The 288,358-nt window shown below is 38.0% G+C and overlaps 8 protein-coding genes and 1 long non-coding RNA gene across 17 annotated transcripts; 6 read left to right on the top strand and 3 right to left on the bottom strand.

Annotated features, from left to right (window-relative positions):
* The first annotated feature begins 2,213 nt into the window (after positions 1 to 2,213).
* Positions 2,214 to 3,354, top strand: LOC113118475 (uncharacterized). The gene is made up of 3 exons (XR_003294325.1): positions 2,214 to 2,397; positions 2,486 to 2,560; positions 2,708 to 3,354. It is a non-coding gene; the product is annotated as an uncharacterized LOC113118475 (long non-coding RNA).
* Positions 3,355 to 80,348: 76,994 nt separating this feature from the next.
* Positions 80,349 to 94,193, top strand: LOC113118474 (centrosomal protein of 126 kDa-like). Of its 3 annotated transcripts, none has more exons than XM_026287686.1 (12): positions 80,349 to 81,057; positions 82,121 to 82,240; positions 83,745 to 83,890; positions 84,035 to 84,146; positions 84,838 to 85,027; positions 86,143 to 88,132; positions 89,644 to 89,799; positions 90,027 to 90,148; positions 90,523 to 90,580; positions 93,411 to 93,587; positions 93,749 to 93,813; positions 93,909 to 94,193. In XM_026287686.1, the coding sequence occupies exons 1-12, from the start codon at positions 81,026 to 81,028 to the stop codon at positions 93,993 to 93,995; spliced, it is 3,255 nt and encodes a 1,084-aa protein (XP_026143471.1). In that variant the 5' UTR covers positions 80,349 to 81,025; the 3' UTR covers positions 93,996 to 94,193. The 3 variants fall into 3 exon arrangements, with proteins under 3 accessions (XP_026143471.1, XP_026143472.1, XP_026143470.1); XM_026287685.1 differs by having other exon boundaries at positions 80,351 to 81,057; positions 84,032 to 84,146; XM_026287687.1 differs by lacking the exon at positions 93,909 to 94,193 and having other exon boundaries at positions 84,032 to 84,146; positions 93,715 to 93,795.
* A 7,124-nt stretch (positions 94,194 to 101,317) lies between these two features.
* On the top strand, positions 101,318 to 131,205 carry LOC113118470 (transcriptional coactivator YAP1-like). Of its 2 annotated transcripts, XM_026287681.1 has the most exons (8): positions 101,318 to 101,939; positions 104,383 to 104,618; positions 118,955 to 119,073; positions 119,767 to 119,880; positions 125,285 to 125,457; positions 127,159 to 127,292; positions 128,286 to 128,398; positions 128,477 to 131,205. In XM_026287681.1, the coding sequence occupies exons 1-8, from the start codon at positions 101,739 to 101,741 to the stop codon at positions 128,713 to 128,715; spliced, it is 1,329 nt and encodes a 442-aa protein (XP_026143466.1). In that variant the 5' UTR covers positions 101,318 to 101,738; the 3' UTR covers positions 128,716 to 131,205. The 2 variants fall into 2 exon arrangements, with proteins under 2 accessions (XP_026143466.1, XP_026143467.1); XM_026287682.1 differs by lacking the exon at positions 119,767 to 119,880.
* tmem123 (transmembrane protein 123) lies at positions 130,971 to 137,125 on the bottom strand. Its single transcript, XM_026287684.1, has 4 exons — positions 136,850 to 137,125; positions 136,011 to 136,184; positions 135,735 to 135,882; positions 130,971 to 131,781 (listed from the first exon to the last, which is right to left on the bottom strand). The coding sequence occupies exons 1-4, from the start codon at positions 136,902 to 136,904 to the stop codon at positions 131,757 to 131,759; spliced, it is 402 nt and encodes a 133-aa protein (XP_026143469.1). The 5' UTR covers positions 136,905 to 137,125; the 3' UTR covers positions 130,971 to 131,756.
* Positions 137,126 to 137,245: 120 nt separating this feature from the next.
* LOC113118471 (tubulin-folding cofactor B-like) lies at positions 137,246 to 145,287 on the bottom strand. Its single transcript, XM_026287683.1, has 7 exons — positions 145,173 to 145,287; positions 144,749 to 144,911; positions 143,645 to 143,788; positions 139,897 to 139,993; positions 139,175 to 139,366; positions 138,777 to 138,849; positions 137,246 to 138,649 (listed from the first exon to the last, which is right to left on the bottom strand). The coding sequence occupies exons 2-7, from the start codon at positions 144,866 to 144,868 to the stop codon at positions 138,535 to 138,537; spliced, it is 741 nt and encodes a 246-aa protein (XP_026143468.1). The 5' UTR covers positions 144,869 to 144,911; positions 145,173 to 145,287; the 3' UTR covers positions 137,246 to 138,534.
* Positions 145,288 to 146,773: 1,486 nt separating this feature from the next.
* Positions 146,774 to 153,896, top strand: LOC113118468 (homeobox protein SIX5-like). The gene is made up of 3 exons (XM_026287678.1): positions 146,774 to 147,845; positions 149,348 to 150,825; positions 150,911 to 153,896. The coding sequence occupies exons 1-3, from the start codon at positions 147,013 to 147,015 to the stop codon at positions 151,594 to 151,596; spliced, it is 2,997 nt and encodes a 998-aa protein (XP_026143463.1). The 5' UTR covers positions 146,774 to 147,012; the 3' UTR covers positions 151,597 to 153,896.
* Positions 153,897 to 154,376: 480 nt separating this feature from the next.
* Positions 154,377 to 156,728, top strand: LOC113118469 (homeobox protein six1-like). Of its 2 annotated transcripts, none has more exons than XM_026287680.1 (3): positions 154,377 to 155,076; positions 155,196 to 155,359; positions 155,965 to 156,728. In XM_026287680.1, exons 1-3 carry the CDS (start codon positions 154,669 to 154,671, stop codon positions 156,101 to 156,103), a joined length of 711 nt encoding a protein of 236 aa, XP_026143465.1. In that variant the 5' UTR covers positions 154,377 to 154,668; the 3' UTR covers positions 156,104 to 156,728. The 2 variants fall into 2 exon arrangements, with proteins under 2 accessions (XP_026143465.1, XP_026143464.1); XM_026287679.1 differs by having other exon boundaries at positions 154,554 to 155,076; positions 155,968 to 156,728.
* A 4,843-nt stretch (positions 156,729 to 161,571) lies between these two features.
* On the bottom strand, positions 161,572 to 244,531 carry LOC113118467 (signal-induced proliferation-associated 1-like protein 3). 5 transcript variants are annotated; one of them, XM_026287672.1, is made up of 23 exons: positions 244,319 to 244,531; positions 208,938 to 209,024; positions 204,892 to 204,982; positions 191,805 to 193,391; positions 189,157 to 189,287; positions 187,181 to 187,369; positions 186,862 to 187,036; positions 185,834 to 185,937; positions 181,195 to 181,352; positions 180,456 to 181,041; positions 180,097 to 180,371; positions 171,746 to 171,982; positions 171,489 to 171,665; positions 168,890 to 169,011; positions 168,080 to 168,192; positions 167,562 to 167,992; positions 166,992 to 167,198; positions 166,717 to 166,879; positions 166,441 to 166,633; positions 166,207 to 166,356; positions 164,932 to 165,058; positions 164,603 to 164,684; positions 164,167 to 164,313 (listed from the first exon to the last, which is right to left on the bottom strand). In XM_026287672.1, exons 4-23 carry the CDS (start codon positions 193,168 to 193,170, stop codon positions 164,167 to 164,169), a joined length of 5,133 nt encoding a protein of 1,710 aa, XP_026143457.1. In that variant the 5' UTR covers positions 193,171 to 193,391; positions 204,892 to 204,982; positions 208,938 to 209,024; positions 244,319 to 244,531. The 5 variants fall into 5 exon arrangements, with proteins under 5 accessions (XP_026143458.1, XP_026143460.1, XP_026143462.1 ...); XM_026287673.1 differs by lacking the exon at positions 208,938 to 209,024 and having other exon boundaries at positions 161,572 to 164,313; XM_026287675.1 differs by lacking the exon at positions 208,938 to 209,024 and having other exon boundaries at positions 161,572 to 164,313; positions 171,489 to 171,611.
* Positions 244,532 to 247,127: 2,596 nt separating this feature from the next.
* Positions 247,128 to 283,096, top strand: LOC113118465 (mitogen-activated protein kinase kinase kinase 10-like). Its single transcript, XM_026287671.1, has 12 exons — positions 247,128 to 247,514; positions 248,564 to 249,908; positions 270,132 to 270,312; positions 270,394 to 270,542; positions 270,640 to 270,815; positions 272,130 to 272,376; positions 272,783 to 272,905; positions 273,183 to 273,318; positions 274,687 to 274,796; positions 274,956 to 275,179; positions 277,298 to 277,832; positions 282,370 to 283,096. Exons 2-12 carry the CDS (start codon positions 249,026 to 249,028, stop codon positions 282,783 to 282,785), a joined length of 3,180 nt encoding a protein of 1,059 aa, XP_026143456.1. The 5' UTR covers positions 247,128 to 247,514; positions 248,564 to 249,025; the 3' UTR covers positions 282,786 to 283,096.
* The last annotated feature ends 5,262 nt before the right edge of the window (positions 283,097 to 288,358 follow it).

The raw sequence follows: 288,358 nt of genomic DNA, 5'->3' as shown, positions 1-288,358 counted from the left end.
AAGAAATATGTTAAACTATAGTTCCATGAAGCTGGAGCTTTTGGCCCTTAAGTGGGCCATCTCCGAGAAGTTTCGGGAATATCTGCTGGGTGTCAAGTTCGTGGTGTTCACAGATAACAACCCCTTGAGTTACCTTCAGACCGCCAAGTTGGCTGCTGTAGAGCAGCGGTGGGCGTCACAGCTGGCGTTGTTTGATTTTGAGCTGAAATATCGTCCTGGGACAGCCAATCGCAATGCGGATGCACTCTCCCGTCTTCCTGTGGATCTAGCTCCTAAAAGGGTTAGGGAAATTGCTTCTGGTATCACTTTGCCTCATGAACTTTCCTTGGTTCAGTGTTTGAGCTCTGCTTCGACCTGTACTCAAGCTTCAGAAATAGCAGCTCTGCCCTGTCGTGAAAAGGCAGATATGCAAGTTCTTCAGGCGGCAGATGTGCATATTGCTGCATTCCTGAAATATTGGCAAAGAGGAGTGGCCCCTACTCGTTATGAAAGGGCAAGGGAGTCTAGGGAAGTAATGGAATTTGTTCGCCAATGGAAACGTATTCGACAAGTAGATGGTGTTTTGTATAGAGAAGTTTTCTTGGCTCCAGGGAAGGTTAGAGTGCTTCAGGTTTTATTGCCTGAGGTTCTAAGGGAGGAAGTGTTGGAGAGCCTTCATGACCATCATGGGCATCAAGGTATAGAGAGGACAACCACCTTGGTGAGGGAGAGATGTTTTTGGCCTAATTTGCGCCAGGATGTTGAGCAATGGTGTATCAAATGCGAGCGTTGTGTGGTCTCTAAAGCCTTACGCCCCAAAGTTCGTACAACCATGGGGCATTTGATGGCTTCAAAGCCCTTGGAAATTCTCGCAATTGATTTTACACTTTTGGAGCGGGCCAGTAATGGATGTGAGAACGTGCTAGTAGTGACTGATGTGTTTTCTAAATTTACCCAAGCGTACCCAACCCGAGACCAAAAGGCAAGTACTGTGGCTCGCATTTTGACGGAGCGGTGGTTCTATGTTTATGGTGTGCCAAAACGCATCCATTCGGACCAAGGGCGGAATTTCGAGGGAGAATTGCTTAAACAACTGTGCCACCTTTATGGGATTCAGAAGAGTAGGACTACAGCATATCATCCTGAGGGAAATGGGCAGTGCGAAAGATTTAATCGCACTTTGCATGATTTATTGCGTACTTTGCCCATCGAAAAGAAAAGGGTATGGCCGCAGTCTTTACCTCAGTTACTTTTTGCCTATAATACATGTGCCCATCAGTCCACTGGTTACTCCCCTTATGAACTTATGTTTGGCCAGAAGCCAAAACTTCCTGTGGATGGTCTTCTAGGGATGGAGGAAGGAGGCACTCCAGTGACTGCCCAGGATTGGGTGGCGAGCCATCGGCACCATCTGGCCTCTGTATATGTTAAGGCTAGGGAACAGCTGGGAGTGGCAGCAGCCCAGCGAGCACATCATCATCCAGAGTCTGTGCCTATTTTGCCAGTTGGTACGCTGGTTCTGTGTAAGAATCATTTCCCAAGCCGGCATAAGATCCAAGATGTGTGGGGCTCCAAGGTGTATGAGGTGGTAGAGTGTTTAGATATGGTAGGCACTGTGTATAAGGTAAGACAACAAGACACAATGAAGCACGTGAAGAATGTCCATCGCTCGGATCTGCGAGAGCTCCCTGATGGGTACGTAACCTTGGATAAAAGTGAGGGTGTAGTAAATATTCCCCCCCCTGTAGGATTGCTGTCAGAGTACGACCATCCGAGACCATTAGCTGAGGAAGAGGAAATGTCAGAGGAAGAGACTGTGGTTTTTCATGTAGCCCAGGAGGGAGGTTCGGTGGCAGCTGTTAGGGAGGATTTGGGTGAGTCGGAGCCAGACCAATGTTTAACTGGGGTCCTTCATCCCCCAGAGTCCCAGTGTCCAGTGGAGCAGGTACTTGATTTATCGGGCCCTGGCTCTCACCTCGATTTTTTAGAACGAGAATCCGAGCCAGAACGGGCGGAACCTTTGTTACGCCGGTCGCTTAGGACGAGGGCTGGCCAGCATTCAAATGTATTCAATCTACCAAGACCAGTGCGATCCTTGGAAAATCAAAGGCCACCAAATTCAGCCTCCGTTAGTTCCCTCTATGTCCCTTTTAGACCTTGGGATTAGAATTGGTTATGATGGAGTTAAATGTTGTCACCGGGACGGTGATCTTTGAAGGAGGGGGTGGATGTAACCGGTATGAGTATGTTGTGCGGTTAGGTAGGTAGATGACGTAATGGGTAGGTGGCGTATAAAGTCTCGCGGGCGTCAAGGAAACAGCGTTTGCTCTCGTTCTACGCTTGGTGAGCGAGTTTGTGTTTCTTCCTCTGCTGGCGCGTTGAAGGAACGGCTTGACCTATTGTGTCCGAAAACTCGGAGTGAGTAAACCTGTTGTTTTAATCATGTTTATCGTAAAGGAGATGCTTGGTAGTAAGATTCGCATTTACCATAGTAAATGTGTTGTAGGATTGTTCCGGTTTTAATGATCGAGGTGAGAGCAGAGTGCACTTGTCATTTTGCGCTTTGTTACGACCACTGGACGTAAGTAATGATTAAGCTAGTTTTTAAAGACTTATACACTTTAAGTATCCTTTAAAGGAGCATTAATACATTAGCAACGTGAGTATTTTCTTGATTGTTAAATGTAGAATGTGGTGTGTAATAAAATTTAAATGGTTTTAATTACAGGACATCAAAACCTTCTTTGGCAAGTGGCCATCGTTTTTTTTCCCCACCAAACTTGGGATTTGGTTGTTTTGTTTTTTTTTATTTGTGGCATTCATTTTGCAGGATCTGCCTGTCTTATTTGAATGGTATAGTGCTGTATTGGGAGGCCTTGTTTGATTTGTGTGTTTTACGTATAATGGTTTGATTGGGTTTGATTTTTATTTTCTTTATATTTTTTTGATTGGGTTTGACTTTTGGGTTTTTTTTTCTTCCTCCCATGTGGTATATTTCCCATTTTAGTATTCTAGGTTGATTTGGGTGTTATTTTGAGTGCCATTCTTATGTTTTCTTTTGGGTTAAAGTATGATTTCTCTGTTTAATTAATGTGAATATCAGTCTAATGATTGGTTTCTCTTATTGAATGTTGTTAGATTTTGATTTGGTTTGAGTGTTATTTCTTTTGGAAATTAATTTGGTTTACTTTAAATCCATTCAGAGTGGTGTTTAATTGTTGTAATTAGTTTATTTTTTTTATTGGTTTCTTTGGTGTCATGGATGGTTTTACCAAGTCCTTCTACTCTTAAGAGAAGATAAAATTTTGCTCATTCTGGAAAATAAAGCAACCCTTTTTGTACTCTGGCTTCTAGTTCATTTATTTGAACCACCTGTGTGATTCAAAGAAAAACCAAAAAAAGAGATTAGATCATTGTTAGGGTCCCACGTCCTAGAATTTGTGGGTGGCGTAGTCAATTTCGTCGACTATTTTATAACGACCAGCAAGCCTAGGTCACATATATATATATTATTGCTGGTCTTTTACTCAATTTGCACTAAGAAACATGAATTACATTTTGGTTTTTGGTTTTTTCTAAATGCCATATAATGCAACTTCTCTGGGTTAGATTTCAAATTACTGTACAAAATAATAGGCTTCTTCCTTTTCCCTTATCTTGCCATGTAACACAAATCAGATTTAATTTGATGGGTTTATGATGCTAGTTGGGAGATTTTGGGAAAGCACTTACAGAATCAGAATTAATGTGAGAAAAACAGTGACTGCAAGAAGTCTTAATATTAATTCAGTATTTGTACTTGTCGCCGGTACTCATTTGTGTCTCATTAGGACTTACACCTGTCTGTGTCAACATAAATTTATCTGAGGAAGTAGAATGAACTGTAATCCAGGTAATGCATTCCCTAGAAAACTCATGTTTTGTTCTTTTAGAAATAAAGGATAAATAAAGTAAAGTAAAATAAATAAATTCTGTCTGGACAGATTTGAACTCTTATCATATTTCTTTAGCCACAATGATGAAACAATTTTAAGAACTAATTTTAAAAAAGAGGCCCTCTTTTAAGTACAGTTGGTGGAAATATAATTTTGGTGTTGTTGTTTTTTCACGTTTAATTAAATAGATAGCATTGGGCCCAGGCCACTAAAAAGTATAAGGTGTGTCACTTTCAAATTAAAAACTTTATTCTTTACATCCACTAATATTTGAACTTTCTGACCATGTTTATGTAACTACATACATTATTTATATTAGTTATATTATTACATTACTTCTGATTACACTTCCATATCACAGTATTTCCTTGTACTGCAGTGTAAAGTGTCAGTCATGGTTTCATCTTAATGTTTGACTCATCTCAGCTTCTATTTGAGTCTATGTTACACTGCCGTCAGACTATGTGAGAAGTTGCATTATTTTGCCTGGAGTGAGGAGCATGTTTTTTGAAAGTCAGAGAAAGTCAGTTTGTTTTCTCTCACTCCAGTACAGCTAATACAGCTCCATTATGAGCAAACATGTTTAAATATAGCCTATTTGCTTTTTGGGTTAAAAGAACTACTTAATATGAAATTCAAATGATGTGACAATTAGAGATCAGACTGTACAGAAATTGAAATCTACATGCTAATACACACTGTACTCATAGTCATGCAATGCTGATGTTGGTAACATGAATAATTTGAGAATAAAGATTAATAATAATAATAATGATTTGCATGGTTTTTTGTGATATGAGCTAATTGATCGTTACATTAAATCACCATTGGTAGCACGATTTATTGTAATGCTTTATTTCTTAGTTGGTCAGAACAAAGCGCAGAAGACTTGATACTATACCTGCTCAGATGACATTATATGGTGAAAATTCTTATTTGGGTCATATTTTCCAAGATGTAGGCTAAAATCTGTGAAAACTAAGTACAATGAACAGCTACACATTCACCTTAAAACAGATTCATCCATTTACATTACATTACATTTAGTCATTTAGGAGACACTTTTATCCAAAGTGAATTAGAAATGAGGACAATGGAAGCAATCAAAATCAACAAAAGAGCACTGATATACTAGTGCTATAAAAAGTCTCAGTTAGCTTAAACACAGTACACATAGCAAGGGATTTTAAACAATATAATAAATAAAAAGAAAACAGATAGAATAGAAAAAGAATAGAGCTAGCTAGTTTTAGATCCGTGTCCATCCGTGCTGGATCACAACCCAAGCATGGACTATAATTCCACAAGGAACTGCAAAACTGGCATATATTGATGCTTGATCATGACTCCTTGGCGTCGCTTTTTGACGTTCAAGGTACCCCTTTAGCAACATTTTTAGTAGCACTGTGTCCTCCATAGTTTTCGGTTGTTTTCTTAATTCAATGGTTTTCATCTATTTGTATTAAATATAAATAATTGTATATAAATTTATACCCCCATGTAACCCCACACCTACCCTAAACCTACCCACTTTTGAACAATATAAAACATGAAATAACAGTACAGTAAAAGATTACAGTCAAATGTATTTATTGCAAAAACCAACCATAAACAAGCAGAATAAAAGCATTACAAACATGATGTGTTGCATTCCAAGTCTTCTGAAGCCATATGTCATAATCATAAGATTTTAATCACTTAAAATGATCTCACTCTGTTAACGTGCTCACATCACATCTTACTCAAAAAGATACTTGTAAGAATTACAGAAACCTCAGACACTTTGATCTTCTGGGACATATAACATGGGACACATGTGCAATAACATACAGACATCTGTTCTTACATCTCACTGAGAGATAATGCAGGAAACGCCTCTCTCACAAATGCAACAGGTCCTTCTCCTCCCATTCCTTCACTTCAGATAGCTCACTCAGAATGGTCAATAGTAGAATATAATGGTCTACATTAATGCAAGAGATATTTACAGACATGTTTGGTGTCGTTTGAATTGTCTCAGGGTAACTGGTATAATGGTCTCAATTTTACAAAAGTTTATTTAAATATAATATAGATCTTAGGAGTCAAGATATTTTGATTACTGTGATGGGAGTGCCATTTTCCAAGGTCCTCCATGTAAATTACCTTCTGTTTGGTTTGAGTTGTAAAACTCAACTTTGGGACCCGAGTTAATGCAAATTCCAATTGTTAGTTCCTCTCTCCATCTTGAGGGATGTTTTTCTTGGTCTGAGGTATTTAAAGGTTTGCAGCAAAATGATCAGGGCCTTCTGTAGCCAGATTGAGCCCATAGCATGAAGTGTGTTCACATACTTCATACTGTGTATTTTTCTAAAAGTCAGGTATGCATCTTTCACTCTTAGATTCATCTTTGAGAAATTGATGTCTTGTATTGATTTGATATCTATGAGTTGGCATAATCCTTATCTGACTGATAATAAATTGTTACATTTGATTTACTCTGAAATTATTTTCTCAAGTAGATTAAGTGAAGGCTATGTTTCCGCAAATCTGCGTCCAGGGTTAAGTACATACTAAAACTCAGGCTAGATGGAGCGTAGGGCACATCAGGTGATATTTTAGATTTCTGACTAACCGCTTGACTTTAGTTAAATTGTACTTAGTTGCATTAACTATGGGCGCCTAGTCAAAGTACTGGTTATAACGGGGGCTAGACAGGTAGTGCTAGCATAACCAATGATTATTGTTTGAGCTTTATTTAAGTTGTACGTAGTTATATGACAGTCAGGGGGGCTAGACAGATAGGGCTACGTAGCATAACCGCTGATTATTGTTTTGAGCTTTAACTAAGTTGTACATGGGTAACTGAAAGGGACTACTATAACCTCTGGCTACTGTTTAGACTGGTGAGTTTGTGATCGTGAGGCACACGTAAAAGAACGGCTGTCGTGGGGCACCCTGAACGACATAGATTCCTAATGAATGAGTAAAATAAAGTAAAGAGTTAAATCAGAATAATGAAATATCAGAAGAATAACAATAACAATCAGAGACCGACAAAAAAACTATTTGCTTTTCAACCTAAATTCAAGGTAATAATTAAAATGGAGTCAGATTAGATAATAAAATGGAGTCAGATTTGAGTTTAACTTAAATTGAATAACTCCACGCGCTGAAAGACTGAACACGTAGGAAACCTTCATCCAGCACAGGATACCTTCCTTGGGCTGAATGGCACCCTGAGCGACATAGATTCCTAATGAATGAGTAAAATAAAGTAAAGAGTTAAATTTGAATAATCGAATGTCAGAAGAATAACAATAATAATAAGAGACCAACAAACAACCAATTTTCCTTTCAACCTAAATTCGATGTCATACTAAAATGGAGTCAGATTAGATAATAAAATGGAGTCAGATCAAATATTGAAATGGACAGAGACAGCAAACAGAATTTACACAATGGACTGAGATTGCGATCACGTCTATTCCTCTCACAGATCAGTTTTTTTTTACCTTAAAAGACTTGGAATATGAATATTTATTTCATATTTATTATATTTGTTATATATTGTATCTTATTGACAAATGGTAGGTTTAGGGGCAGGGGTAGGGTTAATATAAATAAAACTGTTGTGACTGTTTACATTGAAAAATCACACCCCAAAATATATACAATAATGGCAATATTATTGCCCAATATATAATTTAATCATGACGATAAGCCTTTTGCGTCGGCATATTGAAACTAAGGGTTTCTTATTTAAAGCAATGGATGATTCTGCATGTTGAAAAATAAAGGGGTACCCTGTGCGTCAAAGAACGATGCCAAAATATCCTGAACAAGTGTAAATATGACGAGTTGGACTGAGACCGTATTGCTTTAAAGAGCCAGTAAGATGAAAATTCTAAGCTTCCTATTAGTGTTTATAAGTCCTGTAGAATAGCTTTAAATCAATCCAAGATTAAAAAACATTGTCATTTTGTCAAAATATAATTTTAAAATTACCTCAATTCTCAGAGATCCCCAAATGGTTCGTGCAAAGCTGTTCAAAAGATTCGGTTTCCTTAAACCCCACCTTTCGGTAGCATACTGTGTTCTGATTGGTCAACTGACATAGTCAGGTTTGATTGGTTGTTCCGCACACAAATTCATGGTAAACAATGCGTTAGCATCTTTTTGGGGTGAATTATGTCTTATTCCTCTCACCGCGAAGCAAACTTGAACTTTTGATAAAAAACTTGAACAGTCTCGCTGCTTTTTCTTCTGTGTGTGCATATTCAAGCCGCGCGCTTCAGTTTGAATCTGAATAACGCGTTCAGCGCAGGGGCGTGGTCACATTATACATAACGAAGGGAGACGTGAAAAATGGACATTGCGTTGTTTTCATATGGATTACTTTATCACAGAATATCTGTTAGCAGCACTTATTTAGTTTTAAAGAAGACATGTCAAGCTTTCTATAGATATCTCTCTCATGTCTCTTTGTTGAGTATTCACGGAGTTACACTTCAGTTTAATGATGTGTTTGTAAATGAAGATCAGCGCAGACAGGCTGCAGACAGCACACATACTGATAAGACGCTCAGGAGAAAACAAACACATAACTTCATAATCATACTTCGCGTTGTGATTAGGAGATGCTCGTTGGTCTAAATAAAGTTGGTAATGAACCCTATTTTATGGCCAATCGCTTTGAAAATCCCGCTTTGTACTCACCAAGATTAGAAAAGCAGTCATCAGTGAAATGTTGTGAACACAACAAAAGGGATTTGTTGAACTGCTCTGGTATTGTGGTAAAAATGAATTTTAGCCATTGGTTCTTCTGATCTTCATTCTTTGGCAGTGAAAATAAAACAAACTTGCCTTTAAATATAAAAACACACTGTCTCCTCGACATGATGCTATCACACCAACCAGAGCGTCTGTGTGGGGGGTGGGGCAGGTCAGAGTTCCGTTTCTCCCAACATGGTAGGAGGAGATTATTATGTAAAGTGTTCCTAGTGACGTACATAGAGATGGGCAAAAGATTTGAAATCTATAACGACTCGTTTCAGCGATTCAGAGTCGACTCCTTACTTTAGAAGCCAATAACTTTATAAATCGTGTACTTTTTGGTTTAATTACTTTGCACATTGTTTACACTAATGGACAGCTACATCATACACTGTAATACAGGTAATTTTTGATTTCCCATCTGTGAGGCTCTTTAAGCTAACACTTATGCCTATATGCTAATGACATGAAATAATTATGTATAATAATTCAAAAATGATCCGTTTGCATCTAATCCTTAATACTTTGCAAAACCCATGAATGATGACAGCATTTCTGAGAAAATCATAACAGTAATAAATCTGGTAAATTCAAAGGAGCAAAATCCATCATACCCGAACGCTGTAAATAAAGCGCCTCTTTACTGATTATCTTTCTACTGTATAAGAATTTAGCTATGAGTCAGAAAACTGCTTTGTTTCATCTGCTGATGCTATTTCAATCCTTTATTATCCTATGAAAATGTATTTCGGTTTCACAGAAGTGAAGTCACACCAACCTAGATCGTCATCTTCCCTGCTGTAGTGACTGTGGCTGGTGCTGAGTTATTAATTTTCCTCCAGCAAAATGAACAACAGGAAGAAATGTGAGGAAAATAAGCAGGAGGAAATGAATAGTGTGATTCATTGTCATGCTACACGTGTCTCCCAAAGATTCCCTTCACAACAGCATTGAGTGTTGTCAGGAGAAAGTGAAGAGAAGAGGATCAAACATGCAGATGCCTCCTCTTCAAACTCGCTCTGAAGTTCAAAGAAAACAAAGTAAAATTGGAAAACATGGTTTGGCACCAAAGTAACTTTAATTAGTTTTCTTATTTTTGATTCCTCTTAATAATTTGGCAGGTATATTGATGTATCATAAATGTGGAGGCTGAACTTTGCCACCAGATATTCTCACGGGTACTGAGATATCTACTTGAAAGAGAAGAAGACACTTAAGATGCTGCGATTTCTGATTCATCACAACATTGGATTCTTTTTGGATTCCAAGCAGTTTGCATGAATCAGAGATCTCATGAGGTAACCTAAATTAGAAAACGGAAGTCAACCATTACAAGAAGAGGAGGCATAAAATATCCAAAGCTGTGTCCTTTACATGCATCTGACAACAAAATTAGCATAGAAGATAGTTTTGAGTCAAGAGTTTCCTTTTCCTCATATTCAAGTATAACTGTTTTTGTAAGTTCTCAAGAACAGGTCTTGACCCTCTAGTTTAAAATTCAACGCTTGCTATGTTTACTTTGTTAGTCTCTTGAGTCTGCTGTAACGGTTTTTTTTTTGTTTGTTTGTTTGTTTGTTTTTTTGTTTTGCTATTGTTCAGCACCATCCGGTATCTTGCTTTAAGTTGCTAAGCCCACAGCACTACTCTGTTTCCAGCCTTCCTCTAGAAGAACAAGCAAATAGAGGAAAGCCCAACTGCAGGCTACTGTACAGAGCAAAGCAAACAAGAGGGAATTTAAAATCATCTACAATCTGCATGGGGCAAGATCTCTCACTTTCCCTCTGTCTCCTTTTGACCAGTGCAAATCCATCTCTTCTTCATGTTTGCATTGTAACACTTGACTTTAGCTGAAAGGAGCCTCTTTTCAAATGCTATTAATGGTTTCCACATAGGCTTTGCCTCTCTTTATACACTATATAGTCTGCTGAGCCAAACTTCAGTGGAATTTGAAATGCTGTAATCAGTGGTTCCACTTCCCTGATTTCAGGATGATTTAGGGTTAGTTGCTGCTGCTGCAGCCATGGCTGGAGGATCAGAAATGCAGAGTGGCAAAGAAAAATCTAATTTATTCTAAAACATATTAAGCATACATTTACATGAAATGAATGATTATTATAAAATAATTATTTTTGTTGATGTTGTTGTGCTTTTATGATGTGTAATTCCTCCAGTAGGTATTCTAAGGCCACCTCACAATACAATACCTCCTGGACTAAGTGCGGTTCACATACAGCACCCACATTATTGCTAACTTTTACAAGCTTTACAAAACATCCCATAAAAATAAGACTTCAGAATGATTTTCAGTAACGTGCTTGGATGATTTCTGAGATTGCAGAGCATTTTTATCTTTAAAAATATTTTTAAATTACAAGTATACTTATGTACAAAAGTTTGGGGTAAGTAAGATTTTGTGTGTGTGTGTGCGTGCTGTGTATTGTTAGCTGTGTATCACATCAGCCTCAGTAATGGAGATGCACATCCCTAATATATATATATTAGGTCCCTCAAGTACGGGGCCTGGTATGTCAAATATAAAAAAATCATAGAATCTTTAAAATGCGTCCGACAGTTTTACACAACAGTCTGTTACTGTGCTGACATTTCCAATCCCCGAAACATGACACTGAACAAAACGAAATGTGATTGGTTCAAAACCCGTAATAATTTCTTTCTTCTGTTGAACATAAAAGAAGATACTTTGAAGAATGTGGGTAGCCAAACAGTTTTTTGTTCCCGATGATTATAGTATTTTTTTTTTCTCTATTATAGAAATTACTGAGGACCAGAAACTGTTTAGTAACTCACATTCTTCAAAGTATTTTCTTTTGTGTTCAACAACAACAAAAAAATAAATAACTTTATGCAGGTTTAGAAAAACATACCTATGCTTCTAAAGGCATAGGTATATTATTTTTTATTGAAATTTGGATAGCCTGTTAATATAATGTCCCATATATTATCAGAGCTTGGTAGAAATACTTTATTATTATTATTATTATTATTATTATTATAGGACTATTTAATGCTAGACCCTATTTATTAATGTATGATTTATTTATTTATGGAAAAGTTAATTTATTTCAGTAATTGTGTTTCAAATTGTGAAACTCGTGTATGTACACAGACTGAAGTAGTTTAAGTCTTTGGTTATTTTGTGATGATTACTTCATTAATGCATTGTTGGCCTTCTGGAAAGTATGTTCATTTATTGTACATGTACTCAATATTTGGTAGGGGCTCCTTTTGCTTTAATTACAAGCCTCAATTCGGCGTGGCATGGAGGTGATCAGTTTGTGGCACTGCTGAGGTGGTATGGAAGCCCAGGTTTATTTTTTCTCTTGTTTCTCATTTTCCTCTTGACAATACCTCATAGATTCTCTACATAGGTTCAGGTCTGGTGAGTTTGCTGGCCAGTCAAGCACACCAACACCATGATCATTTAACCAAATTTTGGTGCTTTTTAGCAGTGTGGGGCAGGTGCCAAATCCTGCTGGAAAATGAAATCAGCATCTTCAAAAAAGCTGGTCAGCAGAAGAAAACATGAAGTTCTCCAAAATGTCTTGGTAAACGGGTGCAGTGACACAATGGACCAACATCAGCAGATAACATTGCACCCCAAATCATCACAGACTGTTGAAACTTAACACTGGACTTCAAGCAGCTTGGGTTATGAGCTTCTCTACCCTTCCTCCAGACTCTAGGACCTTGGTTTCTAAATGAAATACAAAACTTGCTCTCATCTGAAAAGAGGACTTTGGACCACTGGGCAATAGTCCATTTCTTCTTCACCTTAGCCCAGGTAAGATGCCCCTGATGCTATCTGTGGTTCAGGAGTGGATTTACAAAAGGAATACGACAACTGTAGCCAAATTCCTTGAGACATCTGTATGCCTTGACCCCAGCCTCAGTACATTCTTTGTGAAGTTCACTCAAATTCTTGAATCAATTTTGCTTGACAATCCCCATAAGGCTGCAGTTCTCTCAGTTAGTTGTGCATATTTTTCTTCCACACTTTTTCATTCCACTCAACTTTCTGTTAACATGCTTGGATACAGCACTCTGTGAACAGCCAGCTTCTTTGACAATGAATGTTTGTGTCTTACCGTCCTTGTGAAGGGTGTCAATGATTGTCTTCTGGACAAATGAACTGGAGCATTTTTGTGAGCCAAAATAATCACAATTGAAAGAACCAAAGACTTAAACTACTTCAGTCTGTGTGCACTGAATTTTTTTAATACATGAGTTTCACAATTTAAATTTAATTTCTGAAATAAATTAACTTTTCCATGAGTCATTTGACATAAAAAATAATAATAATAAAAATAATAATAATAAATTAATAATTACAAATAATCTCATTTAAAATAACAATATCAGTGTTTTATGCTTCAAGTTTACATAGCCTACTTGAGCATGCTTTCAAATGATTTATTGAGAAAACTGATTGAGTGTATTGATTATTTGTGTCCTTGCTTTTTTGGGGTGGGTTAATGAATGGGTGTCCTTTATTTTGCCTCGCTGAAGGTGGCAAGGCTGCATTTGTTGAATCAAAAAAGTACAAACAGTTATATTGTAAAATATTTAGTGTTGGTCAACAATTAAATTTTTTATCACAATTAATTGCATTATTGTCTGAGATTAATTGCAATTAATTGCATTGTTATGCACAAAACTAATAATGCATTCAAAAGTACTGTATTGTGCACTTTTTTTATTTCAAGTAGGCTTACGGCTATATGAACAAACACTTTAAATAAATGAGGTTCTTTTTAGAGCAGTGTTCCTTTTACATAGTAGCAGTTAAAATATTTATTGTAGCTTAAATCTTAACTTATAACATTAATGTAATAAAATTAAATATAACACAAGCCATTTGTCACTGCCAGGACATGATGGTTTTATAAAAATATTTTATAGTTTGTTATAGAAAAACAAGTTATGCTCAAAGTCCAGAGCCTTGATCATAACATTATAACAGCCACCTTCCTATTAGAGACCTGTAGGTTAACGGGACCCATCGCAGCAGAGTGCAGAGTCATAATATTACATTTTTTTAAATAATTAAAATAATTGTCAGCATTTATCAATTAATAAGTTAATGCGATAATAATGCATTAACTTGCCCAGCAATAAAAAGATTGTTACAATTTGATTACAGCATGAATTTTTCAAGATTTATTTAAGATTTTGAATATGAAACACAAACAGCTTTAGTTTGCTCTGAGTTACTACTATAAGTGAGCTGACAACATATTTTTAACATATAATTTCTATAAAACAGTTTTCAAACGCATAGATTCTCCATAGCCTGAGAAAAGAGCAAACACATGGTGTAATTGAATCATCTTCAGTCAAACTGGATTAGCTATTACTCATCATTGCTTTCTATGTAGTCAGTGTAACGGTTTTTCCATGTCTTTCACAACATGTAGTTTCATAACAAGGTTCGGGAGAAGCACGTCAGATACTTAGCCTAATTAGCCATCTCCTCCACTAGAGTTCATTTTACACTTTTATATATGGGGGGGACTCTAAGTTCGGGCTATTCCCGAGCCCCTACCCTGGACAGCATGCCAAATATCCATTATAATACTTCAGCTAATTATATGTAAGTGTGAACTCGTGAAACCTGCAAACGTCTTGCTACTGTAGTTTTTTGCAAGCGTCTTTGTTCTTTACTCTAAATTTTAGTTTAATTGTATATTGGTTGGTTTACTGGGTTACTCTGATACAGTACATCTGAAAGACTGTGAGATGATGACTGGCTCTGGCTGGAGGAGACTGCGGCCTACAGGCATTATAAGAGGTGGAGCACTCACCTCTGCTTTTTCTTTGTTGGATAGCCCTTCTAAGTGAACCTGAGATTGCAGAGTGTACCAACATGAATCAGACTGAAGTGCAGCAACTCACCCTGGTCTCATATTACCATCATGGGGAAAAAAGATACTAAGTAGCCTTCAAGAAGGAATGAGAATAGCCAACTCTTAATGTGGTTTCAGTGCTGATCCCAGGTTTTTTCTTCGTTACTGTCTCAGAAGTGCGCTGTAATGTGGGCACTGCTTTAAAATGGTACATCGGTCATGAGTCCAGTAGAGGCTCCTGGTGTCAAGCGCATTACAAAATGTTCTTTAGAGCGATTCTAAGACGATTCTTATGGGGGCTGTTTTCAGTAAACATGGAGATAAATCTCTGTATGTGAAAACTAACTGAAGACAGTGACTGTGTATCTCCCACTGTGGTGTTCAATAGGGCAATCGATAAATCAACAGAACCATGAACCATGAACTATAAAGCAGTGGAATGATGTGGTGACACAGGGGTTTTATGACTTCCATAGTTACTGATATCATGAAACACAATAAGCAAGAGCAACAAAAGCACAGGATAATCTGTGTGCTATGAAGTCCACAATTCTGTCTTTAAGAGGATGTTGGTACCTCGGTTAAGCTTTTGTCTGTGATGTTGGAAGTAAAAAAACTGAGGTTTTCAGTTCAGAAGAGGATTAGGGCTCAGAGATTCTGCCAGGGATGGTCTGTATTTTACTCGTAATTGTCAGGAGAAATAAAAAGCACTACCAGACTGCCATCTGGGGAAAAAGAAAGTCTTTCTTTGTTCATCTCACTGCAATTCCATCAACCACTTTTTCCCTTCGGGAGTTTAGTTGCTATGGAAATTTAAAGTTACATCTGTTTTGAAGTATAGGAGTATTTGTCTTTGTGTCAAGCATAATTCTGGATATGTGAATTCATATTATATTATATTATATTATATTATATTATATTATATTATATTATATTATATTATATTATATTATATTATATTATTTTATATTATATTATAAAGATTTCATACAAATTATCAAATAGTCTTTGTTGGCCCAGAGCCATACACTCATTAAATCCTCATCCTAATCTGATTGCTCCAAACAAATGGCATGTGCACAAAGCAAGCAAGTCAGAATAAACAAAACATTTTTAATGAAAATAGCATTATTTCAGTGCATAAACCCTATTTCATTGTTTCACAAAATGTTCCTATAAGTAATAAACCTGAAGCCTTTAGGCTGCCTCTACAGTTGCATCCAAAGAATCATATGCTTTCATATGTCATGATCATTTATGACAAATTTGTTTTTTGCAGATAATACAGTTGGGTCACTAGAAATGTTCTAATTGGGTATGTTGGGTGATAAAGTTTCAAATACATTCTCCAGTGGGTGGTTAAAATGTGGAGAAAAATGTATAAATATTAAGCACAAATGTTATTTGTCAATTTTGAATCAAACATCCAATTTTTTTATTACTTTAATGTGTTTTTTGTCTCTTCTTAATTGAATATATGTCATGACAACTGCACAGTTTGTATCATCTTAGAACTGTACATTGTTTATTTCATTTATTTTATTTCCCTCATAAAATTCTGTTATATGTCATGGCGTTTTTAAAACGACAAAATGTATATAAAGGTAACTTTCAAATAAACCGACAGACTGCAATTTATGGCATTCCCCTGATTTATATTAGAAATAATTATATAATTTAGAGGATGCAAATAAAATATGCAAATAAACAGCTTTTACAAGCAGCAGGCAGCCAGGAGTCAGCCAGGACATAAATACATTCCTCTAACAGAGCAGAACTAACAGATGTAGTAAAATCTTTACACCATCAGAAATTATTGGACACTATTACATGATGCAAGTCAATATACCATTTGACATCTGTCCGCAGATTCTAGCAATGCTGTTACCATAAAAGTACTGGATGGTTTTATAGGTTAAATGGTTCCCTTTGTATGCTGTACAAGAGTAAAGTTACACCCAGCCATCTAGCAAAGTTTGTAATGAGGGTGACAGTGATATCTCATTTCTTGCAATTGTATGCAAATTGGTATATGTCAGGAACTACTCCCATGTTGCAAAATGACAGCAAAAGATCTTCTAGCCCATTACCGCTTACGGTGGACAGACTACAAAACCATAATGGAAACAAGTTCCTTGAAAACATTCAAAAAACAAGCTATATTTCCGATCTCATTCGTCCGAATGAAACTCCCCCCTTCCCTCAGCCAATTACTGGAAAATGATAAGCCTGGCATTTCTTCAGAGGTCACCGGGCAGAGAAAAGAGCTCATCAGACAAGCAGGATGTGCTGGTGTTATATATGAACCAGCACTGTGTATTAGGAGACCAGCAACTCAATCACATCGGGTGCCCTCAAGGCAGACATTTGGCCCTAAATTTCATCCGAAGGAACATGAAAGTTGGATTGAAGTGCCTGACAGACAGAGATAATGACAGTTTGTGCTCACAATGTAAAATCCACAAAATTAAGAAACCAAACTTGGTTTCAAGAGGCCAGGCTTTTGGTGAGCTTTGCATGTTATTTTGGGCAAAACATGCCGTAATCGAAAAGGCGTAAATTGAAGTTTTTGAACAAGGGCGGTCTTGATTGCCTTTCGGATTAATTCTGTTTTGCAGCTCATTTGCGCATTTGACGCTAGATGACCTTACTTGGCTTCGCAAAATAATCCTTCGGCAACAGTCTTAAGGAGATTTTTGTTTCATCAGCCATTGACTGTGTGACTTCTCACCAACCATTTGAACTGATGACAGGTCTAATCTTCGAAAAGATTAAAGGAATTGTCTCGAATTTGCCTGGATCACCTTGTCAGAGCAGAACTAATTAGAGCTACTTGCTAAAGCTTAGATTTCAGAGTCTGCTACACCTTTATAATTCCATGAACTTCAGCGTTTTTATCAAACCTTTTTAAAGGAAAGTGGAAGAAGTTCAAGTTACAAAAATAAATACAAATTTGGAGGCAGTCACATAAAATATTCAGTCAAGACCTTTTCAGACGGATTTTCTCTACTGAAAGAAAGTATTAGATTTTTGGTCACTGATTAAAAGAAAGGAGATGCACTGCTTTGGTATGATACAAAAGGAACTGAAAGAAAAAAGCATGATATAAAAAGAAGCTAGATTCATTAAACATGATACAAAATTCAAGAAATAAAAGAGAAAAACAGCATCTGTGCTAGTCTTGTACTTAGTTATTTTTAGAGTGAAATTAGAACTTTTATTTGCAATGATGTCTTAGTGGAAAACTGAAGTCCTGTCAATTAGAGTTTCCTAGCAGAAATTCTTGTACTTTCATTTCACTACCTCATTATTTCTTTCTGCTCAAGACATACATGACGGATAGCTAATCAGCAGACTGTCAGAAAGTTATCAAGCAGCTTATTGTTTTAATTATCTCTTTTTTCATGGCTATGGTTCCCCGGAATCCAAAGCAAAAGCTTCATGAGCTGGAGACTGATTCTTTATGTGGCTCATTTTCCCCCTGATTTACTCTTTGTCATGCATATTATGTTGTAATTTTCTTTCAAGGTGGAAATTTGATTTAAAACAATTCTCCCAGCTGAGGCTCTGTTTCTATCTTGGTGATTCATTCATATTATTTAATAACATACTCGGAAAAATGTCTAGATTTGCCTGCATTAAATTTCACTGTCTGTCTTTGGATGTCATATGGAGGATATTGAATGTTTGGCTGTATTTCAAACGCTATCATGTTTTCCTCAGCTGGTTTTTTATATCTTTGCATACACATAAATCTTTTATATAGATATGTTTACCCTGAATCCTATTTTATAACTGCATATTTCCTGTGTGTGTGCATACACTCGTCAGCCACTTTATTAGATACACCTGTTCGGCTGCTCAATAATGCAAATATCTAATCAGCCAATAACAACAACACAATTAATTCCGGCATCATCAACACAATCTGCTGAAGTTCAAACCAGGCATCAGAAGAGATTTAAGTGACACTGAATGTGGTAATGTATCTTATGATGGCTACGTCCAGCAGGATAACAAAGCTAAGATTATCTCAAACTGGCTTCTTGAACATGATGATGAATCGTCTGTTCTTAGATGGCCTCCACAGTCACCAGATCTCAGTCCAATAGAGCGCATTTGGGATGTTATTGTGTCAATATGGACCAAAGTCTCATGAAAAATTAGGGCAGTTCTGAAAGCAAAATAACCCAGGGTTAGCAAAGTGTACCTAAAAAGTTGCCTGTGAATGCATATAATACATTAATACACCTGTTCTATAGAATTCCATCACTTCTTTTTATCTGGTAGGATTTTGCTTTTCCATGCAGTATTCTTCTCTTTGATATTGACCGTATTCATCCAAATCTATTTTCATGGAATCTGAAATGAAGACCTTTCTGAAGACATAACATTTTGAACATTCTGCCAACTGAGGAGACAAATAATGCTTTTGTTAATGATATTCTTTTTACTAACTTTGATAACACAGCAAGCTCACATTTTGAACCAGTTTTGAACTGCTATGAACCATTTACATGCTTAAAATTAGATTTTTGGTTTCCCTCCTATTCCTAATGAGAGTAGTCCCATTTTCCAATATATTCTTTGAGTCTTTCAACTCTACTCGACTCATACGAGAGATCTTAAAATGTCACCATTTTCAAAGGTCAGGCATCCACTTACCCAGCAAAGACTGGAGTTTTGCCTGGTTAATTGGTTTACATCTCAGGGACTCGCTGCTACATTAGCACTACAGCGCTGCAATGATATTTATGAAACTCTTTGTATCTCAAACATTTTTTTAATGGCAGAACAATCTAAAATAAAAGGTTAGCACAAAAGTGATCAAAAGACATCTTCTATTAATAAAAGAATGTATTTGTTTACTCCAAAAATACAGTGAGACGCACCCAAATATATTGATGATGACTGATCCTTTAAATATTATGCCATTTATTACCAACCTAAATATTATATCATTTTGTCTAACACAACTTTCACTCTTGCAGGTAACTTCAAATAAGCAAAATATAAGTGTACATAATACGTTTTTCAATCTGCTTGACCCAGCAAAGAAATAATACCACTTGATTTTACTTTTTTTTTCATTAGTGATTCCAACAGACTTTTTGTGACCTTTTTTTTTTTTTTTTACTTTTCTATATTACCTAATGATATTTACTGCTATTCTTAATAAGAGCTTATTCTTGATTTACTTTACATATTATCTTTTCATATTTTATCTGGAACTCTCAGTTCCTCTTTAAATTGCGTAATAAGCTCTAGTTGATATTTAATGATTATTTCTAATGAAGAATCTGCTCAGCTCTTTGTGCATAACTGGACAAGGCCAAAATGAAATGCATACTAATATCTCTTAATGCAGCATTCACTATTATACTCTTTCTCTTTTAGATGACACAGGTCTTGGATACAGACAGCTCACTCCACAAAAGCTTTTCACTCAAAGACCTAATTAATGGCTCTCTATCAGTAGTCCTCTAAAGACCCCTTCAGAAGTACCCATTTAAAGCTTGTTACTTGAATGATTGTGGGTTGTTTTAAAGTATTCCCATTCTGGGTGTTCAATTAACTCTCCTGCAAAAATAAATTAAAGAATAATGAGGTAATTAAAACAAATATATTAATATTTACAATATTATGAGATGAAAATAAAAACATGGTTTTGTCACAACAATTTGCAACAATTTGTATTTTGAAGGGAGCTATACAATTAAACTAGAAATGGACTGAATTACTATTTAGATATTTACCCTCTTGAAGAGCTAAAACAAGAGCTCGAATATTTAACATAAACAATCATGAAGTATGCCCACAAAAAATATATATATATACATATATATTTAATGCATTTTCTGTGCAATCACACATAATTACCTGCATGATTTACATTTATTCCACAAGAAAGTTTCTTTGATGACAGCATGATTGCATTTTTATGAGGCCAAACATACAGTTTAATATTCATTAAACACTCTATTGAGAGTCTTCAATGCACTCGCAAGAGGTTGATGCAAGACACCGGTACCTCCTAATGAGCTCAACATATCAATTTTACATCACAGTATCAATATACATGGGGCCATAAAGTAAGGTGCATAAAACAGTCCGTTAAAGGCCAGCACATTCATGGTCATCAGTAGGACTTCAGAGGAAATTAGGCCGTGTCTCTCTTGCTGATGAGAGGAAGAAATGAGATCGAGCATGTCAGCAATCTTTCTGCCATGATAGCAGGTCATTAAGAAGGAGTCAGCACATGACTGACAAATATATTAAAAGAAAATGTCAGCGCTAATATCCTAACCACGTATTTATGGTCGTTCAATTGCATGTTTGTCAGAATTCATTCTCTCGAAATTGCCCCACTTCAGTTTAGACATCTAAAGAGGATACCGTATTGAATAAAGGAGCAGAGGGGATTCTCCCATCTCTTTCACAGCACATTTCACTGCATCAGGACTGCCTCCGGGCATGATATTGAAAATGGCAGATGAGAAAAGCTCTTATGGAGCTAAGAGAGCAAACCTGAGTCGAGGTGGCGCGTGAATGGCATGCCGAACAGTAATGACTTTCTCTTGACTCGCTGAAAGTATCCGGGCTGCCAGGCGAGTCCTTCGAGTGCTGTGCATGCATTGACTGACTGTCCCATGCTTCTCTCATGAATATTCTGCCTTTCTCTGCTCTGTTTTACCAGATGCTGGGAGACAACAAAGAGCGCGGGACTGGAGAAAATGCTGCAGTCATTTGCATGGACTGCAAGAGGCATACCTCAAATAGTTTTTCACTTTCAGCCAGTGTCAAAACAGACACAGTCTTATTTGAGATGTACGAACGCATTATAGATTGATTGCATGAATGTCTCGGACCTTCATTTGTGGAACTAATGGACAGAGGTTCAAGCCACAATAGTCGATAACACCGCTGCTCACATTCACTCCAAAATCAATGTGCATCTCTACTTGGGTCTTAACCTACATCAAGCCCAGAGGATCCGCTAGAATAGTTCTGCTGATCTGCTGTGAATCATGTATTAACTAAATATTGTCTGATCGGACCAGGCTTCATCTACATGGCTGACGGTGTATAAAACAGCATTTCAATTCAGATTCACTCTGAAAACGAGTGAACAATACCGTTGCAATTGACGTTAACAAGCGACAGGCAGCTCGCGATGTTCTAATAACCCCGGGTCACCCGCTCATCCTTGTAAATTGCTCATGTATAATGAAACCCATTGTTTATTCCTTGCAGCAAAACAACATAATTACGCAATTCGTTTTCTGTGGGGTTCAAAAATGCTTTCTTAGCTTGGCAATTTGAAATAATGCAAAATCAATGAGGGAGAGTTCAGCTGGAAAATGAGAATATCTAGATGCTGTAAAGGTGAGCTCACTGTGCATCATCTCTCCCTTCATCATCACTTTAAGTAGGTCCCAATGCACATCCTGTCTCTAATTAGCACCACTGGGGCCGTGAATCATTTGTAGCACACTGCGGAGCAGGCTTTTGATTCAGATTGACTGGAAACTCATTTACTGTCCATAAAGCGATGGGAAAAGTGTCATGCATGAATTGATGGAAGTTGTTGCATGATGTTGTTTGATTTTTTTTTCTTCCGTTTCAGCAATTTCAAAACTCTTAAGTAGCGAAGTTAGGACTTTGCTGAAAGTCGGTTTATTTCTAATAATGAGTCATACCTCAGCCAGTGAGAAGATGTGCACATTAATTTTCCATCTGAATTCACCCTAATTGATTTTTTTTTATGCATAAAAGGGGCTCATCATGAGGAAGTTCATTTGAATTCATCATGAAACCTTCTATTTAATCTCTAGATTTTCTCTTTCTTGTCTTCACAGAGTTGATAGGGCTAGTGCAAATAATGTCTCAGAGTGTTGTTTTCATCCTCAATTTGAGTACAAAGCTGGACTTTTATAAGCCTATATGTTCTGCAGTATATCAATGCTGTGATAGCAAACAACCCTGAAAGATAAGAGAACATAGAAGGTAGGCTACAAATAAAAAAATATATAATAATACATTTTTCACATGACAGACAGGTTAACAGCCTAGTTTGGCCATTTTTTGATGTATTGTGCTGGTGGAAGGGAAATCAGGAGTGTAACTCGGGAGGGAAACTCCCACCTGCACTGGATCTATGTGGGACTCTCAAGGCACAGTCAGGCCTGAGAGACCTCAGAGCAAAGACAAACATTTGTCACATTCTTGAACCAATGCTAATCGAACATGTGCTGTCACAAAACTACCTACACAGCAGAATACAGAGTGGAAGAGGATATAATGGTCTATCTGTTTTTCTACACAAGACATGACATCATACCACATGCGTCCATGGGGTCATGAACTTCTGAACACGTGTAATATTTGCTGCTCTCTCCTTCAGAATATTATCATCAACGGAGTCATTAGATTTTTGTGGTGGAAATTACAGCACAACAATGAGACAATTTATATATTACACACTATGAGGCATACAGTAAATAATATGTATTACTGTTCAAATGTATCGGGGTGATTTAGATTTGTTTTATTTTATTCTGCATGGTTCAATTAAATTCATGACAAGTGACAGTAAAGGTATTGATAATGTTATGAAATATTTCTATTTTGAAAAATATAAAGCTGTTTTGACCACTGATAAGAAGAAATGTTTCTTGAACACAAAATTAGCATGTTAGTTATATTTAATTCTTCTTCAGATTATTACCGACAAGATACAATACTGATTTTCGCGGAAACTATTTTTTTTTTTTTTTAAATATCATTAATCGCGTTTTGGAACCAAACTCTTCATATATAATATGTTTGTGTGTGTGTGTGTGTGTGTGTGTGTGTGTGTGTGTGTGTATATATATATATATATATATATATATATATATATATATATATATATACATATATATATATATATATATATATATATATATATATATATATATATATATATATATATATATATATATATAGTTCAAGATTTAAAATCTGGATCTGTGTCAAGAAAGTTTGACAAAACAGCAATAATAAAAGAAAGCATGTTAAATAAATCTGATAAATGAGATTTTTTTTTTTTAAATCAACATCTGGGAACAGTGTTGCCAGATTGTGCAGTTTTGAATTTGATTGTGCAGGTAAAATTGTGTTTGGGTGAGTGGACAAAATTTGGTCTGATTTGGGGTTATTTTGTCAGTTTTTTGCTGGAATGGGAGGGTTTTGGGCTCGTCCAAATCGTCCATCCAATCTGGCAACACTGCCTGAGAAATTAAGGTATCCAGATTTGAAGGAATACCCATATTACACAAAGATGCTGAAGCATGTAAATATCATCCCCACAGTTACAACTAAAAATCAACAATGTGGCACACAGATCTCCATCCATTGCTTTTATTTCATTCAGTGTAAAGGCCCAATACAGGTAGTACACAGATTCCCCCTCACATTCTGCAGCAGCAAATATTCAGTGAATGAATTATAGCCCAAGACTTTCATTTCACATATCTCAATTGAATTAATGAGCTTCTACCTGGAGGATCATTAGCATCATCCTGGAGGCCTTCCTCGGTACAGTGGACTAACCCTCATTTACACTTTCATTGTGACTAAAAATGCTGGTAAAATTGTAACATTTATCCGCCTCTGTTCCTTGTGACCCTGAGCAAGTTCATTTTAGTAAAACTAATTCCAGGGTCCTTGGGCTACAATGAGACATTTACCTCAGAAATCATTTCTTGTGATGGATTTTGTTGTTTCGCAGGTTGAGAAGTTCAGCCAAGCAATGACCTGGTAAGAATTGCATAATGAATTCTGTCAGACTACTTTTTTGGTTAGACTACTTATGACTTGTGACAAGATTTCTGCATGCTCTACTTTTAGCTGCAAGCAGTGTAATTTTGGATGGGAATTTGATAACTGCCCTTTCTTTAGGCAGTGCAGGGATTAGTGTAGGGATTATTGCTTTAAAATCCCAAATTCATGATACATAATACATTGGTTTGATGTATCAGACTTTCTATTTTAAAAGTGTATGGTTTTTGTGCCTTTAAAGGGATCAGATACTGTAGTGTAGCAGTGACAGAAAAGGGGACAATAGGATTTATATTTACATTTAGTAATTTACCAGCAACACTGTAGCAATTTTCAGCAAGTTTCCCATGTGCATTAAAAACTGAGAACCCAACCCAACTATTTATTATTATTTAAAAATCATATTAACAGTTTCATGGGTTTATCTTGTTTTAGATTGAAAGTCCCTGGAAAATGAAAAGCATGCTCACTTTCTCTACCCACATTTTCCACTCATTCAATGAAAAGCTCTTAAAGAAGTGTTAATTTAGAGCTCAGTTACTGAGCATCAGTATAACTGTCATGAGCGGGGCTCTCATCCAGCCCAGAATCATCGCTCTCCAGTCTGAAGCATCTCTCAGTATGACAGCGGGGAATCTTTAACCTCCACCCTCAACTCCCTCGTGAAGTCTGTCAGCCGCTTCAGGTGTTGAAGTGTGATCTCCAAAAGGTGCTCAGATAAACAAACATTCAGTTTACATTTGACTCACAACTAGATCACACAGAGTAGTCTAATTCCCACACTCTGAGAAAAGACTGTAAAAATACAGCCCAATGTACTGTGTTTATATGAAGGAATGAACGGTTGTCCGTTTTTTTAAATTACGCATTTTGTTGTGTTTTGGGTTTGAAAGAAATATCTTAAACCATAAAACGTGTTTAAAAAAAAAGAATATGCATTTCCATTTGACTAAATTATAAGGTATTTTTCTGGGATGTCTAATTTTTTATTGACTAAAGGCATCAGACATCTGGTATGTTATATAATATATTTACACTTTCTTCGCCACTTTTATAGCATCTTCTCACATATGGGAAAATGTTTCCCCAAGAGCTATAATTACAGAATTCTTGCAGTGTCCACTCTGCGTTTGAATCAGCTCCACTACATCCCCAGTCAAGGCACATAGCTGAATCAATAATAACAGTGATGCAGTAGGATTTATTCATTTTTTCTGAAATATTTTTTTTATTATTATTAGCCTGACCTTTGCATGGCCTGGTTAGTTTTATGCCACATTTGCAACATAAAAGAATCTTATGCAAACAAATCCAAATTTAAGCATTCAGCTGACATAAACTCAAGTGAAACCCAACAAGGTATAGAATGCCTGAAAATAGGGGCTGCAAAATATACAGCTAATTTTGAATGGCCATCAAAAAAAAGAAAAAGAGCTAACCGGGTCATGCTAATCATCCAAACCTTGACCCCTTGGTAAAACTGAATATTTGAAAATTCAATCCATCTTTAACCATTATAGATCCATCCAACTTTTTAAATTGAATTTTTAAATCATACGACCTTCGCATTGCTGAAATCAAGACCACCTGCATTCTTGTGTCAATATTGAGAGAATAGTTTTGTTTTATTTAGCTGCCTTTAGCTGAATCCATTTTAACTGAGGTGAAAGTGTCTCATCTTCAATTAAATCATGTGTGTGCATATCTGTGTTGCTGTTAAGCTATAAGATATGCAACCCCACGGCTTTCGATGCTGAGATGAAAGCTGCTTGAGTGGCATGTAGTCGTGTGATTGGAGACTTGGGGTTTGATCTTGAAAGGAGGTACCAGTAATGCATTCAGTAGATGTGAAGCCTCCAGAGAGACCGCTCAAAGCAGGAGGGATTATACAGTATATCCACCAAAAAAGCCCTATTGTAAAATGACAGAGTACACTCAGTATGGGACGGCTTAGTGTAATGGTGCATATCTAGAAAAGGTCACATTGTTAGAACCATGAATTATACACAGCTGTTCTCTCTTATTGTGTGCATACATATTCCACCCTGTCTACCCTGTCGGAGTCAGTCAGATTTTCCTGTCTCTCTGGTGTACGTGAGGCGCGATGAGCTTGCTATCAGTGACAAGTGTCACCATCCGTCACCGTAATGGTTTCATAAGCAAACCTTTCACCTAGAGCGGTCCAGTCACACTCCAGGTTAAAGTGTGGGCAGAAAACTTTGTAACCTTATGTTCAACAAAAGCCTCTAATGAGTAAAGGCTGCTTTTACACAGATTTTTTGAAGTGTGTATGTGTGAGGAAAATTGTGGTTCCTGTGTGTGAGTGGTGTGAGTGTGTTGTTGCGGTCTTTTTCTGAGGCTTGGTTTTCCACACTCCATTACCCTTTTTCATCTGCATTCTAAGCTCTAATGACCAACATGTCAAGATTTGGCTGGCTAGATTGGTTTAATTTTGGTGGATGCCATAACAACACCATTATGGGAGGAAGAAGCATATCTGTCCATGGACAACAATTTAAAGCTAGCCTCTGTTTTCTGCAAACATTTGATTATTTGTTAAAATATTACGCAAGAGTTATTTCTAATCTTCATATTTCAGTGGTTCGGAAAAGAAGTCCGTTTTTGTTGGGGTGGGCGATATGGCTAAAATATATCACAATTTGTTTAGAAATATCACAATTCATTATTTTATCACAATTCTTTATCATGTTGGTTTTACTATTTTGCAAGTCGTCTGAGCATTACAGCCAAACTAATTTCCCTTTTATAAAGATAAAGCCTTTCAAGGTAACAAAAATATAAAAAAAGAATGGCATTTATTTAGGTCGAAGCATCAAAACGTTATTTTTTGGTTTAAAAATTATTTAATTATTAGAACCCAATGTGTTCAGGCTGAGGGCAAAAATTCAGGACTATTGGAGATTGTTAAAGGAGTTCCTCAAGGATCCGTGTTAGGGCCTCTTTTATTTACTATTTACATAAACATTATTGACCATGGAAATCAATACGTTAATTTACATTTTTACGCAGATGACACTGTTATGTATTGTGGTGCACCTTCAAAACAGCAAGCCTTGATTAAACTTCAAGCGGCATTTGATGTTTTTCAGTCATGGCTTCATACACTAAAACTTGTTCTGAATGCTGATAAAACTAAAATCATGTTATTCTCAAGCTCGAAAAAGGCGATAGACAATCTTATTCCTCTTCAGACTTTGCAAGGTAATGTGATTGAGCTAGTGAAAGAATATAAATATCTTGGTATCACTATCGATGATAAATTATCTTTTGGGTCTCATATAACTAATTTAACGAAACAACAAAAATAAAGCTTGGGTTTTATATTAGAAATAAGTTCTGTTTTTCATTTAATGTAAGAAAGAGATTAGTTTCTGCTACTTTTTTGCCTGTACTCGATTATGGTGATGTAATTTATCAATTTGCTTCTTCTCAACTTCTTTCTTCTTTGGATGCTGTTTATCACAGCGCTTTAAGATTTATATCAGATAGTAAACCTTTAACTCATCATTGTATATTGTATAATAGAGTATCCTGGCCATCTTTGTCTATTAGAAGGAAAAATTCATTTTTACTTAATCATTTATTAAACTATTCTGGGGTTGTTGCCTATATATTTAGGTTGTCTAATTCAAAGAAAAGTGTTGGGAAATATTCCCTCCGGTCTGATAATTGTTTTACTCTCTCTGTCCCATTTGTGAGAACTGAACTGGGAAAAAGGGCTTTTATGTACGCAGCTCCATTTGAATCGAATTTATTCCAAACAAAATTGAAATTACAAACTTTGCTGCCTATGGAACATTTTAAATCTATTATTCGGTCACTCGAAGAAGACTCATTGATTTGTAATTGTTTTTAAGTGTTTTAAATTGTATATTTGTTGTTTCAATTTGTAAGTGTGACTGTAACTGCTATCCATTCTTTGTCAGGACTCTCCTGACTAACATATTATATATTACAATACCACGTCATAATAGCACATGAATGAAATGGGTTAGACTTTAAAGCAGATGCAAATAATGTACCTTTGTGACTATGAATAAGTGCAGTGTCCCATGAGAGAACTGAACTGCAGCTGATAGAATGTGCGCTGTAGCACAATACTACAATATTTTTCAAAAGCATGATCCACAAGCAAAAATCATCCTACAGTATCACACACCCCTAGTCTGTGTGTATTGGGAATTTTTGACTGACTGATTTAACATGCTTTCTCCAGTAGGTCGCGACTACATGAGTGAGTCATTGAATCACTTATTCAACCCTTTTGTACAAAGATAGTGATTCATTCAATAACAAAGCCAGTCTTTTGAGTGAGTCACTGAATCATCAGCTAATTCTATCCAAAAACGTATTTATTCAGGAATTATAAAAATACTGGGTGCTTCTTAGTCTGAAGGCAGCATCTTAGCTATTTCATAAAGGTTTTTGCCCATGGAAATTACAATGTTAAAATATTATTTAAATATTTTTGTATATTTTATTTTCATTTTTCTAAAATAAAACATTTTGGGGATTCATGGGGACATTTTTTTATCTTGCATTTCATAATGAAATTTACGAAGTTCAATGCTGCCTTATTCTTCTGTCCATTATGTTTTCATTAAATTGAATGTGTGCAAAGGATTTACGCTGAATGAAGGGTGTGAAAAAAAGATAACTTTCAAGGATCCTTCAAATTGAGACAGCTTTCAATGGGGCTTGATGATGTGGCAGCTGAGATACGACTTATTAAGACAGAGCCTTCTAAATGTGTAACACCAAAATGGAACAAAAGTGGCAGGTATGTCATTATTAGATTGTTTATGGTTGCAACAACATGACAATTGCAATCATGCTTTTGACTTCATCAAATAGATAAATAGCAAACTGTACATCAGCAGCAGTCTTCAGTATCTTATTGGAAGCAGTAGCTTATCCTGGTATATTTTGTCTTATTGTTTTGTAAATATTAGGACGTACAACTCATTGGACATTTAGATTCAGTATAAAAGTATGCTTATTCAGAAGTGAAGATGAGTTCTCAATAGCAAAGCTATGACAACACGAGGAAATACTAACAAAATGATTTATCCAGTTATCACAGAGACATCCTTGCCAATGGCCATTAACTACAGGACGAATACATTTCCATCAGTCAAACCCTGTTAGTATCAGCTCGCCCAAAACTCTAACTGCTTTTCAGGATAGGAGATATCCCTGAGGAAGTAATAGTGCTCACGCATTAAACTTTTATGAAATTTTAAACATAACCCAACAGCTTTACGACAATCAAACTGTAGATTGATTTCCCGTTCAGATCTAAACCACAAAGGGTGACAACCTTGTTGGGTATATGAAATGTTCATGTACAGGCCAGTCTGAGTATCTCATTTATTATCTATGTGCTCTTTACTGCAGATCACGTTGTTTCTGGAAGCACAGAAGGGCTCCAGAGGCCAGAGGCAAACCACAGAGATTGCTTCACACTGTAACACCTACTTGAGATTCCAGTCGATGACTTCATGCTCATACACATAAGCAGGTTAAACTGATATATGCATGTAGATATCTTTTATATCTGTGCCAAGGTAGTAAAATTACTATAATTGTACTAGTACAATTTATAAAATGTTTTTTTAAAGATGCAAAAAGTGATAATGGATATTTGAAAGCATGAAGTGCCATTTTAAATATTCAGAATCTAGCAAAGTGTAAAACCATGTCTCAAATGATCTTAGGGCAAAAAGGTCCCCAAGTATTAAATATAGTATAGGTTTAAAATGGCTTCAACCTGAATGAACTCGTATTTAATCTTAAAATATTCAAAAAGATCCTCCTTGCTGCTTGGTAATTAGATGCACGTTTCTCATAGAAGCCAGGGCTGGAAGCAGGGAAGCATGGTGTAAGTTGAAGTGGCTTGACATTTCAGACAGTGTGGGGTGAAGTCAATACAAGATCCTCTGGTCTAAAACAAGCCTCCACTTGTGTTGCACTTATCCTATGGACTGTAAACAGAATTGAGACTGTTGATGAAAATTCAAGGTTAAATTACAGAATTACCGCCACACAATAACAGTTTTAAAAATGGCTTATTTATAACATACATCTTTCAGCTGCAGCATTGAGTTCAGAGAGAGGCATGCAGGATGCATTTAACCTTGTATATAGTTATTTAGCATTGATAAACTGATAACATATGATCATTATCTGGCCACATTTTTAGAATGCCCTCTCAAATACAGTGAAACCTTTTAAAACCTGTCTTTTGAGATTATTTGATGTGATTGCCAGTGTTTAAGATCTGCAGTGGTGTGTTGATTCTCTTGGTAATGTAAACTGTGCATTGTGAGGAAAAGTCAAATCTATACTTGAAGGAGCAATTGCAAGTAGGAACTTAAATTAAAGTTGATGTGTGAGTTTAAATAACAATATTTGACTGATTGCATGTTTGTATCCTGCAGTCTGTGAGGTGTCATTATGTCATTAAGTGTCGGAAGGAAATAGTACCTACACAATAACACAAAACCTTCTTCATTAAACCAGGCAAGACGTCTTATTGGGTCTAATTAACCTTGACAATATATGTTTGTTTTTCAATCTAAAGACCTACAATTTTCATCGGTTCTGTCTGTGTCTCAATTTAAATGTCAATTTTGGGTGCTTGTTATTGCCACTACAAAAGCCCTTAATTTGTATTGTGTACAATGAGACTGTGCAAAGTAAACAGTAACACGTATGACTTGGGGAAAAAAAAATTGTTAACCAATGCAGTTTGTGTCATCATTTACTCACCTGTATGACTGAATGACTATCTTTGTTTTGTGGAACACAAAAGGAGACTATTCAATTAATATCCACTTGGGTGAATTAAAAATAGCAGAAACACCAGATAAAGCTTTTTGTTTAACAGTTGGTTTAATACCAGGTTATTACTCATCAAAACATATCAGAGCACATCAGAAAATGATCAGCAATCCACCGGGACATTTAACTGACACTCTTGGGTGCTGTAAGCATTAAAGTTAGTCACAATGTACTGAATTCACCCAACCGGATATTGATCCTTTTGTGTTCCGACGAAAAAGGAATGTCATAAAGGTTTTGGAACAACATGGGGGTGAAGAATTATTTATAAAAGGAAATCAAGAAAGATTAAGATTAAAACTAAATGTGCCCAGTAACTGTGATAATGAACAACACAAGGCAGCAAGGCAGGGACAAAGTGTACAGTAACATGGTAGTCCTTGAGTTCTCTGAATGCAAAGAACAGTTCACTGTTGTGTGTACTGTGTACATCCTGTCCAAAAACACAGCTCTGTCTTGATTTCATGGACAGAGACTTACTTCTTGTGGGAGCCATGTGTTACTGTGTATTTCACAGTTTATCCACATATCTTTTCAGAGCCAGATTGGTACTGCACAATGGGTAATGTATTTCTGTTTTGACTGTTGTAAAATTGTTTAACCTAATTACTCTAATTAAAGTAATAGTTGAAAAAAGTGCTGAAAATGTACTTACCCTCAGGCCATCCAGAATATAGAGGATTCTTCATTTGTAACAGAATTAGAGAAAGTTAGTATTACATCACTTGCTCGTCGAGTGCCATCAGAATAAGGCCCCATCCACATGGAGACTCATTTCACTGTATATGCATACATTTTGTATCGTATAGGCGTTTCGTACACATGGATTCAGTGTTTTGGGAGAGTGAAAATCTATATTTTTTAAAACCGGGTCCCAGAATGGATAAATCTGAAAATGCCACCCTTGCGTTTTCATGAAGACAGCGACTCCATATATTTTCTGAAACGATGACGTCATCAGCCCACGTCTCGCTCCTAGTCTGACACCGCTATGTCACGTTAACAGCCACAAAAATATGAACAAACGCTGAAGGATTGTCTTGTTATTAACTAACATTAACACAGATTAATAAATGTATTGTTCTACATTCATTTGTATACAGCGCATAGTCCAAGTCTTCTTCTCCGTTTTTAGTATATCTCTGTGACAGAATTACAGCGCCACATACTGGTCTGGGATGTATACCACATTGGTTTGTGTTGGTTTTGTGGTTTCCTGTGGTTTTTTGAGATGAGGAAAAATAAAGATTGGATAAAGAAAGATCTGGTTTTGTGTGGATGCAGCCTAAGAGTCCAAACAGCTGATGAAAACATCACAATAATCCACCAGAAAATGCAGTCAATCAGTTAACATCTTGTGAAGTGAAAGCTGCATGTTTGTAAGAAACTAATCCATCAAGACAATTTAACTATAAACTGCCACTTCTGCCCAAAATGTTGGTCCATAATCTAATAATAACGCTTGCCCCAGTGAAAACGTCCACCCACATATTTGTTTAGAACGGTTTTGGACTGTTTTTGCTTAAACTGCTCATATTTTTAATGACTTTTTAACTGGATCAATATTATAAAGCAACAGGTTTAAGTTACTGTGAAACATCAAATACAGCTTTTTACTTCACAAAACGTTAATTGATGAACTTTTGTGGCATATATGGCTGGATTTTTGTGATATTTTTTTGAGCTGTTTATACTCTCATTCTTATGGCACCCATTCACTGCAAAGGATACATTGGTGAAGAAGTGATATAATGCTAAATTTCTCCAAATCTGTTATGATGAAAAATCTATATCTTGAATGGCCCAAGCTTGAGTTAATGTTCAGCAAAGTTTCATTTTTAGCTAATTCTTTCGGTCGTTTCACTCTATTATATATGAACTCGTCTCTTAATGTGCAGCCGTGGCCAGAGTGCTCGGCCCTACAGGTTTGAATGAATCACGATGTCATTGCACCATGTAGTGATGTGGTTACATGTCACTTTTAATGATAGCTGCCATTACTTTGAGCTGGCCTGTGAAATGGTGGGTGCACACATCTGTGAATTTACAACCAACTGCACCACGTTGATTCATACTGCATAATATTCTCCTACACTGGCAAAACTGGGTGTGCATGCAAGCATACAGTATGAGCGTGTTTTGCCATCACCCTGACCTGCCGACAAAACAGAAGCACATGCTTATCAAGAGGGGTGGAGTAATCATATGCAGCTAATTCCCATTGGCTGCCATCACATGAGAAGGACAAAAGAAGCACTCAGCCCATGCTTATCATAGTTGTTTTAGAGCAAGAATAGAAAGGACTGCTAAAATTCCCTTAACACCTGGATAACCTTTCAGAAACACGACTTCTCATCACAATATGGGTGTGCACTCCCCAAATTTAGGTCTCATTGACATAACCATACAAAATCTGCTTGTTGTAAAAAGTATTTGAATGGCCTGTTGTTAGATTTCCAATGGCAATTTGCATTTTGATCTTTGCGGCCCACCAGAAGAGACTGAAGAAATAAAAATATTAGCACAATTTACACCTACTGTACATTTAATCTAAAACTTTATAGCCATAATGCTACTCTCTCGTTTACATGTGCACAACAGTTAGGGGTAGCCAAATATTATGGTTTATAAAGTTTTAAATATGGATATTATTCTTACTCAAACACATCATTTTGCTTTAGAAGGTCTTTATTAACCCCCCGGAGCTGTGTGGGGCACTTTTTTGATGGATTGATGCATTTTATTGGTCTTTTAAAAATCAACACCCATTCACTGCCATTATGAAGTTTGGAAGAGCCAGGACATTTTTCTATACTGCTTGAAGGTAAGTAAATCATGGTGTAGTTTTGGGGGTGGACAATCCTTTTGGTGCAAAAATTAGCAGTGTTGCTTTCTGTATCCCTAAGAAAAGGAGACATGCACACTGGATATGTCAGGTTCAATAACTGAAATTGATCTGACACATTCATCTTACATTTATCCTATTGCACATTGCTGTAACATTAACATCTTAATTGCACATTGCATTTCATACAACCCTGTTGCTGAGTTCATCCTCCAATTGGTCTGCATGATGACATTCAAGGCAGTTTGCTATATACTGTACAAATATTGCTTAGTAGTTTTAAATATTGCTTATGGTATCAAAGAAGTTTAGTTCGGTTTACAATGATCTTTGACTTTCTGTTCCCTCAGATGGAGCCTTACAGAAGTGTATTTGCTTGTACATCCATGCTTCTATTTGTGTACGCGTAATTGAGATTTTTTTCCCGACAAAGAGGTGTACAAAGGTTTAGTACATTATCATGCTGCACACACTCAATTCTCTGAGCATCTGCTCTGGTTAGAGTGCATTGTGTTTCTTGTATGCAGCAGTGTAGTCTAGGTGAAGAGCTGTTTGGAAATGAATGCCTGTATAATCAATGAAAAACAAACAGTACAAGACTCTGTGTGTGTGAGATCATGTGTCCTTGTATACGTGTGAGCGTGTGAATAACCCAGACCTTATGAAAGCGGATGAAGGTATGTGTGTTAGTATAATTGTGTTAGTCATTGAATAGGACCTGCAGCTCACTGAATGTAAGATTTTTGTATCCTCGCTCAGTCAAGATGTCTTCATCGAGTTGGAGCCGTGCCTGGCGAGCACTCACTAAGGAGTTCTTTTCGCCACAGCTCAAAAACCTTAGCAATGTGATCAAAACCAATTTACCCATTTGAATAAGCTTGAATGTGTTTCCTTATCTCAGCTTTGCAGTCCAGGAAATCCAGGCTCATATGATAGGTTTGTGGAATGGTGATGAAACAGAATTAATTTTGAGGGTAAGCACCGAGCAAAAGCATGCTTTATGATTGTACCCTTGTAGGTATAAACAGGAGCTTCAGCCCACCTTGAAAAGGTGATTTCACCTGAGCTCTTGATTTAATTGAGTCTTAGAGCCCTGGGCCTGTTGCCTTGATTTAAGACCTGTTTACAGTGAATTCGAATTTTCGCAAGAAAAAGACTTGCATTAAACAGTATATTCCTATTTAACTGTTTGACCTATAACAAAGCATTTTATTCGTATAGGAAGAGTTCAAACTAAAATCTTTAAAAACATCTGTAGTTAGTTAGCTATTCATTTTTTAGTTGGTTGTCATAGCTGTCCCTGCCCTAAAAATAATAAAAACATTAATAACTGCGCATATACCTATAAACACACACACACATATATATATATATATATATATATATATATATATACATATATATATATATATATATATATATATATATATATATATATATATATATATATATATATATATATACATATATATATATATATATATATATATATATATATATATATATATATATATATATATATGTGTGTGTAATATAAATGTATATAAATATATATGTGTGTAAAATACCTTATTCAGTGATAGCTGTCATGTAGGGATAATTTATGCTTAGTGTACAAGAAAGTTGCATATTTTTCTGCACATGCTTATTTAGGCTTCAGAGAAAGACTATGAAAATATGTAAATTATTAGCATTATTGACTGTCTAAACTGTAGTGATTAACATTCCTGCAGCTGACTCATAAAGGTTTCACAGTGACATTGCCCACGGTGTTGTCAGTGTCAGAACAGATATTCTATATTAGAAACACACACATTCATTATTCATCAGTGACTGCTTTGTTGTGATTGCTGCTAGTTTATGACATTTAAAAAAAAAAAATGTAACCTTATGCAAGCTGATGTTTTGTTTTTGTTTTTTTGAATTCTTGTTATATTCATGCTCCGTAATATTCAATATTCATGTTCAGTTTTCAGGTTTTTCAAGTATTTTCCATCCTCTCTTTTCCCCTGCTAACTGTTTGGTAATTAAGACAAATGAACTCACGGAAATGAAATTTTATCTTAGTAATTGATGTGGTCCGGCTTAACTGGACTTGGTTCTTCTGTCAACGATAAGAAAGACAGATTACTGAGAGATTAAAGAGCTCTGAATCGAAGATCCGCAATACCTAATTACTCACTTAACAAATTAAATTACACATACAACTGGCAAACAAGATCACTAACAGAATTAAACACATGCTGATCGTATCATGGTCGAATCTGGGAATTCACAGTTTGCGAGGCACATTGCAGCACAGATCGTTTTGTGTGGCTGTCTCAATGTAATGCAGGATACTGCAGCTCTGTTCACTGGCCATTTGAATTGTGTGTTCATGCTATTTTTAGTCATGTCTGTGATGCCTAAGTACTTTCTGTTTCAGCACACATTTCCACCAATTTCTTTTAAAGCCATTGCTGTATGATGACAGTATGCAATTATCTGAATAAATATCTTCCATTGTGATCTACTATTGTGGTTTTATTAGAAAAACCTACCCTTTGATGACACCAAAAAATGGACAGGTTTGTTTTTACAACGTCTAAATGGTTATTAGTGTTGAGTGTGCATCTGGAAAGTTAGCTTGTAGAATTGGGATAAACATAAATATTTTGCTTTCTCAGAGGAAATTCTTCAGGCCTGATACTACCAGAAGTAGAGCAACCACTGAACTAGAACTGCATGTTTTATCTCAGTGATCCGAGCAGGAACAGGAAGAACCGAAACACCTTGCAGAATTTTGAGCAGGTAATCTCAGGTAACAGCACAGCAGGCCAAACTTCTCATGTTTTTGTATAGCCCTAAAAACACAAGCGGAGAAGGAATCTTTGTTTCTGACAGAAATATCAAACTCATGATGACTGCAATAGCTGTAAAATTGAAGTCCTATGCAAGGATTTATTATCATTTCATCTCAAAATGAGATGAAGCTACCAAAGTACCAGAGAAACTGATGTTAGTAGATTTTGTAACCTACACCATATGGCCACAATTGTAATAATTTTATTTATCAATATTTAATTATCATTCTCAGTATTCTAACACTGCATTTGAATTATTTTAATTTACATTTTAATTAAAACTTAATCTTTAAAATTATATATACATAATTCTTACATAAATAATTATAATAATTTCATTACGTATATGTATTCACACACACACATTCAATACTGTGTAAGAAAAGTAACTGATGCTTTTATTCAGCAAGGTTGTTTTAAATTGATAAAAAAAACTGGCAGTACATATATTTGTAAACTTTTGGATTTTTTTTATTTATAAAATAATCTTGACAAAATGTTATTTTTAATACTTTGTTTATAAATAAATGCAGCCTTTGTGGGAATAACAGACTTTCGTTGTCACGGTTTACGCTGCCTGAAGGAATACGGAGTCGAGGATAAACGGAATAAGGCTTTTAATATATACCATTCATGGAGCACAGCGATAGACACACGTAAGTCAGTGATTTAGTCACAAGTGAGGAGACCCGACAAAACAGAACTGAAAGGACAAGGCTTATGTAAAGAGGATAATGGGGAAACACAGGTGGATGGAATCACTAAATTAACACACATGAGGAAGAGAATAGACACACCTGGGAACTAATCAAACCAAAACACGGAAAGACAGAAACTGGGTCACGGGCAAAAACACACTAAATGAGTCCAGGTGTGACAGTACTCCCCCCTCCCGGTAGGTGCGTCCTTGCACCGTAGAAACAACCGAGGGAGGCGTGGGTGGGAACTTGGGAGGAGGTTCCGGTGGAGGACGGACTCCCAGGAGGGGGCCAGCAGACAGGGACCACGGAGGAAGGAGCCAGGGAGGAGACGACGGAGGGAGGAGCCAGGGAGGAGACAGGAGCAGGAGGAGCCAGATGGTCCACCAGAGACCAGCCAGGACGGAGTTTCAAGGTGGAGTCGACGGCGGGAGGAGCCATGGTGAAGGAGGGGTCAACGACACCAGGGGGCCGACAGGCGGAGACTGCACCGGTGGGTGAGGAGCCGAAGATGGAGCAGCACAGCCGCAGAGCCAGGGTGACCTCGAGGATCCGGAGGGCCTAGGTGGAGCAGAAGGCTCAGGTGACCAAGGCGGAGGCGGGGTCCTGGCAGACCGCTGTGGAGCCGGAGCGACCGAGGATGGAGGTGGAACCGGAGGGTAGGAGGAGCTTGACAAAGCCGGAGGGATGGAGTGACGAGGTGGAGCCAGAGGAGAGGAGTCCCGAGGCGGCGGATGGTCGACGACTGACCAAGGTGGAGCCGGAGGGACGAGGGAGCCCGGTGGAGCAGGTGGGATGACAGGCCACGGTGGAGATGAGGGAGCTAAGAGCCAAGGCGGAGCCGCTGGGTCGAAGGACCGAGGAGGAGTCCAGGGCTCGGAGGCTGGAGGCGGAGACAGGGCCTTAACGCGCCAAGGCGGAGCTGGAGACTGGCAGTCCAGCGGCGAACCACCGCGCCCCGATGGCGCGGACTGAGGGTGAGCTGCAGGACTGACTGGCACCAGCAGGGATGACGAGGAACTGGCTGGTCTAGGAGGAGGAGAGAGGAGAAGGATGGGAGGAAGGACAGAAGGATCAGGACTGGACGGAACCAGCGAAAGTGGAGCAGAGGGACCAGCAGGTCCTGGAGGAGGTGGGAGAGGGAGGCCGGGAGCGAACACAGGAGATACAGAAGATTCAGAGCTGGGCGGAACCAGCGGACACACAGAAGATTCAGGGCTGGGCGGAACCAGCGGAGAAACAGAAGATTCAGGGCTGGGCGGAACCAGCGGAGACACAGAAGATTCAGAGCTGGGCGGAACCAGCGGAGACACAGAAGATTCAGAGCTGGGCGGAACCAGCGGAGACACAGAAGATTCAGAGCTGGGCGGAACCAGCGGAGAAACAGGAAACTCAGTGCTGGGCGGAACCAGCAGAGACACAGAAAACTCAGGGCTGGGCGGAACCAGCAGAGAAACAGGAAACTCAGGGCTGGGCGGAACCAGCGGAGACACAGGAAACTCAGGGCTGGGCGGAACCAGCGGAGAAACAGAAAATTCAGGGCTGGGCGGAACCAGCGGAGAAACAGAAAACTCAGGGCTGGGCGGAACCAGCGGAGAAACAGAAAATTCATGGCTGGATGGAACCAGCGGAAATGGAGCAGAGGAAATGACTGGAGGAGGTAGGAGTGGGAGACTGAGAGGGTATACAGGGGAATCAGGGCTGGACGGAACCAGCGGGGAAACAGGAAAATTAGTGATTACCTCCATAGACCAGTCCATCAGATCCAGCACTTACTCCATATGACCTTCAGAGACTGTATACAGCTCACCCTCAGTCGCAGGAGTGTGGGCAGGGCTTTCCTCCACGCCCTCGATCTCCACGAGGACTCCCATGATGCACGGTGTTGCCGGCTCACACACCTGGTCAGTCGCGCTCTCGAGATCCTGTTCCCTGTCAGTGGATGGCTCGGGCTCTGCGGCTGCGGTGGGCTCTGGCTCCGTGCGGCGTGATTGTGGCTGGCTGGTCTCTGGGTCGGGAGTGGGACTGGCGAGATCCACTATCGGGCAGACGGTGAAAGGTGAGCCATTTCTCGCCAGAGTCCACTCCACGAATGCGGCGAAATCCTCCCGAGGACCATCTTCGGACGACAACGCTCTGCATTTGGAGTTCAGGCTGGTGTTGTAGAAGGTGCAGAGCGCGTCGTCTGGGTAGCTGGTGGCATTAGCTAATAGAAGAAACTGTCTGGTATGGTCCTCGAGAGAACGTCCTTCCTGCTTCAGCAGGAGGATGAGGAATTCGGGACGATAGAGGGGATCCATAGAAACTAAGAAAAGAAAAGACTGTGAAAAAACGAAAGCAAAACGGAGGGAAAAACACGCAGTTTTAAACTTTCTTTTTTAGGTCGGGTCTTCTGTCACGGTTTACGCTGCCTGAAGGAATACGGAGTCGAGGATAAACGGAATAAGGCTTTTAATATATACCATTCATGGAGCACAGCGATAGACACACGTAAGTCAGTGATTTAGTCACAAGTGAGGAGACCCGACAAAACAGAACTGAAAGGACAAGGCTTATGTACAGAGGATAATGGGGAAACACAGGTGGATGGAATCACTAAATTAACACACATGAGGAAGAGAATAGACACACCTGGGAACTAATCAAACCAAAACACGGAAAGACAGAAACTGGGTCACGGGCAAAAACACACTAAATGAGTCCAGGTGTGACATTAGTGAAGAAAAAATGTGAAGGAGAGAGTAAAAAATAATTTTAATAATTTTGTATTATTCAAAATTTGATAAAAAGTTTTACAATAATAATAATAATAATAATAATAATAATAATAAACATGTTAATAATATATAAATATATTTCACAATATTAACTATTTTTGATCAAATAAATGTAGCCTTGGTTATACAAAAATAATAATAATAATAATAATGTTTTTACAGTGAAAATTGTTATTGAACATAATTATTATATTAGTGCCTAAACTATACATCACAACATCCTATGTTCTAAAACATGCCTCTGATTGTCTTGTTTCTCTCCTTACGTCTGTGTAATGACTCTGCTGGAGTCTGTTTACACCAGTGAAATGATTTATAGAACATCTCTTTCAGGATTCGTGGAATTCAAAAGGCGTGAGGAAAAACAATCTCTGTGTCTTGTACCTCTTTCTGTTTGTCAGGGTGGATTACTGAACGGGAAGCAGTGAGCTGTGGTACCGAGAAAAGGAAAGTGTATGAGCTCCTAAAGTGAATATGACAGATCTATAAGAGAAAAATCTCATTTTTCACATCGGGGGAATATTGGCCCATTTAGGCCTTCAGTAGTCTGATGAACAGAACAGCAATGGGCCTTTTCTTATCTTTTCTGTTATAGCTGTTCCCACTACTAAAGGCTCAATCTGTTGCTACCTGTGAGCCATTGTGATTAAAACATATTTTAGCTAATACTAAGGGTCAAATGACAGCAGGCAATATCGAGTGTTGCTTTCCCATGAGACTGCAGTAATTATTCACTCATCTTCATGGGGATACAGTTGCAAAACACAAAAACGTCATAATAAAAATATCAGGCAACCTTTTGTACTTCCAATTCAATCAGAGTCATGTCTAAATGGAAATATGTGGAACAAGTAATTCTTTTAATGGAAGTAGGGTATCACCATAATTTCAGCTGAATGGACTGAATGTTTTTATTGAGATGAAACATGCTCGTGAATATTTATTTGGAAAAATCAGCACAGCTTGAAAAGTTGCCTGTCTTTCGATTCTGTATTTCTGCAGCCCATAACTTCAACTCATGAAAGGCCTGTTTTTAACAAGCTGAAGAATTGAGATTCATACGCCGTCACCACAGCACAGGGCAATGAAAGAGATTTCTCATTCTCTGTGCAAATGAAGTCACAATAAATGATCTGTGCTTCCCGACAGCAACCATCTTTAAACTTCGGGGAGATTCTCTGACACGCTCTCGAAACACACTTCATTCCTCTCAGCCCACTCGCTCCTTGAAATGCAAACCTTTCTCAAACTGAATCGTATGAATTTTTTACCTCAGATGACAGAACTGTGAGCTTCAAGCTTGGCTAATGGCGGTTTGGCTCGGTCCATTTCTAAACTGTGTTATTTTCATTATAGCTCTTACACTTCTTTCTTCCTTTAACAAAACTGTCTCATATTTAACAGTTAAAAAGAACAATTACTGAATACATTCTTGGTTTTGCCAGATATATATGAAATACATATTCTTTTGGTGTCATCTCTGAGTGGGATTAAAGGTGATGCAGTATAGCAGAAGTTCAAGCGTGAGTCAAAAACAGCTCAAAGAGAAAGGCTTTCAGGAGTTGGATCTGAAGATGCAGCTCAATTGCAAAGAGTACAAGAAGTCAGAGTACTCCATACCACAGCTTTTCAACTTTAAGCCAAGCCACATTTGACTTTTGACATTGTATAACATTGTAGTATATTATTAATCTTTTCCCAGTCATGGTTTGCATTCTTTCTAATGCATTCTAATGCATTCATTGATATAATTGGTATAAAGTCTGTATCCCCTGCCTATATACAGTACTTATATGTATGTATGTACTACAGTATATATATAAAAAGAGTCCAAATAAATTGGGACAGTGTACAAATTATGAGTAAAACAGGAATGGAATAATTTACAAATCTTATAAACTTATATTGTATTCACAATAGAATGTAGATAACATATCAAATGCTGAAAGTGAGCCATTTTGAAATGTAATGCCAAATATTGTGTCATTTTGGATTTCAGGAGAGCTACACATTCCAAAAAGGTTGGGACAGGTAGCAATAAGATAATTTAATCTATATATAAGGAACAGCTGGAGGACCAGTTTGCAATTTATTAGGTCAAATGGCAACATGACTGTCTATAAAAAGAGCCTCTTAGACTGACAGTGTCTCTCAGAAGTCAAGATGGGTAGAAGATCACAAATTCCCCCAATGCTGCGGCGAAAAATAGTGGAGCAATATCAGAAATGAGTTTCTCAGAGAAAAATTGCAAAGAGTTTGAAGTTATCATCATTAACAGTGCATGATCTCATCCAAAGTTTCAGAGAATCTGGAACAATCTATGTGCGTAAGGGTCAAGGCCGGAAAACCATACTGGATGCCCGTGATCTTCGGGCCCTTAGACAGCACTACATCACATACAGGAATGCTACTGTAATGGAAATCACAACATGGGTTCAGGAATACTTCCAGAAAACATTGTCAGTGAACACAATCCACCGTGCCATTCGACGTTGCCCGATAAAACTCTATAGGTAAAAAAAAAAGCCATATCTAAACATGATCCAGAAGCGCAGGCGTTTTCTCTGGGCCAAGGCTCATTTAAAATGGACCGCGGCAAAGTGGAAAACTGTTCTGTGGTCAGACAAATCAAAATTTGAATTTCTTTTTGAAAAACTGGGATGCCATGTCATCCGGACTAAAGAGGACAAGGACAACCCAAGTTGTTATCAGCGCTCAGTTCAGAAGCCTGCATCTCTGATGTTATGAGGTTGCATGAGTGTGTGTGGCATGGGCAGCTTACACATCTGGAAAGGCACCATCTATGCTGAAAGTTATATCCAAGTTCTAGAACAACATATCCTCCCATCCAGACGTGGTCTCTTTCAGGGAAGACCTTGCATTTTCCAACATGACAATGCCAGACCACATACTGCATCAATTACCACATCATGGCTGGGTAGAAGAAGGATCTGGGTACTGAAATGGCCACCCAGCAGTCCAGATCTTTCTCCCATCTCCTCATCATAAAGAGGAAGATGCGACAAAGAAGACCTAAGACAGTTGAGCAACTAGAAGCCGGTATTAGACAAGAATGGGACAACATTCCTATTCCTAAACTTGAGCAACTTGTCTCCTCAGTCCCCAGACGTTTGTAGACTGTTATAAAGTGAAGAGGGCATGCCACACAGTGGTAAACATAGCCTTGTCCCAACTTTTTTGAGATGTGTTGATGCCATGAAATTTTAAATCTACTTATTTTTCCCTTAAAACTATACATTTTCTCAGTTTAAACATTTGATATGTCATATATGTTGTATTCTGAATAAAACATTGACATTTGAAACTTCCAAATCATTGCATTCTGTTTTTATTCACAATTTGTATAGTGTCCCAACTTTTTTGGAATCGGGTTTGTATATATATATATATATATTAGGGGTGTAACGATACGCGTATTCGTATTGAACCGTTCGGTACGACGCTTTCGGTTCGGTACGCGGTACGCATTATGTATACCGAACGGTTCGTTGGAGTAATTAATTATATTTAAAAAAAAAAAAAAAGAGAGAGAAAGAAATATAATGATATGCGTTCAACAAGGTAGCCCAATAACCCAAACAACGTAACAGGCAACGCCCCTGACACTCCCGAAGAAGAAAAAAACACCATCTTATATGTTTATGTTAGGCTACTCAGCAGGCGCTCGCTCACTCAGTACACGCTGAAGGCTCGTTGCAAAATAGCCAATGCGTTTAACAGACTAGAAATGAGAAGATCCTCCAATAACCAACAGGTCTGGTGTTTGGGTGCACTTTGGATTCCCTTTAAGCTATAATGGTGATGGCAAGAGAGTGGTGGATAAATAAACAACGGTATGTCGCATCTGCAACATGACAGGGTACACCAGCGGGATTACAAAAAAAAAAAAAAAAAACCAGCGGGAATATCTGGGATATATGCGTCAGTACTATCTGGGAAAAGACGAAAAAAAGGAGAAACATGCACGCAGCAAACTATCCCTGCAGCATTTAGACACTATAGCTTACAGGGAATCCAACCCAAACACCAGACCTGTTGGTTATTTTAGGATCTTATATTTCTGGTCTGTTAAATGCATTAGACATTTTGCAACGAGCCTTCAGCGCGTGCTGAGTGAGCGAGCGCCTTAGGGGCCGTTCACATATCGTGCCTAAAAACGCATGGAAAACGCTAAGCGCGTCTTTCTCCTGAGGCGTCTGTCTTTGCTAAGCAACAATGACGTGCTCTCTCCATGAGACGCGGAAATTTCAGCGAAGGATAAATGGATTTGCAGCTCTAAAAATCGCTTGCAGTAGCTCTGCTACTGAATTTATTTCAAAATTGCAATCCATATACAACTATGATCAGCTGTTCCTTCATCTTGGCTGAGCTCTCAACGTTGTTACGGGAAAGGATGAAGCTGATTGGTTGGTTCTTGTCACATGACCCGCGGTGCGCTTGCGGCATTCTGAAAAGTTGAGATGTTTTTACATTTTGCTGTATCTAAAACGTATCGAACCGAACCGAACCGTGACATCAGTGTATCGTATCGAACCGTGAATTTTGTGAACCGTTACACCCCTAATATATATATATATATATATATATATATATATATATATATATATATATATATATATATATATATATATATATATATATATATATATATACCACACACACACAAGGTGCCGTGAAAAGGTTTTTGTCTCTCTTTTTTAATGTTTTTTTGCATATTTGTCACACTTAAAATATTCAGATCATCAAACAGATTAATATTCCACAAAGATAACCTGAGTAAATAAAAAATAAAGTAAGGGGGAAAAAAAGCTATCCAAACCCAATTGCCCCCTAAATCTATGAACTGGTTGTGCCCCCCTTTGCAGCAACAACTGCAATCAAGCATTTGCGATAACTGGCAATGTGTCTTTCACATCACTGTGGAGAAATTTTGGCCAACTTTTCTTTGCAGAATCATTTTAATTCAGCCACACTGGAGGGTTTTTGAGCATGAATGGACTGTTTAAGGTCACCCCACTGCATCTCAATTGGATTTAAGTCTGGACTTTGATTTGGCTACTCTTTGAAAAACAATTTTGTTTTCTTGAACCATTTAGAGGTGGACTTGCTGGTGTGTTTGGGATCATTGTCCTGCTGCATAACTCAAGTGCGCTTGAGCTTGAGGTCACAAACTGACGGCCGGAGATTCTCCTTCAGTATTTTTTGATAGAGTGGAGAATTCATGGTTCCATCAACTATGACAAGTCATCCAGGTCCTGAAGCTGTAAAGCAGCCCCAGACAATCACTCTACCACCACCATAATTGACTGTTGGTATGATGTTCATTTTTATGGAATGTCGTGTTGGTTATACACCACATGTACTGGTAGACACACTTTCCACACAGTTCAACTTATGGGAACCCTGCCATGGATGCCGTTTTTACCCAGTCTCTTTCTTATTCTTGAATCATGAACACTGACCTTAATCGAGGCCTGTTGTTCTGGGTTCTTTTTAGAGCTGCCCTAGACTAAGGATTTGTCTTTTTGACTAGTAGTCGTTCATTTTAAGCATCAGTTGACTTATCATCCGTTTATTAATAAACCATTTAAATCATTATAATGAGCCTTTAATTGCCTACATAGCCTAATAAGCACTCAAACACATGCATAAAGCTTGCCACAATGCACAGGAAGAAGTAATGATTATGAATGTGTCAAGGAAAAACAGTAACGAGGCTGCATAAACATTTTAATAATTCACTGATAAACTAGTGCTTTTTTTGTTTTCAGTTTAAGTGATGAAGTTGGTGACACTGACACCTCATATCATCATAGTGGTCTGGGCTGAAATACTTTTCCATGGGGCTCATTCTAATCATATGGCGGGCCATTTAGGACAGGCAGCAACACTGAATCACCTCATGACCCATTTCTTTTGGCCGGGCATTCACGACAACGTGCGCAGGTGATGCGCATCTTGTCCGGAATGTCAGTTGGTGAATCCACTGGCCGCCCCAAAAGCGCCCTTCCCTTAATGCAGGTCCCCTTCGAGAGAATTGGTATGGACATCATCGGGCCATTAGAGTGATCTGAACGGCGGCATCGCTTTGCATTAGGCATAGTTGACTATGCAACACAATATCCTGAAGCAGTGGTCCGCAACATTTCCACTAAAAGTGTTGCGGACGCCCTGTTCCGTCTAATCTCCCGGGTGGGGGTTCGGAAAGAGATCCTCACCGATCAGGGCACTGCGTTAATGTCACGTACGCTATGTAAACTGTATGGATTATTGGGCATTAAATCAATTCGAACTAGCGTCTATCACCCACAGACCGACGGCCTGGTCAAACTATTTAGTCACACGCTTAAATCCATGATCCGGAAATTCGTTCAAGAAGACGGCAAGAATTGGGATAAGTGGCTAGAGCCCTTGTTATTCGCTGTGCGAGAGGTCCCACAAACCTCCACAGGGTTTTCCCCCTTTGAGCTTCTCTACGGATGCCAGCCTCGAGGGGTGCCCAAGTACTGAGAGAAACTTGGGAGGAGTGGCCATCTCAGGGAAAAAAACGAAATTCAGTATGTGCTGGACTTGAGAACAAATCTCCACACTTTGGGGCGGCTATGAATGGAGAATTTGTTACAAGCCCAGGACTGCCAAAGCCAGCTGTATAGCAGGGGAACTAGATTGTGCAAATTTGCACCGGGAGAGAAAGTAGTTTAAGCTCCGAAAACAGACGGTTCAGTCCGATTCTGTGTGGATTACCGCAAGGTGAATGCTGTGTCTAAATCTGATGCGTATCCAATGCTGCGAGTTGACGAGTTGCTTGATTGGCTAGGCTCGGCTCGTTTTTATTCGACAATGGAATTAACGAAGGGCTATTGGCAGATCCCCTTGTCTCCATTATCCAAAGAAAAGACCGCTTTCACGACACCGTTTGGATTACACCAGTTTGTTACCCTTCCATTTGGGTTGTTCGGGGCACCGGCTACCCTTCAGCGCCTCATGGATAAGATTCTGCGGCCCCATGCTGCATATGCGGCTGCCTACCTAGATGATATCATTATATTTAGTAATGATTGGCAGCGGCATATGCAGCATCTGAGGGCTGTCCTGAGATCGCTGAGGGGGGCTGGACTCAGCCCAAAGAAGTGTGCAATTGGGCGTGTGGAAGTAAGGTATCTGGGCTTCCACTTCGGGCATGGACAGGTGCATCCCCAAATTTACAAGACAGCCGCTATTGCGACCTGTCTACGTCGCAAGACTAAAAAGGAGGTAAGGCAGTTCTTGGGCCTGGCGGGATATTATAGATTGTTTATTCCTAATTATTCAGATGAGATAGAGGGGGAGGAACGGCCGGTGCTGTACATTAGATGGAAGAATGCCCGCTGAGAAAGAGTGCCTTGCCATCAGATGGGCCATCCTCACCCGCCGCTATTATCTCCTGAGACGGGAATTCACCCTCTGTTCGGACCACGCTCAGCTGCAGTGGCTCCACCGCATGAAGGATACCAATGCACGGATCACGCGTTGGTATCTGGCTCTACAGCCTTTTAAGTTCAAGGTGATCTACAGGCCGGGGGTTCAGATAGCTGTGGCCGACTTCCTCTCCAGAAATGGGGAGGGGGGGTGGCTGCAGGCCGGATGGCTCCCCAGCCTGAGTCGGGCGGTGGGGGTATGTGGCAGGGGGGGCGTGGTTTAGAGAAGTCTGCAGCAGGAGAGAGAATCAGGAGATGAATGGTAAGTGAGTGGTTTGGGCGGAAATTATCAACACCTGTTTCTTGTTTCAGTAATTGGCGTGGAGAGAGTATAAAACACCAGGAGAGACAGAAGCAGTCGAGAGAGAGACAGACTACTGACTGGAACCGGAAGGAGTTACCCGGAAGCGTTTGGTGTTAGAGCGTGCGCTAGTGTCAGAATAAAAGTCACCATTGGTGTTTGTAAAGATTACTTTTTGTTTTATTATTAAAAACTTGTCAGCAGTCCATCCGACCCCTTGTCCTCTTCCTTTCCTCCTACGAACTTACTACACACTGGATTCCCAAAAACCTTAAAAATGGTGACTGATATAAGTCAACTATTTAGTTTCTCATCTGTTCTTAAATTTCTTTAGATCGAAGCATTCTGCTTTTGAAGCATGCTCCCCTTTGTCAGAAAGGTTCTATTTAAGTGATTTCTTGATTCAACAGGTCTGGCAGAAATCAAGCTTGGGTGTGACGAGTGAAATTTAATTCTGCTTTCTAAAATAATGTGGTTAATTGCAGTTCTTTCATGATTTATCAGGAGGGGGCAATTAATTTTTTCACATAGGGGCAGACAGGTTTGGACAGCTTCTTCTCATTAATAAATAAAATCAACATTAAAAAGTGTATTTTGTATTTTTGTCTAAAATTATACATTTTTGATGATCTGAAAACTTTTAAGTGTGACAAATATGCAAAAAAATAAAACAGGAAGGCGGCAAAAACCTTTTCAGGGCACTGTGTGTATATATATATATATATATATATATATATATACACACACACACACGCGCACACACATATGCAAGTGTGTACTGTCTTTAAGCATTCATGTTGTATGTTCATTTTCCATGAAATATAGGCTTTATTTAAAGAGTCATAACATGCTTGTCAATACAGATAGATTATTTTTATTTTATTTTTTTTTAAGTTTATATAATGTAATGCACTTTTTCAAATATGTTAAAAGGCTCTTTTGTTAAGAGATCTTTTTTGTAATATAAATAAAATATAAAACACTACTATGGGGATTTTATCTTATTATCTGTATGCGAACAATAAATAAATTATACTTTTTCATCTCTAACTTTTATATAGGGTAGCCTAATGGTCAGGATCACTTCAAAGGATTTCAGACAGGTCATTACTGTAATAATGATGACTTAGTACACAACAATATTTTATTCTCTACTCTCCATTGTGCATAAAAGTTGTATATGATGTATTTGATGGTGCATGAAATTCATGCAAGAGAGTCAAAAGGAATCAATGTCCTCCTCTCAACTTTCCCATGTGAGTCATAGAGGAATTTTATGAATTTTTAATTGTTGGCAGGGTTGGTGTCTCCCTGTCCCCATCTTCTTTGAGTTCTCCATGTGAGTAAATCTGCATTGATGACAGGTGAGAAATATTGACCAATAAAAAAGATACATTTTGAAATTTCCATTTGTTTTGTGACAACTTTGTGATTTTTTTCAAGAAGGAAATGTGTGCATTTAATGAAATGGCATGTGTCATGTACAGCTTTTGGTGTTTTTGTATTCACACTCTGTCAGATTTTTCCAGCACTCAATTTTTGGATCTGTCAATGGAGACTTGAGATATATCATGTGGTTTTGTTGAATCTTAGCAGGAATTTGACATAGGGCTGTTTTTTTTCCTCAGCAGATTCTAATTGCCATATGACTAGAAGCAACAGGGTTTTTTTTTTTTGTTCTTGTTTTTTGCCTTTTTCAATTTATATACTACAAATGAACACTGTTCTCAGAAGACCCTTGAAGGCATTTTCAAAGGGAAATTTCTATACATAGTCTAATTCTTTAAGTCTGCATTCTCACCATAGGGGTCAAACTTCAACATTCTTTTAAATGAACAGGAAAATTACTAGTTATGTTCCCTATCAAAAGGTAACTCCTGTTGCATCATCACTGACAACTGCTTAGGGAAACTCCAGTTTTCTCTGTTACTGAAGCCTGATTTGTTAATGTTTGTGTACCCAATGATGCTCGAGCCCGGCACAGGGGACAGAGCTGACTGCTATATAAGTTGACCCAGAGCGTCATTTCATCAGAATATTCTCTTTCAGCATCAAGACCATCCCATACACTTCAATCTCCCCGCAGCGCCTCATGCCGCCGCTGTGCATTGCACACGAGGATCAGCACTCCTCATTGGATACAAGTGGCTTGGTCTCGACTCTATGTCCATGACGGCATCTGATGCTGACAAGTGTCCATGTTATGGCAAAGAGCCTGAAGCTCGTCCTCCATCTCAGTCTACGTGGCCCAACATGGGCCAACTGGTTCCCAAAGGGCCAACATCATCCTTACTCTCATCAGTGTCTAGCTCCCTCCATGCCTGCGGTGCACAACGAGCTCGCCATTTCATGGAAGAAGGTGAGCAGCCACCACCTTTTCCTGAGGGAGAGTTTGCAATTTCCCTTGTCCTCAGCGCTGTCAACGTTGGTGAGAGCTGCAGCAGTCGAGGGGTAAACACGCGTTGATTAGGCAAAGCCATGGTTAGCCTGGTGGTGCTGGAGCTACACCTATGGTTAAGCTTAATGTACATCAGTGACACCGAAAAGATGGCCTTCCTCAATTCCCCGGTTTCTCCCAAGGGACTTTTCAGCCCTGCCATGGTTGGCTTCCCTGAGAGCTTTACTGAGGCCCAAAAGATGTCGTAAGTGCTCTGTCATTTCCTTCCTAAGCACCCCAGCATGGCGACTGTTTTAAGCCACCCCAAGCCAACTTCCACACAGCGCCTGACATCCAACAGTGCCCCTGGATGGCAAAGAGGTATCCCTTCCCAAAGCGCCAAGGTCCCTGCCCTTGTGTAGTGCTGGACCCTAAGACTAAGTCATCCTAATTTGTGTGCAAAGAAGAAGAGGAGAGGGCAAGTTTTCACAAATGACGGGGTCCCCTCAAAGAAAGCATGCGATCATTCCCTACCCCTTCGAGCACCTCTGAGTGATGGAGGTTTTTTAGTGTGGCACGTCCTGCCAGTTCAGCATGTGCCACGAAACACTACCAATGTGATAGTGGACACAAATACCTTAAAGGCCAAATTTCCTCTTTCTACACTGACACGTCAGTTCACCCTCTTCAGGCGGTAAGCATCAATAATAATAGAGCCTCTGGGCGTTCAGCTGCTGGCTGAGAAAAGTGTCCGATTAGGTTCTAAAGATTATAGAATGAGGTTACTCACTTCAGTTCACTTGCAGGCTGCCTGTATTCTGATGTGTTGTGCAGACTTGCCAATACCTACTTGTTCCCAAGTACCGATTCTTCTTACACGAAGAGTGTAGACTTGTCTCTTTCCCCTTTAAGACAGATGGGAATCCACATATTGAACTACCTCACTTTTATGTCAAGGTAACCCATCACTGCATCAAAACCTCATGGTTGACCCAAGAATAAAGCCTACCTATTAACTGTCTGAGCAGCTTTTTCTGTGCTTTGGAGGCCACCCTAAAGTGCTGTCTGTCACAAAACAAAGGCTATCTCATTAGATAATAGATAGCTATAGCTCTGGTGTATGCCTCAGCTGGCTTTCAATTCCTTTTGGGTGTTAGGGCCCATTCCACCAGAGGAATGTTAGCTTCTTGGGCCTGGTCCAGTGAGATCTCTATTGGGGAGATTCATGCAGCCGCCGGCTGGTCATCGCTGTCTACCTTTATTAGATTCAATAATTTGGACGTCCCTGGCCAACAGGCATGGGTCTGCATCTGCTTATAGCATGGCACTACTTGATATGTTCCCCAAGGAGTCATAAATTATGATGCAATGGTAGTTACCTTTCGATAGGGAACAATCTGGTTATTCATGTAACCTTGGTTTCCTGAGATAAGGGAACGAGCGTTGCGTAATTGGCCATGCTATAGTTACACGTGAATCAATGGCTGTCACTTTAGTCATTGATTTTGATTAAATGTCGACTTATATATCAGTCTGCTCTGCCCCCTCTGGCCAACTTGAGCGCCATTGGTTTGTGCAACTATGCAGATGTTAACAAATCAATCTTCAGTAACAGAGAAAACAAGAGTTTCCCAAAGCAGTCAAAAGTGACGACGCAATTCTCATTCCCTTATCTCAGGGAACCAAGGTTTGATGAGTAATAGGAGTACTATTTGTTTGTTTGTTTGTTTGTTTTTGACTCTAATATCGTTGTGAACACCAGCATTTAAGCATTAAAGTCATTATATAAAATGTCATTTCTGCTGAAATCGCAATCCTTCAGAAATACTGATATGAAATAAATATTCTCTCCATTATGGTGATCATATGTACCCAGAAAGATAAACTTTTACCTTGTGGGGAGACATTTCTTCTTTTCTTGGTACCCATGAGGAAAAAAGCTTATAAATAATAGAAAATAGAAGTTTCTTCAAAATCTAAAAATGCAGAACGTTTTCTGTGAGGAGAGCTATTTATTATACTACTTATTGCAAATAGTAGCAAATATATGCACCTCAGTACTGTATATTATTAAACAATATGCAATAATAGTATCTGTGTATTCCCCTGTCAGTACTCTATTTAACCAGCAACCGTGTCAATCAGCCACAATCGATCAGAAACTGCTGCGCTCCAGGCCTGAATAACCTTGATCATACTGCAGATGTCCTCAGAACTTCAGTTACACACCTGAGCTGATCTTAAGAATCAGTCAATCCTGCTGGCTCTGATACAAAAAATAAGCACTGAGACCAGCTTTTAAAGTGATTCTGAAAGTAATTGTGTTTTTCACCACTATGAACTTTCAGACAACAATGGTGCTGAATTGAAGGTGACGGACAGAGAGGAGAAAACAAACAGAAGAAGACATCAAGCTTTTGAAACACATTTCAGTATTCAAGGTCAACACATCAGCCCTTATCTATAGCAACGGCTTGTACACGGTATGATCAGCAATTCAAAAAACAGCTTCATCGAGTTTCCCAGAAAGCTGTCAGTGTGAATTATTCAGCTCTATTAAGGGTGAAAAGAGATGTGAAGCAAAGACAGGCGCTTAAGAATCTGAAAAGACAAGGTTAAAGGGGTCATATGACATTTCTAAAAAGAACATTATTTTGTGTATTTGGTTTAAAGCAATGTATTTATGTGGTTTAAGGTAAAAAAAAAAAAAAAACTCATTTTTCCACATAATGTACATTATTGTTGTTCCTCTATGCCCCGCCTTTCTGAAACGTGTCAATTTTTACAAAGCTCATTGTTCTGAAAAGCGAGGAGTGCGCTGATTGGCCAGCTATCCATTGCATTGTGATTGGGCAAATTCCTCAAGCGTGTGAGGGAAGAGTTACACCCCTCACCATACTGTGATGCCATATGTCCTGCCACGACAAGACACTAACAATAAAACCCATTATAAGAAGCATTTGTTGCATCAAGTGGGGACAAAATTACTGGTTATGACTTATACTGTCTTTTTATGCATTGTATTATCCATTGCACTGCGTAAACATAAGCCATGTCTGAATTTGTAATCGGAGAAACGACAAAGAACAAGCCCTACTCTACACTGCTCAAAACTCACGTTTGAATCATCAGTGGCAATTCCTTTACATGTAAAGTTACTTACATGCTATCTGTCAGAAGCGCCAGACTGTCCATGCAAGTTGAAATGGCCCAACTTTATGGAAACAGGCTCTCAAACATTCAAACAGTCACGCTGAAATGAGTGTGCTTTCTACACATCAGCATGTTTCTTGAACCGGCCTCGGGCATCGTTTCTCTGAATTCTTTTAAGCAAGTGGTAAGAAAAATATTTATATTCTGCCATCTCACAGAATCAAGCACAGGAGGACTATAATTAAAGAGATGAAGCTGTTTCACTCTGACTTTGCACCATTGTCTATGGGTCAGACAGGATGTGACATGTGTGTGCTTATGTTTTGAGAGGTTAAGGCTTTGCAGTGCCACTGGAGCCACAGGTGCAGTAAAACATTATTATCAAGTGGATTTAGAGAAGAACATGCTGTGGGTCAAAACATTGTGTCGGCCCCCAGGGATGTGAAACTTTACCTCAGGCAAAGCTAAAAGAAGTTCTCTATATCAGTCTCTGTTGGACCGTACTGTTCCCATACCCTGGGGGGATGGAAAGTGTGCGGTTTCTTATCACAAAGTGCAGAAATGTAATAACTAATGAGCAGGATTTGAAGCAGATTTAATTAATTATACAAAACACATGAACATATTAACATACAAATTAGAGCTAGAAGGCAGAATTCTTAATTCTAACGTGGAGGCCCAATCATTTTAATAAGAAAAATCACTCTTATGTTTAAAGAAGCACAAGTGGCGAGCACATGCAATGGAACAGCACTTCAGAATATAGATTTTGTTATTTAGAGTTCAAGTGTACAACAGTTTTTAGTTTGTGCCATAAAGTTCATAGTCCTTGTTATGTTATTTCAGAAATGTGAATATGTGAACGCTGTAACAGAATGAACTGAATCGCTGATTCACTAAAAATATCTGGTTCATAAGAATCTTTTGTTCGTGAATCAGACTTCACTAGTTGCATTTCTGTGCAGCTTTCAAGAAAAACTCAACAGAAAGATGTTTAATTGATTGACCTCCTTAATTTATTCTAAATGAGACATTATGGTAGTAGCAATACACAATGCAGTGCAAAGGTAAAAGAAAAAAGTCACTTTGTGAACAACATTTACTTGCCATTTAACTATAGATTTACTGATAACCAAGTTTAAAGATAACACTGGCTCACCAATCAATAGCCCAGCTCCAGTCGGATCAGTGGAATCACTGGTGGGAGCAGTGATGATAACATAATGTCTGAAAGGCCATTGCACAGGTTCTGGTTTCCATGGTGATCATGAATGTACTTTAAGAGGTGCAAGGGTTGAGATTATTCAGTCTCTTCTGATTAGAACATTTGTTTGAAAACTCGACAGGGGAAATTGTATGTTTTGACATAGTTGTTATGCCTTACGGTGTTTTTCCTGGCAATGCTCTTTGGCACTCACTTTCAGAGCATTCTGGGCCTGATTGATTGCACTCTGTAAACTATCTGCGAGAAGGAACAATCCATTTAATCAGTGGATCTTAGAGATTGACAATAGAATTTTAATATGAACACAAGCTGTTTCTCTCATTCTTTTAAATGGGTATCCAGTTGCTACTTTGTAAGCCTTAAAGGTATAGTTCAATCCCAAAAAATAAAAAATAGCATTTTTATTTACTCACTAGCATGTGGTTTCAAAACTGTGTAACTTTCTTCTGTCATTGAAAAAAATAATAGAGAAAACATGGAAAAATGTGATTTTGAACTTTGGATTTTGAATTCTGTACACGCAATTTAAAATTTCAAAAAGACCCTTGGTCTACCTGTTACTTTTTTATTAGAGAATTTGTCATTATTTTTATTCGTTTTTTTTAATTAATAATTTGTTCACAGCTTTAAATATATACGGATCTGGTGTCCATTTTTATAACACCAAAAAGAGGACACATTGCAGGATCCAGTGAAGCCAAAAACTGAAGCCAAAATCTATTAATTTAAGAGGTGACATTTGCTGCCTTAAACTGAGTTTAATGTTTAAATATAAAATATACTGAATAAGGAAATATGAAATGTAAAAAAAAAAAAAAGTAGGTGGTGGCAAATCCTTGTTTCATCCAACCAATTCATTCAGAAAATTAATTCAGAAAACTCTGAAACATGAAACACAAATGGAGTGAAGCGATAGCTCTGGCAGGCCATGTTAGTCAGCCTGGCATCAGCTGATCCATGTCTACCTACAGGATCACGACACCAATCATAATTACCTACATAAGGTCCCTTCAGTCATTATTCAGCAGCTATCGCTCACTCCGAACTAATCACCCACCTCCATCCCCAGATCCTCCTCTCGTCCAGTCAGGACTTGGCACTGAATATATCATTGAGTCAGACCACTGAATCATGTTGTTAAAATAACCACGTAGAACTTTAATATTATCTGCTACATTTATCATTGATGTTGGTTCTGTTCTGTAACCCTGTGGCGTGGGGGGGGGGGTCTGCTCTCCTTGCTCCTATCCATACTAGGCTGCGTTGATGAGTGTTTGCCCAGAACAGAACCATACCCCCAACATAAAATGAATGTGTAAGTTATATTGACAATAGTTGTCCTGACAGAACTGTTTTAGGAGATGCAACGATTCTACGGTGACTCTCTTTAAAACTTTTAAAGAAAAAAACAGTCAATACTGACAATATTTTTTTCTAAAAGCCAATGTCAACAGTCTTCAGATTATAGTATGTTACTTCTCAGATATTACAAGACCCAACAAACACAGATTCAACATGTTCAACCTGTGAAAATAAGGGCCAATCAATGCCAACAGATGTTGACTGTGTTAATGCACTTGAAGACTTGAAGAATCTAAAACACTTTGATCTACTGAGATACAGACAATATACACACAGTGTTAAGATACCTTTATCTGTTTTAATATCTCACTCATCACGACATCTCAGAGAAGATGCAAGAAAAATCCTTTTTCACTTATCCTTTTTATCCACTTCCTTCATCTCACCCATCTCCCTTCACTCAGCTCATCAGAATGGTTGACAATGTTCTATATAAATGAAAATGATATTCAAAGCCATGTTTGGTATCATTTGTATTGTCTCCGTTTGACTGGTAAAATGGTTTCAATATTACAAGATGTAGACTAAAAGGTAATAAAGATCCTATGAGTTTAGAGACATTTTGCTCACTGTAGTGTGCCATTTCCCAGTGTCTTTCAAGCAAAAGACTATCTGTCCCCAAAAGGTGTTAAACTTTTTTTTTGGAGTGAGTATTTAAAGAAATCTTGCAAGAAGATCAGGGTGCTTCTGTAGCCAGATGAACCCATAGCATGGAGTGTGCCCATAAAATGAATGAATGAATGTTTTTTTAATTATTATTGTGTCTTGTGTACAATTCATACTATGCATTTTACTGAAGTCAGGTGTGCATCCTTTTATTCTTAGATATATTTTTGAGGATTTGATGTCTTGTATTGATTATCTCTGAATTGAATATTAAATTGGCATCATGTACATATTTGCCTGACTTATAATAAATTGTCACATTTAAATTGCATCCATAGATTAACACAAGTACAGTAGATTACATTGTATCCTCGGTACTGCATTTCTGCATCAGGTTAGTAACAGACTAAAATTCAGTTGAGATGGAGCATAGGGCACATCAACTGGATCTTGAGAGATCTGGCTAACAATTGTTATTAGTTCAAGCGTACATAGCCTGTAAGAGCTAAAAGGGAATTTCCGTTCCGAAAGTCAACTGGATGTTATTCAACCAACTTACCTCTGTTTACTGTAATGTTACTCTAGCTAAGTGTGCATGGGAAACCATGCCATGACCAAACCAAAGCTACTATCAGAGAAAGAAATGTTGGTCTGCTTATATAGTAGTGGTGGTGACCTCTGATTAGAGATAATGTTGCTTTATTCAAGTCTGTATGGATTTATAGGTAATAAGTTAAATTACTTTTAGAACAAACAAGCATAGCAAGAGCCATCTAAATTATTAGTCAATTAACTCTGTCAAATAACCAAGAAGCATATGAACATGAGGTACGCTAATGGCCAATGAGATATGAATAGAGTAACGAGAGTAATCAAGATAGGAATCAAATAGGATAAACAAATCCTATTATTCAAATGATCAATGATCAGTTGATATTTCAACCTAAATTCAAGGTTATAATAAAATGACATTAGATTAGAGTTTAACTTAACTTAAATTAAATGCACTGAAAAGATAGAACATGAATGAAACCTTCAGCCACCATTGGATACCATCGTTGGGCCAGTTGCATGAACTGATGAGACAAAACCCATTAAACGTGTCTGTTGCTGATTAACTGCATCTGTCGATGCAGTGTGAACTGACATTAAAATGTTTGCCACTAAATACAAACTAAAATATAGAGCATTTCTAAATTCATACATTTTTATCAGATACCATTGAATAAAGTGTAAAACAGAGATGATTTTAGCAGGATAAATGAAAGTGGAGCAGATAGGTCAACATGGTATTTCAAAACCAAACTGTCTGACCTAAAAGTGGACAGATTATCAGCCTATATAAACCACTTTTACTGAACCTTTACGGTGTTTTTGAGTTTTAAAGACCCATTTCCTATGGTTGCAAGGGAAAGAACAATAATTCTTTGAAAAATTTTCCTCTGGGTTCTCATGGGAGAGTCCCGGGTGCTTGGAAAGACATGATGAAAGTAAATAATTTTTTTATTATTTTAGGGTTAACAATTCCTTTAAATTGTCCTTTAAATTCTTCACTTCCCAAACTCTAAAATAAGATAATACACCATTCACACTCAGGGCCCTATCTTGCACCCAGCGCAATTGACTTTGTACACCGACGCATGTGTCATTCCTATTTTGCACCCGCGCAAAGCGCGCTTTTCCCTCCACAGAAGCACGTCGCTAAACTAGTGAATGAACTTGCGCTCCCTGGGCGGTTCAGCACAAAAAAGGAGGCGTGTTCCGGCGCAAACAATCCCTGGTGCTATTTTGCTGTTCCATTAAACAAATGCGCCACTGACCAGAAAAAACCTAGTCTAAAGTCAGTGGCGCGTTGCGCGTTGTTCATTATGGTATTTTAAGGGCGCAAGCTTGACCATAATGTATAGCGTGTACAACGCGCATACACTTTGCTCATGTAATCTACACAGATGCAACAGTTATTTTTGCAAATCATAAATTGTTACACTAAAAAAATATTAACACATGAGATGACGGAAATCATTGTGAAATCTTGCTTACAAATTATTCAGGCTAATTGTAGTAATTAAGGATCAGACCTGTTTGCCCGATAGTGGCAAGACATATATGTATATAAGGACATCTGACAAATTTGTTTGTCCATCAAGAACCAGGAAAAAAAAAAAATCGATGAAACAATTGTGGCTATTTCCTCCCACGCCTGTTTAACCGACGCTATTTTGGGTGGGTTTCTCCCATCCCCATACAACACAACTTCTCTGTCTTTCACTGCTCTAACAAGAACATCAGTCTCCTCGGCTGTGAACCGCTCCTGGCGTGCGCCTGGTAAATACGCCATAATAATAGCAATCCATAATGGAACTTGCGCACCTGCTTTTAAAGGGAATGTTGGATGACGCTCTGATTGGTTTATTTCACGTTACGCCCAAACCACACCTATGAATAATGAAGCTACTTCAGACCAACCCATTTTAGATTTGCGCCGGGCGCAAGAGCCATTTATCCCGCCGGGAAAATAGCAACAGCGCCGAGACCCGCCCACAAAGTTACTTGCGCTTCGCGCTTTGACACTTGCGTTTCAGATCGTTAAAATAGGGCCCTCAGCCTGTTATTGGAATAACAATTCTCCAACAAACAACATGAGCCAAGCACGCTTTACTGATGCCCATCCACCCCCTTCCACATAGACAGAACTTTCACAACACTGTCAAGGGGATTGCATGGGATGGGAAGCTTGCCGCAATTCTTTGATGCCGCAGCAGCATTCCATTAAAGATGTGCGGTATGAGACAATGACAGGCTTTCAGAACTGCACTTCACATTGTGGTAGTGCTGGCGAGAGACAAAGAGACGAGAAAGTGAGGACAGCTATTAAAAAAGGGCATGTTTAATGAAGTCCCAAAACAAAAAGAGGTATACACACTCTCACACTCCGAAGGAGCATGTGTGATAAGTGCAGGCCTTTGTTTTTATAAGTTTCCAGGGAAATGTTCGGCACAATCTGCATGTGCTCATGTTAATGATAATACTTCTTTACTTTTATATATAGCTTTTTTCTTCAAACTCAAAACATTTTGAAAAGAGATCTTCTGAATCTTCTGAACTTCTGAGTGTTTAGAATTTACCTGGGTGATGCAACTCCAGACAAAGAGTACAAGAATGTGCTCCACACACCAGCTAACAGTGAGAAGAGATGGAAACCATTGTAGGCAAACAGTGAATGTGATGGTTAGGTGGTCATGGAATTTTTAGTATTCACAGAGAATCACAACCTAAATTTGACTGATCCAAAAGACAGTGCTTTTTATGCGTCTCCATCACTATGCTGGGGCATCTGGACCCCGAACATCAGAAAAGAATACAACAACAAAAAAATACATTAAATACAGCAGTTATAGTTAGTTAAGCACATTAATACTTGAGCATGTGAAAATATCTTTAATGTACTAAATATTAAGACTTAATGTTGTTGTATTTACTTTTCATCTATTTGATTCCTAAGTAGAACAAAAAAAAAATAACTGTTGTATTATTTATACACAGAATCATTTAAAAAGGTATAAAATTAAGTTATATTGAATGGATTAAGGTGCTGGAGGCCCCAGTCTGCATAAGGGCATAAATAATTAATACGGTCACATTTTGTTTTATTTACACTGTTATTTTGAAAGTAAGTTGTTTTGCATCACCTGGAGTTCATTTTCTGTGAACTGTTTGGGTTTAGAAATTATATACTGATTGTAACCATTATTGTGTTATACTAGGTGTTGACATGTGCATGTGAATCTATTGTTTGTCAAAGTATAATACTGTATTATTTGAAAAAAAAAAAATAGACAACATTCAGCTCTCAGCATTACTGGGCTGTTTTAAAGGAAATTGTATAACAGTTCATTGTTTGTATATACTGTTGGTTTAAATGTCTTTAAGTGCCACCACTACAGATTAATGAGTAAATGTTAATCCAATTAACATTTACTATTATTTTGCAAAGTTTACTATTATTATTATTGTCTCAAGCAACATATTGCATACTGAAGATTTAGATGTACTGAGGAATGATATGATACTCTGATGAAAATTGCCACTGAATGGTGAAAGTTACTATGGAATCCCTTGGAGTGCATTAAAAATGTATCAAAGACTGTCAAAGTAGCCTGAGAATGTTGAAGTATCAAGTCAAGCAAAAAAACCTGGAGTATTAGCATGGACTACCTTGAAAACACATCTTTCCCAAGGATGGATTTCTGATACATGTCAGCGTCTGTTACTATTTGTGGGAGACAAGACATGCTTGCTCTGTCATTCAGTGTCAGCCAGAAGCATACAGAGATGAAAGTCTGTTGAGGCATACAGTGGTTTAATCAGAGATTTGGGGTTTGATGTTGAAAGCAGAGGCCACTAATGGATTCAATAGATGTAGAGTCTCCAGAGAGGGGACTTTTGAGCAGCAAGGATTACGTGAAAAACCACCATCTTAGTTTAGTATAGCCATATAAACCCACTCGTGATTGGGGCAAGGCATGCATGGCAAGAAGTCAAAATCCCTTTGAGACATTTTGACACCATCAAAGAAAAGAAATGACTTCATCTTGATTGATTTTTTATTTTTATTTTTTTGGGGACTGAGTCTTCAAATCGCACAAATATATAGTTCTGATCGATAACAAGCAGCTTCCTTTGACTATAAATATGAATAAATTTGTGCAAAAAAAAAAAAAAAAACAGTATGCAGTGTGACTTGACCTGCAGCTTGGTTATAGAAAAATGATTAAAATAAGAAAACACAAGGTACTTTAATGTTTCTGGGAGCTGAAATAATTTTTTGAACACTAAAAAACAAGGCATACTAGACAAAAAAAGAAATAAAAAGAAATAATACTACCATTTATTGCCAAAGGAGAAAAAATAAACAGGAAAACAGAAAGAGATGCAGGCCATTTGTTCAAAATAACCATATACTTACACACTTTTTAAGGTACATTTGCCTCTAGCCTTTTTTTAATCTTTTTTTAATTCTCTCCCCACTATCACAATAACGATGAATAACTAAGAGGTAGCAAACATTATACAATTCAGCTGCATTAATGTTGATATTTACTTGTCACATGGACTTGTTTTGATATTGAATGTTTATTAATATAAGGCAGATTTATGTGAAATCCAGTCAGTTTATTTATTAATGTCATGTAGACTATATTCTTTTATTCAGGAGCATTTTTCATATTTAATAATGCACACTTTGAACAAAATATTGCAGTCAGTTTTTGCTCCAGCAACAAAAATAGTTCCAAACAATGCCACAGAAGAACAAAACATTTCTGAGCTTCGCATATTTCTGTTTACTAATCTCTGAAAAGTTTCTAAATGTCACTAGATGTGATGTGTTATGCATATATTTGCATATAAGTGTCTGAAGCTAAGATTGTGTAGTTGCGAGAATTGTCAAATTAATTTTTTTTTATAGCTACTAAAAAGATCTGAGAAGTCATTCAATATCACAAAAACATTAAGTTGGCTACACACTCTAAAAACAGTAATTGTGTTTTGTTCCAGTGAACCAGTGTTTTTGAGTGAATCGCTTCAATTAATTGATTCAGTGACTCAGAGACAATCAAAGTTTTGTCCTTGAGTAAATCAGAGTTCAAATGAATCAGCTGAATGATTTAATGATTCACTCATAAAGACAGTTATCTCCATTAACTGATGTAAGATTGTAACTGAAAAATGCACAGATTTGGCAGTACGTTTGGAACATATCGTAGTTGATCTTCCTTTTAAACAAATATGTTTGCCTTTTCAAATACGATAAATTAGAAGATTCAACAGAAATCAGTTATGATTCTGTTCATAACTGATTTATGTGGAGTCTGACATGATATGTCAGATTTGCTTTAAATGTACTGCAAACTCCAAAAAACATTCTTAGGGCCAGATTTAATAACAGCTTGTGCCAGTATAAACCCTCTTCAGACATAAAAAAAAAATTCAGGCAGGATTTACTAAAGACTTGAGGTGGAAAAGGTTTTGTGGCTAACCTTATTGCATACAAAGGTCCTTTAAGGCAAGTAATTTCACTCAGCAGCCATCTTTGAAATGCCTCTTGGGCAGCTATTTCATTCATGCAAGTACAGCTCCTAACTCTTTGAATGGGGAAACATCAAATTCCCCAAACTGTTCACTAAGCTTATGGTTAAATTCCATATTTTAAATAATCAATGAAATCTGCCAACGTTACCATGTCATTTTTTTTTCTTATGCTCAAATAACATTAAGACCAACCAATACATGTGCGGTCCTAAGTGTGTGTCTCCGAACGCTGATTGTTTCTATAACAAAATTCTATATAATTCTATTAGAGCTTATAACAACAGCTTCAGTGATGCAACGAGCAATTAGCAATTGACTTTTATTTAGAAGGCGGGAATATTCTGCCATATTGTGTGTTGCACATTCTCCCATTCATAAGTAATATTAATGCACTGTCTTGGTATACCTAAAGTCTTTGATTGCATATGCATTTGTAGGAGTTTCCTATACAGGCACAAATTTTATGGGAGGAGAGTACAACAAGGTTTACTGCAGTTTAGTGCTATTTGTGCCATTACTTAATGCCCAGAAACATCTTAACTCATTTTTCTTCCGTGTTGGCAGATTATCATGCGCTGTGTCTGAAATCAAATACTTCCCTACTGTATAGTACATAAAAACATTATAGTATGTATTAATTCATAACTAAAAATGCAGGTGAAAACTAGTTCTGGTGATATTCACTGATGGACACTTTAATATCCTGTGAGGCCATGAAAGAGGAATTATAAGTGACAGTGAAGTGACACAAATGCCAAGTTCTTAAAACTCTAGATGGCGCAGGCTGATTAACGCAAATGATGATATTCACAGTTTTAAACTACTTTGCACAAGCTGATTAGTTCATATTGCATATACAGCCAATGAACTTACTGCTTTACATTTAAATGGCTGGTTCCTCTGAAACCCTCTACCTTCCCCAGCTCCACCTGTATGGATCTGCAATGGGTTATTATATATGATATTTGTGCAGCAGCAGTATGTTTTAAATACTAACAGCATCTATTCCACCAAGACCAAATTAATTAACATTGTTATATCCGTTGCTGTCATATCCATGATGAATTACCATGCACAGAAGCAAAAAATTTGGTTGAACAATCCTTTATATATATATATATATATATATGCCATACAATGGATTTTGAATCTTATTTAGTATTGTGTTTTAATAAGTGCATGTGGTAAAGAAAGGATCAAATCTTTTTTCTTTCTCTGCACCCAGGGTGATCGGTTTAATGGTGAGTGCCAATACAGGGAGTGATGACATCAAGATGACATCTGCTCTGATATATTCATGATTGTAGAGGGCATTTTCTCTTTCATGTCATAGAGTATTGCAGGGAGATCTCCCTCCTATGCAGGGTACGTACAGAATGATGACACCAAATTTGAAAAGCTCTTTGAATAAGGAATATTATGAAAAAGAATAAGAGATGAAGACTCAGCGAGGGTCCTGTTGAATCCTCCTAGTAATTAGATCAAGGTAGATACGACTGCATCCCAGCTCCACTGGGGCAACGTGACCCCCACCATCAATTTCCAAATTTGATATGGTGTGTGCTGCTCAATGTTTGGAAAACAGGAGCATGGGAAATGCAGCTCAGATATAGGAAACAGAGGTTAAAGAATAATGGATTTTGCAGATACCAACAACTAAGGTGGGGGGTGTCTGATTTTATATTAGCCTCTATGTTTTAAAGTCAAGATACGGAATATAGCAGTTTTTCATTTATTTACGTCTGGCCTAGAGTTAATAAAACCGTAAATACTAATACTGATTTTAAGTATCACAAACCTCATTTCACAATGTGGTCCCCAGATACTTAAGTGCACATAACAAGGTACCAATTCTTAATTTCTTGTTGAACGTTACAGCTGAAAGTCATCTTGATTTGGTGAATGATTCATTAGAATGATTTAAATCAGTAATTCACAGTTTATAAGACTTTTGACAAATTAATTAAAAGAATAGTCATTAGTCATTAAAGTTATTTGTTTGAAAATATGATTGTAGTGGTAAGTTCAGAGTGTGATTTCTTTTTTCTTTTTCTTTTTTTTTTTCTTTTTTGACAAACATTTAAATGTTTGTGGTCGGTATGTTTTTTTATATATACATTTTTAAGTCACTTATGCTTACCAGGGCTGCATAATTTGGTCTTAAATAACTGTAAACTGCAAACCGCATAATATAGTAAAAACAAAACATATTTTATAATCATGCTCATATATTTTAACATGCATTTTCTGTGAAGCTACATTGAAACAATATACACTGCAAAAAAAAAAAAAACATTAATTAAAAGAGCTAATAGGATATAACATGATGTAATAAAGCAATAGGCTTATAAAAAATTAACTGGCTATATTTGCATCTTTGGATGTCTCATGAAAAAATCTGTGTATTCTAACTTGAGACTGTAGTGTTGTCATCTACTGAAAGACTGTTTTAATATTTGAGTCAACAGCCCTAATGGTGGATTCATTTGTGTTTATTTGCTCTTATTAGAACGGCATAAATATCACTTCTGTCCTTATTAAAATTTCATTGTGCCATGCGGCTGATTAACAATAGTTGTTTCACCATTTGGTCTCTCTTTTACAATAGCTAAGTATTAATTTACCACTACAGTAGAGAATATTCTATTCATTCAAGAGAGAATCTGAATTGAACATAATGTGACAGACAAAGATCCTTGAGAAAAAGATTGTGATAATTAGAAATAAAATAGCTGAAGTTACATACCCAGCATTTCATACAACAGAATGTGTTGTCCTTGCAAGGTTCACTGCACAGCAGTTGCACACACAATAGTGAACTTGTCAGCTCCTGTTGCCATGGAAACAAAACAAACACTATGACGACTACATTTGCCTTGAGGGGTTAAGTCAGGATATAGGAAGCGGAAATAAGAGGAGCAGGTAAATCTTACACAACAGATGAGATTTTACAGTACACATTTATTTACCGTGCTTCCCCCACTATTAGTCACTGTCCACACGGCTCCTTTATAAATGGTCAGGGATTGCTATAATCAGTTGAGTGGTGTAGTCATTCCCAGAGTTATAATTTGTTTTCAGTCATACATTGTTAAACTCATGCGCACGCTCGTTCTCGCCCAGATATGGGCCATTAGTCACTGCCACACATGTCTCCCTTCATTGAGCGCAATAAGGTCACTTTGCCCTCTCTGATTTGGTCTCCTATGTCAATGTGTAACAGTCAGAAGACGCTGAGAAGAGAAGGAGGGCTGAACATGAGCGCAGATGAGAATTAGCACGGCAGCTTCACACCACTTAGCCTCAAACACACCTCAGACACAGCATGCTGATTACACCAGATGAGCAATAGCACAAAGATCCCCCGATCTTCCACTTTCACAAAACACACGGGAACGGCTAACGCTAGCAAAGGGATGGAAGCCTTAGAAGCAAGTGTCCCTGCTGGTACATTAAATGTAAATTTTAAATTGTATGCCTTTAGCAGACGCTTTTATCCAAAGCAACTTACAGTACATTCAGGCTATCAATTTTTACCTATCATGTGTTCCCAGGGAATCAAACCCCCAACCTTCCGCTAGCTTGCTTGCTAACGCAATGCTCTACCAGTTGAGCTACAGAAACATACATGATACATGAAAGGGTAAACATGAGGAAAAAGTATGATATGATTATGAATACTGTACACATGATCGTTCAGAAATTTTTTGAAGGAAGATTCTTAGGTTAATTAATCAAGTCTTGGGGAGTGCGGGGCACAAACTAATGCGGGTTCAGTTGTAACGCACACAGTGTGCTGATTTGGTGCTCAAGAAACAGTGTTGCCAACTAATTTTCATAGAAAGTTGCTTAAGGAAGGTTGATTTGTTGCTAAAAGTTGCTAAATGACGCTGTGATGTCATGCGTGATGAGGGTCCTATGTAATCACTACGCAAAATTGTGTCACTGCATCAAATCTAAGCACAAATACTTTATATGTTAATTTATATTTTAATTTAAATAATAATGATGCATGATATAATATTAAAATATAAACAACTGTATTTTTTTAATTGTTTTGAACAATTTCAGATTAATTTTTTTAGCTTGTAAACTAGTAAAACTACTACACATTCTGAGCAATATTTTTAAGTATTGTATTAGTATGCTACACTCCAAAAATAGGGCAAAATCTATTATGTTAATATGAAGGAATTTTTCGTATAGATTTTTCACAGGTGTTTTACCTGCATTTTTAATTATGCATTGTATTTAGTGTTTTCAGTTTACAATGGATAATGTATAATGTCCTGGAAAAATACTAGTACCTTTTCCATTTTTCTAGATATTGTTCTTGCAATGTGATAAGTGGTGAGCAATCACAGTTACAAGCTAACACGGTGTATCATTAATGAACAATTATTAAATTTGTATTATTATTAATAAATCAAACAATTGCAAAGAGCAAGTAACTTGATTTACATGATGTGTACTCATCTTTGGTTTCCTCTTTTTGTGTATATTAGATGAAAATGTGAGCCTTTTTTATCACTCAATTCACTTATTAAACATTGCTAAAAGTTGCCAAATAAATGTAAAAAATTGCTAAAGTTGTTGCTAGATGCTTTTTGGAAAAAAAGTTGCCAGTGTAGTCTGAAAGGTTGCTAAATCTAGCAACAAAATTGCTAAGTTGGGAACACTGTAAAGAAACATTATTATTATTATCAGTTGTGCTGCCCCTAGTGAACAATAAATGTACTAAAATGTATTTGAAATACATTTGTTAAGTGAAAGTGACGTGACATTCAGTCAAGTGTGGTGACCCATACTCAGAATTTGTGCTCTGCATTTAACCCATCCGAAGTGCACACACACAGAGCAGTGGGCAGCACCCGGGGAGCAGTTGGGGGTTCGATGCCTTGCTCCAGGGCACCTAAGTCGTGGTATTGAAGGTGGAGAGAGCATGGTACATGCACTCCCCCCACCCACAATTCCTGCCGGCCCAGGACTTGAACTCACAACCTTTCGATTGGGAGTCCGACTCTCTAACCATTAGGCCACGACTTCCCACTAATTTTTTCATGCTTGGTATGTTGCTAATACCTTTACATATTGATGTACTCCAATATAAAGAAACTTTAGTGAAATGGAAAGGTTCCATGTGTGTTAAAGTTTCTTAATGGTGCACAGATATATATAATTAATTAGAATTTCATGTATAATCCAACCCTTGATTATACAAATGATATGAGTGATTCAAATCAAAGATTAAACCCACAAATGAAAGTGTTGCTAAATTTACCTGATGCTGATATTTTTCTCTAGATATCCATGTGGCAAATAAATGTGGAATATTGCTCACTGTAAACAACCAAACCATAAATCTGAAAAAAACTGATCTGTGCTGCAATGGGTTGTGCAAGTTAATGGATGGAGTGGCCTGTGGGTCATGCTGTGTGGTTCGGTTGGGTAGTGCGGCAGCACTCAGGGCAGCGCTAAAGCACTTCGGTCTCTTTTTTTGTTGCTTTTTGTTATCCAAACATCACTGTGTAAATGATGGGATAGCACTTCATGTCAAAAGGTTACCTGAACCTACACTAGTACAAAAAGAGCGTCTTTTATTTGGAATTAGCTATGATATGAACAATTACGGAGTCACAGTTTGTGTTGGAGTTTATGAGTGTAAATAATTCAATTGCACAACATCTCTGAGCTCAATGCTGCAGTGGCAACAACAGCAACAGTAAATGCTGAAACTGAAAGGCCGAATGACCTGGATAAGCATGGTTGCAAATTGCTGTTGTTCAGAATTGCCTCTGTAAACCAGTGTCATTCACTGTATAGTAAAAATTAAGAGTCTTTGTTTTGGATCATATTTTAGTACTGTGTCATGTTTCCATGGCAGTGATGTTTCCATGAGATCTATTTGTGTCAGATCGAAACAGCCTAGTGAAAAATGAAAATGTTCAAATAACAAATATTGTATTTTTAACTCTCTCAGGATTGAAGAGTCTGAATAACCTGTATAGCAAATTCCAGTTTACAGTTATTGCAATTAGTCTGCAGGGAGAATGTATGCCTACTGAACAGTAAAAGCTCCATGAAATATTTCTTCAAAGAAAGCCAGTTGTTGTTGTCAGGGAGTCAGGGACAAGTAAACAAATTACCCTATAGTTGTTTACATTTAAGCACAAAAAAAAATCTGCAGTAAACCTTATATCAGAGTTGTGAAGAGCCTTAAAACAGACAGGGGAAGGTTTTCGATGACTGAACTGGTGATCTGGAAAAGACACAGCTATTAACCCAAGGCTATTGCTTTCATCTCATGATGTTCTCTATTTCCAACATTGTTGTGGACAGTGATCACAGCAGTATCATCAGCTGCACAGCAAGACTTATCAAGGTATGAACGTTATATTTTACAACCAAACAAATCTGCTGGTCCTATGCTACTCTATATTTATCGGTTGATAGAACAATTTTTTTTAAACCTTTAACTGGTGTTACATAAAAAATAAAAAGTAAGTATTAAAATAATCCGATGTATAAACAACAAGCAACAATAATGGCCTAAGAATGCAAAACGCACAATACGGCCAGATGATGTTTTTTTTTGCACAGTCTACTGTATTTGGCCACAGAAATGATTATGGCGATAATAGGCTGAGAGCAGGAGCTATTTGAAGAAAGGACACAGGCATGAAATGAAGAGTCTGTTGTGGCATACTGTGAAACACTCAGTTGCCACAGGGGAGATCAACATCCAGCAGACAAAGACACCCGACTGACTGATTGACTAAAATTGAGCATTTAAGAGAAACAGAGAGGCAGCATTCGTCTTTCATATTACTAAAGTTCTCAAGTGTTTTTCAAACCAGAACAGAAGAGGAAGAAAATTATAAGAGCAAAAGAGTGCAGGAGTACATTTTGTTCAATACTACTGTGTGAAATGTGTTTTCATAAACCTGTTTTGTTTAGTAAGTATATGGGGGAGACCAGGCTAGCTGTCAATTAATTCATTTGCTAATTTTTTGTTGCCTTTTGTGTTTCATTATTGTTATATTGTTCAAATTTTGCTGAAAATCTTTGATTGATTACACTGTGACAACTTAACCCATATAGGGCCAGTTTTACTAAACAGGACAAATTAGCGCAAGAGCGTAATTCCAAAACTGTGCAAATTAGAAGTAGTCGCAAATAAAGTATAAAGAAATAAAAAGGCCACAGTATGTTTGAAAAGAACCAAAGGAAGTTTTGATAGTTCTGGTACTTCCATTTCAATCGCAAAATACTTTAAGACATGACTTTTTGGGTGTTAAATATTGGCGCAAATACTAGTAATTTGACGATCGCAAATCGCGTTGCATGATTCATTAGAATACACTCCTCCCATTCATATTCGCTGCTAGTTCATCACTGCACGACTTTGGTAAAACCTGACAGTACTATTTTAACACCAAAAGATGGTTTGCGCTGGCCAGTAAAACTGGTCCATAGTTAAAAAATATGCCAGACTATTGGGGCATGTGGTCACAAAAGGGTCAACCTGTGTTCAGCTGTTTCTTTCTTTCCTGTGCAATGCAGGTAGAAATGTTCAGTACAACTTTTATTTAGTAGATAAAACCTTCAGGCAGGTAGGTGGTATTGGTTTTCAATCACACTTTTAACAGAATAACACTACACTGTTACCGACAAATTCCAATCGTTGTGGGGTTTTGTTGGGGTCGGTGTGTTAAGCCTGTTGTTGTTGTTTTTTTGGGGGGGGGGCATAGTGAATCAGCCCATACACGGTGTCATAAAAGAATGATACAATCAATAGTACGTTTTACCTTGCCTGTAAAAAAGTGACTCTGCTAGCTTTACAAAAAGAACTGAGGTAAGTGATTCAGACTGACTAGTCATACGGATCATCACAAACCTTATAACCTTGTGCATTTACCACATACCTCAAGATCACAAAATAAACTAGAATCCGAACAAATCTGGGAAGCAGCAGCAAGCAGACAGGTATATGTGGCCTTCAGGTTCTTCAGTAATTATTCTGCCTCTCTAGGCTTCTTGGGTTGGTGACTTTGTAATGCTAATAAATGAAAGCTTTCAAAGATAAGACCATTACTCTCTGCACAAAATGCAGAAAGTTTTCCTCATGGCAATGTGAAGTTTTGAAGCTTTGACCAATATCGTCGAGGGAAATTTCACTAGGAGACTCATTATTTCACTTCATCAGATTATCAAATGCAGAAGCCCAGAAGGCAACTTTACTTTCAGCTGTGAAACAGTGTGTACCAGCCACGCAGTTATTCACCTTAAAGCATTTCTGTAATTGGCTAATTAAAAGATGAGGTTTTGTAATGGTATTATCTTTAAGAACCCACATTCAGATTAGACTTTGATTAGACTTTAAATAACAAACCTAAACAGGAAATGTTCATTTTGAAGTAGGAGATATCATTTGTATGTGGTTTTGCTTGAAATGGCATAATGATTATTCCTCAGAGTACTATTGACTTCACCCAAAAATTTTAGTTCTTCATTTAATCATGTCATTCAAAACCTGTATGCATTTCTTCCTTCTGTGAAGCACACACAAAAATATATACATTTTGGGAAAAAAGAAAAAAAGAAAATGATTTTCATTATGTGGACAAAACAGTATTTCAAATTATCTTGTCTGTTTGCGTTCACCAGAAGAAAGGAGGTCACAGGTTTAGAATGGCATGACAGTGAATAAAGCATCACAGAAGTTTCATTTTTGGGATAATTACCCCTTTAAATGGGTTACTACTTTACATTTTGTGCTTGTGTGTCTATTTTGTTCAATAATCATATTGAGGAGACAAAATCTGCTATTAATTTGCTATTCATTTTGCATGTTGCCTTTTGTGTTTCATTACTACAGTGCAGAACAGTCTATAACAGGCTGCTTAATAGCAGGATCCATCGTGATACAACATGTTTTCAGCTGTTTTTATTTATAGATGGAAACATTCAATAGTTTCTTTTGTAGCCAAGACTTCAAGGTAGGTGTCTGTATAGAAATTGATGTTGAGAAATAAAGGCAGAAGTGTGACAGCTAGTCCCAGTCTCCATTATTTACTTCCTGATTATTCCTTCTCAGAACATGGGGACAAATTCATCCTTCATAATAAAGGATAAACACAGTCCAATCGAAATCCCGTTACCTCGTTTTTTACTGAACAAAGAGAGGACCAATCAATCCCAGACGATGCAGTTTGTGAGACACTTTTTGTGACACGTCAGCCGCCAGTCTGGGAGAAATGATCACTCATGTTACCCTGAGGGCCACAATAAAAGGCAGGAAAGCTGCCTTTCACTGTCAGACTCTCTGCACTATTGAAGCACTTTCCTCCTCAAATGACAGTTCGACACAATTGTACAAGCAAAATGTATCTGACCCCCATCTCTCCAGACATTCTGTTTTTTTCCCACACATTTACCCACCCACGATTTGAAGCCACATAAAAGGGCCAACAGCGCCCTCTAGAGCAAAGACGGAGAAGTAGATATCAGTTAAGAGCCATTAATGGTGCATTAACGTTTCCTGCTGGAGGAAATTATCTACTGTGCCTGCAGAGACACAACACCCACTGCTGTTTTTCGATGAACCTTCGGTCCCTTAAGATGAAAGGGGACCAGTATCTCAAGGGGTTTCGCCAATTTTATAATGTGTTAATGTGTGTTAATATCAGGATTGTATAAACAGCTTTAATCCCTATGCGGTGTGGAAGAGCACTTCTGTGGCAGCACACCCTTAGTGTTTCATTGTGACTGTAAATCCGGATCAGAGAGGATGTCTCACAGTAACTGGATTACAGAGATCTGGATTACATTTGTCCTCCGCATGCTTAGCCTGGGTTTATTATTTGCTTAGTACAAACGGGGGTTCAAGAGGGAAATAGAAGCAACAAGAACCTGAGAGCCAGTGTAAGTCATATTAATTCATTTCAGATCCCTTGTAAACACCGGCTTAACTGTGGCAACGAGCCAATATGGCTGCTAAAAGATTGCTTGTGTAAGGTCAGATTTTACCAATATCAATCAAAACTAATCCAGCTACTACTTTATTAGTAGATGTAAAGTGGTACTTTGTGAATTGTACAGTAAATAAGAGAAATCCTAATGAATGAATGGTTGAATGATTAATAGATACAAGAGCAGACAGTAAATACATGAAATGTTTAAATAAAAACTGAAATTAATAATTTAGTGTAGAAGCCATTTACAGACCTAATAATTACTAAATGAGTAAAGAAGTGCTAATATATTAAAGAAAATGCTACAATTTGTGCATGACTTATTTATTCATTTTGTATTTTTAATGTGTACTTTTACTTTAATTAAAATTGATTCCTATAAAATTTATATTCAAATCAATTCATTTTCTCGCATATAAATTATTACTCTTATTTTGTTTTTATTAGGCCTATTATTATTTTGCTCCACTGCTCTGTTATTGCATGTGTGTATAGTTTGCATTTACACTCACTTTTTCTTTTCTCCACCTGTGCTCTAGCTCAACACAGGAGAAGGATTCTCCAGTATACCGATGCATCTGAAGAGTCACCAGGGTCACTCACAGGCAGACAGTAGAGTACAAATCCTGGACAGCAAGTGATCTGGTTCAAAAGAGGCTATGTCATGCTGGAAGAACCATACCTGAAAGGGTCAACATGGCTGGTCAGCTACTTACATTCACAGTCTAACATCTCTAACCCAGCAGTTATGCTTCAATTCACATTCTACAGCAGCTGTGACAGACAGGATCTATCTTGGGTGGGAGGATCTGCCTTTCACAACTCCACTTAAGTGACTTAAATAAATAAATAAATTTAGCAGATGCGACTTACTGTGCATTCAGGCTAACATTATTTATCTAACATGTGCTCCATGGAAATCGAACCCACAACATTGCGCTGCTAACACAATGCTCTACCACTTGAGCCACAAGAATACTTAACACTTAAAGCAGTTAATGTATGAAAACCCTAAAAATAAAGAAAATTAACTCGATGTAGAACCTAAGCAAGCCAGACTGTTGGAACTAGTGACGTCCCATTGGTGAATGAATCATTCTGTTCAATGAATCAGTTACACCTGTTCACTTGTTCATGAAACGAATTGAATCTGCAAGAGCAATTCTCCTACTAACAACTGATTTACTTACTCTTTCATATGGGATTCCTTGTGAGCATTTGGAATAATTAAGCGAAAACTAAGTTAATTGAATAGCAGAAATGTAACGAATAAAACGTACTGTAAATTTATGATTTGATTGTGTGATGTTATATAGGCCTATGTGAAAATTTTCAGCCAATTGGCAGGTTACATGAATATTAGTATTATTTATGTTAATTCAATTTAAAAGCTACTTTCTAAATAAAATGTTTTATCCGTACAAAAATGAAATAAAATACAACCAAAAAAAAACATGGTTACCTATCATTAACAAAATTAAGCATGTCTTTTCTACACTAACCATAGTTTAACCATGGTATCTGTAGTATAACATCTCGGTTTTAACCAGGTGTATGTAACCACAGTTCCCTGAATAGGGAACGAGATGCTGCGGTGACGTCACCATATGGGAACACCTTTCGGTGTGACGAATGTCTGAAGCCCTATACCATCCCACCAATTTATTGGCCAAATAGCGCTTGGCACTGCCCTACGCATGTGTACGCGTAGTATACCTAAATGCAGCATGTTATTTCGCTAAGTTTTCATGAACTGAAGAAAACTGCTATCAAGGTACAAAATGGCCAGGACCGCAGCATCTAGTTCCCTATTTAGGGAACCGTGGTTACATACGTAACCAAGATGTTCCCTTTCATAGGTCACTTCGATGCTGCAGCGACGTCACCGTATGGGAAACCTACACCATTACGCCTGACGTCCAAAAACAGACAAACAGCTGGTCGGACCCACGCCATGGAGCTGTTTGATCAACATAAGCCTTAGTGCTTAGGGCAAAGACTCAGATCTCCTAGCCCTGCCTCTGCAGGGGGTAAAGCTTCCATAACCACTTGTCGAAAGTGAAAAGGGTTCGAGGCGACATTAGGGACATAATTAGGCCTCAGTCGCAGCAATACTTTCACAAAACCTGGTGCAAAGTCCATGCATGAGGGCGAAACAGAAAGAGCCTGTAAATCTCCACCTTACATGAGGGAGGATAAAGCCACAAGAAGAACTGTTTTTTTTATGGCGGAAAGGCCTTAGCCATCGCGAACCCTGTATAAAGCAAGAGACCAGCGGATGCCGGCCACTGAGGTACCATCTCTATATACACATGGTTAGCTGAAATGGCTGCCACGTAAACTTTAAGAGTGGCTAATGTTACTCAATCAAAAAAACGGTCTTGAAGAAACTCCAGTACTGAATCCACGGGACAGTGAACTGTCTCCATATTATGAATTCCACACCAGGCAATAAACAGTTTAATTTTAAAGCATATAAGCGTCTCGTAGAAACTGCTCTAGAATTCATTACAGTCTCTGTGGTTTCAACTGAAAGACTGGGACATATTAACTCACTCCGTTTAGAGGCCATGCCCACAGCTTCCATAGATCTGGGCTTGGGTACCAAATCATCCCTCGTGCTTGCGATAGTAAGTCTTGTCTGAGGGGAATCTCCCATGAAAAGCCCACTAGCAAATTGACCAGATCCGCAAACCACCACGGAGCCACCAACAGCAGCTGCTCCACTCTGTCCAGCCGTATTCTGGATAGCACTGCTGGAATTAGTCGAATTGGAGGAAAATCATATAAGCTGGTCCTGGGCCAATCGTGAGCTAATGCATCCAAGCCTAGGGGCAATGGAGGGCACAGGGAGAACCACAGCGGGCAATGTGTAATCGTGTTTTGCCACTTTTACTTCTCCAAATACTTGCCATATAAGGCTCACTGTTTGGGGGTGCCACCTCCATTCCCCTTGCTCCAGGCTCTGTCTGGAGATCAAATCCACTCCGAAGTTCAAGTGCCCAGGGACATGAACCACTCGGATTGACAGAAATCTGTTCTGAGATCAAAAAAGAATATTCCTCGCTAGCCTACACATGTGACAAGAGTGTAATCCTCCTTGATGAATCAAATATGACACAACCGCTATGTTGTCTGACCTGACGAGTACATGATGGCCGATCAGCAGATTAGAGAAATATTGGAGAGCTAGAAAAACTGCCAGCAATTCCAACCTGTTTATATACCAGCCACGTTGTGTCACCGTCCATACTCCGTGGGCTGGGCATCCTTGACAAACAGCTCTGTTGTGACAGTCTCACGGGAAGCACAAATCCCCAGCTGAACTCCAGGAATTTGGCTGACATCCACTGTTTTATTGACATAACACACCTCCGTGTCACCAAAATCGTCCAGTGCAGAAAACAACGGGGTGAAATGTTTTGGCTTTTCATCCACCACAGAAATAGGCACATGTGAAGTAACCCCAGACATACTAGAGGGGATGCCGCTGCCATTAGACCCAAAAAAAGTCTGAGGCTCAAACTCACCGTCACTGTGCGACCTGCTTTGAAATGGCGCAGGCATGACGTGAGAGATTGAACACGAGGGAGAGATAGTCTTGCTGTCATCGCATGAGAGTCCAAGTCTATTCCCAGAAAGGTAATAAATTGAGAGAGAAAACACTTTTCTGGAAATTTGTGCGTAAGCCCAGGCTGTTTAGATGATTCAGCACAAGATCCCGATAAGAGTGTGCTTGAGTCTGCGATTGTGCTAACACTAGCCAATCGTCCAGGTAATTCAATACGTGAACGCCCTGGAGCTGCATGGGGCCAGAACTGCATCCATGTATTTTGAAAATGTTCGAGGAGCCAAGGCTAAGCCGAAGGGAAGAACACAGTATTGATACGCTTTGCCCTCTAAAGCATATCTGAGGAACTTCCTATGTCTCTTGATGATCTGAATATGAAAATATTAATCCTTCAGATCGATCGTGACAAACCAGTTGTTTGGTTGAATCTGCCACAGAATAGACTTTACCATTAACGTCTTGATTTTGCTCGTCCTGAGTGCAAGATTCAAACAGTGTATCTCCAATATCGGTTGTAAACCGTCACTCTTTATTTTTTGTTTATTTTTTTTTACAACAAAATAGCAATTGTAAAAACCTGACTCCATCTGAGAGGGGTATTCTTCTATAGTCCCTTTTCCCATCAGAGATGACATCTCCTGCCACAACACAACGATTTCCCTTGGTTTAACAACCGTGGGAAGATTTCCACAGCAAAGAGACGGGTCCTTTCGAAACTGAATGGTGTATCCGTGACAAATGTGCGTAACACCCGTAGTGCAAATGCCGGGCAAATGCTCCTCTGCAGCCCGGAAAACATTAGTGATTTCAAAGCCTCCACCTGCGGCTGCAGTGTTCCCACATGCATTAGAATGTCTGAGCAAGGAAAGCTCACGGCATCCGTAAGCAAGGGAAGCGCATGTGTCACTGTCGCTGTTGCTGCGTTTCATTGTGCCTAATCCTGAAGCGTATCCATGCCAGGATTTAATCCAGCAATATGAATATCGGGCCACGCCGCTAGTGAGATTACGGCAGTTGTGTGGGCCATCATAAATGGGCCATCTTTCTCAGCCTCTTGTACCGTCCCTCAAACTATGAAGGCTGGATTGTGCAGAGTGTCTGAGGGGGCGCTCAAAGTGATAACTCAATCCAATGATGCTCGAGGCGCCTTTGGCTGCAAGACAGTCAATGTTAGAGCATGGGGACTGCAGTGACAGGGTTGGATGTGTAATAGCGGTCCAACAGCTGACGAGCAGCAGAAGTAAAAGGAACTGGTGTTAGGGGATTAAGGACAAGAGGCTTTTGCCGTCTAACTCAGGTTTTATATTTATTTTTTTTATGTCAGCGAGATTAGCCAAGTTGCTTGCTGATTTAAGACACTCGAGTGGGGGAGAGTGAGCGGAGTGGAAAAAACTCCAGTGCATCACTGTCCTCATAATCCAAGCCACACACATCGCCCCAAACCACCGACTCGTGCGCCGCCCCGGCAACCGCAGAAGCATACGGTGGGGGTTAGACGCGAGAGCAACCTAGAGAAAATTTATACTCCCGAGCGCAGAACTTTAGCTGCAGGCTATCACAGAAAGAACATGCAGAGAGGTTGCTAAACATACCTCTGTAATTCTGTAATTCATCAACTGGCCAGTAGAGGCTGGCTGCAAAAGAGAGTCAATCCCATAGACTTCCCCCTGTTAAAATACCCAACTTTACAGCAGAAAAAAAAACTAAAAAAAACATTATATTAAGCCTTAAAGTTCTGCATAATTAAGGGCGTGGACACTTGAGTGACAGGTGGATTGCAGCTGCTGACAAGTATAGGTCTCGGCAGGAAAGTAATGGGAGTTACCAGGTCAGGATGTTTTTAGACCATGGTAAATGATTGGCTGAAGTCATAGTGACTGTACGGTAGGTTTAGGGGTGGAGTTAGGTAAGGGGGGTCATTTTTATTGCATAATTTAGAAACACCCAGCAGTTTGAAAACACCCACAAAGTCATAAATGCCCACTTTTGCTCTGCAGAGACCTTAACGCCCGTTTCACACATACTCCGTCTGTGGTGCGTATGCGTTGCATAATTTTTTACGCACCCATGTTAAAGGATTCCAGCGTTCACACTGCACCCGGTTGCGGTCCGTCAATGCGTTCCAGGAGCAGTGCAGTGATCGTTTACGTACAGAGTTTATTTTTGCTGCGCTGCATGTGCTGAATTAAAGTGACAGCGCACTGTTCGCGGTAAAAATTAACATGGATTGACATGAAATACAGTCATTTCACAATAAATGTATACTAATTACATTACCTACTGTGTTTCACACACAACAAATGGCTTTTGGCTAGATTTAAAACAACAAAAAGAGCATCTTTAGAGAAACAAGGCAATATTATATATGCACTTTTATAGAGGCAGAAAAACATAATAAAGATTTAAATGCAAAAGGCACGAGAGTCGACTGTTTCTGTCAGTGGTGAGTTTTAATTTTAAATGTTTGTGATATCCTAACAAGAAAAGTAGGCTAATGTTGTGTTTAAATGTGTTGCAGCTTGTTTCAGCAACTTGTTGTAAAAACCTAGTAGTCAAATGCATGAGTAATACGTTGTTTATATTTGAATTTAAATATATCTATGAAAGATTGTTACTGTACTGTGATGAAAGAATATCACTATGCTGAAAAAGCTTTTTTTTCTTTCTTTTTTTTTTACATGATTTGATATAAAAAAAATATACGTAATAAACGTAAGCAAAACATATGTAACGCACTCGATTTGCAGACGCACTGCAGACGGATTATATGTGAAACAGGTGTAAGTCTCGCTGCTGACACTGCCGTCGAGCTAGGTGGGCGTGGCTTCAGCAACCAGCTGCCGCCTTTTTGCCCATTTTGGATTATCCGGGAGTGACGCACGGTGACGTGAAGCCAAGATGGCCACTTTGAGCTTCAAAAACACTCTTCAGAAATCTACGAGGGCCATTCCCAGTTTCACCAACAGATCTTGTTACACTGGAAGATTTTATATATGCATAATTTCACACCACACAATACACCACTATGGAATAATAGATACATTACAGTTAGAAACAAATATTTTAATCTGTTATTAAAGCTATCCCTACCTTTTTATTTGTCTAATCAAAGAAACTATCTTTTATACGAACCCATGACCTTGTGTTTACCTCGAAGGCTGTGAATTTAAAGAAGGTTAACTTTCAAACAAAATTATAAGAATCTGTTTAACAACATTTCTTATCCCATCATAGAAATACAATTTCTTATAACTTCCAAAAAGATACCATTCATGTTCTTAGAACTAAATAGGTCTACATAAAATGTCCTTTATCTCCCAAAATTAAAGAAATTCATTTTAAATGTTTCAAGTGGATATAGCCATCCAATGAGTACTTAAAACTTAGATTTGGATTTGATTCTAATAAATGACATTGTGATGACATTGAAACTACTGATGGTCTGATACTCATGGCTGGCCTTACCCAAAGGTACATTACCTTGACAGCTTCACCTTAAAATACATTATCTATGGACTTGTAATGAACAATAACAAAGATGATTTTCTTGTCAGTAGCATCCTTATGCTGAGAAAGTTTTATATTCACAAATCTAGGTTCTTGAATGTAAAACCAGGCTTTTATGCATTTCATAATTAGTTTGTTTTGTATTCAAATGCCCTTAAAATGATGCAAAAGAAAAACGTAATATTTCTGTTTTCTATTATTATGGATTTTGATATGACTATAATAAAAAAAAAAAAAAAATGACAAAGTACGATAAACTTTCAAATGAAGCCTACCCGTTTGGTTTTAGCATGCCACGCAAGAACAAGAACCCCGCGATTACGTAATTGCGTCAAGACGCAAATAATCACATTATTTAAATGGTTCTTTGAAACTTGCTCACAGTGAACTTGCTGTATAAAATAAGTTGTTTCTCGGAAATGAGTGGGATTTCCACTCATGTAGCCTTTGCATGCAACAATTGTGGCAAACCGTGTTGCGTATTTAATCCAGCAGGTGGCAGCAATATAGTACGTCCCTTGAGATTGATGAACGTCAAACGCTTCTGACAGACGTGACCACGCCTCCACCGCGAGTTTGTGTCTGTTGTCAAGGAAGCGCGTCGATGGTTACCGACATGGCGCAACAGTTTCAGCTGTAGCAAGCGACGATAAAGACTTAATTTTGCCTGCTTTAATTAAATTACATTTCAAGATAGCATTCAGTCGGTTTTGATCCAGGTGAATTTCGTATCAAACTACTGGAAGTTATAAAGTCATAGGTAGTACGTTTTCTGCGCTGTCTGTTTGTATTTATTTACTAACTGGCTGGCCAGTCTTCATTTTGCTGTCATTCTTAAGTGCACCAATATTTTACCAGAGCAGATTAATTCTGGTCGTGCCAGCTAACGTTATGTTATTGCGCGGCCGTTCCAACATCAATAAGATGCAGCTTTTCTTGTTCGGATGAGAAGTGTGGTGTGTGGAGACCTGTCATCAGCTTGTCATCCTGATCTTCGGGATGCCAGTCCTGGAGGACACACTTTACTACTCGTATCCTTTTCCTTGCCGGAATTACCAGCGTCAAAGTTTTACTAGTGACATAAACTACTGTAGCTACTTTAGAAAAATATTTAGGCTGTATTTGTTTGTATAATGGACATAGCTAACTAATCACCAAGTATAGGGGTGGTACTATTCTGTGAAACATTATTAAAATTTAAATTAAAAAATTTAAAAAAGAAAGAAAGAACGAAATAAATAAGAAATCCACTTTATTGCAAAATGTGATGGCAAAGCTGAATTTTTAGTAGAAATCTTTCTAATAATTTGAAGCTCAATTATTGGTGCTCAATTAGTAATAATGGTTCTTATTATTACATAGAGTTTCTCATTAATATCTTATATATAATGTTGAAAAATGTGTGGAAACCTTTCATATATATATATATATATATATATATATATATATATATATATATATATATATATATATATATATAATAAAAAAGAAATTCAGGATTCATTGATTAATAAACAGTTAATTTAAAGGCATTTATATTAAATTGTTTTTAAAAACATTATGACTTCTGGTTGATTTAATGCATATTTGCTGAATAAAAGTATTAATTTATTTTCTTCTTCTTTTTTTCTTTTTTTTTTTTGTATACATTGTACTTAACCCAAACTTTTCAATGGTAGTATATCCCAGTTTTACATTTAAATATTCAGAACATTGATAAAAATAAGAAATATTTTGCTGAGCACCAAATCAACATATTAGAATGATTTCAGAAAGCTTATGTGACTTTTTACTGTAAATGATAAAATAAATGCAGCATTGGCGAGCATGAGAGACTTCTTTTTAAAAAAAAAAACTTCATAATTAAAATACAAACTTCATACAAACTTTTGGCCACCATCTGTATATATTTATACAGGTTCTGTAAATTTGCCTATATATATATATATATATATATATATATATATATATATATATATATATGTGTGTGTGTGTGTGTGTGTGTGTGTGTGTGTGTGTGTGTGCTGTGCATATCATGAGATAAATGTTTTATCCTATGATAATAATACTTTCCTTGACATTCTATCACATTAGCAACATTAGATCAGATGTACATGAAGGTAATGAAGATGAAAGAGAAGTGTTGGTACAAGAACAGAGGTACTGTCGAACTCGGGCTCGCAAGCTTTCCCTGGAAACAAGACGCAGACGAAAGTAAGTGTATCAAAAACAAATCTGATTTTATATTTATTTCATTAATTTGTAGAAAAACTTTAAAAGCATTTATTCGTTTTTGCTTTTTTGTTGTTGTTGTTTATTTACTAACTTATTCATGTAGGTTGTAACCACTTTTAATCAACTTTTTGGTTTCACTATCCAAATTAATTTTTTTATATACAAATATGTAATCTCTCCCTACTCTTAATTTAAAATTATGGAAACATTTGTGAGCCAATAGTCAATAATAAATCTTTTCCTACATTTCAGGCGAAAATGTAATTAAATTCTTCACTGAGCAACAATGAAAACACAAACTGAATAGATCATTTAATGTTTATGGTTGGACAAATCGTTGTTCTTTGCTGTCCATCCAAATGATACATTTATAAGCATGTCAACATTTATTTCCTTAAACATTTAATACATTGCAGCGTGGATATTAAACTCCACAGTTCTAGGCATTCAGTCTCTGGGGACTTGTTATTAGATGAGCTGGCAATAACAAGAAAAAAACTAGCGTCAGCATATTCACCAAGGAGGCAACTACGCTAAAAGACTGTCGGGTGAGTGTCCCAGAGATCAGAAGCAGTGCACAGCTGCTGAGTCTAGTGTTGACAGTGAGTGTCAGATATACTAAGAACTGTCTCCATGTAGTTAATGACTCAGTCTGGGTTTTTGACCTGGTCAGTCTCTGTGCACACTGAAAGTGAAGCTACCCTACAGGGCACAGATACTGTTATACAATCCTTTATTTGTCAGCCAGGATTTACTAGCTCGAAATAGAAGCTCTAATCAGCAAGAGCAAAGGCAAAGACATGACTTTATAAAAGGCAGTGATGGTGAAGAAGAGGAGTGCGTCCCCCGCTGAGTTCAGAGAAAGCTGGGACACAGATCCGGAGCTATTTTTGTGCTGATTTAAGAATTCCAGAAACATATCGAGTATATTACAGAATTTCATGACTATGTGCAAGAGCGTCAATGACAGGACGTTCCTTTTTGTCTTTATTCAGAAATAAATAAACAATGCAAATTTCATGCATGCAGTGTGAAAACACTTCCATAATGTGCATGCTTTTCCTTTATGTATTAATGCAAGGTTAGTTCAAGTTGCTACTATGGTAAATGATTTTGCATCAGTTTAGTTGCAGTTCTAACTGACAGCTCAGGCATGCACCGGTTTCTGTGCCATTAACAAATGAATTTAGCTGAAATGCATCTGTTACAGAAGTCTCGGGTTTCTGTTGACCCTGGAAAGTAAACGTCTGAGATAACGCCAGCTTGTGCAATGAGCTGATATTGCAAATTAGATTAAAGTCTCATTTCCATTTTAAGTCAAGTGGTGCATTTGATATGCTGCACACACAGTTGCCAAACATCTCATCCATCCATCTTAAAAAGAATGAATTATATCTTTAGGAGGACACAGGGTGTGCAAAGCATTGTCTATCTGTCAAAGGTCACAAGTTTTTTTTTTTGTACTGTCTGATTGTCTCTCTAGGGCTCTAGAGGAGAGAAGGAAACAGTGGGATGTTCAGGAGCAGAGACTGAGGGAGAACATTCTACAGCAGCGCCATCAGAGGGTCCAGGATGCAACAGAGAACTTCCAAAGAGCTCATCTCCCTCCTTCCCAGAGAAAAAGACCAGGTAAGTTCAGCAAAACAGCCTAATCCATGTGTCTACATGCTCTCTTTATCTCTTGAACTGTATGTTAGGGGCTATTATTAGGTCAGTATGTGATGTAAACACCTCATCCTCCATTTAAATAAAGCAATTTGTGTCCTTCAGCAGCCTTTAAGAGAAGAACACTCAACCTTGATGAAGCACTTCATCATATTCAGAGCAGTCCGCACTTATACACTCAACAATCTCCATTTCTGGCAAGTGGCTTCACCATTAGCAGGTATGACATCATTGCCATGGCAAAATATTGTTGGTTGAAGATACATAACATTGGAACTTGAACTAATGAAGTGCATCTAAAAAAATATTTAATATCAAATATTAAAACATAATTTCAGGTATTTTTACAATTAGTAGAAAATTTAATATCATACTTACGTATAAATAAATGGTTTGTGTCGTTTTGAAATGTTCAAATCATGTTATGTAATATGTTCTATATAATGTTTTTTCATCTTATTAATTAAAGTCACTTCTTTAATGGAAATGTAGATACTTTTTTATTGTCTTTTTTACTTTTAATAACATTTTTAAAAACATTACTTTTGGAGTTCTATACAATATTCAGACACAGTATTAGGGAAGCCAGATTAATCATTTAAAAAGAAAACTAAAAACTTAAATTTGCTTATATCAGCTTTTAATTACAATGACGTTTCCGAAGCATTCCATGCATTGTCTTTTCTTTTTATATTTTAATTTAAAGAAATTGTATGCATTTTCTTGATAGTAATTTTCATCTTTAGTTGTATGTTACATTAATTCAGGTAATTATGGCTTTATGCTGTTGCAATGTTTTTAGCATTGAACACACTTTGGGCTGCATCTCTTGTATAAAAGCTGCTGTATAAATGTATATTCATTAGTACAGTACTATGTACTATGGTTGCATTGAATCCTGTTTATTTCAGGAGCTGCACTCCCTCCCCAAAGCCTTCAGGGGGCGCCCGTCACCTACATGCCTTATCTGCAGCTGAGGCCTATGCCAAACTTCTGCAGGAGAAGAGTCTGAGTAACTTCAAGAACAACCAGCTGCTCTTCCTCAGTGAGCAACAGGAGACCCAGGCCGCTCTGAAAGAAAAAGAGCAGGCCGATCTACAGGTTAATGTGCTTACTCATAAAACGAAATGCCTAGTTAAACTATACCTGATGGTATTCAATTAAAAACGTTTTCTATAATAAAATGTTACTGATGAGTTTAGTCCGTCATCTGGAAGTTTATGTAATGCCGAGTTGAAGGTTTTGTTTGTTTACAGTTACAAGATTGTAACTGTGATCAACTTCCTTGTACAAGTGACAGTTCACCGTGATTCACTAACGCCGTTATTGTGTGTGTTGAAAGGCCTGTTGTCAGATTTGCTTAAGGAGTGTGTGAAGGTTTTAAGATCCAATTTCAACTATTGGGGAAACAGAATGACATTGTAATTTTAGCCCAGGGCTCTTCCTGCCACAACGTGCCGCAGCATCTTCTGAACAAACAGAGGGGTTTTAAAGAGATGAGCTCAGTCTGTAGCTTTAATCACACAAACGCATATTAAAACCACAGATACACATCCCCTTTCTCTATACCTCAACCAAACATTCTTTCACTCTTGCACACTTAGTTATGTCCTCTTACACACACCAGCTGGAATGTTACCTGCACTGGCTTGTAGCCAACACATCATTTCATACAGTGAACTGTGAACAGAGCAGGATACAGAAGGTAATAACCCTATTTATAGGATAGGTTTTACGCTTAGGTATTCTTGGAAAAGTGTTCCATTCAGTGCACAAATGTAGTCAGAGTTATGGAATGCCCTTCATAGGAATGTCTGTCACCATCATGCTCTATCTGCCATTAGTTTTCCTTCTGGATATTTAGCATGCTATTATATATTATGATTTCACTTGTCTTATTTTGGTTTTTTTTTTTTTTTTTTTTTTTTTTGATTAAATAAATGCAGCCTTGGTTAGCATCTTCTTCTCCATCTAGACTTCTTTCAAATACATTAAACTATATCAATATCTTAATAATGTATATGTATATTGATCTGTTCTTTGATTCATTATAAAAAATGTACCTGAAACATTATAGAGTTAAAGATTAACTTCCTATGTTTTATTTTCCATCCCTCTGCAGCATGCATGCAACATGATCTCCAAAAACCACCCAATCTGCCAGTATTAGTGCATAAGTGCTCTAATGGGTTTTTTTTTTTAATATTGATTTTCAGGAGTATCTTGATACCCCAAATAGCGAGACAGAGAGTCTGTCTAGTCTGGACAGCTTAGAGAACGGAGACACTCAGAAGACCCATGACACTACACCGGTTTGTTGCTCCCACCAGAGCACCACCTGTACCCAGTCTTTCTACCTCCCTGTGGATCCCCCTAAACTCCAAGACCCCAAAAATCCTCCAACACCATTCAGACAGTCCAACAACCCATGTTCACCATCTCATCACTACACTTCCGTAGCAAAGAGTTTCCTGGAGGAGTTCTTAAATCAAACAAGCAAACTCAATCTCAACTCACCCTCACCAAAGAATCGTGAGTCAACAGAAGAAAACAGGAGTCTCTGGAATTGCACGCAAGAAAGATTTGTTAACTCAAAAGACCAATTGCAGACCTTCAACACCCATAATTGCCAAAAAGAACTGACTCAGCAGGACTTAGCTACTAATTCAGAACATATGACTCATGATAATGACAGAAACGCTCAAAGGAACATTTTGAAAGACAAAGGATCTGTGGTTGCCCACTGCAAAACACAAGCCGTGCCAGATACCACACCCTTGGAATCCTCAAGTCTGACTAAAGACTTTAAGTCAGAATCCAAGCAGCAGACAAGAACCCTGGAGGAAAAAAATGCTAAACATTTATCAGAAACACAGACAGCTCTTCCAGCCGGCAAATGCAAACACAGCAACAGTTCGTTCGAAGCCTTTTCGTGCTCCTCTGCCCATCTTAGCATAACGTATCGGACTGACACAAGATCCCCCAACATACAACCAATAGAAGAACTGAGTTCTTCACATTCACATCAATGCAAACCAGATGTATATGCTGCCACAGGGCTCAAGATAGAATCCAAACCGCAGAGCATGGAGGAGAGTATAACCATAGATCCTAAAAATGAAACGGATGTCACCAAACTGGAAAAAGCTGGAATGCTGAATTCTTCTAAAAGCACGGAGGAACCAAACAGAACATCTGCAGACCCCTTGACCCATTCTCCCCCTAACAACAATGTCAGATTCTTGAAAGGGATCCTTAAAAACCATTTAAAATCCAAATCAGGCAATGTCAAATTCACTTATACTCCTGGCCATTTGCTTTTCACTAAAGAAGTGGCTATATTAATCCGGGACAGTGTAGAGCTGGCCAGGACAAAACTCAATGAGCCAGAGCAGAATAAGGCAGTTAAGAAGAAACTACGCTGGTTTGATGAGGTAGATGGAGTTGAGGGGGTGGACAGAGTGTTTAGAGACCCCGGCAGGCATGCTAACCTGCCTCAACCTACACATAAACAGCTCTCTGTAGGTCACTCGGACCATGTGAATTTCACAGGGGTATCAAAGAACATCTCCAATAAGACCTCTGCTGTCACCGCTGGGCCCCAATCCACTAGACGGGCCTGGGCAGATGTAGGGCCCCAAGAAAGCCGTACACAGGAGCCTACCTCTCAAAGAAGAGCCTTCTGTACTGAGGGCCCACGGACTCCCCGGAGAGCGCGCTCAGCCAGAGTCGGCTCGTGTCCCGTTACCTCCCGGGCCAGGAAGGGCACTATCATCAGACCGCAATCTGCCAGGGAAGCGCAACATGTGGCCAAGAATCAGGGGAAGATTTTGGTGCCTCGTCCCCCTCCAAAACCTGAAGCTGTGGAGTGTAACCTAGCTGAGGGTCCCGTGTACATCTCAAAGGCATCGTGCATTGACGATGGTGTACAGAGCAGACCGGATCTGCAGGATCTGGCCTTTTGCAAAGACACTCCAGATAGCCAGGCAATAGTTAATCGACCTACCCTCAGAATAGATGCTATCTGTTCTCCAGTGCCACCCTACTGTACCTTCTCCCATGAGACCCTCTCCCCTCCAGATGCCCCTGCAGACAATGCCAGGCGCAGGTGTGGAGAGAGCGGGATATGTTTGGACCGGACTCCAACAGATGAGGAGATTTCACTGCTCTGGCATGGAGTCCGAAGTGCTCTCGCCAGTAAAGACGGTAAAGAAAATCCCAAACTCTGTATTTCTGTCCAAACACATTTGTAAAATGATTCACCTGAGTGAGTTTAAAATCCCACTACACATTGGTGTATAAAATGTTAAGCCTGACATGGGAAATATTCTGAGGGTACATTCTTATTTTTTTATTTTTTTGTGGTCAATAAATTATAGTAAAAGCCTGATTTATATCAGGGTTTTATTATAATTTGTTGATCAAAAAATATGTTTTATTAAATTACTGATTTCAATATTTTTTAATAAAGGAACTTTTTGTGGTAGACAAAAATAATAAACTAAACAGAATTCCAAAAATCATTCCAATGTAAATATGTCCACAGATATTTTTTATAATATATATAATATAAGTCGCACTGGACTATAAGTCACATTTATTTAGAACCAAGAACCAAGAGAAAACATTACCGTCTACAGCCACGAGAGGGCGCTCTCTGTTTTCAGTGTAGGCTACAGGAGCAATGAGCAGCATAGAGCGCCCTCTCTTGGCTATAGACGGTAATGTTTTCTCTTGGTTCATTTCTCTTAGTTCATTTATCTTGGTTCATGTCAAATTAATTTTGATAAATTTGGAAACTGCATACAAACACACTGCATACAAGCATAAAGACAGTTTTTCTATAAATAATGTATGAAATATTAAATATGCATTGATAGATTGTATACAAAAAAAAAAAATTGTGTTGATCATTTGGTAACACTTTAGTACAGGGACCAGTTCTCACTATTCTCATCTAGTTGCTTATAAGCATTAACATATTGATTTATTATTAATTATAAAGCACATATTCTGCATGACCATTTCTAAATCCTTAAATCTACCCAATACCTGAACTACCTTACTAAATATTAATAAGCAGAAATTTAGGAATTTATTGAGGCAAAAGTCAGTGGTTTGTTAATAGCAAGAGTTGGACTTTAAAATAAAGTGTGTCTGATGTTCATGGATTAGAGACTTGTGTTGTTATTGATAATTATGTTGTAATTGTGTCACATTGTGCAGCATTTTCTATTACAGTGTGTATATTCGTCGAATGAACTTGAAAGTCCTTGAAAGTACTTCAAAAATACTTGTTGCACCATTTTTAAACAAGTCTATACTACATTTACATTTACTTTTATTCATTTAGCAGACACTTTTATCCAAAGCGACTTACAGATGAGTTACAAAAGTTATTTACTTGCCTATTTCTGTATTTTTCCAATCTGCCTTACGTCTGTCAAATGTTGGGAATGATTGTTAATTTTCTTTGGCCCTCTGCACAGCACTGCACCACTTGGGATTACTACTCTGTTGAAATGGATCCATTTAATGATGGACTGTTGTTACTCAGGGGTCAAGTATTTTTTTATTACATCAGGAAACCTCTACATTTTGAGGACAGAGACCTCGAGAACAGGATAACTGACTTTCATGCACTGGGAAATTTTAATATAACTGTCTTACGTCGTCTTCTTTTGTCTTTTTGTTTTTTTCTTTTTGACTTACTGTAGGTGACCCTCAAAGTTTTCTTGCTCACAATGGCCCGTTGTCTTCTTCGCCTCAAGCCTGTGCCAGTCTGTCCCATGTCACTATCAATGGTGATAGTCTGGTCAGTGGTGTCAAAGGAGCCTCAAAAATGGGTGGATTTTTCTTGTCTTCCTCTAACAGTAAGAGTCTATAGTTTTATGTAATTAATGATGTCAAACAGGCTCTTATAATACATTTAAGACTTTAATGCTAGAGCTTAGATGTGAGCCCATACAGCAAGACATCATTTTTCTGATATTCATGGTAATTGGGTCAGTTACCAAAGGCGAAGTGATTTCTAATCACTGAAATGTGTTGCTTTGATATAACTGTACTTTTTTTAATCAGAGTTTCTTCTGTAAACCAGTGAGAAGTCCAATAAGGAGACAGGCTATGGAGAGTAATATGGTGAAGAGCCGAGTTTCAATGGAAAACAGCAGGAACCAAACTGCAAGAACAACACAGAGAAAGCCTAGTTTTCCTTATCAGGTAAACATGCACAATTCTAAAGATACTGTCCTAGAAAGCAAAGAAAACTACTAGAGTTGACTTACAACTGGTTTATTTTGCAAGGATGTATTCATAGCATCTAGTTCAGAGTGCTGTGCACAAAAAATGCCCATAGGTGTCTTTGAGCTGACAAAGATATCTATATTGTTTTGATACATTTAAATAAATAAATACAAATAAACATAATTAAATCAGCCCCTTGGAAGTTTGCTTACCAATTATCTGATGTGTAGTAAAAATAAAAACAGTAACGTTAAGGATATACTTGCAAAGTGTATGTTAATGTTATGTTGCTTTGGCTTTTTAACATTTTGGAATAAGTGTTCATTAACTGTTGACTTTGGGTTTAACAGGTCACTGTGCCAAGTCCTCTATATCCAAATAAAAATGGTCATGCAGCTGACAGTGAAGGTAATGTATCATGTAAATCAATATCTGTTATCCTATTATGTAGATATATGAGGCTGCAGATTTTCAACAGGGCAAGAGCAAAGCATTTTTAAAATGTAAATCTTTTATTCTCATGTACAAACATACATTAATCATGTAAGGTTCAGCATGTTTTTTTTTTTAATTGCACAACCAAAATAATTTTTATACAAGAAACTATAATTTTTCCAAATATTGTCATTATTTACATTTCAGTCCCAGGTACTGTTATTCTTTTTCTTTCTCCATACAATATCATAAAATTAGTCTGACAGGGAGGGAAGGATTATCAGTGAATTGTATTCTGTTTTGCCCAAAGTTATAATATAGTTTAAGAAAACTTGGAATATGCACAAGATGGACTTAGATTGGACTAAGATACTTTGTGTGTGTGTGTGTGTGTGTTTATGTTTGGCAATCCCATAAATATGAACATGAGAAAAAAATCTTGATTTCATTTACTTTTTTTTTTTTTTTACAAAGTTACACTACCAGTACACCAGAGTCATTAAGAGTTTTAACTCTCTTCCATAATACTGGAGAAATATAATATTGTGAAGTACTTTAAGTCGTTATTTATTGCTGAGAGGGCAAAGTTAATGTATTACGGTGGAAACTCTGATCATTTTTTTTTTTAAGAATTCTTTAATTAATAGAAAGTTCAAAAGAACAGTATTTATTTGAAATATAAATCTTTTATAAAATATATGTTTTAATGTCACTTTTGATAAATTATTTGTTTAAAGGGGTCATATGAGACTTTTTTAAAGATCATAATTTTGTTTATTTGGTGTAACAGAATATGCTGACATGCTTTAATGTTCAAAAAACATTATTTTTCAAATACTTTACATTATTGTAGGTCCTCTGTGCCCCGCCTCTCTCAAACTCTTCGTTTTCTACAAAGCATACTTGCCAACCTTGAGACCTCAGATTTAGGGAGATATTCAAAGGGGGGGCTCATATATAATCACACACACAAACAAACGTAAAGAAGAATATAATTAATTTATTTGTACATAATTTATACATACATATTATGTACAATAACAATTAAATCCGTTCGGCCACCGTGTTCAATGGAGAAGTCTGATCTAGAAAATTTGCAGGCAGCATATCCCTTCCCCTTCGAGCTGTCCTGGATGAATGTGAATTCTTTTTTCCATTCAGTTAGGAATTTGTAGTCATATTTTCTCTTTTTATTCGCCATGTCTCTTCTTTCTTCCTTTTCCCCTTCTTCTTCTGCTTCTTTTTCCGTTCTGAATTTGCCGCGCTTGACTTCGAGGTGAGTCTCGAATAACTTCTTTAGGGGCCGTTCACATATCGTGTCCAAAAATGCGTGGATGCGCGTGGAAAAAACGGCGCCCATACCGCACACCTACATAGGAAATAATGAACTTGAGCGCGCAAAAGACGCGATATGTGAACGGCCCCTTATTATTGTTCGGTCTGAAACTGCGCCCAGTGACGGATGGTGTAGCAATATTGTTGTTCCTGTGGAAATCGGGAGAAATTCGGGAGAAAGGTCGGCCCAGGAGATTTTCGGGAGGGGCTTTGAAATTCGGGAGTCTCCCGGAAAAATCGGGAGGGTTGGCATGTATGCTACAAAGTCCTTCCTGACAAGCGCAGTCTGCTCTGATTGGCCAGCTGACCCAGTAAATTTTGATTGGCTGCAATTCAGATGATTTTACCGACTCTGACCTGTGAGTCTCGTTCTGGGCAATGAACAAATCTTTTTTTCGAGTCGCATTCATTTCGTTAATTGTATCAAATATAATTAAAATCTTTATGTTACATCAGTAACATGTCTACACTAACTGCAGTAACTGAAATCAAACCTTTGTTCTTTGCTTAAACACTTGGCGGCATTACGCAATATTTCCACATAGTGACATAGAGGGGCGTGGGGGCGTGTTTGAATGAGTCATTTTAGCGGGGCGTGGCAGAGCCTTAACTTCGATAAAGAATATCTCTTTGGATTTTAGACTTTGAGCTGACAAGGACAAAGACACTTTAGTCTTTGCATCTTTACAGATCTTATTTATGCACCAAGAGCTTGTTACACTCGAAAGAGAAAGGAAAAATTGAAATTGCATCATATGACAAGGGGAAATTTTTGCGTAATGCCATGCAAATGGTCACGCACAGAAAGAAGGCGTGGTTTCAGTAACTGCAGTTAGTGTTGAAGCAGTCATGTCAGGGAGATGCTGTGTGTTTCTAGGTGAAAGCAAAAGCACTTTATTTGGCTTTCTGAAAGTAGATGCATTTAGGAATCTTTAAGATTACTTAAAGCTGTCTTAACCATCCATGGCTTGTGTACTGCAAACACAAACAAGCTTCATCACTGTTTGTCACGCGACTCTGTTCCCCTTTCAGGTTTGAACTGATGATAAATCTAAGTACATTAGTAACTGTCTTTACATTTATTTTGAAAGATGAAGCTCACGATTATGGAAAGGGGTGTTACATTTCCAACGAGTGCTTGCGGTGTTCGTCCAATCACAATGCACTGGGTCAGCTGGCCAATCAGAGCAGACTGCGCTTGTCGGAAGGAGGGACTTTGTAGAAAACGACGCATTTCAGAGAGGCGGCGCATAGAGGACCTACAATAATGTACAGAATTTGAAAAAAAAATGTGTTTTTTGAACATTAAAGCATGTCAACAAATATACACAATCATGTGACCCCTTAAAAAACTTAATTTTGACATGGTAGTGTGTGTGTTTTAAAAAACACTGCTATAAGAAGCCAAATTTTTTAACACCCGTGACTTAATGCATCACAACATTGCTTTATCCCCCCACTGTTACAGGCCCAGAGGTGTCAGATGGTGCTCAAGAAGTAGAGGACTGTGCTCAGACCCATAAGATCTCCAACTGTCCGATTGGAACATTGAGCCAGAGAATACAGTCGCTCAGTGTCAGTGCTGTGTCAAAAGAGGAGCAGAAGATCCTGCAGTCACTCGAGAGACTCAATCAACGGCTGCAATGTCAGTTTCATTGTAAAATCACACAATCAAAACTTATATGTTTATCACAGATTATGAGGAAAGCAGTACCTTTTCATTTTGCCCTATGTGTGTTTTTCTTGTTTTAATCTTTGCAAAATATCAACAGCTGTGTTCCTGATCACTTCCACTTGATTTAACAGATGTGCAAGATACAGCTGGTGGCAACCCAGCAGTGAGGGGCATCTTTACTTTGGGTCCTGCATTAGTGAGTATTGTGTTCAGAGGAAGTGATCTGTTCCCTTGAACTAATGTGACCTGCTCACAGCTCTGTCCCCTCTTTCTGTCTTCTCATCCTTGAAGAACCAGACCGGTGAGACTGTAGGAGTCACCGTGCGTAGGCGAGGAGCCTCTGCTGATAATCGCACCCGAACTCAACAGCGTTACTGACTACACCTCCCATGATCCACCACTCCCTCAAGCACCCTCTCTCAAATGCACTTAGCAAATCTTCAAACCTTATGATTATATGCTGTATTTTGCTTAGATATACTCTAATACTTTATCCGAGTGGTATTTAATTGTTTTTTTAAAGGCATAGTTCACCCAAAAATGAACATTTGCTGAAAATATACTCACTCCCTGGCTATCCAAAATGTAAATTTATATATATATATATATATTTCATTTGGACAGATTTGGAGAAACTTAGCATTGCATAACTTGCAGCTCACAAATAAATCCTCTACAGTAAATGGGTGCCGTCAGAATGAGAGTTCAAACAGCTGAAGAAATCATCTCCAGTCCATCATTTAACATCTTGTGAAGTGGAGAGCAGTGTATTTGTAATTAACAAATCTATCATTAAGACATTTTAACTTCAAATATCCATTAATCCATACTATTTTTTTTTTCCAGTGAAAAGTTGTCTCTTCTGAATCAGGAGATAAATATGCACAGATCCAGCAGAGTTTATGAGCTAAAACAGTCCTAAACAGTTCTACAAAAATTTTTTTTAAGTTTTTACTGGAGGAAGCACTACTATAGATTTTGGAGGCAACAGTTTATGGATTTGTTTCTTACAAACAGCCAGCTTTTCACATAGGATGAAAATAGATTGACTAGAGTGTTGTGGAATAATGTGAAAAAAGCCATTCATTCTAACAGCACCCATTCACTGCAGAAGGAAAATACGCAATACTTAATGTTCGTGTAATAAAACATTAAAAAAAGAAACATTTGAAAGAAAATGTATTTTATGTTCATGTGTTGTTTGCCTTCTAATTAGTTGGTATTTATTTTTCTAAATATATTTTCATAAGAATTGTATGTATGCATACTGGTATTTTTATTCTAAACAATCTTGACTCTTGGAGAAAAATAAATTAATTTGAGAAAGAAAAAAAAAGTTTTGTTTTGCTTTGCTTTCTTAGTGCCAAGACAGGATAAAGGGCTTTTTGTGTAACTTGACCTCAGTCAAGTGTCAGTTAAGCATAAAATAGATACGGATTGACATTGTATGTGTGGCATAATCATGACAGGTTTTTCTGGGTGTGTATTTTACGTTTGTATGTGTGTGCCTGTGACCTGTGTAAGTGATGTTTTGTGTTTGCGTGTGTGTAATCAGTGTATAGATGCATGGGAAAGCTTATCTAGGTGTGTGACAGTGACGTTTGAGTGACTATTAATTACTGCAGTGCATTAGAGACTCGCCACACAGGCTTTGCAGGATAACGAAGTCAGAATCCTGATGCTCTTGTGTCATTACCACCCTATAACTGTCATCATGTCATGTAACCCCTCTGTACAAAGCTGTCATTCTTTTTACAAAGCGTACTATTCTGAGCAATCAATTGCTACATCAAGGAAGGATACATTTTCAGTTTGCTACAAGTTTGCTTTTTGATTATTATTGCAGAATCTTGCATATATATTTGTATTTCCTTTATAAGACTTTTTTAAAAATGTATTTGTTATAAGTCTCCTATTCTAACAGTAAAAATATCGAAAAGTACAGTAAAAGTAGCATTTCAGATTTTTCGATTTTTACTACAATTTTTACCTGTTTTTCATGCTCTCTATTTTCAAAAATCTTCTATTTTATGTCTTTTTCATTTTATGTTTATATTTGACATAGTTGTTATTTTCACTTCCATTTTCTTTCTTTCTATTTCTATAAATTCTATTTTCTATCTTTTCAAAAATTTAAATTTTTATTTATTCCTGTGATGGAAAAGCTGATTTTTTTTTTCAGTCTTCAGTGCTGCATGATCCTTGAGAAATCATTCTTATATGATGATTTGCTGCTCAAAACATATTTATTTTTTGTGCATTTTTTAATGAATCTGTGATGAATAGAAAAGAAAAAGAACAGCATTTATTTGAAATAATAATAAATAAATAAACTTTATTAACATCATAAATGTCTTTACTTGCACTTTTTATCATATTTGCATGCATGTCAAACAGAATTAATCAGTAAGATTAATTTTTTTCTAAAATAAAAAGACAAAAACTTTTAGTATAGATTGGAAGGGTTTTTTTTTTGTTGTTGTTGTTGTTGTTTTTTGTAACAGCCACTACTGTGGTTAAATGAAACATAAAAATTCATTCTCTCTAAACCAATGCAATTATTTATTGTATTTTGTAAATATCCTTAGAGAAAAAGTATAGCAATTTGCTAAATCACTAAGCACACAGTTTGGAATTTTTCATGATAAAATTATTAAATTAGGAAATGATTGTCCAGAGGAGAGCTCTCTTGAATTAATCTGGTTTCACCCGCCCCAACGTCTCATTTTTGCCATCTGAATTAAGTTGAGTTCCTTTGGCTTTATGGTTTAAACTATCTTTCTGACCAATATATCAGTTCATAATCCATAATAACACTTCTTCCATTAAAAAATCCTCACATCAAAATCCACCAACATATTTGTTTAGATCTGTTTTACACTCCTTATAAACGGTGTTTGAACTGTGCATATTACTCTCTTGATTCAGACAACAACCTTTTTTATTTATTACGAACATGTTGCTTTTCACTTCACAAGATGTGTGAATGACCTGTGCAGCCCTTCACTGCAGAGGATCCACTGATGAGCAAGTGATGAAATGCTACATTTCTCCACATCTGTTCCAATGAAGAAACTCATTTTATGAGATACATCGCTCATATTATTATTATTATTATTACTGTTTTCTAAAGGTAGAGTGCTGATGTGGACATCTGTACAGTTTGCTATTCTTCGGCATGGCTATACTGCAGTTATCTCATAATCCCCAGCCTACTATGTCTGTGATTGTTTAATTGCAATGTATTGTTGCATAACATGAAAATCTGTCAAGAGCTGACTGACAAGGAAATTGCCATGCCCTTTCTTTTGTATGTATTCACTTCATACAAACGTGAAAAACTGATCTCAGAATGATAATGGAGCTCAAATGTGGTCGAGCAGCACCTCCAGATTACATTTAGGGTCAAGATACTGTAAATGTTTGCCCCGAAAACCAAGTATCAACCCAAAGTCAGTCATGTCCTAAGTCATTTTAGGATTTTTAGTAATGAAACACACCCAAAATAATCAATTGTTTTGTTTTTAATTTACTCATTTCTGGTAGTCTCTTTTTTTATGATGTAGTTAATGATGACCCATTATTCATTTTATGGAACAAAAACAACAGTGAAAAAGAGCACAACATATAGTCATGTGAAGATAATGAAATAAACGCTTCCATGTCTCTGCCCTTATTAAAAACATGTTATATGAGTGGGAACATTTTTTTGTATATAAAGTGGAAACATAAAATCCGTCAGCAAAGGAAAGCCTCCCCCTGTCAAGTGGAAAGAGAAATTTAGGTGAGAAACTGCCCTTTAGACACTACAGTACAGACACACAATGAGACGAAAACCTGTTCAGCAAGTGTGTTCTTGCAATACATTTCAATTTGTCACATTTCAAAGATGGAAGGCACTCTCTGCCAAATTCTTCAAAGGTGCAGGGACCTCCTCCACCCGCTGCAACAAGCCAAGGCAAGCTGACCAAAGAAGAGACTGCACCCTTCCCAGAAAGACCTGACAGAACGAACGTGGGCGAATCTTAAACCACACAGAGCTAAATTAATCAGGGTGTTTTTCTTTCTCTTTTGCATGAGCATTGTTATCATGTAAGCCTGCTATCTAAGTTAATAACTGAATTGGAAATTTGACTGTGATTAGCGTAGCATACTTACCAGTGTTCTGTCGAAGAAAACCGAAAGCTGGGGTTCCTCCAAAAAAGTCACATTTGTTACCGATGCTCGAGTAGAATTGCTTTCTTATTTTATAAATGATAAAGGCACACTTATTACCTCTTTAAATGTGCATGATGGATGGATTTTAAATACAAGGTCGATTGCAAACTTTTCAAAAATAAATAGCTAAATTTGCAAAAATGTTCAAATGTAAAAATACTTGAAATTATAAGTTCACACTTCTGTTTAGATTATACATTCCTTAATGTTCTAGTTTTAATATTTTGTAGAGTCACCTTTTCCATCGATAGCAGGTTCAGTCTTTTACAATAACTTCGCAGGCAGGTTCAGATTAGTAGTGTTTGTTCATCAGAATATTCAGATCAACATGACTAAGCAAAGACATGAGCCTCTTTTAGGTCATTTACTAGCAAGCTTCAGTTTTTGCTGACAGAAAGAGATTGTCTTGCAGTATTTCCTCATATTTTGCACCATCCATTTCTACCTGTTTACAGCTAGAGGCTCAGACCCTGCCAAGCACCACAGCAGAGACCTGCTGGTTTGAGTGAGTGCCACAGAACGGCGAGCTCCACCATTGCTCATTCTGAACACAAAATCACATTTTTATTCATATTTTTTTTAGCTTTTCAGGTGTGCTTCCATGGTCATTTTTGCTTAATGGCTTCTACTGTGCAGCCTTACAAGCCAGTTTTGTGTAGAACATTTTAGTGTACACTCCTTTATTTTCATCAAAATGATCATCATTCATTATTTGACGGCCAACCGTTGTAATGTTGCTTTTTTTTTTTTTTTGGGTGGCTCCATTTAGCTTCCATTTCCTGAAGCTACGCTCAAACCCTATTTGTAACCTTTTCAAGTTAAGTCACCTTTAAACAATACAGACTGTCTCCATGCAGCTTCACAACAGGAAGTTAACAGAAATCAGTGATGAAAACTATAAAGCAAATACAAGACACATTCATATTCTGCTGTGAAGCAGTTCTAACCAGTGTTGATGTGGCAAAAGTCATCAAATTTAACATAACAATGATGATTAAGCAATAAAGCAGTTCTATAGATGACAGTGTCATCATTCAGATCAATTAGGTTAAAGTTTTGTTTTCCCCTGATAGTGTCAGTGCCGTAAAACGAACAATATTACAGAATTTAAAAAAAGCAATTTAAGTTCAAATGCTTTAATGATGGAATTATTTCTTATAAACATGCAGTTTCTTACTTAAATAAGACATGATTAACTTAGATTACTCATTGATTACTGTGATGTTTTATCAGCTGTTCGGACTCTCATTCTGACGGCACCCATTCACTGCAGAGTATTCACTGGTGAGCAAGTGACGTAATGCTAAATTGCTCCATATCTGTTCCGATGAAACATATTCTTTTAAATCTCGGATGTCCTGAGGGTGAGTACATTTTCATTCAATTTTTTGGGGGTGAACTATTTCTTTAAGGCTGGTAAAAGAGTGTCAGAGAGAAAATATTAAGTCATTTTATTTTTAAGACAACAGCTTTTTAATCAATCACAAAAACGATTAATCAATTAAGTTTCTAATGATTAGATCGTCTCATCTGTCATTGACCTATAGAGGGCGCACAAACGCTCCCATTTCCATTCGGATGAGGAATATGGAAGCTTTTCCACTAGCTTCATTATCCACATTATCACGGGGATTATTAACAATACAAATAAGATGTCTCATTTTAAAAGATGTAGGGTGTTACCCCATTTATGACAGGCGATCTAAAAGATGGGAGGATAATTTAAAAAACATTAACACTATATAGGCTATATATACATTTGTTTATTTATTTATTTATTTTTTGATGTAGGGCCTACTGTTTCACAATCCTAAACCACTGACAAATAATTCAATAACAATTGTCGCAGACTCAAAGACAATTGTCCTGTGCTCACCGATGTTGGGACATGTTGACTAAATGATGGCGTTACCCTCGGGACAGCTAAGTGGGTGGTCTGCCCCAGGGCTGGGCAGGGTAACCCCCAGAACAAACCTCAAATACTGCCTCGGTCATTTCAGGATAATTTAATACTCTTTAATGATCTTACACACACACACACACACACACACACACACACACAGGATAATCAAATTAAGGAATATTTTCATAGACAGCAATTTATTTTGAGTATCATATCAAGTCATATTACTGTTGCAAATACTGTGGTAAGATAAAAGAGACTTTAAGAATTTTGCACTGAAAACTTGATCAGAATTTCACATTGTGGAGGAAACCAGAGAGGATTTCGTATGAACAACGGTAACTCAGTGGATTTTTGCTCAATACCATATGTCAAAAAATTTGATAGAATATTTCCAAATATGTCGGCTACAAAATAAAGCTGATTAAAATCTACTGTTTATCACTGCACTGTGTAAATTAATGTCAGATGCACAAATAACCTATCCCTATACACTACTTTAACTTGTTATAGTAAACATTGATATTTTAAAATGAGCTATGGTAATCAAATTTAATTGTACTAAAATAATTCCAGTTGTAGGCCTACCGTCATCTAACACTGCTCTCATTTTACTTTCAAAATGGCAAAAAAAAGAAAGAGTTTTCAAAAGGTCACATTAGGAGGGTGATGGTCCAGTAATGATTTCTCACCATTCACAAACAATGGCGTTAAAACTAACAGCTCACTGGTCTCCCTTTCACTTCATGATCACTAGAGTTTAATACAGAGATAATTCAGAGCAGAATAAATGACAAAAAACACACACATAATGTGGTTCATTATATATGGCTTGGAGAGACAGTTCGGGCCTAATATTGGTTGGCTAAAAGGGGAAAGTACAAAAGTAACTTTTTTAATCCATTCATGCCCTTACAGTTCCCGCAGGGGATTAAAAGGGTTCATAATCAGTCACTCAATGTTAAATGTATGGGAAAGTCTTGACAAAATGATTTCTCAATGGCCCGGGAAGGCTCATTTACATAACAATCATGGGAACCGCATGAAACTACTTTTCTGCAGCTTTCTACACAATGAAAGACAATTTATTTATTTCTTCATGAAGAAGCCGAGCGCTTGAACTTCACTGGTGTGTTTTTGTATAATGAGATTCATTCCGTGGTGAGTGACACTTCATGAAAATATGAATGAAAAATTGTGGCCCCTCTAAAAAAACACACAGATCAGCTATGAATGACCACAATTTAAAAAAAAAAAATGATTAAAAAAAATTAAACGTAAATGTCTCATGATGATTGTTTTGTTATCATAAACTTATTTCGTTATACAGTTAAAAGTAAATAACAAATATGTATACAAATGTATTAGCGTGAAATAAATTATAATATAAATATATACGTCCCTAACTGATATTTGAACACATTATTAATCATCCATAAAACACTAATGCCTGAAATATAAATATTTATGGGCTCTATACATGGGACCCATCACAGAAGAAAATCATGTAGCTTTTAGGCTCTTGCTTAAGCCCCGCCCCTCTGAGTCAGCGGTCACATGACTCATAAAGTTTGATGTCCTGCCCAAACTTTCAGAAGTTGAAAGAAGAAAAAAAGTAAGTTAGGTTAGTGAGAGGGCTGTGATTTTCAACGCGCTTTAGGCTACAGTCATTTCCAATGTCTGCGTTAGAGGAGCCCTAAACTTTTGGGAAAGTCACACGGACAGCGCTTTTAAAGAGTTCAGATACTTCAGAAGAAGTTTAAACGACAACGTTTAGTAGATATGCGCGTTTCCACATTTCTTGGGGTGTTCTCAAGAAGCAGAAAAACAGCGCTGCCTACTTTTTTCGCAAGGCTTGGATAATTAATAAAGCGGACGGACAGAAAACAGTTTGAGCTGTTTGGATTTAATCTTTTGGCATTGTATGGTTGCAGCCAATTTTAGTGTTCCCACCAATTCATCCGTCGGATAGAAAGAAGAGCTACGTTTCATCTGGAGTCATGGATCCGAGCCAGCACAACCCTCCTGCCGGCCATCAGATCGTCCATGTTCGGGGAGACTCCGAGACCGATCTGGAGGCTCTTTTTAACGCTGTGATGAACCCGAAGAGCACCATCGCTCCACCCTCCGTGCCGATGAGGATGAGAAAGCTGCCAGACTCATTCTTCAAGCCGCCAGAGCCAAAGTCCCACTCCAGACAAGTAAGAGACCACCCCCACAGAAACCTCAAACTGTTTCCACAAACTGTTCCTGCGCCTGACACTGCGACTGGCGCGAGGGGCCACGACTCTTATTATAACGTTTAGGGTGTAACTCTGCCAATGTAGATTTATTACATGCATGAGCAAAGAACAGTAAGCACTGAATGTATGAGATAAATACAGTGAATAAAGGCTAAATAAATAATAAAGTGCATAAGCGGACGTATGTCCTATGACAGCAGATTATAAAGTAAAATAAGAGACTAATAATAATAACGTGCCAAGCATAATTTATAACAGAAATTATAATAAAAATGAAAAGAATTGTCATAACACAAAAGTTACAATTCCTTAGAAATGTATTCCTCTTAAACTCCTATGCAAGCTACCATTCCACAGGAAAAATAGCTGATCTGAAAGTTACCTCTTGGAAAGTATAGCAAGTTATACTGAAACAAATCTGATCTAATACAGAAGAAGAAAATATTTGTATCTCACTTATATTCACCCCTAGAACTAGTTGAAGTTTAAAAACGGATACCACTGTGGCTGTAGGTGCTAAGGTAAAGTGATGGTTATACCAATCTGCACTCTTTGTATTTTGATACTTAGCGTGTCCAAATATCTTGACCGACAGTACAAAGTCAATCACTCTCACAAGATAAGATTTATTTCCAGGTTTGATTTCAGCTGATGATAGCTGAATATTACACTTCATCCAGTGCTTTTTTGTTGTTGTTCTGTGTTATATGAAACATTCTGTTACTGTTTTACGGAGTGAAATCTCTCTAAACGATTCAGTTCATGGGTGAGCTACTGGAAATGATTCAGACTATTTGCGAAATGAATCGCGTAATGATTCAGACTATTTGCAAAGCCACAGTTCGTTCAAAAGAACCGACTCAAAAGAGTGATTATTTTGCGATGCGGGGCCGCGCTGGTTGTGTTATTCTAAACAGCCGAAAGAAAACCCAGACCTATACGAGTTCATTCCTGAAATAATCTTTTCAGTGTTTTGTTCATTGCAACTGCTTTTCACTTTTAATGCTTTATCTTTCGTGTTATATAAAAATGGCAATAAGCGGTTTATAAACAATATGAGGTTAGTGTGTAGTTTCCAGCCCTTGTTCAACGAGCTCAGATACTTAAAATAGTTCATCTCTTAAAGCTTAATTAAAAACAAAATAAAAAAGTTTTCAACTAAAGTAATCGAGTTTTCTCGGGTTTGGGATCACATCACGCGCATGCGCACATGTTCAGTTCTGCTGAAAAGTTGCCCCAGGACAGCCTGTTCCTTAGCTCACCCTGAAGTCTGCAGCCTAGGCCACATCCGTTTCTTAACTTTTTGTTTTTGTAAAAGGAGCTGATAAAACTAATGAAAGTAACACTAGGTTATGATTCAAAAGGACAACAGTCCCCTTGTGTAAATTTAATCATTTATTTGTTTCCATGCATGTAGCCTAGGGTGTTTTATTCATGTTGAAAATACGTTATTATTATCCTTTGACTTTCCCTGTATTAACTGGAAAAGAAATGACTCATTTCCCATACTCCGATAACCCTCCAGAGTTCACAAAGTTTTATTTATTATTTTAGAGCATTTTATTTAAATAGTTTAACAATTAAAATGCTAAATCCCTTAATAATATTTGTTACTCTAGGCAAAATGAAACTATGGCATAAAGAAAACAGATTTGTTACATATGAGATGAAAGAAAACAAAAAGAATAAGAAACATAAATGCTTTAACAATTACATTGTAAGATTAATCATGATTGATGAACATATCCATGTATTTTAACCCTAGTTTCTGTCATCATTTCAGCAGAACTACAAGAGGAAAACTTAATACAAATATTTATGCTGCGTTCAAGGCAACCCGTAAGCGGTGTTTTTCCAACCTTATTCCTGTGAAGGTGCACTGGAACGGCAGTCAAACACGTGACTTCCCACCCGTGAGCTTGTACTAGATCGATGTACTCTGAGTTCCGAGTTCTGACGTCACACAGCACGTGATGGCAGCCCCTACGAATAATATTGCCTACGGATGCAGTGTTTATGCAAGTGGTACACGTTGAAAAAACGATTTTAAGACAATTTAACGTTGCAATAAAATGTATAATCTAGCTACAATTCCTTGCGCTCAGGAAGACTTGCCTGGAACGCTACAAAGTCGTTAGTCGTGGTTTGAAATCGTGATTTACGAGCTCAAAACCCTGCCTGGAACGCAGCATAAGTATATGACCTTCACGATGGGGCATCTTTGAGTTACATAGGCTGAGAATCATATGTGTCCGTGCTTGTTCTTCCATCCTCCATGTTTCGAATTATTAAGGTTTAAACATAAGTCTCTTTGCTATTTAAGAGACTTATTGTTTGCTTTAAATCTAATCCTAATCTAAATGTCTTCTTTATGCTAAAATAATCCTCTGTCCCTGTACAGGCCAGCACGGATGCAGGTACTGCTGGTACCCTCACGCCCCAGCACATCAGGGCACACTCCTCACCCGCCTCCCTGCAGCTGGGTGCAGTTACTCCTGGCTCGCTGAGCAGCATGGTTCCATCAAACGCCCCACCTCAGCACCTCCGCCAGTCTTCTTACGAAATACCTGATGATGTGCCGCTGCCCCCAGGCTGGGAGATGGCCAAGACCCCTTCAGGCCAGAGATACTTCCTAAAGTGAGTCGTTAACATTGTCATGCTTGATATGATATATGTCAACATGATTTTGTGCTGTTTGGTGTCTTTTAAATTGATAAGGCATTGTTGACCTTCAGATTGGGGTCAAGTTTGCAGTCATTGTAAAGATGGAAGACTTTCTACGTGTAGAGATTTACAGCAAAGGTGAATTTTAGTGGGGAAACATTGTCTTGCAATGCTGCTTTGAGGTCTTGATGTATCACATACTGCTTGCGAATCCATGTTTCAATTGAGAATACTATTTTTAACAGCCCTTTTATGAGCACAATTTATTAATATCTCATACTTAAGCTAAGCTTTGAAGAAACTCACATTGTGCACTACAGTCTTCAGGCTCGTGCCATTCATAAAAACTGAATCATTGTCACAAACTGAAATGCCTTTAAAGATAAATTTCAGAATTGTGATTTTTCAACAGTATTAGAAACTGTGAGTGCACCATTTGTTGTTTGCGTTTGGGAACTCGTAGAGCTTTTGGACCCAAAAACGGTGGTGGGTGACGTCAAGCTTGCAAGCTGAGAGTTACATAAACAAAATGACTTTGGTTTTTATTTTTAATCAAAACTCCCAATAAATAGTCTTTTTTTCCAGCTGGTTTATATATCTTAGTCTTTGCTAGTGTGTTAGCCTGTGTGCCAAGGTTTCCTTCTCTCTCTGTGTGTGTGTGTGTGTGTGGGGGTACTTAGTGCTTCTGCGGATTGGGTTTCAGAGGGGAACAAAGGCCCAGTGTAGCAGCGTAGAACGAGTGGAGGACGGGCCGGCCTGGTAAACTCATCTGCCTGTCCACAGGACACAGGCTGCACACAGGACGAGTTAAAAAGGCAGAATTAAGGACTACATTGTGTCTTTTTGATAAGTCCTATTCAAGTTGTCGCTGTTTATTCAAAAGCTGCTAGATTAGGACTGAATTTTTTAATGCAAAGTTTCTGGGATGTCTGAAGCAGTGACCCTCTGATCAATCGCTTCTAGACAAACATGATTAGCCTCCAATTTACTATGATAAAACAGAGAGCTTTTAAAAACAGATGTTTAGAAGAGGAACATCTGGCGAACATCTGCTTCATTTGGACCAGATCTCCAGGAACTGTGCAAAAGGGGTTTGAGGGACTGGAAGGGGGAAACGCCATTTGTGTAGGCGACTCACAAGACCAAGGCTAATGTTTTGGAAATGTCGCAACCGCTAATGCATCCAACAATGAGGACGCCTAATCCTTGAGACAAGGCTCCAAATTTAGTCTGGTAGTTCCCCCTCTTCTTCAACGGATAAATGAGGGAAGATTTAAGCAAACATTGAGACTGCTACCTTTTGGTCTGTGTGTTGGCACGGTTTGATCTTCCCCTCGTCTCTGTCACTGCTGAAATGCACAAATGAAAGTCTTGTCTCCTCTTGTCTGTACAACCCCCTCCTTTTTTAACTTCTCTTTGTTTGGGGTTCTAGAGAAATGCAGACTCATTTTATTCAGCGTCTTGTTGTTGTTGTTGACCCTCGCTTTGTTTGTGGATCTCTTTCCCACAGGAAGTTGACATGGTTCGTCAACAATTCCTCATTTTTGTAGTGTGCATATCACTGTTTACCCCCTATCAAATTCAAGGAGCTGAAAGAAGAGTCATCTTGTGGGTTGTTTCTAAGTTCTTAAAAATATTGTCTCAAGACCCATGTGTTTCACTGTATTGCTTTATACATCTTATGTACTCTCCAAAGGATGTGCCTGATTCATGGCCAGTGAATCTCAAACATATTTTTGAGTGTTATGAGTATTGTCTCTTCTAAGACTAACTTAAAATGTGTCTCGCATTTGGTTCCATTGGTTTGTACATTTTATGTAAACTCCAAAAATTCTGATTCATGTCTTTCCGAGAAAATTTTTCCATAGTCCAACTTAAAATGTGACATTTTGTTCCATTGCTTTTTAAGTCTTATGAAAACTCTTAAGAGCCAGTCTGATTATACAGTGCTTCTTTTAGACCAACTAGCTGAGTTTTGCGGTTCCCTATGTTACATTGTCAAGTGCTGACAACTTGATATCCGTTGTTATTCTCGTCGAGTATAGATTAAAGGGATAGTTCACCCAAAAATTCAACTTCTGTCATCATTTGCTCACCCTCCACTTGTTCCAAACCTGTGAGTATATTTATTCTGTTGAACAAATAAGAAGATATTTTGAAGAATATACTATGGAAGTCAGTTGGTAAATACAGAATAATTTTCTGTTGAATAATTCCAATTTCTTGCGACTCCCATTGGATATTAAAAAGTGTCGTTTGAATCTAGAAACACTGAAGGCTTCAGGAAGTTTGTCCTGGAAAACAAACACACTCCTATTTATAATCAGGCCTTTTTCAGATGAGGGGCAGTGAGAGGGCTGTGAGCTGATCTGTTTGAGACTATACCCAACTCGCATTGCTTTCTGCATGTACACGACTCTCACATAAGTTGTTTTCTCCTAAGACCGGAGATTTCATTAGAGAGCATATCTGTTACCATTCATTTTGGTTGCAGATAAGCAGACGGAGGTTTGCGAAGTATCCCGATGGCTCTCGCTTTGGCCACATGCGAGTCACACGGTTAAGGGAAGTCTGACAAGCAGCCTGGTTTCCGTTTCGGCATGAATGAAAGCGCAGTTTGTGAATCCACTCAGTAGAGATACAGAAGAGAGAGAGAGCATGAGCGGGTTGCGTTATATATCCAGTGAAACTCATGTGACCTGGTCAGATACAGACAAACAAACAAGGCTCTGAACACACAGTAAAAGATCTATTAAAACTAGTTAGATTTAGGCTTTGAATGGTTACACTGTAACATTTTTGTCCTATATTTAGTTCAGCCTTTGCTCAGGCCTCAGTGGTGTCCCGTGACACTTTGATAGCGGGAAGAAAATGACAGGAAACGCAAAGCTATCAGAAGTCGTAATTAATCTGCAACACCCAGTCATTTGAAGACCGTTTCAACGCTGCCTCAAAAGGCCAGGATTATAGGGAACTAGTTCTGTGTATTTTGACGCTTCCAGATGCTAGTTCTGGATCTTCCTGAGAATGCAGGAAAATAAGTGGACTGTAATTTGACACAAGTTGGGTCAAAATTGCACTAGCTGGAGAGAAGAAAAAAAAAACAAATGGATAATTTGCATTGGTGTATAAGTCCTATTTTATTATTACATTAAGAAGTAATGTAAAGTACTCCACAGCACAACAAATCCTTTAAATTTTGCAGGGCTTAGAACAGAACAAATCTATCAGCTTAAAGGTTTACTCAACCCCAAAATGTAAATTTTTTTAATTAATCACTTACTCCCATGTCATTCCAAACCTGTAAAAGCTTTGTTCGTCTTCGGAACACATTTTAAGATATTATGGATAAGAAAAGTATGAAAAGCATCATCAGAATAGTCCATCTGCCATCAGTAGTTCAACCGTAACGTTATGAAGCGGCGAGAATAGTGTTTGTATGGGAAGAAAACAAAGATTATGACTTTTTTCAACAATTATGCGCGGCTGACAAAGAAGAGCATACACTGCCTGCGTTCCAAACTTTTCTGGACATTGACCGTGTAATTTACTTGGCAGTCAATGGGACAGTCACAAGTTTTCATCCCAAATATCTCAAATTGTGTTCCGAAGACGAACAAAGCTTTTACAGTTTTGTAACTACATGGTGGTAAGCGATTAATGACAAGTTTTCATTTTGATGTGGAGTATCCTTTTAAAAAACAAAATAATAAATAGTAAAGTCGCACAACTTTTAAAAAGTTCACTTTTAAACAAAAACAATGTAGCATATTCAGGAAAATATGCTGCATTGGCAAGGGTGTTGTTATTCTGGTCAGTGGTATTATTTATACTGACTTCTAGCAAATTATAACATTATAACATCATTATTTACATGTTATGAATCTGATTAATACTGATTTATTTTTCATAAATTGTTGAATAAATCTGATTCTTTACAACTCCCTTTGCACATTGTGTGTGTCTGAGTGTTTATATTGAATCTAGAATGACTGGAGGTTAAAAGAAGTTGTGGCCTAGTCTTTTTTTTACTTCCTAGGTCTGTCGCTGTCTCCTGTTTTTCCTCCTTGTCTTCCTGCTTTCATTATTAACCCTGTGGAAGACAGAAGTGGGAAAGGTCAACATGATGTGTTGACCTCCCCTCTTTCCCTTTTTCTCCAACAGTTTACTGTGAGCTTTGATTTATAATAGACTCGGTCCGAGGGAAAGGGGGGCTCAGGGCGGTTGAGGGTCATCTTGTTTAGTTCTCGCCTGCCTGTTTTTTGGGACCTCAGGAGGTGGTGGTTGGGGGGGGGTAAGTTCACAGGGCACTAACACTGAGACCAGGGTCATAAACTAATGAAGGATTCTAATTTGGAGAATGTGACCAAATAGAGGGGGTAATCAGTGTTTCCGTTGTCTTATTAAAGCCAGGCCTCAGTGGGGGGTGGGGTGGATGGGGGGGTGAACCCATGGGAGGCCAGACCTAGCCGAAAAGGACCCTCAGGGATGTGGACCCCAACTATCACAGGAATTAGACCCTATGATGGGAACCACCGTTACCCCTTCACCCACTTTAAAACATGCTGCTTTTAATTACTGTACAAAAGGTGTGTCATAAGCCCCTTTCAGACTGCCATACCGGCAAATACACGGGTAAAGTGTTCCGGTAGTTGTTCCCGGGTCACTAGATTTTGCACTTTCACACTGCCAGTGATTACCTGGGATATGTGTGTGCTTTCACACACAACCAGTAAAGATCCCGTAACGACACGTGACATCAGTGCGTGACGTGTAATGTATAAGTTGAAAACATTAGGCACGTTATACTTTCACTGAAGCAAGCGAACGATCTCGGCATCAGTGCGGAAAGTAAGGAACAAACTGATCTCTGCTTCATTAGAGTTTGCACATATTTTTTCGTCGCGAACGTTGATCTTCCTTCAAACAGCCGGTAAAAGAGTCGCGCGATAACGCGCATCATCACTTCGACATGGCATTAGATCTGGCTTTTGTTCACACAGCGCTTGTCCCAGCAATGTTACTAGGTCCCCGACCCGGGTTCAATGCCGGAATCAATCCCGGCACGTGGTTGCTTTCACACAGAAGGTGACCCGGCAATGTTCCGGCAATATGCCGGGTCGGACATGCAGTGTGAAAGGGGCTTTAGAGTCTTTCCTGAAGGCAAAACTTAGTTGCACATACATGCATTTAGACTTATGTTTGTCACAAATGTTTTTCTTGTTTCAAAATGTTGTTGAACATGCCTGATAAAGTAATATTAAAATATTTTGAAAAGGAACGTTAAAGGACATGACCCGTCGTAAGAGTGTGAGGGGACCAGGTGGTAATGGTAAAAGCATGGTGTTAAGTGATTTAATGAGCACTGTTTGGTTTCGGTGTGGCCTCAAGGTCCGTAGACTAAAAATGGCCCCCTTGTTTCCTTCCTGATGTCTGCTCCCACCATGGGATTTCTTGGTTTGGGCAGGAGGTGAGCATGATTGGATAAACTGGAAAATCACAAGGAAACATGATGCCAGGTCTTCCCTTGAATATATATCATTAAGACTCTTTCTTTAAGTTGATTATTTTATCAAGATAGAGATGCATGATATATTGCTATCATATTGGTTACAACATATTATAGGGTTACAAAATATTAAATGAAACCCCAAAACACATTTTCTGAAATGTAATATATACACGTTTCACACTGATGTAATGATATTAATACTTACGGAGTTATTAAGGGGAAACTGTTTATTTTTAATAATGGTGCTCCATTGGAAACAAACAATTTTTTGAGCCTTTTGTGCTTAACTTAAGTCTTATATGTCATAAGTTGTTGGGTATTTGTAGCAATAGCCAACAATAGATTGTGTGGGTCAAAATTATAATTTTTCTTTTATGCCAAAAATCATTAGGATATTAAATAAAAAAACATTTTCCATGGAAGATATTTTGTAAATGTCCTACTATAGATATATCAAACAAATGAGATGAAGTATAATACATAATTTAAGATAAAAAATGTATACGTTTAATCTATACAGATCGCTCATTGCTGAAAACAGTATGTGTACTCAATTAAGGGAAAATTTGTAAAAGTTACTTTGCCAGTTTAATATTTTAGTAGGACTGGTTTAACATTGGTACTTCAGTAGAAACAAACAGGAAAATGTGGTGTTGTTTTTTTTTTCTCTCTCTGAAGAAAGCATGTGTATTAGGTGCAAGTGACAGACGTGCAAGCTTTTGTCCTATTGTAGTGCAATGGTGCTGCTGCTGGAAGCGTTACATGTCCAGACACACACTGCTAGCTTAGACAGTCTTTGTTATTGAGTGCTGTAGTCTTCTGGGGTGGCCTGTTTTCTTTCCATTTTCCTCACACACTCAGACTCCGTTTTTTTTTGTGGCCAGTTGGGAAAATATTAGCTTTTCTGCCATTTTCCCCCTTTCTGAAAGGAAGCATAGGCTTAATACACATCCATCTCAATTTCGAAACGGTTTATCTGGGTTTTACGGGCAAAGTATAGATGTGACAGGATTGTGAGGAGTTGTGTGTTCATGTGATATTTAACTTCATTTTCCTCCACTCCTGTCTGTGTTTGAATAAGCTCATCGGGAGGCTCCGTGTGAATCACGCACCCTCGTATGTGTGCGTTCGGAGCAGGCGTGTTGTGTACTGCTTTTGGCCATCTCTTTGACGGTGGATGAACGCTTTAGCCATCTGGGTCAGGCCTCTCTTCCCAGCTCCATTTGAAGCACATTTGTGTGGAGGACGGGTGAAAGGGAGTTAAAGTTTGTGATTGCAAATGTGATCAACATCACAGGGAGAGCCTGTCATCCTCCCAAACCCGGACCAAAATCCTGCTTTTGTTTCATGCATGATTAAGGCTTACTGTCAGGTGGTGTAATACTGGTCAATACTGTGTGATGAAATGTGTGAATCAGAGGAGGTTTTGGTATACCATTAATAAAACTGTAGATATCAGTGGACAGGACTGATTAATGTTATTTTCGAGTGTGAGCAACAAAGGAAACTAAAACTAAATGTTAACTACCAATGTAAATGTATAGCTTTAGTATCTTTATTGTAAAATATTTTTATTTTTTTACATTTATTAAACAAGTACTTGTGTATTTAAAAAAGATTAAAAAAAATATTTAGAAAGGATGCTTTTTTGACTTCTGAACTCGTTGTACTTTACGACGTGAGCAGAAGACCCATTTAGACTCATTTCCTGGTTTAAGTCATTTGTTAGATTACAGTGGCCTCGTTTTTTGTAATGTTTAGTTTCCCAGGTCAGGCTGGATTCACTTCTCAGCTCATCTAGTGTGAAGCATTTACTTTGAGCAAATGTGTGTTTGTCAAGCCTGGGCTTTATTGACCACGCACAAACAAGCCCCTTTCCTGTCGAAGTGTCATCTGTGAGAGTGTGTGTGTGTGTGTACATATAGATCGCAGAGTTATCCAGACCAGTGTTTACCCAGTCCTGATGTAACACCTTTGCCCCAGACATCAATGCTCTTACTGTCACTATGGAACAAACTGCCTTAAGAAGAACCCGTGCCTATGCATTCAGACCAACGTCTCGTTCAAAACACTCTTTACATTTACCAAATAGCACAGGAAGTGTGTTGAATGTGTTGCATTCAGCTTCATGCGGCGTTTCTTTCACATTAGCAGCAGTTTAATGGTACATTTTCATTAAAATGTAAAAGATAAATTATTTAAATGTCAAAATATAGCTTGCCTACCCCTTCTGAGCACTTCATAGCCTTTAGCCAAGTTTCTCTGTAGTATCTTTCTCTCTTGTTCCCTCTGTTAATTCGCTGATTTGTCCACTGACTCCTGTGATATGAGCCCTCCTTCAAAGAGGAACTTAAATCCGGCCAGAGGTCAGCAGGTCGCTCCATAATCTCTGCTGATGATGTCCTGCTGACGGAAGCTCAGTCACTCATGTGTTAACAAATAGCAATATATTCACTGAGCACTTACTTAAAATAATATTATGTAATTATACATTTACGGACTGAGTAATATTAATGAACTACATGTGCTTACTGTATAGTTGGGGTTAGGGTTTGGCTTAAGGTTACTTGTGTGTAATTATGCATCATTTATTTTTATTAAAATAGTAAGTACATGTAACATGTAACAAGGACACCTTAAAATAGTGTTAGTGAATATTCATATAAAATACAACAAAATCCTTACCTGAGTTTATCCCTTAAATTAAAATGAAAAATTATCTGACATAATGCTTTCAGCCACTAAATGTTCAGGTGAAAGTTAAGTATAATGCAAATTTTGGACAAAGACGGAAAATAGGGAATGCTGTCTTGGCACTTTCTGCTATTTTGAACACTGCTCATCCAGTATGCACCATATTTCAAGGTCAAATATTTGTTGTTTCTTAGGCAAAGTGGAAAACACGCAGTGCTGGGGAAGTCGAGTGCAACTGTGAGAAGCATTCATCACTGCACCTCGAGCTCTGCTGTGTTATAAATAACTGCAGCACAATAAACAGGGCCCTGATAATTGGGCCATCAATCATGTCGAGCGCTTGGGTGGGTCCAGTCCCAGTGCCGTGAGCTCGCTAACCTCCCCTCTCTACCTACCACCACTCTCCACCTCCTCCTCCTCCTTGAGCGCTCTCTGGTTTCATGAGCAGTGAGAACAGCTGGAGAAGAAATCAGGAAGTGGGCTTCTATAGAGCACTGTCTCCTTTAGTGTCATGGAGGGATTCCTGTGTGGTCATGGCTCAATGTGATTTGAGTGCCAGAATCCCCACCTCCGCTCTCCCTGTCTATTGGCTATAAAGCAAAAGCCTGCGACCAGGGTTGTAGACCTTTCTTTGTCTGTTTGTCATTCTCCCAGTCTGCTTAGTCTGAAAGAAGGTCGCATTCGTCTGGCTGATGATGTTTGAAACTCTAGAGGGTGTTTGTGGGGGTCTCTTGAGCGGACGTCTATCCTGTCTATGCTTTTGTGTCCATCTCTGGCCCCATAATCTTCATTAACGCCTCTCAGCTGGTGGCCCCCAGTGATCTGTAATGGCCCTGAGTGGTGGTGATGTTTTTCCGGTGGGAGTGTGGGATACCGTTGCCAAAGCCATAGGTGTTCGTTTGTTGGTGTGAATGTGCATTCAGCCTAGGTTACTTGCCATTTCTTATTATTATTTGTGACTCTGGACCATAAAAGCAGTCATAAGGGTCTCTTTGATTTTTAAATTGAGATTAATACATCATCTGAAAGCTGAATAATGAATGATTATGACTATCTCTAACACTTCAATTCATCAAATGCAGGTTGGCATCATGAATAAATGACAGGCAAAATATATGGATTTCATTATTATTGTTACTCTTGGCAGCTTCTTGACTGTCCTCCCATTTTCCCGGTACTTTCCCGCTGAGTAAAGGGAAGCCAGTCTGCCTCATTTGTGAAGTGTGTTTGTTTGTGTGTGCTGGAAGTGCAGAGAGAACATTGTATGAGCAGACACTCAAGAGTGACGCAATGGTAGGGCTCTGACCCAGGCTGGATGGTGTGCCTTTGACTACAGAACACATTTGTCCTCTTCCAAAAGCTAGAGAGCAGCATCACAGGCATAAAATCTGTTCAAGAAGGTGAGAGACATAATTATGCTGCCTTCTAAGGGGCCATTTACACTACAATGTTTTCAGATAAAAAAATGGGAACATTTTTATGCATTTTGCCTGTTCGTTGGGGACTGAAAAAACATATTTTTGAAAACGGGTTTGAAAGTGCAAGTTTTTGAAAATCCCCCGTTATCATTTCTGTGTAAACTCCCAAAACAGAAATCTTTGAAAGCGGTGACATCATGCACATGCGTGATGGGTATGTAGATTTGCGCAGTACGAGTCGATTTTAAATGCAAGTGCGAAAAAAAAAACATACATAAGTTTGCTAACGCTTCTTCAGCAAAGTGTTGATTTACTTCATCAATATTACATCCAACAGTGGAGATGCATAATATACATTATCGAAACAGGTGTTTACCAACAAGCTGGCAGCACTAACTACTGGCCTGGCATACGTAATACAGCATTTTTGACCGTTTTCACAGATATGTGTAAATGCGAATCATTTTAAAAATGTTGTTGTGTATATGTGAAACTAGTTAAAAATGCATGGGAAAAACTTTTCCGTGTTTGACTACATCGTTGTTGTGTAGCCTAAACATGGCTTAAGAGATCCTACACAAAGATATCAATCCCATAATGCACTGCCAGGAGGTCAGTGAAGAAATAAGGTGAGAGGAATGGCAATTTTTTTCATTCTATAAAACTTCTGCACAGAGTCCTATGTGTGTTTTTAGAGCTGCTTATTATATATTGCACTCCAAATCATTCTTTTATGAGGTTCTATGATGTTTATGATGCCCTCCAAGAAGGCAGTCGCCCATGCCATCTCACTCTATTTTGGAACAAAGCTCATGTTTTAGCTTGAGTTGGGCGATTTTTGAATTCAAACCACTGCCAGAAAACAGCATGTTGTAAGTAAGCTGTCGCTCATGTTGGTTACGGTCCGTAGTTCTCGTTCTAGATCATCGTGACACTGAATTAAACATAAGCGTCAGTGTTTTGCATGGAAGAGGCACTGTGTGGGCAGAGCGTTGGGCTAATAAAGCCCACCTGTGTGAGTGCGCCTGCGTCTGCCCTCGCTGAAACCCAAGAGGAGATCTTCATACTCAACATCCTGTTCTCCAATTAAAATTAACTCGCACCGCCTCTCCCTCCCTCGCTCCCCCGTGTCTCTGTCATAGTTTCCAGCAGCAATAGGAGGGGGAGGATCGGGGTGACATAAAGTGTAACAGGACCACAAGCATCCACTCAGCCAATGGAGTTCTGAGGGATTGCTTCCACGCTCGTTTTTTCCTCCTCTGTGGCCTTTTCTTTTTGTTTGACGGTCATTTGGCCCTCCCCCGTGACCCTCCCGAAGAGGCCCCCTGTTCCTCGTCTGTTTTCCTGGAGTGTGTGTGTGGGTTGGGGGTAGGGTGGCTTACTGGTAGGTGGGTGGGAGAGGGGCAGTTTTTGGCAGATCCTTTGATCAGTAAAGCATAAACAAGAGGGAGCTTAGAGAAGAGGGGGTGTTGAAGTGCTGAGTCAGGCGCTCTCTTTCTCTCTCTCCTCTTTTTGTTATTCTTTCTCCCTCCCACTCTCATAAGGCACTGATGGCAGAATAGCGACTAATTGGTGGCAAAAAAAAAGTGACGGCAGAAAAAAAAAAAAGTGACGGCAGAAAAAAAAAAAAAAGTCAGCAGGCTGTGTTTATGATGAGAGAGGGTCTTGTCAATTCGGTCCTGCAAAGCAAACCTGCCAAATTTACAGTATTCATTTATTCACACGGTCAAACTTTTTTTGGTCCAGTGGTTTCTCTTCCAGTAGACTAGTGGTCAGCCGTCTATCTATCAAGACTAGGGTCCAAACAGCATGGGATTTTCAATCGCTGAAGCCAATATGAATAGTTCTTGGTGACTCATGGTCTGTATAATGCTAGTATATTCATATACATTGTTTCCCATGTAGTAAAAATATGCACCACTTTTCAAAGGTTTGGTTTAGTAAGATTTTTTATTTCTTTTATTCAGTAAAGAATGCATTAAATTGATAAAAGTGACAGTAAGGCATTTAAATGTTACAATTTCTATTTCAAATAATACTGTTCTTTTAAACTTTGATTAAAGAATCTTGAAAAAAAAACTGATTTCTGAAGGGTCACTAACACTGCAAATTATATTGTATATTTACGATGTAATTATATTTCACAATATTACTAGTTTTACTGCATTATAATTTATTTCTAACATATTTAAAAATGTTTTTAAAAAAAAAGAAAAAAAAAAGTGAATTGTTCTGAGTGATTTCTAAAACAATTAAACTTTTTTACAAATAATTTATTTGTAAATCAAACTGGAACGCCGACAAGTGAAATATTAGCTATATTACAGTAAAATCATGCTTTATAGGAATGTTAAGGCACTAAAGTGTCAACTATGAAAAAAAATAGGAGATTGCAATTTAATGTACTTTTGACAAGTAATTATACATAAATTATTTAATGTAAATAAAGTTTATATAAATTGGCTTAAATTAAGGAACTACTGAAAATACAGAATATTTTTCATAATGTTTTTTATTAAAAATGACTTTTTTTTTTCCCCTCTATTGACAGGGCTGTCAAATATTATGCAAATATTACGTTTTCAGTGACAAAAACTGTCTTAAATAGGCAAACAGAGCAGAGTTGGGGGAAAAGAGGAGCAAGTGAATAGCATTTAGGGTTTTGGGTCGTAGCTTGCTCTGAGCTTTTGTGCAGCAGGTGAAAGCTTTGTAAAACTGGCGCCAGATTGTTAAAGAGCCTGACACTTCAGTGTGTTGGAACAGGCAGCGAGAGAAAGAAACCTCCTGGGAGGAGACCCATGACTGACCCTGCCTGAATGTACAGGCCCTCGCCTGAGAGACAGAGGGGCCTTTTCCTGTGTTAACTCTACATCTTAATCGAGCAACAAGCTCAGACAAAGCCGTCATTAGAAATGCCTCTACACCGAGTGCTGCAGCCAGGTCTCACTGTAGAATAGACGCAAGTTGTGTTTCACAACCGCCCAGCTTGTCCTGAAATTACATAAATCTACTTCCTTCAGGAGTGTTTACTTGCAGCAGTATTTTGACTTAAAAACCAATCCGCACTGGCTGTAGTTTGATAGACCTGACAGAACATGCAACGCCTCTATCGCAGGTCTTTTGAACCGCCCACTCCGTCCCTAACACTGCTCGTAAATTGCGTGCTTGTGCCTTCAGGACACCAAAACTGTTTTCTTGGAAGACTTTATTTGTTTCAAAGAAAATGGGAAGATTAGCAGCTAGTGTTTTGGAAGGACATGGATTGTCTGGTTTGATTTGAAGGAAGCTGGGAGATTAGATCATGAAATGTGCCGTGATAGTACGTCAGAAAACTGACGAATGTTAGTTTTTAGAGATAAATAGTTCAGGGTGAACTTGTTTCTTTTTGGTTGTTCAAATGAAAGTACGTCTGTTGGGTATTCATGCTGAGATTGGGCCTTCTTTTTCAGCATAAACTGCTTAACCTTTAAGTGATAAACTGCAGTGAAAAGAGGACAACATTTGCGTCAAGCAGCACTGCTCTCCCTGCCACCCTGCTGTCTGAGATCTGAATAAACAGAAGGGTGGAAGCCTGGCTTCAGTCTGTCCTTTTAGACTCGTTGATTCGTTTTCCAGTAACCTTGTTATTCAACACTGACCTTACACAGTAATCTGTGGCTTCATGTGCAGATGACATCGGTTCAGGCAAATCCCATGTAAACGGGGTCGAAGTTCACTCAACGGCCTACGGTTATCCACGCTCCTTCCTCCACAGCAATGCATCAGCAGATCTAACACAAGAGTGGGTGGCAATTGTAAAGTTTATGAAACTGACTTTTTTATAAGAGCCTAGTTTTAGCATCCAGGGCAAACGAAATGAATGGGAGTTTCACTGCTAACAGGACAGACCATCATTTATACTTGCTTGCAGGAGGCTTCGGAGATGTTTGGTTCCTGCTTGCTTTTGCTTATGCAGATTAAAGGACTGAGATGCTATCCAAATGGATCTGTGTTCAGGTGTTGTTTACAAAGATCTTGTAAAAGGTCCACTTGCTGGGAGTTTTATCTGAGCAGCACTCTGTTTGAATCAAATAAACCAATGTGGGATATATAACACTGGTTTATATGGTAGTGCATTGCCCTTGAAATTTTATAGATTTATTCCGGCTAGAACAAGAACAAATGTAATCACTTATAAAAGGATGTAATATTGATATATACAGTCAAACCAAAAAATTATTCAGACACCAGATCTAATTTTTGATATCCTTTTACTAGTTTAGGTGAGCGAGTATAGCAAAATAAAGTAAACTGTGACATGTTATATTCGGACACTTTGACCTGAACATGTTTTGCTTATTTGTTTTTCTTTAAAATTAATTAAGCATTGCTTGATAGTGGGTCGACCAAAGTTTTATCTGACATAATCCAGATGAATTTGTTCTGACACAGTTTAACTCTGAGTTCCTGTCATATTGTATTACCATTTCTAAACTATAGTAAATAAACTGATAATGTGAGAAAATTTGTAGGTGTCTGAATTAATTTTGGTTTGACTGTACGTATGCATACATACATGTGTATAAACCGGGCAGTTTGTTTTGGTCCTATCTGTCAAACCAAAGAGGCAGCTCATTCGGATTTGGGTCAAGCCACAATATTTCTGTCTAATCGTCCTGCTTATGTATGTCTCTGTCTCCTCATAGCCATAATGACCAGACGACCACCTGGCAGGATCCACGTAAGGCCCTCCTTCAGATGAACCAGGCCGCCCCGGCCAGCCCAGCACCTGTGCAGCAGCAGAACATCATGAACCCTGCCTCAGGTCAGCAACTCCAGACACTCGATTCATATTAAACACTACACTCTCAGTCCCAGCATTCTTATGGTAATTCTACGGGTGTAGCAGTGTCTGTTTACATCCCACCCAAACCCGCCTCTACCTCAGCAAGTGCAAAGACCTTATCAGGGCAGACGAATGCAAATGCATGCATGCATGTGAATGGCAGCTGATGATTAGGTAGACATGTTTGGTTGGAGTGACAATAGTGACCTGGGTGTCCATATTATGAAAGGTTCAACAGGAACTGATGGAATCAACAAGACTGGTCCCGTTCAGGGTTGTAAGGTGTTCCCACAGACGTTAATGTCATTCTTTGCAAAGTCGTTTGGTCCTGGAAAGTATAGAGTGCAGCAGTTTCTGCCCACTTTTTTTGAGCAGCCTGATTCCGGAGGAATGTTTCCTATTCATTTTTTCTATAGGAAGTTTTTTGTTAAATGGTTACAAGCCAGCTACGAGGTGAATCAAATGACAAACTTCGAAATGAAAGCAAAAAACACTTTTTGCTTTTCGCCATTTTCCTGTGATTGGTGGAGATTTCTCTCCAAAATTTCATAAGCTTGTGAAAATGTTGGATAAAAAAAAAGAAAAAATGTGTGGATTATGGCCAAAGATTTCAAAAACGATAATTTCACTTAGTAATGGACAATTTTCTGTACACTGGCTGTTCTCTCTCAGGTCCTCTTCCTGATGGTTGGGAGCAAGCTATTACCTCAGAAGGAGAGATCTACTACATCAATCACAAGAACAAAACCACCTCTTGGCTGGACCCACGACTTGACCCGCGTTACGGTGAGCTTAAAGTCCTAAAAGTTCATAATACTAAAAATAGTTATCATTATAAATCATACTTTTCATTAAACATTGGTCTCTTAGCATGATAGCGTCGTCACCATTTTATTAAAGAAATAAGCCACGTGAGTAGTGATGCACTAAAATTCCAGCAACTAAAAAAAATATTCATCGAAATTGCAAAAAAAAAAAAATTTGACGGAAACAGTTAACGCTTCTTCGATGACGTGTTTTGAACATCTGTTCAGTGTGGATAAGCTAACAACATTTAAACACGTCTGCATGGTCCACTATGACCAAAATTGTTACTAGATGTAAAAAGAAATTTGGTTGAGGTATCGAGAGGCGGCCGAACTTTACTACATCAGGTTTATCACCTGTGGACAACCTCAGCTGCGTACCGAGTTCAGTTAGCCCAATTTAATTACAGAAATTTTATTTTTTGGTTTCTACTCCTGGTTGACTCCATGAGTACTTTCAATTTGGTGTATGACTGAACCTGAGTTCCACTGTGGTAAAATAACTGCAGCTATCTCTTATTGCTGTATCATTATACTGATTACAAACCGGGTATAGATGGCTACTCTCTGCGCTGTTTGCGAATGAAAGTGAGTGAGAGTGTGTTTTTGTGTCACACTATTCGGAGAGTATTCCTGCGTCCTGTGACTCATACTGAGGTTAGCCAAAACTGCTCCACACTCAGGACTCGGCGATGTGATCCCTTGACTCACACACAAACACAAACTAGCTCAAACTGCATCTGATTATGCCTTTTCCTAAACCCCTTGTTCAGATATGCATCCATAATCCATACGCAGAGACAATGAAAGCTATCTAGGCAGCGGAACTGTCACGTTAATCTAATCATCGTTTTTTTTTTTTTGCTGTGGCGATAAATGGTTCACCGAAAGGTTGTCAGACTGAGATGTTTGTCCTTTTTCTACCCCTTTCAGTCCCTCTCTTTAATCTCTTTCTATGAGCACGTAAGGCTCACAAAGAGATGAAGGCTTCTACTTATGTCACTTTGAGTTACTCACGCTTGAAGTGTTTTCCCTTCATCCCAAAACAGTTTTCCCCAGGGACACTATCTCACTATCTCCTTCATGTATGAACAAGCATGTTCTGCACCATTTTTGACCAAAATCCTCGACTACAAAACAAGTTTCCGTACACCTAACACACAAGTGGTCGTGGGGAAAGTGGTAAACAGTCTGTGAAGGGCTGGGTCAGGCAGGAGAGAGAGAGAGAGAAAGAACGAAAGACAAAAAGGGAGGGGGGGTCGGCGCTGGTGGGTGAAGCCCTTTGAAGATTTATAAGTGTTCAGCGGACAAGGCTGGTGGGCCCCTGAATTACAGACGTAATGTGAGGTGGGGGGACTGCAATGGGGTAGACGTGGTTAACTCGTTCCTTGCCGCAAGTTGAGAATGTTTGGGCGTTCCCATGCGGTTTTTATGTAACTGCCTGTGTCTGCATTTCATTATGACCTTGGTGTTTGTGTTTTCATCCCTCAGCTCCTCTCGTTGAGGTCCCACTAACTTCAAAAAACGCGTTAGCTCCTCCTTGCACCAGTTGAACCCCAAAAAACAATGAAATGTGTTGCTAACCTGACATGTTGTCCCGTCTGGCTCTCCACTGACCCATTGGAGACACTTGGGTAATTTGAGCAGGGAGTAGAATGGGATTGTACTCCTTTAACAGAGAGCTGAAGTCTGGCCATTCTCTCTTTCTGTCTCACCCCCCTTCCCACCCCGCGTGAGGCCCAGCGCAGGCAGAACTGTTCTCAGCTGCACATCTAGACGGACTTGAGTCGGTGCCAGGCCTCTCGATGCTGCAGCTCTGCTCCTAATCTGTTCCAGACCTTTTCAGTCAAAGAGACCCAATGTTAGAGAGAGAGAGAGAAAGGGAGAGAAAGAGGAAAGGGGCAGGCGGAGTTAGGGCCAGAGAGGGGGAAGGGAAGAGGGAAAATAAAGGGAGGAATAGGAGAAAAAGAGAAGAAAGTCCATAGGATAAATGTTTGCCTCCTTTCTCAGAGGTCTGGTCTGAAAGTCCACCATGGGACTTTATGATGCATTTCACACTTCATCCGACCATTAGACTCAAAAACAATGATGCAAACTTTTTTTGTATGTGGTGTGCAGTTTTTGAGCCCAAAGGCTGACTGGAAACTTTGGTTATCAGCCATGTGCTGGGATTTTCTTAGTACTTCAGTGCAGGAGTTGGCACCTTGTTGGCAAATGCAGAGTGATGTCATGCTCTTGTGAAGCACTCATCTTTTCCAGAGCTTTAAGCTGACACACAAACTCATGAACGGTTGCATAAACACTTCATGACTCCCAAGACGCTCGCCTTATTGGGAAACAGGATGACGAATGTGACATCAGTGGTTCTCATTCAAAGGTGACAGAGTTTATCAGTACATTCATTAAGTTTGTATTCTGAAGCAAATGTTAGCAGTGCTTCCTCTTGCAGTTTCAATGGTGGTTGCTGGGATGTTCTGTTTTAGGGCGTTGCTATTTGGGTGCTAGCATGTTTTGGGTGTTTGCTTACTAGCCCAAGTCAAAATAAGCCACTCCCATGTGCCTGTTGTCCACTTTAAACCATTCATTGGGATAGTATCTGGAATCTTTTTTTCTTTTTTTTTACCAGATGAAATGTACACCTTTTGCTTCAAGGTATTATCAATAGCTAGTTATAGGAATCATTTATCAGAACTGCTGAAGCCACTGACATTTTGGGTTTCTTCATGACATTGCAGCAGTCAGGTGGTACATTACTTCTACAGTTTTTTTTTTTTTTTTTTTTTTTTTTACAAATCCGTAAAAATATTTGTAATTTTGATATGGTAATTCAGAAATGGCATGAACACCTTTCGTTCCAATGTGTCTCCAGTGTGATCAAAGTTTCAAGTACTTTTTTGGTGAAAGATAAGAGAGTGAAAAAGGATGTAAAGTAAGAGTGATCTAGTGAAATAATTGGATCGATGATCAGGTATTTGTGATTTAAATAAGGTAAGCATATTGAAAGAACACCGGGTGTGTGAAAATACAAAGCCAAGGACCTACTAGAAAGCACTTCTAGTATTCAGTCAGGCTCAATTATTTGTAACGTAACTGCTATACATATTACTTGAGTAGCTTAGTGTGAATAACGGAAACCTATTTGCATTTCACACTGCAGTAATCACTACTAATAACTGTAAATGTCTCCCAAGTCTTGATGTATAAATATACCACCTGCTGTTTCTACTTGTAAGTGATACGGCTTCCATTCTTGCTACACTCTAGTCACAGCTGAGTTTCCTCACGCTGGCTTCCGGCAGCTCACAGCTTGCTTTTGTGTGGCCCGCTGAGGTTTATGTATGATAGGATATAGAGAGGCTTGTCTTCTGGACACAGATTGACTCTGTTTCCCTGTCTCCTCTGCTTTATGTGCTTATCTCTTAACTGGAAACGGTGTTTGAGCGCTGCTTTTATACAATACACCTGTTAAATCGACAGCCAGCAAATATTTACAGAGGCTTCAAAGGTCCTGGCGCTGCGTTTCCTGACGTTTCCCAACACCCCTTCGGTCTCACCTGCAAACGAGAGGGGAGCTTCGATTGGCTGGCTCAATGAAGACTTATTACTGGATGAATGTGCTCCAGAGCTAGTGTACGTCAATCAGAGCTTTCATCTTTCTCACTCTCTTTTTAATTATGTTCCTCTGGCACGTTTCCTCTTGCTGGTTCCTAGAAGACGACGTCCGTGGCACGAACTTATGCAACACGGAGTCATTCTGCCACATGGATAAGACTTGTTTGTGTGTTCTTGTCATCTTCATGCTGTGGTATGGAGTTTCCCAAGTGAGAAACCCACAGCAGTCAAGTACAGACTTGTCAGGGAAATCCAGACCTGAGAATCAAGAGATTTTTGTTGTGTTCCCAACTGTTTTAGCTGGCCACTCCTACCCTGAGATCAGCCATTAATGCTCCACCATTCAGCTTCAATAGACCCCCTATCTATGCGAGATAAGGGTCTTTAAAGAGAAACAAACACACACATGCACACCCCACTAGCACTCGTATACATTCCCACACACTCTTTCATGCCTCAGGCAGTGTGGGGGATGGTGTGTGTGTGTGTGTGTTTGTGAGGCGTGGTGAGTCTCTGATCTGATTCCCATGGTGAGAGGAGAGCGGAGACTCATTCAGGCCTGAGGTAGTGTAAACACACTCTGATTGAATGGTGATGAGGATAAGCGGGAAAGACGGGGCTCCCTCGCTCGCGCATGACAACGCCAGCTCCATCACAGATTTGTTTTCACTGGTGGCCTCAGTGCATAAGTAAACAGCCATTTTCACTGGTCCATTACTGTAACACCCCACCTCCTGTTGTCCAAAACATTTGTTTCTGTGTTAGCGTCGGTGGCGATACGCATTGCTCCATTCACTTGCATTGATAGGCTTTTTATACCCTATATGGTTCACATGGCTAATGCTACTGCCTCCTTTAGTGACAGATTTCAGAAATATAAATTAAACATGAATTTACAATTAGAACATCCATTTTTGTAAATAGATTACAATTATTATAAAATGTGTGAAATAAAATATATAAAGTATAGACTGAGAAAACCTGAGTATATTTGTAAAAGTTCTGAATATTTATTTATAAATCAGAAAATATAATGTTATAATTTTGACAACATAAATGTGTATCCGAATATAGTTATACATAAGTATACATTCATAAATGCAAATCTGTGTGTCACACTAAATCTATAGATGCAAAAAATACGTACAAATCTCTCTCAGCCTCTTTCTTTATGCGTTAACATACACACACACACACACACATATATATATTAGTGCTGTCAAACAATTAATTGTGTATTTATAAACATATTCATGTATATATTTAAGAAAAAAAAATAAATTTATACATTAAATTATGAACAAATATATACATGTAAATATTTTCAAAATATATGCTGTTTGTGTATGTTTATATAGATACGCACGCACGCACACACACACACACACACACACACATTTATAGGTCTAAATATGGGAAACGTAGATGTAATTCTGAATATGTAGTATTTTCTGAAAGTAATCAATGACTCCCTAAATAAATTCAGAAAGTAAGTGCTTATTTGAATTTATAAATGTATATTTAGATTTCATACATAAACGTACATTATGATTAACATCCTGGGTTCTGATTAATATTACGTTTCAGTAGTATTTATATATATTTATATAATATATATATAATATAGTAATAACACTATAAAGCCAAAAATGTACATATTTGATACTGTATTTTCTAGTGTTACTATATTTGCTTTTAAATATAAACTATATAATGAATGTTAATCAATAATAGAATGAAGCATCATAACGTAATTGATTTTGTGTCCTCAGCTATGAACCAGCAGCGGATTTCCCAGAGTGCTCCAGTGAAGCAAGGCTCCCAGCTGCCCTCCAGTCCACAGAGTGGAGTTCTGGGTGGAAACAACCAGATCAGGCTGCAGCAGATGCAGATGGAGAATGAGAGAATGAGGATCAAACAAGAGCTCCTTCGCCAGAGACCCCAGGTCAGACACACACACCTGTCAGAACATTCTGTCCTCACAAGGTCTTCTGGTGCATAAACGAGCCTGATCTGTGCCGCGTGTACTCGCTGGTCATGTTGCGTATTTTTGTTTGTAATGTATCGTATCGTATCGTATAATTGTGCAGGTTGTTTCGACAGATTATTGGCATAAGGTCTGGTCCACCTTGCACCTCAAAGCGACCTGTTGCACTTTGTTTCTCAGTACATATGGTGTAGGGTGGGTAAATCTGAAGCAGCGATACTTGCTGTGTATGTTTCCGTGCGCTAAATGAAAGGGCGGAAGATGAGGGGGCAGATGGAGGAGGTTTGGTTCAGCTGCCCCTGCTTTGGAATGTAAACACAGTGTTGACTCAGTGCTGCAGACCCCCCTGCTGGAAAACTAAATAAACAGATCATCAGGGATGATCTTACCGGCTCTAGCTAGAAGCAGCTCTCTTTAAAGAGCAATAAAGACAGGCCTTCAAATGCATTTAAAGGCATGGATGTAGTGGCTGAAAATCCTATAATGAATCGCTCAGTCATCATAAAAATTGCATTCACAGCCTGTTGTAATATTATTGCATATTTCCTACTAAAAACATATTATTTATAACATTTTCTTAAACGTATGTGAAACATATAATTTGGTTAAAAACTTAAGACATTTGGATCATTCTAAAACTAATTAAAATAAGAATAAAATGGGCACTTTTTTAGTTTTAGTTATTTCCAAGTAGCAACCTTCCGCTGCATTGATATTTAATACCCTTATTTTAATGACATCACTAAACACACGAACTCTTGCAGCTCAAATATGAAGAAAAAAAACTCTATATGCATTTAAAACTCAGCTAAAATAAACAGATTAAATGACCTGTAAAAACAAATGAAAATAAAATACATTTAATAAAAATCTACATATAAAGACGTCAGTCAAAACAGAGGGACATGTCATTTACCAACTGTCCTATCCAAAAAAAAGAAAGAATAAAAGCCCACAAAACATAACTTTAAAAAAATAATGAATAATTTGCAACAAGCTGAGTAAAGCGCATAAAGTCAGTCAGTAGGGTCAGTGTTAATGTTGATGTGTTGGAGTCTTTTCTGTGGTGATGGCATGTCGAGTTGTCTTTTAATCTGCGAAAGTTGTGACCGTTTTTAAGGTTCAATTAATCATAGGAAGTCAGTAATAAAAAGATCGGACCCTTCTGCCGTACCCTAAATGATGTGCAATAAACCCACACCTTCGCGTGAGTCTCCACAAACCAGCAGTTTGAGCTGAGGCCGTAAAATAATCAAGGATGTTGACAGACAATCTTGCACAATCCATTGACAAATGATAACCAGATCTGCAACTCATGACTTGTTGGATGGGAAAGGCTTTTACTTCACTCAAATGGGTGATAAAGTAAACGAAGTAAAACTTGTATGTTAAGTTTTTTTTTTTTTTTTTTCCTTCTTTCCCGTACCTCACTCACTGTTTCGCGTACGTGTGCATAGTTTGAAAGCAAAAACCTGTATAGTTTGTTCTGTCCTTTTTCCTTTAATAGAAAAAAATGTATCCTCTCTCATCTCGGTGCTTGGAGTAATTCCAAAGAAAATCATTAATTTAGTCTTGCGTTAAGCTTCCGTTCCTGCAAACCCAGTCTGCTCACTTTAATGAATTTCGTACTTTGACACATATTCTTTTGTCTCCTTACAGGAGCTCGCCCTGAGAAACCAGCTGCCGACCAGCATGGAGCATGATGGCGGCACTCAAAACCCTGTGTCTTCACCCAGCATGGGACAAGACGCACGTAACATGACCACCAACAGTTCTGACCCGTTCTTGAACAGGTAAGATGCATCAAACTGCAGGACTGCAGTCATACAAGAAAAAAATCACTTTTGCATTTGCACATGGAATTATTTACCAGTTGAAAGGCACATAAGGGCAATGAACTTTTCCACAAAGGATGTTTGGCTGCATTGTGTGTTCGTGTTTTTTAGTTTTTTTTAACTTGAGTGACACTCACTAGTGACCCCTGCTGGAGAAGCTGTTGAAAGTAAATCCGAATTAAGCTGCTTTTGCAGAGAATTGCGTCCTCCAGTGGCAGTCGAGCACATACAAATCTCCTCCTACATGTGAGCAGATAAGGGATTGATGTGAATAACAAGGCGGCCCGAGAGAACATGTGGTTTCGGTCTTAGACAAGGCCAGCCTCCCTCTTCCACCTCCGCTGCACACACAAAGAGCTCATTCATCCAGCAGCTCTCATGCACCAAAGCCGCATTTCATTCTCTTAATTAGAAGAAACTTGCTGTATTTTCTCTCACTGTAGCATGTCCTCTGCTCTCTTTATTCTGAACTGCCTGAACTGTGCTATTTATAGAGAGACCACCAGCAAAACAACAACTTTCACAATCAAAGGCAGTTCAAAGCAGGCCACTGCGAGTAGTACAAGCAATTACTAGCAAAATTTAAGCAGAATAATTTTAAGCAGAAGCTTAAAGAACTCTTTTCTGTTTTAGTAGTATTATGATTTGATGCTCAGGGAATATTTGGATTATTATCAGCGTGAAAACAATTGTGCTGTTTACGGTAATATCTTTGTGTAAACCATGATCATTTCCCCCCAGGTTTCTTTAATCAATATAAAGTTCAGCATTCATTTTAAAATACAAATCTTTTGTAACATATATTAGATGTCTTTTAATGCCTCTTTTCATTTTTTATTCCAAATGATCTTGCCTCAAACGTTCGACCGAGTAGTGTAAGTGTACAGTTTACATATGTACGCAGATGAGAGTTGTCTAAGCAGTTGTGTCCGGGTGTTTTTTCCTGTGCAGTGGGACATATCACTCCAGAGACGAGAGCACAGACAGTGGCCTGAGCATGAGCAGCTACAGCGTCCCCCGTACCCCGGACGACTTTCTCAACAGTGTGGACGAGATGGAGACAGGTACGCCACAACAAGAATACTCAATGTAACCACACACATGATGTCAGCACATTTTAAGACCAACCATCTCGCTCTCAGGCGACAGCCTCGGCCCCAGCTCGATGGCGACACAGCCCAGCCGTTTCCCAGACTACCTAGATGCGATCCCGGGCACAGACGTGGACCTGGGCACCCTGGAGGGGGAGAGCATGGCGGTGGAGGGTGAGGAGCTGATGCCAAGCCTGCAGGAAGCGCTGAGCTCCGACATCCTCAACGACATGGAGTCAGTGCTGGCAGCCACCAAGATCGACAAGGAAAACTTTCTAACCTGGCTATAGAGCACCTGGATCCAGCGCTACGCCTTCTCTTCCAACATGCCGAACTGCTGCCTAATCCAATCTGTGAAGGATGTGTAGATGCTTTGAGTTGAGAAAAGAAAGACATTTCACCCTACTGGACAGTTTTTACATTATCTTCTATTCACTACATTTGGCCGAATTGGTTTTAAAAGCAGAGGGATTTTAACCTTTGGTCCTTTTTGGGCTTCTTTTTGTTTTCTTAAGTCTTTTTTTTTTCATGTCTGCATCCTCAAGGCTGGCCCATGAACAGACAAGTGTCCACAAGTACCCATATCTCTTTCACGGCTGAACTGCGTGCAAGTATGCGAATGTGAAGTTGTGTGCGCGACGTGTCGTTTCTCCCCTCGCTGGGCGAACAGGGCCGAGAGGGCTCAGAGAGAAATAAAGACAGACGAACCCCGGAACCAACATACCGCAACCTCCTGTGACTGCAGCTCCCGTCTCCGAACATCCCTGATCTCGGCTCATTTTTTCCTCGTACAGTAATGAGCCTGAGAAACCAAAAAGCGATGAGGAGGTCGTCTGTATGTGAAGGGATTGTGATTGTAAGGTCTAAGTCGTGTGGCTTTAGTTAAACAAATACTGCTGCTTGGCTGTGCCAGCATATCACACTAGAAACTGAGTAATCAAGTGCCTTCAGACAAAAAAAACATGTTCCTGTCTGCTACAGATCATAGATCAAATCTGACATTTGCTTTTACTTACTAACTTCATTAATCAAAGTATATTTCTTTGCAGAGGTTTTATAAAAAAAATATTATGTTGGGAATTAGGGTTTGATTTTTTTCCTTTTTTTTTTCTTTTTTTTTAAAGGACCCTAGCTTCTTCGTGTGTTAGTTTTATTTAAGCCTGATTCTGTTTTCTCAAGGGTTATGGCATTAATGTGTGATCAAAGAACAAATCTGATCTTTCTGCTCTCATTTGAAGAGTTTTATACAGAACAACTATTCTAAGAGCTGCCTTGTAGTACATGAACTGATTCACAAAGAACACTATCTAGATGGACGCTATCATCTTAATCAACCTGATTGTTCCCTTTCATTACCGATATTTTTATTTTATTATACGATTATAGAATCTCAGTCGGTATGTTGTTGCTTACTTGCTTATTTTAGTGAAAATCTCAGATTTTTTTTTTTTAATCCAAAAGCAATGAACAAAATCTCAAGGGCACTTTGATGAACAGACAGACATCTCTGATATGAGCTCCAGTAGAGTCTGTGCCAGTCATGTTGATGATGTTTGGTGCCGAGGTGGATATCGGGCAGGAAGAGGAAGGTTCTGATAGGTTTAGATGGATAGATGAGCATGTCTTAAAGGTTAGTGCTGTAGATTAGCTGTTAGCTTGGATTCGAGTTTGATAACAGTGGGCATGAATGATACAGTAGACTTTATGGAAACAATCAGTTATGTTCGTTTCTGTCAGGATTTCCAGGAGGCTTCCAAAGACTTTTTTTTTTTTTTTTTAGTAATGAACAACAAATAAAAAATAATTTATCATACTTTTATATACACGTAAGACATAAGCTAATGAGAAAGTTCGAATTGATTTGTGAGGAGATTTCTAATGAAGCCAGATCCGTCTGGTCCTCTGATGTCAGTACTAAAGACACATTAGGCAGGTTACCTAGGTTTGCATTATTTCACTAGAGCAGAACACTACAGGGACTTTGCCCATTACAAATTTGCTGCAGATGCTTTGAATTCATTTCCTCTTGTTTACAATATATGGATCCCTTTACACTACATGATTATGGCTCAATAACTGGCCCGTACACTAAATGTGTGTTGTACTGATTTTTTGTTTTTTTAACAAAGGTGAAGTTTTATCAGTATAATGTCTGTGGTCTGTGGGGGTGAATATACCGCTAAGGTTTATAACGCAATTGCCTCGGTAAGCGCAATTTAATGGTCAGATTTTATGATCAAAAACAGCAAGCTAGGCCATAGTAATGAAAGTTAGAAGTTATAGAGAAAATAAAAGTGGTGAGAGAAAAAAAAAAGCAAATACAAGCTAAGAGAACTATATTTTTGCAAACAAAGTATTGATGGCAGACTCGAGTGGGGTAAAACAGTGTTGGAGAGAGCAATGCAACAAAATGTTTTATGAATTGTGGGTACACTGATGGTATTGCACGTTTCTAAAACATTGACTAAAATGTGTATGTCACTTAAACTTTAAATTTTATGCTTGCTTAGTGTGCAACTGTTCAGAATATATAGTAACTGTTTACTTTTTTTTTTTTTGTAGTGGTAGTACTAATCACACAAGTTAATGGATTGGTATTTAGATTTATTTTAAATGCACCCAGAATGAATTTATATATCCTTTTATTATGATCTCTCTCTCTCTCTCTTTTTTTTTAAATCAATGTATGTGCATGTACTTTAGAACCTTAAGTTCTGTTACATTATATTTCTTTACATATTACTTTCAAATTGGCCTGGAATAAAGTATATACTTTGGTAGTTACTGTGTTTAATCCGTTATTTTATCAGTTTTCTATTGTACATCATGCAGTCATGCAGTTAGACTAAATCACTTTATTGGATCACTTCTTCTTCCATACATGATGAAACCCAAAATCAACACTTTTCAAACAAATGTATCGTGAACGTTTATTTAAAAATATTAGAAACTTTAAAAGAAAAAGCTCCTGAACTGTAACCAAATCATTTTTGCCTCTGGTAGGTCTTTAAGAAGATTTTACGGGAGCACATTTTAAACGCTATATGTTTAGTCCAAGCTCATTAAAATGTCCTGTAGTACACATTGGACTGCACCGGACTAGACCGTAGACACAGACACAAACACACATTTTTGTTTTTCAAGTATTGTTCAAGTATTCACAGCTGAAAATGTAAAAGGGAATAGGGAATAACCTATTTAAGATTACAATTTAATATGTATCAAACCAGATACCGTCTCATATACATATTTACCACATGAAGGTGAAAACGTTCTCTTCAGATGAGGACTAGCTTGTGTTTTAGCCTGTATTTCCTCAACGGCTCCATTTTTAAATTATGGCATCGTGTTCCTCACTGCGGGACATTAAATAAAAATTAGCTGTTTAACATTATTCCATATGAACATGTATAAATTATGGGATAATACATAAGAGTGCTTTGGCTTAGGTTGCATGTAATTATGCATAATTAAGTGTTATAATATTAAGTACATGTAACGTGTAACAAGGACACCTTAAACTAAAGTGTTACCATGATAAATGATGCATAATTACATAAAAATAACCCAACCCTAACCATATAGAATGTAGTTAATAAATATTACTCAGTATTTAAAAGTGTATGTACACCGTAACAAGGACACCTTAAAATAAAGTGAAACCCAGACCTACTGTGTGCTACGAGTTTTTGTGAAAATTTTGGTGAAAAACTACATTACCCACGATGCTGTACAGACACTCCACCAGAGTAAATGCAAATCCTGTAAATCATCTCTCTGCATATCTATATTTACTGTACATATATATGTATATACACACACACACACACACATATATACAGTAGTATATGTGTGCATATATATATATATACAGTGGGTACGGAAAGTATTCAGACCCCCTTAAATTTTTCACTGTTATATTGCAGCCATTTGCTAAAATCATTTATCAAGTTATTTTTGTTTTCCCTCATTATTGTACACACAGCACTCCATATTGACAGAAAAACACAGAATTGTTGACATTTTTGCAGATTTATTAAAAAACTGAAATATCAAATGGTCCTTAGTATTCAGACCCTTGCTGTGACACTCTGTCCATTTCTTCTGATCATCCTTGAGCTGGTTCTACATCTTCATTTCAGTCCAGCTGTCTTCGATTATACTGATAAGACCTGATTAGGAAAGCCAAACACCTGTCAAAGGAACTGTCTGAAGAGCTCAGAGACAGAATTGTGGCAAGGCACAGATCTGGCTAAGGTTACAAAAAAAATTCTGCTGCACTTAAGGTTCCTAAGTGGCCTCCATAATCCTTAAATGGAAGACGTTTGGGATGACCAGAACCCTTCCTAGAGCTGCCATCTGGCCAAACTGAGCTACCGCGGGAACTTTACCCAGGAACTACCTTACCCAGGGTAAATCTAACAGGTAATCTTTGGTCTGTATTCAATTTATTTACAGTATTGTTCAAAATAATAGCAGTACAATGTGACTAACCAGAATAATCAAGGTTTTTAGTATATTTTTTATTGCTACGTGGCAAACAAGTTACCAGTAGGTTCAGTAGATTGTCAGAAAACAAACAAGACCCAGCATTCATGATATGCACGCTCTTAAGGCTGTGCAATTGGGCAATTAGTTGAAAGGGGTGTGTTCAAAAAAATAGCAGTGTCTACCTTTGACTGTACAAACTCAAAACTATTTTGTACAAACATTTTTTTTTTCTGGGATTTAGCAATCCTGTGAATCACTAAACTAATATTTAGTTGTATGACCACAGTTTTTTAAAACTGCTTGACATCTGTGTGGCATGGAGTCAACCAACTTGTGGCACCTCTCAGCTGTTATTCCACTCCATGATTCTTTAACAACATTCCACAATTCATTCACATTTCTTGGTTTTGCTTCAGAAACAGCATTTTTGATATCACCCCACAAGTTCTCAATTGGATTAAGGTCTGGAGATTGGGCTGGCCACTCCATAACATTAATTTTGTTGGTTTGGAACCAAGACTTTGCCCGTTTACTAGTGTGTTTTGGGTCATTGTCTTGTTGAAAGAACCATTTCAAGGGCATGTCCTCTTCAGCATAGGGCAACATGACCTCTTCAAGTATTTTAACATATGCAAACTGATCCATGATCCCTGGTATGCGATAAATAGGCCCAACACCATAGTAGGAGAAACATGCCCATATCATGATGCTTGCACCTCCATGCTTCACTGTCTTCACTGTGTACTGTGGCTTGAATTCAGAGTTTGGGGGTCGTCTCACAAACTGCCTGTGGCCCTTGGACCCAAAAAGAACAATTTTACTCTCATCAGTCCACAAAATGTTCCTCCATTTCTCTTTAGGCCAGTTGATGTGTTCTTTGGCAAATTGTAACCTCTTCTGCACATGCCTTTTTTTTAACAGAGGGACTTTGCGGGGGATTCTTGAAAATAGATTAGCTTCACACAGACGTCTTCTGTCACAGTACTTACAGGTAACTCCAGACTGTCTTTAATCATCCTGGAGGTGATCATTGGCTGAGCCTTTGCCATTCTGGTTATTCTTCTATCCATGTTTGATGTTTTGATGTTGATGTTCTATCCGTTTTCTTCCACGTCTCTCTGGTTTTGCTCTCCATTTTAAGGCATTGGAGATCATTTTAGCTGAACAGCCTATCATTTTTTGCACCTCTTTATAGGTTTTCCCCTCTCTAATCAACTTTTTAATCAAAGTACGCTGTTCTTCTGAACAATGTCTTGAACGACCCATTTTCCTCAGCTTTCAAATGCATGTTCAACAAGTGTTGGCTTCATCCTTAAATAGGGGCCACCTGATTCACACCTGTTTCTTCACAAAATTGATGACCTCAGTGATTGAATGCCACACTGCTATTTTTTTGAACACACCCCTTTCAACTAATTCAACTAATTGCCCAATTGCACAGCCTTAAGAGCGTGCATATCATGAATGCTGGGTCTCATTTGTTTTCTGAGAATCTACTGAACCTACTGGTAACTTGTTTGCCACGTAGCAATAAAAAAATATACGAAAAACCTTGATTATTCTGGTTAGTCACATTGTACTGCTATTATTTTGAACAATACTGTATGTTAAAATGAAAATAATTTTTTTTTATATAAAAATTTATATAATATTTAGTTTCATTGTAATGACTGTATATACACATTTCCCTGAACTAAGTACATTTCTACAGCTGTTATTATGTCTAAATGAAAATGTAAGGAGGCAGTGGTATTTGATATCCTATTTTGTTTTATTGTAAATATACAGTAAGGAAAATTGCAGTAGCCATGGTCAGCTGACTGAAGTTATCAAGTACGCTGCTTTTTGCAGATTTACCGGATTTCCGGTTTTTCAACTGCAGGGACAGGATGACTGGTTGCAATAGAGGGAAAGGTACAGGGATATCCTGGACGAAAATCTTCTCCAGAGTGCTCAGGACCTCAGACTGGGCCGAAGGTTCACCTTCCAACAAGACAATGACCTGGCTCCACAACAACTCTGTGACTGTTCTTGAGTGGCCCAGCCAGAGACCTGAGTTAAACCCAACTGAGCATCTCTGGAGAGACCTGAAAATGGCTGTCCAACAACGTTTACCATCCAACCTGACAGAACAGGAGAGGATCTGCAAGGAGGAATGCCAGAGGATCCCCAAATCCAGGTGTGAAAAACTTTTTGCATCTTTCCCATAAAGACTCTGGCTCTATTAGATCAAAAGGGTGCTTCTACTAAATACTGAGGAAAGCGTCTGAATACTCAGGACCATGTGATATTTCAGTTTTCCTTTTATAATAAATCTGCAAAAATGTCAACAATTATGTGTTTGTGTTCTGTCAATATGGGGAGCTGTGTGTACATTAATGAGGAAAAAATAACTATAATTTAACAAATGGCTGCAATACAACAAAGAGTGAAAAGTTTAAGGGGGTCCGAATACTTTCCGTACCCACTGTGTATATATATACTGTATATATACACACACACACACACACACACACAATATTTGTCTCATACATACAGTACCATTTTTATTTTTTTCAAATAAGTTTAAGATTTTATTCACCTTATAGCTGGTTGGTTGGGTATATTACTCTTGATAATAACTTTTTAACAATCCCTATGGGGAATTTTTATTTTTATTTTTTTTAAATCCGTGCTGCTGAAAAAGTGAATGGGCACTAATGCGTTCTTTTGAGAAATAGGAGGTACATGGTTCACAAACTCATCACATCTCTGGCCATATCTTGGATCAATATTTTTATTTTTTTTAACACTAGCTTCCAGCTCTGATGGTACTCACATGACTCTGTAGCGCACTTCCCGTTGTGAGCAAGTCAATCTGTAGCCCAGACTGATGACCAGTATGATAATAAAGGCCAGCATCATACCGCCAATGAAACTACCCGCATGGAACCGAGGACCTGCTGTTGGGTTACTAGGAGGAACACCTGTTTTATCCATCCAAAGACAATAGAGGTTTAAAAAAATTGACTGTATTAATACTGATGATGCTGTTGGTGAAACTAATGCTGATCTAAAGTAGTGCAATCAATCAGTGCAGAAACTCAGACTGTACCTGTCGTAACAGAAATCAGCCGTTTGCTCTCTGTTGAGATGTGCACAGTGTTCACAGACGGTTCAGTTGGATCGATGGGTTCAGCTTTGGGCAGTAATGTTGAATAGCTGGACATGTTCAATCTAGTCACTGAAGCCTTTCCTTCAGCTGAATGAGCCTGGACAGCTCTCCTGTCTGCATATGGAAAATCCAGATCAGCAAAAGCAGTTTATTTTTTCTTATGTTACAGAAATTACAATAACAGCCACTAGCAGAGTACTTTTATAGTGTTGTGTAAGATTTCGCTGCAATAGCACACATCTGGTCCAAAACATTGCGAATGCTGTAATTCTGTGTATTCATGGAAATTTGAGTAAGATTCATATGGCTGTTCTACTGGAGTAACTCATTTGTTTACATGTAGATAGTCTCAAAAAAGTGAGCAGTGAACCGTCAACCTAGACCAGCCAAGGCCTGGAAAAAAAGTATATACTTGGGTATGAAATGTAAACAAGTATCTAATGTTAAAAGTATCTACCAATCTATCACTGACCCTTGTACTGCCGTTCAGCTTTTCCTCACTATCTGTGGGAAGTTAACAAAAAGAAAAAGGGTAATATAATAGTAAGAACAGTTGTGGTGCCTGTAAAACAACATTACCCTTACTATAAACTGATACGTTTGGCATCTTTGCCATAAGCCTTGCTTCATTTCGGACTCGGAGTCTGTTGAGCAGCTCCCTCAGTTTTGAGACAGAACCGCAATGTCCCAAACTCCGTGTACACGTATACACACTGGAAGCCTTCGCAATTTCCGCGGTTTCTAGAGTTCTAACAAATAAACAAATGAGATTTACTCACCGGATGGCAAAAGCAGACAGGAATGAATGAAGATGAAACACAAACAGCGTTTCATTTTCTTTACGAATAAACTTTAGTCCCAAAACTAACCGACAGTCATGAAAGACGAATAAAGCTCTTAGTCTGCCCTCATTAACGACGAAGTTATCAAACTGCTTCAGGTATCAAGAACGCTTCATAAATAATGAAATTAGACTTTAATATCCAGTTTTAGTCGACACCAGCTCAACTGGATGACAGCAACAGCGACTGAAACTATTAACCATGTGGTCTACTTGGAGGTCTGGTTTGCACATCCGTCGGTGTATGTGTGTACTGTAAAAAGCAGGCGCTCACCATTCAAATCTAATGTAACGTCACTGTCTAAGTTTTGAAAGTAATGGATGTCCAAGCAAGTGATTTGAAACTCGTTTTATTTTTGCAAAGCATCACAGTCTGGAGGGGAAAAACTTTGGTGCACTAAGGCACGATCAGTTGAGCCAGAAACCCCCATGGCCACGTTTTTGATAAATGATCAATTCAATTGCAAATGGTGACTAAGACTTTAAGTTTATCAAACAGCGTCAAAGACAAAAACCCTTAATTGTTTTTTATTTTTATTCCCACTTAACGTAAGCATTGAGTTAAGGAAGAAAGAGGTCTCTATATCCAACATCAGCATTTGTGCTTGGCCCTGGTCTAGTGTCCAAAATACCTACTTTACAATGCATTTTGTTAAAGCTACTATAAAAATTATAACATTCCTATAAATCATACAAGTTGCTGACTTGCTGTGCACTAAAACCAAATGTTTATCATCACTTGTGTGAGGTATGAAGGTTTTCGGGCCATACTATACCAGTGTTTTTCACCGCAACATGAGTCCCATGCTATGTATTAAGGCAGTAAAAAAATAATAATAAAACAATTTGGACATATGTCTGTAGGACAAAATTGGCACATGGATTTCTTTAAAACAGATTTTACTAATCAGAATTCCATAAAAACATTATGCCTTTCTGATTAACTTAAATTTGACATGCATGAAAATGTTCACATACACGCACACAAAAAAAACAATGTCTTCTTGACACATTTCTGTCATTTAAACTGAAAATACAGAACCATTGAAAAACCAAGGCCATGGATTCTACATACATTACACATCTCATTAGTGAGCTAATCGCTAAAGTGCCAATTACAGAGAATGAGGGAGTGATACCCTAAAACAGCCATTCTGAGGCATTAGAATGTAATCGGCTGCAGAAAAGGAGGAATTCATTAGTACAAATGACATTTATAGAACTGCAAAAACGTGAAGAACATTTTCTGCTGTGGTTGGTTGGTTTTGTTTGAAGTAAATTGATTCGGCCTAGGCTCAAATTAGCTGTAGAACTTTGGAATTCAATAATGAACAATCAACATGCAAGCGAATGCTTTTCTTTACTCTGACCTCGGCTGGTGTTCTCACATTTACTTTACTAGTTACTTCTAGTCGCCAGGGCACAGATGTTGTTTAAGATCATTCCTCGAGTTTGACTGCAGGAAATTAAGATACAATTTTCACTGATCTCTTCCAGACCAGCATAAAACAAAATGATCTGCATTGACGACAAGAAACCTTTAACTGCAGCAATGTCTCACTGCATGGAGTCAAATCTCTGGAAGAAAGAGGATCTTTCTTCTGGCTGCTCATCAGGTGAGTCTTACATCTCATCCAAACCATAGTCCTCTTCAGGAAAGTCTCCCACAGTTACTGAGAGGGGCTTGACGAAGGCTCCATATTTTGGCTCACACTCAAAATAGCGTTTCCCATTCACACTAAAGCAAGACAAATATAACGCATCAATCACACTTTCTCAGAAGGTTCATGTAAGGGTCACATTAGTCATTTTCAGAGACATGCTGGTCTTTTTCATAAACATAAATAACTTGTGCGTGCACCGACCTGCCATCATTCTTCCCCAGCGGCTCATCATATTTCACACCAACCCAGTAGCCTGGTTTGAAATCTGCTGTACCTGAAAACAAAGAAAGCATTTAAGCCCCATTGAATATGGTTGGAAAACACAGGAACTCATATATGAAAAAAACTGGGAGCCCCAGGTCAGGATGGTGTGTTACAGTTCACAGAGTTAATTGCCTTCTGAAAAGCATCATGCACCATTTAAATCAATATGAATTCTAGATGCAAGTTGATTATATTCATTTCTTTTCATTATTACAAGTACATGTAACATTCAAGTGGTAAATCAGAGCAGCAGATGCAATTAAACCAGGTCATGTAAATAGCACAAACAAAACCTTAATCTGAGAGGTGTGATATGAAAATAAGGGTAAGCTTACCAACAAACATAACAGTGCCAATCTTGGTAGGTTGCCCAGGAACTTGAACTTTACAGCGGTTCCCAACAGCAATGGCTTCAGCGGCCGCCTTCTCTTCCTCTTCTTTCTTCGCAAGAGCCTCTTCTTGCTTGGCCCTGGTTTCCTCATTAAATCGACCTAACTTCATATTCTTCTTGAAGTTCCGTATTGAGTCTGACACAAAAGAAGAAAGAAAAGCTAGGTTATTTGCTTACATTAATTATAATTACATACATACTGGTATAAAATAATAATAAAAAAAAAAACTTAAGATGAATTAAAGCATCTGCTAAATGCATTAAATGTATACAAGTACTTATCATATGTATAATCAAAATGAACCATTTGTACTACCTACTGAAAGACTATTTCACGCTATAAACAATTTTTATTTTCAATCAAAATGTTAACTCCACTTAAAACATGCTCCTATCTTACAATTGACGCAAGCTCACATTTAGTCGATCTGCCTCCATCCAATCAATCACCAACTGATGTAGAACCCTGTTCGAAATTTTTTTCCCCATTTTCAAAAGACCTTTAACTCAAGATGTACGTCACAATAAGAAAGACTTAACATGTCTCTGTTTCAATTTCTTTTGGAGCTCAACTATTAGCATAGTCACTATAATTTTCTTTAAATTAAAATCACTCAACAAATGTGTTACAGGCTGAAATTTGATTATTAAAGATATTTGGATTACCTGCCCTTTTTTCATAGGCTTCATCAGAGATCTCAAATTTCTCAACCTTTGACAAATCAGTGAACTCCCCACTTTGCGTACCACTGCGGTCTGTCACCTGCACAGAAAACAACATTAAAACATAAGAATTCTGTCTTTATTAATGCTACGGGGTTTCTGCAGATCTGAACAAATTCAACTTAAGACTTTTTAATACCACCTTATATGAAATTTAAGGCCTAATCCTGTAATGAAAATACACATTATATTACATATGTAATATTTAATTGTTTAATGTAAAAAGAAAAAAAAAAATCACCAATGTCATAAATTATATTACTATGATATTAGGGATGGGTATTGTTTATATTTTACTAATCAATACTGGTACTTGTCGATACTGTTATCGATACTATTTGGTGCAAAAAGACCTTGAATAATTATTTTGAAGAATGTGGGGAACTAAACAATTGTTGGTCCCCAATGACCCCCCCCCCCACTATCAAAGTCAGTGGGGACCAGCAATTGTTTGGTTACCCACATTCTTCAAAATATCTTCTTTTGTGTTCAGCACAAGAATAAATGCAAATTAATACATGCTAGGTACATCATGACGGAGTAAATAATGACACAATCTTAATTAATGACAAGCTGCAGTACGTTTAATAATGTCCCTTTAAGAGATGCACACAACATTTCTCTCTTACTTTTTTTCACTTAAGACATAATTAACTGTGTTTATATGTAAACCTTGTGCGTTTTTGACAGCATTAGCACAATCAGACCATAACTAATATAACCAAGTAATCAGGTGCTGTTTGACCGGCATTTTAGTGTATGGACACTTCGGGTGGATGCGCTCTGAATAAGCACGTTAGAACAACACGTGAATAAAACCTTTCTCCGGCAAGGCCTAAAAGCACAGGCAAATAATGTACTTTTGTGAATGCAAATAAGTACTACCACTGAATTGACATTTGATGTGAATGTATCTCGCGAGTTGCAGTTGAAGCTAGAAACCGCGAGACATTATACAGTGCATCGCTTGAGTTAGAAGTTGTGTTAGAATGAAAAAGTAATGGAATGAAAAATTAACTATTACGTTTTAACTTCGTTCACTATTACACTACTGCATATATTGCATCTGCCACTGGTGCCACTTAGTTTTGTAACGAGAGCGCACACTTTCAAATGTTTCACTCTGCCATGATGACGGACTGCACGCACACACACACAGCACATGTGCTGGATATTACACACACATCGAGCCAACGTCAGCCACATAATTTGACGAATGGATAGTTTTTTGTTAACACTGAAGTATGAGGAGATAAAACAACAAGTATCACTGCATCACCGAGATTTTTGGTGGTGTAAACAATACATTTTGAAGCAATATTTTCAGTGTTCTATCAGCTTTTACATACTTCGATCTTAAATCTATTTCACCTTTACAAAGAACTTTTTATATGTATACATCATGCATACTCTGGATCGGTATCGGCTCCGATCCTGGCATTTCCTGTGGATCGGGTATCGAACAGACGAGACCGATCCAGAGCCGATCCTGTGTATACTATTCTGTGTTATTGTTGAGCTCCACAAAAGACACAAAAATATTATAAAGCACTAAAACGTTTTCAAGAACACATTTCAAGTGTTCTGAAGCTGCTCCATAGTTCAATGTGAGGTACAGATTAATATTGAAGTCATTAATTTCTGCTGCGGCTGTCTGTCATCCTCCATTCAGCAAACAAACTGTGTGTCACGTTTGGTTACTACAGTCAAAACGACTAAACTATCTTCAAGAGCGCACAGTAACTGAGGTTTAAAACTGTTCAAAGAAAAGGCTCATTAAACTAACGCACAGATTTAATAGTCTATGTATCAATATCTGTTCCCTTTTGTACTAGTGATGTCCGGTTCGTGAATTAATCATTTGATTTGACCGGTTCTTCTTAGTGAACCAGTTCACCAAATAGGACTGAATCATTTGAACCGGTTCGCGTCTCCTGTAAGAATCAATCCACAATTTATTTACTTTTTTAACGTGGCCAACACTCCCTCGGAGTCGAAATAAACCAATATTACGAAGTAATTCATTTACTCAAACAGTACACTGACTGAACTGCTGTGAAGAGAGAACTGAAGATGAACACATGCAGAGCAGCTTTCTATGTGGACTCAAAGGGCTGCGCGGCCTGCACACTGTAACTCCGTGTTGCTTCAAGCTCATCATTTTGCGCACAGGATGTGCCTAAGCACTCTATATTTGCATCTTCAGTATTATAATATTTTCGTTAAAATCAAAGATTATTAATAGTATTTCTTGTTCTGTCCTATCTGATATGTTGCTGCCTTTATTACTGCGCTATAGATTTAAAAGAAACATCTTTTAGATTTCTATATAAATGTATATATTTGTTTTTTTTTCAATAATGTATTTTACAACAATACAAAGAGCAATATGTAACACAGTGGTTTTCAACCTGTGGTCCGCGGCCGCGGTGGTATTGCAGGTGGGCCGCCGATTACTATTAAAATAAATATTGTTAATATATGTAAAAATGTCTAATTCATAACATAACATAATTTAATATATATAATTAAATAACAAAAAATAAATATTAAACTGTTACTATGCTTCCACTATTTGAGCTCGCTGATTGGTTTAAGAATAAACTACCAATTTTTCTTAGATATTTTTGCTGCATATGCTACAGAACAACAAATTCAAACATGCATTAATGGCTGTTGTGTTTCCTCCTGACTGCTTGCTCCGGTGACTATCTACCTGCTGCCGAGCTCTGCCTGGATCTGGTTTTCCCGTTTTGCTGAGCGGTGCCAGCCAGTTATTTTCTGTTCATTTGCAGTCCATTCTAGAAATAGTCATAAAATCACGATTTGAGTGTGCACGATTTCTAAATCGCTTTATAGCACGATTTTCCGCGGCCCTGACCTCCATAGTATGCTATCCGATCCAATCATAATGCATTGCGCCTAGCGCAATAACAGAACAGACTGGGCATGCCTGTAACTCCAGGTTCACACTCTGTCTGTGATGCGCCTTTTTCCGAGCCCATGTTAACAGATCAGAGCTGACTGCATAAACATACTGTATAAACACTGCAAAAACCTGAGGCACTGCTACAATTAATTAGCTCGAACAATGCATGGCAAAAAAAAAAAAAAAAAAATGCCGTAAGTCTATACATTTATGTTCCATCTTTACTATAGTGATAATTTTGACTTATGTCTGTTCTAGAGACGTTACAATTTTTTGATAAAGCTCTAATTGGTTTTCTTTTGGAAATATGTTTCAAATTAATCCTGAATGCATTTATTTGTTATTTTTCATTAAAATGAATGTGTATATTTAGTAGATTGTGATTAACACAGAAGAAGGATGATCAGGCCAACACAGAGAAATATAGAAATTCTATATTGAATAATAATAATAAAAAAAACCTGTGCTGGTATCGGATTGGATCGGTATCGGCAGATACTCTGAATTTTCGGTATCGGATCGGTTCTAAAAATTGGTATCATTGCATCCCTATTCTTTATTATTAATAATAAAGAGGGGGGAGAGAGAATAAATATTTGGTCTGTTCAATGATTGTAAACAGTCATTAGGTCCATCAGACTGAAGAAGTTTAAAAATGTCCAGAACAGCAGAATTTTTAAGCTCTAGAAATCATCATCTCACATTTTGTCATATCACTAATTTTCTGTGTAGCTGGGGTGTCAGAAAGGAGTCAATACCCACATGTATTCTGCAGTCATCATCCACAGGATAGGAGCCGAGCAGCGCTTCATTGTCATCTAGCTTCTGTAATAACTTGTCTGAAGTGCTAAATAGCTCAAGGTCCATAAAGGCAGCTGGAGTGCCCACAATCATCTCCAGTTTACTCTGAGAAGCAAACATACAGGTTAAACTAGTAAATAAACTAAAACATCCATATGATTCCAAACAGACCCTCACAGTTTGATGACCTGTCAAAACATATAGAAAAATTGTACCTTCATGATTACAAGTCACTCGGGCAATACCTTTAAATCCTAATTTTGTACGTTACTTACCCGTAAATGGTTCAAAGAAGCTTGTTAAAGGTACATATTAAACCTCAGCAGTAGTAATATAAATATTTCAGACGTTGATGTATAAAATAATTGTTTAATGGTACTGACACCGTGACAAGCTCTTGTACAACTTTTTTCTTGCACATTTACTCTGACTATATGCAATTACAATCAGTGTTTTTTGTTTTTTAATTCTGGAACAGATTATTAATAACTCTTGCAAAACTTTAACATTTCCCAAATAAATTTTGCTCACTCACAAGAAACTTTTCTATAATATAAACTGGTAGGAAACTATTTCATAGATTTGGCTAGCCTGTCTAACATGTTTTGGAGAAAACTGTTTTTTTTTTTTTTTTTTTTTTTTTGTGAGTGGACGAATATAATTTTTACACCCATTATTTTCTTCCTTTCTTTTTTTCCCACACCATGTCCATTTAGGGGCTCCATATTACAGAATCACAAATCCTGTTATACTAAAAGATGTCATGACTTTGATTTGACCATATTTACACAATGGACAACATCTGCATATGACCAGAATAATACATCACTAGCTAGAAAAAAAGTACCACCAAACATGTTTTGAACATTTTAAATAAGACACAATTACCCAGCTCTTTTACAGGAAAATAATAGCAAAACATATCCTAAATATCACGGGTCATTTTAGTATACAAAGCTGCACATCCTCAATTCTGCAATATTAAAGTTAGTGTAATATCTGACATGTATCATGTCCAACTGTTTGGCAATAATACTAGTGACGTTAACGTTATATGAGCCGCACCTTAAACTCTGCGATCGTGATTCCTCGGTTGAATCTCCGGTTCACCTCGAAGGAGCTGACGGTGCTGGTCACGCGCACGGACACGGTGGGGTTGGTGATGACTGTCACACTCCCGTCCATCTTCCGTTACTAACCAAACTCTGATGCTGCTGGGGTGGTCGAGCTGAAAATCAAATGTGTGTTTGTTATTCATACAGCTAAACACATATGCGCGATCAGAACAGTAATTTATTCATGGCCTCCACTCAAGGTTTCATATTTGCCATATTGCTGGTTGCTATGGCTAGCCAGTATTTACATGCGCTCACGTGACAAGCTCTAGCTTTATTAACCGCTTCAGTCAGCTGTCAGCACGTTCAGTTCTCATCAGTTACACACGACCTGATATTTTAGGGGCTGTATTCAGAATTCGAACCAACAATACCGTATATCTTCTTCTTGTTTCAGCTCCTCAGAAAGCTCTTCCGTCAAAGACCACACCACGAGATTCTGGAAACTTCTGCCCACCCACATTGACCTTAGAGCCAATAAAAATTGGTAATTGGGCGGGACTTTAGATTCAACCAATAGGAAAATGGCTATTAGGCTCTCTGTGGGCGGGAGATATGTACTCTGTCGAATCGGGCTGTTCAGTGCTACGCTTATTATCCAATCACTGTTTGTTTTGTTGAAACAGACCGCTCCCAAAGATGCATGATGAACACCTGCTTGCAGTACTAAATGTATTCCACACGATGCTGCTAGAGTTTCATGAAACTCCTCAATAAAAGCAAAAACGGGAAGTTCATTCAGAAAGTAACTGCTAGTAAATTAAAAACTAGTGTCACATACTTAAATCGGAATATATATTCTAAATATTGTAATAGTTACTCCAAACTAAATATATAATAGTACAAAATCAAAAACTACTAGCTACAACTAGCTACAACTAAAAATGAGAGAAAGCAAGTATTTTGATACATTGGTTGTCAACATTATTTACCTTATAACATATGTTAAAGCATTTGTTAAGCATTGACTAATATATTATTAGAATCAAATGTTGTATAGCATTAACCTATTATTTAATGAACGAGTTAACATGAACTAAAATGAACATTTGTGTTTTTAATAACTAATGTTAATAAAATAAATGATTACACTGTAAAAAGAAATATATTGTCAATGTTAGTTAATTGTTTTAACTAAGGTTAGCTTATTGGACCTTACTGGACTCATTGCGAAATTCCCTAGAAAGCTGATATAATTGAAATACACATTTGCTAGTGTGTGTGTGTGTGTGTGTGTGTATATATATATATATATATATATATATATATATATATATATACACACACACACACACACACACAAACACACACACACACACAACAACAACAACAACAACAACAGGATAAACAAGCCACATTTAACTCTCTGCAGTGGCAAATAAAGTAATTCTGAAAACTGCTACTCATTTTCAGATGTCTCTACTGCAAAACATGACTCGTTATGTTAAAAGGCAAGTGTGCACAGGTAGAAGATCAAAGGGCTAAGGGTTATTGGCTGAGGGGATAGAAAGTTGTAGGATGGGGGTGACAGACTACACAGCCTGATCGCCTGCCTTCCTGAAAACAAAGTTTACATTCTTGCAAAGGGATGAGATGGAGGTATAGAGCTCTGCCTCATCTCATTCTGTCCATCTGCATCCAGGTGTGCGTGTCCTCTTTCACATTTAAACCCTTACTCTCCCTGTCCATCCAGCATGCAAAGTTTTGAAACACACACACACACACACACACACAAAATGTTGGTTTCATTATATAACTCAGGACACCTCACAACATCTGTTGTCTCAGGTGGAGTCTCCTACAGACACTGAACCCAACATCAAACATTAAATATGGTAAATATCAAAATTTGGCCTTTAAATTATCAAAGACTTCCAGACATGCTTGGGTTCATTACAGTAAGTTTCAATGCACTTTGGAGTGTGGTCAGTAGGCTGATAGATAGATAGATAGATAGATAGATAGATAGATAGACAGATAGATAGATAGATAGATAGATAGATAGATAGATAGATAGATAGATAGATAAAAATTAAGTCTTATTAAATCTTCACGTCCTCATTGAGCTTGAAAGCAATTGAACGCATTAACAAAAAATTGTGAAGCTTGTGTATTGTTTGTTTGTCAATGGGAAACAAATGTGGTCTGGATAAAAAGGATTGCACAATGGTAATGAAGGAGCCGGACTGAAATGCAGCAGGCCTGTGGCGGTGGATGTCTCGATGGGGGAGGTTGACGAAACGCAGGGGCGTGACGCCTCGCGCTGCAGCAGCACTCACTCGCCTACGGGAGAATGGGAGAGAGGCACAGAAGGGGAGGGAGGAGGAACTTGAAGGAAAAAAAGTTAAAATAAAAATGGCTTCCTTGTCTTTGGAGTCCACAGAACAAACTGAAAACGGCCCTAAGGAGTCCACGCAAGATGAAGCCAAAGTGAAAGAGGAGATTGATCCGGACGAAGTCTCGGAACAACTGCTCCAAAGCTTCCAGAACTCCGCGCTCAGTTTTTCCACCGATCAGGTCGCGTGTCTGTGCGAAGCGCTCCTGCAAGCGGGTAATGTGGATCGCCTGTGGAGATTCCTCTCCACCATCCCTCCTTCGGCCGATCTGCTACGTGGCAACGAGACCCTACTGAAGGCCCAGGCTCTGGTCGCTTTCCACCGGGAGGAGTTCAACAAGTTGTACGCCATCCTAGACAGTCATGACTTCCACCCGAGTAACCATGGGTTCCTTCAAGACCTCTACTTGAAGGCGCGCTACAAGGAGGCTGAGACCTCCCGGGGTCGCAGTCTGGGCGCCGTGGATAAATATCGACTGCGCAAAAAGTTTCCTTTGCCCAAAACCATTTGGGACGGAGAGGAGACGGTGTACTGCTTCAAGGAGAAGTCGCGCAATGCGCTGAAGGAGTGTTACAAGAGTAACAGGTATCCCACTCCGGTCGAGAAGAAGAATTTAGCCAAAGTCACCGGACTTTCATTGACTCAAGTCAGCAACTGGTTCAAGAATCGCCGACAGAGGGATCGGACCCCCTCCGGTACCAACAGCAAAAGGTAAGCGCATTGTATCAAGTATGTGAACAGTGATTTGTCTCAGACCCGAGAGAAACATTCTTGAAGCAGACTGAGAGAAGAGAGCAGTAAACAAACCGCTATTGTGTGCGAGGTTTACACTAGAACGAGTGTGTAAACTACAAATCTGGACAGATTCTGAACAGATTGCCCGGTCTGATGTAGGCTGTTACATTCACAGTAGGAACTCTTCATTAAAGGCCTAGTGTGTCGCAGATTATTGTATTTAATAAACCCTTGAACACAGGAAAGTTAAAAATAAATGAGTTTGCGCACAGATTGGAGATGCAGACGTAAAAACTTAAACATTTCATAAACATTTGCCATGCATTCTAATTGTTAAATGAAGTGACAAGTGAAAATGACAAGGAGGTCTTAGAAAACATGGCTGAAAGCATGTTGCTTTGTTGTGAAATGTGAGATAGGGGCGCCAGGAGTGGCTCGAGTTTCCTGAACTCCTGCACCACAATGTCTTTCTGTAGTCCATGGATGGTTAAATATCAGGGCAGAGAGGACATTGGTTTAAAAAAACTTCATTAAAATATAAGTGTAGTACTTGGGAGGAGTAAGCCATACTAGGAATTTCTTATCATTAGAATTTTTTTATTTATTTATTTAGCAGAGTTGTTGTTGTTGTTGTTGCTGTGTGTTTTTCCCCCATTCAGTTCAATTAAATCATATATTTTAAAACATGTTTATCATCACTGCAGCACAACTTGAATCTGCTGTCCCCTTTATATATAATTGCAATCACATTTTGTTAGTAATTTATTCATAATACTTAGGGAAATGTTGTTCAAATTGATTATCTACATAAAAAGATAAACTTACTTCATATGACAGTTAATAGAAATATTTTGGAAAGTTTTTATCATGAACTTACTATGTTCATACGACAATTATCAGAAATATTTTGGAAAGTTTTTATCAAATCTAATCACATTAAATGCAGTTGACTTCGATTTGGTCCAGGAGGCATGAATTAATGTTATTATAATATCAATTATGCTTGTTCCCAAAAGCACATGTATGTTGTGCAGATGCCTATTTTGTGAATTTTAATCAGCAAGATATAATATACTAGAAAACTAAATTTTATTTTTCCATTCTATGTTTATTGATTATAAAATACATTTCGATAACATTATCTGTCAGATGTTAGAACAATATTCAGCAGCCATTAATAATGTACATTATCATGTACTGTAATTTGTTCACTGCAGCACATGGTGACAGGTTGGCTAAATGTAAAAAATGAATGAACTTTAATGTTCGCAACTAAAAGTGTGTCAGTGGCCATATGTGCTGCAAGTTATCTGGTTTTTGTTGAACCACAAGCTTCACTGGATCTGGTTTGTAAATAATTTAGCTTTCTCCTCTATTGATACAGCTGTCAGAAATCTTTTGGATGATTGATGGTAGACATTCATGGAAACTACATTTAGACTGTTTGACCAAATTTAATGTTTCTGTCTTTCCTTCAGTGAATCTGATGGAAACCACAGTACAGAAGATGAAACCAGCAAGGGAGATCTGGATGATATTGTTGACAAACCTGCTGTTCACGAGACCGGCAGCTCAAATGCTTCTCTTATATCACTCTCTGGGGCTCCTTGCAGTACTGGTCAGCTTATTCTGAACAGCACAGGAGGATTCTTTACAAGCTCTCATCCACTGCTGCTCAATGGGAGCCATATACTCTCAGGGGCAGGAACAGGGGTCATCATCAATGGGCTGACACTGAGCGATGGCCACACAGTCACTCTCAGTCCTGTTACAGCTAATGCACCATTGCTACTAAATGGGGCTCAAGTAATCTCCAAAGATGACCGGGGCATCAGTGATATAGAGGCCCAAGGCAGCCTGCCCACTGTGGTTCTGAATCCACAAGCCAGTTTAACTAGCACAATACCTCTCTCGCTCAGCGAGGACACAAAAACAGCCAGCAGCAATGTCTCTCCATTGGATTTCATCAGTCTTCCAGAGCCCTTGAAGGATCCAGATAACACTCAGTCACTGCCTACAAACTCAATGTCTTCACCCATCATCTCTACTTCTGTCATCTCTCCCACGTCTCTTCCTTCAGAGGCACTGGTCACAAATAGTATTCCTGCATCAACTACTGGCTCCATGAGTTCAGTCATCTCCAGTCCCATGGTGCCACTACTGCCCACACAGCCACCTGAAATTGTTGTAATAGGAAAAGCCGAGTCTCAGTCACCAATTCGCAGCTCCATCTCTAGCCCTCAGGTGCTGTCTTTACCCCAGGTGGTTCCATCAATACAGGGTGTACCAGTTTCTCAACTGATGCAGCATCCATCTGGGGCCACAGTGTCATCCTGCCCCCAGCTTGTTCCAGTCTCCCTGAACAATTCACAGTTACCCCAAGTCCCCATTCCTCCGTTTCAGACACAGACCTTGCACATTGGTCCAAGACTTGCGCAAGCACACCTCCAAAATGGCTCGAACACATTAAGCACCAGTAGTGCTTTATCACTCCCCCAGATGGCTGATGGGCAGATTACACAGGTGCTTACACCTCAGCTAGGAGACGAATCTACTTCAGCAGCATTTCCACAGATACAGACCTCCATGGAAACACAAGTCATTCCCATCTCCTCGCCAACTCAAGTTGTGCCCATATCCCAAACCAAAGACTCGGGCCAACCTCAGCTGGTCCCCCTGTCACTCCCCCAACTTATACCTGCATCATCCATTGCGGGAACTCCAACTGGAACCCTGTCCTTTCCTCAGGTGGTCCCAGCAACACCATCTCTCTCCATTCCGTCCCCTGGAGGTGCTTTCCAGATTCTGACATCTGGATCTGGAACAGGATTGAGTGTTGCCCAAGGACCGATACGCCTCAGTCCAATAGGGCCTCCTCAGAGTGTCCCTGCTGGTACCATCCCAGGTGTCCAATTTCTCAACTCTGGGGTGATTCAGCTACCTTCTTCCTCTCCAGGTAGGTCACAAAAATTATTTCATCAGGAGTGGAAAACAGTTGCTTGTTTTATTCTGAAATGCATTTATTCTGTTTTTGTCTCCAGGCAATATCCTACTAGCAGGTGGCATTGGGGGCAGCCCAATCCTTAGTCTTCAAAATGGCAAACTCATCCTCACTATCCCAGCTGGGATCCAGTTCGCCAGCATGCCTGTCAAGTCTGTCCCAGATAGTTTGGTCTCAAGTACCCTTGATCCTCAAACCTCACCTGTACACCCACCTTCACTCATTGCTCAAACCTCAAATTCACTACAATCATCTCATTTGGGGCTTGTTGGCTCCTCTACACTTTACTGCAGCCCTGAGCCAGGAACAATTGCCAACCCAACCCCAGGAGCCTCTCCTGACACCCCAGACTCTTCTAGCACTCCCACTCCTACAAGTGTCCTACAATTCCAGCAGACCCTTAGCCCTGAAAGCATGCTCCCACTCAGTCCAATATGTAGTGGTGTGGCAACTGGCCACCAACTCTCCCAGCTAGCCTGGAGCCCTGTCCCGCTGTCCTCCCCCTCTGGTCTGACATTATTTGACATGCGTGGGAAAGGAGATCTTCCAGAGGACCCTGCTTTGTTAGGTTTGCCAGGAGGAGAGTCCCTCCTGTTGGGCACTCCTCCTCCAGGCGAAGATGTAGACAGAGATTCTCAGCTGGATGATGTGGAGGACATGGATGGGGACTCGAAAATTCTGACACAACTGCAGTCTGTCCCTGTGGATGATGATCTGGGTTTGTAATCACCAGTCCTTCTGACAAACTACTAGATGCAGTTAATGTTAAATCTCAACCTGCAAGACTTGCATTCGACCATGTCCCAGAAGTGAGAGGAACTATGATTTATGACCTCAGAGCTTTGGAGGCTTTCCCCACTCTTCCTTATGTAGATGGAGTTTTAAGTAGTGGAAGTATACAACATAATAATGGAATCGTAGAAAATAACTTTTCTTTTATATATGGAATTCATTTGTGAAACCTATATATTTAACAAGGGCATGTCATAGAGGTTTAACTACAGTAAAGGGAAGGCACTGCCATTTAGTCACAGAGGACATTTGCGTAACCAATATTAACCTCTAGGAATCTAAGGCTGTGTCTACATGTTAGTCCTTTTTTGGTGATACACAGAGCTTGAGGCATGTTATAAAGGACTTACATGACTCCCTAAGTGGTAAAAAGGCACTAATATGTCAGTGGCAATCAATTTCTTCTATCTAGGAGTGAAGAGCATGTGGGAATGCCTTCTTTTGTGCCTTACATTTTTGTTACTTCTCAGTTTAGACTCTGACAAGTACTTTTATCTTTTAAAGAAGAGAAACAAGTCATATTTGGTTTCCCTCTGAGATACAATATAATAGAGGTACATGTTTATGCTGGTCACAAAATCTGCTGTCTTGGAGCAAATCTAAGTATGAATTGAGTCTGAACATGAGCTAGTCATCCTGTCAGAGGCTCCCAAAGATACCTGGATGCACCGACAGCACCCTGCGCTGGGAGAAGGAAATCAGATTTCAGTAATCTCACAACACTGGGTGGAAGACAAGACTTGGTTGACAAACTAGCCTTTAAATGTGCCTGTGACAGCTACATTGGATATACTACATCCGCACTGCTCAGTTCAGGTGCCGTTTTAATTGTTTTTTGCTTTAAGGTTCAATTGGCTGAAGTACCTTTTATAGGTGAATAGATGGTGAATGTGTCTGATTTTCTGACATTACACTTCAAACACACAGTGAAGCACTCTATGTTGTTTTATATTCCATGTATACCGTTATCTTGCAGCGTACATTTATGATGGCACACTAAACTGACCATGGATATCCTACACTTGTAGTATAATAGATAATTGACATTGGTTTCCATAGATAAACCATTGAGTTTACCCAAGTAGTCCAGCTCATTACCATAAAACTGTGCATAAACCTAATAGGCTTGAGTGTTTGAAGGGAATTGAAGTACTGGATATTTGTCTATGCAACTGTTCATCATGAACTAAGATTTGTTTACTGTTTTAAACAGCCACTTCTTACACTACAAATCCATCATAAACATATACCGTGAAATGTTTTTATTCTGTTTATCTTGTCCTTTTATATTTCATATTTTTATTTGTAGAATTTCCACATAGCTTCAGGAAATGTCTGTTTTTGCCCTTTTCCTGCTTGATTCTTATCAAATGCAATTTAGGTGACTCAAATTAAGCTACAAGTATGACTTTTTCAACACAGGTCATCATCACTACCAGAGTGGTTTGCTTATTGTAGAGCACAGTTCTGTATATTTTGCACATTTTATCATTTTTATTCATGGAGCTTTTACCTTTTTTTTGGGCCCCACAAATGTTGGTGCTATTTTAAACCATTCAACTAAAATAAGGCTTGGCCTGTGAGATTTTGACTGGTGCACAGTAGTCACCCTTAGTGGTCACACTAGCCTTAAGAATACCTGTTTCTATGTGTTTTTTTTTTTTTTTTACAAATATTTAATGCATTTATCAATCATTTCGGGGTCATTCAACCTTAAAGCTGTTTCCCTCATTCTAGCTTAGGATTACACTCCATTTTGTGATATATTGTCTTTCTTTGTTTCTTTATGAAAGTGTTTGTATTTTACACGTTTATGTTTTATAGGACTTGTTGCATTAACTTGCCAAAGTTGTTTTTTTCTTCTTCTTCTTTCAAGCACGAGGAAAATGTTTGAACTTTTTTGGAAAGCATGTGTGCGTGTATGAGTTTGTCCGTGAGTATTGCTATTACTCCTCCAGAATGTAATGATTACTATGTTAATTCACATCTATTTTAGTCAGTAGCGATATATTTGTTTGTTCTGTTCACTCTTTAATACTTTCGCTTCACCGTCGTGTACAAACATAAAAATATGCAGCTGATCAAACCAAAGAGTTTTTTCTTGATCATTTCATTTAGTAAAGGGAGTTTTTGTCATTATTGTAAACGTCTCTTTTTATAGAGGCGTGTTTTGTATCTTATAGTAATTTTATTTTTTATATTCCATTCTGTGATATGTAATAAACATATATATAATTCTATCTGAATGCTTTTTGTTTGACATTAATCTCAAGTTATTTGTGAAACACTTTTAGTAAAATGACTGTCTTTTTACAACAACAACAAAAATATATATTTTTACCCAGAAGCAAATCACCTGCGGTTCTCTTACACATAATTACAAGCATATATGGTGTGTATATATGTATATATACAATATATATATGCAATGCCATCTCTAACCAAATTGTCTAACAAATACTGCACCATGATTTGATTAGGAAATAACATTGCCTTCATATTTAAATAAGCTGCTTTGTGCACCTGACATCTTCCCCAGGTAATTGATACAAATACAAACAACACTTAGACTGAAAGGTTTGTGTGTGCGTGTGTGTTGGTGCCTGTCTGTTTTTTTAACCCCTATGCTCTCCGATTACCTGCATGTACCAAGTTGTCTGGGCGGGTCTTTGTGGCTGGAGAAGGTAAAACCAGCTAAAACCAAAAAGCTGATACACTCATCGGCTGCACTTATTGGCTAGCACGTCACTGGAGAACAAAAAGGCTATTGTGAGATCCCCTTTACCTGATACGCTCTACATTGCATTCAAATCAGAAGGTACTTTGATTTTGCACACTTCTTCTGCAGGTTTCAGTCTTCTTGTGGAGCTTGCTGTCGTTATTGGCTTTGAAACAGGTCTCGGGTGTCCCCTCGAATGGACTTTTAGGTGGGACGATTTACAACTTGTTTTGCAGACCAATTCCTCTTCATCCCTTGTGGGACCTTCAATCATCCTTGTTCCGATCATGGCGATGGGCTTCTCCCCAGAGCAGGTGGCCTGTGTTTGTGAGGTTCTTCTCCAGAGTGGAAGCATGGATCGCTTGTCCTCGTTCTTGTGCTCTTTCCCTTCCAATTCCTCGTCATCCAGTTTGTATTTGGGAATGGCTCAGAGTCAAGAGAGTGTGCTGAAAGCGCGGGCTGCGGTCGCCTTCCACCACTGTCGTTTTGCTGAGCTCTACAGCTTGTTAGAGGAGAACACGTTCTCCCCACGCAGTCACCCTCTCCTCCAGCAGCTCTGGCTCCGGGCTCACTACATGGAGGCTGAATTGCAGAGGGGCCGCCCTCTTGGGGCCGTGGGGAAGTACCGCATCCGCCGCAAATTCCCTCTTCCTCGTACCATCTGGGATGGAGAGGAGACCAGCTACTGCTTCAAGGTGTTTAAATCTGTTGGTGGATCAGAGAGCACTGATTTATCTGTGTGTGAGTCTCAAAATAATCTTGTTTCCTTTTGGGAGTGGTTTCAAGAGCTTTCGGTTGCATCCTTTGCTCGCAGGAAAAGTCTCGCAGTGTACTGAGAGAATGGTACTGCAGAAAGCCGTACCCCTCGCCACGAGAGAAACGAGATTTGGCTGCAGCCACGGGACTCACTGCTACACAAGTCAGCAACTGGTTCAAGAACCGACGACAGCGGGACAGAGCTGCGACCAGCCGGCAGGGGTAAGAAACGCTCCCTCACTCTACATGCTCCAGGGGACAAACATAGTAGATCGCTCAGAAACTGCTGGTTAATTTTACAAATAAGAAACCGCAAGCAACACACTGAATTAAATCTGACATTTTAAAGTAGACCGCTTTAAATGTTTGGCTTTAGATCTGTGGTTCTCAACCAGGGGGCTTGCTTCAGAATGACTTTAAATGATCTAAAATAAGAGAAACCAAGCATTCAATTATGTTAATCAACTAAAGATTTATAAACTTATTTTAATTGACACCTTTGGAAACTTTTTTGGAAATTTCTAGGCCTGGAAAAGTCTTCATGGGCACTTATAATTAATAGGCAACGCATATTTCTATTGCAAACTGTAAAATATTTGACTGGGTAGAATTCTGAGCATAAAAATCTTTTTCCAAATGGTTGAGAACCACTGCTTTAGACGCTTTGAATGAAAAGCAGCAGCTTCCTATCGTCTCCTTTGATTGGCTCCACGCTGCCCTCTGCTGGATGAGTCAAAAACCAAAAGAATCTTCAATAATCCGTTTACATATATGATCTCAGTTTGACATATTTCAGGTTTTATATCCGAGTTCTTCCTATGTTTCAGCAGAACCTCAGCAGGAGCGTTTCTGAGCTCTGATGAGGAGCTCTCACCGCCAGCAAGTCCCAGCACACTCTTCTCCTGCTCCCAGCAGCTCTCTGCCCACCCGCCCCCTCTCCGCCACCTGGGACCAGCACACTACTGAAATCAATGAAATAGAATACAAGTCAAAAAAAAAAGTTTTGTAATTTAGATTTGTTTTATACATTATTCCATCTACCTGGAAAGACAACATAATTGAAATAAGTGTCTTTGTAAGTCACAGCTGTCTCTGTGTGAGCTCCAGACGCTGTAAGCAGCATAAAAGAGAGCCTTTTATGCAGTTGTGTTTTCTGACTTGAGGTTGGTTGACAGTCTTGCGTAGGTTAGCAAAATGGCTGAATTGGCTTACAGCACCTTCTACAAAGTCAAACTTGAGCTCTTTTAAACCAAAACAGAGCATCATTACAGCTGGCAGCAAATGCCATTTCGGCTTTCTGTAGTTATGTTTGTAGTGCACCCTAACATTTGTGCTTAAATCCATACTGTATTTCAGGACTTGTCTACTATTTCACTTATGAAACTAGTAAAAGTTTGAATTAAAAATGCTAAAGTATCTTCTTTTTTTTTATTATTTGTGGCAGCTCCTAACGCTACATCTTGTTTCATTGCTATAACTGAATCACATTCTCTTCTCTAAGATTTCTGCATGAAATCAAAATTCACCCTTTCTGCTTTCTAAATGCGTGTCATTGATCTCATTGTGAATAATTCATGAATAAATAAATACAAATAAATAGACTCAAATCCAGTGTCTCTTTAGGTTTATTACGAATATCCATTAGACCCTTGATGTGGTCTTTTGGCTCATAATGTAAATCGCTCAATGACTAAGGAATGTAAAAAAATCACATTCAATTCTACTCACAGACTCTTAAAACAATTGTCTCTCAATGTCTTCTTGAGAGAATCTTGTATACTGACCTTCTTGTAAAGTGCACCACCACTGCCTTTCCCCACAGCTTGAATGAACAGCATTTGAATTGCAGTTCATCAGCAAATACTGTACAAATGAGGATTAATGAGCTAAATGAAAACAGTCAATAAATGTTCCACTTCAAATTCATATCAAATGAATATGAAATCGCAAACTTATGGTCTAACGGTCTCTTAAAGGATGAAATTAGGGCTCATACAGCTGCTGTAACATGAGTGTTTGTGCTATTATGGCATATGGCTCTTTTCAGCAGAAAAAAGCATGTACCATTCATACTCCAAATAAACACATCATTATGCTATGTGTCTCTTTGGTCATTTTGATCTATGGCTTTGTTATTATTCTTACTATTACAGTCTGCTGTATCATGTTTAAAGGCTCAGATACTCAGCCACGAAGATGGTCAGGATTCTAGAGTCTGTTTCTGTCCATTCTTCAGATGCCTCCCCTTCATCAGAAAACACCAACACCATCTCATAATGATGTACATTAATTGAGGCTTAATTCAGCACTGTGATGCAGCTGATTCTTGTTAAATATGTTTACATGTGATTCTCAGAAATCATCTAGAATGAGGGTGCCCAAACTCGGTGCTGGGCACTGTAAGTGCTGGGAAGTCGTGGCCTAATGGTTAGAGAGTCGGACTGACAATCGCAAGGTTGTGAGTTCGAGTCTCTGGCCGGCAGGAATTGTGGGTGGGGGGAGTGCATGTACAGTACTCTCTCCACCTTCAATACCACGACTTAGGTGCCCTTGAGCATCGAACCCCCAACTGCTCCCCAGGCGCCGCAGCATAAATGGCTGCCCACTGCTCCGGGTGCGTGTTCGTGTGCGTGTGCATGTGTGTTCACTGCTCTGTGTGTGTGCATTTCGGATGGGTTAAATGCAGAGGACAAATTCTGAGTATGGGTCACCACACTTGGCTGAATGTCACTTCACTTTCAACTTGCCTCAACACAGGTTTTAGTATGCCTATAAGAGCTTGATTTGCTGGTTCAGGTGTGTTTAATTGTGGTTGGAGCTAGACTCTGCAGGACACGGTGCTCCAGAACTGAGTTTGGAATCTGAATCTAGAAGAACCCTCTTCCTCATGATTGTGATCTACCTGCAGTTTTAGAACTTTAAACTCAATGTCCAGATCAGTGGCCTGCTCCAAGATAATAGCACAAACTATGGCAAAAACTTTACTCACCCTGAAAGCCATCTAAGATGTAAAAATGTTGAAGAAATTTAGCATTACTTCACTCGCTCATTAACAGATCTTCTGCAGTGAATGGGTGCCATCAGAATGAGAGTCCCGACAGCTGATAAAAAAACATCACAATAATCAATAGTCTATCAATTAAAATTTGTGATGTGAAAAGCTGCATGTTTCTAAGAAATAAATACATCATTAAGGCTTTTTAACTTTAAACCAATGCTTCTGGCCAAAATATGAGTCCATAATCCATAATAATGCTTTCTTCACTGAAAAAGTCCATCCACTGTGGTTCTGACATCAAAATCTACCGACACATCTGTTTAGACCTGTAATGGTGTTTTGAACTTGTAAACAGTGCTTGATTAATTATATATATATATAAAATTAATCAAGCACTGTTTACAAGTTCATATATATATATATATATATATATATATATATATATATATATATATATATATATATATATATATATATATATTCTTGATTCAGACGAGATTACATTTTAACTGGAGAAAGCAATATAGTGAAATTTACTATATTTTAGCATTTACTTTTATCTTCACAATATGTTATTTTATTAACTGGGGTTGGGTTGATAACTGTCATGTTTTCATCAGTTGTTTGAACTCACATTCGGACGGCACCCATTCACTGCAGAGGATTTATTGGCGAGCAGGTGATGTAATGGTGAATTTCTCCAAATCAGCTATTAGAAAGTTTAGAAGTTTAGATAGCAGTAGAACATCTATTGTTCAGGCTGAGGCGTTACCCGCCGTACGCTCTGACTGCAGTCCCCGGTGCTCTCAGCGGGTCGCATCCTGCCAGCGCGTGTCCGTTATCAACGTGCACAGCTTTGGCTCCTCGGCGGGCTGTTGACGGCAGGCGTGTCCCTCCAGCCTCGGCACTGCCCGCTCACCACAAGACACGTCAGTACTTTAACCGGCCAACTTTGTCAGTTGTCGCGCTGATGCTATAAAACATGCATTTATAAGATATCTCAGAGCCTAACGAAACGGGGAATATTTTACTAAAGTGTTTTTCATTCGAATACTCAGCCCGAGCGGTTTCAGGTCCTCTTGTAAATAAGAACCAGAGACGACTTTTACTCTACAAACATTACCTTTCCCTTTCAAAACGTCACATTTCACGTCTATAAAGCGATCTTATATTTGTTAAAAAATAACTAAGATGCCAACAGGGATGCCCTAGAAAGCAGTCACCACCTACATCATCAACAGTAACATTCCTCTCGCGTCTGAATTCGCTAGATGTTTATAATTGTTTATAATATGTTTATAATGCTTATGCATGTCGAACTAACAAAGGCTGTGTCGTCCTTTTCAGTATTCTTCTTTTATTCTGGCGTGTAATGCGGTTGTAGCATAGGGAAAGGGTTGTAGTCCACTGCAGCCTCTTTTGACTGCGCTTTCGCCATGGTGACGTCGAGGTAGCACGTCATCTTTAAGCGACAGGCGCTTGTTTTTTTACAACTTGTAACTTGTAATTGTTCAAATATGTGTAAATGTTCAATAATTAATTGTATATAAAAAGTTATTTATATTTTAACATATATTATTATGCATTACGAACAAACCTAAATTAACATAAACATATATTATTTGCTGAGATTTGATGTAGTGACAATTTTGCGTCGTGATTGTCTTTTAGCAACAAATCAACCTTCCTTTAGCAAATTAGTTGGCAACACTGGTTACCTATTCTCAGCGGGAAAGTGCCCAAGCAACATTGCTCAAAAAGGTTGCCCCATGTATCATCAGCCTAAGGTAACATTTTTTCGTTGGTGAATTGTACTACTTGCTCTTTTAGTGGGACATAACAAAATCTGACAAGGTAACACAAATTAACTGAACAAATGTAGCCAAAAAATCAGTGGGGGCCTGACTCGAGAGTTGTCTTGTTGGAGCAGTGACACCGTAAACCAGTTAATAAGAAATGAACTCTAAACAGAAGCTGTATGAGAGGTTTCATCTGATGTGGGTTGGGCTGTGATACACTCAACAGTTATCACTGAACCGAAGCTATTGTATAGCTGAAGCTGAAAATAAATAAGCTTTCCATTTATGTATAGTTAAGGCAATATTTCATATCAATATCAAATACAACTATTTGAAAATCTTGAATCTGAGTGTGCAAAAAAAGAGAAAATAAAAAAACGTTGTCCAAATGAAGTTTTTAGCAATGCATATTACTCATAAAAAATTAAGTCTTGATATGTTTATGGTAGGAAATTTACAAAATATCTTAATGGAACATGATCTTTACTTAATATCCTAATGATTTTTTGGCATAAAAGTAAATATATTAGTTATTAAAATTAAGATAACACTTTACATTAAATGTTAATGAATTCGCATTAAGACAATAAAGAACAATATATTTATTTATTGTTAATTCGTGTTTGTTTAGAACAGTGTTTAAACAAAAAGGAAAAAAGTCTGTAATAACCAGAGTTGCCATACCTTTTTACCATTTTTTTTTGTTTTGGTCCGGATTCTGGAACATGATGTCGACCAAGACGGGATACCTTGGTAGGCCTAGACTCCCAAGAACATTAATATTTGATAACCATTTTCTCCCGAAATTTGACTGAGCTTGTTTTGAGAACCAGTTGGTCTGGCTGGTTATTGTTTTGTTTTTGATCTGGCAACCCTGGTAATTATCCTAGCATTCAAAGCTTCATACATGCACAACAATAAATTTGTCTCTCATTCATTCATAAATAAAAACAATAAAAAAAATATTTGTTAATATATGCATTAAAATATCTCATTATTAATATTGTCATCTATACACCACCATTTAAAGCATATATATTTTGTAATAATTGTTTCTGAATTTTGACTGATTTCCCACCTTAAATTAAGGATGCCTTTTATTTATCGTGCTATACGCATTTATGACCAGCAGAGGGCGCAAGTAATTACAGTCAACACAACCTCTTGTTCCAGTGGGGGGCGCTGTTGTTCTATGTAGGGCATAATTTATATAAAATTGGTGCCATTGATATGGTTTTAGGTAATAAAGGAATAATTCAGCCAAAAGTGAAAACCTGTCATCATTTAATCAGTTTCTGGTTATTATGATAAATAAAATTCTATGAGAGTCAATGGGGAGCAGAAACTGTTTGGTTACCCACATTCTTCAAAATCTTCTTCTGTGCTCATTAGAAGAGAGAAAATCATACAGCTGGAACAACTTGAGGGTAACAATTTTCATTTTAGAGTAAAATTATTATTATTATTATTATTTTGCAAGCTTTATTTAAATAAATAAACTTTTTAGACTTGTATTCTTTATAAAGTGAACAGACTTAACAACAGAACGGGTAAATTATGAATGAACCGGTATTTGTGTCTTTGCTCTTCCAGTGTAGCATAAAATATTATTTAAATAAAATGAATGGTCAAGAATGTTATCATTATGAAATATTTTAATATTTTTTTTATAAAATAATGAAAACATAATTTACACATATTAAATGTACACATCCCCCAAAGAAACTGAAAGATTGATCAGTTATCAATAGTTAAACGAGGAATTAAGCCACTGTTTCATGCACGAAGCTAATGGAAACAGAGACAAAAAGATGAATTACAATAATGTTTCTTAAAAAAAAAAAAGAATAGAAATAAAAGCATAAAATCAGCTTTGTACAAAAGATCATGAATCAAACAAAATATAAAGGACAAACTCAGTACCCTCTAATAATGTTACCAAATCTTGTAATTTTCACCTTGAATTTGACGTTCTGTATTTAAAAAAAAGAACGAAAATAATCAAAATAAATAGTCAAAATATTACACAAAAATAAACCTTCAAATATTACAGCTGGACTATACAATTTGCCATGATTTAAGAATGCGCAACACAGATGCACATAGATGTTCTCACAAGTATATTACTCATATTTACCTTATAAAAATTTGAAAGAACTTAAAAACACCTCCACCCAACTATCAAACAAACATACAGTAACCCAGAACTGAGTGAGTCTGAAAAACCTCCCAATTTACGGACTGAAAAACACACAGTAAGATCTTGTAGTCACAGCAATGAGATGAGAATCTGACAAACCTGTAAAACGTGATCTAAAACAGTGGGGATGAAATGAGCTTATTATTCGTGTCATTTGAAGTCCAGAGTGATGATTTATAAATAAAAGCTTCTCACATGTATACAGACCTATATTTGAAGGTACAGTCCACCCAAAAACTCATTCTCATGTTGTTCCAAACCTGTATGTCTTGCTTTCTTCTCTGGAACTTTGAACACAATGGAAGTCAATGGGAACCAAAGCTCTTTAGTTCTTCAGAATAATTTCTTTCTTGTTCCATAGAAGAAATATATAGTCATACTACTCTGGAACAACATGAGGGTGAGAAAATGAAAGAATGTTCATGTTTTGGTTGGAATTTCCCTTGTTGGGAGAACACATAGCGTGTTAGATGTCAGCAGTTCAAAGCTTTGTATAAAATCACTGTCTGTACAGTCACATTACTAAACAGCTGCAATGAATCTAATTTGAATCTCTCACCCCATAAATAACCAAAAACCTTTGCGTTTTACAGTGCTATTCACTGTCATAAGCATGTATATAGTTGTCGGTGTTTGTCTGAGCAAAGCAGACACCTTATATTTTCACTTATAGTATAAAGTCGAGTGACTGTTGCAGTGCCTTTGTTTTGACGTGAATAAATATGTCAGAGATGAACAGATCGGGTCACCGAGAGGGCAGCTTACGGGTCCTGAGAGAGGAGGAGATATTTTTTCCAGTCGCAGCAGGTTAAAGGGATTGAGAGAGCTGATATGAGTGGTGAATTCTAACACAGCTGAGCACTTTAAGGCAGACATGTACAGAGTAACACGGGGTACATGATAAACCATATCCGATCCAGCCTGACTGTTATTCCGGTTAGAGCGCATAACATAGAGTACAGTGTGGATCGTCTTAGTATGTAAACACGATGATCTGTCTATCTATTGCCAACAGTCGTTTCACCAGATAAACCTGAACTAAATACAAATAGAAAAATAGAGTCTGTATGGAACACAGCTGAATAGGGTTTCTTAGTGTCAGCTTTGCACATATACATACATATATATACATATACATACATATATATATATATATATATATATATATATATAAAGTGTCAAAATCTAACAGCCCAAGTTTACACACAGTGCTATGCCAAAACCATACTTAAGAGAGCAAGTGGCATTTCCTGTCACATGACTTAAAGACTGACCGGTGTCCACGCACGGAGGAACCGATCAAAGACTTGGGGTGTAACATCACAGTTTTAGTAGTGGTTGGTTTCACTGGTCAGAAAGCGGCGGTTCTCCATCTACAGAGGCTTTATTGCAGAGTTTCAATCACTACAGGAAGTCTGTTGGAGGATAAATCAGCTGAGATGAGGATGGTTTGAATTATAGAGATGAACACGATGTACCTGCATATGAGATTATGCGATATAGAATTACACTTTTTCAGTGACATGTTATCTGTGAGTCATTCCTTCTCCCTCACAATTACAGTACCGGGACTTCTCTCAAGGTTTTGGGCAAGGCAGGATCGCTCACGTGGCTCAAGTGTTGATTTGACTGTGCAGTTAACAGGCCTCTCTGATGTTTAGCGTCTCTCCGTTTTACTGGCTCAAGCTTAGTGTCGACTCGTCGAGTACAAAAATAAATCTACAATGAGAAAATAGTCCCGAAAGTAGTTCGATCGGATGAGGAGCTTGCTCGTTTCAAGGTAGGAATCGTGTGTTTGTTTAAAAATAGACACTTGTACTTGTGTACCGGCTTTAGGTTGAAGATTTCAAGTCTCAGGTCATCAGGGAGATTTGGGTTTCCCTCAGTCACACTTTGGTAAAGCTCACAGTTTGGTGTGTGGTGAGGATCTAGATGAGGGCGAGCGGGACAGTGGGTGTACTGGACAATACGAGACTGTGAAGTAAATGAGCTGTTAGGCAGATCTCATCTTCTCTCAAGTGAAAGGGAAGAGTTATTTCCTCTCGGGGATGGTAGAGGATAAGAGTTTGCTGAACTTGCGGAGCTGTTCACTGGCTGAGTGTGATTCCTCCTGCAGGCGCTGGTTGTTCTGCCTCAGATTAGCCATCTCTGCTAACAACGTCGCCTTGTCCTGTTTCTCCTGAGAGGACGGGACAGGAAGGAACAGACGAGGGAAAAGGAGGAGAGAAACAATTACAGAAAAAATATTTTCTTTCATTTTGAATTTCTAAAGAGAACCGTCCATTTTATCGGCCAGGGTGAACTGTACAAATGATGTGCAGACTTTAAATAAAGACAGAAACAGCTGTAGTCATGTGACCATGGTCAGCTGACTACTCTGTGTGTTTGAATACACAACACAATGATTCAAAATCCCCGTCCCTAGTGAACCTGTCCTGCACTGGTCAGGCTCCTTCAGTCTAACTCACTTTTTCCAGATCATTGTTCAGCTGTTTCAGCATGACTTCCAGATGATTTAGACGCCCAGACAGATCATTGGGAACCTCTTCACTGCAACACACAAATTAAAAATAAATTAATCCCAGTCTCCTTGCATAGAAATTATTATTCCAAATATTGAAATACTTAATCCGTTACTGAAAGAAGGAGTTGATTTGAGGTTAAGCAAACTTCATGCAGACTTTCAGAGCTTACAATGTGCCTGTGGTGTAACACTACTGTTAACAAACCCTACACTGCAGAGAACTCAGAGGAAGAGCTAGTATATACAGAACAGGTGTCTGTTTGTCTGTCTCACCCGCTGAAAGTAGGAGTGGTGCGGGGAGTCTGTGGCGTGTGGAAATGCACCGGGCTGATGACGGGTCTCAACTCATTGCCGCCCGCGTGGGACTCAGACAATGAAAATAAAGAAACCGCTCTTTGCACTGTGAAACAACCCAAAAAAGCAACATAGATTCAGTCTTTTAGATTACAATGGTTTTCTCATTTAAGTATTTTTATACTGAAGAACAAAACAAACTTAATGGTCTGCAAACCATAAAGAGGCTTACTTGTAGTCAGTGCATACTAAGAACAAGTACATTGAAAATGACATCACCTTTATATGGAAGCCCATTTCTGCCACATAAGAAAAAGTTAGACCGTGGTAAATCATAATCAAAAAGTTTATAATTATGAGACAAGTTGCAATTATGAGATAAAAAGACACAATTGTGTAATAATGTTGAAATTAGAAACATTTATTATTACATAAAATGTCAAACTCAGAGTAAAAATTGCCACTGAGATAAAAAGTCTGAATTATGATATAAAATGTTTAAGTAATGAGATATAGTCAAAAAGACATTAGTAGTATTTCATTCTTTTTATTGCCATCTCATAAAATAAAGACACAAATACAGTAAATAAAACTATAATAGATTTTTTAAATGAACATATGATAAAAAAAAATCTAAAATCTTTTCAGGTAAAATCCTACTAAACCAGTCCCTGAGTAAGCTTACTTGTTTAAGAAAAGTTTCCTACTTGCATTAAAGCCGGAAGAGTTAAATAAAATTCCAAAAAAAGGTAATACCGTATTTTCCGGACTATAAGTCGCACTTTTTTTCATAGTTTGGCTGGTCCTGCGACTTATAGTCAGGTGCGACTTATTTATCAAAATTAATTTGACATGAACAAAGAGAAATGAACCAAGAGAAAACATTACCTTCTCCAGCCAAGAGAGGGCGCTCTATGCTGCTCAGTGCTCCTGTAGTCTACACTGAAAACATAGAGCGCCCTCTCGTGGCTGTAGATGGTAATGTTTTCTCTTGGTTCTAAATAAATGCGACTTATAGTCCAGTGCGACTTATATATGTTTTTTCCTCTTTATGACGTATTTTTGGACTGATGCGACTTATACTTAGGTGCGACTTATAGTCCGAAAAATACGGTAATCAACTTTAAAGTTTTTTTTGTATGTACTTTTTATGGAATAATTATGATTAACCAAAACATAAAATGGGCTTCCATAACTTAAAGTATCTTGGTTTGACATCAGAATCAGTGGTGTCAGACGAACACATCCTCATACCTTCATATGCTTTGGCCGCATTGACGAGGCTGGACCACTCTAGACCACAGGCAGTGTCAGGAAGGGGCATGAGTCCAGGGTCCAGTCTTCTGAGAGGTGGGACCTTATCCCTCACCTCAGTCAGAGATAACTCTGATGCAGACAATGGTACTGCAAAAAAAGTGTACCCCAAAGCTATCAGCAGAGAACGAGTAAAGACATACCAGCTCACTATAACCAGAAAATGACATTTACCTTTCTTACTAGGCACGAGGGCTCCATGATTGGCGTTGTGTCCGTGGCGTCGAGTAGGCAGCGTGCAGGTGAAGAGAAGGTCACTGGGTGGCACTTGTCCTTCAAAAAGAGGCGTGCTTGCATAACTAGAGTCTCTCCGTCCACTGCACAGACTCTCATCAGAGAAAGTACGTTGCAGGGTCCGGTGAGGAGACTGTCGAGAAACACAAACACACATTAACAAATGAGTTTGATTGATTGTCTTCTTGTCCTCGTCTCTTTCTAGTATTTGTTTACCCCATCCCGTGATGGTGTCTCTGTAGGGTTGTCCATGATGATGAGCTTTTTCAAGTCGTCTTCAATGGTGCTTTTGTGAGATCTGCGTGGTGAGCGCAGGTCCCTCAGAGAGGCACGTAACCGGGGCTGTCCGAACACGTTCTTACTGTTCATATCCACCTGCCTGAAAGCACACACAAGAATAATCAGGACCAGGATTTAAATACGTCATGCATCTATTTCAGAATCCATCAGCCTTCTCATGAACACGAAATCTACATTTCATAAACACATACTTGTTGCTGTTGCTGTCAGTGGAGGTGGTGCTGGTTGCTGCGCTGTTCTCCTCCTGTTGCCATGCACTCTTGGTTTTACTTAACGACTTGGGGGTGGAGTTTGAAAGCTGGGCGGAGCCTGACGTGGGTGTGACTGTTGAAGATCTGACAGGCCGGGGTTTATCGGCCACAGCAGGGGTCTTGTAGCCTTGAGGGGTATAGCAGGTCCTAAATCCCAGAAACAAAAATACACACAATTCATATGTTGGTAGGTCAGGATTATTAACACTGAAAATCACATTTATAACATGCATAACGTATTATTATCCATGCTATATTTGTATTATTATACATATATTTGTCAGCCACACCTGAATTATCCCATATGTGTGCTGTGCTCCACTATATCCATCAAGATACACTAGCATTCAAAAGTTTTTATTGTAGTACTTCACCTTTAACTCATTGTATACAACAGTTCTTTCTGGTCCTAGAATTAATTTAATGCATTGTTGCTAAATAAAATAATAAAATTCCAAAAAAAAAAAGAAGAAAAAAAAAAGTGTATCCATTTCAGATTAAATACAATACCTTGGTTTGAAGTTGTCGACGTTGGCTGATCCAGGAGGGGGGAATGTGCGGGTGCGATAGTTCTTGCTTTGATTTGCAGATGCAATGATGGGTGAAGACTCCCTGCGGCGACCCTCTCCTCCCGCTCCGGACAGCTCCTGCAAGCCGCTGTAGGTAGCAGAACCATGCAAAGGTTTATGGGGGGTTCCTGCAAGGCTGCGGCTAGGTTTGGCTCCTTTAGTGTTGGGACTTGGCGTGTAGAGAGATGCATCGATGCCACTGTCACTGGAGCCTCCTTTGCCCATATGGTCCGGGTCGGGGTCTGAGGGGTCACTCAGGGCACCAGAGACCACACCTCCCACGCTGTCAAACCAGCGCTCGTCGCTGTGACTGCTGGAAGCATTGCTGGAGAGCGTGTTACTGCTGGAGTGACTGGAATAGTGTGCCTCACCCTGAGAGAGAGCAGGAGGAAGAGTGATCAGTACACAAGGGCCGAATGAAACTACTTCCTGGTTGAGCTGATGAGGATGAGTTCTTACCTTAGAGTGGCGGTTTGGAGAGTCCTTCCCTGCAACGTCCTGTCGAGTCTGTCTTCTCGGAGCTGAGCCCACTGACACACCACGTGATGAAGCAGGAACATGCCACATAGGCTCTGTCCAACGCAAAAACACCAGAGGAGTGAAGTCCAATTCACACTGACACAAAACTGTTTACATGCACTTTAAAAGTTTCAAACCAAAGCAATAATTTTTCTTTTTAGAATGTTATATAAACATCTAAAGATACATTTCAGACTATTTTAGTATTTTTATATATATATATATATATATATATATATATATATATATATATATATATATATATATATATATATATATATATATATACATACACACACACACACACTATTATAGTATTTATTAATATTTTGAAATTAGCTTTTATTTTAACTTATTTCATTTTAATTTTAGATTAAGTTTCAGTAATTTTTTGCTTTGGTTATTTTAACTAGTATTTTTTATTTTTTACTATTTCAGTTTTAATTTTATTATTGGACTTCATTATTGGAATAAATCTAATTTATTTCAGATAGATTATTTCTAGTTAGAGTTTGTCCGTCTAATATTTACATTTTGTTCTATTTCAATAAAGAAAATGACTCAATTAATGCCTGAATAAAGAGCAGTGATCTCCAGTGAAACCCAATGGTTTTTGTAAAGAAGCCTATATTTCCAGTGTCTCCAGCAGAGGGCACTCAGTGATGGGGCGGTACACAAACACATTTACAGCCGTTTTTGTTTAAAGACTGGCTCCCCTTAAATGTCTTTGGATTATGCGTGTTTGTTTACCTGACTTGTTGCGCTCCATCGTGCTTTCTTGGCTAGTGAAACCAGATGATGATTCTCCACTCGAGACATCGACTGTAATGTGTGGATCAAATGGCTGGAGAGGCCGCTGGACTGACCCAAACCTACACACACAACAAATATTAACATGTCATTAAATACATTCTTATTTAATCTATGTTAACCAGCTAAATTCAGGTTGGCTGGTATTTTATTGGAGAGCAGGGATTTGGAAGAACGATGTGGTTAGAGTGAGCAAAACAGTGGAAAATGCTTACAGCAGTTTTAAAGTCAACATGAAACACTGTTCACAGAAAACAAGGGATAGGATTTTAGTCATCAGAGTGTTTTTGATTGTAGAAAGGGTTTGTATATGACAGGTGGCTGAAGGGGAGTTTGGACACAAAAGCCAAAAAAGGAAAGATGCCCCAGAGGCAGATAAAGACTTTGAAGTCAGAATGAAATGAAATTACAGACAGATCTTTTGTTCTGTACTGTGATGTACTTCCAGACAATCCAAACATTTTATTTTGGTACATGCACCAATGAATCAAACACATTATGAGTATTAAGAAACCAAACAGGGTCATTTTTGACACCCTGCAGCAAAGTCTGCATCACACACATGCCACATTCAATCCAAAATCTGTTGCAACCCAAGTGTTCTGTCACTTGTCAGCTTGAGAGTTTGAGTGGCGATGTACGGCTGAATCTGATGGGGCTAATAATAGCACTCATTAGCACATCTCGCTGAATCACCATCATAAACAGAGTCAGTGTCAAATGTTAACAGACTCACAGTGCCCCAACAGCTCTCTATAACACCCTAATGCACTTTAAACTGTAAACATATTCATGAAACTGTAAACACTGTGCGAGCTTGAAGATGCAACTGACTTTGATATTAAAATGTATTTCCAAGTGAAACCGAATATTGCATTATTATCTCTGGCTCACAGGAAGATGAAGTTTGGAAAAGAAGCGTTAAACATGCTATATGTAAGATTTTGACTCTACTAAAGCAGAAAAATACCATAGTATGTTTGGAGATATTTAAGAAACATGCTAAGTTAACATACTTGTTTATCTGAAAATCAATGCAACAGTCAGTTATTCTCCTTTGAAAATGTGCGTTCTGGGCCTGAATGACGTATTTCGGCAACCCAGGTTGCCAGTTGGTAGAAAACGCATCTTGTTTCATTTTATTCATCGTCAAGTGCCCTTATTCTTGTTTGTTTCATCAATCTGGCAACCTGCATGGGTGTCAAGTCTGAGAAGGGGTCGGGTGAAAAAAAACCCTCTCCAACATTTTGAATTTGTACCACAATACCTAGTATAACCACTCGATGTCAATCCTACTTTCCAAATCCAATTTTACTATATGGCTAGTAAGGAGTCCTAAAAAAAGTAATGCGGGTCCATTTTGATTTTATGCAGATTTAAAAATATGGTTCAGAAACAATAATCTTGCTAATAAAGCTCTTTGTGAGCTCTATAAATATTTAAGGTGTTTGTCATGGGGATGGTGTTTGGAGGGAACAAGCCCTAATTTAGATGCAGAACAACCAGGATATGCTAATCAATGACCTACTTTTTAATTACATTAAATATAAATGCATGTGCCTAGGAAAAAGCTTAAAAAAAAAAAAAAAAAAAAAAGTCGGTCAACAATATTTGTTTTGCACATTTCCTTTCTTGTTCCTAGTCTTATTGTGAGTCATTCAGTGTATGTTAACTTAAAAAAAAACCAAGCATTCAAGTTCCTCAGGTTGAACAGGGCAGCCAACCACCAAGGACACAATAGTGCACAATGAAAGTCTGTACATGCCATGATCTCTGCATTAGACACATAAACAATCACACACAAACACACAATAGGCTTGTGAATCAGCAGCAGCCGAGGTCTAGCTGATACATGCCTCAACCGCAGACTCATTTACCATCAGACACACCCACCGATGATGGTAAACAGCACCTAAAGATCTTCATTTCTATCCTCGCTATCATTTATTGCTCTGCTCTGTATCACTTCCCAAAAGTTACGTGAAAGATATGAAAGCAACACAGATCCGATAACGTCTCTGATAGCAAACAGTGTTGGGAAGTTAAGTTTCATGGTCAGTTTTGGAGACCAAACTGTCAGGCGTTGTTTCTGCATTCCACTGCTGCTTTTCCATTGTTTTTCTCCATGTGATTGACCACTCAGCGTCTCACACATGACACAGCATTCTAAAAATGCTGCACTCAAGTTAAAAGCAGTTAGACATTTTAAGTGTGAATGCACTAAATTCACGTATGCACTGCCACTTTCTTCTTACTTAACAATTTCAGGTCAAATCACTATTACATATCCAATTATTTATTCCATCAGTAGCCGTGTAGCAATCTTAAATTTACTGGTCATTATCTCAGAATAATACCCTGGCAGGATTGTGTACATCTCCATATTGTCGAAATGCTTAAAAATATCCAATGAATGGCCCATCTATGAATTTTAGTGTGTCAATCTCTCAGAATTCTCAAATTCTGAACTAAAACAACTGACAAGTCAGATGAAAGTGTTGTATTGATGCCATAAGCTTCAAAATACAAAACAACTGACCCGTCCCGAGTGGGTTTATAGAGGACAAAGGGTCCGCTGAGTCCCGGCACCCCCAGTGCGCTGGAGATGAACCCAGAGCCCGGACTGGAGAAACTAGCCGAGGGGTTTCTGTACGGCATCACTCTGTCCCCGGCAAGAGGAGACACACTGTAATGGTTCTCTGGGTAACTGACAGGCCTGTGGGAAGAGACAGGCCTGAGAGAAGAAACCAGTAGTTGGTTTCCTTGAGATCTGAGCTATATGCTGAAATGCCTCACCTTTTAGCAGAGATGTGTTGGGGCTCTCTGAATGGAATGGGGATCAGGGCTTTGGGTGTTCGGCTGGGGACTGGTGGGGCTCCGCTGGGGGTCCAGCGCTGAGCAGAGCTGTGTGTACCAGGTGGGCTGTCCCAGCGCCATACTGGGGTTCGCTGTCCACTACGATACCCTGCAGCCACCGGCTCCGCTTCTCCCTTCTGCTCCATCATCTTCATCTCGTACTCCTCCGTACAGCCCCTAACAACACACAGTCATCCATACATTATTCAAATTGAAATATGTAAAAAAGTACTCATCAGTTCATCACTTTATACCTCAAAACAATATATTATTTATACACTACTAAGCGGATCTTGGTCAAGTAAAGCTAAAATGGGAGCAGACCGCTTGTCTCAAGTCAAAGGTCTGGCTATGTGAGACAAGGTTGATTATGACCGTTTCTAAAGCCTATGTGCCAGACTAAAACTCTTTATCCTGTGTTAAAGGTTACAGATTTTAAGGGATGTTTCAAAAGAACAGTTCTGCAGTAATTTGAGTGTGTACTTGAGCACAGCGGGTCTGGTTCACTGACAGATTAGTCCCAAATCCCTGTTGACCAGTACACTAGCCCCTACTGAATGCCAAACAGCATGAGGATGAAACGCTCTCATCAGCGCCAGAATCCTTCTGGGTCTCTCTGCTTTCTGATGATGATGAGAAACTGAAACCCACTCTGTGTCGGAAGCCACCCCCTTCTCCCCCTCCTCCACCGTCAGCACTTTCATACAAGGACTCAAGTCAAGGTCACTGTCCTTTGATTTGTCTTTCCTGACAAAATCATTAAAAACTTACAGTACTGTTTAGAAAAGTTTAGGATCAGTTCTTTCATTTAGCAAAAATGCATTCAATTAATCAATAGTGACAAATGTTCATCAAAGAATCTAGAAAAACTGTATATCCATTTCCACAAAAGTAAAAATAAATAAATAAATAAATATAAATATATATATATATATATATATATATATATATATATATATATATATATATAGATAACAATCAGAAATTATTATTAATTCAAATAATATAATTATTTCTAAAGAAGCATGTGACACTTAAGACTAATGGCATCACAAGAATACATTAAAACATTAAAAAGTCATTTTAAATTGTTACAATATTTCATTATATTAAAATTTTTTCATCAAAAAAATGCAGAGACTTTATAAACATTTAACAAAATCTTTCCAGTAGCATATAGTTACAAGCCTAGGAAGCCTATCAAAGTACTGCTATCCTGGCTATCTTACAAATTTCAGCCAATAGCAAAAATAACCAACAATTCTGCACAATTCACCTGATATTCCAACCCTTCCTCTAGTAGCACCTTCTGCCCCTTGACATCTATATTTCATACATCTTCATCTTTATTGTAAGCTGCTACCTATTATTATCCCCCATCCACAGGGAGGGAGTAAAAGACAGATGAACCAAGAGTCAGAAAGCCCAAATGAGACAAAAGGAAACGAGGAGAGTGAGAGGAGGAGGGAGAGTGGGAAACACACCAGACTCCACAGCCCTTCTGTCTAATACACCAAAAACTCTCTTCTGAAGACCACAAGGGAACACAAACTAGCCATGACTGGCTACACCGACACGCTGAGAATGTATAGATGGCAGATAAAGACATAGAGGACGTAAACTGAATACTAACTATCAGCTCAACGTGATTATATAAACCTGCCACCTACAAAGGTGCCCAACATCTCTGAGACCACTAATATAAAGGACCATTTTACATTTTAATTAAACACAACAATTTCATTACAAACTATGAGTATAGCAATGAGAACGAAAACTTGAATTAACTATTTTTGCTTTGATAACAGAAGCCAATGATCATGTTCTAATCATTATATTGTGTTCCTGTAGCTCAAGTGGTAGAGCACTGCGTTAGCAAGCACAAGGTAGGGGGTTCGAATCCCAGGGAACACATGTTATTACAAAATTGTTAGCCTGAATGCATTGTAAGTTGCTTTGGATAAAAGCGTCTGCCAAGTGCATAAATTTAAAATTTAATTAAATTTAATTTTAAATTTATTATTGTGGCGAAGAATTAATAATTTGACTTTATTTGTTCCCATTTTGTAATTAAGTCATGACTGCATTTTAAAGTCACAATAAAAACAAAGTAGCGACAGAATAAGTGCTTCTATCCGTCCAAGATCTGAATGTGAGCATGCTGTCGATTGTTAAAAGGGGAGGAGTTTAAACGGATTAACAATTGGACACTAAATGTCTACAATTCAGCTAAAATGAGGGAAAAAATTTATAAACAAACCTATTTTATCCCCTCCTAATGCTGTGTAGGGCTCCATAAATGTAAAATATGAAAACATTTGAAATAGTAAAAAAAAAAAAATGTAATAGTACAAATGTTAATACAAATCTTGGTAACACTATTTTACAGTATATTTGTTACACAATACATACACTTACTATAGTAATAACAATAAATTATGCATAATTAATTGTAACTAATCATATAGCAAGTGCATGTTGTTAATTTATATTAAGGGCATGCACCATAAAATAAAGTGCAACTCAAATCTTATGTATTTCATATTTAAAATCAAATTGTAAAAAATTCAAAAATTTCTACAAACCTAAAATGTTACTTCCAGGATTACATAAAAATCCCATATTTTCAATGTGATCTCAGACTTTTGAATCCTACCATATATTGAGAAAATTATGAGCCCTTTTTTACAAGATATTAAAGACATAAGAAATAATAATTTTTCAGCACACATAAACGCTTCTTAATCAAAGAGACTGAAGCCACACTTGGACAAAGGCTAGAAAAAGCCTAAGCGTGACATACATGAGCACAGCCTCATGTTGCTGCACTGGAAATCTTCCTCTTCATCACTGAAAGAGTGCTGTCAGCTCAGCTCCACCACTCCTCTTTTACTGCCATCCATCTATCTATCCGTCCAACACCTTCACCGTGTCCAAGTATCCTGTATAATTCATTGTTGTAATACAATTGAGCTCCAGCGTTTCACATCCCTCCTCTCTTTGTCTCCAAGCCCATCACTAACCTCCGAGTGTAGACCAGACTGTTGTATCGGATGTCCGCGGCAGCGCCATGAGGCTCTGACTGACAGTTGAAGTACAAACGAGCCCTGACAACCGTACACACACGCACACACAGATTTCTGCTCTCCACCCATCCAATCCTCTCTTTCACTATGATAACAAGAGGAAGGAGAGAGAGGGAGGGTGAGATGGAGGGAGAAAGAGGAGGAGGGGTGTTTCTCCCACTTTGTTTCCGAGCGAGGAGGAGCTCAGACATGCCTCAGCATCTACGGTCTTTATATTCTTTCACTGCATGCTAAACACGCCGCCTGTTCCCTGTCAGCCTCACGCCAAACACATTTCTTAATTAAACCCCCTTTATTTATTTATTTTTAGCCCCTTTTTCACAGATTCCAGGCTTCAGTCTCATGCAATCTGCTCCTCTGGCACTTCTCGACAAACAGAGGCTGGACCGCTGAGAGGGAAAGCGATACAAACAAGGGAAAACGAAACAGATAGAATGACAGAATGACAAGCATGTCGAAGCATGCAATTAACACGCTCTTTCGTTCCACGGCACAGTGTGGGTGGGGGGTGTTGGGATGCATGTGTGCGCAAGAGAGAACATCTCAAAAGGAGTTTATTTAACCACAACGGCGAACACATGTCCCGCAAGCACGCAATCAAACACGCTGCTGAGTAATTAACCCCTAACAGCAGCCACTCAGAAGAAAGTTCAGTCACGCGATGCTAAACTGTCAAACATGCACTATGAAATTAAATGTGCATTAAGAATTTAAATGTAAAAATTGGTTTTAAGACCAAAATACGAATTTTAGAAGCACTTGCAAATGTACCTTTTTCGACGCAGCAAAATTGAGGCTTCACATAATCACTCTTTACATTTGTAAACTGTTCCATCCTTCTCTCCTCTCCTCTTCTAACACTCTCTTTCTATCTGTCCCTCTCTCTCTCTCTCTAACACTCCCACTCACAGCTCCCCTGAGAACTGAGGCGTCTGCCAACGTTCTCAAAATCTGGTGAGTGCCTGTGTTTGTGCGTGAGCGCGAAAGTGTGTGTTGGTGCATCAGACAAAGAGGAGGTACAAAAGCTTTTTCCCTCTTGTTTGAAGATACTGTAGTGTTTTTTTGCATCACCTATAAAAACATCTCTGAATCTTTGAATTATGTCAGAGGGGTTCCAGCCGGCGGGCATTTGCCACAAGCAGCATTAATTCTGCCACGAGGCTCGTCATTAATCTTTCCAAAACGAGAATGGGTCTCCAGAGGGGTGCAAAGTGCAAAAAAACAAAAAAACAAAAAACAAAAAACAAAACAACAATAACAACAGCACTGTCAGATCTGAAATGTGCTGCTGCCCAGATTTTAAGCATGTTTTCTGTACAGAATGACTATTGCTGAGTTGGAGTTCCTTCCTTCATCTGTCAGAAAATGTATATTCTGTGAAAGTGAAAACACTGATAGGAATTATATTTGATGTATCCGTCTTATTCAAAGAAAAGGATTCCAGGATTGCACAGGTTTTTTGCTGGGCTGGACTGTAACTATATATCTGGCTTTTTTTTTTTTTTTTTTTTTACATCCACACAAACAGACATAATTGATGTTTTCTGGATCTCTGGAACATCACAGGCACCAATACAGGAACTGGAAGCAGTCGACGCTCTTTTCTCTAGACTATGAGACAGGCTGGAGTCCGACAGTCTTTTATGGTGTTCTCTTTTAATGATTTATCAAAGCGGAATGAATTTAATGGAGTCACAAGAGCTATCTAACATTCAGATAAAAATGTTGGGCTACTGGCTCTTTGCTCATCCTCTGAAGGGGTATTCAATTAAAGTTCCAAGAGCTCTCATCTCTACATTTCCTTCCCAGTAAATGTCCAAACAATCATACCTTAAACTGAATTTGTAGAATATGAAATGAAATGTCAAATTACTGCAAGAGCAATAACATGGCATTATGGATTGCGCAAATTATTTTTAAATAAACCAATAAAAAAATTGTTTGTCAGGGCATGTACAGGAACAGGGTATTTATAAATGAAATACATATAAATAATGATTTGTGGTTCTGACCTGGACCAAGGTTTTCTAATTGGAAACCTTTAAATCAGTCCAGGCTCCGGTCCGAATCTGGGGGGAATTGAATCCCCAAGATTTCCCAAAAGGCTTCTACTAGGTTGAATAAACATCAGCACTGCACATTTCAAAATCAAAATGCAGAGCAGTGTTTTTATATGAATGTATCTTCGAAAAGAACATTTTCATTTTGTCTTTAATGTAATGCCTCATAAAAAAGCATTTGTGTGCTATTAGATTACTTATTAGTAACTTGTTCGATTACAGCCGATGCTGGGGAAACAGCTATATCTCCTGCTCCAAAAGCACCTCCTGCTGGCCAAAAATGAATATGCAGGTTTTGAGCCATGTATTATTACTATTAATAAGGGTTCTACTACTACTACTACTACTACTACTACTACTATCTTGTGCCCTGCAATGAACATTTACTCTTACTTTTTTATGAGATGAAACCCGCCCCCGCCCCCCCCAAATGCCCTAAACCCCCGCCAAACCAAACCCCCCCCTCCAAAAAAAATGGCATCATATATTGGCCATTGCCAATGCCCTGATTTTAAAATATCAGCATCGGCTAGAGAAAAATCCATACTAGCAAAACTTAAATTATTTGTTTTGCCCCTTTTGCACTTGTAATCAATGTATTTTGAATTTTTTTTTTTTTTTTTTAAATAGTGTTAATTTGTTATGCATGCTTATAGAAAACAATTGTTCCAGACCTTTGACCATGATAAATTCAGATTTCGACCTTTGAATGTAGACTTTGAGAACCCCAGCTCTAAACTGAAATTCAATACTGTATTACTGGATCAATGTTTCCCTTATGTCGTTTCCATAATTATACTTCATAATTTATATATTACATTTCATGTTATGGCTGATAACCAGCATATTTAAAGGGAAAGCCCACCAAAAAAATAACAATTCTGTAATTAATTCCTCAATCTCATTTCATTTCAAACCCGTATGACCTTTATTCGTCTTCAGAACACAAATTAAGATATTTCTGATAAAATCCAAGAGCTTTCTGACCCTGCATAAAAAACAATGCATATATAGTGATATATAGTGGCTCTGTAGTTTAAAGTATGGCTGCAAGATTAATCAAATGTGATTGTCATGCGCATTTTGTTACTAAAGCTGATTCTGTAATCAGCAGTAAAAAAATGTTTTGCAGACTACGACATATATTGTCGTAGTCATGTGTTTATTATAATGTTGAATCAATGAAAGCAGTTAAATATTCTGTTTATTCAGCTGCAGAGGTAGGCATTTCCTGGTTTTCTTCTTCGGGGCTTATTTGGATTTTCAGCGCGAGAGCACCCTCTGGCCTTCGGATGGAGATTTACTGCTGATCACAGAACGTGCTTCTCTGAAAGATAAGCACTTAAATCGCAGCTTCTGCTGAATCATGATTTTGATTCCATTTCAATTAATTGTGCAGCCCTAGTTTCAAGAGTTACTAAATGGAGACAGCTTAATTCAGCTTCAGACATATCACTTCAAAAATCACCTTAACGATTTAAAGATGCTAATATACCAGGGTTCCTCAAATCCAGCCCTTGAAACTCACTGCCCTGCAGAGTTTACCTCACATCCTCATCACCTACCTGAAATTTTCTAGTACGTCTGATGATCTTGACCTGTTTGATCAGGTATATTTGATTAGGATTGGAGCTACACTCTGGAGGACAGTGGCTCTTGAGGGCTGGATTTGAGGAACCCAGTCATTCACTGATTAAGCTAGGGGTTGCACAGACTAATCGACTAGTCTTTAAGATCGCTTTAAGCTCGATGTCGACTAGTCGCCGGTTCTATAGAGGGCACAACAGGATAATAAATCTTTTAAGGACTTTTACATTTACGCACCGTTTCCAAACATTAAAAATGACAAATAAATGTGTACTCCGAAAAGTCCACAAGAGATGTGTGATTATATTACCAGATGCTCGAAATTGAACTTGAGAGTGCACGTTCTAAACAGCTTATTGTAGAGGTAAGTTAATTGCTGTTCTAATCTAATGCACTGCTGCACTATAACGCACCCACATAGGCTATAGTCAGTAGGTCATATATCATGCGTAGATCGCTCGCGCACAAAATCATTCAGCACAGACATGTACTGTCAACGCTGTTCTGTGATCTCTTAATAAATCAGCCTAAAAACTGAAAAGTTCAAGCATATATTTGTTAATAACTAAATCCAACAGTGTCACTACTACTAGAGACATATTGCCATGTAGAATGAATTCACACACACAATCGCTCTCACTAATGCATTCATATAAATGTAATCTTTACTGTGATACTTTATCTGTATCTGATTTAGAACGAACAGAAATCTGCGAGAAATAAAACGACCCAAAGGCAAAAGAACATATAAAAATGTGTTATTTTATAGGAGTAATAGCCATGTACGCAGCGCTTTCATATGCCATAGCTGTGCATAAGGTGTTTTTCACAGCTCCAGACTTATTTGTTCATTGATGACGTCATCAGCGACTAGTCAACTTCGACACCACATAAAAGTCAACTTTGAAAAAAAATCAGAAGTCGTTCAACCCCTAGTATATGCATACCAAAAATCTGTCAGATATGCATAAGAACCAACAATGTGAGTGTGTGATGCACGGCACACTGCTACTGTCTACTGTCTACTAGGGCTGGGACAACGCGTCGAGGTCATCGATGACGTTGACGCAAAAAATACGTAGACGCAAAATATGCGCATCGATTCGTCGAACTGGTTTTATTTCTCTAAAAAACATTTGCAAAACGTTTACCTTATGTGCGCTGAATATACGCGATGGCCGGATCAACATTCTGTCCAACGTTATATAACCAATCCAGGGGTTTTTCTGCATTTATCTTTTTTTTTGGCGGCTGTCAAAGCCTTATTTGATCGGTGAGTGACAGTGACAGGGCGCGTACGAGAAAGAGCCCCGGCTGCACGCGCACTCACAGTCTTCAAACAACATGAGCGCTTCTTGCTCTCTCTCTCCCTTGTGCATATTAATTAAAATCATTAAAAACGATAGAAAAAGGGCAATAAATCATGCCTCATGTCTTCTGATGTTTACTGTGTCTATTGTGAGGAATTTGATTTAATTTGATTTCTCATTCAGCAGTCATCTAGATTTTAAAATGGCGTCAAACTCAAAGAATAAGTGCAAATTCCCATAAAGCTCACCTTCGGGCCCCTCCCTCTTCGAAAGGTGGAATAATGACCACTTTCACGGTGACCGAAGTCCGCAGTAGGTCGATCATCTGCTCGTGGGAGAGCGTCACTGCGGCAACTTTGCAGATTTCCACCAAACGGCTACCCTGCCGGAGTCCCGCCTGCCAAGCGAAGCCGTATTCCTCCACTTCGGACACAGTTCCGTCCAAACGTACATGGAAACCAAGCTGGCCTAAACCATTACGCCGTAACGTCATATCAACCGTCTCACAACCTATAGTCAACGCCTGCAGGAAAAAACACAGAGATGAGTTTAGAGGCATATCCCATAATGCAAACCAATTCACTGTCCATGTATGTTGCGTCAGTACCTTTAGTCTCTGCACAACCTCTCTGATGTCTGGCGCACTGCCCTCTGGTACCCGTAAGGCAACATGGTCTCCTCTGCCATAGAAAATCTTCAGTGCAAGTCTCTCTGCCGTCCAACCAATCACATCAGCACAGAAACAGTTAAACACCACCTCTTTGGTGGAGCAGTCCGCCAGGACAATGTACTCGTTGGAGATGGCGAGAGCGCAGGGAAGCTCGGCTCCTCCGCCACTAAAGTCCTGCGCAAGTACACGCCAAATCAGCGCCCCTAAGGCACCCATTTCTGCTCCCTCACGTGGCCGGATGCGTTCCTTGCGTTTGGAGGCCAGTGAGATGAGATTGTTAAGCTTGCCAGCAGTGTCGAGTGGCGTAGTGGAAACGCAGTTCTCCGCCAGGTCCCGCAGGTATCCTTGACGCGTGCGTGTGGCCATAGCATGGAACTTCTCTGATTTGTGTGCAGCGTTCTCTGCGTTGATGATCTTAGCCAGCAGGAAAGCACGGAAGGCAGCTGGGTCCCGGAACGTCATGCCATTTGAAGGTAGTGCTGGACCAAATGGAGGGACGTCCTTCATGCGGGTCACTGCCACACTACAGGAAAAAAATGATCTATTACTTAGTTCCACCAATCCCTGTAGGTCTTTCACTCACTGAACTACATTTTCATAACATATCACAGTAATCGGCTACAGGCATACATGCAATACTGTTCTTAGCTAGGGTTGTCAAGGAAACAAGGCCAACCTGTAGCAGGTGTTGTCAGAGCAAGGGTTGTGCACACGGACAATGACGAAGACGTGCTGGAAGTGAGAGCGAATATTCTGTGGGGTGAACGGTTGGGCTCCTGGCTCCTGGAATATAATCGTGACTATATCATTTCCTATGTGCCTCTTCCTTAGGAGCTGTGAGAGAAACGAAAGGGAGAATAAGTCAGAAGTTTAATGCAATAAAAACTCAACTAGATTTTTACTTTTAGAAAATGCCGCCACAGTGTTGTAGATGTTTGACGGGATGTTTTCAGATGTTATGTGGTTACTAGGTGGATTCTTGTCTCAGACTTGGCCACATTCACTGACTGGAAACTACTTGCTCGATCTGACAAGCTCAACTCTGATTGGTTGAATTTATGCTGGGAGTGAGGACACAGGTTTTCTTTTTAATCTGTCCATCTGGTAACAAAATGTTTAAAAGGTTCTGGTACTTTTGATGAAAACATACTCACTGGATTTGCCATAATTCACTGTAATTTTAATGGGGAACGACTATAAAAATGCCAAATGCTGCTACTAATTGGTTAATAGTAAATTCTATTACTATATAGTGAAAAACATTATTAGGTCAAACTGAACATTTCATGTAGTTTTATAGTAAATGCTGTCAAATGAACCATTTAAAAAAATATTATAATTATAGCTGTCAGTACATTAAAAACGAACAAAACAGGACTGCTACATTATCGTTATATCAGTTCATTAAATATACATTTTGTTTATTATACATTTTTGCTAAACTGATAAAATTACTACAATATCTTTTTACATTAAATTTCTGGCAACCCCAGCTGTCCTTTTTACAGCTTAGCATCACCTTTGAAAGAGACATAAGACTTATGTGATGCACTCTGAACTGAGATAAGAATAGGTGGTCACTTATGAGCTCAAGGCAAAAGCAGCACTTAGGTCTTTATGATATTGTGGTTCCTTGATATGGCTCAGGTCTGTCCTTCAATGTAAGTCCTATGTTACTGTTTAATGCACACTATGTACCCACAAAAAAAAAAAAGTATATATATGAAAGCAAGACTGCAATAAGGAAAGATTAGGAGAAAGAGAGAGTGAGTGAGTGAGTGAGTGAGCAAGAGAGAGAAAGGATAGAGTGTTCTGTTGAAGGACAGGAAAAAAGGGAACTGGCAGAAATATCTTCATAGATGCACAATGACTTCTGTGGTGAGAGACGCAGAGGTGTGAAAGAGCCTGCAAACAGCACTGTAGCACCAATCTGTGAGACAGCCACTAAAACACATGCAATAAAATGGACTCATGTTGTAAAAAGATCAAGTTGTGCTCGAATTACATTTCCTGAAGGAAATACCAGTGTGTGTTAGGTAGCAAAGATAAAGTTTTAGGTTTTATATAATCTTCTCTAAGATAATTAGCTTCTCTAAAGTCCCTTTCACACTCCACGTCGGACCCGGCATATTGCCGGAACATTGCCGGGTCACCTTCTGTGTGAAAGCAACCACATCCCGGGATTGATTCCGGCATTGAACCCGGGTCGGGGACCTAGTAACATTGCCGGGTTCAACCCGAGCGCTGTGTGAACAAAAGCCAGATCTAATGCCATGTCGAATTGATGATGCGCGTTATCGCGCGACTCTTTTACCGGCTGTTTTGAAGGAAGATCAATGTTCGCGACGAAAACATATGTGCAAACTGTAATGAAGCAGAGATCAGTTAGTTCCTCACTTTCTGCGCTGACGCAGAGATCGTTCGCTTGCTTCAGTGAAAGTATAACGTGCCTAATGTTTTCGACTCGTACATTACACGTCACGCGCTGATGTCACGTGTCGTTACGGGATCTTTACGGGTTGTGTGTAAAAGCACACGCATATCCCAGGTAATCACTGGCAGTGTGAAAGTGCAAAATCTAGCGACCCGGGAACAATTGCCGATACACTTTACCCGTGTATTTGCCGGAATGGCGGTGTGAAAGGTGCTTTAGTGAAATAATGCATCCGATTAACTTTGCAATTGTCACGGCAATCAGTTTCAACAAATTTGCTCTTTAAGAGCTGAATTTTGAGGCATCACAAGGGGAGTTTCAAATTGTAAGCCAGGATAATTATTCTGCATTCTAAGATATCTCACTTTGACCAAATTCATGGCAGCATTAAATATATCCTCAATAGAGAAGGCTCAAAGAAAACATATACAAGATCCAAGAGAGCCGAAAAAGCAACAAAAATGTTTATTACAAATATACTAATTCATGCTATACCTAAAACCCATTTTTGTGTATGTGTGTGTGTGTATTCTATGTATTTTTATGCTTCTGAAGACATCATGGCAGGCCCAGAAAGTGTCCTGCTTTGTGCCTGACAGGTTGAAAAAAAAGTGTCTTCTGGAACTCTTTTGGAACCATTTGAGTAATCTGAGTCCTGCACATGCTTCATTTGATGAGTTTTATTACACTACCTTTCAAAATTTTGGGGTCAGTGTTTTTTTCTATGAATAAATACTAATACTTTTTTTCAGCATGCATTTATTAAAGTCACTGAAAGTTAAATTAAAGACATTTATAATGTTACAAAATTTCTCTCATTGAAAATTTCAGATTTTCAACAGCATTTCACAGAAAATAATTTTAAATTGTAATAATATTATTATTACTGTTTTTACTGCATTTTTTGATCAAATAAATAAAGTTTTGGTAATCATGAGAGACTTCTTTCAAACATTTGAATAGTAGCATATATTTCAAATCAGTCATTCAATGGTAATAGGAATGTTTCAAATGTAAACTTTAATTGCATTGATAAATAACACGCTTACAGCTGAAATTAAATCTTAAACAGACAAAACATTTAGTTGAATTAACTGCAGGAGTTTAATAACTAAGGCTTAGTAGTTTAGTTAAACCCCTAACCAGAATGTTTGACGAATATCAACAGATTGGTGCCCGGCATGCAATGCAAAAAGACATCTGAAATCATTCAGGAGTGCCATTCTCTGCTCTTATGTATGGAGTTGATTTTTCCATTCCAATCTGTGATCAGGGCAACATGTTCTATGAGTTTCATGGACTCATTTGAACTCTAGGAGATCTACTAAAAGAGTCGACAGCAGAGATCTTGAGAACTGATGTTTAAAAGCGTACTTAATCTACATTTAAAAACAGAGCGTGAAATTAGGAGCATCTCTATGTCTCTTTGTGACAGACTAGCCTCCAATCTGAGTCAGAGAAATAGAGGCTGCCCACCCGTTCGCAACAGAGTGAGGGCATCGCTTATATAAGCTATCTTACATTTTAACAACACACATAGGAAAAACCATGGAAACACTACTCTCTTGAATAATGACATCACCCTCCCTTTAATGAGTTCTGAGGGGGGACACTCCTGTACCCTGAAATTATTCTACAGCCTGACATCCCTTTCTACCTCACCATAATCACTACAACTCCATGCTTTGTGTGTGCTTTAATAAGTTATCTGACAGATAAACACTGCCCTCTGCAGCTCATCTGAGACCGAGCAGATCAGATGAATTGAAATGAATTGAAAGTGGTCTAATTTCAGCATAACCAAATGGTGCCGCAAAAATAATAATTTTGAAATATTCTATTTATATTCAATTATATTATATTATACAAATAATATGTGACATATATATATTTTTTTTCCCTTCGCAGAAATAGGTTTATTTGCTGCTGACATAACCATATCAGCACAGGCATGAAAAAATAAAGCAAAATAATATAACTTAAAAAAATGTTTTAAACATGTTTCATCCCAATCCCCACTGAAAATACAACATGCAAATATCAACAGCTTAATAATTATACTAATATTAATGAATTTTATTTGTAATGTACCTGTCTTATATTCAGAGTAATACATAACTGTACACAAAATTAAGTAAAATAATACATACCTGATACATAAATAACAATTACCTCAGGGATTAACAATTAAAACTTTTTTTTTAATTAGACAAAAAAAGTCTTTCCCTACATTATCTTCCACTTTATTTCACTCAGATGCACATCTTACTATGTAGATGGCAAATAAGGTTGTCTTCAAGTGTGTTTTCAATGAATGTTTTCATTGCAAAGCCGTTGACGCATATGCATGCTGATGAAACTTCCTGAGGGCAGAAGATGCCACATTACTGGATCGTAATCAACAGTATGGAAATCACTAGAAAACCACACCCTACTCTGATTCATACGCCAGTGCATATAAAACCAGCGGGAGAACTTGACAATAACGAACCGAAAAAGAAAGAGCAAGAGCAATTCCTTCATAACCACATGTAACAAAAATAGAGACTCAGAAAGTGGACGTCCAGAAGTTGTGGCCGCTTGTGCTGCGTGAAAAAAGAGCTGCTTAATTTCCACTGGATTTACTGCTGCCACTCTATAAACTTTACTACCATTCCAGATGTTTCTTTGCAAACTGGGTCTGCCACATGCAGTACCCACCACAAACACACTGCTGAATATGAGCAAAGAAAATGAACAGCATGTGAACAATGTGCAAGACATTCTGGGAGTCTGTCCAGGTGGGAGAGAGGGGGAGGGCTGTGTCAGGATAAGTTGGGTCATGTCAGTTCTATACAGGCTCTTGGATGTACTGATGTGCATGTGTGTGTGTGTGTCTTACCTGTTGAGGATTGTTGGGCATGTATGGAAGCATGGTGGACACGTGAAACATGATCTCATAGTCCTGATAGGTTGTATACAGGGAGTGTGTTCCAGTTGAGTCCGCTGTTAAACATACACATACATAGAAAAGAATATAAAGACAATGTCAATGTAACACACTGAAAATAAGGTATAAAAATAAACGTGCATGTGTGTGTGTGTGTGTGTATATATATATATGCACACACACACACATCATCATCATAAGATCATGCTGAAGAACATGACCATCAGGTTTTACTCAAAAGTTAAATGCAGCTCAAGTGCTGCTGTCATTAAAACAAAAGAGGGACAAACTATACCAAATTTTGAAATGATTTAATTGTATTATGTTAATGTTCACTTAAATTGCCATGTTTATAATATAATTTGTAATAAAAACTAACAATTATATCAGCAAAAGTGCAAAAGAAAAGCCTTTTAGGTATCTCAGACTTTTGGACACTAATGTACATTAAATGACATCATATAGTGTCTATCAAGATGTTTCTACATGATTTTGGATATAGAGTGTGTGTAAACAACAGCGGTTCTGTTATCTATTCCAGTTTCAATTACACTTATATCTAGGTTATATCTACAACTAACTGTATTTAAAAACAGTAGAAGCCTATGGAATGTACCAATTTTGATAGCAAAGTAAATGTGTGTGTGTGTGTGTGTGTGTGATATAAGCATTCAAAATGTTGTTAAACAAAACAGTGCAGTGTGTAATTTCTGTGCTACCAAACTGAATTACAGTCTGTTTGAGCCATCTTGAGCAAAATGTAGTTTTTTACTGTGAATTCATGGAGCTACCCAGTGTGACGCCTCAATTATAAACCAAGAGACCATCAAAATGTATTTACACACTATGCTTTTGAAGGGTCACGGTGGGTTAGGACAAGAACTCTGATTTACATGGAAGAGATGCGATTTATCGCTTGACACTTTATCATGCTGTGCCTTTTTAGGACACGTGTAAGAGAGACAGTAAGCCTTGCTCACTTTTGGTGTCCAGCTGGGCAGCATATTTGTTGAAACCCCTCAGACACACAGTTTCTCCCAGCAGCTCCAGGAAGGCGGTGAATGCTGGCGTAGCCTCTTCATTGTTGTACATCTCCTCCTCCGTGCTCTGTCCCGCTCGACACAGCAGGATGCCCACTTTGTGTTTCTGACTAAGCTGTAAAGACGCACACAGTGACAGAGTGACACATACAAATATGAGGAACACTGCCATTTTTCATTTTTGGGGAATTATTAAAGATTATTTCAAAGAAAACTTGACTTTCATCTCTCAGGAAGTAGTGTGTCATCATTTACTCACCCCCTGCTCGTCCAGTTTAAGAAGCTGCTCTGTGACCTTTGGCGTGCTGAGAGCCAATCGCAGACAGGACACGCTGAGTTCTGGCAGCACATACTCCAGAACCTCCTTTAAAGGCAAACCACGAACCGTTCCGTGCTTTGCTGTGGACAGAATCGCGTCCTCCAGGATCGCTCCTCGTAACGTGACCAGCTGCAGCAGCCACAGGAAACCATGTGGGGAGATGCGCACACACACACACACACACATCACATCAAATACCATCATATGACTGCCCAAATATCCTCTGAGAGCACGTGACAGAGCATGAGAATAATTATGAATAACTGAAAAATGAAGTCCAGAAGTGCCCACTGTGTGGCATCCTTGCCCCAATGCTTCCTGATTCATCACCTTGCAGCACAACTTCCATCACAACCTCACACACGCTGATGCTAAAGCCATTAACTACTGTAAAATTAGTACAGACAGGTGGAAACGCTGGAATACTTCAAATATTTAGTTTTTTAGCCATTTGTCTCTGGTTTCTGGTTTCTTGTGCCATTTGTCATACATCTGAAGACGTCATATGACTGGTCACATGGACAGCCACCCGTTCAATCATTTAACTCGAACCTCTGACCAAAATAACGCTGTTGAATCAAGTTTGCACATTTTCAAGGCACTTTCGAAATGAGTTATGATCACATCTGTAGTGAGAATAATCACTGTGTCGATGTGAAAGAACTGAAGACGCTGCATTATTCTGAGCGGGTGAGTTTGATTTGTCCAGGCAGCCATGTAATCGGACTAAACCCAGCAGAGCAGCAGTCATACTACTACAGCTCAGCACTTTTCAAACACACCGTTATTAAGCAAAAATGACTGCATGGTCTTAACAGCACGCAAGGCACAAAACTTGCTCAGAATTTATTTTCAACAACAGTGTAACTACACTGTAACTACATTGTAACTACAGCGTAATAGAAGATTTCATGGGAGCGATCTATAAACATGACATGAACCAGTATCGTTCTCCTATATGTTAATAAAAAATGGCATAGATGCAAAAAAAAGGGCCAAAGTTCTCAAAATGATTTGATTCATTTTCCAAATATCTTGCATAAACTTTTGTGTTTGTAAAGAAACAAAACAAGTAAAACATTTATTTTGTTCCTTTGACATTAAATGACAGACAACGCATTTATTAGGATGCTGTTTCTTTAACACCGAATGCACGCAGATCTAAAAATAATGTACACGTGTAATACTGTTCCCTCTCATCTGTTTACGTTCACTTAAGACAAAAACTGCAGTTTTTATGATGATATACTGACGTAGCATTCTGCATACTGTTCAATAAATATGAAAGAAGTCAATTCCGACACAGAACAACCTTTTCTACAGTGGAAATGCACGGAACGGTTCGAGGCTGGGACCCCACACCGAGACCTCTGTTCTCTATTCTGTTCTTTATCTGTTCTTCAGACATGTGCGCTGCACGCAAACAAGCCACAAGTTCTTTCCGTTCCAGCACTTAACCCGCTTTAAATTACATTAAAATGCGAACACAGAAATCTTGAAGCAGAATCAAAATGTACGCGTCTTACTGAATACCCGGTTCTTGGAAATTTGTAACCGGTTCTTAAATGGAATAGGTTTTCGATACCCAACCCTACTGATTTGTTGTTATGGTCATTCTTAAATGCCCGAGCAAAGTCTGTCATCAAAGTATTTCTGTATTATTGCCTCCCAGAACTGTTACACGACTGCATTCACAAAAGCAGTGGCCGCATTCATTGTGCTTTGTTTGCTCGCTTGGACGCTCAAGTCATTTCAATTATTCTATTCAGTGGCCTCTCCCACTTTTCTTAGTGATATTTTGTGCCAAGAAGAAAGTGTTGATTTTATTATCTGTGACTCTTCGGATGGAAATGGTGCTCATTCGCATATGTTAAATTCACAACTTTAGATGGAAACCTGGCTTGTGTCATACACACCTCATTGGTGCGAAAGATGATGCGGTACTGGTACTGGTCCTTAAAATCTTTGGTATCATCCAGCTTCTCTCTTCGAATGCTCAGAGCCACAGGCCCCAGCTTCTCATCGGTACCAAAGTAGTTCCAGTGCTCTGTGGGGGGGAGAAAGAGAGATGGATGAATGAAAGCAGAGAGAGGATATAAAAAAGACAGATTAATACCATTAATATAGAAAATGAGAATATAGAAGAGAAGAAAATAATTAATGAGGTGAAGACAATGGATAGGAGAAAAGTGGAAGTCGATATGAAGGATGAGAGATTGAGGGAAGGACACGGGGGACAAAGGAGGGATTTATGAGAAAACTCTTCAAATCTAGGTCATGGTGGCTATAGAACTTCCTGTAAGAGCATTCCATAGACAAAGCCACTAATACAATATTGCACATGCTTTTTAGAATGAAGGAAGTTATTATTCCACTGTGTCTCCTCCACCTTTTTGCAGTGGAGGATATAGACCTCTAAAATGTGAATTCACTCATTTAAGTTTCAATAACCTTTTGGTTTGGAATTGTATCATTGCTTTCAAAAGATAAACATAAGTAGCAATTAAGTTTATTTCAAGTTGCACATAGCACACATGGTTTGTGCGTGGAAGAGTAATCAGTGACTCACAGAGGAAGTGATTTAAAAGTCCATGATTCAGGTGGATGACTCCTGTGGCCATTTTTCGGTCATTTGGATTTGAATACGGTTTCAAAAAGGACCACACCTATCATGCAACTCATCCATGAAATGAACTGCACGTTGCACTGTTTGTTTATTTGCTTGCATGTAAAACAACACAATGCTGCTCATTTTTGCTGTTGTTACTATATTTGACGATATAATTTACTGCATGTGATTAAAGCAGGGTTCAAAAATACCACATTGGAAGAGGCATGTGAATGTGATATCTAACAATTTTGCAGTCTTCATTTCTTAAGTTTTCTTAATCTGTCATCCAGTTTTTCTCAGCACAGGATACGAGTTTGGTTGTTTTGTGAGAATATTGAAAGCTCAGGAAGCTCGAGTTGAGAGAATTATAAGTCTCAGGAGCATGCAGATATGGGCTTTTTAATAACGAAGCAAAGATTTTGATACTACACAGTGTTGCCCTTCCTGACCGAGGAATGCCAAGTCAGTATCGCTATACAGCTGGGCACTCCAAGACACATCCACGCGCACTGCTTCAATAACTCAACAATAACTAAACAAAACAGAGGGATTTCAAACAAGATGCCGCTGTACTGGAAAATGAAGTAAACTGATAGAAGTAATTGAAAAATAATTAGTACCACAAAGAAACATACCTCGGTGGCCTGGAATCTTTACTCATTAAGTTAAACATTTAACACTTAAATGAGAAAAACAGACCACAATAATAATAAAAACAAAGTTTAAAGGTGAAAAGTTTAACTTAAAAAATGTAAATACTTTCCCAATTTACTAGCAGGGGAGCTGCAAGTAATTAAGCCAATCATAGGTTGATTCTCCCGACAGGTATAAAGACTCTGGCAGTATCAAAATATACCAATTAACCAAGAATCTCAACCAGCCTAATGCAGCAACATAAGCTATTGAAAAAAAGGACAATTATACTTGTGTCTGCTTTTAGTGCTACTTGTAGTGCAAAAATTACACACTTCACCTTCAAGAACTTTTACATGGGACATTTTTAGATGGCTAAGTTAAGTTCTAAGTTATTAACTTTAAGTTAAGCTCTAAATGTATAACCCAGTCTGCATACCCTTTCTGGTCACCGAAAACCCGCTTCCAAAAATCTGGATGACAGAGATTATTTTTGGAATGGTAACCTTTATCTGACCAATTCTATTTAATGAACACAGGCAACCAATTAGAGCATTAAGATAACCTCACGTCTGCAAGGATTTATGTATTATGGCATGAGGTGACAAACATGGCATTTTCTAGACATTGTTTATTTTTATTTATTTTTATAACATTGGCATTTTTGAAAGCAAAACCTTTAGTAAGATTAACATTTGGGAGGCAGATGTGTTGCAAGGGTGCAGCTCCAGCTCCAGTTTGTGCTTCTATTGGCTAATAGCAAGAAGCATTGATAATTGTGGCATGCTTTGATAATCTCTTCCAAAGGTAGAACTAAATGTAGAACTTGGGTTTACAGAATTTATTTTACATTTTAAAAAGCATAACTTTTGCTGTGGTCACACCTCGTTTACACTACTCTGGCATTTTCGACTTTTTGACAAAGACTTTTGAAAACGCTGCAGAGCCCGTTTTAGTTTGAAAGCATCATGCTCGTTGTACCCATAGATATGTATAGGTAGATTCCCCATTCGACCATTTAAATAATAGTGAATCTACCTTTACTTATCTTTAGTTGTGCCAGCATGAATGGTCATGTGACATGCGTTTTTGGTTGTGTAGTGTGGATGGAGATTTTTGGAACACAGTGAAAACACCAGTGTAGATGAGGTTCATTTTCATTTTAAAACACTGTTTAAAAATAAAAATGCACTAGTGTAAACATGGCTTAAATGAAGGGAAGCCAATAAAAACAGGACTATACATGAAGTAAATTACATAAGATTAATAAATGTATCCTGTAAACACACTGGGTTTCAAATGCAATGTCCTATGTCCTACCTTTCTCATAGAAGTGCTCATGGTAGTATCTGGCACCCAGGTCAACGTGTTCGATGCAGTGTTGCTGCAGTCTCTCTAACCTGGTGGCTTGAAGCTCTTGCGGCACCTCCAGTTTGGACACACTGGCATTACTGCAGCGTGGACGAAGTCGGGCCTCCACGATACCAGCCTCTGCCCGCTCCGCCGATGAGCTCAGGAAGCTGACATTCCGTTCCGTGTAGCTTCCAGTCTCGTTGATGAAGTTCGGGCAGCTCAACAACAGCTGGTGCTGAGAGTTGGCATTAACGCCAGCTGAACTACCCTGCTCTGAAAGTTCCAGTGCTGGGGTTGATCCTTCCGATAGGTCCCTGACACTGAGGTCATCAGTGCTGGAGAAGCTGGGCTCCACTCCCCCCAAAGCAATAGCTCTGGAAACCGCCAAAGAAACGGCAGCCGAAGAAGCAGCTGAAGCTCCGGTGGCAGTGTTTCGCCGTTGGGCGGCGTAGCTGCGACGAGCTGCCGCCTCGTGCAAGTCAAACAAAACGCTTTGAGCGTCAAAGTGGGCAAAACTCCGCACACATACCCAGGGTTTGGAAGACAATGTCACAGGGGGTCGTATGTCATCCGAGTCGCCTCGTGGAGTCTCTGTTTCTCCCCGACTGGAGCTGCGGAGTTTGCGGAATAAAGAGGAGGTACCAAGAGATGACTCTGTGCCACCACTCTTTTTGCGTACACGATTCTCCGGGCGGTCATCTGGCCGTGGAGTCGACAAGAAGGTGTGTGAAGTGGGTCCTTCTAAAGCACCAAGCAGCTCTCCAAGCTTGACAGGGGCTGTGCTACGCTGGTCAGGTCGCTCCTGTTGAAACTGGCTGAGCATGTCAAAGAAGCTTTGATCAGACACTGCCTGTACATTGATGGAAGAGGTACTGCCATATTCCCGAAACAAACAACCTTCAACCTCTGTTTCATCTTGTTCACTCAATGTAATCTCGCTGGTGGATCGCTGTCGGAGCGGAGCGAATCCAGACATCCGAAACCTCGGGGGTGTGCCTGGAGCCATCGTTAGACCTGATTCAAGGATGTCACCGTCTCTGGTACCTCGCTGTGGTAACCTGGTCATACCTCCACGTGTAAGCCCATCCTCACTGTTGAGGTCATCCGGTTGACTACCCTGGCCATTCTCAAGCAGCGATTCTCGTGAAAGTGCCCTTCGAGGAGGCCACTCGGCAATCCGAGCTCGAACCCCCATTTTGGGCACAGACACACGGGACGGGGCTGGATCGCCCACAGAGGAGTGGCCATTATGAAGGGGTAGACGGAGGTGGGGTGGAGGAAGAGGTTGAGAGAGAGGGGTGGCACACACCCCTGTGTCTCTGTACATGTTCATGGAGCCCACTGTAGTCTCAGGGCCAAAAAGAATGGCAGGGGTCGTAGGGGAGAGAACATCCTGGATCGAGACTGCTGGTGTTCAGTAAGAAGGAGAGATGGACAAGCTCCACACTGCTGTTGCTTCCTCCTCCCACATTCATTTCTTTGGTAGGAAAGGACTCAACTTTCCTAATCCTTCTGGACCAATCTGGAAGCTCAAAGGCCACTTAAATTACAGACCTGCAAAAATTAAAGAAACAAAGATACACTTGTTATTATATATATTTAATCTGGTGACTTACATGCAACATTTGAAAAAAACATTAAATTGTGCTTTTTGGGTTCGAGATATTTTCACTTTCAATACACTTACTCCATGCACTCCAGTGTTAATTTTGACACAAAATTTTTATTTAGTTTTAGTCTTAGTCTTTTGACTATAATTCTTTTTCGTTTTAGTCAAGTTTTAGTCATCTGATTTGTTTTAATTTTAGTCTTATTTTAGTCGACTAAAATTGCTTGGTATTTTAGTCGACTAAAATTGCTCGGTATTTTAGTCGACTAAAATAAGACTAAAATCAATAACAGATTTACTAGACATTTTTTTACAGCTGATATAGGAAACAAACTTAACCAAAATATATAAAACAAAAATTCAACTTTATTTCAACACAACTGTGTCTTTATTTCGATTCAAAAGCTTTTATGCAGCAACAAACACTGTCATGATAATGTAAACAATAACTAGCTGCCAATTGACCATCAATAAAAGAAAAATAAAGTTAGGTCCAGGACCTTAAAGCTTACAGCTGAGCTGAACAATAAGTGCATACATTTAAAGTAAATATTTAATAAGTTGGCAGCTAGGTGGATAAAAAAAAGTAACAAGATTGTATAAGGTATTCATTTGTCTAGCAATATTGTATGTTTTAAATACTACAATATTGCTAGATTTGTATGTATAATGATAGGATGTGAACATTCATGTTTCACATGACTAATATAGAAATATTTGTGATATTGTCAACAAGTAGAACATTATAAAATATACTAAACATTAGTATTAATCAAATGTATTTATCATGATATTACGTATTAGTATTGTGCTCTCATCTAATTTGAAGAAGGGGCTATTTTACAGTACTTTTCAGTTCGTAATATTTAATGCTACAACATCTACGCACTGCAGTCTTCCAATTTTGCTTAGCTCAATAAACAAAAGAACATCGTTGTGAAATTACATTTGAGAAAATGTCCGGGTGGCTCGTCTGTAAATGTCTTTTCAAATTGGTTGTGTTCTTGCCACGAATGAGCGCTCCGCGTGCTTTACAGTTGTTTTGTTTTGTTCGTCGTCAAACGTGAAGTGAGCTGTGGACATTTTGTCGCTCTTTTAGACATCACCTCTTCGAATGCCGTCTTCCCGGGAGCTCATTTAAAAACTGAAAACCTTCGCTTCACGTCTCAATAAGTCAGGCTCTGATTGGTTCTCTTCTCTCATGCAGTCTCACCTGTTCCGTTTTGCCGGTTCCTTGCATCTCTCCCGTCTGCTGATTTGATTTTCGTCACAGTCTATTTTCGTCTCGTCCTTTATTCGTTGACGATAATGTCAATCAATTTAGTCATAGTTTTAGTCTCCATCAGTGCCTTCTATTTTAGTTTTCATTTCGTTTTCGTCCGCAAAAATATATTCGTGACGAAAATAATGACGAAAATATTTAGTCAACGAAATTAACACTGATGCACTCTAGACCCCCCACTTCCCGTAAACCTTCTTTCCTAAATTTGTGTTGTTATTTTGCTCAAGGGATGAGCAGTTTTGAGAACCAAATGCAGAGAAAAGCTGACTGAAACTTGCATTAGAAAAGAGGAGTAGGATGAAAAAGGGAGACAACAAAACAAAACAGGCTTGTAGGAGAGAGAGGAAGTGGGGTGAAAGGATTTCAGATGTGGATTTCTCACACTCTTCAGTGAGGCTAGTCTCTATTCCTCTTCCTGGCAGATATACTGTATTAAACGCTAACCTAGCAGTTGGTGCTTCAATATTGTTGTGTAATCTTGATTTTGGATGTAAAAGGAACAAACTCTAAATCTGAAAATGTGAAAGAGCAGATGAAAGAGCAGATAGGTGTTTACTAGCAAAGGAAGTATAACACCATCTGACAAGAGAGCGATGCTTATACCACACCTACAACTATATGAATACACAACTTGCTTCCTTGACAGGTGGAGATAGTTTTAGCAGCCATGAAAATCCTGACATGTGTGACAGATGGAGTCGTTGGGTCAGCAAGGTAAAGCATCCAATTACCTGAGAGATAGCAGACTTAGAAAGTAAGATTAAGATTCTGCCCACATTCAGCTGTAAACAAAAGATTACATAACAAGGGCTCTGTGCTGGATTACTGACGGGAACTGCTGAGTGTATAATGAGGTGGACTGGTTAACAAGCTTAACGGAGAATGGTGAAGCATAGGATTGAAATACACTCTAGATTTCGAATGAGTGACACTCAAACTTTGTGACAGAGAGAAAAGCCCCTCAAGTCTCTGGGTCTCTCCACATGCTTCATCTCTTGCTGTGAACAAAAGACAAAACCAAACTGACAGAGAGTCAAAGGACAAGACAAACACAAAAAGACAGGATACTAGGCAGAGGCAGAAGCAGAGCAAACAGAGGAGCTGGAATAGAGGAAACCTGACAGGCTTTGTGGTGAAGGAATCCAGGCAGGAGAGCGAGAGGGAATCTGAATCCCAGTGACTCGCTTTAATATGAAAGTCAGATTGAATCAAGCTTCACTGCAGCTCACTGACTATGAAAAGCCACTCAGCAGCGCCTGTTCCTCTGTGTAACTTCACATTCTCTCCCTTTTTATTGTCTCTCCCAATCTATTAGTCACATTCCATCCATCCAAATATTAGATTACACATCCACAGCTTGTCTCCCTATTTGTGATCAGAGGGTTACAGATAGTAATGGTGATGTATGATACATCAACAGTGTTCATTTCAGTCCTATTTCCTTACAATTTTATTATTTTGTCAGTTATAATTGCTCTACATCAACATTTCAGTCCTGCAGTGTGCATCAAGTGTTTATCGCCTCTGTATTCAATTAGAATGATACATTGCTAATTCATGAAATGTATCTAAACTTCAAAATGATCCGGTCAGAACTATAAACACAGTCTTTCATTACAAACAGTGCATGCAGTTATTCACAGTCTTTATTGGCAACAGTCAAGGAGTTCAAATGCACTGTGGAGCACGGCCATAGAGCTGCACTGAAGGTGGCTTTTTGTTTTCATGAGTGTACAAGCACTTCAAGGCAATTCTGTGTAAAAGCTCCCCCCAACATTTGGCCGATGCCACATCCCAACACTCACAGGGCAAGTTCACAACAACAGCTGCAGAAATAAGGTGTTCCTCTTCAATTTAATGTTTAGTTTTTCTTTAGCCAGTAAATTCCTTGTTTTTTCTTTGTTTGTTTTTTCGTCCGAGTGAACTGGAAAAAGTCTGTATGAACTGTGTGAATGGGTGTGAGCATGCAGACCTTCAACTAACACTCCTGGAAAGCAAGCCAACACCAAGTGCCAGAGCTGAAAGACTTCAAACTGTTTTTAATTGCTCACATAGTAATTAGCTCAGATTCTGCTACTTCAAACTGAGACCACCACACACACACATATGTAACCGGTAGTGATTTAAATTCTATAATCTTAATAAGGTTAATCTGGGTTGATGTGAAGACACCATAATGCCTCAACCAGCCCTTCATCAGACACCGAAAGACAGGGTCTGGTGTCGGTTTGTGAACCCTGGGGCTTTAAATCACACTCAAACCCAGCCTACAGCCAGTGACTCAGCGTATAACTGCCACGGACTGCCAGGACAGGATCTGTCAATCACAACACTGCTTACTTCCTCCATCGATTCCCTGTCACATTGTTTTCGGGGTGTCAGACATGAGCCCCCTGGCTGTAGCAGTTGGCCAGTGTGTGAATAAAAGAAATAGATGTGGAGTGGAGGGCAGGGGCTGCACATTTGATCTGCCCTATAGGGTTTATTTGACTGGGTGTGAAGGACAGAAGAAAGGTGGTGACACAGGAAATGAAAGCAGAGGGACATGAGGTTTCATGAAGCTGTGTATTTGACCCGCATTTGCTTCATGTGTGCAGGCAGGCTCACAACCCTTTAATTCACCAAGATAAGCGGTGAAGGTCAAATGTGCATAAAATCCATAGTGTGAGCGAAAGCTAATCAATAAAGCAAAGAAAACGCATGCAAATCTGGATGATAGATTATGGGAGGTCGTGTGTGCACGTGACACAGGGTGGGAGATACACATTCTGCATGTTTACAATATACACTAGTCAGGGGGAAAACTGTGTAGTTAGTGTTATTTTTCTTTAAATGCTATTACAAATATTTATTTGGAATAACGTGTGTACTGATGGATCTTGCACAAAAAGTCAGAAATGTACATTAGAAAATTAAACTGATCAGTGGTTGACCACATTTTTTATGGATTATGTTGATATCTTAGAGAACAAGGTGGCCAATGGCCCACATTATGTATTGTATCACATTTCCTTTAAAGACAGTAAATAAAACATGCAGCAATTAAATACATATTTCATTTACATAACATGTACTAAAGCAGAAATCCTTTAAAAATAAATCAATATGAAGACAGTCCTTCAGATAACAATTTTTAAGTTATTAGACACAGACATTGTTATCTGTCAAAATAAAAGTCCCAGTGCAGTCCAGTTTCTGACACTCATTGTTCAAACAGTAAAAAAATAATTAATGCCATTAATTCCAAAAAAACAAAAACAAATAATGGCCACCTTAATATTATATCGGTCTATCATTAAACTGATTTCACATTTACCTAAAATTAAATATAATAAAATAAAAACTGAATGATGCAATGCCATGTCCTACAGAGTCAGACTCCAATAGACATTTCACAGGGATATATGGATGATACGAGCAAACGTTTAGTGAGTAACTGATACATACTCAACAAATATGGCAAATATAACTTTTTTTAACCTTCAGCTAACCTTTAATTGCACTCTACTACATTAATCCCCCCCAAAAAACATATTGTGATTGACACCTAAAGAGTGTGCATAAAAACGGGAACATTGCTCACAGCAGCCGACATTAATTTTCTAGAGAATTTATTGCTGAAGGAGGTGGATTTGTTACAATGTCAGCTGTGATGGCTGACTTTAAGGAAGATGAATTTAGAGACAAATTTTTAGAGAGTTGCACCAGGCTGAGAGTAGTTACTGTTAACATGTTAATGCAAAGCATGCCCATAAGTATTAAAACCCTCAGATCATTTGTGTTTCTAAACTTATCACCTTTAAATAACTGCCATTAAAATCATGTGAGATAAAAACAAGCAAAAAAAAAAAGAACAAAGAAACAGTCTAGATAGTAGGGCTGTTCAAAAAATCGAATGTGATTTTCACGCGCATCTCATCAGTAGACGCTCCTGTAATTAGAAGTATATCTCCTCCAGCACGTGTGTTCAGATCAGGGCTGCCAGGTTTTCACAACAAATCCTGCCCAGTTGCTTCTCAAAACTAGTCCAATGGCGTTTCCAGGAGATAGTCAGCTCACTAGGTTTTGAGTGTCAAACTGAAAACAAAACAGGTAGGGCTCCATGATTTCAGAACAGAAAAAGAACAGAATCATGGAATCCAGTCATAAAAATAGAATTTACAATATAAAGCAGAATGTCACGGAATTTGCCAAACTTTAAATTATTAAATCAAAAGCACATGAACATGTGTCTGTGATTATTAAGCCACATAAAGACTATTTAAATATGAACCGTGCATGTTCTGAGTTTCTCTGTGTGAATGAATGGTACAGACTCACAGTTTAATTTACTACACACAAACTGAAGCACGTGACGCTAACAGTCTTTTCAGCCTCTGCAGTCATGAACATCATCTCCAGAGTTGCTCTGAAAGTCAATCCATGAGTATTTTAGTTTCATTTGAAAAAATGATTCTAGCATATAAAAATCATCATACCATATGTCAATGTAAAAGTTCAGTTTAACTTTGAGAAACTCTGACAGAAATATGACTTATAATAATAAGTATTTCTTCTATTAATAAAATTATTATTAAACATGATTGTTTTAAGGAATAATCAACATTTTCTTCTATGTTTTGTTTGCCAACCAAAAATAAATTAATTTTAATTTGATTAAAAGCTTTTGATTATGACATTTAATGGGATTCAGAAAATTAAAATGGAAAACACAGAATTTGGTAAAAAATAAAACTGAAAGGGAGAAAAAATTAAACGTATATTTAATAGGTCCATAAAAATGTTTTACCTTGTATAAATAAAATATTTAATACATTCCTGTTAAACTGTGTAAGTTTCATGATTTCTAGTAATTAGACATGCTTTTTGATTAATAAACTTAATCATTAAAACACAGTCCAGAAAATTAAACTGAATCCATAAAAATTAAAATGGAAAAAAGGGAATTTGGGGAAAAAAATAAAATGGATTTCACAGTGCCCTAGTAATAGGACCCAGTAGTTATAGGACCTTAATTATAGGAAGAAGCCAAGAACTAAATGTTCTCTTTGGGCCATTGTCCTGGTTGCTTTCACACTGCCAGTAGGAACTCTGAAGTAACGCAAGCCGGCCGACAACAACATCATTTAAGTGTGGAATTCAACAACGTCAACAGCTTGAGAATGGAGGATGCTATGATCAGAGTTGTGTTTCTGCTGTGTGTAATAGGAATCATTGTGATAATGGATATGGAATTACGATGCACAAGTTGGGTGACACATAAATGCTGTTAACATTAGCTTTCTGTATACTGTATGTTTATGTCTTGTACAACTTTAACATACAGTTCCATTTTTAACGGGTGCTATTTCATATGGCATACATTTGACCAAATTACTGTACAACTACGTCAATGGTGCTGTGTAAGACCCCACTGAAGTAGAAGCGAATTTATTTCCCCCAAAAACTGTTCCTAGAACTAAATTAGTTTCCAGTTCCTCAAACTTCCTTCACTGCTACTCGAAACAATGAAAAGGTTCCTCTTCTGGTAAGAAAGTCCCCATGATAGATTCCAACATGCCAATGTTACAACATTTTGAGCCTGAATATAAAAATGCCACTGAAATCAGATAAAAAAAAAAAAAAAAGAATCATTAACCATCAACCTAATTAACTAACTAGTTGGTTGTTGGATGTCCAGACCCATCTTAATAGTATCCAATTCTGTCATACTAACACCACAAAATGATGATCTCAGGAGGCCAGCGGGTTACTAGGAAATGCCCATGTATGCCATCTGGCTGGCATGTGATCAAATAGTGCACGTGTTCAGGTTTGTGAATGTGACAGTCAAAGCAAGAGAACATGTGCAATCTGAGAGTCCCAAGCAAATGGCTGAAACAAACAGGATTAGTACTATTATATCCACATTGTGACGGTGATAAAATTAAGTACTGACCCATTCATTTAACCATCCAAGCAATACACACAAGACCTTTTAAGCCATATAAACACATAATCACGTTTAAGACAACCTGGCAGTATTCACACGTGATTGGCCAGGAAACCAGAATCTAAGTATTTTTGGAAGACTCCAGAAGGTGAACAAGATAAAATGAGAGGAGGAGGAAGTGAATTCTGCTCAAGGGCAACAAAACTCGAAACACCAGTTTGTCCTCGGGGCTCCTAAACACAGCAGTGCAAACACACGCATAGACACGCTTTGTTCAGGTCACTGAGAGACGAGCCATTATCACACCACACAAACACACAACACGGCAGAGGAAAAACAGGTCAGCCCACACACCAGACAAACAAATCAAGTATCGAAACAAACAGATGAGGCTGCAGGCTGAAAATCTCCCAGGTGGGGCGTCAGGGAGTGGCCTTCTCTCTGTTTATCTCTTCAACAGATAAACCCTTATACCAATAAACCGACCGTCATGCAGAGTACATGCGATTGTGCAGGATACAAATGCACACTTCACAAGATCTCACAGCTGGATTTGACAAAGTTTGCAAGATTATTGAAATTAAATGTTCATTAGTCAATCAAAGATTCGTTTAAATTATATAAACGTGTATTTGCTGAATGCTGACAGAAAATGAGAGACATATTATAATGTTCTTTCTATTACTAATAATATAAAAGCAATAATGTTGATACTTTTTTGTATACATTTTAATTCCTTTGTTTAACAGTTCATTCTCATTATTAGACAGATTTCTGTCTGTATTAAACAGAACTGTTAATGAAGATAGCAAACAAGGAGAATGTGAACACTGTGTGCACAGGCACTGCCACTGCTTGAATGCATCGGCCAATTTGAAAAGTGCCAAATATCGGCCGATATATCGGTCGAACACTACTAGAAAGCTGCCTACTTAGCATTTTTAGGCTTCATAGGCCCATTCAAACATTCAAGATAAACATCCAAATTTAATGGTCATAAATGATGCCTAAATGTCTTTTGCCCTTTAGGTATTGAGTGCTGAATTGAACAGTAGGCTAAATGATGCTTAAAAACGGCATCTAGGTATTGAGCTCACTAGGATTTGACTTCGAAACAGAGCGTTGAATAAATAGAATTTCAAACTTAACATTATAAAATAGAAACAGATATGTCAATCAAACATTCAGAACTAAACATGTAGATTTGAACATCACAACATGTCTATGCTGTCAAACGATGAATTGCATCCAAAATAAATGTTTTTGTTTACATAATATATGGTTGTTTTCTGTGTATATTTATGTATATTTAAATACACACACATGCATGTATAAACTAGGGCTGTGTAATTAATAGAAAAAATGGTTTGATTTAGATTTTGGCCTCCAACAATTATGAAAATACAATAATCGAGATATACTAGACTAACTGAGACTTGTCATGGCACTTGTATTCTGTTGTTGTTCTCTTGTTGACCTGACTGCTTCTATTGTTCTCATTTGTAAGTCGCTTTGGATAAAAGCGTCTGCTAAATGATTAAATGTAAATGTAATGTAAATGAGATATAATAATCGCCCCCTTTTGCAGTGCTTATGTCAAAATATGTCAAAATGCTTGGTGATTATTCATTTATACCTTCATCAGTTGTATTAAATGAACGTAAAGAGTTGAGAAAGAAAATATGCATGTAACGGTAATTTGGATCAGTGCAGCTCTTAAAGTGACAGCGGGCTATGTTTTGTTTTACGTTTGATTATTCACTGTAGTAGGCTGTACTACATTAACCTTTTCATATAAACTGCCATAAATACAAAACTAGAGCCAAACTAAACCTGAATGAGACATTAATAATAAATAGTATAGTGAATAAATAAAATAATCACACTGCTTGAGACTTGCATAACAAAAAACAATTAAAGCAGTTGGTTTCATTTGTATCTTTTCTGTTGTATCTGTCCTTTGATTTATTTGATTACTGACAATTTAATTATTTTCAATAATTTTTAGGAATTTTTGTTTGTTTGAAATTCAGCTGGTCGCTATAATGTAAATGTCATAGCAACCTTATTTACAGCAAATACATATTTGATATGTATCACTATCTTTAAATAAATCACTCATATAAAGTTTTGGTCATATTGTTCCCACATAATAGTGTTAAATAACTGTGATTACAATATTGACCAAAATAATAGTTTCCGGTTCAGATCGGCAATGTCAAAATTCAACATATATAAAACCGTATACAAATTTTCAGGTTCCGATTGCGGTTCCATTTAAATGAACTATTATTATATTTTTTACTAGTTTACCTTCACTGAATGTAGTGTTGCTGGAAGGTAGTAAGTAATGTTGAGTAATGCTAGTCCATCAATCAGCATGTGCTTCAAAGTTTGTGTTTTTTACACTATCAATAACATTTAGATTTTCAAGCAGGAATAAGCTGGTTGGCCTTAGGGCTGAGACACTTGTTCATTTCCCTAAATTAATGAACTATAAACTGTTATACTTATAACCATGTATACACACTCTCCATAAAGCCCCTGTTTTACAAATAATAATAATGCAGTCAGGAGATGGTGTGATGCAATGAGTGGTTTCCACATTTTTAAACATTTAAAATGCATGAAAATATATATTTTATATCACTTTGTTTATCACTTTTGAAATGACCTGTACACTAAATAATTTATCCCTTATTAATAGCAGTCTATTTATTTAGTGTTCCAAGTTGACCACCCGGTTTGTGACATCCTTCACGGGAAACACCGAATCGTCAGAACACTGGTGCAAGCTGGTCAGGGCTTGGTCACGTTTCGTACCAGAACCATTTTCGGAACCGAAACTTAGAAATTGCTCAAATGTTGCCAAGGTAGGGAGGGAGTCAATTTGCTGTTGAAAATTAAATCAAACAATTCAAATAAAACATTTCAAGATGCCTTTGATGCTCAAACATCTTTAAGTCTGAAACTAAACATCTAGAATTGAACATGTCCAGAATTTTTCCAACATGTTTATGACATATGTCATGTCATTTAGGTAGCTAGGGTCAAATCAAACATGCTTAAATGAATGTTCCATGTTCCAAAACTGGGAATTTTACTGAAAAATGCTGTCTAGATGGCCAGGTTAATAGATTTTGTTTGTCAAATATATTACATCAAAAATTTCAAATTGAACATTCCAATATAAAATTTAATGTGTAGAATCAAATATGTTGAACTGAACAATTCCAACATGTCAATGTTACAAGGCTTTGAGACTGAAACTGTCATTACAACATGTCTATGATGTTTAAATATGTTGCCTACAAACATGTCCGATCAAACGTTCCAATATGTCTATCATACGCAAAAATGGAATCATGGTAGTAAACTTGCTATATTTTGAATCTGAAACCAAACACAATAAAACTACCATGTAAATCATTCCAATGTCCAAGTGTAAAAACAAACATGATTAATAGAATAGTCCAATGTGCATTATGATGCTCTAAAATGCTGTCTACTGTAGATAGTCAGCTCATTAGATTTTGAGTGTCAAATATTTAAAACTGAACAATCCAAAATTGAGTTAAATGTGTTGAATCAAAGATGTGTAACTAAATGTGCTAATAATGCTCAAGGTGCTATTTAAGCAATAAAGTTAATTAAAAAACTGAACATGTAAAATTAAACATTAAAAAAAATGTCTATGATGTTCAAAAATGTTACCTATGCAGTCAGATTACCAAATTAAAGGTTGAATCAAACCAGTCAAACCAAATGTTTATGCTGCTCCTGCCATCTAGCTCACCAGGTTCTGTACTGAGCACTAAAGTAGCACTAAGTAGTCACCTCAGTGAACATGCCAAATGAAATGCCAATGATGCTCAAAAATGTTGTCTTTGCAGTTAGCTTACTAGAACAAGGTTACTAGGTTTTAAACTTGAATCTGAACATGCCAGCTTGAATGTTACAACATGTTTATGCTTCAGAATCTCGTCTATGATCAAAATCGTTTCCTAGGTAGATAGTCAGCTCACTAAGTTTTGAGGGTCAAGAAATCAAATGTTCCAACATGCCTATAATGCTCAAACATTCCACCAAGATAGATTTAGAGTCTAAATGTTTAATCACACATAGCATCTATGGAAGTGAGCTCACTAAATTAGGGGAAAAAAGGGAACTTGGAGAATGATGCAACACTGTGAGTTCCCTGTTTTAAGTCATGTGTGAGTGAATATTTTACCAGACAAAGTCCCAGTATTATGGAAGCTATGAGTTACGGGCCAGTCAGTTCCTTTGGTGGGCGTCACCAAGCTGCCAGAAGACGGAGTGATCTGTCAAAGAAACCAGAGTGGGCTGTTAGCATTGTTACTACCTGCTGCTATAGAAGCAGCAGCTCACCAAGCTATTATTACGTGTTATATGTGTGTGTCAACAAGCCTGGCTGAGCATCAGAAAGAGAAACACAGCAGAGAGAGAAAATGACATGGCACATGTCAAAATAATGAGCCTGATATAATGATTTACAGCTCACAAGGTGCGATACAACATCCATGTGTGAAATAACAGTAGATGTGGCGTGTGTGTGTGGCACTGCAAGCCTGCAGGCATCTACACACACTCTCCTCAGACAATAGAGTCAAAGCAAAGCTGATGGGTATGAGCTGACAGCTGCTGCTCTTGCCTTCGTACCGGCTAATACAGCTCGCTCTCCACACACACACACACACACACACACACACACACACACACACACACACACACACACACACAGAAGGCTTTGGAATGTCTCCTCGTAGTATAGGACATCAAAGGCAGCATAAGCTTGATCCATAGCTCATGAATTTTGGGTTTATCTCTCACACGCAGACGTCGCCTGCATAGACACATGTTGTTTTGGAGGGAAAGACAGAAAACGTGTGCTCCTGACCTTTTGTAAGCACACACACTTGCATACTGAAGGGACAGGAGGAGACATGCTCCGGCATACAAACATTCCCTGCGGCGGCAAACATTATGGCCTGACAGACTCCCACCCATCAATACTGATCAATTCAGCTCTAGTTCCTCTCCTGACTGTTTGTATGGAGGTCAAGTGTATGCCAGTGGATATCAGCTGGCAATGGTGTGTACCTTCTATGGAGCCTCCACAGGCTTTGGGCGATACACACCTACGTTTAGTACACACTAGGCGTCTGACACACTCCTGATTCCATCGGTGAGAATTTACAGCCCTGATTGCCACTACAGCAAATCACACTACAGCCCAGCTGCTTCACCATGACAACACATTACAGCATGCTCCACTTCATCCAATTAGGCCTGCCATGCCAAGACTCAAAAATACAGCACACCAAGGTAGTGGGCAGAGAAAGGGTATTTTGAGGTTATGAACACAGACGGCATTAAGTGAACAGGCCCTGGGGGTGATATATGCATGCTTGTTCATGGCATGTAAGGATGTGCAAAACTACGTTTTCAGAAACAATTAGTTGGTGGTTTCCCTGAATTAACAGTCAGCTAACAGGACTTAAAGTCCGGTATAATTAGGCTGTGTTTAGGTTCATCTGACCCTGATCTGACATGTTTGAATGGCTTTACGTAAGACTTATTTTGGTGTTGGAGTGTGACACAATGCAGTGGCACTTAAATATAAAAATCAAAAAGAAAATAATGTGTAGACGTATACTATATAAATCTGAACAAAAATCGGGATATCTATACATTTAGGCCTATATTTTCCTATCTCAAAATGGCAGATATTTGGCATCGGTTGAGTATATAGATTTCAGTATAAACTGTAGATACACAGCTCAACTGCATCAACCATTAATTAGGTTGTTTAAGCCAATATTACTATGTATGACCACTAACTGGAAAAATCAACGTATGAGCAATAGAACAAGCTTTGTTTGTCTTAGCAGAAGCAGAAATGTAAACACCCTATAAATAAATATGCAAAAAAATTATATTCCTCATAACAGATTAAGAATTCCTGTTTTACATATATCATTAGTGGCGCAGCAGTTTGGAAGACACTACAGGCGCTGACTCTGCAAGAAACTTCAACGTTTAAAATGGGTGCTGCGCTGTGACGTGAGCTGCACATTAGAAAGATTATTCAATCTGATTGTAAAAAAAAAAGTTTCTATTGGTGTGACTATTTTAGTTTCTCTGACTTCCAGAGGTTTCTGTAAATGGGTGAGCCTCTGAATACAAATAGAGCACATCCTCTCAAAGAGGAATCCGCTGAAACAGAGCACTATCTGCCTCCAAGCACAATCTGCATGATGTAATGTCTCCTCGGCTCAACTGTTCTCCTATTAGCGTGTTGTACTGTCAGATCCCTTCTGGGTTGCTGCCCCAAATACAATAAAATCTCTCTGGGAGGCTCTTGAGGACAATTTTCCACTTTTACTTTAAATGCAGCATCTTGTAACTGTCCTGACAGCTGAGAATTACAACGGTTGGATGGGTGACAGTGGAAACACGGCATCCTGACATTGAGACGCAACTGTGACAGAACAGAGGGCACACTGACACACAGGCCGAGGTTGAAGGATGCACGTAACGGATAGAGAGATATTTCCATCAATTTGGACAAATAGCATTGAGCTTACAGTAGAGCCAAGGATATCGTCTGCTAAATGAAAATTTGAAGTGCTCTGTGGGGAGAACCCAAAGGGCTGAGGGGATTTTACTTCCCTCCATGTAACCTTTTAAACACTGAGAGAAAGGGCAGTGCTTGTGTGTAAACAGGTTGACATTCAAACGAAACAGCACAAAAGAAGCACCATGCCTTTCGCTCTCCCTGCAATATAATGAGAGGCGGGGAAAGGGAACATGAGCAGAGGGACAAAATTCAGTTTTACTGAAACACGCCGAAATTAAAGAAACCGTATAAAAAAAGATTCAGTTTGTAGGTGAGTAACAATACACTCGATTTGATCTCACAATACAAAACACTCTCTTTTTTATCATTACCTCTAATACATCACAATCAGTTAAAAAATGTTCAATACAATGTTATATTCATTTTTTGCTAAATACTGTTCAGATAAAACAGAATTAGCAAGACTGTCCCTGTCCCTGTATTTATTCTGTCCCTGAATAAATACACTTAAAAAGTTCTCAATATTGTATTTTATTAAACTATGTATTTTATTTGTAATTTATTAAACATAAATAAACATGGAGGCTCAAGTGTTTGACATTCAATATACTGCTACACCCCAAACAATTTGGGTAATTAGGAAATTGAAATCAGTATGCTATTTCATGTTTCATGTTTTCAAGTGATAAATTAAAGGGATAGTTCACCAAAAATGAAAATTACCCCATGATTTACTCATTCTCAAACCATCCCAGGTATATATGACTTTCTTCTTTCAGATGAATACAAAGTTATAAAAAAAAAATATCCTGGCTCCTCCAAGCTTTATAATGGCAGCAAATGGGTGTTGAGATTTTGAAGCCCAAAAAGTGCATCCTTTCATCATAAAAAAAAAAAGTACTCCATATGGCTCTGGTGCATTAATAAAGGCCTTCTGAAGTGAAGCGATACGTTTGTATAAGAAAAATATCCATATTTAAAACTTACTAAATCGTAATTTCCAGCTTCCGCTAACTGTCGTACACGTTCATGAGAGAGTGGCATTCTAGCGGCGTAGAAAAAGTGCAGAGGAGAGAGCAAAACAAAACACTGGTCATGAATTAGAAGTATAAAACAAGGATTTGTAAAGAAAAATGTCAGAGGATTTCGATTTAAGCCAAGAGGAGACAAAAATTGGTTCTAACGGAAGCTAGAGATTCATATATACAAAATTCATATATTTTCATGGGCTCAGAGTTTGACCTCTGCTTTGAAATAAGGTCTTCAGCCTCAAGCACGTTAAAACTGCATTTGCAACAACATACAAATAACAACAGCCTTTACATGCCGCTGAGTCATGTCTTATTTCATACACGACTCCAGAATAATCACATACGAAAACCTCACTTCAAACTCACAGACAGAACAAAGAGCTATTCATGGTTTCCTGAGAATCAATCTCTCAGCATCATCTCATCTCTTACACTCCAAGCCAGCCTCCGCTCTTTAAGTCCAAGTCTAAGTTCCCAGATCCATGATAAAGCCCACACCGCTACTGGAATCATACCATATGTACACGGAAAAGCACGCTATTGTGTCTCAATCCCAGCATTCATGCGACGCCTCATCTGATGTTGGCATGCACATTCATTCTCGCCGTCTGATATCGACGTCAAAGAGGTACATATCTCACTCACATTCTCATGTTGGGGTAAACAGCTTTTTGATTCACGTGTTGATGGAACTTCTTATAATGCAATGCAGTCAAAAATCCCTTGAGAAACCTGCAATTACATAAAGATACACTCTTAGAAGCACAGAGCAGCCATTGCACACACATTGACTGCTTTAAAAAGATCTCTCAATGACAATCAGTAGGAGAGCTGCCAAAGAGGCAATTTCCATCTATTACGCCTGATGACTAATTACTCTCCTTCAGTTCCAAGAAACTCTAGGAATTATGCAACAGGAGGAGATGTCAGGCCAGTCTAAGTGAAGAGACACTAATAATAATCCCTGGCAGTTCCCCTTTTTTGCCCAGACTTATGCTCAACATGGGTCACAGTCCAAGCTAAGACTTCGGTAGCCATTAATGGGGTAATATGATGTTGCTAAAAATAATATTATTGTGTATTTGGTGTAATGAAATGTGTTTATGCAGTTTAAGGGAAAAAAAAACAACACGTTATTTTCCACATACTGTACATTATTGCTCGTCCTCTATGCCCTACCTTTCCGAAACGTGTTGATTTTTACTAGGGATGCACCGATACCACTTTTTCCAGTACTTGTCCAATAAAGATACTTTTATTTTTGGTACTTGTCGATACCGAATACCGACACCCATACTTTTATTGCATTTGGAAAACAAAACAAAAAATTTAATATTGGGTACAGAAAACAAAAAAAGTATTTATAATGTTAGCTGGTTAACTTCATTTATTAAATACGGTAGATACAGTCAAACCTAAATTTATTCAGACACCTTCAACCCTTCTCACATTATCACAGTTTATTCTCTATAGTTTAGAAAATGGTAATATAATATGACAAGAACTCATAGTTAAACTGTGTGAGAACAAATTTAACTTCATAATGTTAGATAACTTTGAATGAAAGGTATGTAATAGATTACAATAAAAGAAAAGAAAAAATCAGACGGCTATTAGTATGACAGTATTTACACAACTATTAACACTTAGTCAGGCAACCCTTAGCCTTAAAGGGTTAGTTCACACAAAAATTATCTCATAAATAACCCTCGTGTTGTTCCAGACCTGTAAAAGCTCCGTTTATCTTCAGAACACAGTATTTGGGTGAACTAACCCTTTAATGACTGCCTGTAGTCTCCTGGGCATGCGTTCATCCAGCTTCATGCAAACCTGAATTTTTTTTTCCCAGACTCAGTTTTGGGTATAATTTGTCACAGTTTACTTTGTTTTGCTATACTTAAATTCCAAAGCCACTCATTTAATACAGAAACACTGAAGCAAACAAAACGCATTAATGCGTGCATGTATTTGTACTGGTGCAGAATGAGAGGGACAAGTAATACAGTCAAATGCATTTCACAAAGGCTGCTAGATTCACTTTTGCTAAAATGTCGTGGATGCCCAGGGTTGAAAATAAATGCTACAAACTACAAACTTTCCAGTGATGAAAAGTATTTTTACTCGACAAGCTTGCGCATCTTCTCTTATATTTTTAAATATAATTTATTCCTGTGATGGTAAAGGTGAATTTTCAGCAGTCGTTACTCTACTCTACAGTGTCACATGATCCCTCTGAAATCATTTTAATATGGCGATTTGTTGCTCAAGAAAAAATAAATTATTAATTTTGAAATTGAAAACAATTGTGCTGCTTAATATTTTGTGGAAACATGAATGCTTTTATTAATAGAAAGTTTAAAAGAACAGCATTTACTCGAAACCGGAATCTTTGCTGTCACTTTGGATTGATTTCATGCATCCTTGCTGAATAAATATATTAATTTTACTGAGCCCAAACTTTACAAGCATCAAAACATTTTTAAATGTCACAAATGTCAAAGGCCACTATACTTAAAAAATATAAAATCATATTTTCAAGGGTTTAGAATTAGCACATGAAGTGGCACTCTTTAAATGATCCAAGTATGATGTGAATCAATCCCAATGTTTTACATGCTTTCAGAAACACAGTCCTTTTGTTTAAAGCGATCCTCCAGGAACTGGGATCTGGAAGGGTCTCTCAGACTCATGTTTGACCCAGAGCAGGAATGCAGGGATTCAGGCCATTTCCTCCAGCTGTCTGCCTCCCAACTCTTCGGCCAGAGAAAAACATTTATCTCCTCTTTAATTCTGTCCCCCACCCTTTTTCATACACACTTTCTCTTGTTCTTTCTATTCCAGATAACACTATTATTTGACATTCTTTAAAATTAAATATATATACAAAACTAAGTCCCCGCTTTCTGTTGGCAAACTTCTGAGACTATGCCAGCAACCACCGGGGTCCTGACAATGACAACATACAGGACTAAATTACATCCCCACAGCTGCTAGAGCTACATCCCTCTCCCAAGAGAGCGAATGTACACATTTGCACAAGCTCATACACACACACACACACACACACACACACACACACACACGACAGAATGCACTCTAGTTGGCATACATAACTACTGTGTAAAAAAGGAAGTACTGAAGAAGTAGTAGTACTGGGTATGTTCATTTGTTTCCAATTACTGAGCTGTCAACACTTGGTACTACGCAGTCATTCTTAAAGAACACGGTTTTTGAGTGCAGTCTAACTCACACACAAACAGTGCAAAACTCTCATTCATTTATCTAAACTTCAAATGATAAATAAAAATGAGCACCGTCAAACAATTAATCGCAATTAAAGTTTTTATGTACATATCTGTGTGTACTGTGTATATAATAATTGTGTATATATAAATACACACATACAGTATATATATACATATATATATATATATATATATATATATATATATATTTGTACTTGTATTTTATATTCATATAATTTATGGTATATAAATATATTTAATATATAAACATAACATATTTTTCTTCAATATATATATACATGCATTATATATACATAACAAATATACAAAGTACACACATCTACTATGTAAACAAACTTTTTTTTGGATATGATTAATCATTTGACAGCATTAATTAAACAAACATTTTTTTAATAAAATTTACGACTTTCAAGGATTTAATTAAATGTTTTTAATTAAAATGGAAATAATTTATTATCTAGTGTATCAACAGAGAAACTCATGAATTACATGTAAGTAAATAATAATTGAATCCTAATTTAATAGTGCTTTGTGTACTTTAAGTTTAAGTACACAAGACACTTTCTGCTCTTTTAAGTTGTACACTAACAGTTCAGTAAGTCAGATACTGATGCACTGCACTGGCTTATTTAGTTTGTTCAATCAGTGAATGATTCTTTAGAATGATTCAAACTGATAACTCAAAGCCTATCGTGCATTTGGGGGAAATTTACAAAGTTGTGTTCATTTGTGAAGATTTTAACAGACAAAACATCATAAAGATGAATCATGAAGAATCATAACTTTTGTTGGTCACAGAGCTCATTTTCTGCCAAAAGCTAATGGAAAAATCCTACGGGCTTTTTGCCGATGGAACCTAATGTCTCTGTTGTCCTACAAAATATTTCATCACTGCAGAGCTCTATAATTCTTGGTTATCATTTTCCATTATCTGTTAATTCTCACCTCATCAATTCAGTTCAGACTCAATGAAAATGTAATTTATTTTCAGATGCTCTGTAGATTTACTGAAGCACAGTGTGTGAAACACTAGTACAATGACTGAGTCAGAGCTCACATTGGGGGACTGGAGAGATGCCGAAGTAAATTAGCATGCAAGCATCTCTGGTTATTCATGTATTTTCATAACCATGTTCATACATGTATCGAGTTTAACCCAGCCTAATTAATGTTATGATAGACTGACGGATACATAGATACTTAGCTGATCCCTGAAGGGAAATGCTGTGACTAATATTTAGCGAGGGAAGACACAGCACAGGATTCATGGAGGCCCATTTGGGGGGATAACTCATGCTGCCCTGTGATTGAGTGTGTCATCACATAATGAATGTGTGTGATGAGAGCTGTGCCATGAGGGGCCGAGACATAACCGGTAACTGTAGCACTCTGCAGACAGCTTAACAAGAACTGATGGACCTAGTGATGAGGACAAACAACATCCGGTGGGGCACAGATGAGGCTTTGCAGGCCAGGCTAGACTGAACTTTCATTGGGGAATGTTAAAGCTCCCCTTCTTCTAGTTTTTGCTTGAGAAGAAAAAAAAAAACTCCCCCAAGATAGACACTCACTTTGGATTAACATTGGGTCAATCATAGATTAAAAAGTCTTAATTAAAACTTAATCCCAGACTGCTACGAAAATAACAACTGCAGCAACAAATGAAACAACAGTAGAAGTGTCAGGCAAAGCTAAAAAAAAGAAAAAGGGCATCACTGTAATTAATAATAATTATTAATAAAATTAATAAAAAGCCTCCATTTTGGTCTTATTTAGGTCAGCTACTTGGAAGATTCCCATTATTATTATTATTGTTATTATTTAAAAATAATAATTAATAACACCTATATAACATAGATTAAAAAACAAATTAACTGCTTCATAAACAATATTAATTAACAACAATATTCATCAGCTATTACTTGGCAGAATTATTTTTTATTTCTAGTATTATTATGATAAAAGTTGTTGTTGTTGTTGTTGTTAGTAATAATAATAAAAACAGTAAATCAACTCTCATAATAATTATTAATATTAACAACACTAAAAAACAGCCAACATTTCTGATGCTTATTAACAATATTATAATTTAGATCAAACATTACTTAGCAGAAGAACTGTTTATTTGCTTAATAATAATAATATTATTATTATATTAACAAAGCATATTAAATGGTAATGACATTAATAATACAAATTAAATTAATATTTAAAAAACAAAAATACATATTAATTCTTAATAATATCCCTAATAAACAGCCATTTACAAACAATATTTAGGTAAACCATTGGCAGAATAATTGTTTATTCTTATTAATATATTGATATTATCTCACATAATACGACTGCTACTACTATTACTACTAATAATAATAATTATTATTTAAAGATATTATTATTAATGTTAAAAAGTACATAAAGAATAACAGCATCAATAATAACTTAATAAAGAATAAGTTAAATTAATATTACTCAAAATAAAAAATACAAAAATTAAATAATTATTACTAATAACACTAATAAACAAGAGCCATATTCTGAACAATATTTAGGTAATCCACTAGCATGATAATAGTTTATTCCTATAATTCAAATAAAAAATATGAATATTATATTATATCACATAATAATAATAATTATTCAAAGTAGAATAGTTGGCCTAAATTGGACCAAACTGTGTATACCATTTATAAATGCCCACAAACGCAGAATTGAGAACTGAGTTGTGTGCTCACACAGATGTGCTTTGCATGTCTTATCCAATCAGAATGCAATGGTCAGTGCGATCATTTGTTTTGCTTTGTTGGATATTAAAACTGCTATATGATTAATATAGACATTTGTTGTTCTGCAATCATATGGTCCTCACTGTTTTAAACAAACACAGATGTAACTAACCATCAGAGGACATTGTTTTAGATAAAATAAGATTAATAACTTAATCTAAAAACTCATGAATTAGGCTCCTATCTTCGTTAGGAATGCAATAGAGTTAATTAAGCAATAACCCATTTAAATCAGCGCATATTGTCATCTCACGAGTCTACATTGGTCTCAATAAGTACATTTTTCAAATACTTATGTTAATTTTTTTGCAAAATCTTTTGCATAAAAATGTGTGGGCGCCCTCGACACACATGCATTCCCATGCTAATTTTCTGGGTCAGACAAAGCTATCATGTGGTCTAAACTCATTTAACAGAACTGAACCTTCTCTAACCCCAACCAACTAAGCAACATGACCAAACACACAATAGCATGGGTCATGAGCCATCAGAGAGGGGGAGGAGGGTTACAGTAGTCCAACAAAAGAGTCTCTGACACAGTTTCTCTTCTGTCTGCTCTTCTCCCTCTTTTCAAACAAAGAACTCTGAAGCGTTGCTTGCGTGAATTTAGAAAAATGAGAAAATGCAAACGCATCTGCGCGTCTGAAAATGCCTGGCTTCGCATGTATTATACTGCATGTGTGCAGATTTCTGAATGAGTCTGCAGAGCTTTTGTGCTTCCACGAGCAGATCAGTCTCCAAAGATGCCCCAGATCGCTTTCCCTCCGCTGTAAAGATCTGAGCGGTTCTTTGTGGGAAAGGGCTTTTCAGAGCTGTCATGAGAACCAGATAAAGCAGAAGCCATGCTGAGGATGATGGAGCCCAGTGATAGAGATAATGCTGCTCCTCTAGCCCTAATGAAACGACGCCTTTCTCTGAGTTACACACATTAACAATGAGATGAGAAGCTAGAGAGGGAGGACTTTGTGATCCATGTTAAGAACTAGAAGAGGGAATTTCACTCTGTTCCCGGTTTAGGGCCCAAGGGAGTCTGTGTCTTGTTTGTGATTGTTTCCCAGAATACATTCAAATCTAACGTTGTTTTTCTCCATAATTTAAAACTGAAAACTTCACTCAAAATTGCAAGAAATCTTGTTAAATACTGTACATGTATTTGGGAAAATATGAGGGCCATGTTGAAGAACAACAGAATTAAGTGAGAGGATAATAAGATGCTCTTCTCTTGCACAATAAATAAAAAAGATACATTCAAAGATCATTGCATTTCCAGTTTTCAGTCTCTCGTGGTACTTTTGGGCTTTTTAGAATCAGCTTGTGTTCTCAGACGCAGTCTAGATAAAACAAGTAAGAATGTGCCCAAAAATATTTTGATGGAAAGAGAACAACTTTGTAACTCAAAACTGTAAAAGTTCAGAAATGTCCTTTTCTTCAAGTTTACCTGTAGCTAATAAGAGGCCAGGATCTGAATAAGAGAATATGTGTGGCTCTGTTCAGATCATCCTGCTCTTCACACTTTTACTGCAGCAGTAAGAATACTGTACACGGCATAGAAAGTTTCAACCAGAATATCTATATTTGCCCAAAATATGCAGAATATAGAGCACAGTGCATGGAATACAGAATCCCATAATGCAATGTGCTTGACATGACATTTCCAGTCTTACAATGATCCAGAATAGGGGTGCAACTAACGATTATTTTGATAATCGATTAATCTGTCGATTATTTTTACGATTAATCGATTAATCGGTTTATGTACTTATATTTTAGTTTTTCCATTTTTTCCCCAAGTAAATTATTAATAAAGGGTCTTTATCATTCAGCATAGATTTTTAAGAGATTTTAACCATTTTGCATTGTCACATCCTCATCAAAAATATACCTGGAGTTGTTTTATTATGTTAGTAATCCTTTGTCGAACTCTTCTGCAATCAAAACACTGACCCATACTCTAGCAAAATTCACAAGGAGATTTCAAATATTGTTTTTACCATGGCAGTCCTTAGAGCTCCTAAAGTAGTTTAACATCCCAAACAAAGCTTAAGGAATCTTTGAGAACATATTTTCACGAAGTATAAGGATAAAACAGAATAAAATTGCAGTGCATTGTATTTTATTATTTACTGGGAAAAAGCTTTATAGCTTATGCTGTGAAATTGTAAACAATCCTTCGAAAAAAAAGTGCCAGTGGCATGAAACCTGAATGGAACTCACAATTTAAAGTAAAATCCATCAGAAGGTTGTCCAGAAAAAAAAAATAGGGACACACACAAAAAACCTGCTGTGTGAAAAAGAGCAGTGAATATTTAGAAAAGAAGTGCATTTTAAATATACTCAAACATTTACCTCTCTCATTCAGTCATAATTAGGCTGCAAGTCTGAATTATGAACTGGTAAACGACAAACTGATCACATAACATGTTTGTAAAGCTTTAAATGTTAACTTTTAAAAAGCAATGTTATCAGTTTTTACGACTAAACATTTGCAAACAACCTTGTACTGGAGAATCTGCACAAATAAAATTCTTAGGGGCCGTTCACATATCGCACCTAAAAACGCGTGGAAAACGCTAGCCGCGCCGCTTTCTTTTTCTTTCCAAAGCGCTCGGGCAGAAGCGCCCCTGAGGCGTCTGCCTTTGCTAAACAACCATGACGTGCTCTCTCCATGACGTGCCCTCTCCATGAAGACCCGGAAATTTCAGCAAAGGATAAATGGATGCGGTGTGGACGCGCCTGGAAAAACGGGCGCATCGCACCGCGTGCGTGTCGCGACCGCGTCGCTTCCATTATGAGAGTGCATACTGAGCGCCTACATAGGAAATAACGAACTTGAGCACGCAAAAGACACAATATGTGAACGGCCCCTTAAACAGTTCAGTAGTGCAGAGTTTACAGGTTACTCTTCATTTTACTTTGAGCCTTTAAAGTACTCCCACTTCCCGCTGAATGCTGCAGAGACGCTGTTCGGGAAGCACGTGACATAAAACGAGGCCAGCTATTGGCTATTCGCTACTTCACCTGCTGTACTGGCTGAGTAAAACCTCCGGTGGCTCATTACTGCCACATTTTGGTCACCGCAGATTTGAAATATGCACGAAATGAGCCGCTTATGGCAAATAAAATTTATTTAGCGACGAATCGATTACAAAATTAGTTGACAACTATTTTAATAATCGATTTTAATCGATTAAATCGATTCGTTGTTTCAGCTCTAATCCAGAAGTAACATTATTTATGATTTTTAACATCATCCTTGATTCATTGTTTGATCAGAATGCCAATGGTGTACCATTTGTAGATAAAATTGGATTAAAGACAATAACTAGAAGTTGGTATGATGAGGTCACGTAACATAGTGAGGATATCATTGTGGAAAGTTATTGTTTTTATTATTATGCAATAAAAAAATATGTATCATTGCATAACCTTCTTTACTGAATTTATCACATGATGGGAACCTCAGTGAGCATATGACGCTTCTCTCTAAAACATTTAATAAAATCTTAAACGGTAGTAAAAAATACTACTGACACTACAGCATTCAGTAAGAAGTAATGTAGGATTTAATTTTTATATATTTATATTTTTCTATATATGCATATTTAAGCGACTGCTGAACAGGATCAAGAATATACGAGACTCTGGACCACAGAACCATAAAGTCATAAGGGTCAATTTTTTTAAATTGAGATTTATACATAATCTGAAAGCTGAATAAATAAGCTTTCCATGTACCTCTGACAATATTTGGCAGATGTACAACAATCTGAAAATACAACGTTTTGTTGTCCACTACTACAAATATACCTGTGCTACTGGATTACTAAAGAACTATAACAGTCCAGACTATACTTTGTCGGGTTTAAATCTCCCAATTTTTAATCTTCCTGTTCTTTCCATTCACTCCACAAACCCAACCGAATATAAATGCTCTTTTAGCCGGTTTTTTTTCAGTGTATCCTGAGACTCACTCCTCCAAAACCTCACTAAAGTCAACACGCTCACAGGAAGAAAAATCGACACACGACCTCCAAGCCTTTCTTCCTTTCAGAATGTAAAACAAGCGTATAGTGTTCTGATATTCATGTGGTGTAATAAGCAAAACGTCTTCCAGTATTCATGCGGGGTGACCGCACTGCCGTGGCACTGCATGGCGATCAGTAACACCGCTGAACGGCAGAAACAGCAGTGGGACGCTATAATCACCGACAATGGCTGAATTATTCATGCCCAGGGCTCCTCCCGGCCTGTGTGTTTGGGTTGTAATCCAATCAATGACTGCCAACCCTCCCACGATTCCTGAGAGTCCTGTACACCACATTCCTGAACCCTTTTCTGGATGCATAACGTTTGCCCTGACAAAAAAAAAAAATACCAGCATGAAAAATTTCCCAAGCCAAAACACACAATCTTAAATAGAGACATTTGTCTGGTAAGTGAATGATGCGGTCTGAGGTGATGTCAAGCAAAATGGTGCACCCCTCTCACTATCCCGTACAAGTCTCGACAAGTCTGCGACTCTGCGTACAGGAAACCAAAGAGAAATATTCTGCTTAATGGTAAATAGTGTGTTAGTGCTCCATATTAGATCAATTCAGTGTTCATAATCACAAAGGACCAATATTTTAGTCATTCCTCAGATTTAGTGCACATCCACAGGGACAAATGTGAGCATTCAGGCATTTATCACTGAGCAGACCCACTCGGTCAGCAGTGAAGTTCAACTGTGTACGTTTACGGGGCTCCGCATCCCTTTAAGATATGTTGTAATCTAACTCCCCCTCAATCTCTACTCCTTTTTCTGAGCCAGATGGACAGAGTAGGAAAAAAAGGGGAGCTGTAGGCCCACTGGGTGGCCTTGGCCAAAGCTGTTAGCAGTTTGCTGGTTTGCTGTAAGCACTGTAATGAATTGCAGCTCCTGCAAACAATTAAAGCTGAGGGAAGGGGTACTGGAAACCAGAACCGACTGTCTGCTTCCCCAGCAAGCCAGCCAACGCTACTGAGTTTACAAAACATCCCACCTTTCATTTTGAAAAGACCCTAATGAAGTTGCATTCTGAGAAAGCAAAACTAGTGGTCGACCAATATATTGCCATGGCCAATAAGTTTTTCTGCTTGACCAATGCGGGACTTTTCTTTTGACGGCGATGTAATAGAAATTTGCCGTCAGCATTAAGCAAATACACATTTATAAATATAATTTAAACAAATCTTTGAATGAGTAATGAACATTTTATTTTACAAGCCTTGCAAACTGAGTCAAATCCAGCTGTGAGATCCTGTGAAGTGTGGATGTGTATCCAGCATGATCGTGTGTGCTCTGTGACGGTTGCTCCGTGTGAATTGAATGCCTTAAACTTTAAACTCGTGATTTCAAATTATGCTGCACTTTCATGCAATGCATTTGCCCACTGTCATATTCATGTCATTTTCTCTGTGTGCTGTAGGTAAAACGAGTGTTACCCTGGCTTTATTTGACAAATATGATTACCAGTGCACACAAACTTAGAAGAATACTGAGTGCCCTGTTGGTTACAGTGTTTACTTCCTTTTTAATTATATTTTTATTAAATATTGTTATCTAAAGTATAGGCTAAGTATGTTTAGTTTACATAATTTATCCATTGTCAAATGATTTAAAATTTCTTAAGTAAGGGGTAAGAGACTTTTCTTATTGTCATTTTGCCCTGTGTTTGCTTGAGGCTGTCGACTAAAACCCGGTTTCTCTGTCCCTGTTCCAGCGTGCTGCGAGAGGGAGGACTGCCCGCCACTCTGACCTTTTGGAGCCTGGTTGAGGATGGTAGCACTCCCTGTGGGCGGAGCCCTGATGACAGGGATGTCACTTGGGAGGGGGAATGTGACGAGTCAGCTTCCTCCTCCCTGATTGTCATCGGCACCCCGTCCTAAATCGCCACCCTTCACCAGGCTCCCGACTGGAGTGGGTGTGTGAGAGGAGGGGCACCGGACGAGTCAGGACTGGCGGCGTGTGATGGGGCACACCTGAAAGAAATGGAGCCTCATCACCGCCGCTGTTTAAAAGCCCAACGCGCCTCTCCTCGGGAGACCGGGATCTCCCCAGTGCATGCACACTGGTGTCCTCGTGGGTCCAGGAAGGGTGCGTTGAGGGACTCCCGCGCTACCAGAGACATGAGCTGCCGGACCCGCGATCCGGATGAGAACCACACCTGCTTACACGGCCGACGGGCCACCCTTCCTCCATGAACACTGCCCGACCCACACGAACCCCCGCTGTACTGATATGACATTTTTTTTTTTTAAATGAGGGAACCGTTTGAACTTGTATATCCCCCAGCAATAATGGAAAGTATGAAATAAAAATGTATAAAATCATACCAGAATCACAGAAAAGGGCCTTAAGTATAAGACAAACTATTACTACCTTTTATGCTGTTGAAATGAGAAGAGCATCTTAATGTATGTAAATATGACAAAGGGTCGGAAATTGAATCAGTTCCATTTAACTTTGGCCAGTGGGAGACAAAATGGCGACGAAAAACAGAAATAACTTGCCCTTTCTCAGTCCCTCATTTGTCCGCACATGCTCCAGATTCTTGGGACATTTATTGTTTGAAGCCAGACACTCACAAAAACAAACAATGAATGCAAGCAAGTGAAGGCTGCACAGCGAGCATCTGCATCTGAGCTTTTAACGCCACAGAAACACTGACATGCTAACGCAGACCTCCCGCACTCACCACTCTGCTGCTTTCAGCATTTCCGGCCTAAATGTGAGTAGGTAAGAGCTTTTAAGGTAGTGCTTTGTTGTGTTAATCTAGGGTGCATTATAGTGCTTCAGGCTGGCATGCTCTCTGTGAAGTTCAGCTATGTCTTCTTGCTGTCCTTGTGACGTCTGGACCCGGTTTCTTGTGGCTCTCTTTGAGGGTTGGAGGACATTGGCTCATATGTAAGGGCTGCCGTTCAGCAATGAGCCCAGATGGCAAGCGGTCTGCCCAGCCCTGCCCTGACTGAATTGCCCAGCAAAATGCCAGCTGCTGTGTGCACCTACAGAAATGGACACAGACGGGGGTACTGGGTGCGGTCCTCGGCACAAACTCAAAGGGACCCAGAGCCTTGCCATACACACTGCGGAATTATTTAATACTCAACGGTGTTGTTATTGTTAACTTAAAGTAAAAAAAAAATTAATTGAAATAAAGCTATAATATAATAAAATATAAAAAATATTGTATAGTTTACCAAAATATTTAATGCTTGAAATTATTCACCCTCAAGCCATCCAAGATTTTTTTCTTCATCTGAAAAGATTTGGCGAATTTAACATCAATTTGACATCATTTGCTCACCAATAGATCCTCTGCAGTGAACGGGGTGGGTACCGTAAAAATTCAAGTTCAAACAGTTGATAAAAACATCACAATAATCCACAAGTAAATCACACGTCTGCAGTCCGTCAATTAACATCTTGTCAAGCAAAATGCAGTATGTTTGTAAGAAAGTTGTAATGTCTCATTAAGAAATTAACATCAATCCATTGCTTCCAGCTGAAATACAAGTCATATATCCATAAAATTGCGTTCTCCAGTGAAAAAGACATCTCGTTTGAATCAGGGGAGAAATATGCACAGATCAAACACTGTTTTCAACTGAAAACTGTTCAGAACAGATTTAAACAACTGTCAGTGGATGTAATAAAGGACAACAGGGAAAAGGCATTATTAGTTTACTTGTGGATTATTTTGACTGTTTTTATCAGCTGTTTGGACACTTATTCTGACGGCACCCATTCACTGCAGAGAGTTCATTAGTGAGCTCAAGCTTTTTCCAAATCTGTTCAGATCTAGAAACAAAATCATCTACATGCTGCATAGCCGGAGGGTCTTCTTTGGGTGAACGATTATTTATTTAGTTATTTTTTTAATTGCTATTGCTATATTTGTTTTAAATAACAAAAGCACAAATTTATTAGAAAATAAAAAAGCTCATTTAAAATATTAAATATTATGATAGTTTAGAAATTATACTAAAATAACACTGTTTCTACAAAACACATGCGCTATATCTTGTTAAAACGTATAATGTTAGAAATGATTATTGCAGTCATCTGACACTCAGTCACGGTGTTCAATGTTTGACAGGGTTGCTCTATTAATTGTTACAGACCTAAAAACTCTCATGCACACATTAGCAGATTTACATCACAAGCAGCCACAATAAAGTCCCAGCCATAACTCGACACAAACGTGAGCGAAATATAGAAAGTTCTAAACAACTGAAATGTATTCACAGTTAAGTTAATAATAATTCTGTCATCACTTAATCAGGTTCCAAACCCATTTGATTTAGTTTCTTAAGCGGATCAGAAAAAAAAGAGTCATTTTGAACATTGTTCCTGCCACACTTTTTCATGCAATTACAATGAATGAAGACCAAAACGTTCAAGCTTCAAAAAGGAATCAAGAAATGAGCTTTCTGTCAGAAAGAGACCAGGATCTTCATCTTTACCTCCAGGGTACTTTTTGAAGCTTCAGATTCAGTCTTTGTTCATCATAATTGCATGGGGGGGAAGAAAAAAAACATCCAAAGCATCATTTTTGTGTTGAAGGGAAGAAACAAAGGATAAGTACACAAAGGAAATGTTTAATTTCTGGGAGAAAAATTCCTTTAATACGTTTAATATTACTTCATGCAAAAGAGAAACAAATGGCCTTTTTTAAGATAACAAGCTTTATCCTTCTGATTTCTGTGCTAAATTCATCTGTGGTTAATTAAAAATCACTGCAGATTATTCACAGACTTTTTGCCCTGGTGGTGGTGGTGGAGGAGGAGAGAGAGGAAGAACTGCAGAGCAAGTTGTTTGACCCGGTTTTTGTAGCGCTGAGCCATAGCCCCGGCTCAGACAGAAAGCACCCGGCCTTCAGCGAGACTGAAGCACATGCACACACAAACACGCCAGACCACTTCAAATGCAGCGCTGCCAATAAACTTCAGATGGAACCAGATTAAAAAACACAACACTACATTAGTGCTCTTAATCATGGTTAAAGTATAGTCTAACACAGTACTGTGAAGAACAGAGGGAATGCTGGGCGTCACTAGCATAACATATGGACGTTCTTGCAGAGTAATTTAATGAAGAAAAAAAAAGATCAGCAAAGTAGGCTACATTATAGTAAGTAAATGGAAATGCAGTTTAAGGCAGGGGTGTTACATTTTTTGCTACATTTATTTGAACAAAGATAAAGCAAAAACAGTAAAGAACTATTGCAATTTAACTTTTAATTAGCATATTTGAAATTAATGTGTTTACCTATCAATTAATTTATATTCATTATTATTTAAATTATACATTATATTCAATTATATCAAATGTCATTTAAATGTATGATGCAGATTTTCTGCAGCCATTTAAAAATTAATTCAGCAGCCATTACTCATTCTTTAGTGTCTTTAGTGTATAAAAATACAGTATCAGACATATAGATTTTTGAACAATAAAATATATGGATGGAGATGCACAATAAATCAATACCATATCAATTATAGGTATTTATTTTTTTAATCATATAAGCTGACATTGAATATTTAATTTTGCATTCTCATTTCCCCTCCTTTTACACTAAGCATTTTAAATTATTTGATTATTAGAATCCACAACCCACCACAAAAACAACATCTAGCTGTTTTTATTGATAAAATTGTACCTGTTTTAAGCACTTTATAACTGTGGCTAGGAAATAAAATGGAAGTCCCTTCGGTAGCTCCAAAACTCCAGCCATGAGGGAGCGATGGAGTGAAAAACAGAAAGAGAGAATACAGGAGACATTACAGAACGAGAGCCGAGTCAGCTGCTGTCTGGTTAAACTTGCAGGTCTGTTACAAATCCCATCAGGGAAACACTCAACATGTTTTACAGCCAGGAAACAATCAATGGAGGTGAACATGGTTCCCAACTCTCTCAGATCCCCTCTTTTACTTTCACAGAAGCTCACAAAAACACATGTATACAAACACATGCACACAAAGACACAAGTATGGACACTTGGTAAGAAAAGGGCAGGCGGAAGGGGATTAGTCGACTAAGCTACTAAATCTGGCAAGCACCCAGTACTAAATGGGTTAAAGTACACCCTCTACCTCCTAATCTCTCTCTCTCTCTTGCTCACACACACACACACACACACAAACACACACGCACACACAAAGCTCTGCCATGCTAAAGCAGGCCTGCCTCTGCATCAAAGGCCCTTTTATAAGGCGGCTGGGGTCAGAAACATCACGGCGTAGGGGACCCACACATGCTCGCTCACTTCCTTCATCCCAGGTGTTGTGGTTTTTACTAGGCAGCTGGAACGGTTCCTCTTCCCCTCTCTTTTGTTTTCTCTCAGTCTCTGCCTCACAAAAACCTATAATCAACAATGACACAAGCTCATTTATAATTAAAATGTTCCGTTTTAATGAGGTGATGCTTAAAAATGGACTTTATTCATACGCTGCACACATTTTTAAAAAATGTAATCTTTAGGACTTACTATACACCCTGTCATTTCGAAAATCGGTATATATTTTGTTGCCATAGTAATGACTAGAATGGCAGCATGATGCCAGAGACACTTAGAGGAGAGTAGCTATCATTGCGGAACGAGATGATGGAAAACTGGACATTTTTGTGCACTGTAAAAGGCTCACAACACTGAGAGGTGCTGAACTCATGAGGGCCATGAGATATCATCATCATCTGAAGCATTACTGTATATCACACACTTGAGCACATGCTGTGGCAAGCATTTGTGGAGATTTTAGTCAGACAAAAAAAAAATGCTGCATATCAACAAGCCTAGGATATTTATTGTATTTTTACAGTTGCAATTAAGTGACCCTGCTATTGTGTCTATGAAGTTTTGAGCATCTGACTGTCTCTACTGATTTGTCTTTGTTTATTTAATAAAAATTATAAAACAGAAATTTTATTTTAAATTGGAATAATATCATAATATTCTTAATGTATTTTTGTAATTTTGATAACAGCATAAGAGACTTGTATCAAAATATCAAACCTTTTACAGACCCCAAAGTCATTTTTATCTAACTAAGAATTCAATATGAAATGGCATTTACAACACATTTTACTAGAACCTTGAAGTACACTAGTGTTTACGAGTTTGGGATGTTTTTTTAGGGATGTCCCCATCCAATCCACAACATCGGTATCATGCAGATACTGGCCCAGAACGCTAGATCGGAGATCGGAGGGGAGAAAAAAATATAATCCGATACCCATCCAACACAAATCATGGGAAAATCTAGCTTTAACCATCGCCTAAATGCTTGAATATTAGCATTTCCCTTGCTGCGACAACCAGTTCAGCACGCAGCCTGTCACGTGATAATAGTAGCAGCCAATTATAGTCGCATGAGAATGAGAGTTAGCTAACTTACAGAATAGCCATGTCAGCAGTGTGGAAGTATTTTAACCTTAAAGAGGAAAAGAGTCCAATGGTCGAATGAGCCATTTTCCGTTTGAGCCCCTGCCACTTTGAGGTCCAACGCTAAAGTGCTCTTGCAGTCCGGTCTGCGATTTCTTTCAAGGGAAGTGGTGTGCAATTTAATTATTTTTGATCGTGGACGATAAAAATGTCCCCATGATCTGCTTTTTAAGAAAGCCCTACTAGTTATTTAAATGTTTCATTTGTGTGCTGTTCTGACTCAAAGCGTGCGCACGAAAACAAAAAAACCCTCTAACTGAATTACTATATTATATATATATATATATATATATATATATATATATATATATATATATATATATATATATATATATATATATATATACATACATACATACAGTATATGTGTGTGTGTGGGAAGTGGACCTTCCATATCAGGAAAAGAGCCAGAACTAAATTCTTATTGACTAGGATGGATATAAGGGCTGAATGTCAAGTCCACCCTCGAGTGCATCTTCATGCATCCCAACGGTAGTGTTTAGAACAACATCTCAGATTAACACGGAAGAGATCTGCCACTTGACACTTCATGTGTCGCACCTAGTTAGTACACAGTGTGAGGCCACTCCAGAAGTCCTCTGAGTTGCAAACTTCCTGTGTGTGATTCTCAGCCAATGTCCATCCTTACTCAAATCACTTTCAAATCTTATAAAAGACTTTTAGAGTGTCTGAGTGGACAATGGATCCTGGACAGAATCCTTCAGTTAATGCTTCAGAAACAAGCATACTTCTCATGATAAAGTCCCTATCTCATGCCGCACAGCAGTAAGATGAGGACAAAGTGTTATATTGTTAGCTACCAAGGCCGCACATTAGTAAACAGTTTGAGTGGGACAGGTAGTGCGACGGCAAGACAGACTTTAGACTGAATATGAAGAGTGTGGCTGTTTTCCCTGCAGTGGTTCAGTGTTCAAAAATAAAGTTGGTCCTAGACCGGCCTAAAAGAAAAGACCCTGGTGAGTCACTCCATTCCACCGGACCCAGCATGACATAACAGGTGTTTTGTGGCAGATGTGAATGGACTCCGGTAGGTTCAGTCTTCCCAACAAAAGCGGCACTGACTGATAGATATAAAGGAGCAAGGTGTGGCTGCATTTCTGTGTGAGCGAGAGAAAAGGGAAGGAAAGCGCACAAAAGCAGCCAGATAGTTTGTTTTGAAGGAGGAGAGAAAAAAGAGAGCTAACAAAAAGTATCAGGGTACAACTAAGGCTTTATGACATGCACCAAGCTATTCTTTGAAGTAGCTTGAAGCACCATCATTCAAGTACACTACGCAAGTACTTTTTTTTTAATAAGAAACATTTCATTAAGATGATAAAACAGAGGTAGTCTGAATGGCAGTGTTTGCAAAGTCATCTTGAAATAAGTAAAACTAAAAAAGGAAAATAGACGCTAATGAGGTTTATATTATTTTAGCAATGAAAATGCAAGGAGTTTTATATCAGCTGAAGACCCGTGATAGGGAGCATTTGAAGACTAAACACGGCCATCAGTGTGTGCTGCAGAGAACAGAAAACATATGGAGGAAGCTCAGTTTGAGAGGCAGTTTGTGACGAAAGGCTGTTCGTTTTGAGTTACGGTCTTCCCATTTACTTTCTAGAATAGAGCTTTGTGACTTCAGGAGCCACCTGGGAACACACACACACACACACACACACACACACACACCTTCAGCGTCTCTCTTCCTTCCTATTACTGCATCTCCTTATGTTCCCTTGTTTTTCTTCCTGATTACCTTACAAAAAAATGCTATACAAATAAAAACTTTAATAAAACATTCATATCATTGTATAATAATATTTCTTTGATGAATAAAAAGTTCAAAAGAACAGCATTTATTTGAAATAGGATTTTTTAGGTAACATTATAAAAGTCTTTAATGTCACTATTGATCAACATAATGAGTTACTCCTGAAAAAAAAAAAAAAAAAACTTTTTATTGTAAAGACCCTATAGGAAGGTGTGTTAAAGTATCCCCAAAGAATACACCTTCTTTCTTCTACGGAACACAAAAGAAAATAAATTGGCAGAATGTGCGTTTCCCACAATACAATAAAATATTAAATCAACCTACAAAACTACAAACTTCACCAATAAACATAGTTCATTTGATAACACAGGTTCTTAACAACACTGGTTATCATGTGACTCATCATCAATGTCAATCCTGGCATACATTTTGCTTTGCCATATTTAAATGAGATTTAAGACATTCTGCTAAATATTAAGCAATATTGCAATATTGCATGTGGGTGACGTAATACAATTACATATGTACAGATTCCTCTCAATAAATTAGAATGTTCTGGAAAAGTACATTTCTGCAATTCAACTCAAATTGTGAAACTTGTGTATTAAATAAATTCAACGCAAACAGACTGAAGCAGTATAAGTCTTTGGTTATTTTAATTGTGATGATTTTGGCTCACATTTAACAAAAATCTCATCAAATTAGAATACTTCATAAGACCTCAGTCTGTGGTCAGACTGCAGTCTGTGTGTATTGAATTTATTTAATAGACAAGTTTCACAATTTGAGTTGAATTACGGAAAAAAATAACTTTTCCACATACATTAAGTATATTTTCCACATATATTACGTATATGTTCCACATATACGAAGTATATTTATGCTTTGATTCAAAAGAAAACTCAGAGCGTACGCTGCCTGCGTTCAGTTCATAATCTCCAAAATGGTGCAGCGGTAATGCGGAGAGACACAGAGAACTGTTGAATAAAGTCATTATTATTGTTTTCTTCTTGTACAAAAAGTATTTGCGTCGATTCATAACATCATGGTTGAACCACTGATGGCAAACCACAGGACTTTGACAGTATAACTTAGTTTATGGGACAGTCACAAGCCTCCCAGTTTTCATCCAAAATATCTTAAATTGTGTTCTGAAGATGAACAAAGCTTTTACGAGTTAGGAACGACAAGCAGGTAAGTGATTAATGACAACATTTTCATTTCGGGGTGGATCTACCCTTTATAAAATGTGTATATATAAAATGTATTAGATGAAAAACAAACTGAAATTAAAGATGCTGCCTCTGCAATAAAATAAGTTCAATTTTTAACTAAATTAAATAAGCACTAAACTTAAAAAAAAACAATAATAATAATTACTAAAACTAAATTTAACTCAAAATATTACAATGAAAAAAACTTAAAATATTAAAATAAATGATAATTCAAAAAAATGAAAATGTAATAGGAATAGTATATAAATTAGGGATGGGCATTTTGGGAAATTTCTCATTTCGATAATCGATTAATCGGGGGTGGGGCTTATGCGGGTTGGGGGGGGGGGTTGCATGGCCATAATGTATATAATGAAAAAAAAATCTGAAGATTGTTATGAAAATAAAAATCTCACATGAAAATATGTCTATGAATATGTTATTAATAAAGGAGCAATGTTATTAATAAAGGAGCAAGAAATATCTGCATGAGGTGAAGAGTTTACCAATAAACGGAAGCTAATTATATGACACATCCTATGATTAATCAGATAACTGAGATACAGACGTAACATTACAACTTGTATCAGCACAATAGAATGCTAAGTTATGCGTTAGACAGAGAGAGAGAGAGAGAGAGAGAGAGAGAGAGAGAGAGCGCGAGCTCACTCTGATGCGTTTTAATGACAGCACGCTGAAAGATGGGCAAGGACAGATTTTACTATAGATTCCTATAAAGTTCTCATTATAAATGTATGGCAGATTTGTGCTATATTTTCATCTACGTTATTAAGTGTAATAGTTGTAATTAAGTTTTATTTTTAAGTTAAGTTTTATTTTCCATAAACCACCTGCGCGTTTTCGAAGCCTTATGAATTACATTATGCCCACAAATATGACGAAAAAAAAAGCTCGGCTGAATTATTATAATATCAATAATAACAATAATAACAATAATAATAGAAAAATAAAACATTTAAGAGCAATATCATTATCGGGCATTGCTTATATGAGCATGAAACGAATCGCTGATATGCAGTGATTTCAGCATAATTGTTCATGTTAATTAATCAGACACTAGCTCTTGCAACTTTTATCTGAAAAAAATTTGCCGATACAGATGTGAACTTGACCGAAAGTCTAACTCTGATTGGGCTTTACAAACACGAAACTACAATAAATTCACACTATCGTTATTTTTTTATGTATTCTAATATTTTGTATTCAATTTGCACATTCTGATCAACCAAAGTATTATTTAACAGCATGGAAATCACTGATTATTGCTAAATAATTGAATACGATTTAAAATATAGATAAAAACTATGACAAACAAATAATTTTGATTTCGTCATCTGTACGAATATGTTTACTGTAATTAGGCTACAAATATATCCAGTGCATTTTTATTTTATAAAGACCGTTTCATTATTTGATTTAAAAATTAACACACAAATACTTTTTCTTTTTTTAGCTACTTTATTCAACTGCATTTTTTTTAACAAAACATTGTCTTCCAGTATAACTTTAGCAGCATATTTTGATCCAGCGGTGAAACGTAGTTTTTAAAAGATAAAGAAAAAAGTTCACCAAGTTTAACCAAACAACTATTATAAGGTATAAAACAGAGACCAAATAGCTTAGATATTTTAACTATGGCTAAAACATAAAACTAAAATAATAATTATTTAAAAAAAAATGGATATTATATTTACCACAACCGGTGAAACATTCAAATGTCTATTCAAAAAGATAAGGCATCTACGTGCTCAGATGAGAGCCGAGTGCGCAGCCTGTTCACATTTAGAGGAATAAATTCGCTCCGCTGGAACAGATGTTGCAGGAACAGCCAGGTACCACTGGACAGGTAAACCTTCTCTGTCCCTGAAACTAATGGGCAGCAAATCTTTCACCACCATTTCAGCGAATAGCTTTGTCGTCTTCTCGGTTCTGCCTGCGTTGCATTTAGGTCTTACGGCAGATGATTCAATGCTCGTCTGAGTTGCCGCTCTGTTATCGCCAGATATTTTATGTACACATTTTAGATGATAGCGCATTGTATTTGTTGTAGATTTGTGTGACAGCTTGGTGCTACACAGCTTACCCTGAACTGTATTTTCATAGTTCTTCTCAAAGGGAAGCCAGCCATCACTACGTGACTTTGAGGCCATGATTATCTGTCTTCTTACGTCTTTTGAGGCATCAAGTGGGAAGCTAACCAATCAGAGATCAGGGCGCCGCCCAACGTGCTGCCATAACCAATAAAAAAATAAAAAAATAAAAATAATTTCGATCATCGTTTACGTGATCGATCATCGCTGTCGCGGTCGAGTACTCGATCACTGTTGCACATCCCTAATATAAATAAATACTAAAAGGTGCACACAATGTCAGCGGTCTGATCATCAGGTCATACATATACTGTAAGATGCAACTGAAACTTGTTCTCATGCCAAAGTCATGTGCAAAATGGTTTATTGCAAATCAAGTCCAGTCAGCAGTCTATAACTGATAACAAGCTCAGTGCTCGACAGGGAACAAGGGTGTTTTGACAATAGCTGCCATAGGACAGATACTTTTACACTGCTAATAGTGGCTCCTGCATAGAAGAGGATGAGGTCATAAAGTTTCCTGCCAGGAGTTTCAGTGATAAAACAAGACTTATCTCCATTTGAAATCATACTGTTGCTCTACTGTGAGTTTTCAAAGTGTGTGTGCTCAAAGATCCCATCTGAGCTAGCCTTTTCTCATTTCCACAGATCTCAGCACCGGGTGACAGTAAAGCAGTGCTTTGATTCCATATTCCACTCGGTAAAGATACAACAGATGGATTCAAGAGGAATAAAGGCAAAGAAAAGGAAGCACGTCTAAATACTCCCCATTGGGCAAGTTACATTCCTGCGAAACTGAGACGTGGGAACCGGTTGAAAGGCGCACCCCTACATGAGCGTGACCGTGTGTATGTTTATACTGCTGATCTGTGCAGGAATTCATAGGCTCCACGCATAGTTCAGCCCACTTTACATTCCCGTCATCATTCAAGGCGTGTGGACAGGGGAGGAGAAGTGACGATGGCTCATCCTCGTTGACTGTGAGAGAATAAAACACGGTTGACGGCTGTGGCCAAAGCCTCTCTCTCTCTCACACAGGCTAATTTATAACCCAACCTTGTTCATGAGAAAGAGGCTGCTCTGTTTTAGAAAACCCCTATCAATCTCTCACTCTCACACAGCTCACAAAGTCCTTTGAATCGCTGCGAGACAATCTAGCCTCTAAGGGGGATTTCTTTATGCTAGCGTGACCAAAACGTGTAACTATGTCAGACTGACAAAATCAACACAGGAAGAGAAAGAGAGACTGAAAGAGTTCCAGACTAGAGCTGAGCTAATGGTTGTCTGAAGCTACGACACCAGAATCAGGACACACAAAATCCACACACAGAGGTGCACCTAACTCTTTCACCCGCATGCTTTCAGATCTTCCCTCACGGGCCTCTCTCATCCCTAATCGGTCAATCTTTACCTCTCCCACGATGATAAGAGCTCAACCATTTTCCTCTCTCTCTCTCTCTCTGGCAGTGTACTACTACTGTAACTCTCCTGAGATCTAGGAACACAACAGTCAACACCCCACTGTCATTACTCTTAATTTACACTCTACGTAGTAAGCATCTGTATGTGTGTGTGTGTGTGTGTGTGTGTGTGTGTGTGTGTGTGTGTGAAGTAGCTTTCCACTCCCCACAGACACTGTGCTGTACAGCATGAGACACAAACTCTTGGTGGGATAAATAAATAAGTGGGTAAAAAAAAAAAACACAAATACCACCAGCATTTCAAATCTGCTCAGAGACTTAAATATATGGAGATAAATACAAGTCGCATCATTTTTGGAACCGCATGCAATGCGATACAGCATAAAGCTTTTTTTTTTGTTAACCAGCAGTGAGCGACAGGAAATTTAGTCTGTGGCTAGGCTTTTAATCTTGTGGCATCCACAGCAAAATCTCACTGGAACAAAATTCCCCTCCTCATATGCTAAAGAAGCCTTTCATTTTGGAAAATCGTTCATTTCCAATGGAGAGTAGTGCAGGAGCTGTTGAGTTCCAATTATTTGCATATGCAGATTTGTCTAGCTTTAGGTGCTTTGAGATACTTGCAGCATTTAACTTATTTTGCCTAGACTGTATGTGATTTAATCCATAAGTGTCAGTAAAGAAATACCAATATTTGTTGTACTAAAATGTTATTAATTACCAAATTACTGTAGGTAGTAAGGTAAGCTAGTTACGTTTAGGTATTGGGTAGGATTATGGATACATAATAGTTATGCAGAATATGTGCTTTATAAGTAATAAACAGCCAATATGCTAATAATATGCATTCTAATAAGCACTAGTTAATAGTGAGAATTTGTATTCTTTTTTTCCATTATTTGGCTATTTTTATGGTGAAAGCCATACTTGAGTTATTTAAAATTAAAAAAAAGAAACTAAATAACATATTTAAGACCTATTTTCCAAATATTGAATTTGCACTAGAAGAAAACACAATAAAAACATTTTTTTACAATCCAATCAAATATGCTTGATTGGCAATGACTGTTCCTATGTGGGTAAAAATTGAAAATTATATGCAAATAGCAGAAATAGAGAAAACTAGAAAATAGTGAAAGATAGTCAAAACGTCTGTACAATAAATCTTTTATAATAGTGGATGAACGAGTTGATTCCATGAAAACAATGCTTTCTAGATAGTCACCTTCATGATATCCTCTATGGAAGCATATGGGTAGCATTATTCAATTGGGATGTAATATGCAAAATGACAATGCAATATGTAAAATGGCAATGCATTTCTGTATTTACATTTACATTTTCCAATACATTTGTGCAACGTTTGGTGCAAAATCAAAATGAAAATTAAATTACATAAGTTTAATTTGCCATTTCATACACCAGTTTTAATATGTAAAATGAATATTAATTTTAACGCTTTATAAGTTGCAAAATGAAAATGAAAATGTATTACAGAAATGATTAGATATGTCTAACATGTTCAAGCAAAAACTGTGGCAAAATGATCATTTAAATGCTATTTTTCTTAAATGCATTAACACTCACAGTCAAGACACTTACGATTGCATTTTCATTCAATGACCCGCAATGAATGCAGCAAAATTCAATGTGCACACTCAAAATGCATTCCGAGCCGATCACATCTCCGCCCCCTCCCGCCCTGTCAATCACTGCGTGAACAAGGCGGGGCTTACAGAAGGTCAAGAGACTCAAGTGAGAGAAAATGGACAAGACAGTTGGCCGGTGTACGTTTTGATCATTTCGGTTTATGGCTTCAGTATTTCATTCGCACTTGTGGGCGGAGCTGAAACGTTGCTTTCATCTGATTGGTCGAATCACTCCGCTTTCAGCTCTGTCTTTTTATTCTTTCAGGCAGAATAAGAGTCAGTGCGAGTGAAGCACTGTAATGTCTGAAACCACCGCTCACTGTTAATTAGCATAATGTTTGAATCAGATGTAGCTGGGCACATAATTTGTGCTGCTGAAACCTGCAAGAGTCCCCGTTTAATTATTGTATGAATATTGTCCCACGCAAATAGTTCTGTCTCTTTGGATAACAGTGAAGTGGAAATAAATAGAGTTAAATTTATTAAATAAAATTAAATAGGATTTTTTGGGAAGGTAAGTCTGGCCAGTTATACAAGCAACACGAGTCAGATGAGTCTGAAGATCTGAGCTGAATTTGGTGAAACATTTAAGTTCTAGTCTGTGTCAATTACTCTCATAATAAATAATAATAATAATGTTAACTGTATTTTTCGGTAAAAGTTGCATCAGTCCAAAAATACGTCATGACGAGGAAAAAAACATATATAAGTCGCATTTATTCAGGACCAAGAGAAAACATTACCGTCTACAGCCGCGAGAGGGCGCTCTGGGGTAGGCTACAGGAGCACTGAGCAGCATAGAGCTAATTTTACTATTTTTATTTAGAAATTTAACTATATTAATTTTTACAATTATTTATTAATGTCACACACACACATACCTAGTGCCTTATGACTTAAAAGATGAGAGTGGTAAATGTTACAGACATGGAACTGTTCAGTCTATTATTGATTTTTATTTCCACTTCACTTTTATCCAAAGAGAGGGAACTATTTGCACTGTATTTATCAGTGGGACAATATTCATACAATACTACAACCTAGAAATAATTTGCAGGTCTCGACAGCACGAATTATGTGCCCAGCTACATTCAAACATTATGCTAATTAACAGTGAGCGGTGGTTTCAGAAGTTACAGTGCTTCACTCGCACTGACTCTTATTCTGCCTGAAAGAATAAAAAGACAGAGCTGAAGGCGATTCGACCAATCAGATGAAAGCAGCGTTTCAGCTCCGCCCACAAGTGTGAATGAAATATTGAAGCCATAAACTGAAATGATCAAAACGTACACGGACCATCTGTCTTGTCCATGTTCACTCACTTGGATCCTCTTCTCTCACTTGAGTCTATGACCTTCGGTAAGCCCCGCCTTGTTCACGCAGTGATTGACAGGGCGGGAGGGGGCGGAGATGTGATCGGCTCGGAATGCATTTTCAGTGTGCACATTGAATTTTGCTACATTCATTGCGGGTCATTGAATGAAAATGCAATCGTAAGTGTCTTGACTGTGAATGTTAATGCATTTAAGAAAAATAGCATTTGAATGATCATTTTGCCACAGTTTTTGCTTGAACATGTTAGACATATCTAATCATTTCTGTAATACATTTTAATTTTAATTTTGCAACTTATAAAGCGTTAAAATTAATATTCATTTTACATATCAAAACTGGTGTAGGAAACGGCAAATGAAAATTATATAATTTAATTTTCATTTTAATTTTGCACCAAACGTTGCACAAATGTATTGGAAAATGTAAATGTAATTACAGAAATGCATTGCCATTTTACATATTGCATTGTCATTTTGCATATTACATCCCAAATTGAATAATGCTACCCATATGCTTCCATAATCCTCATGCAGATAATCGAAACCAAATGTAAGTAGCTGAATGCAAAACTCTTTGAGTTCGAAACTTGATTTTCAGGCAACTGAATTGTGTGGAAATCTGCAGACATTCTTCGTAGGCCTGCTTATAGATGATCTGTGACACAGTCTGCACACAATGATTTCTTCAACAGTACTAAACCATGAAACTCTCTGCCCTTTCACCAAATCTGATTTTGTAATGGATAAAGGCATGTGATGAAAACTAACTAAATGGCATTCTGGGAATGACTCCATGCTGAACTCAATTAGAATTAAAACAATGACCCTACAGTTGCCGGACTTTGGCTATGGAGAGTTACAAACACACACACAACCTCACAAGCGAGCGCACATACAGTAACACGACTTCCTCTCAAGAAATTCCAGTCTGTAACAGTGGCGAGAAAACGAGGCCCTTGGTGCTTTTGGCAAGAGCGTCAGTATTAACCCCAAGCCTGGCACTCCAGCACTTTGGAAACAATCTGCAGCTTTGTCTGAGCCACAACCAGTGTGCTGACAGAAGGTGGGCAGCTCTGCACTGCAGAAACGCCTCGCTTGTGAGCAGTCATTTAAGGGTTGCACGAGGCAAGGTACCATTGAGTCCGCCAACGTCACATCTTTGAAGTGGTCCTGGAAGCAGCTTTGTTCATAGCTCAGTATGAGTTATCCTTGTCAAATTTGAGAAATACTCACCCACAGGCCATAATTCAGTTTATATGGTCACTGTGGGCAGGAACTCTTGAAGCTAGAGCTGAATAAGGAACTTAAGAACAGGTAAATCTCTCCTCAAAGTCTTACGACACAGCATACTTTACCACCACATTTATAGGAGGTTTTTGCATACTTGGGCTACAGTTTTTATCTGTCTGTCCATGAATTAAAATATTTGAAGGGTTAAATGCACCAACTGCAAACTGTAGTGAGATTAATGCATATACATGCTTGACGAAGTCAAACTGCAATCATATCTAGGTCTGTGAGCGTGACTTCAAAAAGTTAAAATTTTAAACAGACTAATTATTACTATTGTTCCATTATTTACCATTCAAAAATGTGCCTTCAGTAAGATTAGTGTTTCCCAAAGAGATTAAAAGTTGTATTCAGCAAGGACACATTAAATTGGTGGCAGAAACGACAATTGTTACAAAATATTTCTATCTTATAATATGAATTTTCTATTTACTCAAAAAAAAAAAAAAAAAAAAAACGTTTTTCAATATTGATAAACGTAAGAAATGTTTCTTGAGCACCAAATCAGCACATCAGAATAATTTCTGAATGATCATGTGACACTGAAGACTGGAAAAATCAACAATAATACTCTTAGTAATAAGGATTTAATGTATTTTTGATCAAATAAATACAGCATACCCTAAAAAAACTGACCTCTGGTATTGGATATATCAAGACATAACCTACCTACATTAAAGATTCTAAGGCATATAATAAAAAAATAATTATTTATTGTAAACTTCTGATAAAAAAAAAAAAAAAATCATCATCATATTTGTGATAGAGCCTCTGGAAATGTTGGCAAAAAAAGAATCCTTCAACACTGAACCTTGCAAAGGTCGTCATCAGTTCTTTGGATTAGTGGTCGAACGATATATCGCCAAGGCCGATATATCAGCCGATATTTGTCATTTTTCAAATATTGGCATCAGTCAATATGTTTTTCTGCTTGGCCGATGTTTTGGGGGCGAGACTTTTATTTTGAGCAGCAGTGCCTGAGCGCACAAAGTGCTCAAACTCTTTCTCGTTTGTCGTCTTCATTAACAGTTCTGTCTTACACGAATAGAAGTCTAATAATCAGATAGAACAGTTAAACAAAGGAATTAATGTATAAAGAAGAAGTATTATAACTATTGCTTTTATATTAGGCATATTAGTAATAGAAAGGCAAACATTATAATACTTTTATAACATTATAATACCGTCAGCATTAAGCAAATATGCGATTACATAATTTAAACAAATCTTTGAATGACTAATGAATATTCAATTTTACAAACCATTTAATTTCACAAATCCAGTTGTGAGACCTTGTGAAGTGTGTATGTGTATCCAGCATGATCGCTTGTTCTCTGTGTGATGGTCGGTCCATGTGAATTGAATGCTATAAACGTGCACACAAACTTCCCATCAATAATAATAATTTTAAAAAATCATATCGGCTTTATATCAGCCCCCCTGCTTTCCAAGATATCCGTATCGGCAGTCAAAAAAACACATATCGGTCAACCACTACTTTGGATGTGAGCCCAATGAAATGAGTGGATAATGATACAGGACAGACTAATTAAGAAATCATTACAATATTTGATCACAGTTTAACAGATTAGAGAGTAGTAAACCAATAAACCACCTATGATATGGCTATACTGTGTTTGGTTGCAATACTTCTTTAAAAATGATGTCAAAATATGAAAAGTATTGCAGTCCAAAGATAGAGTGAATGCAGGAATGTGTAGGCTACTTAAACGAGTGTAGGCAGATGCGTGTGGGTGTGTGCAGACTACACAGAGCGGAAAAAGTGCGGCCCTCGAGCTCTGACCACATCAGGGCTCTCAAAGGAGGCAAGAAAGAGAAAGAAATATTCAGAAATGAAAAGATCTTCTGAAAGATGCTCAAAAGAATCTCTCTCAATTTTAAAATTAAGCCCTGGACACTTGTAGGATACAGGACACTTACAAAAAGGTACAACATTTGCTACTGTCGTGAACGCATGTTGAAATCTAAAACAGAATAAAGTTATTTTTGTTTTCTTTCCACACGAAAATAATAAACGCACTGCCTATAATTAATGTTAATCATAGAACAAAAGAAAACTATTCACAGATCTTGACTAAATATATATAATAATTTTAATGAATTTATATTTTATTTATGAAAACTATGCAGTTTTTAAACTTTGAATTAGTCTCTGTACCTGAATTGGTTCAGTTGTATTTATTTATGCTATTGCTAATTGATTTGTTTGTTCCAATTTTATAACTGACTGTTTTATTGTCTTTAACACTTTAATATTTGAAATGTATATTCATGTAGTTGTTTTTGCTGTGGTATTTTTTGTTAAAAGGATAGGCAAAATTCCTCTTGCATTGTTCTGTAGGCTGTTGATTTTTGCTCATGTTATTCAAAAGACACAGAATAAATGTTTGACTTAATTTTTTTTTATCTTATTGGAATCGATAAGAAATGAATCAGAATCGATAATATTCAAATGATACCCAACCCTACCAGAAACACAATATCATGGAGCAGATAGAAAGAATAAAATGGATTAACTTTTCTAAAATAGATGAACTCTTATAGAAAACTAAAATATATATAAATTTCATGTAGTAACCTGTGTTTTATCTACAACTTCAAAAATATATATTTATATATATATACTTCATAAAAAGCATTGGCTTCTTAAAGTTGACTGAATTCTTTGCATATATGGGTGATTCAGTACATGAAGTGAATGTGTTTCTTCTGTTGTTTGATTAGGTAACATTTGGCATTTTAACGCACTGTGTGTGTTTGATATGACCCATCTCCTCAAAGTGGGGGTGATTCATGGGCCTGTCATCTCCCTCATTTCCTTTCTGAGTTCCCCTTCTCTCCAAGGGTGCACTAGAAAGAACCAGTGTGACGCACAATGCTACCAATAGACAGATGGAAGTAGACGCAACAAAACTTCCCACTTGATGGGGTCTATCAAGTCCGCATCACAGTTAACTTGTAGGTGACGTAACTAAACTTCAGAAAGTGTGTCTGGTTTAAGACTAGAAACTGCCGGAAGTGTTGGAAGAAACGGTACCGGAGACATTCGAGACAGTCGGTGTCCGTTCATCAACACTTCCTCCCGCGTATCGGCTGACATGCTCTTGAGGATCCCCTACTGGCTCTGACAGTTTCCTCTCGATGTCTCTCTTCCGCTCCGTCTCTCCAGAGAGAGAGGAATACATTTCTTGGCCAGATCAATAGGAAATTCCTTAAGAACAGAAAGTTGTGAACAAGGAGATCTCCTGGGACAATGAACGGCCTACTTCCACAACTGTGTGGGTCTGAAACATCTGGCGTCATTAATTTAATGGAGATCCTCTATAAAACAAAGAGACTTTTCCCTTTGGAGACACTTATTGGTAAAGTCAATTTCCCTCTCAGATCTCCCAAGTACTCCCACATCCAAAAATGGTTCCAGGCTGGATGTTTAAGAAATCAGAAGACATTTAACCGCTTTTCTTTAATGTTACAGCACATAAAAAAAGCATTTTTATTAGGGAAGCAGGGTTTCTCTGAGACTATAGCCGTAGATAATATATGTTTTCTAACTCATTAAGTGAGTACATTATACCGTATGTTTTGATGTGTGATTTCACTTGAAAATAAAATGGGTTCCATTTTTTTTTTTAAAGAAATTAATCATTTTATTCAACAAGGATGCACTGAACTGATCAGAAGTAATAGAAACATTTATAATGTAATGTTTCAAATTTATATTTTATATATTTGCTTTTCTTTTGAAATTTCAATGAATCAAATAATACTGAAAAAAAGTATCACAAATTTCACAAATATATTTAGCACAACTGTTTTCACTACTGATAATAATAAAGGTATTTAAGTATTAAATCAGCTTTCTAGAATGATTTCTGAAGGATCATGTGACGCTGAAGACTAGAGGCTGGACTTATTACATTTTAAAATATAAAGCTAACTTATTTTAAATGGTAATAATATTTCACAGTAATGTTCTTAAATTTGATCAAATATACTGAAGCTTTGAGGAGCATAAGAGACTTTTTTTCATCTTTTCCTTACCAACCCCAAACTTTTGAATAGTAGTGTACATTTATAATGCACATAAACACAGTGAATATCAGCCACCATAAAACGTAGTTTTCTATCAGTGCATCACTCTTATTCTTTTAAACACATCACAAACTCTATCAATGAAAAATGCTATACATATTAATCGACAGCCCTGACAAAATTCCTACAATGTGCAACTCAAAATGCATCCTACTTTATTTTGTTTTTAAACTTTACCCCAGATTACACTTTAACTTTGCATGACAGTTTTAGGTTTCAGCTTTCTGTTATGAATCCGACTTGTTTCTAAATGGGGGGGGTGATATCAAAGACTTTTGTTCTGCGCTCAAACTCCCTCGACTCTGTGGGATCTCTCTCGTCAATCAGGTCTCTCTGGTTCTGGAGCGGAGCAGGTGGAGAGGCTGAACTGAAGCAGGTGTAAAAACAGCATGGCAGCCTGCTGACTTCCACCGACACTTTGTGGAAATCGCTTTTACAAATGACACATTCCCAAGAAAAGTCACGTCAATAAGTCATGACACCGAGGTGACAGAACCACTTGTTGCCTTTCGGTTGAGTAGCTCTACAATCACAAAAAAAGCCTATATGCTTTCCTGAACCATATCATATTACAATGCTGTCAGTTTTAGCGCTCAAACTGATCTAAACAAACAGAAAGACCAGATTTCTCCTAACAATGCAAATAGCTCCCTAGCTAATGTGCGATTACTAATGTAATATTAACTACCTTGCAAGCTATTACAGTAATTACACAATTAGAAGTAACTCTGTTAACTTGGAGTCTGTGACTTGGCACATGTCGGCCAAAATGGTCCATAAGGATAAAGTCAGCCCTAAAGACAACATTAAGCCTTTTCTGATTATAAAAGATTATACATTTTCTGTCAGTTTCTATATCTCTAAGAGAAACGGTTGGGGTGAGTCTGCAGTGGCAAACAGTTCGATTCGACATCTGTGTTTATCCTCTAGCAAAAAACCAAACAGGCTATATTTACTCTGGCCAAACAGGCAGAAAGAGAGAGCAGAGAGCAGAGTGATCGAGAGAGAGAGAGAGAGAATAAGAAACTTCAGCAGCTTTAGGGATATTTCTGGGCCAGTTAATAGATGACATGGAAGCAGGTAGTGATAACCTACCTGAGAATGTAACCCGGAGAGAATACTAAAGTCCACATTAGTATCCAGTTATTACGTGTCAAAATATTCTCTATTCCCCTTTTGTTGCTCAGACTTCTCATTTACAAAAGATGTTCAATTACTCACAAACGTACTGTCTATTTAGTAAATGAATAGGAAAATCTTAAAACTCTTTTGCCTGTTGACCACAGACAAGGGTGTGTAGTGTAATGGGACAATAAAGATATAGCTATTATTCATAACTCACTCTTGTCTTGACCTACATGAAATTCAAACTGCTTATGGTTTAAACTTCTTGCCCTCACTGTTGCTCAAAAATATTGCATAATTTTGCATCATTACAGCTTAAAAAGACACGTGCCTTGGCCCATAAGTTGTCCATTTCTCTCTTCGCCTGATAACAATGACACACAAACCTAAGTACAAACAAAACAATCAGGCATGTTTGCAGAAGACAATGCCACCACAGCCTTAAAAAGACCTGCAAGGACTCAAATGACCAAATGCAAATCGCTCAGACAATCCAGACCTACTCTCAGCTGAGTCTGTCTATTCCAAACCCTCACTAACCAGCAGACTACGAAAGACGGTGTTTGTGAGTTTAAGAGGCTTTTTCTGGTTAGTTGATGGAAAAAGAACCCCAGCTAGTCCTTCACACACACACAGATACTGCTACTTTACAGGGTATGTTACAAAAAAAAACTGGAGTTTAGCCTAGCACCTGGATGTAGTTACTGAGATTTACAACAGCATTCAGCTCTTCACAAAAACACAGTCTGTCTTAAGTTATTACCTGGAAGAAGAATCGGCTCCAGGTTTTGGACTACGTTTGTGTCATCAGCAGCAGTCACTGATGTCCACATTTGTCCACAAAGCAAACCATGAGAACTGAATTTAGCCAATATGACCTGTTGTATCAGATACGTTCATGTGATTGAATTAGCCTCAGAGAGGAAGTTACTAAAATAAAACCTCTAAATTCCAGGCACGACAGTCTGGTTCTCTAATTTGATATTGTTTAATGTGGTGGTGTGGTGTGTGTGCGCTGGTAATGCCATCTGACTTCCCCGGAAACATATGCTGATTTTTAATTATACAGCTACACATCAGTGCATGACCTGCAGTGGAGTTAACAATATTCATAACAAAGCCTTTAAAGGGATACTTCATCCAAAAATAAAAATAAAATACTATATAAATTCCATAAATTTACTCTCAACCTGATCATAAATGTTAGGGACTTGTTTTCAAAATGAACCCTATGGAGCCTAAAGAATCATAATTTGATACACAGAGGCTTTTAATTATCAGAATTTGCTGAAAAACATGGTGTACTTTGAGATCTTAAAAAAAAGAAAACCTTTTATATTATTAATTACACTTGCTTACTGGACTGAAAGCAACTTATGTTTACTTGACTAGTGTCCTTTTTTTGTCAAATATTATTTAAAATGCTTTTGATGAATGCTTATTTATATTCAGTCATCACTGTATTGCAAAGCATTATGTGTTGTGGCCCCCACAATTAAAATTAGAGAGCTTTGCTCATAAAATTAATTATTATTTTAATAATTACATGCATTTTCTATCAGCTTTGCTGTAAAGATCTTTGCTGATTAAAATTCCAAGCTATCAAGACTTTCAGATATACACTTACCAGAACCTATTGAACATGACAAAAATCAATAAAATAATAATAAAATAATGTACAAACCAAATGTTGCTGTTTTTGTTGCTTTGATTTAAAGGTTCAATAAACTGTTACATTACCAAACAATTCGATGATGACTGACCATTATTTTACATCTGGCTTTACAGAGTTAAAGCAAATGACTGAGGCTGTGTTTTCACAACTTTTGTATTTGCCCCAAACAAACAAAAAAACAAACAACCTGTCATACAAAGGTCAAGATTGTGGTGATAAATGACAGTCTTCTTCCTTTTACCAAATAATGCACAAATGTGTTAAACACAAACAAACTGCCTAAACGAACTGTAACGCAACATTTGCAAACTGACATGTATTGCCTAGAAGCTTTTCCACTGGGTTCTCAAAGGATTCTCCATGTGCTAAAACTTCACGAGAAAGCAACAAACCTGCCCTCACCAGCAACAAACATCATTCTAAGATGCTTCAAAAGACACCAGCTTCGGAAAGAACAAGAGCACCATTGTTTGAAACTTGTAACCTTAGTCTATTGTAGCACGGCCTTTTAGTTCAGGTGAGAAAACTACATGGTGCTGACGCATGCGCGCTAACTGATCAGGAAGGACTAAAGCGTTTAAATTTGCTAACGTTAATGAAAATACATCGCAGTGATCCTAAATCCTGGATAATGACCAGTGCTTGCTTCATAAAAACCACCACTGCCCACTATATTCTCGTGCGCATAATAAAAACACGACAATATCTGAGAGCTGTCCAAAGGCTCCCGAGTTTAACTCGCCACTTCGCATTGTTGGTTTAAACCTGATCGCAAAAACTAATTATCCCCGGTAAACGTCTCTTACCTTATCCGAGTCGGGAACGCGCGAGGGGAAAACTTCGCTTAATTTCCCTAAGGAGACATGGGTAGTCCGTACAAACGTTTCTGAAATCCTGTGGATATTGTCGCTTCTCGCCCCAGCGCCGTTCGCCAACGAGGAATTCTTCTTGGCTTCACATTCGTTATTCCTCTTCCTCCCAGCCAACCGAAACCACGACGCCCGGTGCTCCTCGCGCACACACACAGGCCACTGCGCATGCGCGGGATGCATTCACAAGTGTCTGTAGTAATGTATGAAAGACAGCGAATTCCGCAATGTAACGTGGGGAGCAAATTCACAGCAGTACAAACAATACAGATAAATAAAACAACTAATAAGCGTCACTTGTATCGAATGGTATTTATTTATTAAACAACGAGTCTTTCTGGTTTTCCTGTTTTTGACAATGTAATTAGTGAAATTTGGTTTAAACTTTTTCTCTTTGCATTATAAATATAGTATTTATCTTATAACAAAAACAAATTAATATTGTGGGTTTCATTTTCATTTCCATATCCATAACCATCTACCATATGGTTAATATACGATTATAGAAGCCATTGGCATTAAATCAGTTAATACTATCTCACACCGCTGAATGGGAAAGCCCTCGCATTAGCGACTGCAGTAGAGACAACGTTATTTAAATGTGTAAATGACACTTTGGTTGTGTTGTACTGTACAGCATGTTTCCACATGGAAATGAATGTCTTTGATGCGATTGCATGACGTCAGACTGCAGTGTCATATTTTTGTGGTATTTCAAAGCATTTTTGCAACCAGCGCACATGTGCTACGTGCAACAGAAACATTTTACTCTTGTAAAGAAAATTCTTTTTTGGAGGGCTCTATAGTATGTCATAAATTTAGATACATGTCTATCTATAGCACGATTATACTCGGCAGGCAGGTTAAGCACATTTTTGAGCAGCGCATAGCACACCCTTGTGGTCACTCGTGTTATAACACGCTTGACTTGACACCCTCTTCAATTGTAAACGCTTATGGAAATACTTTGCAGTCTGTAATTTTTTGAAAAGTGATTTACACGTATATTCAAAGTAGATGTTAATACTTTGTAAAATTGTCATAGTTTAGCTTGTCCTATGTCCTTACACTGTTGTAAATGTTATAAATCAAAAAGTTTAAACTTGTGCAGAATCTTATTATAGAAACAGATATGTGTCTAGAACTGTAACTATAAACCATAAAAAGTGACTTGTTTATTAAGTGCAGCCAGTTTTAAAACGAGCTCGTTTTGTACAATAGATAGTTTTATATTTGAGAATAGATCAACAAACATAGGTCTCGCAACAAGAAGTGTCCTTGAAAAAGAGACACGGTATCTGTGGACTCTGACACACACACACACACACAAAATTAATGATCAGAAACCATTTTAATGGAGATTCACATTTAAATATGCCAGCCTTAAAAATGTGTGTGAATTTCCATAAGCAAACCTTTTTGAAGCGGCCTAGTGAATTTGCATGGCCATGAAAACACAAGAGCAATGTGTGCTGGCATTATTCACCACCATACAACAGCTTTTAAATGTCTTTACAGTACTTTGATTACAAAAAAAAAAAAAAAAAAAAACTTAAATAAAAAAAAAATATATATACAACCTTGTCCTCGGGCTATCACATAATTTCCCATTTAAATAGTAAAAGACTCTATGCATGGACTACAGTGCTGGAAAACAATTGTTGATGTCTATACAAGTTTAAGTTTCTAAGTTTGTTTAGTTTTCCAGAGCAAATAATTTGTTATCAATCCTCTTTTTTGCTTTAAAATCACCATCTAACTCCATCCTCTGAAAGTATGTCATTATCTGCAATGAATCTCTTTGACTCTGTTGATACAGGAAGCATGGGTAAATGGGACTGGGATCTTATGTCCTCTATTCTGATAGCTCAACCAACTTAGTCATGGCAGACAAAGTGTGTACTAAAGAGAGCAGGACCTTAAGACATGATGATGACTACAAGAAGCCAAAAAGAAAAACTGCCATTGATGCGATCCAGAATCTCACCAGGGGGCAGTGTGACATAATGGAGCAAAGCTGTTCTCCATATTGTAGTCTACATCTTGCGCAGGTCTGCTGCATTTCCATCTACCTGACTCAGAATATCACTTTATAATCTTTATTGTCATATAATCATATGATAATAAAGATTACAAAATTATATTTTTGTGTAATGAAAAATTTGAGATCCTAATGTACAGAGTTTCAAGAACAGCAAATGACTGAATTAAACCCATCATTTCCCAAATCATTATTTTCTGTCTTAGGGCAATAAAGAGGACTTCAAATGAGGTTTCCAATGATATAAAGTTTTTGCTGCTTATTGTGTTTGAGGAAACGTGATATAGGCCTACTCCTGTTAAACGTTTGGGGAATTATGTTTCAGATGGAAGAAAGATAGAAAAATATGTCCACAAACATATTGCAGCAATTTTCAGTATCAAAACACTGATAATAATAAGAACCATAATTAGTAGCCTAACGGAGTGCCAATAATAATTAATTAGAATTGAGCTCCAAATCAGCATATTATTAGAACGCTGAAGAATCACGTGACGCCCAGAACCAGAGAAATGCCTGATGGAAATAATTACATTTAAAAAACATGAATAAAGAAAATACTTATTTTAAATCATAGCCTAATAATATTTAGTAGTGTTACTGTCTCTGTTGTGGTTAGTAAGTATGCTATCTTATATAAAATGATCCTTAGACGGTCAAATTCCCACCATAAACTCCATTTCCCAGAATGCCCTACTGCCTTCCACCCCCAGTCCAGCCGGTGTGTATTTGGATACAAAGTCAGCCTAGGAGTTGACAGCCCGGTCCATGGAATAGATCGCCTTTCTCACAGGGAAAGGAAACAGGGGAAGAAACTATTCGATTGAGATGAACGACAGACCAACTAACTGACCCATCTGAGAGCACGATTACAAGAGCATCCTTCAGAGGATTTCGATGACACAACAAATGGGGAATATTTCAGCGTTATGATACGCCCATGCGACGAGCTGTGTGGATGTTGTGATGAACGGTGAATGATCCAGGCAACCGCAAACACATCCGAATTCAGAAAACCGGCATGGATAGGCTACTTTAACACTGATCTCTGGATTAAAAGAAATATTGCTGCAGAATCTAGAAAGGAATTAGGTGGATATCATTATTGCTATTATTGCTATTGTTAGAAGTAGTAGTAGTAGTAGTATTGTCATTGTAAAGATGGTGTACACATCTTATGTGTGTTTTTATTTGGGCAACATAAACATATTATGGAGAATTTTGTCGCCTGATCGCTACGACCTGGATAAAAGTCACCTTTATGGAAGCCATCAGCATCACTCTCATTCTTCATAGAAATATCGCTGTATTATACAAATCCAAGTTTCGTTTAGCTTGTTATAGATTTCTATTTATATACGCACCTGACTCCAGCTTGATGATTCAACTGTTCTATGAAAATAAAATGTGTACTGTTAAAATGACAATTATGGAAAATGAGGAAGAGATGATCGAAGTAAGCACTTGCACATGCGGTTCATAGAAATAACACGAACCGTCCGTCGCTTTGGGTTATGACGTGGATTAAATTGTATACAGTAGACTTGTAGTTGCTATAGTAATATTTATCGATTAAATGTTAATATGCCGAATATATTCCTTATCGCAATAAATATGTGGCGTACATTATGTCGATTAAAGCTAATGACAGCCACGGCTCTGCCATCTCTCTGTTGTGATTCTCCACTTAAAATGGACGCGCGCTTTCCTTGAACTGTCTTATAGCGTTCGCAATGTTTGTAATTTATACAACACAAAAGACACGTGAAGTGAATATCACACATGTGCAAATAATTGTGGATATTTTGAGATCGCGAACTGGTGCGTCTCTGAGAGTCAGAGCTGAATGTTTGAGGATGCCTTAAGCCTGCATATGCATTTGTTTAAGGCTATAGATATTCATTAAAATTCATTGCAAAAAAAAAAAAAAAAAAGTTACATCGATTTACAAATATGAGAGTTTTACATGGGTCAAAGGATTAGAGGTTAAGACAACATTCCAGTGCAAGCTATTTAGGTAGAGCCTAACCCCTACTAGAACATGATGATGTGTGATGTAAGGCAAATTATCAGAAGAACCATCTAGTAACTGTGTTATCTTTAATAATATTTGTTTACTTCTGAATCCTGCTGTTAAAAAGAGAAACCAAGCAAGCAGTGTCCATGGCCTTCAGTGATTCTTCAGAGGGAAAAGCCCAATGCTGCATCAAGTAACCAAAAAGATACGATTATCACACCTTGATGGACTGGATATTCTCACCTAATCTTAAGGACTTTGGTTTCTCTAGCAAAACTATTTTTCAGTGTCATCATTTATAAATCTATATAACAGCGGAGCATCATCATATGAGAGCTGTTTGCATACACTGACTGACTAAAATGGCTCTATAAATGTTAAGACACACGCAAAGTGTGCTGTGGACAGTCCAAACAATCGGTGAGGACAGTGCAGGGGCAGCCCAGCAAAAGCTTTACTTATTGATTTTGTTAATCATCAAGAAGGCCTGCACTCAGTAGATGGGCTCTGCATGGATATTGTGCGCAAGTTGACAGAGGGCCTCCTCCAGCTTTTGAGACCACATCGCTGACCTGAACACTCAGTGATGGACCCATATACAAGACTGAGTGGAGTAGGAGCTGGAGGTGGTGGCAGTGCTGCTCCGCTACCTTGCAAAAGTAGGGTAGGTTCCTGTGGCCCCCGAGTTCCCCCTGCCCTCCCAGCAAATGCAAACTCAATACCCTGCTTGACACACAACAGCAGCAGTCAGAATTCCTCTACTTTTCCCTCTTCAGCGGACTGTCCAGATTCCCATCTTCCTCATCATCATGAAGGCAGTAACACATACTGGACAGCTGTCTTTGATTATGAGGCCACAGCGGACGAGGAGTTGACCTTGCGACGTGGCGACCTACTGGAGGTGCTCTCCAAGGACTCAAAAGTGTCTGGAGATGAAGGCTGGTGGACTGGCAAGATCCAGGACAAGGTGGGCATATTCCCAAGTAATTATGTGACCCGACGGGACACCAGCTATCCAGCCTTGCCTCCGGGAGGTCTGGTCGGTGGGGAGTCGCCACTTGAAATTGATTTCTCAGAGTTGTGCTTGGAGGAGGTGATTGGGGCTGGAGGCTTTGGAAAGGTGTATAAGGGTTTGTGGCGAGGTGAGGAAGTAGCTGTTAAAGCAGCTCGTCAGGACCCAGACGAGGACATCAGTGCTACAGCAGAGAATGTGAGGCAGGAGGCCCGACTCTTCTGGATGCTCCGACACCGCAACATCATTGCCCTCCGAGGTGTTTGTTTGCGGGAGCCAAATCTTTGCCTGGTTATGGAATATGCCCATGGCGGGGGACTTAACCGGGCACTTGCTGGGAAGAAGGTGCCTCCTCGGGTACTGGTGAATTGGGCAGTGCAGATTGCGACGGGAATGGACTACTTGCACAACCAGACCTTTGTACCAATCATCCATCGAGACCTCAAATCAAGCAACAGTGAGTAATGTTTCTTTATAGTCCACAGCAAAAATTGTACCTTCAGGGGTACAAGAACTTGTCACTATACTTTTGAAAGCGACAACTTTGCACCTTATCTGTGCCTAAAAGTCCATATTAGTATATTTGTAATAGTAAAATGAACCCTTAAGGTGCAAATATGTACCTTTAAGGTTTCAAAAGGATACAAATTTGTCCCCTTTGAGGCTATAACCCCAGCGACAAGCTGTTGTACCATTAAGGGTACAACATTTGCACTTTTCTTTCAGAGTGTTCTGATGCACTCAACACATATTCATACAAAGCAACATATTGATTAAGGGTAAGTGTCTTGTGGCAAGTGGGACACTTCTGGCATGACCGATACGGTCCCAACATAAATGCAGTGCATCAAATATATAATTCTGCATTCTCAAATTTGCAATGGGTATTATGGGTTTTGCAAAGATAGACTGTGGTGACAGAACAAAAGGAATAGTTGCTGTGTGTGGACGTGCTCAAAGCCTCTTGTCGTGGCATTGCTTCCTCTTCTTAAGGAGAGCTGCTCTGCTCTGAAAAACGTTGGGCTATTTTTGGTCCTTTGTGCTATTTGCTGCTAAACACTGTTGGAGTTGTTGTGGGAAGAAAGAAGAGTGTAGCTGAATGAATGAGTATGGATGCACTTGGGAAAAAGAACACTGCACGCAAGATACTAAGGGTACGGCGTTTGCAGGTTTTGCAGTAGCAGAGCTTGACAGAAACTCAAGAGAAGATTTAACAGAGTCTGCTAATCCCTGTCCTTGTCAAATCCATGAAAGCAGTCATTCCAGTGCTGCTCCCTCTCCCAGAGATGGGATGCATGTTTATCGTGCGCCTGTAGATACAGGAGGGGTGAAAGCATTAGCTGTCAGAGTTTAGAGTTTCACTGCTTCTCATTATCCAGGGGCTCTGAGCTCAGGTGTCCTCTTCAAACTGAAGGTGTTCTTAGAGATTGGCACAGCTGCCGTGGCAACAGAGGCGGATTCCAAACCCTCCAGCCTCTTCCCAGCTCCCCTCTATTGCACCCTAGACATCCCCCTCACCTACAGTACAGTCCCCTCTCAAAGACACACTGTAGTGGTATTATGTGTATGGTACCCTTATACCTCACCAATAATTGCATTCACTTACAAGTGTCAGCATTTGTAACAAAATTTAACTCTGCTATTTAAATTTAAGCAGTCAAAATAAAATAGCCCTTCACAATTTGTGTAAATCAACAGTGCTTTGTAAATGTATGATGATACAACAATTACACAAAGAGTCAGGGACAAAGACATTGACATTAGCATACCAAAATAACTGTAATAGCTGCCTCCCCTCATGTTGCCTGGGGGGCTAATTTGAACATACTTGGTTTGCTGGTTGTCAGTGCATCTGAATAACAAGGATAATCTGATTAGTGTGACCTCCCTTAAAGTGATGTCACTCTGTGCGTGTGAGTTGATTGGCTGAAGTCGGTGGTCAGTCCTTGTTGTTAACTGAGCTCACACTGGATTTATATTACCGTTGTTAAAGAATGGCCCACACACTTGCAAAAACAAAAGAGAAATGGGGATCAACTGGAAGGGTGACTCAGCTGAGAGTAATGCTAAACCCCCGATCACCTTCCCCTGACACACTCCTCAGGCAGGTCTTTACAGGAATACAGGAATGGCTGATGGCTAATGGCTAACCCACACTGTCTGTTGCTATCAAATTGTTGTGGCACATGTTCAGTACTTATTTTCAACCTAAGGGGGGGGGGGGGGGGGGTCCTAATGATATTTAATTCATTCTAACTTAAGTCCACTGTTAAAGAGTTGAATTTTCATGGTAAACATGGCCGAAGTAAAAAAAAAAATGAGTTCGATGCATGACAGAGTATTTCTGTTACAAATGCACTCCTTCAGGGTTTGTATAACCCTGGTGGACTGGCAAGATCCAGGACAAGGTGGGCATATTCCTTAGTTATTATGTTACCTGACAGGACACCAGCTATCCAGCATTGCCTCCAGGAGGTGTGGTTGGTGGGGAGTAGCCACTGCAAATTGATTTCTCAGAGCTGTGCTTGGAGGAGGTAATTGGGGCTGGAGGCTTTGGAAAGGTGTATAAGAGTTTGTGGCGAGGTGAGGAAGAAGCTGTTAAAGCAATTTGCATGGCAAACATGGCCAAAGTAAAAAAAAATTTGTTGGATGTGTTACCGATTATTTCTGTTCCGAATATGTGCACACATCAACCAGGGGTGTGTTTCCCAAAATAATTATTAGTTAACTATATACGTTAGTTCCCTTTAACTCTATTGGTAATGATGGTACTTGTGACCATATTTGCTTTTAGAAAACATACCCTAGAGCAAGTGCGCACCTATCAACATGTTTATTCAGGTTGCAGGGCTGCACAGTAGTGATGCGTGGGTCTGCTTTTTTTCCAACCCTTGGGTCCCGCTTTTCTGAAATTATTTGGCCCGCCCCAGCCTGCCCCGCAAATAAAGTCAAATTTCTTGACCCCGCGCATCGCAGACATCACGGAATAACGTTGCTGCTTTGACCTTCATACTGTAACCTTATCAAAGAACCTAATAAAATATGAAAATATATATTCCAAATATTTAATATAGGCTATAGGGAATTATACTAGTGATAGTTCGTATGTGAATGAATATTTTAGGTGAACAAATCGTTCTCGTACACCGAATCCATTGATTCATATTTCTCGTTCACTGAAGTTCTTTCCTCCAAAGCAGCGCACGAGCTTGGCGCTATTAGCACATGCGCAGCTCATGAACAGCTCTGTGAACTGTTTCATTCTGTCAAAGAGTTACTCCAGATTTGACGGAGCAAGTGATTTGTTCAATGTAGTGAACGAATACGATCTTCTCATAGGTGAACGAGTTCAATGAACTGAGATTAATGAGAGCAATTTCTAGAACGAAATTAATGAGAGCAGTGGTTTTCAACCTGTGGGTCGCGGCCCCTTATTGGGTCGTGGTGGTATTGCAGGTGGGCCGCCAATTACTATAAAAAAATAAAATAATATTATTAATATATTAAAAATGTCTGAATCATAACATAATAATATAATTTCATATTTATAATTAAATAACAAAAAAATAAATATTAACCTGTAACTAAGTAATAAACCACTAATTTATATTTTTTCTGCAAATGCTACAGAACAACAAATTCAAACATGCATAAATGGCTGTCAACATAAATGACTGTCAACGTGTTTCCTCCTGACTGCTTGCTTCTCTGGAGAACAGAACAGACTGGGCATATGCCTACGTAACTTTTTTCTGAGCCAATGTTAACGGATCAGAGCGTTCACACTGCTCGCGGTAAAAGGCTAGAAATAAAAACTATAAAGTAATATCTAGCCCATGAGCATAGAGAGAGTTGTGAGTGCACAGGATGCAGTTTAAGTGAGAGGAGACACGTTTTATGTGCGCACACTCTCCGTGCTAGAGCAGCGTGTATCTGAGCAAGCACTTCTGGTTTTGTGACAAAGCAAAGGAAATCTGCGTGGGAGCTGAGAAATTCGCGCTCGTGCATTATTTTAATGTGCTTTTGCGTTACAATAACAGGCTCTCGCTGCTGCTTCTGCACAATGTATATGCATTGCAGAAGGAGTAGGCAATGTGACCCTGTATACTGTATAAATGTATAAAATATATTTTTTTGCCATAAGTCTATTTTGTTACATTTTTACTATATTTTGACTTTTGTCTCTAGAGACCTCACAACGTTTTGATAAAGCTCTAATTGGTTTCTTTTGGAAATATGTTTCAAAATCTTCCTGAATGCATTTATGACTGTAAAGTATATCTGTGTGTGTCAAAATTGTGATTAAAATCGAAATCTCTAAATTGATCAAAGAAATCGCGATATTTATTTATTTATTGTTTTTCATATCGCACAGCCCTAGTTCATTCAATAAATACAGTTAACAATCTAGCTTCTGAGTACTAAGTTATTAACCCAACAATAGCAGGGTTAGTGAATTTTTTTTGCAGTGGGCCGCGCAAACATATGTGTTTGGTTGTGTGGGCCGCGAGTTGAAAAAGATTGGGAACCACTGAATGAGAGTATACAGGGACAGTCGGCCAAGCATGTAAATCTCGATCAGCAATCAGCAGATACAAAGCGCAGTTATAGGTGCACATACGCTTGTTTTCCTAGCATACAGAACATAACTCCCAAGTTTAATCCCTGGTTTATTAATGTGAATATATAATATATGAACTGTCTGACCAAACAATTAAAATGTTTAATTTTGGAAGAAAACCTTGTGCTTGTTCATCAGAACAACTTTTTTAGACTATTTATTTAATGTGATCATACACACACTTAAAGTAAAGCCAAATAATTTTTTGTCACAAGTAAATATGTTAGTTGACTTAAGACATAACACAAGACACTCTTTTTCGCCACCTGCTGTGGCATATTTGTGTAATATGAAGAAATGGTCACTGAATAAATCAGTGAATGAATCCGAATGAATCATTTTGTTGAACGAACTGAAAATAAACAAATCTCTTGAAAGAATCTAAATTTCCACCACTAAATTCCACACAACATAAATTGATTTTTTTATTTATTTTGTTTTTAGTGACCCGCCCCGCAAATAAAGTGCAAATTTCTTAACGAGCCCCGACCCGACTCTACACATCACTACTGCACACAGGACTTCCCAAAAAACACTGCATTAAGGGAACAGTTTGTTTGGGGAACAAGGGACAAATGTTTTACAAACAAATGATATAAAATTTAAGTCAATAAAGTTTTTGTTCCTGTTTTATTTATATCAATGTTGCAGCTTGCAGATGATCTCCATTCAAAAGCTTTGTCTGCTTGTGACTCTTTAGCTTATTTTTTGTGTGATTTTTTTTCTGATCAACTGATATTGCTGTTCTGTCATATTGATTTTAGTGTTTTCAGTTTAGTGAGTACAGTTCAGTTGTTGGTCATGTGATGTCCATACCATCTGAGCTTTGTGAATATGTGAACTGCCTGCTGTAAAATTAAACTTATCAAATAGTGTCTTTCCAGCAGGTGTAGAGAAAATAAATTATTGAGAGATAGACTGGACGAGAGAGGGGCTGGGAACACTGTAGAATAGCAACAATGACCCCTTTATTGCATATCCAAGACAAAGATGCCTCGGCAATGACAGGAGTCACTTGCCTGACTGGGGGATGGTATGAGAAAATGAGCGTCTGGACCACAAGAGTTTAGATGGATACAGGGGACAAGATGTGTATATATGTGTGGCTACATGTCCTGGAAAAGCCCCAGGGTTTGAACTCACACAGAGGGAGAGAGGGTCAGCGGTGGGTTATAAGCACTCGGGTCAGTGGGGTACAGGGCAGAGCTACTCATTTGTCACAAATGACAGATGAATTGCTAGTTGTATGTCTTTATTTTAAGTAGCTTAATTTGTAGACCATGCTACCAGCAACGGAAATGTCATTGGGTTAATTCCTAGAGAACATAAAACGTAAAAAAACGCATAAAAATATACATTGAAAGTCATTTAAGTCATTTTAGAACATCTGCCAAATGCATACATGCACTTGCACATGACATTACATTACAAACTCTGTAGTTATCTAACTGTGACTTATGTTGGTGTGTTACAAGGTTTCTGTTTTTACTATCTCTTTCACACAGACTCTGTATTCAGAAGACTTGCTCTTGAGGCTACAAAAAAAGATGCCTGACAGTTTCACAGTGCCACTGTCCTAAATTTAGGACAACACCCTGCTTTCATGAAATGCACACGTCACTCACAATTTTAGGTGATCCATTAAAAAGTAATAGGATGCATTCCTTTCCCACCGATTAGAGTGAGTCAGACAGGGATGGTGATAAAAGTGGGGCCATGGTCTTTTTGCATTGTTTGCACATTTTTAGTGACCATGAGTCATTTATCCAGCCTTTTAAATGTTAAACATTATGAACCATTACCATTTTTAGAGTTTGAGAAGCAATACCTGTATTTAGTTATAGTACAGAGGGACTGACAATTTGAGAGTAGTGTGTTACTTTTTTAAAATGATTTTATATGTATTACAAAGTTCTGGGTAAGAGCTGTTATTTTCATGCCCTTACTGGTTATCAGGTTGATTTCTTGAATGTTTGAAAGCTTGAATGTTTAATTCTTGAAACTGAAGATTTAAGACAGTTAAAGCTCAATTGTAAACAATTATTATAAAATTTTCTTTAAGTGTTAGTTCACCCAACAATTAAATTCCGTCCGTCCTATACTCACCCTGGAAGCATCCTATGTGACTTTCCTCTTTCATAATTATCCAATCGAAGTTATATTCAATATTGTCCTTGCTCTTCCAAGCCTTTCAATGGCGGTAAGCAGATGTTTGTTGTCAACAGTTCAGAAGATGTGAAATAAAGTGCGCACATCTAGGATAAAACGTCCCTCACATGGCTTTAGAGGGGGGAATAAAGGCCCCTTGCAGTGAATCCATGCGTTTTTGTAAAATAAATATCCAGATTTCAAATGTAATAATAAAAATTCTCACTTTTGCTGACTGTTGGGAACTGGAAGCTGTGCAAGCGGAAAAGATGGAAGATGTATGCATTGCGCATGTTTTGATTGCCAGTCTGCTCTTGGCTTATTTTGAAATCATCCGACATTTTTTTTTTAAATCCTTGTTTTGTGCTTTCTAATTCGTGACTAGCGTTTTGATTTGTTCTCTCTCCACTCTCGTCACTAACCACGCAGCGCTGACAACATCCGCCTGCACGTCTTCCAGTTCCCTTTGTTTAACATCTTCTGAACAGGTGACAACAAACACTCACTTACCCCCATTGAAAGGCTTTGAAGAGCTAGGACAACTTTTAATATAACTCAGATTGGATTATTCTGAAAGATGAAAGTCACCTAGGATGCTTCGAGGGTGAGTAGAAGATGGATGAATCTTCATTCTCGGGTAAACTAACCCTTATGAAAATTTTATTTACATTAAAATATTACAATAGAAATATTTTGTTGTTGTTATTAATGATAATACAACAATATACTATATTATAATTATTTTATTAGCCTAATCGTTTTTTTTTAGCAATAACAATAGATTTTTTTTTTATCATATTGATATATAATCACCAATTGTTCAGCCTTATAAACACGCTCAGCAATCCTGCAGCTTGTTTTTTTATAACTCTAAATCACATTCTCAGTTTTTGTCACGTGTAGAGGAATACTCTACAAGTCATTCAATTGCAGTAACTCTTCTTTTATTGTTTGCAATAAATTTGACGTACAATTTTGTTTTGTTTAGTTGACGAAGAGGTTGACATCAAGATAGATCGCTTTCTCCCATGTCCTCACGCTAATGCAGTGTTGGGAAGTCTGTGAATCATTTTTCTTCTTTATTGAAACATCCAGTGAAGTAACTCGGTGCAATTAATTGAATTTCCCAGCATTACTTGAGAAACAGGACATTCTAGGAAAGTGTGCTCAATATATTTGCTCATCTGTGCCTCTGCACACACTCATTTTACTCTGGGCTCAACAGCAGCTCTACGCAGGCATGAATATGGCAATGAATTTGTCCTACACATCATTAATTGTGAAATATGTTCAATCTGCTGACATTTTATTCTGCTTCATGGTGTTTCTGTTTGTGATAAACTTACAGTACACTCAATGGTATTATGGTAAATGAATCATAGTAAAGTTGGCTTGTAATGGAAATTCATTCTATCGATTTTTCAGATGCATGTTATTGATCTTACTATGAATCACCCATTTAATGTTTTTTTGGTACTTTTTTTATCTTACAATCTTTAACCAAAATATCTTAACTCAGTTATTTAGTCTGTTTAAATGTCACCTCGCATGCTCACATTCAGATCTACCTTCATCCAATCAACAAACACCCTGACGTTTTTTCTTTTTAATAATCTGTTTAATTAGAATTTACTTTAAAAGCTGTCACTACTTTTGTTTTATTGCAATTTTGCCATTAACAAACCATTACGACTTTTGCCTCAATAAACTACTAATTTGCTGCTTATTAGTAGTTAGTGGGGTAGTTGTTAAATTTAGGTATTGGGTAGGACAAGGGATGTAGAATATAGTCATGCAGAATATGTGCCATATAAGGACTAATAAACAGCCAATATGTTCATAATAGGCATCTTAATAAGTAACTAGTTAATAGTGAGAATCGGTCCCTATACTAAAGCCTAACCGAAATAAAAATTCTTATGCACTCTTTAATCAAAAACAATAACTTCCCCTCCCCCTCTTAATAATCCCTCCCCTCCGTCACTCATATGAGATCAGCAGTTCGATCCAACAATCCAATCAATTCACAATGGACAAAATTAAGTCTCTACATGTTTTCTATTTCAAGAAGCAATTTCATTTGGATTTACTGTTCAGCACAGTAGGGAAGAAAAGAGAGTTTCATGTCAAATTTAAACACTATGATCTATAGCGCACCTGGTTTGGAACATATATTAATATTGTGTATTTCTGGGGTAAATAAATAAGTGTTTGTTGAATAAATATGTCACTTCACACCATTTCCCATTTATTTACTCTTTGATAAAGGCTATATTCAGTAAAATTGACCTCCAGCACTGACTTTGTTACTCTTCAGTAGATCAGAGTCTGCTTATTTTTGAAAAATCTCAATTTTGGTTGACAAGGTTCCCCTTTCTGTTAAACATATTTTATTGGACCGTCCAGCTTTTAATGTTTAGAGAAAACTCTTTTAACTCTTTTTAGGGCGTGTCCAAATCCACTTTTATTAGTTTTTTACGAAGGGAAAAATGGTCTGCGCGCCCGGTGAATGGTCTAAAAGGGTTTTCCTTATTCTCTTAATTAGTAATGGATGTGTTTGGCCATAATGTGCAATAAACCAATCATAGTCTCATCTCCCATTCTCTTTAAAAGTCAGTTGCGCTCGTGCCATGGCGGATTTCCTTTTTACATGGTGGAATTTGCAAGCGCAAATATAGAGAGGAAACGGAGCTGCTCATGCGAGCTGCTCATGCTCATGCCCTACCATAATTCTGATACATGCAATGACTATATATTATGACATGTAGGCATTTTTATATTTATCTTGCCTACACAATAATAATCTTTTACATTGCAATCCTTAAATTTTTTATATTTGGCATGCTTGTGTGCTGCTGTGCGTCCCTGTGTGTGTGTAATAAGAAGAGTGTAAGAGTGTATGTGTGGACCAGCCTATACTAAAGCACTCTTTAAGTAACAAAAAAACTACTGCGCCATTAACTTTAAACCAGGTTTTTGTTGGTCAATGGCGCAGTCTATTCCAGTTGCTCAAAATAGCAATGCGCCAGCAAATGCGCATGAATACACCTCGTTTTCAGACCAGCACACAAATTGGCGCCCAAATGGTGCAAATGCATTTGATATTTAAACAACGCGGCACAGGACATGAAAATGAGCTGAAACTAGCAAAAAACACATGCCTTGTGCCTGGCACCACATTGGGCCCAAAGAGTTATATAGTAAAATTTTACCATGAAAAGTTTAAGAATTTGTATTATATGTAAATGTAAAAAATCTTGTGTGATATAAGTTGTGTTTCTTTGTTAGGTGTTTTTTATTTTATTTTTGTATTTTTTTCAACTGAAAATAGTCTTTGATGTTGACATGGCGTTATGTATCTAAATATATAATATACTATACTATACTATACTATATTATACTATACCATTTTTGTGGAAACTTGGGCATCTGCAGTACAGGTGTGTTTCGAGACTTATATTGTCTAGGCGTGTGTGAGACGGTAGTAGGTCAGTGTTTTTCTTTGCTTCAACTTTGACACAGTTTAAATGTGAGCCAGATAGTAAATACACACAGTAACTGCCACATAAATCAATAAAGAGACAATAAAAAGTTTTTCTGATAGTCTCGGTTAATGAACTGAAGACTATAGCCCTCATATGAGAGAGTATCTTTGAAACTGTTCTAGTTAATACATAACCAGACATGCTTTTTTTTTTTGCAGGCATGAGAATTTCTCAGTTGTTTTCTATTTAAAGAGTTAGAGTCCAAGGTTTGGCCCTGAGCTCACGTGATACAAAGCAAAGAAAACACACAAAGTGCTTATCCACACCCAAAGTGAGCATACACTATAATGCACAACACACACACACACACACGTTTACTATAGACTGCAGCACCATAGAGTCAATAAGCAAGACCTGTCCACACAGCTAATATACACACATTTACACTTACAGAAGTGTTTACTGGTGTTACTATGGTACAGCAAACACAGACCATACATCCATGTCCACCACATGACAAATAATAGAGCACGTCATGGATATGGTGGGAAGGACACAGACTAGTGTGTAGTGTTATATTCCACATACCATCGCTATGCACACTGAACAACACATGCAAATCTGACAACACAGGCAGCCACTATAACTCTGTACACAGAACGCACTGGCATGGCCAAGTGGGCACAATGCCCATCGGTGGTCTGCTCTTCTATAGTGCCACAGAAGTCAGAGGAGTATTGTTGGAGCACTGAAAGCAAGGCAGACGGGAGCAAGGCAGAGCCTCCCTAGAACAGGTTGTATTAGAGTGTCCTGTAAACAGATCATTACATAGCTGAAATGTTTTACTAAACCAGTCCCTTGAGGTAAAATAGTTTATTATCTTGGAGAGTGTAGAGTGAATTCATCTCAAATTGTAGTTGTGTGAATTATGGTAAAACAGGCTCAATTTATTTCCTTTTTCTAAGAAATATTTTATGAAATGCTGATATATATATATATATATATATATATATATATATATATATACACTCACCTAAAGGATTATTAGGAACACCATACTATTACTGTGTTTGACCCCCTTTCGCCTTCAGAACTGCCTTAATTCACCGTGGCATTGATTCAACAAGGTGCTGAAAGCATTCTTTAGAAATGTTGGCCCATATTGACAGGATAGATGGGCATTTGTGGGATGCACATCCAGGGCACGAAGCTCCTGTCCCGGTCCACCACATCCCAAAGATGCTCTATTGGGTTGAGATCTGGTGACTGTAGGGGGCATTTTAGTACAGTGAACTCATTGTCATGTTCAAGAAACCAATTTGAAATGATTCATGGTGATTCATGACATGGTGCATTATCCTGCTGGAAGTAGCCATCAGAGGATGGGTACACAGTGGTCATAAAGGGATGGGCATGGTCAGAAACAATGCTCAGGTAGGCCGTGGCATTTAAACAATGCACAACTGGCACTAAGGGGCCTAAAATTTTTACCTTAATCACAGCAGCGTCCATATATACACAACTATTAGCCAATCATAGCAGCGAGCGTTTACTTCCGAGTCTACAATCCTTAATTTGTTTTGTAATTCAGTTTTGTAAGTTCACTAATGTTTAGTGCAGCAATAACATACTTAACCTTGAAGGTAAATATGTTTGTTAGATTCCAAAAAAATCCTAAATATTCAGATGGTGTGTAATTTTTGAGTTTAATAGAGTGCTTTAATTATTTAAGGAGAGTTAACAAAAAGGGTTCCTTGCAAGTGTGACAACACACAAGTGGAGCAGCTCTGGCAGGCAGGTGCTTTGCTGACTGTCAGGTGCTGCTTGTGTCATGGAGTGTCTCTTTGCATGTGCCTCAGGTAACATTTACCTCAAATAGGCCTGACAGCAGCGCAGCTGACACAAGGAAAAGCTGGCGTCCACAGGTACATTTAACCCTGAGAGGAAGGCCATGCAGTTGACACCACTGGTGTCCTATTGCAAAAACTCATTAAATGCTACAAGCTGAAGAGAATGTCAGTACCAATTCAAATACTTTGTTTTACCTGAAATAAACTATTCATATGTGAAGATAAAATGAAGTTGAACAAAAGTGTTTGGAGAGGATAAAAGAACGGAAAAGAAGGAATGGCTCTGTTCCAGAGTTCAACTGCAGTTCTCTCGTCCCTATACAGGCAAATTTTAATGCAGTTCCCGGCTGGTGTTTGCATTCCAAATGTCCCTAAAAAAGATTCAACGTATGTCTAGAGAACAAGGCCATCATCAATGCAGCACAAGTTCTAATTACGTTGTTATCTATTGACATTATAAGCAGTCTATTATTGAACTTTGAATAGAGGCAGAAATTTGACTCTAAATGAGAATGCGGAACCTCAAGGACTTTTTAAAAGCACAGGCAACAAAGCAGCAGCATCTAATGTCTGAAAGACACCACGCAGAAGCCATAGTGATATCTGTCCTGGAGGGCAGCATTGTGCCATGCTGGAACTGATTAAAGCTCAATGAGCCATTGGTGTTGCTTCTGCAGCCAACTAAAGGTATCAGTGACACGAGGTCTTTGTAAACCAAAAACACTCTCCTAGACTCTTTTTCGCCTGTTAGTGAGCACTTTGCTAGGAATGGGAATGGGGAAGTTATGTCAATCCTCTTATCGATTCTGATTCTTTAACAGTTCTATAAACAAAGCGTCATAGACAAAACTTTTGATGATATCTTTATAGAAGTGGCATAAATACTGTCTAACAAATGGACTTAACTATTATGCTAAAAACAAACTAAACTAAAAGAAAAAAAAAATCATCATTCAGTTTACTTTAATTTGAATGTAATTTATAAAATTGTTTGTTTCACTAAAAAGAAACAATTATTGGGGGAACTTGTTGGGAATCAGACTACACTGGTTGTGTTGGTTCGCTAAAAATAGCTGAATCATTAGAATGATTCAGTTGGGAATTGGACTACAATGTTGGCATTTTATGTTTTTGATTCAAAAGAACCAACTCCTTTATTCAGGATTCAAACAAAACTACAGAACTTGGCTCCGTATGTTTTTGTTTGTTTGTTTCTTTCTTTCTTTTGTTTTGTTTTTCCACAAAAAGAACCAACTAGAGTCATTCATTTGGGAATCCGACTACATTGGTTGTATTTTATGTTTCTGATTTACTAAAAAGAACCAACTCATTTGAGTTATTCGTTCAGGAATCGGCCTACACTGGGTATGCGGTATGTTTCTGACTCATAGTAGAGATCATTCTCCTCCCTGTTTGTATTTATGATCTCTAATTTTAAGATTTGCCATTTTGGCTATGATTCACGAAAGATACAAAATAGCCACATGAAACACATTGAAGCTACACCAAAAGAGCACTCTAAACATGGCTTTATGAAATGAATGGGGACCATCAGTATGATGAGTGGCTCATTAGACATTATAAGCCCAAACAGACTTCCATATATAGCTCTTCTTTAGTCCTTCTTTTGTGTTTATATAATTCAACCTCTCTCTTTTCTTTCTTCTGCTGCCTTATTCTGATGCCACTTGCTGCCTGAAATATCCACGTCACTCCCTATGTTTAGCACACCCACATATAAAGCACACAAAGCCACAAGCACAAGAATACAAATACATACTTATACAAACACACACACACACTGATGATATGCCCCAATTCCTCTTGTCCATGCGTCTTTCCTTTAGACTCTGTTCAACCATTCCCATTATCATCCGTCTCTCTTTCTCTTTCCCCCTTTAGTTGAGTGTAAGAATGGATGCCTCAGCAGGCAACAGTAGGAATCTGATTCATACAGGAATGGAGAGAGGTAGGCAGGGCGAGAGAGAGATGGAGAGAACGAGAGAGAGAGAGAGGGATTGTCTGTAGGGCACAGTGATAAAGAGGAAACGCAGTCTCCCAGAGACTGCTGAGGATAGGGAGGGGAAGGGGGCCACACTCACTGATTGGTCCAAAAAATCCCCGCCTAGCTAGTCATGCCTCTGCTGATTGGTCCATAGCCATGCTTGCCAACAGCGCTCTTAGTCAATAACCTTTTCAGTGAAATTCTGCTTTGATGGCTGTGTATGGTAATATGCTTAAACCAACTAGATAAGAAAGCTATCAGTTTAGAAATATATACACGTTTTCAGGAGATATATTTTTTTTCAAAGCTAAATATATAGACCTTCTGTGTTGGGGTGGTTGATATAGTACCTTTAATACCTATTAATTATGTGGAGTTATGTTTCTTTTCTTTATTTTACCATAAATCCATTATTGCAACCAAACAGCCATTGTACCCAATAAGATTTAAATGTTTAATGTGAAAATTAAAACACTGGATCTAGTTAAAATGATCAGTATTTTCTACACATTTTTCACCTAAACACATGCGAGAATATTCATTAATGTTCATTGTTATGCAGCAATGTTACAACATGGTTTTGCATATATTTGACTACATACAACACTATAACATTTTGATTATAAATGCCACAAAACTGACACAGAAGAGAAGAAATTGTTGATATTTTTTTTTTTTCCGTAGCTTTATAAAATTACTGTTGAACCACTGATGTACTATTTTAATGTCCTTACTACCTTTCTGGGCCTTGTCAGCATTGTTTAATAGCCAAAATAAAAAAGTGCAAGAATGCCTGATTGTAATATTCATAATGTTTTACATCACCAGCAGAATAATTCCAAATATCTGATACATTGCCTACCCCTTTTCTCTATAGATGCAGGCCTGAAAATAGGAACCACTGAGAAATACAAAACGAAGGATTCAAACTGCTATGTCAGCATGCGGGACTGTAAAAAATCTCTCTCAGCAGTGTAGTGTTGCGTATCTGGGCTGAAGCGGCAGGTAAAATTGGGGGGTGGGAAGCGGGGGGAACAAGGGACCTGATTCAGCCACAGCACCAGCTATTCCTGCCTTCAGGGGACAGTTTCATTTCACCCTTCGTGCTCACTACTGAGTGTGCCATATATAATGCACTAAGGGGGGAATTCATGCTTTCAGATTAGAAGATATGAAAGAGTGGGCGACTCAGCGATTGATTGAGACACAGACCTTTCCAGTGAGCCATAGGGAGACAAAGAGGACAGCGCTGTGTGGGTGAGAGAATGTGTTTCAGAGACAGCATGTCTCTTTCTTGGATTGTGTCACGATTGTGTGATTTAACAGATATTACAAAAGGCTAAAGTAAAAGCTATTAGCACAATAACACAACTTCTTTATTGCTTAATTATAAATAATGACTGTTCAAAAATTTTATCACCCTCTTGACTTTAAACTGCTGTGTGAAGACTCGATGATGTGCCGTTCTCATGGATTGCCGAAGAGACAAATGGTCTAGTCTCCAATCAGATCATGAAGGGTCAAGGGTCAAATTGCTTGTTGTAATGACAAACAGTTAAACATGGGTTGCAGAATGCAGATGTTTGTGCTCTGACACATAGCACTTTTTCTTATGATCAGGCTTAGTTTAAAGTAGCTGCAAATGGAGATCTATATACAGGTGCTTCTCAATACATTAAGATGTCGTGAAAAAGTTTTTTTCATTTATTTCAATAATTCAACTCAAATTGTTAAACTCGGGTATTAAATCAATTCAATGCACACAGACTGAAGTAGTTTAAGTCTTTGGTTCTTTTAATTGTGATGATTTGGCTCACATTTAACAAAAACCTACCAATTCAAGATCTCAACAAATAAGAATATAGTGACATGCCAGTCAGCTGATCAACTCAAAACACCTGCAAAGGTTTCCTGAGCCTTCAAAATGGCCTCTCAGTTTGGTTCACTAGGCTACACAATCATGGGGAAGACTGCTGATCTGAAAGTTGCCCACAAGACAATCATTGACACGCTTCACAAGGAGCCACAAACATTCATTGCCAAAGAAGCTAGCTGTTCACAGAGTGCTGTTTCCAAGCATGTTAACAGAAAGTTGAGTGGAAGGAAACTGTGGAGACAAAAACGATGCACAATCAATCGAGAGAACCACAGCCTTATGAGGATTGTCAAGCAAAATCAATAAAAAAAATTGAGTGAACTTCACAAGGAATGGACTGAGGCTGGGGTCAAGGCATCAAGAGCCACCACACACAGATGTGTCAAGAAATTTGCTGAACCACAGACAACGTCAGAGGCGTCTTACCTGGGCTAAAGAGAAGAACTGGACTGTTGCTCAGTGGTCCAAAGTCCTCTTTTCAGATGGGAGCAAGTTTTGTATTTCATTTGGAAACCAAGGTCCTAGAGTCTGGAGGAAGGGTTGAGAAGCTCATAGCCCAAGTTGCTTGAAATCCAGTGATAAGTTTCCACAGTCTGTGATGATTTGGGGTGCAATGTCATTTGCTGGTGTTTGTTCCATGTGTTTTTTGGAAACCAAAGTCACTGTACCCGTTTACCAAAATTTTTTAGAGCACTTCATGCTTCCTTCTGCTGACCAGCTTTTTGAAAATGCTGATTTCACTTTCCAGCAGGATTTGGCACCTGCCCACATTGCCAAAAGCACCAAAAGTTGGTTAAATGATCATGGTGTTTGTGTGCTTGACTGGCCAGCAAACATCCACCTCAGCAGTGCCACAAACTGATCACCTCCACGTCACGCCAAATTGAGGCAGTAATTAAAGCAACAGGAGACCCTACCAAGTATTGAGTACATGTACAGTAAATGAAAATACTTTCCAAAAGGTCAAAAATTCACTATTTTTTTATTATTATTATTGGTCTTATGAAGTATTCTAATTTGTTGAGATTGTTGAATTAGTGGGTTTTTATTAAATGTGAGCCAAATCATCAAAATTAAAAGAACCAAAGACTTAAACTACTTCAGTCTGTGTACATTTAATTTATTTAATACACAAGTTTCACAATTTAAGTTGAATTACTGAAATAAATGAACTTTTCCATGACATTCTAATTAATTGAGAAGCACCTGTATTTTAAGGGATCTCTCAATTAATTTGATACACAGACTGTGAATGAAGTGTAAATATCAATGTTATGAATGGGAGTTAATGATTGATGTCCTGTGGTTGAGAGTGTTTGATGTTAGACTGTTACGAGTTGTAAAACCTGTGTGACTGTCCTCTCATATATCATCCCAACACATAAACATACACTTCCATGCATGCCCTGAATGTCCGGCAGTAGCCTTTAGTGAAGAACCACAACAGAAGTTAATTGGAACAAACATGCGCATATATGCAGTGTACACACACAAACACACACACATTCACCATCACTGACACACCCTCGCTTATTCAACCTCAGACATGTTCAACGAATACGTTTTTTTCCCCTTCTCTCTCCAAACATATATTCACACAGTCTATATATTCTTTCTCCGTGACATGCACACACACATTCACCCCCTCACAACCCTCTGGTGACATGGCCACTAAGACAGGCATATAACAATGCCTTATTAACATTGTGAGCAGCCATCTCCTAATCTCCCGTCACACCAGGGGTAGAAACAAATACTCACACAAATGCACATAGGGAAAGATAAAATAAAATTATAGATTAACAAATAATATGATCCCATGTTCTGTTATCTATATATTGTAAATGCATATAGGCAATGCTAAATGTAATCCGTTGTGCAATTTGTATGTAGTTTGTTATTTAATTAAAAAAAAACAAGTATAGGATCATTATAAAAACTGATCATAATTTATTTTCATTGACAAAACATCTAGTTGTACAAAGAACGTGCATCTAGTTACCTAATTATCTACATTTCATATTATATAGTATTAACACAATAGTTTTTAATGTATTAGGATATCTAATGAATGTCATACTCTGGAGGGAAAGAGAGAAAGCTTGCACCTGTTCAACCTGAGCTTGTGATGTGCTGGTCAAACAGAAACTCAGCTGTTTTCTCTTCCTGTCTCTCTCTCTCTCTCTCTCTGCTCCCGTTTGCATATGTGTGGTGATAATGGTAGAGCAGGCTGCACTCCAGCCGTCCCCACCCCACTCAAACCAGTCCAGCTGACTATTGACACTCCAAACATTTCCATAGCCTGCCCGCACAAGGAAAAACAGCAGGAAATACAGGGATGAGGGAAAGAAAAGGGCACCACACACTCGCATCACTCTCTCATACAGTACACACTCAGATATTTATATATAAATGTAACACGCACACGCATATGACATATAGTACTGTAAATAAGGCTATAGTCCACATTGTATTAATGGTTTATTCTATCTGGCGTGACTCATGTTTGTAAATGTGAACTAAACTAAACTGAACTAAGCTGAGCTCTTTTAAGTCTTTATGGCAACTGTATAATCTCATGTGGCGCGACTAGTGTTTCCTAACCTTTTTTCATCTTATGTACCTATTGACTTCTATAATTCTTTCTCTAATAAACCAAGTGTGTAGTTTCAGTGAACAAGGAAACATAGATCTGAACTCAATGAATAACAATGCCAGGATCATTTATTGCCACTTCTATGAAATATTGACACTGTTGTCCACATGCAGTTTACTTGTGCCTGTTATGAGTATGTGTGTATAGGTTAGTTAGAGCTGGTCATGTGTCTTGCTTGTGTTGTAAAGGTAAGTTTGTGTTGTGTATAGATGAGTTTGCACTTTACCTCAGTTATGTGGAAGAGAGAGAGAGAGAGAGAGAGAGAGAGAGAGTGTGTGTGTGTGCTCTTGTTTTTGTGACATTTCAGGACACAACTCTGTATAATGACATGGGTATGACACAGGTATTACAAGGAGAGGGTGACTTATGAGGACATAACCCATGTCCTCATTTTTCAAAACGCTTATAAATCATACAGAATTAGTAAAAAGTAAAAAGAAAAATGCACAAAGTTTCCTGTGAGGGTTAGGGTTAGGTGTAGAGTTAGGTGTAGGGCCATAGAATATACGGTTTCTACAGTATAAAAACCATTATACACAAAAAAAGTGTGTGTGTGTGTTTAAGAGATCTTGTTTCTCTTTGGGGTTCTGTGTTGCCTGCATACATACTACTGGCTGATAAATATTTAATACAACTTCAACTCACTCTGTAAGTCAAGAAGTCTCTGTATGACTTTAATTAGATAAAAAAATATATTTTTAGAAATCGAATCCATCTCTATGGCATGAATTGATGTCTTCTGGTATGGAATGATAGCTGAAAATGTTGATTTTTCTAAAGTTTACTATAATATAACATAACATTAATACTGATAAGTGGTTAACATAAGTAGTAAATAAATTGTGATAATAAATAAATGGAGATGTTGAAGCGCCTTGTAGGTATTTTATGAGTGAATCTATTGAAGAGACCAGACATGAGCTACTCCCACTACTATACCTACAGTGATAAGTGCTTATTACAACAAAGAGAAATATGACCAATATGAAATGCCTAAAATAGTCTAATAGGACAATTGTGATTATTTATTTTTTATTCTTTAAAAAATTTTGTTTATTCTTCTAGAAAACAAGTGTTTATTCTTTAAGAAAATAAGGGACGCTCCAAATATTTGTACTGCACCCTAATGTAGGCTGTCTGCATGCAGGTAAAAAGTTCTCAGAAATAATCACAATTGTTTTGCTTAAAATATTTATGTACAGCTATTCTAAAAATGTTTAATTTAATTTTAATGTCGGTCTTTTAATTAATCGGCCTTTTAAATTATGAGCACATAAATGGCAACAATATTTTAACTGCTTGTGCCATGCATAATTAATGCGTTATGATGATGTATTATGATTATGTCACGTTAAATTGTCAAATCTTATGATTTTTTTCATTTGTCCGTTTTATTTTATTCTTAACATTACTTAAATCAGTTTTATGATTGATCAGTACTAAAATATGGGTGTAGGAGCACTTCCAAAAAAAACTAAAAAATAAACACTTTTCATAATTCAATTGATGCATCAAATCGCGCTATAGATTTAGTTCCTGTTAAACATCCAGTTTCATTTAGAAATATGTCACAGACGGTAGAGTAAAATAAGTTGCAATACAAATTCATTTATAATATGAGAATGGGAATGTGGAAAAGAAAAAGGAAGAGTTAATATTATAAAGGCTAAAATGAATTGATATTCTGATCTAAGATGATCTGTGGATGCAGTTTTGTTCTTGTGTACATAAGTACTGCACTGGTTCTCACATTGTGTCATTGTCATATGACTCAAACGTGTGTTAAACATTTGCACTTGAGTTTTATCTTAAGTGCAAATCAAGGATATTGTTTGCCATCTTTGTGTGAAGCAAATAATCTGGTTTTACTTCTAATGAGCACCGCCGAGACCAATTACTGGATATTTCTTGGAAGAAATTGGTATTGTTTCCTCTATTCATTATACAGAAATATCAACAAAGAGCCAAAATACGCTCCGTTTATCTCCAACCTACTTTGGTTTCACTTTTCTCTGTTCTTCGTTTCACTCATCCCTCAGTTCTGATTCTGGAGCCTGTGGAGAGAGACGACCTGAGCGGGAAGACTCTGAAGATCACAGACTTTGGGCTTGCTCGGGAATGGCATCGCACCACGAAGATGAGCGCAGCGGGCACGTATGCCTGGATGGCTCCAGAGGTCATCAAGCTGTCCCTGTTCTCCAAAAGCAGCGATGTGTGGAGGTGAGCTTCCGTCCTCCTCTGGACTGTCTTTTGCGGCCTAGCTAGAGGTTTTGTGGCTGACTGTGGTCTTTTTCGTGTCAGTTTTGGAGTGTTACTCTGGGAGCTGCTGACTGGTGAGGTACCATACCGTGAAATCGATGCTTTGGCTGTGGCCTATGGAGTTGCCATGAACAAGTTGACACTTCCCATCCCCTCCACCTGCCCTGAGGCCTTTGCACAGCTGCTGGGAGGTAAGAACAGATGGTGTTCAACCACATGAAACACTTACCTTTGAGATACTCCACTCTTTATTTCATAGCATCATTATTTATGTCTCTCTCTCTGCAGAGTGTTGGTGTCCTAACCCACATGGGCGTCCTTCCTTTGGAAGTATCTTGAAAAGGCTGGTGGACATTGAGCAATCTGCCATGTTTCAGATGCCGCTCGAGTCTTTCCATTCCCTGCAGGAAGACTGGAGGCTGGAGATCCAGCAGATGTTTGATGAATTGAGAGCAAAAGAGAAGGTTAAGAGAAGGACCATTGAACTGATATTTGTTTTATTTACTACAACTCAAATAGAAAGTACGAGTGCAAGTGGTGAACTTCTGAAATATAAAAAATGTATATATATATATATATATATATATATATATATATATATATATTAGGGCTGGGCAAGTTAACACGTTATTATCGCATATTTTATCGTGCGTTAACGCATATTTTTTATTATTATGAAAGTTTGTGGCTTACCGGGTCTGAATACACATACAGACAAATCATGGGTCACAGGAGGGGGTGCTCTTGATCAAATTATTTAGACTAAGCATCAGAAAAGAATGCAACAAGCTCGTAATCACGACTTCATGAATGGGAAATAGGAAGTTTCTGGTAGCTCGTGAAGACAGCAGAGAAGCGCTTGCTCAACACAGTGGAGTGCATTGTTTTGTTAACTTTGTGGTTTATTATTTTGAGTCGTATGGGACACAGTAACACACGTACCTCTCACAATATATTGCTGTACACATCTATCGCTTTTGCCACTGAGAAATATTCACTCTCGTCAACGTAGTCTGTAGTTACAAAAAAAATTATCTTGGGGGGGGGGGGTTGTATAAAATAAATTCAAATAAATAATTGTTTTATATAGTACAATGTTTGGGGTTGGTAGGACGTTTAATGTTTTCTCCCATTTTCAGAAAAGGCTTTATTTATTTGATCAAAATACAGTAATACCCGTAATATTTTCAAAATATTATGACTTTTTGTTTTTTTATTAAACTTTAACTGTTGGAAATGTAATAATGAAACTTTTTGTTTTGTCAGCATGGTTTCAGAAATCATTCTAAAATGCTAATTTGTTGCTCAATGTAATGCTCTTATTATCAACATTTAAAACACTGCTTAATATTTTTGTAGAAACCGTGCTTTGTTTTTCGCAGTATTCTTTGATGAATAGAAAGTTTATCTAAAATCTGAGGACATTTTTTAAACAATGTAAACGTTTTTACTCTCACCCTTTGATCAATTTAACGTGTCATTGTTGAATAAAAGTTGCTGGGGGAAAAAAAAACGTAGTAACTCCAGACATTTAGATGGTATTTTAAATTTACAGATATATATTTTATAAATGTAGGACCTAGTAAAGATACAGATTAGGCGGAAAAAGCTACAGTGTATGTTTACACACAAGTGTTGCGAACCAATATACAACAGGCAGCAAATGCGTGGGAAAATCAAATCAGCTACGCTTAGGGAAATTACACTAGCAACAATATTATAAGCAATAACTTGTAGGCTCAGTGGATCAGCTTTCTAAATAATCGCTTGTTCATTAGGAGTTGCGATCCTGGGAGGAAGCTCTGGCGCGGGCAGCTGAGGAGCAGAGGGAGCAAGAGGAGCACCTGAGGAGGCGTGAGCAGGAGTTAGCCGAGAGAGAGATCGACATCGTGGAGAGAGAGCTCAACATCATCATCCATCAGATGTATCAAGAGAAACCACACGTGAAAAAACGCAAAGGCCACTTCAAAAAGAGCAGACTGCTCAAACTTGGCAGAGACAGCAACTCCATTAGTCTGCCATCTGGTGGGTGAAATGGGAACATACACTACCCTTCAGAAGTTTGGAATAATTACTTTTGTTTAGTGCTGCTCTTTTGAGGCTGCATTTATATGTAACGTATAATATGTAAAGTTATTTTAAAGTATAATAATATTTCACAACATTTTTGGTTCCTTTATCAAATAATTGGAGCCATGCTGAGCATAAGAGACTTCTTTAGTATAATTTGAATTATTCCAACCTTTTGAACATTATGTACATTTAGAATAAAATGATTTTTTTCCCCGTCTAATCAAATTAGTGTTATTGTCCAGTAGATTGTTTTATCATACAAGGGTATGAAAACAAACCGAAATCTGAAGAGTCCAGCCAATATCTCCTTAAAGTCTATTTCATTATATGTGTCCCTGACAGCATCTGTCTGTTTTAGGGTTTGAACATAAGATCACGGTGCAAGCATCGCCCAGCGTGGACAAGAGGAAAGGTCAGGGCAGTGAAAGCACCACTCCTCCAGCCAGCCCAGGGGTCATTCCTCGCCTCAGAGCCATTCGCCGTAAGCCAATCAATGTGTGAATGTTTGGGTTTCATATAGGAGAATAAATGAAGACCGGAGTGCATTACTCGGGTAGCTTATTACATATTGATGTACGCCTACATTGACATGTGAATCAATACCACTTAAAAGAGTTGAATGTGTCTGTGAAGTGCATTGAGACTGTCTTAGCTTACATACTTGTGTTTCTATGCAATCCATACTTTATGCTGAGTTAGGCTGCAATATGTAGTATGCAAAAACAAAGATAAAATTGAACATTTGCTGTGTGGTCTAGTGACACCCAGTGATGGAAGGAAGACGTGGGGCCGGACTGCAGTGTGTAAGAAAGAAGACCTAGGGACCAAGAAGAAGGGCCGAACATGGGGCCCCAGCTCCACACATCAGCGCGAGAGAGTCGGTGGAGAGGACAGGTAGACCTTTCTTTATAAAGCTAGTTATTTTTGTATTTATTTACTTCACTTATTTGTTTAATTGCTGTATATCTCCCCTTATAATGCTTTTTAATAATTAATTATTATTGTTGTATTAATGTTTTTGTGCCAAAATGTGAATATATATATATATATATATATATATATATATATATATATATATGTATATTTGTGTATATATATATATATATATATATATATATATATATATATATTTGTGTATATATATATATATATATATATATATATATATATATATATATATATATATATATGTATATGTATATATATATATATATATATATATATATATATATATATATATATATATACAGTACAGACCAAAAGTTTGGAAACATTACTATTTTTTATGTTTTTGAAAGAAGTTTCTTCTGCTCATCAAGCCTGCGTTTATTTGATCAAAAATACAGAAAAAACAGTAATATTGTGAAATATTATTACAATTTAAAATAATATTTCTATTCGAATATACTTTTAAAAAATAATTTATTCCTGTGATGCAAAGCTGTATTTTCAGCATCATTACTCCAGCCTTCAGTGTCACATGTAACATCCAGTCTATCACATGATCCTTTAGAAATCATTCTAATATTCTGATTTATTATGAGTGTTGGAAACAGTTCTGCTGTCTAATATATTTGATGAATAAAAGGTTAAAAAGAACTGCATTTATTCAAAATAAAACAAAATTCTAATAATATATATTCTAATAATATATTTTCTTTACTATCACTTTTTATCAATTTAACACATCCTTGCTGAATAAAAGTATTGATTTTATTAAAAAAAAAGAAAGAAAAAAAGATTACTGACCCCAAATTACTGACCAGTAGTTTATATTGTTATTACAAAATATTTATATTTTAAAAACATAGCTTCTTAAGGTATGTGACTGTATCAAATTTCCATGTTGTGATTACTGCCAAAGCTTTTATCACAGTATCCAGTACACGATATTGAAAAAAGTTGCAAAAAGTGTTGACATAACACAGTATAACAGGTTTAATAACAAAAAGACCTGAACATTTCAATACTGTAAAATCATGCATTACCCACACAAAAAAAAGTATAAAGGAAACACGTTTCAAACATTAAACTGCAAAATAATTATTAAGACAGATAGGTAACACTTTTCAATAAGGTCTCATTAGTTAACTTTAGTTGCATGCGTTAACAATGAGCAGTTGCTACATCTGTTAAAGAAGTTATTATTCTTTGTTTAAAAAGTACAAAATATATATATAATATATTAATATTTATATAATACTTTTTGAATAACTACATTTGATTTTTAATTGAAATGTGATCAAGCTGATTCCCTTTTAGGTTAAAATCACTTGGGGAAGGTAAGGTGTGGTCCTCCAGTGCTCCAAATCTGGGGAAGTCCCCAAAACATGCTCCTATGACAGCTGGATTCTCAAGCCTAAATGAAATGGGTGAGTCCTGCTTCTAGACATATAATGAACCTGCCTCTCATTTGAACATTATGACCCAACACAATAACATCAAACAGATATCAAATAAAAACAACTAGGACGTTTATGATCTGTTTCTCTTTATTCATGATTAATCCACTACCCTTATCTTCGGTGTAGAGGAGCACTGTGAGTTTGATGACAGCTCCCCAGGACGCCTGGCTCCTGAGCTGGGCAGTAATGGAGCGATGGAGGAGGTGGGTTTAGGGCAGGGAATAGGATCACAGGATTCAGTTCGGCGCTGCAGCCAGAGGAAGAAGAGTGACCTGCTGCTGCTGGGCTGTGCCTCCATACTGGCCGCTGTGGGCCTGGGCTCTGACATCTTCCAGCTGGGACGACAGCAGGTACACATTATGAAAGACTGGGAAAGTGGAAAAGAAAAGTAAGGAAAAAAAGAAAAGAGGTTTAATAAGAGGGTTGAGAATTTTTTAAATGAATGTATTATCATAAGCAAGACTGCAAATATTGATTATTACTTTGTAATTATTATACATCTAGCAGTTACACTTTATTTTAAAGGGATATTTCACCCAAAAATGAAAAATCTGTTATTAATTACTCACCTTGATGTCGTTCCAAAACCATAAGACCTTCTTTCACTTCGAAACACAAATTAAGATATTTTTGATGAAATCCGAGAGCTTTCTGACCCTGCATAGACCGCAACAGATCTGACAAGTTCAAGACCCAGAAAGGTAGTACAGACATAGTTAAAACAGTCCATGTGACATCAATGGTTCAAACGCAGTTTTACAAAGCTGCAAGAATACTTTTTGTGTGAAAAAAAAAAAAAAAATACAAATTTTATTCAACAATTCTTCTTCTCCAAATCATCTTCTGCCATTAGTGAGAGTGCTCTTGATAATGGCAGAAGACTATTTGAAGAAGAAGGAGAAGAATCATTTGTGCTATGTTTTGTATTTTGCTATGTTTCTGGGTCTGGGGACATTTCAGTTGCATTGCTGTCTATGGACGGTCAGAGAGCTCTCTGATTTCATCAAAAATATCTTAATTTGTGTTGAAGATGTTCTTAAAGGTTTGGAATGAAATGAGGGTGAGTAATAAATAAAATAATTTTCATTTTGGGCGAACTCTCCCTTTAAGCTGTACCTATTATGTATTAATGAATAGGGGTGTGACGGTTAGTATATAACCGTGAGACCGACGGTTATAGTTGAACACCGTCATTAGAACTCTATAACCGCCAAAACCGTGTCATTAAAATATTTTTTACAAACATTTTTTATCAAAAATTATTTTCATTTTTTAGACAGGATCATAAGATGCGCAATATATCGGGAGACATGGATTTTACCACTTAATGAAGTTTTGTAAATCGTCAGACATGATATTTACCACTTCATTAAATTTTGCTTTGTAGAAAACCTTTCTTAAAAACGAATTTCGTTTTGAACAAATTTTATCTTAATTTTAATAAATGTTAATAAATGTCATCAACAAATTGCATGTATTTTAATAAATAAAAAGCAAATATAGCAGACAATGATAACCGTGACATGGAAGCAACAGCGTGCCGCGTTCACTTGTACTGCACTGCACTAGAGCGCATCTCATTGTAAATGAAACTCAGCGTAGGCCTATGCCTCATACATTAGCATTAAATATCTTTGCTGCATCCATCTAGAACAGACAATGGCTTTTTTTTTTTTTTTTGCGGCTCGTATCAGCAAAGCATTGCATCGTCCATAGACCGGAAAACAATCAGCGGATGGCGGGCGGGTGCGGCTTTGAAATTTGCTCAAAAAACATTGGCGCGGATGATGAGTTTTGTGACAGATCTCCTTAATAAACGGAGGTCTGAAATCTCTGCCCCTTTACCGATCAGAGCGCGCGCTGACACGGAGTTAACCTGCTATCTCCAAGAACAACCAATTGACTCTACGGCAGATCCACTAGCATGAAACACGCTACCCCCCCCCCCAAAGTTATGTTATGAACCGTCACATTTGACTCACGTCATAACCGTCATCACCAATTCTGAAACTGGCACACCCCTATTAATGAACTACATTTACTTTCTATATGGTTAGGGTTTGGCTTAGGGTTTACTTGCGTGTAATTATGCATACTTTATTGTTGCTATAATAGTAAGTTACATTTAACATTTACTTGTAATACGTAAGAGAATTAATATTTGTAATTTAATATTTAAATAAATAATAGTTTCACAAAATGTATAATCATTAAGTAACTATTAAATACTGCAAATTATTTGGGTTATATTGTAATTACATTTTATATACTACAAATAGTTCAATATTTTCTTTCTTTAAAATAATGAGAATGATATTTATTTGAAGAGAAATAAACATGTTCAGCTCACATTTCACTGCAAAATAGAATATTTATTTTGCATAAAGAAAATATTTTTCACACTACTAAAAATATTATTCTCATTTTGTTTTTTATATGTAATGCTCTATATTATATTATTATTCAAGATGAGTCAAGATGAGCAGGACCTGAGAGAGGAGCAGAGGAAGAAGAAGGAGGGATTGTTTCAGCGCACAGGACGATTCAGACGCAGCACCTCTCCACCCAGCCGCACACTGTCTCTCTCCCTGTCCCACAACCGCCATCACGACTCCACCCTGCCCTGCATGGACCCGTCTCCTTCCGTCACCCTCCTCTCTTTGTCCTCCCTCTCTGACTGCAACTCCACCAAGTCCCTGTTGCCCTCTGATTCTGATGACTTTGCCTCGACCCCTAGTAGTGCTCACCCGGTGGTCTCTCCCGCGCTGTCTTTAAACCCTCTGCTGGACCTGAGGGCGGAGAGCTTCAAACGAGAGCCCAATCAGTCCCTCACACCCACCCATGTCTCTGCAGCTATGGCGTTAAACCGCGGGCACCGTCGCACGCCCTCTGATGGGGCCATCCGTCCTCGAGCGCAGACGGTCGTGGGACATCGGCGCACCCCCTCTGATGGGAGTATGCCCTTCCCACCCGAACAAGCCCCAACCATTACACCATATACAGGTGAAAAGTTGTTTGGGATTGTGTATATCTCTGTTGAAACATTTACATTATCATAATCTTATATTTAATCGTAACTTGTATGATTACATATTTAACTGTAATGTCTCCATGATACTTCCATGATATGTAAGTACTTCACAAAAAAAAAATTATTTATTTATTTTTGCTCTGCTTTTAAAGGTAATTTAGTAAATGTCACAACAGCATAAAAGACAATATTTTAGAACCACTAGGATTTATTTCATGAATTCTCATGAATATCAGTAAGATTATTATTATTATTTTTAAAATATATTTTTTTATTACTTTTAGATAGCATAACAAGTAATATTTGTCCTAACTTTCTGTATTTTTGTATGCTCAGTAGTGATTGCCGTTACTGTATTACAGTATTTTATTGTGTTTTATATATATATGTGTGTGTGTGTGTGTGTGTATATATGTGTGTGTGTGTGTGTGTGTGTGTGTGTGTATAAAACATACAGGTGCTGGTCATATAATTAGAATATCATCAAAAGTTTATTTCACTAATTCCATTCAAAAAGTGAAACTTGTATATTATATTCATTCATTACACACAGACTGATATATTTCAAATGTTTATTTCTTTAATTTTGATGATTATAACTGACATCTATGGAAAATCCCAAATTCAGTATCTCAGGAAATTAGAATATTACTTAAAACCAGAGATGTATAAAGTACTAGAGACCCATACTTGAGTAAAAGTACAAGTGCTCTATCAAAAAAGTGACTTGAGTAGAAGTTGAAGTGCTCTTTAAGCACCACACTTAAGTAGAAGTACTAAAGTATTCAACATTTTTTGTACTTAAGTATTGCAAGTAGTCTATTTTAAAATTTACTACTCATGTACTGAAAGTAAAAGCACAAGTATTGTGTTATGCATATTAAAGAAAGTAGTCAAAAGTTTGAACATTGTTTTTACTATTTCAAATGATTAACCTAAAGGACAATCACAATTCCTTTGACTAACTTTTTGTAAACAAAAACGGTTACAGGGTTAGTTCGCCCAATTTGCTAAATTGTGTCTTTAATAACTTACCCTCGTGTTGTTTCAAACCCATAAGACCTCTGTTAATTTTTGGAACAGAGTTTAAGATATTTTAGATTTAGTCCGAGAGCTCTCAGTCCCTCCATTGAAGCTGTGTGTACGGTATACTGTCCATGTTCAGAAAGGTAAGAAAAACATCATCAAAGTAGTCCATGTGACTACTTAGAATTGAAGTTAGAATTGAAGCATCCAAAAATAGCAAAAACTACGACTTTATTCGGCATTGTCTTCTCTTCCGTTTCTGTTGTAAGACAGTTAAAAACAAAGCAGTTTGTGATATCCGGTTCGCAAACGAATCAATCGATGTAACCGGATCTTTTTGAAACAGTTCACCAAATCGAACTGAATCGTTTTAAGTGTGTGAATCTTTGGTAAGGCAGCGATTCGATTCGATTACGATTCATAGGTTTTTGATTCGATTCAAGAACGATTTTTGCAAATTTAGAACGATTAAATTCGATTAGATTCACAATTAAATTCGATTCGATTCTGCATTCTTTAAGTGCATTCACGGGATTATTTAAATGCTTCTACTAAATTCTTTAAATGCTTAGTCAGGGGGCAAATTACAGTTGCATTTATGGTTAGAGAACCATAGGTTAAAAAAAAAAAAAAATGCTTTGTTAAATGCTAGTTTAATGATGCGACATGGCATACGTAAAAATTTATGTAAGCCAAGTTTTTAAAAAAGAGCTTAAAGAGTATTATGTATAAGCTAACATTTTGTCACACCAGGGGCGTAGCCATAATTTCAGAAGTGACAGAAATGTCAAATACATTAATTTTATGTATTTAGCCTATATAATAATAATAATAACAACAAATATTATTATTATTATTTTTTTATTATTTTTTTTTTTTTTTTAACAAGGAATTATCCTCTTTTTTAATTACTTTTAATTAGCTGTAATAAATCAAATACACTGCAGGACAGTAATCAATCATTTGTAATCAATATTTTTTTCCTAATGGCAATTTTATGATTGTTTTATATACTAGGCTTTTATTCAGTTAAGCTGCAGATATAGCCTGGCACGTCTATGAGAGCGAGATCGCTTCTCTTTCAGTGTGAAAACGTCTTCATCTCTATTTAACTTTTCCTCTCCATCAGCGAATGATTCTGAGAGAAAACGCGCCAGATGTCTGTTTGCTAATGAAACAAACGCTACTTTCATGCATCTGATTATCAGATAATCCTCGCGCTCTTATTTCAAGGTCGTTGTTAATGCTGTGGTTAATTTTAAAGCCGCCTTTCCACTGCACACGACATTCGCACGGACGCAGTCTCCGTGATTCGCCCAATGATGTGCCAGCTTCATCAAACCTGCCATCTACAGTTCTGGCAGTGGTAATGTGGGTTTGTAATGGAATTATTCGTAACATTTTTATAATTGTAACGAGTAACGATGCAGCACATAAAAAGAAATATCGGAGTAAAAGTATTAAACTCAGCAAAAACATGTACTGAAGTAAAAGTGGAAGTAGGAGAAAAAAATAATACTCTAGTAAAGTACAGATACCGCCTTTTAGTACTTAAGTACAGTAGTGAAGTAGTTCTACTTCGTTACTATACATCTCTGCTTAAAACCAATACAAAGAAAGGATTTTTAGAAATCTTGGCCAACTAAAAAGTTTGATCATGTACAGCACTCAATACTTAGTCGGGGCTCCTTTTGTCTGAAATACTGCAGCAATGCGGCGTGGCATGGAGTCGATCAGTCTGTGGCACTGCTCAGGTGTTATGACAGCCCAGGCTGCTCTGATAGTGGCCTTCAGTTCTTCTGCATTCTTGGGTCTGGCATATCGCATCTTCCTCTTCACAATACCCCATAGATTTTCTATGGGGTTAAGGTCAGGCGAGTTTGCTGGCCAATTAAGAACAGGGATGCCATGGTCCTTAAACCAGGTACTGGTAGCTTTGGCACTGTGTGCAGGTGCCAAGTCCTGTTGGAAAAGGAAATCTGTATCTCTATAAAGTTGGTCAGCAGGAGGAAGCATGGAGTGCTCTAAAACTTCCTGGTATACGGCTGCGTTGACCTTGGACCTCACAGTGGACCAACACCAGCAGATGACATGGCACCCCAAACCATCACTGACTGTGGAAACTTTACACTGGACCTCAAGCAACGTGTATTGTGTGCCTCTCTTCTCTTCCTTCAGACTCTGGGACCCTGATTTCCAAACGAAATGCAAAATTTACAGAGAACATAACTTTGGACAACTCAGCAGAAGTCCTGTCCTTTTTGACGCGAGATATTTCTGACGTTGTCTGTTGTTCAAGAGTGGCTTGACACAAGGAATGCGACAGCTGTAACCCATGTCTTACATACGTCTGTGCGTAGTGGTTCTTGAAGCACTGACTCCAACTGCAGTCCACTCTTTGTGAATCTCCCCCACATTTTTGAATGGGTTTTGTTTCACAATCCTCTCCAGGGTGCGGTTATCCCTATTGCTTGTACACTTTTTTTCTACCACATCTTTTCCTTCCCTTCGCCTCTCTATTGATGGTGCTTGGACACAGAGCTTTGTGAACAGCCAGTCTCTTTTGCAATGACCTTTTGTGTCTTGCCCTCCTTGTGCAAGGTGTCAATGGTCATCTACTGGACAACTGTCAAATCGGCAGTCTTCCCCATGATTGTGTAGTCTACAGAACTAGACTGAGAGACCACTTAAAGGCCTTTGCAGGTGTTTTGAGTTAATTAGCTGATTAGAGTGTGGCACCAGGTGTCTTCAATACTGAACCTTTTCACAATATTCTAATTTTCTGAGATACTGAATTTGGGATTTTACTTAGTTGTCAGTTATAAACATCAAAATGAAAAGAAATAAACATTTGAAATATATCAGTCTGTGTGTAATGAATGAATATAATATACAATTTTTACTTTTTGAATGGAATTAGTGAAATAAATCAACTTTTTGATGATATTCTAATAATATGACCAGCACCTGTAATGTAGATTTTTAAAATATTTAAAATAATACATGATTTGTTTCATATTATAGAAATTAGAATTTTTTTTTCCTTTTTAGCAATTATATTCTCAGTATTGATTCACATATTGTTATTAATATATTTTTCTTTGTTTTTGTATAGTTTTCTTTAGTTTTTCTACTTTTGCTTTTCAGTATATGTAATATTGTATATAATATTTATATTTTATATAACCTTTTTATATATAATATTTGAATATATCATTTTAAAATCATGCAATTATATATTATTTTCATGTCAAGGTAAATACATTTTAAATATTTATATTTTTTAAGTGTGCTTTATGGAAAATAATTGTCACAGTGAGTGCCAAAAATCTTAATGGTATTAAAAGCAAGCCTCAGTAAGAAAATACAATGTTTTATTTGTCTCGATTTTTGGATGAAAAATGATATATGGTTAAATATCTTGTTTGTGAATTCTAATATAACTTGAAGAGTCCTTCATGTCGTTCATATGTTCTCCTCCAGGTTCTCGTGAAACTCTTGACATTCCACGCCTGCCTGACCCATCCGTGGTTTATCCCTCAGGCCATCGGCGCAAACCTCCTCCTCCCATCCCCATCCCCAAGCCAGAGCCAGACAGCCTTACAGGCACACTCGAGCGTCCCAAAACCCTTGAGTTCGCTCCTCGCCCCAGACCCACCCCGGCTCGGACACGACCGGACCCCTGGAAACTATCATCTCTGTCCCAGACGCTCAGTTCGTCTCCAGGTAGCAGCTGCGACAGTCCGCTGGGCTCGGGTGACAGCGGAGTGAGCGCTGGAGCGGGTGTCGTCCATCAAAGCCTTCTCGACATGGACATGGAAGGCCAGAGTAAGGACAACACCGTCCCCCTGTGCGGAAAACACCCCCAGGCCACTCTATGCGGACAACATTTCTCGTAGAAAGACTTCTGTCACCGACCGGGCTCATTCACCCTGAACCAGCACTCTGTGGCCGTCATAAGAGTTTTCCCCACAGTTTGCCCCATGATCCATCAGACCATATCCTCTGGCAGCTCTAATGGAAAAGCTGCTCTCTGCAGTAGCTAGACAGCCACCTTCTGGACAGGTTAAAAGATAAATTACCTTGATTTGTTTATTCCAGCCTGTCCTCAATGACTCTTTCTCAGTGAGTTTAATGGGCCTCATCACGGCTGCGATCGGTTGGTTAAACAGTGGCCTGTAGTGAGCAGGAGTGGCCAGTTTACCTACTGTAGGTCTGTGACCTTCCTTGTTTGTCCGTATCTCTGTTATCATTGGGCCAGTCTCTTGCCTCTTCTTCTTCATCATGGTCTCCGTGGGTACAACCTGTTTTTTGGTCTGGGAAAAAAAATAGAGTTTTTTTGGCCCCCTCCAGTGTGTGCATTATAAAGTTCAGCGATGCTTTCTGTATTTAAAGGGGGGGTGAAATGCTCGTTTTCACTCAATATCCTGTTAATCTTGAGTACCTATAGAGTAGTACTGCATCCTTCATAACTCCAAAAAGTCTTTAGTTTTATTATATTTTTCCCGGAAAAACACGAGCGCCTGGAGGCGTGACGTGTGGGCGGAGCTAAAGAATCACGAGCGCGAGTAGGCTTTTGCGTTGAGAGCGTTTGGAAGCTGTGACAGCTGTGAAGGCTGAAACTGAACGAGAGCAGCAGCAGCAACGACTCGCTCCGAGCGGGGCTCGAACCCGGGTCTCCGATGGAAGCGGACGCACTAACAAGGAAGCAGAGATATTTGAAGCAGTTTTACTCACCGCCTGTGGTTCCAACACACAATCGTGACCCTTTTTCGTTGGGATTGCATTATCCTTAAGAAATAAACGATACGCAAATCCGTCGTCAAACTGGGCTTTGTTTGTAAAACAAGCATTTTAGAAATGCAGGGAACAATCAACTCCGTTGATGCTCTATAAAAATAAACTCCATCCACTGGTCCCTTAATGCTGTTTTTTTTTGGTAATCTGTGCAGGGTTGTCTTGCCCTGGCAACCAAAAACACACTCCTTTTGTGACATTTCGTGACGCTCTCGCTCTGATCAGTGAAGTCTGTTGTGCTCTCAGTGCTCTGCTATATGGGAGCGCGCGCTCTTCCGGCAGACGTGCCCTCAGGACCCATATAAGGAAATTGCGCTCCATCTAACGTCACACAGAGCCATACTCGAAAAAAAGTTTCCGAAACTTGTGACAAACCGGAAGTAGTATTTTTGGAACAGAAATACTCCTTCAAACGTACAACTTAATTTTTGAAACTTTGTCCATGTTTAGCATGGGAATCCAACTCTTTAACAGTGTAAAAAACTCAGTATGCATGAAATAGCATTTCACCCCCCTTTAAATTCAGGAGAATTGTGTGTGCAGTTAATTGCAATGACACAGGGAGCTCTTCTCTGAGTTGCATTCATTGTAATATATTGATACAATATAAAAATAGGTGTACCACAAGAAATTTATATTTTTCTTTTTTTGACAAAAAAACAAAAACAAAAAAAAACTAACAGCCTACTGTACATCTCAAAGGACTCTCTGCATGACCTAATCAGAATGTGAGAGCAGTCCAAACATGAAAAGAGATATGAGCAGATGCTTTCTCTCCATGTGTGGAAGTACTTAGCACTTTCCAAGAATAGGGTACACTTTTTTTTTAAAGCCTTAGAGGCATAAATCTCATCTTTTTGGTTATGAAAGCACTGAAAAATCTCACATTTTTGTATTCCCCTTAAAATGGCCCACCTCAGAAGCCTTAAACTTTACTGATGTATTCAACAAATATAATGCTAAATTATATGTATACACATTATACATATAATACATAAACTGATATTCAGTTCATTCATATATTTTAATGACAGCAAAAGTTTACCTGTCTCACATTTTGTTTACAACCCTGCATAGTGTAATAAACTTGAGCAAAAAATGTAATTGCATGTTCTCAAATTAAATATGACCAGCTCAGCTTTCAACTGTATTAAAGAAAAATATATATATTATGTTTATTGCAAGAAAAGCTGAATTTTGAGAAGTCATTACATTTATAAGTCTTCAGCGTCGCATGATCCTCCAGTGCTCAAGAAACATTTCTTGTTACTATCCATGTTAAAAACGGTTGTGTTGCTTAATATTTCAAAAAAAAAAATTTAACAATGTAAAAGTATTTACTGTCCCTTTTGATCAGCTTAAGTACTGGCCCAAACTTTTGCACTGGAATGTGTATGTCCCAAATTTTAGTAGCATGATTGCAAATCTTACAGGAAATGAATTAAAAAACTTACTGTAATAATTAGTTTGACCCCCTGCGCTCAACATTATTTGAAGGTTAAGCTTTTGTACCCTATTCGTGGAAAGTGTTTGTTACTGTGGATGTCCATCTGACTAAAACTGGATGAGTAAGCCCCTATTCCACTCATTCTGTTTAAGAGTGTTTCAAGAGGAGACATTTACTTCCCCCTTTCCTCATAAACTCATCTAAAAAAGCCTCTGTTCTCCTCAAAACAATGTCCTGTAAGTACCATCTTGAGAGGATAAAGACAGATATGGGAAAATTAGGGTTTTTGTAACAATTGGCAATAAAAAGCAAATATGTGTACTACATGTTTTTTTTTTTTATGTACCAGACAAGACACTTCCTTACCTCCTTAAAGTGACGTTCTTCCTCCACCTACTGAACAATTCAACTGAAGGGGAAGGAACAGTATGTATGCACCAGATCTGACCGTGCGTCACCACAGAGAGCATTGTGAAGGACACAGTCATGTCAGAGACATGTGATGAAATCATTAATGACGTCACACTTGTGCAAGAAATACAGGATGTTCTTTTGGTGGACTGAATGGTGCTGAGAGATGCAGACTGGAGGGTTTTAAATCCGTTGTGCTGAACCATTAAACCTGGTAGTAGACAGTATTTTTTTTGACTGTCCACCAATGAGTATGCCTGTTATGTGAGTGTGTGTGAGTGGACGGGTGTGTGTGCGTGTGGTTTGTGTTCTTATTGTTATCATTTGTACGGGGTAACTCTCTGTGAAGGGGTTGAACAAACCCACCCCCTTATTTCCTGTGTGAGGAACACTAAGAGTATTTATTAAAATAATTGTTACAAGCAAGTGATGTGTTGGTTTTAATACTAATTACTTTCTTGTGTTTTCATAATTACACTACTGCTGTTAAAAGATAACTACTAGTAGTATATCATTTTAAATAATTTGCTAAGTATTTATTTAGCAACTAAAACTATTGTATTTATGCACAAGCTTTTAATTTAGATATTTTTTGAGACAAAAAAAAAATCAGCCCCCAGTTGTTGTTTTTTTTTTTTTTTTTTACTTTTTACTGGTAGCACAAGTAGCACAAGTCTTAGTGCAGATCTGTTGTGGTGAGGATTTCTTTCCAAAAATGTGAAAGTCCAATCCATCGTTTTATTAACAATAAACCCAAGACCGATATATTAAAAACAAAAATGGCCACTAGATGTCGACAAAGTCCCGCAGTGCAAGTTGAATAAATATGACGCAATGGATTCCTAGAGTGAATGTTGTTTTTGTGCTTTTATGTTCAGATGGGCAAAAAACAGCTTTATTATCACTTCCGCTTGCTTATTTTATGACTCAAATAAAAACAAAATAAACATTTTATAATTCAGCTGTAAGAACATAGCTGTGGAAAATACCATGTCTGGCTGCATCTTGCACGTGACTGGTCTGTTTACATCAGCGATTGTTCTCTGAGGACAATGGGGAGATTTCATACTAACGTTTCACTGAGGAATTCAGCACCACAGAGAGAACAAACTATACAACAAAAAATGTAATAAACCAGAAATATTTCATTATAATCCATACCTTTAAACTGCTTGATATAGATACTGACTGTAATTGCTAAAACTGGGCCGACTACCTCCAGTGCTGTGCCTATAAAAAGCTAACCACAGCTAGTTTCATACAATAAAGCGTAACAGCCGTTCACTACACATGTAGCCACACACAGTCAAACACGGACATAGCGTGGCTCTTGTCTCTTTACTCTTCCAGACGCCAGTCAGTTACTTAGCAACCACACTTCACTTCCATGGTAATGCTATAAAAAGCAACAACAAAGAAGTAGCGAAGATGGTGAACATAACAAATACAGTAAGTTATATGAGGCAGTGTGCCATAACAAACTAAACAAATACAGTATATGAGGCAGTGTGCCAAAACAAACTAAACAAATACAGTATATGAGGGAGTGTGCCATAACAAACTAAACAAATACCGTATATGAGGGATTGTGCCATAACAAACTAAACGAAACCCTTCTTTGGTCATAAGAATTACACACAGATCATACTTTGACCCTCGCATGTAGGCTACAGTAGCTACATACAGTACTCGATTCGGCGATTGATTTAATAATAATGTTATTTTTAAGCAGTATAACAAATGCTTTTTTAAAAAAAAAATCCTAATATATAAATTGGCCACCGCTAACTAATCACCTTTCTGATATTACAAATTATTTTGACAGTATACCATTATACAGTTTATTATCTATGTAATTGCTTGTATAGATTTTCTGGTCACACGTCTCGCTATTATTAAACCATTAACTACGACTTTTGATTCAATAGGCTCCTAATCTGCTGCTTTTTAATAGTAAAGTAGCGGTTAAATAGGTATTGGGTAGGATTAGGGATGCAGAATAAAGTCATGAAGACTGCCTTATATTTACTCAAACAGCCAATATATTCATAATAGGTGTGCTAATAGTGAGAATTTGTCCCAGTGTTTTTGATTTTCTTTCCCATTATTTTTCTTCCTTGCCTGGTATTATTCAGGTGTGTAAATATTTTGTGTTTTTCTCATCTTTTACGTTTACAGCCATGGATGTCATTATGGAAGGTAGTCAGTGGTGCAGACACACCATGTCCTACTGAGAGAGAGAGAGAGAGAGAGAGAGAGAGATGGAAGAAAGAGAGGGTAAAGAAGGAGAGCCTGGCGGTTCCACCGTTACAGTTCAGAATCTTTAGAGGATTCAAACAAACACTGAATCTGTGCATGCTTGAAACCGGTAAAGATGCAACACCACAACTATATGCACGGCACATTTAAAGAATAGTTCACCCAAAAATGAAAATCCTGGCATAATTTACTCACCCTCATGTTGTTCCAAATTTCTATGGCTGTACTTCTATCGAGGAACACACACACACACAAAAATGTTTTTTTTTTTTTTAAATGTCCAAGCTGCTCTATTACATACAATACGTCAAAATACAGTGAGTGGGCAGGGCTTGTCAAGCTCTGAAATGCATAAAAAAGCCATAAAAGTAGTCAATATGACTCATGCACTGTATTGGAAGCCTTCTGATAGTTTTGTGTGAGGGGCCATTCAACATTTTAGCTTTTATTTTCTCATTCATGCTTTTGTGCATTCAAGCATTACAGCAAAGAACTCATTTAAACTTGAACACCCTATTTTTAGTATGGCATGTCATGTGCGAGATGCAAAAGATGATC

Source organism: Carassius auratus, chromosome 18, assembly GCF_003368295.1.
Source record: "Carassius auratus strain Wakin chromosome 18, ASM336829v1, whole genome shotgun sequence".
Taxonomy (NCBI): Eukaryota; Metazoa; Chordata; class Actinopteri; order Cypriniformes; family Cyprinidae; genus Carassius; species Carassius auratus.
This window is presented reverse-complemented; position numbering and strand designations above follow the sequence as displayed.

What these genes read in the sequence shown, in the direction of transcription:
- LOC113118474 (XM_026287685.1), top strand. Translation starts at nt 81,026, where the DNA reads ATGCCAGTCCTGGAGGACACACTTTACTACTC. An exon ending in GAAACAAGACGCAGACGAAA is followed by an intron (nt 82,241 to 83,744) that starts GTAAGTGTATCA and finishes TTGTCTCTCTAG; the next exon opens with GGCTCTAGAGGAGAGAAGGA. An exon ending in TTCCCAGAGAAAAAGACCAG is followed by an intron (nt 83,891 to 84,031) that starts GTAAGTTCAGCA and finishes TGTGTCCTTCAG; the next exon opens with CAGCCTTTAAGAGAAGAACA.
- LOC113118470 (XM_026287681.1), top strand. Translation starts at nt 101,739, where the DNA reads ATGGATCCGAGCCAGCACAACCCTCCTGCCGGCCATCAGATCGTCCAT. An exon ending in CAAAGTCCCACTCCAGACAA is followed by an intron (nt 101,940 to 104,382) that starts GTAAGAGACCAC and finishes GTCCCTGTACAG; the next exon opens with GCCAGCACGGATGCAGGTAC. An exon ending in TCCTTCGCCAGAGACCCCAG is followed by an intron (nt 125,458 to 127,158) that starts GTCAGACACACA and finishes GTCTCCTTACAG; the next exon opens with GAGCTCGCCCTGAGAAACCA.
- tmem123 (XM_026287684.1), bottom strand. Translation starts at nt 136,904, where the DNA reads ATGAAACGCTGTTTGTGTTTCATCTTCATTCATTCCTGTCTGCTTTTG. An exon ending in GCTGATTTCTGTTACGACAG is followed by an intron (nt 135,883 to 136,010) that starts GTACAGTCTGAG and finishes TGGATAAAACAG; the next exon opens with GTGTTCCTCCTAGTAACCCA. An exon ending in GAAGTGCGCTACAGAGTCAT is followed by an intron (nt 131,782 to 135,734) that starts GTGAGTACCATC and finishes AATGTCCCGCAG; the next exon opens with TGAGGAACACGATGCCATAA.
- LOC113118471 (XM_026287683.1), bottom strand. Translation starts at nt 144,868, where the DNA reads ATGGACGGGAGTGTGACAGTCATCACCAACCCCACCGTGTCCGTGCGC. An exon ending in TCACGATCGCAGAGTTTAAG is followed by an intron (nt 143,789 to 144,748) that starts GTGCGGCTCATA and finishes TTTGCTTCTCAG; the next exon opens with AGTAAACTGGAGATGATTGT. An exon ending in ATGATGACTGCAGAATACAT is followed by an intron (nt 139,994 to 143,644) that starts GTGGGTATTGAC and finishes TTTTCTGTGCAG; the next exon opens with GTGACAGACCGCAGTGGTAC.
- LOC113118468 (XM_026287678.1), top strand. Translation starts at nt 147,013, where the DNA reads ATGTCTCGATGGGGGAGGTTGACGAAACGCAGGGGCGTGACGCCTCGC. An exon ending in TCCGGTACCAACAGCAAAAG is followed by an intron (nt 147,846 to 149,347) that starts GTAAGCGCATTG and finishes TCTTTCCTTCAG; the next exon opens with TGAATCTGATGGAAACCACA. An exon ending in GCTACCTTCTTCCTCTCCAG is followed by an intron (nt 150,826 to 150,910) that starts GTAGGTCACAAA and finishes TTTTGTCTCCAG; the next exon opens with GCAATATCCTACTAGCAGGT.
- LOC113118469 (XM_026287680.1), top strand. Translation starts at nt 154,669, where the DNA reads ATGGCGATGGGCTTCTCCCCAGAGCAGGTGGCCTGTGTTTGTGAGGTT. An exon ending in AGACCAGCTACTGCTTCAAG is followed by an intron (nt 155,077 to 155,195) that starts GTGTTTAAATCT and finishes CTTTGCTCGCAG; the next exon opens with GAAAAGTCTCGCAGTGTACT. An exon ending in GCTGCGACCAGCCGGCAGGG is followed by an intron (nt 155,360 to 155,964) that starts GTAAGAAACGCT and finishes CCTATGTTTCAG; the next exon opens with CAGAACCTCAGCAGGAGCGT.
- LOC113118467 (XM_026287673.1), bottom strand. Translation starts at nt 193,170, where the DNA reads ATGAACATGTACAGAGACACAGGGGTGTGTGCCACCCCTCTCTCTCAA. An exon ending in TGCCCAGCTGGACACCAAAA is followed by an intron (nt 185,938 to 186,861) that starts GTGAGCAAGGCT and finishes TATGTTTAACAG; the next exon opens with CGGACTCAACTGGAACACAC. An exon ending in ACCACTCCTACTTTCAGCGG is followed by an intron (nt 164,685 to 164,931) that starts GTGAGACAGACA and finishes TGTGTGTTGCAG; the next exon opens with TGAAGAGGTTCCCAATGATC.
- LOC113118465 (XM_026287671.1), top strand. Translation starts at nt 249,026, where the DNA reads ATGGACCCATATACAAGACTGAGTGGAGTAGGAGCTGGAGGTGGTGGC. An exon ending in AAAAGCAGCGATGTGTGGAG is followed by an intron (nt 270,313 to 270,393) that starts GTGAGCTTCCGT and finishes TTTTCGTGTCAG; the next exon opens with TTTTGGAGTGTTACTCTGGG. An exon ending in AACCATTACACCATATACAG is followed by an intron (nt 277,833 to 282,369) that starts GTGAAAAGTTGT and finishes GTTCTCCTCCAG; the next exon opens with GTTCTCGTGAAACTCTTGAC.